At 42.5% G+C, this 281,022-nt stretch overlaps 4 protein-coding genes, 1 long non-coding RNA gene and 2 pseudogenes across 6 annotated transcripts; 5 read left to right on the plus strand and 2 right to left on the minus strand.

The window, feature by feature from the left end:
* Positions 1-7,111: 7,111 nt before the first annotated feature.
* On the minus strand, positions 7,112-214,876 carry LOC115197785 (calcium-dependent secretion activator 2-like). The gene is made up of 28 exons (XM_029759577.1): positions 214,281-214,876; positions 175,956-176,069; positions 146,350-146,682; positions 129,108-129,170; positions 128,665-128,677; positions 128,446-128,582; positions 126,169-126,308; positions 107,790-107,856; positions 107,134-107,242; positions 106,799-106,996; positions 99,715-99,851; positions 84,922-85,109; positions 73,643-73,744; positions 72,307-72,370; positions 71,965-72,088; positions 71,674-71,774; positions 62,669-62,677; positions 55,472-55,628; positions 52,608-52,749; positions 52,088-52,192; positions 47,272-47,427; positions 46,728-46,875; positions 25,311-25,385; positions 24,885-24,968; positions 24,743-24,775; positions 19,842-19,949; positions 10,238-10,342; positions 7,112-10,018 (listed from the first exon to the last, which is right to left on the minus strand). Exons 1-28 carry the CDS (start codon positions 214,578-214,580, stop codon positions 9,848-9,850), a joined length of 3,483 nt encoding a protein of 1,160 aa, XP_029615437.1. The 5' UTR covers positions 214,581-214,876; the 3' UTR covers positions 7,112-9,847.
* LOC115197022 (uncharacterized) lies at positions 154,701-159,257 on the plus strand. The gene is made up of 2 exons (XR_003878952.1): positions 154,701-154,964; positions 158,460-159,257. It is a non-coding gene; the product is annotated as an uncharacterized LOC115197022 (long non-coding RNA).
* Positions 214,877-223,916: 9,040 nt separating the features above from the next.
* Positions 223,917-230,964, minus strand: iqub (IQ motif and ubiquitin domain containing). Its single transcript, XM_029758148.1, has 12 exons — positions 230,418-230,964; positions 230,144-230,278; positions 229,900-230,067; positions 229,589-229,764; positions 227,885-228,040; positions 227,596-227,806; positions 226,567-226,742; positions 226,232-226,402; positions 225,887-226,063; positions 224,828-225,076; positions 224,543-224,728; positions 223,917-224,316 (listed from the first exon to the last, which is right to left on the minus strand). Exons 1-12 carry the CDS (start codon positions 230,761-230,763, stop codon positions 224,101-224,103), a joined length of 2,367 nt encoding a protein of 788 aa, XP_029614008.1. The 5' UTR covers positions 230,764-230,964; the 3' UTR covers positions 223,917-224,100.
* Positions 230,965-233,588: 2,624 nt separating this feature from the next.
* LOC115197786 (ankyrin repeat and SOCS box protein 15-like) lies at positions 233,589-236,669 on the plus strand (annotated as a pseudogene).
* Positions 236,670-237,405: 736 nt separating this feature from the next.
* LOC115197026 (ankyrin repeat and SOCS box protein 15) lies at positions 237,406-248,423 on the plus strand. The gene is made up of 6 exons (XM_029758151.1): positions 237,406-237,491; positions 239,390-239,491; positions 239,672-239,709; positions 244,744-244,875; positions 245,045-245,202; positions 248,341-248,423. The coding sequence occupies exons 2-5, from the start codon at positions 239,460-239,462 to the stop codon at positions 245,185-245,187; spliced, it is 345 nt and encodes a 114-aa protein (XP_029614011.1). The 5' UTR covers positions 237,406-237,491; positions 239,390-239,459; the 3' UTR covers positions 245,188-245,202; positions 248,341-248,423.
* On the plus strand, positions 247,924-248,484 carry LOC115197787 (ankyrin repeat and SOCS box protein 15-like; annotated as a pseudogene).
* LOC115197025 (leiomodin-2) lies at positions 248,391-269,052 on the plus strand. Of its 2 annotated transcripts, XM_029758150.1 has the most exons (4): positions 248,391-248,480; positions 248,581-248,734; positions 260,300-261,619; positions 267,956-269,052. In XM_029758150.1, the coding sequence occupies exons 3-4, from the start codon at positions 260,306-260,308 to the stop codon at positions 267,980-267,982; spliced, it is 1,341 nt and encodes a 446-aa protein (XP_029614010.1). In that variant the 5' UTR covers positions 248,391-248,480; positions 248,581-248,734; positions 260,300-260,305; the 3' UTR covers positions 267,983-269,052. The 2 variants fall into 2 exon arrangements, with proteins under 2 accessions (XP_029614010.1, XP_029614009.1); XM_029758149.1 differs by lacking the exons at positions 248,391-248,480; positions 248,581-248,734 and adding an exon at positions 258,654-259,507.
* The last annotated feature ends 11,970 nt before the right edge of the window (positions 269,053-281,022 follow it).

Consider the following 281,022-nt stretch of genomic DNA (forward strand, 5'->3'; position numbering starts at 1 on the left):
AGGTTTATTTTGAAAATGAACCCAGAACATATTGCTTATAGGCCTATTCGTACAGTGTAGCCTAAATAGTTTTTATTCATCTTTCTGGCGAACAAAACGAAACAAAACATTGGACGTAGGCTAGACTTAAGCCTTCACACTGTGTAAATTATAACACTGCTTCAATCATCAAGTAAGTAACCGACCATTAACTACTTAGTAATTACATGCTGTCAGTAATTAATAAGGGGATATCCTGATTGGTTAACTCCACAGCAGAACGACGTTATGCTTGTGGCGACACAGACGGACAGCTGGACCACAGTCAGTTATAAAACATCTTTGGCTGGACCGTGGGCGAGGTTACCTGATGCCGTTTCTCCTCTTCACTTGCATTTCTTTGAAAATACAAACTCAACAACACCTTATTTTGTGTCATGTGAGATATGGTAACGTGGAGTAACTAGCACCCCTCCCTGTCATTCTCACAGAAACCATTTTCAACACTTTCCCTGCTTGCCACTCTTGCACAAATCAAAAGTGGCTCTTTTTTTTAAGTCACTAACAAAACGATTCTGAGGTAAGTTGATGTAATATTTTGTATATTAGAAAAAGTTATGTACAGTATATCATCTACTTAAATTAGACCTCTAAACTTTTTTTTATAGATCTACCTACCATTGGGGAATACTAAAGATACATAATCCACTTGTTTAGAGATAAAAAAAAATAGTGAGTGTGCTGTGGGGTAACTGCCCCCCGCAGTCCAATGCAAGTGAATGGTACCTAAATGATCATTTTCCAAATCATGTCCAAATCACGTCCAAATAATCAACAAAGTAACTTACATGAGTTACACAGTCATTTTTTAGATAGGCTACTTAAGAATGATTTGGCGTTAAAATGAGAAGAGGATATTGAGGATAGTGAGGATATTAATGAGAAGAGGATAGTGAGGATATTAATGAGAAGAGGATAGTGAGGATATTAATGAGAAGAGGATAGTGAGGATATTAATGAGAAGAGGATAGTGAGGATATTAATGAGAAGAGGATAGTGAGGATATTAATGAGAAGAGGATAGTGAGGACATTGAAAGTGAGATGTGCAATGCCATTTCTTTTTCAATATTTAATTTATTGAATTAAAATAAGACACCTAGACTTGAGCTTTTATGAGTTAATTACAAAAAGAGATTTTAACACACTAATATTTGGGGGGGAGGCAGTTACCATCAATTGGACATTGTTCTTGGGGGGGGGGGGTAGTTACCCCCACATTACCCTAATGGTTATATAGACATGTAGGCCTAAAACAATAGAAATGGGTGAAAACAATTGAAGTTTAATTCCAAAATGCTATATATACATTTTCAGAAATGTTGGTAAATTAGCTTTTATAGTTTAAAGGTAGACTCAGCGATATGACATAGATGCAGAAAGTAAACAGCACATTGGGTCAAGTTCCGCAACAACCAAGAGCATTGAAGCGCAAGGCTCAACTTCTCCGCTGCTTTGGTGCCCTGGCTACAACGCTGTGAACAGCATGATGCGAGCCCATGCACATGCGCAGATACTATCTGTGACTGTGTGAGAGCGAAGTCTTGTATCTCACTCATCTCAATATCTGTGGTGCTGCTCGTGGCAACGTCATTTCGTGAAGTCTACCTTTAAAGATTTTTTTCCACCACCTAATCACAGCATGGGGTACTTTACACCACTGCTAAATGGTTTCATTTCAGAGAGACAAATAATATTTTGTTGCAAAAGTGCCTTCAGAAAGTATTCACACCCCTTGACATTTTCCACATTTTGTTGTGTTACACCCTGAATTTAAAATAGTTTGAATTTAGATGTGTTCACTGATATACACACAATACCCAATAATGTCAAAGTGGAATTATGTTTTTAGAAATGTTTGCATATTAAAAATGAAAAGTATTCAACCTTTTGTTATTGCAAGCCTAAATAAGTTCAAGAGTACAAATGTGCTTAACAAGTCACATAAGTTGTATGGACTCTCTGTGTGCAATACTAGTGTTTAACATGCTATTTAAATGAATACCCCATGTCTGAACCCCAGTTGAGCAGTACATTTCAAGCGCAGATTCAACCATAAAGACCAGGAAGGTATTCCAACAGTTCGCAAAGAATGGCACCTATTGCAACAAAAAAAGAAGAAAAGAATAGCTGACATTGAATATCCCTTTGAGCATGGTGCAGTTATTAATTTCACTTTGGATGGTGTATCAATACACCCAGTCACTACACAGATATAGGCGCCCTTCCTAACTCAGTTACCGGAGAGGAAGGAAACCGCTGTAAACAATTACAGAGTTTAATGGCTGTGATAGGAGATAACTGAGGATGGATCAACAACATTTTAGTTACTCCCCAATACTTACATAAATTACTTTATATCATTGATCTTGGCTTCATAATACAGTTTCTTCTGCTTTTTGTTGCGTTTAGTCACATAATTTCTCGATTTGCAGTATGTCAGATGTGCAGCCAGACTTATTAACCACTCCTTTTACCTCATCTTTCAACCATACCGTTTTTCAATTCCTCATCAACCATGGGGCATTAACAGTAAGTTCTTAACAGGTGCATGTTTATCAATAATTGGAAGTGCAGCATCTAGATGCTCCTTATAATCACATCAGACAAACAATAATGTTGATCTCTTACACGCTATTTTAGGCCCAGCTTTTGGAACAGCCCTTCAAATTAGTGGATTCGACTATTTCACCCACACCCGTTGCTGACAGGTGTATAAAAGTTGAGCACATAGCCATGCAATCTATAAGGGCACAGGGCGAGACCCAGATGCAGACACGGCAGGCAGATGCATACTAATAAATATCAGCGACTCAAAACAAGGGCCCCCCCTAAAAACAATGTCCAATTGCTGGTAACTGCCCCCCCCAACGATTAGTGTGGTATATAATCTCTTTTTGTAATTAACTCATAAAAGCTCAAGTCTAGGTGTCTTATTTTAATTCAATAAATGAAATATTGAAAAAGAAATGGCATTGCACATCTCACTTTTAATGTCCTCACTATCCTCTTCTCATTAATGTCCTCACTATCCTCTTCTCATTAATATCCTCACTATCCTCTTCTCATTAATATCCTCACTATCCTCTTCTCATTAATATCCTCACTATCCCCTTCTCATTAATATCCTCACTATCCTCTTCTCATTAATGTCCTCACTATCCTCTTCTCATTAATATCCTCACTATCCTCTTCTCATTAATATCCTCACTATCCTCTTCTCATTAATATCCTCACTATCCTCTTCTCATTAATATCCTCACTATCCTCTTCTCATTAATATCCTCACTATCCTCTTCTCAATAATATCCTCACTATCCTCTTCTCATTAATATCCTCACTATCCTCTTCTCATTAATGTCCTCACTATCCTCTTCTCATTAATATCCTCACTATCCTCTTCTCATTAATATCCTCACTATCCTCTTCTCATTAATATCCTCACTATCCTCTTCTCAATAATATCCTCACTATCCTCTTCTCAATAATATCCTGCACCTGTTCCATTGAAACACTTTCTCTGGACTAATGAATCACGCTTCACCATCTGGCAGTCCGACGGACGAATCCGAGTTTGGCGGATGCCAAGAGAACGCTACCTGCTCGAATGCATAGTGCCAACTGTAAAGTTTGGTGGAGGAGGAATAATGATCTGGGGCTGCTTTTTCATTGTTCATGCTAGGCCCCATAGTTCCAGTGAAGGGAAATCTTTATGCTAGTGTATACAATGATATTTTAGACAATTCTGGGCTTTGAACTTCATGGCAACAGTTTGGGAAGGCCCTTTCCTGTTTCAGCATGGACAATGCCCCCTTGCACAAAGCGAGGTCCATACAGAAATGGCTTGTTGAGATCGGTGTGGAAGAACTTGACTGGCTGCAACCCCATCGAACACCTTTGGGATGAATTGGAATGCTGACTGCGAGCCAGGCCAAATCGCCTAACATCAGTGCTCAACCTCACTAATGCGCTTGTGGCTGAATGGAAGCAAGTCCCTGCAGCAATGTTCTAACATCTAGTGGAAAGCCTTCCCAGAAGAGTGGAGGCTGTTATAGCACCAAAGGGGGGGGGGATCAACTTCATATTTATGCCCACGACTTTGGACTTTGGAATTAGATGTTTGACAAGCAGGTGTCCACATACTTTTGGCCACGTTTGTGATCACTGCATCCAAAGTTTAATGGCTGTGATAGGAGAAAACGGGATGGATCAACAACGTTATCGTTGCTCCACAATACTAACCTAATTTGACAGAGTGAAAAAAAAGGAAGCCTGTACTGAATAAAAACATCCGCCCTGTTTGCTATAAGGCACTAAAGTAATACTGCAAAAAATGTGGCAAACAAATGAACATTTTGTCCTGAATACAAAGTGTTATGTTGGGGGCAAATCCAACACAACACATCATATTCATCATCATATTCACAACACACATCATCATATTTTCAAGCATGGTGGTGGCTGGATCATGTTATGGGTATTCTTGTCATCGGCAAGGGGTAGGGAATTTTTGTCCTAAAACACTAACATAATAGAGCTAAGTACAGGCAAAAATCCTAGAGGAAAACTTGGTGTAGTCTGCTTTCCACACTCAGTGGGAGACAAATTCACCTTTCAGCTGGACAATTACCTAAAACACAAGGCCAAATATACACTGGAGTTGCTTACAATTTTTTACATTTTTATTTAACAAGGCAAATCAGTTAAGAACAAATTCTTATTTACAATGATGGCCTACCAGAAGGCAAAACACACATCACGACAAAAGAGACAACGCAACACTACATAAAGAGAGACCTAAGACAACAACATAGCATGGCAGCAACACAGCATGGTAGCAACACAACATGACAACAACATGGCAGCAGCACAACATGGTAGCAGCACAAAACATGGTACAAACATTATTGGGCACAAACAATAGCACAAAGGGCAAGAAGGTAGAGACAACAATACATCACGCAAAGCAGACACAACTGTCAGTAAGAGTGTCCATGATCGAGTCTTTGAATTAAGATTAACTCTCCAGTTTGAGTGTTTGTTGCAGCTCGTTTCAGTCACTAGCAGCAGCGAACTGAAAAGACGAGAGACTCAGGGATGTGTGCGCTTTGGGGACCTTTCACAGAATGTGACTGGCAGAACGGGTGTTGTATGTGGAGGATGAGGACTGCAGTAGATATCTCAGATAGGGGGGAGTGAAGCCTAAGAGGTTTATAAATAAGCATCAACCAGTGAGTCTTGTGACAGGTATACAGAGATTACCAGTTTACAGAAGAGTATAGAGTGCAGTGATGTGTCCTATATGGAGCATTGGTGGCAAATCTGATGGCTGAATGGTAAAGAACTAGTAGCCGCTCGAGAGCACCCTTACCTGCCAATCTATAAATTACGTCTCTGTAATCTAGCATGGGTAGGATGGTCATATAAATCAGGGTTAGTTTGGCAGCTGGGGTGAAAGAGGAGCGATTATAATAGAGGAGCGAGAATGACATCTAGCCATACTCCCAAGTACTTGAATGAGGTGACTACCTCAAGCTCTAAACCCTCAGTGGTAGTAATCACCTGTGTGGAGAGGGGCATTCTTCTTACCAACCCACATGACCTTTGTTTTGGAGGTGTTCAGATCAAGGTTAAGGGCAGAGAAAGCTTGTTAGACACTAAAGAAAGCTTTGTTGTAGAGGGTATAACACAAAATCCGGGGAGGGGCCAGCTGAGCATAAGACTGTATCATATGCATATAAATGGATGAGAGAGCTTCCTACTGCCTGAGCTATGCTGTTGATGTAAATTGAGAAGAGCGTGGGGCCTAGGATCGAGCCTTGGGGTACTCACTTGTTGATAGGCAGTGGCTGAGATAGCAGATGTTCTGACTTCATACACTGCACTCTTTGAGAGCAGTAGTTAGCAAACCAGGCCAAAAACCCTCAGACACCAATACTCCTTAGCTGGCCCACAAGAATGGAATGGTCTACCGTATCAAAAGCTTTCGCCAAGTCAATAAAGATAGCAGAACAACATTGCTTAGAATCAACAGCAGTGATGACATCATTGAGGACCTTTAAGGTTGCAGTGACACATCCATAACCTGAGCGGAAACCAGATTGCATACCAGAGAGAATATTATTGACATCAAAAAAGACGTCATTGAATGTTCCTGAGTGGTCAAGTTACAGCTTTGACTTAAATTGTCTTTAGAATCTATGGCAAGACTTGAAAATGGCTGTCAAGTAATGATCAATAACCAACTTGACAGAGCTTGAATCATTTAAAAAAAAACATAATGAGCAAATATTGGATAATCTAGGTGTGCAAAACTCTTATAGACTTACCCAGAAAGACTCACAGCTGTAACTACTGTGAAAGGTGATTCTAACATCTATTGACTCAGGGGGTTGAAGACTTATCTAATCAATAAATATTTTATTATACATTTTATTTTCCATTAATAAAAAAAAGGGAGAATTTTGTGTAGATTGTTGACAATAAAATGACAATTAAATCAATTTTAATCCCACTTTGTAACACAACAAAATGTGGAAAAAGTCAAGGGGTGGGAATACTTTCTAAAGGCACTGCATATATCCGCCTCACTCTCAGAGAAATAAGTAGTCCTGTTAGGTTTTATATAAAGGACTGTAGAAATTATACATTTGTGACATCAATATTTAAAAAAAAAAGTTTCAAAAAATGCATACAGTAATATGAGATCTGTATGTAAATATTTACATTTGATATTTTATTCATTTAGCAGTCTCTTATCCAGAGCGACTTACAGTTAGTGCATTCATCTTAAGATAGCGTGAGACAACCACATATCACAGACAATATACTATACGAACATTCCATTCCAGCTAAACAAGGGATATATAGCATTTAGCAAAACATTTAAATAATAATAAACATAAAATCTATGAATTACAAATCTGAGAACAGTAATATTTTACACACACACAAAGGTAACCATAAGCAACCATTTCTGGTGAATAAAATTGGTGGATATAGCGCTTTGGAACCAAACTCTTCAATTTGACCACATAACTGTATTCGTCCCATTTGGAGGAAAATTAAAACAACTCAGAATATTGATTCTTTAATTTTACACAGGTCAGTGATTAGGGAGATAAAGTCTGCTCATGATAACATTGAACAAGATTAGTTGAAACGAGGTTGTCATGTCTCAAGAAAATGACAATTTCTGAAATTCAGTACTTTTTGAGAATAGAAATCAAAGGAAATGGCCATTATGCTAGGTGTATTTCAACACATGTGACTGTCAATGTTGATGTCATGATGGAAACCTTTCAGCTAGGCTCCCTAACAAAACTATAAACTGTTGGAATAGGTTGGCAAATAGGTTGTGACAATTTGTAAGATAGTCACAATTTGTATATTAGTTATGGTAATGATATATGATTCTTGAAAAATATAACTTAGAAATTCCTATTAGCTTGATATTTTGTAATACTCAATTGTTTATGTTTTTGTTGTGATTTGTCTTTTTTCTAATTGCAGTTTTTATAAAACAATATGCATAGCTCCTTAAAAAATGTAATAACGTATAGCTCCATCCATCACCTTACCAATCAGTTGCAGATTGTGCTGTTAATATAATTTATGGAGTGATTTAGTCAATAAGGACACCATGGTTGCATTAAAAACACTAATTCTAACACTTAGAACACACCTTAACAAAAACAGTTGCACACAAGTCAATAGAAATATATTTCAGATAATTCACTGAAGTACTACAGTTAAGACGTCAATTCCGATTCCAAACATGATGCACACAATCCATCAGGTATAGCCTATTTAACACAGCTTTGAATTCATAGTCATCCGGTAACTCTTGTAGAGGAAAACACATTCAAGCATAGCCTACATACATGACATGACAATGTGACATTTTAACCTACAGTATACATTCCATTCATACAGTGCACAGAATAAACATATGGATATTGCCTGTATCAACTGTCTTTCAGGGTACTTATGTAAGAACAACCCCAATGTCCTCATAATGCACTTTGTAAATTTACCACAGAATGGACCTGCAATTGGTGAGATCTCTGAAACCTGTTTGAATTGGCATGGCTATATCTAGATAACCATAAAGCCTTGTTCACACAGGCAGTTTGAAGTGACTCAAATTCTAGTTGTTTGCATATCCGATTTGAATCCGATTTTTTTTCTACAGTCTGAACAGTCAAAAACCACATCGAATCAGATATTTCAAGCCACAGTTCAAACCACATTCGTAGGTGTTTTGAAATCAGATACAAATATGATTCCTGGCAGTGTGACTGATTTATTTGCCCTCAAGTGGTTTTCAGACTGTTTTATTTGGCATATCTCGTTGCTTGTTAGCTACTCTGTTGACAGTTTGACAAGAACATGTGGTAGCTAACTAGCATGTTAGTCATGTACAAACAAATTAGTGAGTGTGCTAGTAAGCTAAACAGCTAGCTAGCTTGTTGAATGTTGTGGCTAGCCAGAAGGGCACATTTTTAAAGTTGGGTCATCTTATCCTTTGAGGCTTAAAAGTGTATGTACACTATGATTTTGAACATTCAATGCAATTGGGAAATGTTCATGACAGGCACTAGGCAAGTTTCCATTGACCCAGGTTTATTAGAAAAAAGCAATGTCAACAAAAAATAATTGGGACACGTGTAGTGGCAGATATAGGAGACATTTTCTAGATGGACAACATTTGTATTCGTTTGACTGGTGGATTTTTCTTTTGGTCAAACTTTCTTTATTGTGACAAATTAAAATGGAAACTGGGTTTTTCTAATAAATTATGATTGCAGAATATTTTTTAAGGTACGTGAGGCACATGATGTCATCACATAACTATAAAGCTCCACAACATTTAATTCTAAATGCCTACTCAATTATTGCATTCTTGCTGGCTTTCGAAGGCTACCCGAGACATGAAACGGGTAGGTGGGATGGCATACAGGTTGTCACCAATGTATTGATGTGCAATTTGCCTAAATGGGTAATGGAAACACTTCAGCCACTACATTTTAATTTGACACTGTAGGTTTTTGTGTTTTTGCTGTTGTTGGGGTGTGACATTATGTCCAGCTGTTTTTATTGACACAAGGGAGTTCAATGGAAACCCTAGCAGGCAATTGTTGCATGTATTTTCTATGCAAACGTTCTAAATGTTGACACAAAATGACTGGACGAGTTAATGGGAACATAGCTACTGTTTTTGTCACCTTAGCTTGCTACAGTACATAACTTCTGAGTGAGAGGAAGCATGAGCACCACCACCAATCAGCCAACACCACTGCACACACAACAGTCGTTACTATGACAACTAGCGTAGCCATGTCAGCAAAGACTGCTTTGTCAGCAAAATCTGCTTTGGTCACTTGTAACTTGCTGTTTGGACAGTCAATATTCCACAACGGATTTGAAAAACAAAACTGATTTGAGCATTAAGTCCTGCAGTGTGAACAAAGCTTAAGAGAACAACTTGCATTTTATCTTGGTCTACATCACCATTAAAATAAAGTAAAAACAAACTAACAAACAAACAAATTAAATAAACAAAGGGGTAGTGCACTGAAGGTTACCAGTTGGTGACCACTGAGCTGTACTGTACAAAATAACATCATGTCATTATGGCTGGGAAGGTACCCACTATTGTACTAGGGATGGGTGAGAGAGAGAGGGGGTACACAACGATGGATGAATTCATCACACACTTTAGTGTGTGTTCTCCAACCCCTCCATATCATTCTGTCTCACACACACACAATCTCCACCCCTTCCACACAAGTACACACTTCCCAAAGTTCATCCGTCCTCCTCGTCACTGTCTCTCATGGTGATACCTTGGAGACCGTCGCCAGCCTTGACCGCCACGGTAGCCTCCTCCACAGTGAGTCGGTTGTAGACGGTCTCATAGCTCTTGTTGTTCAGGGTTCCATCCAGGACTCCTTGGAGCCGGAAGTCTCGGTATGTCTTCTGTGGATGAAACCAAACACAAAAACACACATCAGAGGACACGGCGGCAATGGGTAACCGAGACTTTGTACAGTTGTAGGCTAATTCACAACTGGAAGAAAAATTCTTAGAGAACTAGACTTAATATTTGGATTGAGGTACATATGTACATGTTTGGATGGAGGCCTACAGCTGAATGGTTACAGTGTACACTCACACCACTTCAACAATGCACGTTACCTTGACAATCTTGATGAGTGTTTTCAGCTGGTACATGTGAAGCTGCAAGTCCAGTCTGTCTGTCAGCCACACACACACTGCCTTCATGGAGCTGGTGTACCATTGCTGTGAGCACGCACGCACGCACGCACACACACGCAGACAGACACAAACAAGTCAGCTTAAACATTTCTTTTTAACGAGGTACACTGTAGATAAAGCAACATGTCAAGGTACAATGATTCTATACACTATATCTGTCACAAGGTAGTAAGGCTGATATAACGTGGTTGTGAGCATGAAGTAACAGAAGATATAGCTGAGTTACACTATAACAGCAAATGGAATTTAGCTAAGCTAGATGGCTAGGCATAGGCTAGTGGTTGCCAGGACTGTGTAAATTGTTAAGAAATAGTATTTATTAGTATTTGTAATTTAACCTTCATTTTAGCAGGGAAATCCCATTGAGACCAAGGCCTGTTTTTCAAGGGAGCCCTGCATGTACACAGTCATACAAATGTGCAACATTTACAAATACAACGCAATAAAAACATACAATATTTACAAGCAATTTAAGAAAAGCAATCACATTCCTTAACACGGAGGTCCTCCATCAACAACTTGAACTGCCCTAGAGGTAACAAAGCATCAAGGTGCAGAGAGCTCTGCAGATCATTCCATACACGGGGCGCAAAAACACTGAATGCAGATTTACCTATTTCCGTAGATATCAACGGAACCTCTAGAGTTAGCCATCCCTGTGATCGGGTCTGGTGACTCGTAAGTCTGTAGTTTAACAATTAAGTAAGGTACAGTGGAAGTTTGTGCAAGAGAGCTTTATGAACAAAAAGAGAGCAGCACATCCATCTACGAGACTTAACAAAGGGCTAGCCTACATTCTGATATAGGATGCAATGATGTGTACTGAACCTGTCGCCCATAATAAAGCGAAGTGCGCTGCGGTGAACTGCATCTAGTGGTTTCAGTGAAGTGGAAGCTGCATAAATGGTGTCACCATAGTCTAGCACTGGCAGGAAAGTTGACTGAATGATCAGCTTTCTGCTATTCAGGGAGAGTCAAGGTCTATTTCGGAAGAAGAAGCCTATTTTTATTCTCAACCTCTTAATTAACTCATCCATATGGTTTTTAAATGATAACTTTCGTCAATCCAGATATTTACAAGCGGGGACACGATCAATGTGGAAACCATCCAATGTTGATATGCATAAATCATCAGATACATTTTTAAGTGAATTGGAAAACAGACCACACACACACACACACACACACACACACACACACGATTAAGATGAGCAAAAAAGACTGTACAAAATAAATAACACAAATACTGAAGCTATATTGGGAAATTATATTGTTTTATATTGTAATATAGTTGCTCAGAGAAAAATATTTTGGCTAAGTAATAAATAAATCACAAAAAGATAGGTGTCAAAATTATTGCCACCCCTGTTTTCAATAGCTTGTTCACCCTTCCCTTGCGAGGACAATGGCACTGAGACTTTTTATATAATGTTTTATGAGACTGAAGAACACATTGGAAGGGATCTTCCTCCATACAAAATCTTTTCAGATCCTTGATATCCTTCGGTCAGCGGTTATGGACTGACCTCTAAGAATTTATTTGTGGATTTTGATGTGTGCTTGGGGTCATTGTCTTGCTGTAAGATCCACTTGCAGCCAAGTTTCAGCCTCCAGGCAGAGGCAACCAGGTTTTTGGCTAAAATGTCCTGGTGTTTGGCAGAGTGCCGTTGACCTTAACAACGGCCCCAGGACCAGTGGAACCAAAACAGCCCCATAATATCAAAGATCCACAACTGTATTTTACAGTATATGCGGGATATGCATCCTTCTTTTGAGGCCAAACCCACCACTGGTGTGCATGGACAAAGACCTTTGTACATAACACTGGTTCCAAACCAAGTGTCAATGCCGTTTAGCAAACTCCAGGTGTTTACCTTTGTTGGTTGCTCTCATAAAAAATAAAAAAAATCTACCAACCCTTCCAAATAGCCTATTTCCTTCTAAATGTAGATTTGGAGACTAGATGACCCTAGACGCGAGCAAGTTCTGTAATTCTCAAATGTTGTCCCTTCTTTGCCTCCCAAACCATCTTCCTCACTGTGCGTGCAGACAAGATACACTTGTATCCTCTACCAGACAAGTTTACCACTGTTCCACTGGTTTTAAACTTCTTAATTGTTGCCCTGATAGTGGTAAGTGGTATATTTGTTATTTTCTGTTTTTTTGTACCCATCGCTTGTTTGATGAAAGTCAACAGCCTCTTTTAATTTGTTAGTTGCTTTCCCCAATGGTGATGGATGACAAAAGGATTTTACTTGTGATTTACCAAATGTTATACCCCAGTGGAACAGGAAGCCATGGAAGGCCCAAATACAGTTCCTTAACCTGTTGGGGCTAGGGGGCAGTATTGAGAATTTTGAAAAAAATATGTGCCCATTTTTAACTGCCACCTACACCAACTCAGAAGCTAGGATATGCATATTATTACCAGATTTGGATAGAAAACACTCTGAATTTTCTAAAACTGTTTGAATGGTGTCTGTAAGTATAACAAAACTCATATGGCAGGCAAAAACCTGAGAAAACCTGAGAGAAAAAAAGAATTTTGTGGCTGTACTATTTTTTTGAGTCATTGTTTAATAGATACCACAGTGAGAAAGGAGATTAATTTAAAAAAGTAGAATGTTTGATTTTACTTATAAGAATCTTTAAAAGGTGGCAATAATTTTGACATCTATTTTTTGTTAATTTTTTAAAAACTTGTTAAACAAAGTCTCTATCTGAGCAATTGTATTAGTATAAAATTATATAATTTCCTCCTTTTTTGTGTGCTCATTATCTGTACTATTTATTTTATACAGTCTTTTTGGTCATCTTTATCAAGGGTGCCAATAATTTGAGGTGACTGTACATCTCATTCAACTTGTTTATTACTACATTCAAAGTGTTTATTGTTATATTTCCTTTAATCCCTTTTTGTATAGATGACTAACATTTTCCATTGACAAGTTCCACAACACCCTCTCCAGTCACACCAGACAACACATCACACAAGGTCAAAGGATAGGGTTTAAAAGGATAAGTGTTCCATTAAAACCATTATACTTTCAAATATGCCAATTACTGAAGAATACCTAAATGTGTGGGTCTGAAGAGGTTCACCTCCTTGCTTTAAAAATAGAATGCATAATGTTTGTAAATGTCTTTGTAGTTCTATTACCAGGCTGGCTACCTTTCACACCTCTCTCCTGGCTACATATGCCAGAACATTTCTTCTTCATGCAAATCATCTCACAAGGTTCTTTCAATTAAGTCACTGGTATAGTATAGTAGTGTACGTGTATAGATAGCATAGTATGTTTACATATAAGTTAGCTGTTCTATTTGAAATGATGAGGCTTGGGAGTTTAGGGGACAAAAAACAACTGAATTAACTAAAAAGGCACAGTACACTGTCTGTGAACCCTATTTGGAGCCAGTGTGCCTCACTCTATACAGAGTTTATTTGACGATGCAATATCCTACATTGAGCTCCCTGCTCATTGAAAGGGAAATAAAAAACTAGTGGGATGTTGGTGACTGAAAGCGTCTGGGTTTCTATCAATGTCTTCTCAAGTGAAGACTTCTGACAAAGAGCATGACACTCTCTCCATCGTTCGGCCTGTCCTCTCTGATATTTTAAAGCTCCCTTTCCAGAAGAATCCATCTCATTTCACTTTGAGTATCGTTGGCTCCACAACAGCCAATAAAAACATTAATACCTACAACGAGAGCCAGCCTACTCGCTAACAGGCTAGCCGCCCCCTGGCACTCAATGGAGCGAGCGTGAAATTGAAAATGGAGATGCAATTTAATTGAGACGATTAGTGGAAGAGGGGAAAACAGATGGAGGGAACAAGAGAGCGTTAACTAGACGAGTGAACGTCAGGTCGTTTGTTGTCATTAGTTCTCCTGGAACATTATTTATGTAGTTTGGTAGCTGAGTGTGTCTTTGTGGTGATTCTGACGGCGAGATGTTAATGACACACTTAAGTGTCCCTCGGTTGACGTGGTTAAGGGCAGAGTGAAGAGATCAGGGCCACACCTGGGGGCTGGCTGGAGGGGAGGGCTAGTTTGTGTGGCCCCTGTAAGAAGGCTTTATCAGTAGATTAATCAGGGAGATTTGTCCCCTAATATGGAGGACGAGAAGAAGGACTGGTCGCCCGCAAGGGCATGCATTACCCTCGTCATCAACAAAGGAAGCTGGACACTATCTTGGCTGCTCCTCATGTGTAGAAACACATACAGTCAGGTCCCAAATTATTGGCACTCTTGATAAAGATGAGAAAAAAAAGATTGTATAAAATAAATAATACAAATACTAAAAAGATTGTGGGCAAAATTATTGGCAACCATGTTTTCAATACCTTGCAATACCTCACCTTGTGAGGATAACAATACTAAGCGTTTTCCTCAAATATTTCATGAGATGGGAGAACGCATTGGGAGGGATCTTAGATTATTCCTCCATACAGAATCTTTCCAGATCCTTGATATCCTTCATCTGCGCTTATGAACTGCTCCCTTCAATTCAAACCACAGGTTTTTAATGGGGTTCAAGTCCAGAGACTGAGATGGCATTGCAAAAAAAGTATTTTGTGGCCAATTATCCGTTTCTTTGTGGATTTTGATGTGTGTGCTTGGGGTTATTGTCTTGCCGGTATTGTCTTGTGGCCAAGTTTCAGCCTTCTGGCAGAGGCAACCAGGTTTTTGGCTTAAATGTCCTGGTACTGGTTAAAGTTCATGATGCCGTTGACCTTAACAAGGGCCTCAGGACCAGTGGAAGCAAAATAGCCCCATAACATCAAAGATCCACCACCATATTTTACAGTAGGTACAACTAGTGTAAAAAAGGCTCCGTGCCGTTATGTAAAAAAGGCTCCGTGCCGTTATACTCACAAGATGAGGTATTGAAAATAGGGTTGCCTCGTCCGAGTGGCGCAGCGGTCTAAGGCACTGCATCGCAGTGTTGCGGCGTCACTACAGCTTGGGGTTCGATCCCAGGCTGTGTCACAACCGGCCGTGACCGAGAGTCCCATAGGGCGGTGCACAATTGACCCAGCGTCGTCCGGGGTAGGGGAGGGTTTGGCCGGGGGGGCTCATCGCGCTCTTACTTGGCTCATCACGCTCTAGCGACTCCTGGTGGAGGGCCGAGCTCCTGCAAGCTGACCACCAGGTCGTCAGTTGAACGGTGTTTCCTCCGACACATTGGTGCGGCTGGCTTCCGGGTTAAGCAAGTGGGTGTTATGAAGCGCGGCTTGGCAGGTCATGTTTCAGAGGACGCATGTTTTGCCCGTTGGCGAGTTGCAGCAATGAGACAAGATCGTAATTGGATATCACGAAATTGTGTAGAAAAAGGGGGTAAAATAATAATAATTATAGGGTTGACAATAATTTTGACCCTTATCTTTTTGAGAAACAAAAAACACTTGTTAAACAAAATGTTTTTATCTGAGCAATTGTACTAGTATAAAATAATATCATTTTACATTTTTACGAGCATACAATATAGCTCAGTATATGCATTTATTTGATAGTCTTTTTTGCTCATCTTTATCAAGGGTGTCAATAATTTTGGCTCCGACTCTACATGCATACATGCATACACACCAACACATACACAAGTAAACCATACACACACACATGCAAACACACTTAAAAACAGCTGACCAATACAAGCTGTTGGCACCCAAAAGCAGCAAGAGCTACACTCATGCAATGCAATTACCCACACACATAAACAGACAGATGTGTGCACATTAACACATATATGGAGAGATCATCACATTTCCCAGCACACACAACCGCAGGCGGTGAGTGTGTGTGTGGTGACATGGTTAGACCCTGACGTTGTCTCTCCTCCTAGTGCATGACTGTGGGTGTGTGGGGTCCATTAGAGCTGTGCTTGCCTCCTCCGTCTCCCATCCATCCCCCCCCTGCCCATCTCCCCAGCCCCAAATCAACACTGCTTTACTCCAATCTCAGTTTCTACGTCAAGTTTACAAACCCAATCTTAGAGGGTAGCAATGAGGAGGGCTGTGTTTGCGTGTGTCGGATGGATGAATGTTTTTTTGTTGTTGTTGCATGCATTGTCAGATAGGTACGTATGTGTATGTATATGTATGTGTGCCTTAGATGTGTGTAAATGTGTATGTACCGTTGTGTGTATGCGTTTCATCTTATGTGCTGAACACTGAAGGTACTCTGTGACACACTGCGACTGCAGGATATATAGAGGAAGTAAGGGGCCACACACAGGGCACCACTCAGCATATTTCAATGGTAGACAGGTCAACACAAACCCTGGAGAGGGGGGTTAGCTTGGGCCCTGAAAGTAGTCACAATGGGGTACTCTCACTGTGAAACAAGTGTCCTCTCGCACTCATCACCTCATGCGGCCTCCCCACAACAATAAGAGGGTGCAAATGAGATAGGGAGAGGGAAAAGGAGGGCAAATGTGTGATGGTGAAATGGGAAGGGAGGTGCATACAGGTTAAGAGGGGTCCAGAGAAGAGGAGGGAGATTGTGAAAGAAAAGAGGGGGGTTTAGGAGGTCTAAGTGAAAATAAAATGTTTGAGAGAGGAAAGCACTGGTTGGGAAAGGGGAAGACAGAGAGCTGAAGAAGAGAGAGAAAGGTGGGGGAAGTGTGTATAACATGGGAGGAAGAGGGGTGCAAGTTAAGGGAAACAGTGGGACAGAAATAGCAGCTAGTGAGATGGAGAGTGTGTGTCTCTGTATCTATGAGTGAAAAGGAAAGAGTTTGTTTTTGTGCGTGTCTGTGTGTCTTAGTGAGAGGGAGGGAGTGTGTTTGTGTGTCCACTACCGCACATTTAAGGTTTGATGGAATCCCACACACACAATGTTTGACCTGACAATGATTCACCTCAGAATAGGATAAATAAAGTGGGTGAAATGTGTCTCCTTTTTATGCTGTTTTTCATTCAACACCTACGTATACTGTACTGGCATCACAACACATCAGATATATTGTCCACTGGTTCGAATTTCTATTGTGTTTAACAAAATGTATTTAATTATTTTAACATAGCGTTGTAAAAATGACAGTTACTCACTCATTCTATGTTCTTAGTATAACAAAAACGCCTAAGAAAAGTGAAAACACATATACACACAAACAAACAAACAGGGGCGGCAGGTAGCCTAGTGGTTAGAGTGTTGGGTCAGTAACCAAAAGGTTGCTGGATTGAATCCCCGAGCTGACAAGGTAAAAATCTGTCGTTCTACTCCTGAACAAGGCAGTTAACCCCCTGTTCCCCGGTAGGCTGTCATTGAAAATAAGAATTAGTTCTTAACTGACTTGCCTAGTTAATTAAAGGTAAAACATTTTTTTTTATAATTGTCAGGCAGGGTTGTGAAGTTGTCTGTCTGTTGTTTGTACTATTGACTTTAAAAAGTACAGGTTGTAAGTAAAAACATTACATGCTAAAAAGCAAGGTGTGTGTATAGAATAACATTGTGTCCCTTCCAGGTTTCAAACCAAGTGGAAACTCAGCAAAAAAAGAAATGTCCCTTTTTCAGGACCCTGTCTTCAAAGATAATTCATAAAAATCCAAATAACTTCACAGATCTTCATTGTAAAGGGTTTAAAAACACTGTTTCCCATGCTTGTTCAAAGAACCATAAACAATTAATGAACATGCACCTGTGGAACGGTCATTAAGACACTAACAGTTTACAGACGGTAGGCAATTAAGGTCACAGTTATGAAAACTTAGGACACTAAAGAGGCCTATCTACTGCCTCTGAAAAACACCAAAAGAAAGATGCCCAGGGTCCCTGCTCATGAAATCAAATCAAATGTATTTATATAGCCCTTCTTACATCAGCGTGAACGTGCCTTAGGCATGCTGCAAGGAGGCATGAGGACTGCAGATGTGGCCAGGGCAATAAATTGCCAAGTCCGTACTGTGAAACGCCTAAGACAGCGCTACAGGGAGACAGGACGGTCAGCTGATCGTCCTCGCATTGGCAGACCACGTGTAGCAACACCGGCACAGGATCGGTACATGCAAACATCACACTTACTGGACAGGTACAGGATAGCAACAACAACTGCCCGAGTTACACCAGAAACGCACAATCCCTCCATCAGTGCTCAGACTGTCCGCAATAGGCTGAGAGAGGCTGGACTGAGGGATTGTAGGCCTGTTGTAAGGCAGGTCCTCACCAGACATCACCGGCAACAACGTTGCCTATGGGCACAAACCCACCGTCTCTGGACCAGACAGGACTGGCAAAAAGTGCTCTTCACTGACGAGTCGTGGTTTTGTCTCACAAGGGGTGATGGTTGGATTCGCATTTATCGTCGAAGGAATGAGCATTACACCGAGGCCTGTACTCTGGAGTGGGATTGATTTGGAGATGGAGGGTCCATCATGGTCTGGGGTGGTGTGTCACAGCATCATCGGACTGAGCTTGTTGTCATTGCAGGCAATCTCAACGCTGTGCGTTATAGGGAAGACATCCTCCTCCCTCATGTGGTACCCTTCCTGCAGGCTCATCCTGACATGACCCTCCAGCATGACAATGCCACCAGCCATACTGCTCGTTCTGTGAGTGATTTCCTGCAAGACAGGAATGCCAGTGTTCTGCCATGGCCAGCGAAGAGCCCAGATCTCAATCCCATTGAGCATTTCTAGGACCTGTTGGATCGGAGGGTGAGGGCTAGGGCCATTCCCCCCAAAATTGCCCGGGAACTTGCAGGTGCCTTGGTGGAAGAGTGGGGTAACATTTCACAGCAAGAACTGGCAAATCTGGTGCAGTCCATGAGGAGGAGATGCACTGCAGTACTTAATGCAGCTGGTGGCCACACCAGATACTGACTGTTATATTTGATTTTGAACCCTCCTTTGTTCAGGGACACATTATTCCATTTCTGTTAGTCACATGTCTGTGGAACTTGTTCAGTTTATGTCTCAGTTGTTGAATCTTATGTTCATACAAATATTTACACATGTTAAGTTTGATGAAAATAAATGCAGTTGACAGTGAGAGGATGTTTTTTGTTGTTGTTGTTTCTGAGTTTATGAAGCAATAGGGACTTAACAATAGCCATACTCCTTGCTATGTCTACGATAATATAGATATGTTGGTTGTTTAGCAAAGGTTGTTTAGGTGTTGGATTAGGTTGTTGACAACTTGTAAACTATATTTCATATCCGAATGTTTATTGAAAACATAAATACATTTGCACAATGAGCACTTTTCCCACTCAAATACATTGTTACAATTGTTGGTTAGATAGCTAACGAATTTTAGTCATATTAGCATTGACATGAAATCACTCAAAACACCTCAAAACAAAACATGGCATCAAGAACAAGATAAAACTAGCTGAATCGAGCCACCTACGATTCCCCACATGGCAGCTTCTTGTCATTGTTGCTAGCTATCTGACCGTTCACAATCATAACAAAGCATGGCTTCCGGCCCCATCGATGCTTGCACATCATTTTTGTGACGTTGCCAGCCAACCTGTCTACAAGGTGCACGTGTGAGTGCACGTCACGGTCGACACACTTACGTCAAACAGCTTCTCGATGTACATCTCCTCGTTGACGCGGTCTCGCAGGATGTCCTGGTTCTGCCGCACAAACGTTATGTAGGTATCAGCCAGGTCCATCCCTGGCTTCTGAGAGCAGATAGAGAGAGGAGACATGGAGAAGAAGAAGAGAGAGATGAAAAAACCACAAGGAGGCGATAGATAGGGTTAAACATGGGGAGTGTAATAGGAAAGACACTATTTGTGGACTGGTGTGTTCGGACTTTAACACCTAAACAGAGAATGGCCATATTCATTGCCTTAAAGTGGACATCAGCAGTTGTTACAATAACAAAGCAAACTCCCCCCACCTGTTTCGTTAAAAAGCTGAGGGGCTGGAAAAATGTAACCACTCTCAAATTATGATGCAAGGACTGACCATCCATGATATCAAAATTATAGTTTTAACCATGTTTTGAAGCTATAGTGTTTGTTGACATTTACTTCATTTACAAACATTGGAGTAAAACAAGCTTATATTTTGGGTTCTGACAGGGTACAGCAGTTGAACTCAGCTCATGATGCATTTATAAGTTATATTCTTCAAGAATCAATGGGTACATATCATTAATAAGGTCAAAAATTGATGTAGCTATGGCAGATTTCCCCTTTAAAAGTTACATTTTCGTTGGAAAACATGGATACTGAGTTTCAACTGCTGCATTCTAACAAATCCCATTCTCTTTGAGAGATGTGTAAAAGGTACGACTCCGCACACTTGCTGTCAGAATAACAAGCGGTGGAGCTGTTACCAACTAAACATTTAGTAAATGTCAAAGCAATTGTGGCGCCAGAGGAGAGAGGCCAGAGGCAGAAAAAAGGGTTAACCCTCTTCCATTCACACTCTCTATGTCAGTTGGAGATTACACTGTAATGCTATTGTAATTGCTTTGACATCTTTCACACCCGCTTCTCAGGGCCTTAGATAGCCCCCGGGGCCTGCTGTCCTGCTACAGTGCTGAACACGACACGCCAACTCCCCTGTGGAAAAGGAGCTTCTGTATGTGCAAAAAAAAAACCAAAAAACCTGAGCACAGAAAACCCCTTTGACTGATGTTCTTCCACAGAGATGGAAGACTGTGATTACCAACTGTAATTGTGGCAACTGAAGCGGAAGGTGGGTAACTGACCCAGTGGGGTAACTAGCCTCTGTGTGTGTGGCATTACCTTAGGTTGAGGTAGGTGATTAGAGCTGGGAGCAAGTCAACAGGGGCCAACTCTACCCAGTCAGCTTTGCCGTGACAGAGGTGACCCTGATGTGTCAAACGTGGTCTTGAACCTGACTCACTGTCATGTGACTACTCTAAAAATAACAGCTTTCACACTTGGCGTAGTCACCCACTGTCTAGGTCACAGCCAGGATTTCTTTGAACTTTGTAAGATGTAATTGTAATTCAATTCATGACCCTACACTGATATTATTATTTGAAATTTTAGCAGACGCTCGTATCCAGAGTACATACAGTATCCATACTTTTTCCAATTGGTCCCCAGTGGGAATCGAACACACAACTCTGGCGTTGCAAGCGCCATGCTCTACCAACTGAGCCACACGATGTATGTCACCCAACATTGATAAAAACGTCATTCAAACCCTGTACAAATACAAATACATTCAACCCAGCAAAGCATCATGATATCCTCAAAGAAAGATGTTGTTCATTCATTGTCACATAACTGGGATCCATTGTCTTTGGTTGAAATAGTTTTTATTTCCTGAAAAATAAATGCTCCCTTAAAAAGGATTGAACCGGCCACAAATGTGTTTGCAGCTACCATCATTTATGTGATTTTGCCGCTTAGTTGGATAAAGAAGACGCTGGAGAGGAAAACCTGAGGCACACAATAGTAGATGGTGCTGAGGACTCACCTCTGCTCATGCATCCAAATAGATATTTGTTGCTTGACTGAATGGCTTATTTTCAGTTGCCTAGCAGCAAAACAGCCATCCTAAAATGTGTTAAAAATAAATACTGATTGACTCTCAAATCCATAAACTCATATTCCCCTCAAAATATCCCTACATTTCCTCTATAAAACACATTTCACAGAAATAAAAACCTGAAAAAATGAGTAGAGCTTCTTTATTATAGATTACATTTTCCTTTGTGATCCATGCTGTTCCTAAATTCATAAAATAGGGCATCCAATATAAAGTGTAGAAATGTTTCTCACAAAGAAATGTATTTCATGCTGTAAAAATGATGTAATACAAAGTGACATGGATGTATTTAATCGAAGGTTACATGCAGTTCACAGTAATTCATATGGACCTTTGATGAGATGTACTTCAGTGTCACAGGGGTTAAAGTACAATAAGGGTGAGGAGGGCGAGATGCGAGGTCAGGGGGGGGGGGGGGTTGGGCATGATGATGATTGACAGGGCTGTCAAAAAACTGTAATCCAGTGGGTGGAGATGTTAAATCCGCCACTTCCTGCGCTGCAGTGAGTGGCAGTGTGAATTGGACAGGTGTGGGGCTGTGTGTGTGTGTGTGTGTGTGTGTGTGTGTGTGTGTGTGTATCAGGATTATTGGGAGTATATCACTCTCCCCCCACTGCCCCACCTCACACCCCCAAGGCAGCGCCCTCTCTTTCGATCCCCCTTTCCATTTCTTTCAGTAATTCTCTCCCTCTATGACAAGGTGACAAAGCAGTGTGACAGGGAAGCATGGTAGAGAGAGACAGAGGCCAGGTTCCAACACTGCTACAGTCCAGATTGGGGCCTCGCACAAAATACACACCGGTCGCCCTCTGTCACGCTCTGCCCTTTTTCAAAGAACAAACTTTAGTTCTGTACTTGACTTGTAGCCAAACACGCTGGACACATACCCGCACACACACACACAGGCTGTTCCAGACCGTCAACAATCCAGTGTGAAATGGAATCATGTCAAAGGGAAGGAGAAAGAGAAAAGTGTGTGTGGTGGAGGTGGTGGAGATAGACAGAGGATGTGGGAGTGCAGAAGAGGGTGAAGGAGGAGAGGGAATGTGGAGCCAGGCCAAGTGGTGGCTGAATGAGAGGTGTACAGTTAGGGCGAGGCAACCCGGTTAACCTGAAGGGGATAAACGCTGGGAGCTGTGGAGACAAAAGAGAGAGAGAGGGGACAAAATGTGTTGCTGTTAATTATACACTGCCAGTTCGGTTTCCTACCCTGGATCGGTTTCCCCCAGGTGCAGTTGTGTGTGTGTGTGTGTGTGTGTGTGTGTGTGTGTGTGTGTGTGTGTGTGTGTGTGTGCGTGTGCATGTGTGTGAACCAGTAGGGTGCACTGCCAACACGGGGCCCTTGAACAGCAGTCTTCACAAAAAAGGAAGGGAGGGACCGAAAAGAGTTTCCTGTTAAAGGCCCCAGCGACACAACCCTCCTCTTCTCTTTAGCCCACCTGTAACCGGGGCGTAGAAGATTTCGGTTCCCTCCACACAAAAGCGCAAGGTGGAGGTTACATTCTAATTTCAGGTGAAGGGAAGAGGAGAGGAGATTTGACAGGCTCAGAGCTCTGGGAAAAAGTGCCAATCGGACACGTGGGATTTGCTGAGTCAAGGACAGGCGGGAGGGGGAGGACTGAAGAGAACCACAAAGGTTTGGCAAAAGGCTTTTGCGAGGCTCTGGCTTGGCTGTCTTTATCAAACATTTACAGACTTTTACAAACTAATGGCCAAGGCTCTACTCATGGATTCTGAAAAGAGTGTGCTTGGTTATGATAGAGTGAAACCACCTCTTGCTTTGGGTTAAGAGTAGGATTTGTGGACCGAAACAGAACTAAACTCAGCCCACGATGGTGAATGGACTGAATCTTGAACAGGGCAAAGCTTTTGATGGCTTAAGAACAAGAGTATGTCACAATTAACCTTTTACTGCAGCAGGCTAAATCAGGGTCACACAGAATGTTTTTCTTGGTAGTCTTAAATAAATCTACTTTGAAACAAAAGTATACACCTCACACACATGGTTAACACCAGCCGCCGCTGGTGGAATGTTATTAATATTTTTCAGAATTTTGTAATTAATAAACATTATATCAAAAACCCTGATGGAAATCCGGTGTTTCTATGTCAAGCGGTTTTGTTAAATTTCAGTCTTCTGTTTTATATATATATATATTAATTCACTCTATATCTTTTTGTTTTTAAGCCATAGCAGGATGGGCTCATTGTAATGGCTGGAATGGAACGGTATCAAACACAGCAAACATATGGAAACCACGTTTGACTCTGTTCCATTTATTCTATTCCATCCATTACAATGAGCCTGTCCTCCTATAGCTCCTCCCACCAGCCTCCCCTGCATTCCACCCATGAGGACACTATGTCATTTGACTGCAGGAAAGGTCTACGTGTCTAAACTGACCAAGTAATGACGCCCTGGTCCAAATTTGAACCAACCTCAACATTCCACTTTAGCTTTACAATCCCTGACCAATGGAGAGTAGGCGTAATGTGCATGTCCTTCAGTGTGTGTTGTTGCGTCTCTCTTTTGGTAATTGGAGGCCTTCCTCATCGCTGTTTGTCATCTTTCTGTCTGCTGATATAGAGCTCCTGCTCCCTGCCGTGGCGCTGTCACTCATTAGTGTTGCTGTGGCGTGTGGTGACCGCCCATGACCGACACCTTGACGAATCGCTCCAAAAAGTTTTCATTAGTCAACTGTGCCAATAATTAGCCTCGCACACCGCCTCAACTTTGAACACTCTGACACACAACGGTGGTACGAGGTGAAACGTTAAAATATTTCACCCATGTTTAACATCAGCATTTGATGACAAATTATGAACAATATGATCCCACTCAATGCCAGCTTTCTTCTGAGAGATGTTTCTTTTAGACAGAAATAAATTGTGCAAACAGGTTCATATGAGAAAGTAAGACATCTTTAGAAACAATACTCACTGGCACATCCACATACTTGGCAGCCGCTTTCACCTTCAAGGCAAAGGAAAGACACAAAAAAGTTCAACTGAGCAGATTTGGTTGCAACAAATAAAATGTGGCTTTTGTTAGCACTGAATGCACTGAAAGCGCTGCTACTTACCGTGAAAGAGAAGATCGAAGAAAATAATGTCCCTTCGTCATATCTGGAGAGCTTGGAGAGAACAGCGTCTAGAGGTCCAGCAAACTCCAGGGAAGAAGACAATCAGACATGTTAGTTTGCCATTTACAAAGGAATATGGGGTATGAGCGTACAGCCTGAATGACTTTCTCCTGTTCAAATGATCTGTGTTCCTGTCATCGTTTGATTAGAACATATTCTATCATATTTTGCATAGAATATGAAAATAAAAAGCAGGTGTAATACAACTGTGTAAGGTTAGGATCAAGTTGCTGTAGAACGGAGAAGGAATGATAATGTGATTCTTAGCAAAATGGACATTTGATTTGAGGTGGGCTGACATATAGTGCATCTATAGGGAGTATGTTGTCATTGAGCCTGTGGAGGATGTGCAGTAACATACTGTACCTTTGAGACCAGGGAGGAAATCATGTCTTTAAACGTGTCATCGATCAGGTCGTCGATTTTCGAATGGTACTGTTGCTGAGAAGATGGTAAGGAAACAAACAAACAAACATTTAAAAAAATCTATGAGGGAGATAAGGTGAAAATGATTCCTTCATCCTATCACGCACGCACAAACACACAAGGCACGCATGGACGATCACACTCTCTCTCCTTCTCTCTACCCCGCCTCCCCACCCCAAACATTCAGCAGAGAAAATCTTCCCATGTAGCGCCGCTGAGTTAAGCAGCTAATAGGGCCATTATGTGGCTGAATGGCATTCCCGCTCTCGTTGGAAGGCAAAGGAATTCGAAGGATACTTTTTGTGCTTCCCCACAATTAGAGCAGCCTTGTGTTTCTCTAAAGCACTGGTCCAGCTGCGGGGACCAAAGACTCTCACTAGATTCAATTAATCCGCCATTTCATGTCTCATAACCCCCATATTCATGGGACTTTTTTCCCCTCCCCAAAAAACCAATGGCGCAGCCAGAAAGAGGTATTGAATCGAAAAGAGTGAGAAAGAGAGAGATGAGGGAGACGGTGGAGAGAAGAGGGAGGTAGAACCTCCATTTGCAGCGTTGAATGGCTGGCTGCCTTCGACGCTCGCACAGCAGCCAGAGAGTTCATCTCTTAGCGACAATGCCCTTTCACGGTGCGTCTAAAGAACACCCAAATTAAAAATTTCAATCAACAAAGCCCGCAGATCAGTGACAAATTGAGGGTGCATGGAGGTCACTATCGGCAGCCCTAATTTTCTTTTCACCTTTCTCTCCATCCCACGAAATGGCAGCTTCTTTCATAAACTGAATTTCAAGCAAATCTTAAGGACTTTTTACCTCAATTAACATTGCTGTGTTTTCTTTCTATTTTACAGATGGGGCCTAATTGTGAGGTCCTTCTTCACATTAGAGAATATTAAATTGTGAGGTTTTTGCCATGTGTGCGCCGCACCCAAAAGAACAATAATTTATTTTAAAAACATTTATCTGGTAGCAAACCGCTAAGAGTCACTTCCACCAGTTTTTTTTCTTACAAGGCCCAACTGACATTTTCAAATGCAAGTGCCTCATTCCAATGCCAATAACAACAACAACTGATCATTCCTTAGACATAACAATCCTGGGGATAAATTGGTATACAGCAAGACAGTCCTAATTTGCAGAGATGCTTTTGATGAAAATATTCGATTATATGCTGGGGAATGATTATGTGGAAAATCACAAAGGAGGACATTTTTGGTCTCGTAAAAGTTTATGACGACTCCTCCATTCAGTGGTTTGAATAGGAAGTATGATGAAGCAGGCAATGGCAGACACCATTCAATGCACAAGCATCTGAAATGCCAGGATCTCTTTTGTGTCGATCAAAAGCGAGCACTCTGGCACAGACTGTTATACCCAAAGACATTCTCTGGTGAATGTGCGACAGAATGTTGGGATGTAGTTCACATTGAGGTCCCTTTGAGACAAGTCAGAAGTTAGACAAATTGCTTAATGCATTTACAAGGATCAGACGGAACTTAAATGTGTGTGTGTGGTGGGGGGGAGGTTCTACTACAAAATGTAGCTATTTGATTATGAATTTTAGGATCGCTTTAGTTCTAAAAAATATATATAAAAAATATTATTTGATGAAACATTGAATTTGGCCTTACTGCTTTTAGCCCATAGAAACACATTGAATAACAGATTCATACATGGGAAAACAGATAGTCAAAAATAAATCAAAAGGAAAACATTTTTAAAGTGTTTGTCCTAAATCTGAGAGATGTAAGATTTTATGAGATTTTTTTCAGGAATTTTAATTAATTGATTCTTTATACATATTCAACCCCTTTTTTTTGCACGAAACTACTTCCATATATACTGTACTTCCATCGTTTTCTAAAACTGGTCCCAGATCCTGGTCTTCAGACGAGTCTGACATGTACGTGTTCTTGAGAGTCTCACCTTTCCATAGAGGGTCATATTAGTGTGAAGCCCAAACTGTTCGGACGCTACAGACGTTTTCGTAAGAAGAACGATTTTTGGGATGTCTCATGGTCTGATAAACATCGCTATAGCTTGGCCACCTTCCACCGCAGATGCGGATAGCGGATAGCGACGCAGCCCATTGGGAAAAAAAACTAATCTAGCTTAAACAATTTTCTTATTATGCTAATTCGATTTCCATTCACTAAGCCTAAAACATCTAGTTTTCGCAGAATTTTTTTTGTGTTGATGAAAACATTGACTCTAGAGTAATTTTCATGAAAAGTTTACAAACACCTTAGCCAAATACATTTAAACTTTTTTTTTTTTTTTTTTTTTTTTACAATCCCTGACATTTAATCCAAGTAAAAATTCCCTGTCTTAGGTCAGTTAGGATCACCACTTTATTTTAAGAATGTGAAATGTCAGAATTATAGAGAGAATGATTTATTTCAGCTTTTATTTCTTTCATCACATTCCCAGTGGGTCAGAAGTTTACATACACTCAATTAGTATTTGGTAGTATTGCCTTTAAATTGTTTAACTTGGGTCAAATGTTTCGGGTAGCCTTCCACAAGCTTCCCACAATAGGTTGGGTGAATTTTGGCCCATTCCTCCTGACAGAGCTGCTGTAACTGAGTCAGGTTTGTAGGCCTCCTTGCTCGCACACGCTTTTTCAGTTCTGCCCACACGTTCTATAGGATTGAGGTCAGAGCTTTGTGATGGCCACTTCAATACTTTGACTTTGTTGTTCTTAAGCCATTTTGCCACAACTTTGGAAGTATGCTTGGGGTCATTGTCCATTTGGAAGACCCATTTGTGACCAAGCTTTAACTTCCTGACTAATGTCTTGAGATGTTGCTTCGATATATCCACATAATATTCCATCCTCATGATGCCATCTATTTTGTGACGTGCACCAGTCCCTCCTGCAGCAAAGCACCCCCACAACATAATGCTGCCACCCCCGTGCTTCACGGTTGGGATGGTGTTCTTCGGCTTGCAAGCCTCCCCCTTTTTCCTCCAAACATAATGATGGTCATTATGGCCAAACAGTTCTGTTCTTGTTTCATCAGACCAGAGGACAAAAAGTACGATCTTTGTCCCCATGTGTAGTTGCAAACCGTAGTCTGGCATTTTTATGCTGTTTTGGAGCAGTGACTTCTTCCTTGCTGAGCGGCCCTTCAGGTTATGTTGATATAGGACTCGTTTTACTGTGGATATAGATACCTTTGTACCCGTTTCCTCCAGCATCTTCACAAGGTCCTTTGCTGTTGTTCTGGGATTGATTTTAAATTTTTTCACCAAAGTGCGTTCATCTCTAGGAGACAAAACACATCTTCTTCCTGAGCGGTATGACGGCTGCATGGTCCCATGGTGTTTATACTTGCGTACTATTTTTTGTACAGATGAACGTGGTACCTTCAGGCATTTGGAAATTGCTCCCAAGGATGAACCAGACTTGGGGAGGTCTACAATCTTTTTTATGAGGTCTTGGCTGATTTATTTTGATTTTCCCATGATGTCAAGCAAAGAGGCACTGAGTTTGAAGGTAGGCCTTGAAATACATCCACAGGTACACCTCCAATTGACTCAAATTATCTCAATTAGCCTATCAGAAGCTTCTAAAGCCATGACATCATTTTCTGGAATTTTCCAAGCTGTTTAAAGGCAGAGTCAACTTAGTGTATGTAAACTTCTGACCTACTGGAATTGTGATACTGTAAATTATAAGTGAAATAATCTGTCCGTAAACAGTTGTTGGAAAAAATACTTGTGTCATGTACAAAGTAGATGTCCTAACCAATTTGCCAAAACTATAGTTTGTTAACAAGAAATTTGTGGCTTGGTTGAAAAACGAGTCTTAATGTCTCCAATCTAAGTGTATGTAAACTTCCGACTTCAACTTTAGATAACGACTTGGGGCTAGCTATTGTAAGTTCAGAGTCACTCACCCCAACAGTGCGTGTGTGCTGGAGGCAAGTGAAATCTCGGGAGAGAGGGGGAGTGTGGTGGGGGTACCTGTACCAGACAGGGGGAGACAGGCCAGGGCAGATGGTGAACAGATCGCCAAGTGGAATCCAGGAAGCCTGTGCAGCAGGCAACGAGAGTAGGTGTCACACCCACTTGGGAGCTTTTATTTCTGGAGGCAGATTTCTTATAGAAAATCCCTCTGGATGGTCTTTGAACAGGGCTTCAAAGGGGGCTTCAAAGACCCCTGCAAATTTGTTGGGCCCAAAGGCCTCGCCACCTCTCACTTCAAACCTCAGTGCTAATTGAAGTTGTGTCTGGTCAGTCCTAGCAAGCCTGGCAAGCTTAACTCAGCATGCAGTCCAAATAAAGGAAAATATTTCATTGTAATGTACTTTATTTTTATTCTTGGCTTTCAAAATAGCATCAGACCAAACACTACTCACTCAGTTCCAGGTTGGATGGTGTCCTCAGGTCTCTGCTGTTTGTTTGCTAGAGCACCCTCCGTATATATTGGAAAAAGTAATCCTTGGTAGCAGTAATCCCTACAGGTAATTTTGGCCAAAATTAGGTTGTAAGCTTGGAGTTTTGATCTGGAGTGAAGGCTATGCGGTGGAGGGTAGCATCCTGCATATATCCCTGCTGAAAAATCTAAGTTTATCTAACTCCAAACCTATCCTTTTGTAAAAAAACATGTTGAAAAATGTGAGAGCTCACTTGCAACTGTGTGTCTCTCTCTCTCATGCATGGTGAAGTTATTAATTACACTTTGCATGGTGTATTAATACACCCAGTCACTACAAAGACACAGGCGTCCTTCCAAACTCAGTTACTGGAGAGGAAGGAAACCGAGAAGGGATTTCACCATGAGGTCAACAGATTCTGAGTTTTGGTATCTGGAATTTTATTAGGATCCCCATTAGCTGTTACGAAAGCAGCAGCTACTCTTCCTCGAGTCCACACCAAACATGAAACAAGACATATTACAGAACACTAATAGACAAGAACAGTTCAAGTACAGAACTACATACAGTACCAGTCAAAAGTTTGGACACACCTACTTATTCCAGGGTTTTTCTTTTTTTGGACTATTTTCTACATTGTAGAATAATAGTGAAGACATCAAAACTATGGAATAACACATATGGAATCATGTAGTAACCAAAAAAGTGTTAAACAAATATATTTCAGATTCTTCAAAGTAGCCACCCTTTGCCTTGATGACAGCTTTGCACACTCTTGGCATTCTCTCAACCATTAACAGATGTGCCATCTTAAAAGTTAATTTGTGGACTTTCTTTCCTTCTTAATGCGTTTGAGCCAAGATAGCCCTATTTGGTAAAAGACCAAGTCCATATTATGGCAAGAACAGCAAAATAAAAGCAAAGAGAAACGACAGTCCATCATTACTTTAAGAAATGAAGGCCAGTCAATCTGGAATATTTCAAGAACTTTGAACGTTTCTTCAAGTGCAGTCGCAAAAAACCATCAAGCACTATGATGAAATTGGCTCTCACGAGGACCACCACAGGAAAGGAAGACCAAGAGTTACCTCTGCTGCAGAGGATAAGTTCATTAGAGTTAGCAGCCTCAGACATTTCAGCCCAAATACATGCTTCACAAGTAACAGACACATCTCAACATCAACTGTTCAGAGGAGACTGCGTGAATCAGGCCTTCATGGTCGAATTGCAGCAAAAAAACACTACTAAAGGACACCAATAAGAAGAAGAGACTTGCTTGGGCCAAGAAACATGAGCAATGGACATGAGACTGGTGTAAATCTGTCCTTTGGTCTGATGAGTCCAAAAAAAATTATTTTTGGTTCCAACTGCTGTGTCTTTGTGAGATGCAGAGTCGGTGAACGGATGATCTCCGCAAGTGTGGTTCCCACCGTGAAGCATGGAGGAGTAGGTGTGATGGTGTTGGGGTGCTTTGCTGGTGACACTGTCAGAGATTTATTTAGAATTCAAGGCACACTTAACCAGCATGGCTACCACAGCATTCTGCAGCGATACGACATGCCATCTGGTTTGCGCTTAGTGGGACTATCACTTGTTTTTCAACAGGACAATGACCCAACACACCTCCAGGGTATGTAAGGGCTATTTGACCAAGAAGGAGAGTGATGTAGTGCTGCGATGGAATGCTGCATCAGATGACCTGGCCTCCACAATCCCACGACATCAACCCAATTGAGATGGTTTGGGATGAGTTGGACCGCAGAGTGAAGGAAAAGCAACCAACAAGTGCTCAGCATATGTGGGAACTCCTTCAAGACTGTTGGAAAAACATTCCTCACAAAGCTGGTTGAGAGAATGCCAAGAGTGTGCAAAGCTGTCATATAAAATATATTTTGATTTGTTTAACACTTTTTTGGATACTACATGATTCCATATGTGTTATTTCATAGTTTTGTAGAAAATAGTCAAAATAAAGAAAAACCATTGAATGAGTAGGTGTGTCCAAATTTTTGACTGGTACTGTACATTTAGAAATTGCACAGATAGCCTACATACACACAACAAATCTAGGTCGATTAGGAGAGAGGCATTGTGCAATGAGGTGTTGCTTTATCTGTTTTTTGAAACCAGGTTTGCTGGTTTTCCCATCATTCTTTAAATCATTGATCTTGGCTTCATAATACAGTTTTCTTCTTTTTGTTGAGTTTAGTCACATAATTTCTCAATTTGCAGTAAGTCAGCCAGTCAGATGCATGTTTATCAATAATTGGAAGAAGCAATTTCATAGATTCATCAAGTGCATAGTCTGAATGCTCCATATTAAATCACATCAGAACAAGTATTTTTAACCTCATCCACATAAGAATCACAAAAAAATCTTACGCTCTATTTTAGGCCCAGCTTTTGGAATTTTGGCTTTCCTAGCTATAGCCACTATATCGCGATCATTGCATCCAAGTTGAATTGCTGTCATAGGAGAAAACTGAGAAAATAGAGGATGGATCAACAACATTGTAGTTACTCCACAATACTAACATTATTGACATAGTGAAAAGAAGGAAGCCTGTACAGGAAACACATATTCCAAAACATGCATCCTGTTTGCAACAAACCACTAAAGTAATACTGCAAAAAATGTGACAAAGAAATGTACTTTTTGTCCTGAATACAAAGTGTTATGTTTGGGGCAAATACAACAGATTACTGAGTACCACTCATACCATGTTATGTGTATGCTTGTACTCAATAAGGACTGGGGAGTTTTTCAGGATAAAAAATAAACTGAAAGGACCTAAGCACAGGCAAAAATCCTTGAGGAAAACCTGTTCAGACACTAGGAAATTAATTTAACTTTTAGCAGGACAATAATCTAAAACGCAAGGCCAAATATACATTGGAGTTACCAAGAAAACAGTGAATGTTTCTGAGTGGCCGAGATAGAGTTTTGAGTTAAGTCTACTTGAAAACCTATGGCAAGACCTGAAAATGGTTGTCTAGCAATGATGAACAACCAATTTGACAGAGATTTAAGAATTTTGAAAAGAATAATGGGCAAATGTTGCACAATCCAGATGTGGAAAGCTCCTAGAGACTAACCCAGAAAGGCTCACATCTATAATCGCTGCTAAAGGTGCTTCTACAAAGTATTTTTATTTAATTAACCTTTATTTAACTTGGTTGGTCAGTTAAGAACACATTATTTTTCACAATGACGGCCTACCAAAAGGCAAAAAGCCTCCTGCGGAGACAGGGACTGGGATTAAAATTAAAATAAAACAAATAAATAAATATAGGACAAAACACACATCACGACAAGAGAGACAACACAACATAAAGAGAGACCTAAGACAACAACATAGCAAGGCAGCAACACAACATAACAACAACATGGTAGTAACACAACATGGTAATATCACAAAACTTGGTACAAACATTATTGGGCACAAACAACAGCACAAAGGGCAAGAAGGTAGAGACAATAATACATCACACAAAGCTGCCACAACTGTCAGTAAGTGTCCATGATCGAGTATTTAAATGAAGAGATTGAGATAAAACTCTCCAGTTTGAGTGTTTGTTGTAGCTCGTTCCAGTCGCTAGCTGCAGCGAACTGAAAAGAGGAGCAACTCAGGGATGTGTGTGCTTTGGGGACCTTTCACAGAATGTGACTGGCAGAACTGGTGTTGTATGAGGAGGATGAGGGCTGCAGTAGATATCTCAAATAGGGGGGAGTGAGGCCTAAGAGGGTTTTATAAATAAGCATCAACCAGTGAGTCTTGCAACGGGTATACAGAGATGACCAGTTTACAGAGGAGTGTAGAGTGCAGTGATTTGTCCTATAAGGAGCATTGGTGGCAAATCTGATGGCCGCTCGAGAGCACCCTTACCTGCCGGTCTATTAATTATGTCTCCATAATCTAGCATGGGAAGGATGGTCATCTGAATCAGGATTAGTTAGGCAACTGGGGTGAAAGAGTAGTGATTACAATAGAGGAAACCAAGTGTAGATTTAACTTGAGCCTGCAGCTTTGATATGTGCTGAGAGAAGGACAGTGTACCATCTAGCCATACTCCCAAGTACTTGTATTGACTCAGGGGTGTGAATAATTATGTAAATGAGATATTTCTGTATTTAATTTTCAATACATTTGCAAAGAAAATTCTAAAAACATGTTTGCACTTCATCATTATGTGAAGATGGGTAAGAAAATAAATCAATTTAACCCATTTTGAGGTTAGGCTGTAACACAACAAAATGTTGAAAAAGTCAAGGGGTATGAATACTTTCTGAAGGCATGACACACTGTCGTACACGTAGATCCAGAGCATCCCAAACATGTTCAATGGGTGACATGTCTGGTGGGTATGCAGGCCATGGAAGAACTGGGACATTTTCAGCTTCCAGGAATTGTGTACAGATTCAGGCTGAAACATGAGGTGATGGCGGCGGATGAATGGCACAACAATGGGCCTCAGGATCTCGTCACGGTATCTCAGTGCATTCAAATTGCGATTAGGGTTGTCCCCGTCAAAACATAAATCTTCGGCGACCAAGAGTCCTCTGTTCTTTTTTAAAATGTTAAAACGTGTTATTTTCCATATATTGACACATCCTATGTGTTTTAATCAAATCAACTATATTCACTGAGCTTGTCTGATGCTTTAAGCACACTGTTTGATAAAATAATTAAGACACAAATGACTAGAGGGAGTCCAACCAGCAATTCATTTGATTGTGCCAGGCCGGGCTAAGACATGCTGCGCTGTGTTAAAAAAAAGCGAGTGACTGTGACTAGCCCCCGTTGTCTCTCTCTCCTCCTTGCTGCAGCGACCACCACAGAACATCAAAGTGATTATCACGCTGTCCGTGTTGCTAAACCGGCAACATAATTTCAGCCATTTCTGACTGAAAAGTTCTGTTACCGAAATCATTCAATCAAATGTATTTATGAAGCCCTTTTTACATCAGCCGATGTCACAAAGTGCTATACAGAAGCCCAGTCTAAAACCCCAAACAGCAAGCAATGCAGATGTAGAAGCACGGTGGCTAGGAAAAACTCCCTAGAAAGGCAGGAACCTAGGAAGAAACCTAGAGAGGAACCAGGCTCTGAGGGGTGGCCAGTCTTCTTCTGGCTGTGCCAGGTGGAGATTTTAAGAGTACATGGCCATTAAGACCAGATTGTTCTTCAAGATGTTCAAACGTTCATAGATGACCAGCAGGGTCAAATAATAATCACAATGGTTGTAGAGTGTGCAACAGGTCAGTACCTCAGGAATAAATGTCAGTTGTCTTTTCATAGCCAAGCATTCAGAGGTCAAGACAGCAGGTGTGGTAGAGAGAGAGAGAGAGTCGAAAACACCAGGTCCGGGACAAGGTAGCACGTCCGGTGAACAGGTCAGGGTTCCATAGCCGCAGGCAGAACAGTTGAAACTGGAGCAGCAGCACGACCAGGTGGACTGGGGACAGCCAGGAGTCATCAGGCCAGGTAGTCCTGAGGCATGATCTTAAGGGTCAGGTCCTCCGGGAGGGGAGGGAAAGAGGGCAAGAGAGAGAATTAGAGGGAGCATACTTAAATTCACACAGGACACCAGATAAGACCTGAGAATTACGCCAGATATAACAGACTGACCCTAGCCCCCCGGCACATAGACTATTACAGCATAGATACTGGAGGCTGAGACAGGGGTGGGTCAGAGGACACTGTGGCCCCGTCCGATGATACCCCCGGACAGGGCCAACCAGGCAGGATATAACCCCAACCACTTGCCGAAGCAAAGCCCCCACACCACTAGAGGGATATCAACAGACCACCAACTTACTACCCTAAGACAAGGCTGAATATAGCCTACGAAAGATCTCCTCCACCGCACAAGCCCGAGGGGGTGCGCAAAACCGGACAGGAAGGTCACGTCTGTGACTCAACCCACTCAAGTGACGCACCCCTCCTAGGGACGGCATGGAAGAGCACTCGTAAGCGAGTGACTCAGCCCCTGTAATAGGGTTAGAGGCAGAGAATCCCAGTGGAGAGAGGGAAGCCTGACAGCAAGGGTGGCTCGTCTCTCAATTGCCTTGCCGTTCACCTTCGCACCACTGGGCCATACTACACTCAATCATAGGACCCACTGAAGAGATGAGTCTTCAGCAAAGACTTAAAAGTTGAGACCGAGTCTGCATCTCTCACATGGATAGGCAGACCACTCCATAAAAATGTTGCTCTACAGGAGAAAGCCCTGCCTCCAGCTGTTTGCTTAGAAATTCTAGGGACAATAAGGAGGCCTGCGTCTTCTGACTGTAGTGTTCGTGTAGGTACAGTGCATTCTGAAATATTCAGACCCCTTGATTTTTTCCACATTTTGTTACTTAACAGCCTTATTCCAAAATGGATTAAATTACATTTTTTTCCACATAAATCTACACACAATGCCTCCTAATGACAAAGAGAAAACAGGTTTTTAGAATATATAACCAAAAAATACTTTATTTACATAAATACTCAGACCCATTGCTAAGAGACTTGAAATTGAGCTCAAGTGCATCCTGTTTCCATGAATCATCCATGAGATGTTTGTACAACTTCATTGGAGTCCACCTGTGGTAAATTCTATTGATCGGACATGATTTGGAAAGGCACACACCTGTCTATGTTAAGTCCCACAGTTGACAGTTAATGTCAGAGCAAATACCAAGCCATGAGGTCGAATGATTTGTCCGTAGAACTCCCAGACAGGACTGTGTCGAGGCACAAATCTGGGGAAGGATACAAAAACATTTGTGCGGCATTAAAGGTCTCCAAGAACAAAGTGGCCTCCATCATTCTTAAATGGAAGAAGTTTGGAACCACCAAGACTCTTCCTAGAGCTGGCCGCCCGGCAAATTGAACAATCGGCGGAGAAGGGCCTTGGTCAGGGAGGTGACCAAGAACCCAATGGTCACTCTGACAGAGCTCCAGAGTTCCTCTGTGGAGATGGGAGAACCCTTGATAAGGACAACCATCTCTGCAGCACTCCACCAATCAGGCCTTTATGGTAGCCTGACAGCCAGACGGAAGTCACTCGTCAGTAAAAGGCACATTGTATCCCACTTGGAATTTGCAAAAAGGCACCTAATGTTGCTCTTAGAACATAAAAAACAAGATTCTCTGGTATGATGAAACCAAGATTGAACTCTTTGGCCTGAATGCCAAGCGTCACTCTGGAGGAAACCTGGCACCATCCCTACGGTGAAGCATGGTGGTGGCGGCATCATACTGTTGTTGTTTTTTTTCAGTGGCAGGGACTGGGAAACTAGTCAGGATCGAGTGAAAGATGAACAGAGACAAGTACAGAGAGATCCTTGATGAAAACCTGCCCCAGAGTGTTCAGGACCTCAGACTGGGGCGAAGGTTCACCTTCCAACAGGTCAACGACCCTAAAAAGACAGCCAAGACAAGGCAGGGTTGGCTTCAGGGCAAGTCTTTGAATGTCATTGAGTGGTCCAGCAAGAGCCCGGACTTCTCTGGAGAGACCTAAAAATAGCTGTGCAACGAGTCTCTCCATCCAACCTGACAGAGCTTGAGAGGATCTACAGAGAAGAATTGGTGAAACTCCCCAAATACAGGTGTGCCAAGCTTGTAGCGTCATACCCAAGAAGACCCAAGGCTGTAATTGCTGCCAAAGATGCTTCAACAAAGTATTGAGTAATGGGTCTGAAAACTTATGTAAATGTAATCTTTTTTATTTCATTTTTAGAAATTTGAACAAATTTGAAAAAACTGTTTTTGCTTTGTCATTATGGGGTATTGTGTGATGAGGGAACTTTTTTTGAAATCCATTTTAGAATAAGGCTGTAATGTAGCAAAACGTGGAAAAAGTCAAGGGGTCTGAATACTTTCCGAATGCACTGTATATACAGTGAGGGAAAAAAGTATTTGATCCCCTGCTGATTTTGTACGTTTGCCCACTGACAAAGAAATGATCAGTTTATAATTTGGTAGGTTTATTTGAACAGTGAGAGACAGAATAACAACAAAAAAATCCAGAAAAACGCATGTCAAAAATGTTATAAAATGATTAGCATTTTAATGAGGGAAATAAGTATTTGAGCCCTCTGCAAAACATGACTTAGTACTTGGTGGCAAAACCCTTGTTGGCAATCACAGACGTCAGACTGTTCTTGTAGTTGGCCACCAGGTTTGCACACATCTCAGGAGGGATTTTGTCCCACTCCTCTTTGCAGATCTTCTCCAAGTCATTAAGGTTTCGAGGCTGACGTTTGGCAACTCGAACCTTCAGCTCCCTCCACAGATTTTCTATGGGATGAAGGTCTGGAGACTGGCTAGGCCACTCCAGGACCTTAATGTGCTTCTTCTTGAGCCACTCCTTTGTTGCCTTGGCCGTGTGTTTTGGGTCATTGTCATGCTGGAATTACCCATCCGTGACCCATTTTCAATGTCCTGGCTGAGGAAAGGAGGTTCTCACCCAAGATTTGACGGTACATGGCCCCGTCCATCGTCCCTTTGATGCGGTGAAGTTGTCCTGTCCCCTTTGCAGAAAAACACCCCCAAAGCATAATGTTTCCACCTCCATGTTTGACGGTGGGGATGGTTATCTTGGGGTCATTGGCAGCATTCCTCCTCCTCCAAACACGGCGAGATGAGTTGATGCCAAAGAGCTCCATTTTGGTCTCATCTGACCACAACACTTTCACCCAGTTGTGGTCAGACGGGCATGTATATGTGCTTTCTTGAGCAGGGGGACCTTGCGGGCGCTGCAGGATTTCAGTCCTTCACGGCGTAGTGTGTTACCAATTGTTTTCTTGGTGACTATGGTCCCAGCTGCCTTGAGATCATTGACAAGATCCTCCCGTGTAGTTCTGGGCTGATTCCTCACCGTTCTCATGATCATTGCAACTCCACGAGGTGAGATCTTGCATGGAGCCCCAGGCCGAGGAAGATTGACAGTTCTTTTGTGTTTCTTCCATTTGCGAATAATCGCACCAACTGTTGTCACCATCTCACCAAGCTGCTTGGCGATGGTCTTGTAGCCCATTCCAGCCTTGTGTAGGTCTATAATCTTGTCCCTGACATCCTTGGAGAGCTCTTTGGTCTTGGCCATGGTGGAGAGTTTGGAATCTGATTGATTGATTGCTTCTGTGGACAGGTGTCTTTTATACAGGTAACAAGCTGAGATTAGGAGCACTCCCTTTAAGAGTGTGCTCCTAATCTCAGCTCGTTTCCTGTATAAAAAGACACCTAGGAGCCAGAAATCTTTCTGATTGAGAGGGGGTCAAAATACTTATTTCCCTCATTAAAATGCAAATCAATCTATAACATTTTTGACATGCATTTTTCAGGATTTTTTTTCTTAATTTTCTGTTGTTTTTCTTTTTCCCACTGTTCAAATAAACCTACCATTAAAATTATAGTCTGATCATTTCTTTGTCAGTGGGCAAACTAACAAAATCAGCAGGGGATCAAATACTTTTTTCCCTCACTGTATACAGTACCAGTCAAACGTTTGGACACACCTACTCATTCCAGGGTTTTTCTTTATTTTCACTATATATTTTTGATTATTCAAAGTAGCCACCCTTTGCCTTGAACACGCTTGGCATTCTCTCAACCAGCTTCATAAGTTAGTCAGCAGGAATGTTTATCAAAAAGTCTTGGAGTTCCCACATATGCTGAGCACTTGTTGGCTGCCTTTCCTTCACTCTGCGTTCAAACTCATCCCAAACCATTTAACTGGATTGAGGTCGCGGGATTGTGGAGGCCAGCTCATCTGATGCAGTACTCCATCACTCTCCTTCTTGATCAAATAGCCCTTACACAGCCTGGAGGTGTGTTTTGGGTCATTGTCCTGTTAAAAAACAAATGATAGTCCCACTAAGCGCAAACCAGATGGGATGGCGTATCGCTGCAGAATGCTGTGGTAGACATGCTGGTTAAGTGTGCCTTAAATTCTAAATAAATCACTGAGAGTGTCACCAGCAAAGCACCCCCACACCATCTCCTCCATGCTTCACAGTGGGAACCACACACGTGGAGATCATCCGTTCACCTACTCTGTGTCTCACAAAGACACGGCGGTTGGAACCAAAAACCTCACATTTGGACTCATCAGACAAAATGACAGATTTCCACTGGTCTAATGTTCAGTGCTCTTGTTTCTTTGCCCAAACAAGTCTCTTCTTCTTATCGGTGTCCTTTAGTAGTGGTTTCTTTGCAGCAATTCGACCATGAAGGCCTGATTCACACAGTCTCCTTTGAACAGTTGCCTTTATTTGGGCAGCAATCGGAGGTGAGGTTAACTCTAATGAATGTATCCTCTGTAGCAGAGGTAACTCTGGGTATTCATTTCCTGTGGTGGTCCTCATGAGAGCCAGTTTCATCATAGCGCTTGATGCTTTTTGCAACTGCACTTGAAGAAACATTCAAAGTTCCTGAATTTTACCGGATTGACTGACCTTCATGTCTTAAAGTATTATGGACTGTCGTTTCTCTTTGCTTATTTGAGCTGTTCTTGCCATAATATGGACTTGGTATTTTACCAAGTAGGTCTATCTTCTGTATACCAACCCTACTTTTTCACAACACAACTGACTCCATTTCCCGCAGTATTAGTCTTAAAAATAATTATCCAGCGATCATACACTGTTTACCAGGGGGCAGGGCAACCGACGTTAAGGCTAATCTGAAGATGGTGCTGGCTAAGGCTAAAACTGGCGAGTGTAGAGAGTATAGGGATATTGTTAACCACGTCGGCACCAACGATGTTAGGCTGAAACAGTCAGAGGTCATGAAGCGTAACATAGCTTCAGCGTGTAAATCAGCTAGAAAGATTTGTTGGCATCGAGTAATTGTTTCCGGCCCCCTCCCAGTTAGGGGGAGTGTTGAGCTCTACAGCAGAGTCTCACAACTCAATCGCTGGCTGAAAACAGTTTTCTGCTCCTCCCAAAAGATAGAATTTGTAGATAATTGGCCCTCTTTCTGCGACTCACCCACAAACAGGACCAAGCCTGGCCTGCTGAGGAGTGACGGACTCCATCCTAGCTGGAGGGATTGCTCTCATCTTATCTATGAACATAGACAGGGCTCTAACTCCTCTAGCTCCACAATGAGATAGGGTGCAGGCCAGGCAGCAGGTTGATAGCCAGCCTGCCAGCTTAGTCTGCCACTAACACAGTCAGTGTAGTCAGCTCAGCTATCCCCATTGAGACCGTGTCTGTGCCTCGATCTAGGTTGGGCTAAACTAAACATGGCGGTGTTTGCCTTAGCAATCTCAATAGAATAAAGACCTCTTCTATTCCTGTCATTATTAAAAGAGAGTGTGATATCTCACATCTCAAAATAGGGCTACTTAATGTTAGATCCCTCACTTCCAAGGCAGTTATAGTCAATTAACTAATCACTGATCATAATCTTGATGTGATTGGCCTAACTGAAACATGGCTTAAGCATGATGAATTTACTGTGTTAAATGAGACCTCTCCTCCTGGTTACACAAGTGACCATATCCCCCGCACATCCCACAAAGGCGGAGGTGTTGCAACATTTACAACAGCAAATTTAAATTTACCCCAAAAATGACTGCATTTTCGTCTTTTGAGCTTGTTGTTATGAAATCTATGAAGCCTACTCAATCCCTTTTTATAGCTTCTGTTTACAGGCCTCCTAGGCCGTATACAGCGTTCCTTACTGAGTTCCCTGAATTCCTATCGGACTTTGTAGTCATGGCAGATAATATTCACATTTTTGGTGACTTTAATATTCACATGGAAAAGTCCACAGACCCACTCCAAAAGGCTTTCAAAGCCATCATCAACTCAGTGGGTTTTGTCCAAAATGTCTCCGGACCTACTCACTGCCACAGTCATACTCTGGACCTAGTTTTGTCCCGTAGAATAAATATTGTGGATCTTAATGTTTTTCCTCATAATCCTAGACTATCCGACCACTATTTTATTACGTTTGCAATCGCAACAAATAACTTTCTCAGACCCCAACCAAGGATCATCAAAAGCCGTGCTATACATTCTCGGACAACACAAAGATACCTAGATGCCCTTCCAGACTCCCTCCACCTACTCAAGGACGTCAGAGTACAAAAATTGGTTAACCATCTAACTGAGGAACTAAATTTTACCTTGCGTAATACCCTAGATGCAGTCGCACCTCTAAAAAAAAAACATTTGTCATAAGAAACTAGCTCCCTGGTATACAGAAAATACCCAAGCCCAGAAGCAAGCTTCCAGAAAATTGGAACGGAAATGGTGCTACACCAAACTGGAAGTCTTCCGATTAGCTTGGAAAGACAGTACCGAAGAGCCCTCACTGCGGCTCGATCATCCTATTTTTCCAAATTAATTGAGGAGAATAAGAACTATCCTACATTTATTTTTGATACTGCCGCAAAGCTAACTAAAAAGCAGTATTCCCCAAGAGAGGATGGCTTTCACTTCAGCAGTGATAAATTCAATAACTTCTTTAACGAAAAGCTCATGATCATTAGAAAGCAAATTACGGACTCCTCTTTAAATCTGCGTATTTCTCAAAAGCTCAGTTGTCCTGAGTCTGCACAACACTGCCAGGACCTAGGATCAAGGGAGACACTCAAGTTTTTTAAATATTATATCTCTTGACACATTGATGAAAACAGTCATGGCCTCTAAACCTTCAAGCTACATACTGGACCCTATTCCAACTAAACTACTGAAAGAGCTGCTTCCTGTGCTTGGCCCTCCTATGTTGAACATAATAAACGCCTCCGTCTCCACCGGACGTGTACCAAACTCACTAAAAGTGGCAGTAATAAAGTCTCTCTTGAAAAAGAGAAGCAGCAACTCACTGCCTTCCTGAAGGCAAAGAATGTATACGAAACGCTTCAGTCTGGTTTTACACCCCATCATATCACAGAGACTGCCCTTGTGAAGGTGGTAAATTACCTTTTAATGGCGTCAGACCAAGGCTCTGCATCTGTCCTCGTGCTCCTAGACCTTAGTGTTTCTTTTGATACCATCGATCACCATATTCTTTTGGAGAGATTGGAAACCCAAATTGGTCTACACGAACAAGTTCTGGCCTGGTTTAGATCTTATCTGTCGGAAAGATATGTTTACCTCTGTGGATGGTTTGTCCTCTGACAAATTAACTGTACATTTCGGTGTTTCTCAAGGTTCCGTTTTAGGACCACTATTGTTTCCATTATATATTTTACCTCTTGGTGATGTCATTCGGAAACATAATGTTAACTTTCACTGCTATGCGGACGATACACAGCTGTACATTTCGATGAAACATGGTGAAGCCCCAAAATTGCCATTCCTGGAAACCTGTGTTTCAGACATAAGGAAGTGGATGGCGGCAAATGTTTTACTTTTAAACTTGGACAAAACAGAGATGCTAGTTCTAGGTCCCAAGAAACAAAGATCTTCTGTTGGATCTGACAATTAATCTTGAAGGTTGTACAGTTGTCTCAAATAAAACTGTGTAGGACCTCGGCGTTACTCTTCGATCATATTACTCCAGTGCTAGCCTCTCAGTCCACCGGGCTTCCTGTTAAGGCTAGGGCTGACTTCAAGGTTTTACTGCTAACCTACAAAGCATTACATGTGCTTGCTCCTACCCATCTCTCCGATTTGGTCCTGCTGTACACACCTACATGTACGCTATGGTCACAAGACGCAGGCCTCCTTATTGTCCCTAGAATTTCTAAGCAAACAGCTGGAGGCAGGGCTTTCTCCTATAGAGCTCAATTTTTATGGAATGGTCTGCCTATCCATGTGAGAGACGCAGACTCAGTCTCGACCTTTAAATCTTTATTGAAGACTAATCTCTTCAGTAGGTCCTATGATTGAGTAGTCTGGCCCAGGGGTGTGAAGGTGAATGGAAAGGAACTGGAGCGACGAACTGCCCTTGCTGTCTCTGCCTGGCCGGTTCCCCTCTCTCCACTGGGATTCTCTGCCTCTAGCCCTATTACGGGGGCTGAGTCACTGGCTTACTGGTGCTTTTCATTGCCGTCCCTAGGAGGGGTGCATCACTTGAGTGGGTTGAGTCACTGAGGTGATCTTCCTGTCTGGGTTGGCGCCCCCCCCTCAGGTTCGTGCCGTGGGGAGATCTTCATGGCCTATACTCGCCCTTGTCTCAGGGTAGTAAGTTGGTGGTTTGAAGATATCCCTCTAGTGGTGTGGGGGCTGTGCTTTGCAAAGAGGGTGGTGTTATATTCTGCCTGGTTGGCCCTGTCCGGGGGTATCGTTGGACGGGGCCACAGTGTCTCCCTGACCCTTCCTGTCTCAGCCTCCAGTATTTATGCTGCAATAGTTTGTGTCGGGGGACTAGTATCAGTCTGATATATCTGGAGCATTTCTCCTGTCTTATCCGGTGTCCGGTGTGAATTTAAGTATGCTCCCTCTAACTCTCTCTCTCTCTTTCTCTCTTCTCTTGGAAGACCTGAGCCGTAGGTCCATGCCTCAGGTCTACCTGGCCTGATGACTCCTTGCTGTCCCCAGTCCACCTGGTCGTGCTGCTGCTCCAGTTTCAACTGTTCGGCCTGCGGCTATGTTCACCGGACGAGCTACCTTGTCCCGGACCTGCTGTTTTCAACTCTCTCTCTCTACCGCACCTGCTGTCTCTAACTCTGAATGATCGGCTATGAAAAGCCAACTGACATTACCTCTTGAGGTGCTGACCTGTTGCACCCTCTACAACCACTGTGAATATTATTATTTGACCCTGCTGGTCATCTATGAACGTTTGAACATCTTAGCCATGTGCTGTTAATAATCTCCATCCGGCACAACCAGAAGATGACTGGCGACACCTCAGAGCCTGGTTCCTCTCTAGGTTTCTTCCTAGGTTCCTGCCTTTCTAGGGAGTTTTTCCTAGCCACCGTGCTTCTACATCTGCATTGCTTGCTGTTTGGGGTTTTTAGGCTGGGTTTCTGTACAGCACTTTGTGACATCGGCTGAAGTAGAAAGGGCTTCATAAATACATTTGATTGATTGAACTTATTGGCTCAAACACATTGAGAAGGAAAGAAATTCCACAAATTAACTTTTAACAAGGCACACCTGTTAATTGAAATGTATTCCAGGTGACTACCTCATCAAGCTGGTAGAGCGAATGTCAAGAGTATGCAAAGCTGTCATCAAGGGAAAGGGAGGCTACTTTGAAGAATCTCATAAATAAATTATATTTTGATTTGTTTAACACTTTTTTGGTTACTACATGATTCCATATGTGTTATTTCATAGTTTTGATGTCTTCATTATTCTAAAATGTAGAAAATAGTAAAAATAAAGAAAAACCCTGGAATGAGTAGATGTGAACAAATTTTTAACTGGTACTGTATGTATATATATATTCCCTACCCAGGCAAGGTATATATATATATATATATATATATATATATAGTGTGTGTTTGTGTGTGTATGGGCCAGCTTCCCGGATCTCGATTTTGACTTAAACATACTACTAAAAAGCATGCTTAAAGGAGAATTACCATTGAAAGTACTTTTTAGCCTAATACTTAATCTGTGTCAGGGACAACAGCCTTTGATATATCAGTATATGCTAACTTTATACATGTCAAAATCAACTAATTATATACATTTTGTGGAAAGGTATGATTTTGCACTGGAGAGTCCACTTAAATGCAGGGATGTGACAAAAGAACTTATAACATCTCAAAGGAAGGCATCAATTGGAAAATAAATAATTTTCTTTGTAAAGAATAAATGCAGAAAATTGCTTTTTGAACCTTGAAGAGTTTCACTACAACATCCTTTGTTCTAACAAAAGCTTCTTAAAATATACCCTCAAAATAATTTAATAGCCTCCCGAGTGACAACTTGCAATGTGCTAGAATTCCTTAAAAAAAAAATCTACACATTTCATGTAAATGATCCAAGGTGAGTGGATATATACACATTTTTTGACATGTAGCTAGATCAAAAATAACACAATTTTCATCCGCTACGCTAAATCATCAATGGTTCAGACGCTGTATATATAATGATCTTGAACTGTATTTTGCACAGGTGAAACAACACCTTATCACATCATAACCACATCAACTGTAGATAATTAATGCAGTAACTCAATTAGTTCCAATCCAAATTGGAATCTGTAGAGTACACTGAGTGTACGAACCTGAGTGTGTCTGTTCGGCAATGAATAAACATCCTCAGGGACTTGTGGAGCTGAAGGTTAAAGGGACAGTGAGCTTAGCTCTCTGTAGAGACACTGTAAATGGTCGCTGGGTAGAGGAGGGTTAGCCTTTAGCACCGTGAAATGCTGTAATGGAGAGATTGAGCGCTCATTCAGACGCATCAATTTAGAGCAGCCACTGCACTTTACCACTGATCTGGACGTGATATGAATGTGCCCATCACAATGAATGTTTTAGCTGTCAAGGTAATATTACTGAATCTGTCACAGACAAAGGGAAACCAAAGTTATTGAGTTCTTTAGGGAAACCCAGGCAAGGTAGGGAACAATATTTGCTTCTGTTGTTGTGGTGGTTCAGTGTACTTATAGCTGATTAGGGCATGTAGGGTTTAACAAACAAATGAGGCCCTGCCCATTCTTTTAACTACAGTATTCCCAATTGTTTGCTACACTCAATAGTTGAATACCGAAATCAAATCAAAGTTTACGTGCGCCGAATACAACAGGTGTAGACCTTACAGTGAAATGCTTACTTAACAAAAGTGCAATTTTTAAGTATAAAATTGGTATTAGGTAAACAATAGATAAGTAAAAAAATAAAGAAAAACAGTAAACAGACAGTGACAATAACTGTGGCGAGGCTATATACAGGTGGTACCGGTACAGAGTCAATGTGCGGGGGTTAGTCGGGCTAATTGAGGTAATATGTACATGTAAACAACCACGATTGACGTTAGTAGGGTTTGTGGTGGTTTTGCATGTATCGATGGAAATGTGTGGTCAGTTTGTGTGGTCAAAGAACAGAGAATAGCAGTTGAATGCGGTCGTACCTCTAGACCGGAGTCCAGCACACAGAGTTTGGAGCACTGCTTCTTGGCGTCAATGAGCACATTGAACATGGTGCATACCAACAACGACACCCGGAAGTCCGTTGACTTGCTGGCCTTCTGCATCTTGGAGTCGAAAGCCGCTTTCGTTCTTTGGGTAAAAAAGATAGTTGAAACGTTTTATGATATGGTTAATTCCTAGGGGGCTATGGAAAACACTGTTCAGAACTCCATCCCTAACTTCAGGGGCGGACTGGCCATCTGGCATTTCGCTCCATTTTTTGACCTGTGGGCCTGTCTAACTTGTTTTTTTCCCTGCGCAAAATGGTCATTATCTTGACCGGTGTGAGGCCTCCAGGGAAAAAATGGGCCGGTGTGTTAAAAATGCCAGAGCAGCTTCTGGCCCCAGTTCGCCCCTGACTAACCTCATTCTCATTATCCTCAATAATATCTCAATTATAAACCAGGAATGCCGTGTCAAAAAATAGGGTGGGTAAACGCTGAACCCCAACCCATCCCAGGTGGTGACCGTCGCCTGCCCTCTGACCTTTTGACACAGGCCTCCATCATGTTGCTGGCCATGAGCTTCAGCCTCTGCTCCAGATGTTTGGCAAACTCAGGCTCGGGCCAGTGCAGGTCCAGGACAAACATCTGGAGGGCGTCCAACTTCCAGAAGAGGTCCTCGGAGGTCTCTGAGCCGTTACTAGGGGTTTGGGTGGGAAGAAGCCAAAATAACAAAATCACAGTAGAAATACTTTGTCTTCTTCTCAGACATGGAATACATGGGAGAAAACATCCAATACCCCCCCAAAATTGCATGCACACACACAGACACACAAACAATTAAAAAGATCTGCAGTGTGCATTCACAGACACAAACTGTGATCTATTCACAGCTTTAATTACACCGCTATACAATTTTCCCTAAATTGGTGTTCAGCCTCCAGATATAAAGGAGTGAATAACACAGTCCTTAGAATGGCATTTAGCCCTTAGAATGGCATGTCTGCTGTGATATAAAGTAGTTAAGTAAAAATAGTTTAAAGTACAAAGTATTTTTTTGCGGTACTTTACAATTCATAATTTTGACAATTTTTACTTTTCTTCTCTATATTCGTGAAGAAATAGTGTACTTTTTATTCAATACATTTCCTCTGACACCCAAAAGTACTTGTTACATTTTGAATGCTTAGCAGGACAGGAACATGGTCCAATTCACACACTTATCAAGAGAACATCCCTAGTCATCCCTACTGCCTCCGAACTGGTGGAATTACTAAACACAAATGCTTCATTTGTAAATGATGTCTGAGTGTTGGAGTGTGGCCCTGGCTATCCATAAATAAAAACAAGACAAAATATTTTACTGGTTTGCTTAATATAAGGAATTGGAAATGTAAGTATATTATAGTAATTACATTTACTTTTTATACTTAAGTATATTTAAAACCAAATACTTTTAAACTTTTACTCAAGTAGTATTTTACTGTGTGACTTTCACTTTTACTTGAGTCATTTTCTATAAAGGTATCTTTACTTTTACTGAAGTATGACAATTGGGTACTTTTCCCCACCACTACATGTCTGGATGCATGAAGAAATAGGTAAACACTTCAATTGAAATGCCAATGTTCTGTCAGTTGTCAATAAACATTAACAAATGAAGACTGAGTTACACTGAGTCCAGGGCTTTGTGTAAGAGGTCTTTAAAGGGATACAATGAAGGCAATGAAGTCCTTTATCTACTACCCTAGAGTCAGATGAACTCATGGATGCCATTTTTATGTCTCTGTGTGAAGTCTAGAGTATCTACTAGCATGCTAGCAGTTACCACATTACTTAGCACTTGCGCTAAAGCTAGTTAGCAACTTCCTTCAAACTGCACGCAGAGACATAAAAATTGCATCTACGAGTTCATCTGACTCTTGGTTAGTAGAAAAAGGGCTTCATTGCCCAAATCATGAAGTATTCCTTTAAGTGAAGTGCTGATGTTTTCTTGTATTACTACCCAGTACCTGAACACATTCAACAATTAACATGGTCCACAGTTAACATGTCACAGTTATAGTGCCTTCAGAAAGGATTTACATCCTTGATTTCTGCCACAATTTGTTGTGTTACAGCCTGAATTTAAAATTGATTAAATTTAGATGTTTTTTTCCACTGGCTTACACGCAATACCCCATAATGTCAAAATTGAATTTATCTTTTAGACATTTTTACAAATTAATAAAAAATGAAAAGCTGAAATGTCATGAGTCAATAAGTATTCAACCCCTTTGTTATGGCAAGCCTAAATAAGTTCAGGAGTAAACATTTGCATGGACTCAATCTGTGTGCAATAATAGTGTATACAATTATTTTTTAATGACTACCTCATCTCTGTACCCCACACATACAATTATCTGTAAGGTCCCTCAGTGAATTTCAAACACAGGCTCAATCACAAAGACCAGGGAGGTTTTCCAATGCCTCGCAAAGAAGGGCACCGATGGCAACAAAAAAAAGCAGACATTGAATATCCCTCTGAGCATGGTGAAGTTATTAATTACACTTCGGACAGTGTATCAATATACCCAGTTACTACAAAGATACAGGCATCCTTCCTAACTCAGTTGCCGGACAGGAAGGAAACCCGCTCAGGGATTTCACAATGAGGCCAATGGTGACTTTAAAGCAGTTATAGAGTTTAATGGCTGTCATAGCAGAAACCTGAGGATAGATCTACAATATTGTAGTTAGTCCACAATACTAACCTAATTGAGAGTGAAAATAAGGAAGCCTGTACAGAATACAAATATTCTAAAACATGCATCCTGTTTGCAACAAGGCATTAAATGAATACTGCAAAAAATATGTCAAAGAAATTAACATTTTGTTCTGAATACAAATTGTTATGTTTGGGGAAAATCCAATACAACACATTACGGAGTACCATCCTCCATATTTTCAAGCATAGTGGTGGCTGCATCATGTTACGTGTATGCTTGTAATCGTTAAGGACTGGGGAGTTTTTTCCTAGAGGAAAACCTGGTTCAGTCTGCTTTCCACCAAACACTGGGAGATTAATTCACCTTTCAGCAGTACAATAACCTAAAACACAAGGCCAAATCTACATTGGAGTTTCTTACCAAAAAGACAGCAAATGTTCCTGAGTGGCCGAGTTACAGTGTTGACTTAAAGGACAGTCAACACTGTCTAGCAATAAACAACCAATTTGACCGAGCTTGAACATTTTTTTAAATAATAAAAGGCAAATGCTGCACAATCCAAGTGTGGAGAGCTCTTAGAGACTTACCCAGAAAGACTTACAGCTGTAATGGCAGCCAAAGGTGATTCTACAATCTATCGACTCAGGGGTGTGAATACTTATGTAAATGAGATACAGTATTTCTGTATTTAATTTTCAATTCATTTGCAAAAATGTCTAAAAACATGTTTTCACTTTGTCATTATGGGGTATTGTGTGTGGATGGGTGAGATAAAACAAAATATTTAACCCATTTTGAACTCAGGCTGTAAAACAACAAAATGTAGTCAACCAACAAAATGTGGAATAAGTCAAGGGGTATGAATACTTTCTGAAGGCATGACATGTTCCTAAGATAGTTAACATGACTCATAATTACTAAACACACCCAACAGTTCCTTATCACATCCGGGCTGTCAGGCAGACTGTGACTAAGGAGACTCTAAGCACACAGACAGATGGGTCTCCATCGCCACCTTCTCCCCAGTGTCTACCAGAGGTTACACGGAAACACATGGCAACCGGTGGCAGCAACCAGCATCCAAGTGTACAGCAAACCGGAGAGAGCGAGGTAGAGAGTGGGGGGTGGGTGAAGCGCATACACTTCCTCACTTTTCTCACTTTGCCTTTAAAAGACTGTTACATTCACAAGTGGTGCGCGGGAATAAATAGTTTGGGCAAAATCCGTGTTGCAATTAAACGCTCGCTCATATCCCCCCCTCAGGACTAATTAGGAGCTCTCTTCTCTGAGCGTCCCCTCTCCCGGGGGAATGGAACAATCCCCCACGCCCGTCTGTGCTCGCTAACGAAGTGCCAGGTTTTTTATCTCAAGCAAGAAAGGGGAGGTGAGTGGGTGGGGGCGTCCCGTAGGGGGGACATGGAGAGTGTGTGAGAAGCCTTTCCCAAACATCACAACTCAGCCTCCCTCCAGAGATGGACACCCCTCGGGTGGCCCCATTACTGCCACTGTTTCTACGGGGCCCTCAGAAGCCACGTTGTTGAGTCTTCACTGTTCACTCAAATATAATCTGGTGGTCATACCAGTGACTATACTACTCATTAGTTGTTGATCAAATGCTATATGTTGTTTTACAACCACAAACACAGGAAAATGACTCCTGGTAGGCCATCTAAATTATGCTTAATAATCTTGCTTGCGGGGGATCATGTCTGCTGAATTATGACAAATGTTTGAGGAGAAAAGGGTCACTTGACAAGTGCTAAAAACTGTTTCAGAAGAGTCACAAAGACCAGCACTGAGGTTTCGAAAAACATATTCACTTAAATCCGTAAAATGGCTATTCCTTCTTACAAAATATCAGGTAAATTAATTCCTTGCAAGCTGAAATAAATAAGAAAGAACACAATTTCTCATTCAACATTCATTAGGCATGTTAAACTCCACAATTCAGTCCTTAGTTGAGCTGTGAATTGACTAGCACACCTTAAGATCACAATTAAAGGAGGCACAAACAGATATCTCTTTGATACTCTCCATGTACAATAAAATGTGTATGTATATACACAAATAAAAAGACCTGAAATATGATTGGATGTGGGAACAAAAACATGTCATACATATTCCAAAACCGTTCCTGAAGGAGGAGGCAGGCTCCACAACACACATTTCACAATAGAGATGATGCTGTGCCACAGAAAAGAACCATGCTGGGGAACAATGCGCCACAGAAGACAACAATTCTCACAAGACAACCATGCTTTTATCTTGGTATTACAGAAGGTATCAGATTGAGGTCATCAAAAGGGGGCAACCAGTCCCAGGAAAATGTGGGTAGTGATGACAAAAGCCACCTGGATTGCACAGTTAAAAGCATCAGTAGTAGACAACAAAAACTGGTTTTACTACAAACTTTGAAATTGAAATGTGAGAGCACATTCTCCAGCTGATCTTTCTCCCGGTTTCTCTCAGAACTTTTACATTTCAAAAAAATGTAATAAACTAGTTCAATACTTAATTGCACATAATTGGCAAAGGGAAGTAACATAATTGAAAGTTGTTTTCTTGAATAGGATAAGTTTGACAATGGCACAACAACCACAGCACAGTCCATGCCACATCGCCCCACTAGGTCTCGCGGCAGCCCATACACACGTGCTGTCACACAGTGGGCCCATCCAGGAGGGTGCTGAGAACCTGGGCATCTGTGGGAGATTGACTTTGGGCAGAGGCACGCTCGGTAGGTTGTTGGTTATTGTCCTGAAAAGAAATCAATGCCAAACCAAACAACGACAAAAAAAGATACGACAGAGACAAAAGACAACAGAGTGTTGATTTTTCACCTCCATCTGGTGGATGTTATCTAGCCTACACTCATGGAAAATGTGTTACCTAGAACCATAAAGGGTTCTTCAATTGTCCCCATAGAAGAACCCGCTAAAAATAACTATTTTTGGTTCTAAGTGTAAAAGCCCATCTCTTAGACATTGAGCTTTAAATAGCAAAACAGAATGCAACTAATGATAACAGGGGAATTTTCAGTAACAACATTTTGGTTTGCCGCCTTAGATTCCAATAGCAGAGTGTTACCATATTTCTTACACCTATCCAGTCATTTCAGATCTAGGTGCCTAGAGCCATGAAGGGGTAGGTTGTTCGGGGGAAGGGTTCTTACTTGACAGACTGCCATGTTTCCTGCTCGAAGCCGCAGTGGATGGACTGGGCGATGGAGGACTCCATAAGGTCTATGTAGCGCACCACCAGTGGGATGAACAGGTCTTGCAGGTGCTTGTGGAACATGCCATTGCACAGGTGAGCTGGGGGGGAATGAGGAAGGAAGGAATTCCAAGCTTAAGGTCGTGAATTTGGGCTTGAACATCTTTATACAGTTCTAGTCCATGATAAGTTAAATTGCTGTCCTTCCCTCCCGCAGTCCATGTTATGACATTTGCATACACATTCCATCTTCACACGTCCTGATATGCAAAGGAAGGAGGAAAAAGAGAGGAGAGAGACAACAGAGAGTGACACACAGATAGACAGAGGAAGACACAAACAGAGAAAAAGAGACAAATAGAAAATGAGAGACAAATAGAAAAAGAGAGAGAGAGAGAGAGAAAAAAACAGAGAGAGAGAGAGACAAAGAAAGAGAGCGTAGGCCTCCTGCTGGTCTCTCAGGGCTTCATTAGTCCTAATTCCCCATCACTCTGTTCCTTCATGATTAACACTAGCCTTTTTACCCTCCTGAGAGACCACAGCTCCTCTCCCAACAAGTTCCCATCCCGCAACACATGCAGACACTAAAGTGAGCATTTACTTAATCCTTAGAATACGTGGATATTAAGACCTGGTGTGATAAATTAAATATGTTTTGTTCACGCTGCAAAACAATAATTAAAATGTGGCATTACAAACAACTAACGCTTCAAGTCTGAATATCACGTACAGTATTTGTTCATTTATCAGACGATATCAACATAGCCTCTTTTCAGCTTTTTGTGTGTTTTTTTTTCTTTTTTATTAACATATCTCAAAGCATCTGCGAACATTGACAACGTGGACATCTTGAATGAGGTAGGAAACTGTCAAATCCTAAAGGCAGACTTGACCATGCAGGTCTATAGCTAAGCAACTAAGAAAAATATATTTTTTTATTTTATCCTAACAATATCATCAGCTTTGACGTTTTCATCCATTTTACCTGATTTAATTGCCACCTAGATCCTATCACTTAAGAGATCATTATCAAAAATAGGGGGCCTCATTTGCATTAATAGTCAAAACGATAATTTTCTTTTGTCTAGATTTTGTTCAGCCGGTATTCTCATTACCTTACTCTTCAAATCAAATAATTGTTATGACAGTTGGAATAATTGCAAGATTAATGGAGAATGGTAATAACAGAAAATGAATGAAAAAAACTAAACAATAATGATCTTTGCCTATGCCTCACATAATGAGAGTTTTATTTTGAACATTACTGCCCTTGAGCTGTCTGTCTGCTCTGTGTGAGGCTTGCATAGACAATGTAAAACAACACTTCAGATGTAGCCAACTCTCAGCTGGCAATGAAACAAAGGCTCAGAGCTAAGAGTGAATCAGGGAGAAGAGAGAAGAAGAAAAATGAAGTATGAGAGAGAGAGAGAGAGAGAGAGAGAGAGAGAGAGAGAGTGAGAGAGAGAGAGTGGAAGTTTGATAGTACACAAGCGCACACAAGGGCAAAAACCTGGATGCCAGTGACATTGGCCGTGCACGAAATCGGCTTTGCTTACTACTTACTAAAATGACATACCGTGTACTCATCATACTACATACTATTTAGAATGTACTGTTTAGTATAAATGTATGCAGTAAGCAACAAATATAAACATACTAGGCTCATCCATACTTAGAATGCATCCTCTAAATCGCAATTGCGTTATTTCCCGCCATTTGTTCATTTTGGTAGAGCCCATTCTCTTAGCTGATTATCAGCTGATAATCAGCTGTTGTCAAACACATGTGGGTCTGAAAAGATGCTTCTCTTCCTCCATAGTGTGCAGAGAATTCTACTAGATGAAAAGCCAAAATGAGTATGACATCCTGACATTTAAATAATACTACATTTTCAAAATGTCACTTTCTATGAAATTTGATATTTTCACAATACCAATCAGCATACAATTTAGAAACCAATTACGGGTTTTCGGACACAGACACTGACTTCACACATGGTGGGGGTGGGTAGAAGGTGAAATTAAAACGAAATTAATGTTTTGGTCTATAACCTTTTATCAGAGTACCCTTTGCTTGTTTACGAGTTGCAAGTTACGTTCAAAGTACATTTGGAAAAAGGGGAAAACTACAAACTTCTGTTTCCTGTTCATTGAGCAAGGAACTCAAAATGGAGGACAGCCTGGTGAGACAGGTGCCTCAAACCGTGCTAATGCTCTCCTGTCTGTGTGACACAGCTCCTCGCATTACAGGAAGTGAAAGGTAGTCTTCAGCTGACAGATGGCTTAAGGTCAGCGCCACACCAGGCCACTGACTTTACCATTGTGTTCCGACATCAGGTCCTATCCTTTCTCCACATTACCTCACTGATGCTGATGTTAATTATTGTGTTGCTGACGCAGAAGTGCAGGAGCTTTAAGCACAGTTAACCTCTTCTTCTAACAAGTCTTGTTTTCTGCAGCACTGCTGGTGTTAATTAGTGCTCTTAGTGGTGCGTACATTCACTGTGAAGTATGGGACGTGCTCTTGAAGACAGCTCAGGACTGGGAGGTGCCGTAGTCCGTGCTTTAAATACGGACAAGCACAAAACGGAGGGTCAGGGGACAAGACAAGGGAGGATGTGGGGGAGGGGGCAACAAAATAATTAGAGGTAACAGTATAAGGAAGGGAAGCACGCCACTCACGGTTACTGAACTGGAAGTTGAACTGTGCTCATGAATCAGTGATATGTTGTATGTTGTAGGCTACACTTTAAATCAGTATTGGGAGGCGAAGCAGAGGGTCAAAGGTGGAAGAAGAGGGACACAGGGAGAACGGCGAACTCACGGTCATATCGCAGGAAGTTGTTAAGCAGCTGGAATAAGGGGAAGCTATCCCATGAGTCAACGGGCTGGACTTGCAGCGCACCATCCATGTCGACGGTGTAGAGAGACATGAACGTTTCTGCGTGCTCCGCCATCATCTCTGGCCACCATGAAAAGGCCTAGAAAAGAGAAGGAAGGAGTAAGAGCAGGGTGGAAAAGGCAGAGAGACAGAGAGAGAGAGAGGACAAAAAGAAAGAAAGGAAGAAAGAAAGAAAAAGTGGGAGAAGGCGAAATAAAGAAAAACATTTTTTTTTATGAAAAAGCACAAGTCTGCACAAATCACTATCTCTAGTTTACTTGAGAGGCTCTGGTGAAGAATAGATTGACATAAAATGTAAAATGACACAATCAGAGGAAGATGGGAAAAAGTGACAGATGGATGGCGAGAAGACTGCTCTGAAAAAGAAAAGAAAATGCCATGTGCAAATCAAAGCAATCTAATGAATGGAACAAACAGAGAAACAGCCAAATGGGTGATGGGTAGCATAAAGAGAGGACCTTGAGTGCACAATGGACTCCAACACTGAGGAAGAGATGCGAGCAGCATCATGACATCAGCCCAGGAGTAAGCTGCAATAGTGCTCTTCCCCAATAAAGATAAATTGCATATTGGTAATTACATTCTGCTTTCATATTAAGCTTTAATCTCCAAGCTGAGGCTATAAAAAGTTGTTAAAAGGCACAGACAGACATAATGCGTTTTTTAAACAGCAATCAAATCAAAATCAAATCCAATTTTATTGGTCACATACATATTTAGCAGATGTTATTGCGGGTGTAGCGAAATGCTTGTGTTCCTAGCTCCAACAGTGCAGTAGTATATAACAATTTACAACAATATACACAAATCTAAAAGTAAATAATGGAATTAAGAAATATATAAATATTAGGACGAGCAATGTCGGAGTGGCATTGACAAAAACTAGGCAAGTCAGTTAAGAACACATTCTTATTTTCAATGACGGCCTAGGAACAGTGGGTTAACTGCCTTGTTCAAGGGCAAAACGGCAGATTTTTACCTTGTCAGTTCGGGAATTCGATCTTGCAACCTTTCGGTTACAAGTCGAATGCTCTAACCACTAGGCTATCTGCCGCCCCACATATGAAATGTAAAACATATGTAAAACAGTATGTAAACATTATTAATGTGACTAGTGTTCCATTATTAAAGTGGCCAGCGATTCCATGTCTATGTATATAGGGCAGTAGCCCTATATAAAAATAAAAAAAAATGCATGAAATGTATCAAATGTATGCATTCACTACTGTAAGTCGCTCTGGATAAGAGCGTCTGCTAAATTACTAAAATGTAAATGTAAAATGTAGCCGGGTGGTAGCCGGCTAGTGATGGCTATTTAACAGTCTGATGGCCTTCAGATAGGAGCTGTTTTTCAGACTCTTGGTCCCAGCTTTGATGCACCTGTACTGACCTCGCCTTCTGAATGATAGCAGGGTGAACAGGCCGTGGCTCGGGTGGCTGATGTCCTTGATTATTTTTGTTGGCCTTCCTGTGACATCGGGTGCTGTAGATGTCCTGGAGGGCAGGCAGTGTGGCCCCAACTGCACCACCCCCTGGAGAGCCCTGCGGGGCGGTGCAGTTTCCGTACCAGGCGGTGATAAAGCCCAACAGGATGCTCTCAATTGTGCATCTGTAAAAGTTGAGCGTGAGGGTCTTAGGGGCAGAGTCAAATTTCTTCAGCCTCCTGAGGTTGAAGAGGAGCTGTTGCGCCTTCTTCACCACACGGTCTGTGTGGGTGGACCATTTCAGATCGTCAGTGATGTGTACGCCAAGGAACTTGAAGCTTTTTATTTGAATCTTTTTTACTTGAGTTGGGGTGGTGGTTTGAAAGGATGATTAAAGTAAACCTTAAGCTTATTGCAGTTAGGTAGTCACACAGACATAACTTTCTAGCCAAACTGGACAGGGGTTAGCCCATTATGAACTGTCAATAAATACTAACTAGTAATATGCTAGCAGTTGGTGCCTCGTTCAAGAAGGGCTTGCTTATAAACTTTTTGGTTGTTACATAATACAAATACAATAGAAATGTAATGAAAAAGTATTCTAACTAAGCTACTACAGTCAATATCACTGGTGGTAACTAGGCTATCATTAGTGCAACTATACTTTATTTACCTGTGACTTACTTTTTTTTTTACAAATTACATTTCAAATTACAATAGCAAATAAACATAGGACATCATTACAAGTATATTTTCTTCTTAAGACACATAAAATAACATGAAAGTAAAGCAAATAAACCAAAATAAGAAACACAAATCACTACACATTAATTGCCAGTGACAACAGTTTAAAAAGAAAAGAACCTCAAATAAAATAAACAGAAAAAGGTCAGGCTCCACATTTGTATAAACCTATGATGTAAGAATACATCGTTTTCTTCGTTATTGACTAATTCTAGAGATTGAATAAAATATTTGATTTCAAGTAAAAAATATATGGCATTTGGGGACAGATTTCAAATATTTGTTTTTCCACCATTAAGTTTTCCCATAGGGAATTCTAGAAACACTTCCAACAAGGGCCGCGTTTCATGTAGGCCCACCCTGGTACGACCCCCCGACAACCGTGTACATCTCTCCAAGACAAGGTAACTTCCATCAATATACTCGCCTGTACTTAAAGAACTACAAATGCCATGATGATCTGGACGAGACTGGCAAAGGTAAGAATCTCTGGATTAACTATCTAATCTTAGCTAAATGTAGCAATGCATAAATTGGCAACATTTCCTTGAATGGACAATTCTGCGAACTGTCTTGTGCAAGTTTTAAGTTGACACAATACCTGTTAGCAAAGGTGTCAGCTAGAGACGACGTGCAGGAGCTTTCAGGGATTTGTAGTTTTGCATTAATGTCTACTTTGACGCTAATTATTTCTTTTTTTATCTGAGTGAATAGACCCGAACATACTTACAAAAGTCACCCAGTCCGCGAGAGATCCACATGGCCATCAAAACGTCACGCCAGGGCAAGCCCAAACAAAACACAGCCCCTATTTCAAGTGTTTCCAAAATCCCCTATGGGGGAAAAAAAAGGTGGAAAAACGATTGGAACCATTTCCCTGTTTGAACGCTAGGTTTTATGGGTATTATGACACCTCTACTGTGGGGCTCTATAAGGCACAAGAAGCAGTGCTGTATCATGAATACAGTCACAGGTAAATGGCGTTTGGCCGACACAATAGTGGCCACCGACCACTACCCTAGGGTCTGGCAAAACACTGTTGAGGGTAGTGCACCACATGATGCAGTCCACACCATGTATCATTCACATCATCAGCCCTCATATGCTGAGAGTTTGGAGCTTTTCCCGCCACACTGCCCTCCATACCACCCTCCTCAATTCCCCCTACAACCTCCCTCCCAGGCTACTTTTGGTTACCCTCCCTACTCCCATCCCCAGAACAGGCCTGGGACACTCCTGCCACCCATGGCTGCACCAACCCTGCAACAGGAGCCACACCAAGATCTCCTCTGCACATCATTTAGTTGTCATACAATCAGAGACACATATCTTTAATAGCATAATAGAATGTGGTAAACATATAGCACAGTTATGTGCATATGTTGGTGAGTTATCAAGAATTTACATCAATTCCAATCAGACGAATTGGACATGGAATTTCTCCAATGCAGTGTGATTCAATTCCTGAATTGACTGGAATTGTATGGAAGTTCAGAGAGGACAAATTAATAAACAAATAGTTCACTCGTTATGTCAAGATCACAGATGATTTATCTCATGAACACAACATAACAAAAGTTGTTTTGTCGAGATCACAAGATAAACTCTATCAATAGGAGTGGCGGTATTGATTGACAGTATGGCTAAGGCGGCAGAGTAGGCTAGCTAGCTAGCTTACATAAAGTAGCTTCTCCCAGTTTGATGCAGTCAAGACAGGTACTAGTATGTAATCCTATTGGATGATAAATAATGAGGTTATGACAGCTATTGGTTTTCTATAGGGCGAGTCGGCTTGGTTGGTTGCTGTCTCTCCCTCCCTTCTCCTTGTTCCGTGTCACTCGCTCACACTCACAGAAGCCTACACACACAGCACAGCCCCTGCTAGAGCATCACCTCTCTCTACCTCCTCTCATCACACTTCATTAGCTCCGGTTAATAAAGTAGCTTAAAAATGTACTTTTTTGCTGCTACTCTCACTCGAATCGGGCCAGGTCTGGATCCGACCAGGTCTATAAGGAGCGGGTCTAGTTGTCCTCGGCTTCATTCGGAATGGGTCTCTATATTTTTTAAATGTATTTATGCATATCCGGATGGGAAAGCCCCAGGTCTATTTTGGAAGAAGGCCTTTACGGCAGAGCCCACGGTGGGTCAGCGCATACGTTTTTATTGATTGCTACACTTAGGGATGGTACATTTCATGCTAACACCATGCTTTTATTTGTGTTTGGAGCACATTATCAGTTTATAAGTTCGAATGTTAGCAAGCTAAATGTCCCTTACGAGAGAGCTAAGAGCTCGTGGGGAGCTAAATTTGTTCCATACTCGATTATATTTAGAGCAGGATAGCAACCTACATGATAAATAACTTGTAATATTGGTAGTAACCATCTGGATGTCACTGTGATACAGTCAACTGTTGCTCAATGGGGAGAGTTTGCACTACAAATCAGCAACACAACAACACAGGGCACAGTGTATCCTTCGCTCCCGAGTCCCGCTTGCCCGGCGCACTGCTGTCCTGCAGTAACTAACTTAGAGGGAAGTAGCTTGATAGTGTTGCTAATATCAGGCCAGGGATTTTGCAGGCCAATAAAAACGGAATGATTCTGAACACTCCCAAGTCCCAGTTTCTAGACACAAGCATAAACTAGCTAGCTGGGGAGGGCTCATTACGACAACTGACTAAACTGACTGAACCGATTCTGTTTGTCCCCCACTCAACTCTTGCTGCTCGACATACATCATACATTTTAGGCACCAGGCATTCCTGTATAGCCTCTCCCTCTTGTGAGCTAGTTAGTTAGGTAGTCTTGTTATCTATGCTGGTTGTTAGCTTGCATAACTGATATGTGTATAATTGTAAGGGACATTTCATGTTTTATGGATAATATTACAATATACAGCGTGGGTGAGCTCCATTCCTGACAGGCTGATCAGATTCAATCAGCCTGCCAGCTAATGTCAGGCATCATTCAGAGCTTAAATGCCCCATGAGCGCATTGCAATCAACGCAGCCACAGGGCTCCTTGATGAGGTGGTTTTCGTGCATCTGAACAAATGAATGGATGATGCGTGTTACTTTTGATAATCTAGTGACAAAACATTTTCGTTATGTAGTGATCATGAGATAAATAAATCGTAATCTCAACAAAATGAGGGAATTATCCATTTTTTCATACGTCCTCTCTGGACCACCGTAAAATTGAGAAGAATGTGAGCCCAACCTTGAAGTCAGCTAGATGTCCATTCAGGTGTCCATTCCCTTGAAATAAGCATAGTTCATTTTGCTTGCATAGGGAATTCGTGTAATTTGCACTAGAGGTTTGATCTACATCACACAAAATATGAAAAAGTTGGAAAAGGTCCAAACACAAAAGGTCAAGCCAATGACATTTCCAAAACATTGGACTGTTTGTCTAGGATTCTGTGTGCAGTGCAAGGGGTTTACAAATGTATAGGCCAAATAAGTTGTGATATAACCGGAAATTCAGTGTTTGTCTTGGGGGGTGCAGAAAAAGGTAATGTGCGCCCACCTGCTTTCATCTACAGTGGCTTTTTTTGTCTGTGCCAAGTTGGATGTGCCCAAAAACTCTTTCCATGTCTTGGTAGGTCTAGCCATCATACATGCAGTTACAAACCAAATAATTTACAGTGATTCTTCAACACAATCTTTGCTTAAAGTTCTGACCGGCCCTTGAATATTGTTGCTCTGTGTCAGTGCGGTCACATACCGGTATGAATTGTTTGTGTCAATATTGTGTGCGACTCCATCTATAAGACATTTTATGTCATAATGGAACTTGACAAAGTCATGTTCTTAACTCTAAATCGAGGGGACATTTAGCAGTGCTGCAGTTGCTTCTCAAAGACTCCATCATCGCCATAGATGAGCTAGAGCATAATAAGAGCCAGTTCGCGCCCATTTTTCTTGCCCACCCAAGAGAGATGCTTCCTATCCTACTCAATAGCAGTGGTCGCCATGTGAGGTGAGAGAAAAGTGCAACTAGCCCAATGAAGCCCCTCGAAAATAGCAATGTGACAGATTGATTGAAGGAGGTTGGTGTTCCTGTGTGTGTGTGTGTGTGTGTGTGTGTGTGTGTGTGTGTGTGTGTGTGTGTGTGTGTGTGTGTGTGTGTGTGTGTCTCTGTCTGTGTGTGTGATTGTGTGTGTGTGCTAGTGGGCGCTTGTGGCTAACAAAACACTAGGCTGGCGGTCAGAGACAGTATATGTCCCACAGCTATACCTGGCCTTGAGGGCTATTGTCATCAGCCTTTTCAAATGCGTCTTTTAAGCGCACCGTGACAAAAAATACAATTAAAAGAGTGCCTTTGCACCATACGCTTTGTTACCTATCAACTTTCTCCTCCATTCGCACATTCACACCAACCGGCATCCTCACATAAATGTTGTCTCTAAGTGAGAGAGCGAGATTCCGATAAAGAGATGGAAGAAGAAAAATGAAAGGTATGTGACTGAAAGCAAGAGAAAACAAGAGGAAAAGAGAGACAGAGAGAAATGGAAGGAGAGCGGGATTGAGTGTGCGGTGACGCAGCATGATTAGGGTTGCAACATTCTGTGAAGTTTCTTCCAGAAATCCTGGTTGGAGGATTCTGGATTTCCAGCTTATTCCCTCCTGATTCCAGGAAACCTCCAACCAGGATTACAGGAAAACCAGGGAATTTATTGAAAGTTCCTGGATTTTTGCAACCTTAAGCGTGACAAGTGCTTTGCATTCATCATATAAATATGAAGGACATTGCTCCTTACACCACGCTCCACTGTTTCTCAGTATCAACCATCTCCTCAATGTGAACCATGAACAGAGCTTTACAGGGTGTGAGTGAGGTGTGGTATACGACTGACAGATGTTGACAGGCTTTGGGACGTAACACAATTTGATGGAAGCGGACATGACAGACATGAAGTCGAAGTTTTCACGAGATAAACTTACCTCTCTTCCCTTTCCAATTCATATTAGAAAAAGAGGGAAAGTGAAAGACCGAAATGAGAGAAATTGAGGGCATCTCTGGAATTTTCACTTAGCATAAAACACTGAAGAGGGTCATCACCGGTTTGATTTACACAAATGGCGAAAACATGGAAAGCAATCGTAATTTTCCTTTGACAGCGCGTGGGATGCGCTACCGTGACTGGCCACCCACTAAAACTCCAGCGCCAGGCTCCTACCACAAAAGGCCTTATCTCATATGTGGTCGTGACAGATGCAGATTTGCATCCAGTTATAAATAGCTTTGTCGCTCAGAAACAGATGTCTGAATCCGCACTGCCACTTATTAGGCAAATGTATGGTGTTTGTGGACGTCGCACCACTTATAATTGATCAGTTGTACACCGTACCATAAGAGTGACGTGTGCGTATGGGCTGTGGGCGTTGTTTTGATCTCTTCTCGCCAGAGACATTACTACAGTGTTGGCACTTGATGTATCATCTTCCACTTTGGCACACAGCAGCCATCGCAGACACAGGATAGGAATGGGCATCACCACAATAAGTGGTCACTAGTTCTAAGTAAAATGATCAAGCAATTCCTTCTGGTGTGGCACAGGCAAGAATCATTCAAAAATAGAAACCAATACTGCATTTAAGGTTGCATTTCAACTGAAATAATTATCTGTGACAAGAGTTAAGTTGTTGTGGCCGGGTGCATGCACACAGACTTCAGTCGCCAGCTGTACGGTGTTTCCTCCGACACATTGGTGCAGCTGGCTTCCGGGTTAAGTGAGCAGTCTGTCAAGAAGCAGTGCGGCTTGGCGGGTCGTGTTTCAGAGGACGCATGGCTCTCAACCTTCACCTCTCCCGAGTCTGCACGGGAGTTGCAGCGATGGGACTAGACTAACTACCAATTGGATATCACGAAATTCGGGAGAAAAAGGGGTAAAAAGTTCTAAAAATGTAAAAAGAATTAAGTTGTTGTGTTATTGAAGCAACCAAAGCATTGGAGGAGGCCTATACTGACTGCAAAATTGTATTGTTGAAAGTCACTGAGATGAAAAAAATCATTTTTCTGATCTGTATATTATGTTTTAAAGTGCCTTCAGAAAGTATTCATACCCCTTGACTTATTGCACATTTTGACCGGAGGTTCGTGGCACCTTAATTGAAGAGAATGGTAATGACTGGAGCGGAATCAGTGGAATGGTATCAAATACACTACCGTTCAAAAGTTTGGGATCACTTAGAAATGTCCTTGTGTTTGAAAGAAACGCACGTTTTTTGCCCATTGTTATTTTAATGGAGAAAAAATGTGCTTTTCTTTCAAATTGATCAGAAATACAGTGTAGACATTGTTAATGGTGTAAATGACTATTGTAGCTGGAAACGGCTGATTTTGAATGGAATATCTACATAGGCGTACAGAGGCCCATTATCAGCAACCAACACTCCTGTGTTCCAATGGCACGATGTGTTAGCTAATCCATCATTAGAAAACCCTTTTGGAATTATGTTAGCACAGCCGAAAACTGTTGTTCTGATTAAAGCAGCAATACAACTGGCCTCCTTTAGACTAGTTGAGTATCAGCATTTGTGGGTTCGAAATACAGGCTCAAAATGGCCAGAAACAAAGACCTTTCTTCTGAAACTCGTCAGTCTATTCTTGTTTTGAGAAATTAAGGCTATTCCATGCGAGAAATTGCCAAGAAACTGAAGATCTCGTACAACGCCGTGTACTGCTCCCATCACAGAACAGTGCAACTGGCTCTAACCAGAATAGAAAGAGGAAGCTTCATTAAATCGTACCTGCAAAACACCAGTCTCAACGTCAACAGTGAAGAGGTGACTCCGAGATGCTGGACTTCTAGGCAGAGTTCCTCTGTCCAGTGTCTGTGTTATTTTGCCCATCTTAATCTTTTCTTTTTATTGGCCAGTCTGAGATATGGCTTTTTCTTTGCAACTCTGCCAAGAAGGCCAGCATTCCGGAGTCGCCTCTTCACTGTTGACGCTGAAACTAGTGTTTTGCAGGTAGTATTTAATGAAGCTGCCAGTTGAGGACTTGTGAGGCGTCTATTTCACAAAACTAGACACTCTAATGCACTTGTCCTCTTGCTCAGTTGTGCACTGGGGCCTCCCACTCCTCTTTTTATTCTGGTTAGAGCCAGTTTGCTCTGTTCTGTGAAGGTAGTGCACAGCGTTGTACGAGATCTTCAGTTTCTTGGCAATTCATCACATGGAAAAGCCTTCATTTCTCAGAACAAGAATAGACTGATGAGTTTCAGAAGAAAGTTCTTTGTTTCTGGCCAGAGTTCCTTGGCTGAGATGGGAGAACCTGCCAGAAGGACAACATTCTCTACAGACCTTCACTAATCTGGGTTTTATGAGACATAGGCCAGACGGACGCCACTCCTGAGAAAAAGGCACATGACAGCACGCCTGGTGTTTGCAAAAAGTCACATGAAAGACTCAGAGCATGAGGCAAAACATTCCGTGGTCTGATGAGAAACATTTTACTCTTTGGCCTGAATGCAAAGTGCTATGTCTGAAGAAAACCAGGCACAGCTCATCACTTGTCTAACACCATCCCTACCATGAAGCATGGTGGTGGCAGCATCATGCTATGGGTATGCTTTTCAGGGGAAGGGACTGGAAAACTGGTAAGAATAGATGGAACAATGAACAGAGCCAAATACGGGCTAATCCTTGAAGATTTACGTTCCAACAGGACAATGACCCCAAGCATACAGCCAAAGCAACACTGGAATGGCTTCAGAACAAGAATGTGAAAGTCCTTGAGTGGCCCAGCCAAAGCCCAGACTTGAATCCCATTGAAAATCTGTGGAAAGACTTGAAGATTGCTGTTCACCGCCGCGCCGCATCTAACTTAACAGAGCTTGATAAAATCTGCACAGAAGAATGGGAGAAAATCCTCAAATTCAGATGTGCAAAGCTGATCCAGATTTACCCAAGATGACTCAAAGCTATAATGGTTGCCAAAGATGCTTTTACAAAGTATCGACTCAGGGGTAAGAATACATATGTAAAAGAGATATTTCTGTATTTCATTTTCAAGAAATTTGCATTTTTTTCAGTTTGTCATCATTGGGTAGTGTGTAGATCAGTGGGGGAAAAAAATATTTAAAACATTTTGAATTCAGGCTGTAACAAAATGTGGAAAAAGTCAAAGGGTATGAATATTTTCTGAATGCACTGTGACTAAGTACACTGTGGTAAGCGTTGCGATGCTAAAGATCTGTGCACATCAGGGTTTGGGTCAATTTGAAATTTCTGAATTTAATTTAATTTAATTCAAACAATGAATTTGAATTGGCCTAACCCCACAGGAAGCGGAACTTGAATTGAATTTGAAGGAAGTAGAATTGAATTCAAAGCAATTCAACTGAGACATGAAAGTCTCATTCATTTGACAAATATTTTATCAAAATGATATGCCATTTATTAATACAAAGAATACAAATACCATTTCAAATATCAGTTTGATTATAACTCAAAGATGTCAAGTAGTATTTTTCTTTGTCATGATATGTTAGATTGTTCCGTTCCATACGGTTTGATCTAATGCATTCTAGGATTTATTTTCTTATATATTAAAACATATCTAAATGTAATACCCACTCTAGAATGTCCTAGAATGCCCGCCAATCAGAAACGAGAATTCAACAATGCTGTGGCATAAGAATTATTACAGACAACCCACAACATGATTTCAATATTATTTTACATTTCTTTAGGATAAAAATTGAATGTTTCAACCTTAAGCTAAATGGTATTGGTAACCATACGTGACGTCAAAATAAACAGTACTATGGTGATGTGTATAATGAATAAACGGTGTTTGTGTGTGTGTTGTGAGGGTGATGCTGTTAGTGTCACACCCTGATCTGTTTCACCTGTCTTTGTGATTGTCTTCACCCCCCTCCAGGTGTCGCCCATCTTCTCCAGTATCCCCTGTGTATTTATACCTGTGTTCTCGGTTTGTCTGTTGCCAGTTTGTTTTGTTTCGTCAAGCCTACCAGTGTTTTTCCCTCTGTTCCGTTCTCTTGAGTGTTCCTGTTTTCTAGTTTTCGCAGTGTTGACCATTTCTGCCTGCCCTGACCCTGACTGCCGCCCTGTACCTATGCCCCAACTATCTGGATTACTGACCTCTGCCTACCCTGACCCTGAGCCTGCCTGTCATCCTGTACCTTTGCCCCACATATCTGGATTATTGACCCCTGCCTGCCCTTGACCTGTCTTTGCCTGCCCCTGTTGGATTAATAAACTGTTGTTAATTCAACGTTGTCTGCATCTGGGTCTTACCTTGAAACGTGATAGTACAAACTGGCCATGACTGACCTAGCAGACTGACCCAGCTGCGCAACACCATCTCCTCCCAAGGAGCCACCATCGTTAGGCATGAGGAATTGCTTCATGGGCTTATGGAGGGGGTCCAAACGTTGGCTGAACGCCATGACCGGGCATTGGACATTTTGCTGGAGCAATTCCGCGGGTTGTCTGGGAGGCAGCCTACCACGGTGGTAACCCCACAGACCCTCAGTAAATCAGCTGCTAGCAGCTCCGTCTCATCGGTCACTCTACCTTCTCGTGAGCCCCACTTACCTCACCCGGAACTCTTCAATGGAGAGCCAAGCACCTGTCGGGCGTTTCTAGCTCAGTATGCCCTCGTTTGAGAGCTTCAGCCCTCCTCCTTCACCTTGGATCGCTCCAAGATAGCCTACCTCATCACGCTGATGTTCGGGAAGGCTCTCACCTGGGCTACTGCTGTATGGTAACAACAGCCAACTATATGCGTTAGTTTGGAGGGGTTCGTGGGAGAGGTGAAGAAGGGTTTTGATGCCCCATTCTCCGGAGAAAAGCTTCCCGGAAGCTAATCCAGCTTCGGCATGACTCCCGCAGTGTGGCAGACTATGCGGTGGATTTCTGCACGTTGGCAGTGGAGAGTGCTTGTAACCAGGAAGCGCTGTTCGATATGTTCCTGCACGGTGTCTCAGAGGAAGTCAAGGACATGCTTGCTGCTCGGGAGTTACCTACGGATCTCGATTCCCTCATCGCGTTGACCATCCGCATCGATAGACGATTACGGGAACGACAGAGGGAGAGGAATTTCGATTTCGCTTGCACGTCCAGGGATTCCACCTGGCCTCCGAGTCACCTCGGAAGTCCCCGACGGTCCTGTTGCCGAGAGAACCCGAGGCTTCCTGACCTCCCCCGAGAGTCGCCAAAGACGGCCGAGTCACCGCTCCCCGAGCCTATGCAACTAGGCAGAGCTGGGCTGTCGCCAGCAGAACGGCAAAACAGGATCAACACAAAGAGTTGTCTGTATTGCGGGACTCTTGGTCCTTTTGTGTCCTCTTATCCGTTAAAATGACAGGCTCACCAGTGGAGAACATATGGATAACTTTTCTGCTTCCCTTACTCGCACCCCTTTTCATGCCATTCTGCTGTGGGGAAACCAGTGTAAATTTCTCCGAGGTCCTCATTGACTCTGGGGCCGATGAGAGCTTTTTGGACGCTACCCTGGCTGCCGAGCTGAACATCCCCACTCAGCCCCTCTACATTCCCATGGATGTTAGAGCGCTGGACAGACGCTCTATAGGCCGGGTCACATAATACCACTCCCATCAACCTATGGGTGACAGGGAATCACAGCGAGAATTTTCAATTTCTGCTCATCAAGTCTTCTCAGATTCCCGTGGTTTTGAGATTCTCCTGGCTCCGGCGACACAATCCACTCATCAACTGGTCTACGGGTGCCATCAGGTGTTCAGCACGGCCCGGGCCACTTCGCGTCCGCCGCACCGACTCAATGACTGTGGGATTGACCTTCTCCCTAGCACCACGCTGCACCGGGGACGTCTGCACTCTCTGTCGGGATCGGAGACCAAGGCTATGGAGACCTACATTGGGTACTCCCTAGCTGCAGGATTTATCCGTCCGTCTTCAGGGTTCTTCTTCGTGGAGAAAAAGGACAAGACCCTACGCCCATGCATTGAATACCGGGGACTCAATGACATTACTGTTAAGAACTGTTACCCGCTACCACTCATTTCCTCGGCCTTCGAGCCACTCCAGGGGGCCACAGTGTTTTCCAAGCTGGATCTACGGAACACCTATCACCTAATGCGGATACGAGAGGGGGGCGAGTGGAAGACCTCCTTCAACACGGCCAGTGGCCACTACAAGTATCTGGTCATGCCTTTTGGCATCACCAACACTCCTGCTGTGTTCCAGGCTCTAGTAAACGATGTTCTCTGTGACATGTTGAACCGGTTCATCTTCGTCTACATTGATGACATCCTCGTCTTGATGACACGTGCTCCACATCCGGCAGGTTCTTCAATGCCTTCTGGATAATTAGATGTTTGTGAAGGCGGAGAAGTGCGAGTTCCATCGCTCCACCATCCCCTTTCTGGGTTACATTATCTCTGCTGGGAGTGTCCAGATGGATCCCGAGAAGGTGAGAGTGGTGGTGGATTGGCCTCAGCCTACGTCCAGGGTGCAGCTGCAACATTTCCTGGGGTTTGACAACTTTTATTGTCGCTTTATCCGGGGTTACAGCACACTGGCTTCCCCCGTCTGCACTCACCTCTACCAAGGTTCCGTTCACGTGGTTCTCTGCCGCTGACTGGGCATTCTGGGACCTCAAACACCGCTTCACCACTGCTCCTATCTTGGTTCATCCTGACCCTTCCCGTCAGTTCGTGGTGGAGGCCGATGCGTCGGGATGTCGGAGTGGGGGCTGTCCTGTCCTAACGTTCTGCCCTGGACTTAAGCTGCATCCCTGCACCTTCTTCTCCCACTGCGTCAACGCCACGGAGAGGAACTACGATGTGGGGAATCGGGAGCTTCTCGCGGTGAAGATAGCGTTGGAGAAATGGAGATACTGGCTGGAAGGGGCGGAACATTCATTCATTGTGTGGACCAACCACAAAAAAAACTGGAGTATGTCCAAACCTTCAAGCGCCTTAACTCCAGGCAAGCGAGATGGGCCCTGCTGTTTACCCAGTTCAACTTTTCCCTCTCTTACCGGCTGGGGTCCAAGAACGTCAAGCCGGATGCCCAGTCTTGCCACTATAGCCCCACGGTTACCACCCCGGAGCCCGATACCATCCTTCCCACCTCGTGCCTGTTGATGGCACTCAGCTGGGGTATAGGGAAACAGGTTCGGGAGGCGCAGAGGTCCCAGCCAAACCCTGGGGGGGGGCCCAGATAACTGGATGTTTGTGCCGGACGCTGTCCGCTCCACAGTCCTGGAGTGGGCCCATTCCTCTAGGCTTGCCTGCCACACGGGTTCCCGTCGGACCCTGGCCTTCGCGCGACAACGCTTTTGGTGGCCTGCTATGGTCCCGGATGTTGCCACCTGCACGGTCTGTGCTCAGAACAAGACTCCTCGGCAAGCTCCGGCTGGTCTTCTGCAACCACTGCCTGTCCCTCACCGTCCCTGGTCCCACATATCCCTGGATTTTGTCACGGGTCTCCCCTCGTCTGAGGGCAACACTGCAATCCTGACTGTGTTCGACCGGTTTTCCAAAGCCGCTCACTTCAATCCTCTCCCCAAACTACCGTCGGCCAAGGAGATGGCCCAGCTCAGGGTGCAGCCATCTTCCAGAACCATGGACTGCCCGTGGACATGGTCTCCGACCGGGGCCATCAGTTCTCATCCCGGTTCTGGAAGGGGTTCTGCACCCTCATTGGGTTGTCGGCCAGCCTGTCCTCTGGGTTCAACCCCCAGTCCAATGGCCAGTCGGAGCGAGCCAACCATGACCTCGAGACTACTCTGCGCTGCCTGGTCTCCGCCAACCCCATCACCTGGAGCCAGCAGCTTGTGTGGGTGGAATACGCCCGCTACACCCTTCTCTGCTCTGCCACTGGCCTATTGCCAATTGAGTGTTCCTTGGGGTATCAGCCCCCGCTCTTCCCCGAGCAAGAAGAAGAGGTCAGCATACCTTCTGCCCAGATGTTTGTCCGCCGCTGTCGTCGTAGCCCGGTCGGCCCTCCTCAAGACCACCTCCAGGTATCGACGACAAGCGGATCACCATCGGACCCCGGCTCCCCGGTATCATCTCGGGCAGACGGTATGGCTATCCACCCGGGATCTGCCCCTCCGGGTGGAATCCCGCAAACTCTCACACCGGTTAATCGGCCCGTTTCTCATCTCTAAAATTATTAGCCCTCTGCTGTTCGTCTTCTGTTGCCCTGTACCCTTCATATACACCCCAACTTTCATGTGTCCAGAGTTAAAACCATGTCTCACAGCCCTTTGTCTCATGTTTCCAGGCCCACCCCACTCGCCTGTCTCATCAACGGCCACCCGGCATACACAGTGAGGCGCCTCCTGAAGGTTCAACCTCTGGGCAGAGGTTTCCAGTTCTTGTTGACTGGGAGGGTTATGGCCCGGAGGAGAGGTGCTGGGTCTCCACCAGGGACATCCTGAACCCAGGCCTCATCCGGATTTCCAACGCTGACACCCCGGTCAACCAGGTATGCGCCCAGGTAGGACGCCAGGTGGGGTACTGTCACACCCTGATCTGTTTCACCTGTCTTTGTGATTGCCTTCACCCCCTCCAGGTGTCGCCCATCTTCCCCATTATCCCCTGTGTATTTATACCTGTGTTCTCTGTTTCTGTTGCCAGTTCGTTTTAATTCCTCAAGCCTACCATCGTTTTTCCCTCTGTTCCTGTCTCTTGAGTGTTCCTGTTTTCTAGTTTTTCCGGTGTTGACCATTTCTGCCTGCCCTGACCCTGAGCCTGCCTGTTGCCCTGTACCTATGCCCCAACTATCTGGATTACTGACCTCTGCCTACCCTGAGCCTGCCTGCCGTCCTGTACCTTTGCCCCACATATCTGGATTATTGACCTCTGCCTGACCTTGACCTGTCTTTGCCTGCCCCTGTTGGATTAATAAACTGTTGTTAATTCGACATTGTCTGCATCTGGGTCTTACCTTGAAACGTCATAGTTAATCTGGCGGAATGGTCCTACCTCTGAATGGTGCTCATCATTCTGCTGCAGGACCTCAATACAAAGTTCTCCCAGTCGCATCATGTCCTCCAACCTCTTCTCCGTGGCAGCTTGAGCATCAGCTGTTACATTAGCACACAAACATGCCAGCACTGTGACACCAGCACACGGATACACTTAAACACTAACTGGCACCCTGTATACTGTATTAGGAACACTGGCAAACACTGCATGCACTTTAACAAACACAGAGACATGACAGTGAAACATGACACAGTAACATCACCACATGTGAGCCGGGCTTGCACATACCCTCGATCTGAGCGTATTCGGTCAGCTGGGAGTAGTTGACAAGGGCAGCTTTCTCCAAACATTTCTGGACCACCTTCTTCATCTCATCAGGAGGAACCGGTGTGGTGATGTCCTTCATCAAAACCTAGAATTATCCAAACACAGTCATAAGCCTAATGCCAAACACAACAAAACTGACTTCTAGATCCTTAAAAGAGTGACCCAAAACCTGTTTAGAGTGGAAGGCCACAAGGATATCCCAACACATTCTGGTCTGCAGTATGAAGAATACAGATACAATGTAGACTCAAAAGAATAACAACAGACTTAGACAGCAGACATAGCTTTTCAAGCACAACATACCCTTTCTAGTAGGGAGAGTGTCGCTTTGAGGGCCCCATCTGGTCGTCCAAAGGGGAAACAGTACCTGTGGATACAAGTGTGAGTGGACATCGCATCTACACCATTTTCAAGAAAGATACTGTGGGAATGCTTGATGTACGAAAGGATGCCAATGCATTACATTGCACAAAAAAAACATGTATTGACTATAGCCTACTGCGTTCTTTGATTAGACAATGACCGGCACAAATATGTAGGTAAAACTGTGGGTGATCAAAATCAAATAAAATTGTATTTGTCACATGCTTCGTAAACAACAGGTGTGGACTAACATTGAAATGCTAGTCCTTAACAAAGTAGAGGTCAGAAGTGGGAGGCAAATGCCCATGACCACACATGTATTGCCTGCATAGCTCTCGGAACTCTGGTGATCTTGATTTGTCCTGTAATAATGGACTGGAAACAAGCAAATAGATGCTGACCTACAGGGCAATATCTCTCCCAAATGGGTATATCATATTTTAAGTGGATTTGAGGTGGTCCCTGTCAAACATGTCCCTTCGTGCGTGGTGAGGAATTACCAAACAACTCTTACAGCCCTTAATCAACTTCGCTGTGGTCCCCCTTAATCCTGAACTATATGCACCCAGTTCCTGTCTGCTGCATATTAGCATAATCCCAACATTGTCTAGGCTATTGTTTACTGCCATTAGCCTGTCGTTGAGGAGTGTTGCTATTGACCCCCGCTGCTTTCAACAGCCCCCTCCCAACTTCTTGTCCCCATCTACCCTCTTTCCTCCTTGGGACCAGATGGAGGGCCCTTCACAGGCGTTGAACAAACCATCCTTCAAGGTCTGGATCTGTTTCCATGGCCCTGACAATAAGGCCATACAACGCATTAATGGTGAATAGCAGCTCACAGATAATAACAATAATAATTTGGTGGGTGCTTAAAGTTTTCCTATTTCAAGTGAGTATTGATATGGGAATTGGAAATGTTTTTTTTGCATATCTCAACCCTCCTGAGACACCATCGGAGAATGGGGTCATGACTAGGGTCTGCCATTATCAACAGCGACCCTGGACCAATTAGGGTTAAATGTCTTGCTCAAGGGCACATCAACAAATGTTTCACCTTGTCAGCTCTGGGATTTGAACTAGCGACCTTTCACAGTTACTGGCCCAACGCTCTAACAGCTAGGCTTACTGTATATTGGACCAAAAATCCAATATACAGTATTTCACACTTGTTTAAATGTGTTGAAAGTTCTTATTATACTCAGTTACTAGTGCATTACTGACAAATGTTATGACATACCATCGTGTGTAATCACGTCAATCGTAGAGGAAGTAGTACCTAAAATGGATGATCTGGTTGTCCAATAGACTCAGGAGACGGCCTCTTATGTCCTCAAACTGTTCTCCCTCTTCCTCAGTCACTGTGCACATTCCATCCGGCCTAAAAAAAATACACATACAAATGTTTGATGAGCATTTCATTAAAGGGGCAATCTGCAGTTCAAACAACAACAAAATACACCCCAACACCTTTTGGGGCAAATGGCTTAGGGATGGGTTGGAGAAAACTAACCAATCTCAAATTCATAGACTGACCATAAATTAGATCAAAATTATAGTTTTAACCATGTTTTGAAGCTATACAGGTTTGTTTACAATTCTATTCTATTGTTTACAAACAATAGAATAAAACAAGCTTATATTTGGGGTTCTGATGGGGTTAGACAGTTGAACTAAGCTCATGAGGCATTTAAAAGTAATATTCAAGAATCAATGGCTATATATATATATCATTCATTTATAGTATGAAAATGGATGTAGCAATTGCAGATTGCCCTTTTAATGTTTGCAATGTACCCATTCCCTTCTTGCCTCTTCATGACAAGGCACTCTGGGGGAAGAGAAGAAAATGCAATCACTACCCAGACTGCTAGCCTTGACTTCCAGGCCTTTTTTCAGATGAACGAGAATGGCGCGCCCTCAAAACGACACTCACTTTCACCAGGAAGAGTGGGGAAGAGGTTGTCTGTGTTGTGCTTATAAAAGCCTATGCAGTGAGCTCCTGACCATGATGTATTAGCCTCTAGCAGGGGAGAATGACACGCATCTGCAACAATATTCGTGACTTGAAGATTGAAATGAAAATTAAGTCGAAATGGAGAAACTGAACTGTGAATTGCATATGAAGAATTTACTGATTGTTTGTGTGTTTTTTTTGGTCTGTTTTTTACTCCGCCAAGTGACTTTTAGAAAAAAAACAGAAAGATAATTCTAGAATAAATTAGTGTAAACCATCCTATCAAAAATGTGCCTGGTTTTAGAGTAAAAAAATGTATCTCACGTCTGAAATGCACAAAGGTAATTAGCTGTAATAAAGGACTTTGTAAAAAAATATCTCAAGAAATGGAGTGACAATACAGTTGAAGTCGGAAGTTTACATACACTTACAGTGAGGGAAAAAAGTATTTGATCCCCTGCTGATTTTGTACGTTTGCCCACTGACAAAGAAATGATCAGTCTATCATTTTAATGGTAGGTTTATTTGAACAGTGAGAGACAGAATAACAACAAAATAATCCTGAAAAATGCATGTCAAAAATGTTATAGATTGATTTGCATTTTAATGAGGGAAATAAGTATTTGGCCCCCTCTCAATTAGAAAGATTTCTGGCTCCCAGGTGTCTTTTATACAGGTAACGAGCTGAGATTAGGAGCACATTCTTAAAGGGAGTGCTCCTAATCTCAGCTTGTTACTATAAAAGACACCTGTCCACAGAAGCAGTCAAATCAGATTCCAAACTCTCCACCATGGCCAAGACCAAAGAGCTCTCCAAGGATGTCAGGGACAAGATTGTAGACCTACACAAGGCTGGAATGGGCTACAAGACCATCGCCAAGCAGCTTTGTGAGAAGGTGACAACAGTTGGTGCGATTATTCGCAAATGGAAGAAACACAAAAGAACTGTCAATCTCCCTCGGCCTGGGGCTCCATGCAAGATCTCACCTCATGGAGTTGCAATGATCATGAGAACGGCGAGGAATCAGCCCAGAACTACACGGGAGGATCTTGTCAATGATCTCAAGGCAGCTGGGACCATAGTCACCAAGAAAACAATTGGTAACACACTACGCCGTGAAGGACTGAATTCCTGCAGCGCCCGCAAAGTTCCCCTGCTCAAGAAAGCACATATACATGCCAGTCTGAAGTTTGCCAATGAACATCTGAATGACTCAGAGGACAACTGGGTGAAAGTGTTGTGGTCAGATGAGACCAAAATGGAGCTCTTTGACATCAACTCAACTCGCCGTGTTTGGAGGAGGAGGAATGCTGCCTATGACCCCAAGAACACCATCCCCACCGTCAAACATGGAGGTGGAAACATTATGCTTTGGGGGTGTTTTTCTGCTAAGGGGACAGGACAACTTCACCGCAACAAAGGGACGATGGACAGGGCCATGTACCGTCAAATCTTGGGTGAGAACCTCCTTCCCTCAGCCAGGGCATTGAAAATGGGTCGTGGATGGGTATTCCAGCATGACAATGACCCAAAACACACGACCAAGACAACAAAGGAGTGGCTCAAGAAGAAGCACATTAAGGTCCTGGAGAGGCCTAGCCAGTCTCCAGACCTTAATCCCACAGAAAATCTGTGGAGGGAGCTGAAGGTTCGAGTTGCCAAACATCAGCCTCGAAACCTTAATGACTTGGAGAAGATCTACAAAGAGGAGTGGGACAAAATCAAGTCGGTTAGGACATCTACGTTGTGCATGACAAGTCATTTTTCCAATAATTGTTTACAGACAGATTATTTCACTGTATCACAATTCCAGTGGGTCAGAAGTTTACATACACTAAATTGACTGTACCTTTAAACAGCTTGGAAAAGTCCAGAAAATTATGTCATGGCTTTAGAAGCTTCTTATAAGCTAATTGACATAATTTGAGTCAATTGGAGGTGTACCTGTGGATGTATTTCAAGGCCTACCTTCAAACTCAGTGCCTCTTTGCTTGACATCATCGAAAAATCAAAAGAAATCAGCCAATCAGCCAAAAATTGTTTGGTTCATCCTTGGGAGCAATTTCCAAATGCCTGAAGGTACCACGTTCATCTGGACAAGCAATAGTGCACAAGTATAAACACCATGAGACCAAGCAGCAGTCATACCCTCAGGAAGGAGACGTGTTCGGTCTCCTAGAGATGAACGTACTTTGGTGCGAAGTGCACAAATCAATCCTAGAACAACAGCAAAGGACCTTCTGAAGATGCTGGAGGAAAGAGGTACAAAAGTATCTTTATTCACAATAAAATGAGTCCTATATCGACATAACCTGAAAGGGTGCTCAGTAAGGAAGAAGCCACTGCTCCAAAACCGCTATAAAAAGCCAGACTACGGTTTGCAACTGCACATGGGGACAAAGATCGTACTTTTGGGAGAAATGTCCTCTGGTCTGATGAAACAAAAATAGAACTGTTTGGTCGTAATGACCATTGTTATGTTTGGAGGAAAAAGGGGGAGTCTTGCAAGCCAAAGAACACCATCCCATCTGTGAAGCCCGGGAGTGGCAGCATCATGTTGTGGGGTGCTTTGCTGCAGGGAGGACTGGTGCACTTCACAAAATAGATGGCATGAGGCAGGAAAATTATGTGGATATATTGAAGCAACATCTCAAGACATCAGTCAGGAAGTTAAAGCTTGGTCGCAAATGGGTCTTCCAAATGGACAATGACCCCAAGCATACTTCCAAAGTTGTAGCAAAATGCATAAGGACAACAAAGTCAAGGTATTGGAGTGGACATCACAAAGCCCTGACCTCAATTCTATAGAAGATTTGTGGGCAGAACTGAAAAAGCGTTTGCGAGCAAGGAGGCCTACAAATCTGACTCAGTTACACCAGCTATATCAGGAGGAATGGGCCAAAATTCACCCAACTTATTGTGGGAAGCTTGTGTAAGGCTACCCGAAACGTTTGACTCAAGTTAAACAATTTAAAGGCAATGCTACCAAATACTAATCGAGTTTATGTAAAGTTCTGACCCACTGGAAATGTGATGAAAGAAATAAAAGCTGAAATAAATCATTCTCTCTGCTATTATTCTGACATTTCACATTCTTAAAATAAAGTGGTGATCCTAACTGACCTAAGACAGGGCATTTTTACTGGGATTAAATGTCAGGAATTGTGAAAAACAATTTAAATGTATTTGGCTAAGGTGTATGTAAACTTCCGACTTCAACAGTAGAAGCTTGTAGTCTCTATCTCCATATTAACTCCTTATTTGAATACATTGCTTACAAATAATCCTGCTCCATGACCACTACCCTTATGTACCGTCCTCCTAAAGCTAATGAATCATTCCTGTCTGAACAACTCACAATTGCTGTCCCACTCTCCCCCTGCTTACTGTTGCTTGGCGATATGAATATTCACGTGGACTTATCTAACTCAAAACATGCCTCCGATTTCATTGCTGATCTAAACAGTTTCAATATTACCCAACATGTCAATTTTCCCACTCACACTAAGGGACAATAAGTTGATCTTATCTGCTCTGTTGGCCTCAACCTACGTCATATTTTTCCATCAAGTCCTGCTCAACAGACTGGAGGGCATGGATGTTGAGGGCACAGCAGTCTCCTGGCTACAATCATACCTCACCAACCAGAACCACTACATATCCCTCAAATGGCCATACCTCTGACTCCACTGCTGTCACACAGGGTGTCCCTCAGAGCTCTGTGCTGGGCCCCATACTCTTCATCATCTACATCCTCCCCCTTGGTCAGATCCTCCACCACTTCAACCTCGACTTCCACTGCTACGCCGATGATACCCAGATCTACATCACCACCAAATCCCTCATCAGACCCACCTCTGACTCATATTGAATCATGCGTCTCTTAAACTCCTCCACATATGCAACAAAACCACACTCAGCAAAGTTGTCAACCTCACCCTCACCATTGATGACGCAATTGTCTCTCCCTCATCCCATGCACCTTGGCGTCATCCTGGACCCTCTCCTTCGACCCCCACATCTGACAGACTGTCAAAACCTAATTATTCCACCTACGCAATATTGCCAGAGTCAGGTCCTCCCTCTCCTGTCCGCCTGCTGAAAACCTCATCCACGCATGTATCTTCTCCGGTCTCGACTACTGCAACTCACTACTCTCCGGCATCAACTCAAGCTCCCTCCATAAGGAGAAATGGTTCAGAACTCTGCAGCCCAACTCCTTACCCACACTAAGTCCTGGCAAAAAAATCACCCCATCTGCTGTGAACTCCACTGGCTCCCACCGCATTATGACAAGATCCTTCTTCTGACCTACAAAGCTCTTCACCACATTGTCCCCCCTTACCTCTCTGACCTTCATCTACCAACCCATACACTCACTCCGTTCCACCACAGCAGGCCACCTTGCCTTTCTCAGGTCCAAGCTCCAGAGCTTTGGCAACAGGGCCTTCTCCAGGTTTGATCCAAAGCTCTGCAACTCCCTCTCTCCAGCAATCCGTGACTCTTGAGTCCATCTTTCAGTCCCTCCTAAAGCAACCCCCCCCCACACACACACTCTCTCGCTCTCTCACACACACACAATCTCTCTTACACACATGCACAATACCTGCTCGCTCACTCATACAATGACACATCACACTTTCCCCTTCATTAGCCCTACCCCCTTCTCTTTGTTTCATGTTTCTATCACTTCAGGATGGCAACGCCTGGCGCTGTTGTTTTAATGTCTGTTTTTTGTTTAGTTTCTACAATTGTAAAGTTACTCTGGGTCAATGAAAAGCCCTATTTAAGTCCCATGTATTATTATTATTATTATGATGAACATAAGGCCTTCACTTCAACTCCTCTCCGCTTAATTACCAAAAGGCCCTAGTCTACAATGAAAAGCAGCCCTCTCTTCACGACCACACTTGTAAGGACAACTTGTAAACCCTGTTGTTCCCTAAATCTGTCAATTCATTAACCCCCCCCCCGACCCCCCTTTTAATAAGCACAAGCACCAGCTAATCGCAAAGGAACACAAAATGGATAGCGCTAGGAGGGGTGGGTGAGTATGCTCACTCATGTGATGGCAAGGACATTTTCTTTCATGTCGAGGTAAAAAGAAGGCAGTGGATTTGTTGTTCAGTTCCTCCCTCATGTCCAGCTGAAGATATAAGGGTCATGTTTTGTAGCTTCCATACCTTCAGCCTTTGGCCATACACTAAGCCTCACACACTCCACCTTAGTCCCAGCCCAAGCCCATGGATCCTGAGAGCTGACCAGTTGCTGAAAATGAATTATACAAATATAGTCACATTAACACAAGCAAAACACCAGATTGCAAAGTTGGTCAATACTGACAGTTTTGTAGTATGGAGTCAGATAAGAAATAGACTTTCATTTCAGGTGTTCAGTCCTCTGATATATAACATCTCTATGTTGACATCCTTGTCACATTCAAAGTGTACCAGCATTCTAAGTCAGCGTTGTTAGCCAAAAATGGTTGGGAACAGGCCAAATTGAAAATCCCCTGATAAGCCATTCAAATATAAAGTAAAACCCCTGTGCTTGTAACTGGCTTTCCCATAATAGCTTTTCTCTGACTGCTATCAAATCCAATCAAACTTCCCGTCATGCTTGGCCGCACACGTCAGAGTTGGATGCAGTGCAACAGCTTGTCGAGGGCAGAGGCATTGTTGCTGCTAAATGAAGCGAGCTTGTTTGAGTGGAGGCTAAACGCTGACCCCCACTCACAAAGGGTTAACAGGCTCCAGGATGAGGCTGTAGGTTACTGTCAGGGTGTTTACAGTGGATATGGCTCATCTGTAAGTGTTGACTGTCATGTTCGAACACGCTCCAAACCTCAGGATCTCTGGGTTAATCACATCCGACGGAGTGGGCGTCATCTGACTGAGGCAGCGGCCATGCGTGGCAGGGCACCGTGTGTGTGTGTGTGTGTGTGTCTCCTCCCTTTAGCTGCATGGGGAACAGGGATGGGTGACAGTTAGGAGAGACAGGGGATGGGTGGCACGGAGGAGTCGGGGTTGCAGAAGTAAAAGCTCCTGTCACATTCCGAGCTCATGAGAGCCGGACGTCTCTGAGAAGCGTGGGATTGGAAGTGACAGGTAAGAGGGAGGTGAGCAGAAGATGATGTGTCCACTGTCACTTTCCACACGGCTCATAACAGCTCACAGTGCTGCCCTTTGGCCCTCCTTGCCATGGACTCCTTTAACCTTGCTCTGGTCCCAAACACACCTGTCTCCATGAAGATGGAAGCCAAACTTGCACGAACCCATGGCGGTGGCAAAGCTCAACGTGTCAATCAAAACCAGTGATCCACAAAAGTTGTTTCAAAGTTAGCAAGTGTCTGCTTTTCAAGGACAACTTTTTTTTCCCAGAAATCACAAGCCACATTCACAGCCATTGTACAAAGAGTGTGATTGTTAAAGACTTACATTATTTGGCAGAAATTGAATTTGGTGCAACAGCCTCTAACCAAATAACTGAGAACCCGAAAATGACAGCTCTGATAAGGAAATAGTACCCTCAAATCAACCAGTTCTTTGACAACTATTGGTCTCCAAGTGCAAAGGCTAATCCCAAAATGCAGGGGGACGCACACACACACCACAAAGAAAGGGCATGGGTTTTGTACACAGTAGATCTGACAGATTTCATATATTTTTAAATAAAGTATACATTCGCCAAGGTCCATCCCCTTCATTTAGAAACAGGCCCAGCAGTTTTGACAAGACAAGTTACAGATTGCTTAAGGCTGTTGCATAAAACTACCTCCATTCTCTCCGTCTGTGGCCTCATGCTACTCAATGCCTCCACTCCATTCCGCACCCCCTCAGGCAACATCGAGAGTACTGAATAGGCATCAATTATTCAAATTAGGGCTGCAACTGACAAAAAGCCAGTTCCAGCAATCTCTCACGTTTATACGTGGTGATTACCCAGAGAGGCTAATCATTACTGTTCTAATTTGCTAAATTACTGAGCAAAGAGAGAAAGCACATATATTAGCATTTATCACAGGGGAAGTCAAGCAGGGGTTATTTGAGGTAAGTGGGAAACTATTAGCCATAAGAGAACAGTAAGTAGGAAACAGAGTGGAGCTGTTAAGCCGACAAGTGGCCAAGGTATACTGCTCATATCGGACTAAATACAAGAAACGAATAACTTGTGCCTTTGAGAAAATTATCAATGGATGCGTGTTAGTGTTAAACGTCCTGAAAATATGATTATATCTATTTGTTGGATGTGAAACATTTTTTGGATGTAAAAACCTTAGATAGTTCAATCTAAATGATAAAACTCAACCATATATGGTTTAAGAAATTGTGTGTAGAAATGAATCATGATCAACAACAAAAAAGAGAGTAAACAAGTAGGGAGGAATGGGAACAATTATCATTACCTATTAAAAGCTGATGCAGAACCTATAATTATTTTCTAATCATAATATGCTCTGATGCAGAGTTAAAAGCTAAGTAGTAATTTGTGAAAGTCTCTGTACACGTTCTCCCTCCTTCTTAAATAATTGAGAAAAGAGGCCCAACATAGCCACTGCAAAGAAGGAGCCAAACCGGGTGGTACTGTCAAGTCCCTTTGCAAGACTCGTCTTTACATTACACAAAAGCCCCCAGTTTTTCTTTGACTTATTCCTTTAGCCAGGACACAAATAAAATCCTTGATTTCTGAGAGGAGAAATGCTGAAATGTGAAATAATAGGTATACACGCTTTTCTATATGTGTATGACGGCCTATGCATGAAAAAAAATGTATTTGTTGCATGCGCTGAATATACAACAGGTGTAGACTTTACGGTGAAATGCTTACTTACGAGCCCTTTTCCAACAACGCAAAGTTAAAGAGTAAGAACATTTTCAAATAAAAATATATAACAATAACAAACGGAACTGAGTCAAAGTTCACATACACTTAGGTTGGAGTCATTAAAACTTGTTTTACAACCACTCCACAAATTTCTTGTAAGTCGGTTAGGACATCTACTTGGTGCATAACACAAGTCAATTTTCCAAAAATTGTTTACAGACAGATTATTTCACATAACTCACTGTATCACAATTCCAGTGGGTCAGAAGTTAACATACACTAAGTTGACAGTGCCTTTAAACAGCTTGGAAAATTCCAGAAAATTATGCCTTGGCTTTAGAAGCTTCTGATAGGCTAATAGACATAATTTGAGTCAATTGGAGGTGTACCTGTGGGTGTATTTCAAGGCCTACCTTCAAACTCAGTGCCTCTTTGCTTGACATCATGGGAAAATCTAAAGAAATCAACCAAGACCTCATAAAAAAAATTGTAGACCTCCACAAGTCTGGTTCATTCTTGGGAGCAATTTCCAAATGCCTGAAGGTACCACATTAATTTGTACAAACAACAGTACGCAAGTATAAACACCATGGGACCACACAGCCGTCATACCGCCCAGGAAGGAGACGCGTTCTGTCTACTTGAGATGAACATACTTTGGTGCGAAAAGTGCAAATCAATCCCAGAACAACAGCAAAGGACCTTGTGAAGAGGCTGGAGAAAACAGGTACAAAAGTATCTATATCCACAATAAAACGAGTCCTATATCGACATAACCTGAAAGGCCGCTCAGCAAGGAAGAAGCCACTGCTCCAAAACCACCATTAAAAAGACAGACTACGGTTTGCAACTGACTATGGTTTGCAACTGCACAGGGGGACAAAGATCATACTTTTTGGCCTACAAACCTGACTCAGTTACACCAGCTCTGTCAGGAGGAATGGGCCAAAATTCACCCAACTTATTGTGGGAAGCTTATGGAAGAATACCCAAAACGTTTGACCCAAGTTAAACAATTTAAAGGCAGTGCTACCAAATACTAATTGAGTGTATGTAAACTTCTGACCCACTTGGAATGTGATGAAAGAAATAAAAGCTGAAATAAATCATTCTCTCTACTATTATTCTGACATTTCACATTCTTAAAATAAAGTGGTGATCCTAACTGACCTAAGACAGGGAATTTTTACTAGGATTAAATGTCAGGAATTATGAAAAACTGAGTTTAAGTGTATTTGGCTAAGGTGTATGTAAACTTCTGACTTCAACTGTACGTGTGAAATGCCTTTGTTCGTCATTTCTCTCGGTCGGAACCAAGCCTTCTCGGAAAGTTGTTGGCCTTCCGGCTGTATGGCTCTGATTGTCCGAAAGAGGTCTCCCCTTTCCCGTCTTCTGTGGTTGTTCACTCTGGGAGATAACCAGCCATGCCGACGATTCCCATTGGTGACGAGCGTAGTAGGATAGACTCACTTAGATTCGCTTTTCTCAATATCTGACTTAAGACAGCTAATCAGCTATAACCAGTGATTGTCTGAGGTGAGCTTCTCGCCTCTTCCTCCTCATGTTGGTATTCAGGATTCGGACAAGGATGGACATGAGCTACAGCTGCATAGTTTCAACCATTTAAAATATGTAGCTCTCGCCTCATGTTTCCTGGTCTAATGTTAATTTCGTTACAAAGGCGTTTTATGTACTCTGGCCAAAAGGGGTGTTCCATCATGCTGACAAGCTCTCTGACCTCACTCGGGGCGTGGCTACTTATTGTGCAAAGGATATGATTAGAAGGTATCTCTTATGACTCCTAAAATCACATTCCTCTCTTAACAAAAATACTTTCCTATTTTTTCATAATATATGTACAACATTTTGGATGGAAACTTGACAGATAAAGGGGGTATTCTTTCCAAGTTACAGTATTTGGTCCTCACAGGACAGTCATGATAGTCACCTACCTGACCAAGGCCTTCTCCCCCAATTGCTCAGTTTGGCCATGTGGCCAGCTCTAGGGAGCGTCTTGGTGGTTCCAAACTTCTTCCATTTAAGAACGATGGAGGCCACTGTGTTCTTGGGGACCCTCAATGCTGACTATTTTTTTTTATTTGACCCTTCCCCAGATCTGTGCCTCGACACAATCCTGTCTCAGAGCTCTACGGATAATTCCTTCGACCTCATGGCTTGGTTTTTGCTCTGACATGCACTGTCAGCTGTGGGACCTTATATTGACAGGCGTGTGCCTTTGCAAATCATGTCCAATCAATTTAATTTACAAAATCATGGTGGACTCCAATCAAGTTATAGGAACATCTCAAGGATAAGCAATGGAAACAGGATGCACCTGAGCTCAATTTCAAGTCTCATAGCAAAGGGTCTGAATATTTATGGAAATAATGTATTTCTGTATAAAATAATAATAATAATAATAATAATAATGTTTTCGCTTTGTCATTATGGGGTATAGTGTGTAGATTGATGAGATTATTATTTTTTTAATCCATTTTAGAATAAGGCTGTAACGTAACAAAATTAGGAAAAAGGGAATGGTCTGAATACTTTCCAAATGCACTGTCTGTGTGTAGGGGCAATGAATGGAAGTATATGAGCAACATTGAGTCTTTTTACTAGTTATTGATATTTTTATCTTGACGCTGACCATCTGAGCTCCGGAGACAACATTTCAGTTTATCAAACAGTAAAAGCAAAAACCTATAGTTGATGTAGTACAACACAGTATACAACACTTTTGTAACTTGTTTGTGGAGCTTGTCAATGTATGTACCTATTGCCATGAATGTGGGAGGCGCAGAAAGCATAACTGTAATGCAGGAGGGTGGGGTCGACCAGGATGTTGTTCCCAGAGTACTCCATCAGGTCCCGGAGGTAGCTGAGGTGGCGGTGGCAGCCCCTCACACCGTAGCGGGCGCAGTACTCATCCAGCACAAACACCTGACCTGGACTGAACCATCCCTGTGGACACAAACAGAAGACAGGCTAGAGAGGACAGCTTTGAGTTATTGGGGAGCCTGCCACTGATTGTCTCTGACTGGAATCTGTTGAAAACAATTGATAGATAATTACGGCTTCTTTTTTGGGCGGAGATTGGAATTCCGAACTACTTACACATTTTAATCTACTTGTAAAAGGATGGGAGCAGATAAGTAGGGGGAAGAATAAAGGGATTCGACATGTGTAGGGCTGATGTGGGTATCGAACCATGATCCCCACCGCAGCGGGGGATGTACAGTGCATTCAGAAAGTATTCCGCCCCCTTGACCTTTTTCACATTTTGTTACATTACAGCCTTATTCTAACATGGATTAAATAGTTTTTTTCCTCATCAATTTACGCACAATACCCCATAATGACAAAGCAAAAATAGGTTTTTAGAAATGTTTGCTAATTTATACAAAATTGAAAATGGAAATATGACATTTACATAAGTATTCAGAGCCTTTACTCAGTACTTTGTTGAAGTACCTTTGGCAGAGATTACAGACTTAAGTCTTCTTGGGTTGGAAACGCTACAAGCTTGGCACACCTGTATTTGGGGAGATTCACCTATTCTTCTCCGCAGATCCTCTAAAGCTCTGTCAGGTTGGATGGGGAGCGTTGCTGCACAGCTATTTTCAGGTCTCTCCAGAGATGTTAGATCGGGTTGAAGTCCGGGCTCTGGCTGGGCCACTCAAGGACATTCAGAGAGTTGTTCCGAAGCCATTCCAGCGTTGTCTTGGCTGTGTGCTTTGGGTCGTTGTCCTGTTGGAAGGGGAAACATTCGCCCCAGTCTGAGGTCATGAGCGCTCTGGAGCAGGGTTTCATCAAAAATCTCTCTGTAATTTGCTCCATTCATCTTTGCCTCGATCCTGACTAGTCTCCCAGTCCCTGCTGCTGAAAAACATCTTCACAGCATGATGCTGCCACCCCCAAGCTTCACCGTAGGGATGGTGCTAGGTTTCCTCCAGATGTGACGCTTGGCATTCAGGCCAAAGATTTCAATCTTGGTTTCATCAGACCAGAGAATCTTGTTTCTCATGGTCTGAGAGTCTATAGATGCCTTTTGGCAAACTCCAATTGGGCTATGATGTGCCTTTTACTGAGGAGTAGCTTCCACTCAGTTATGGCGGGCGGCCAGCTCTAGGAAGAGTCTTGGTAGTTCCAAACATCTTCCATTTAAGAATGATGGAGGCCACTGCATTATTGGGGACCCTCAACGATGCATACATTTTTTGGTACCCTTCCCCAGATCTGTGGCTCGACACAATCCTGTCTCGGAGCTCTACGGACAATTCCTTCGACATCATGGCTTGGTTTTTGCTCTGACATGCACGGTCAACTGTGGAACATTATATAGACAGATGTGTGCCTTTCCAAATCATGTCCAATCAATTGAATTTGCACAGGTGGACTCCAATCAAGTTGTAGAAACATCTCAAGGATGATCAATGGAAACAGGATGTAGCTGAGCTCAATTTCAAGTCTCATAGCAAAGGGTTGGAATACTTATGTAAATAAGGTATTTTTTTATTTTAAATGCAAACATTTCTAAAAACCTGCTTTCTCTTTGTCATTAAAGGGTATTGTGTATAGATTGCTGAGAATTTTTAATATTTTTTATCCATTTTGGAATAAGGCTGTAATGTATCAAAATGTGGAAAAAGTCAAGGGGTCTGAATACTTTCCATAGAAGAGAGCATTACTGCTCGACCAGACTATGGGCCATAGTTATGCCATTTATGACAACATTATATTGATTGGATACTAGATGATTTTTATTTAATTGAACAACTTGATTATGTTAAAAACTAAAGGTCACATTGATTTTCAAAACTAGAGTACACATTTTCAAACAAAAAATAAAGGCAATCTATGAGTTTAAAGCAGGAGCTATGACAGAAGCTCAACTTTCACTGTAAAGTACAGCATACCGCTAAGATATAACCCTCTGCAATAAGCTGTTAAAGGAAAGACTCACCCATTTTGAATGTTATAATGTTTTTGTGCATCTCTGTGAGATGTTCTATTGATTCCCTGGGTCATTTCATGTTTTCATGTGTATCAGAACTATTGCTGTTCAAGCAGGCAGAAATTTGGCCGGTATGACGTAGCATTGCGATAAAGCAGCTCTCACTACACTGGAAGTTAATAGGAAAACTACTTTTCGATTGCGAAATTATCCATCATACATGTCAGATTTCAATACTGATCATATTTTTGCGATATTCCTACCTCGAGAAATGTGTAATTTAGCAGAGCGTCCACCACATTTCTCCTATTTGTCTGCCTCTTCAGTCCAGGGTGCATTGCATGGTGCTGTTGCATGGCCATTACGAATGTCAAACCCCACTCTGTGAGGGGTTTGATAGCTGTATTATTGCCTAAACAAACTGCACTAACTAGCTACTTCACATGCTGATATTGACTTTGGTATTATTGTGTGTACCTACTGTACGTTTGCTAGCTAGCCAGCCAGCCAGCCCATGCAGTGGGTTTTGTAGTTGACTTGTAGTTGACTTGAGCAGCAACAGATTTTCACGTTGCTACCAACCTTACCAATGACAAAATGAAACATTTGTTCACAAAAAAAAAGTGTTCTCACATATGAGTGTTATTTAATACGGTAAATGATAAGAATGAGTGGATTTCAGTGGATTTTTTTATTTAAAAGAGAAACTCCCAGACTATTTCCAACAAATAAACAAAGGAGCGCAATGTTAACAACAAACAATTAATTCATTGGCAAAAAATGTCACGCGTGAAATAGGAAGTTTGGAGCGATCAGAAATCCTGGAACATTCATTAGTTCATTCATCCTGCGCATAATAACAAAATTAGGCATGAATCTTACAAACCTAATTAAGACTCCTCTCGGAAGGAATATTAACAAATTAGCACCTCTGCTGAGCAGTCGCCCACGACAACGGCAATAGATCCTTGGCATAGCAACCGAGACTCTTTGGGTGGCTATGGTTGACTTGGGAGCAACCCAGACATGCGCAATACTGTGCCCCCTGTCTGAGTTTGGCTAGTTTCTACTTCCACATTAATGATGCTCTTGATATACTTTAACATGGAAGGCTGAATAAATATTAAATACTTTTTTCATATTTTGTGTCAGAAACAACATGCCGATGGATACAAATGATAAAATGCTGCCCACACCGCTCGCGTCGCATTGCAAAATAAATGTACACATTCATGTTATTCAATCATTGCACCTACACTGCTCGCGTGCGTCAATGAGCGTCTGCGCAGCCAGGTGCTAAAATAGAACTTGGTTCTATTTGTGATGCTTGACACGCTGCAAGTCCCGCCTCTCCCATCTCCTCATTGGTTTTTAGGAGCATATACCCACATGCCATCTCCTCATTGGTTGAAAGATGAACTGAGGTCCACACTCCAGTCCAGTTGGTAGTGGTAATGCACCTTAAAGTTGGTTGCCAACCGCCATACAAAGTCCAAAAAAGAAGAAGAAGCAGGAAGGAGGAGAGATTACTAGAAACGAACTTGGTTTACCCTTTTATCTGTGGATTAATTGTCAGAGTAGAAGAGTTTGTGCATTTCAGGTAAAATAACAACCCAATGTTTATATCCCAGGACAAGTTAGCTAGCAACAGCAAGCTAGCTAGTTAAATAGCCATAAATGTTTAATGCTTTTCGACATGTCTCCAAATTAATATAGTTGGTTCAGAGTTCGTTTTGATATTTCAACCTGCGTGTCCTGATCGCGTCTGGTGTGGGTAGACAAAATCCACGTGGACACGCGTGGTCTGGTCAGCATGTAAGCAGCTCCATTTCTCGGTCTTCCTCAAACTGAAAACAAAAGCAACCTTGAGCCATCCTGATAGGGACTGGGATACAATAGGATTCCTTCATGTCTTAATGTACTGGCAGACTCTGTAGTCAATCAAAACAGGCAGTTGGATATGACCTGACTAGGAGGCATTCACCACACATTTCCTTTTAGGCATTCTTTCTCTCATTTCCTTTTCTATCGCTCTGTCACTCCTACCTCTCCAATTCTCCCTCCCCCTTTAGTTATTCATTCGCTCTTTCTCCCTCTCTCCATCTGAATCATTCCCTCTCTATCTCCCTCTCTCCATCTGAATCGTTCTCTCTTTCTCTGTTGGATCTATTAATATCACACTACAAAAGAATACAGCCGAGCGCCCTGCAGCATGTGACAAGATGTTCCACTGTGACAAACAGATGGCCCACTCAAGTCTTGGCGCTGACCGCTCAATTAGCCATTAACGAGCTGACTGTCTCGTTAACTCTCTCTAACGAACATGGTTCCTGTGTGCTGAGTGACAGGGGATCTGCTTGGCCTGGTCTTGGTCAACTCTGTGTCATAGCTCTTGTAAATGTGACCCCTCGCAAAATGGAACCAGCTAGAATTAAAGTTGTTGTGTCACTTTTTGAAAAACCTTACCTGCTGAACATAGGCTGTTGTGTGCAATTTTTTTTGTGTGGAAGAGGTGAAAAAAGTATTTTTGTCCATCAACAATTATTTTATTTTTTTCACCTTTATTTAACCAGGTAAGCTAGTTGAGAGCAAGTTGTCATTTACAACTGCGACCTGGCCAAGATAAAGCAAAGCAGTGCGACACAAACAACAACACAGAGTTACACATGGAATAAACAAGCGTACAGTCAATAACACAATAGAAAAAATGAAAGTCTATATACAGTGTGTGCAAATGGCGTGAGGAGGTAGGCAATAAATAGGCCATAGTAGCGAAATAATTACAATTTAGCAGATTAACACTGGAGTGATAAATGAGCAGATGATGATGTGCAGGTAGAGATACTGGTGTGCAAAAGAGCAAAAAAGTAAATTAAAAACAATATGGGATGAGGTAGGTAGATTGGGTGGGCTATTTACAGATGGACTATGTACAGCTGCAGCGAACGGTTAGCTGCTCAGATAGCTGATGTTTAAAGTTAGTGAGGGAAATATACGTCTCCAGCTTCAGCGGTTTTTGCAATTCGTTCCAGTCACCGGCAGCAGAGAACTGGAAGGAAAGACGGCCAAAGAAGGTGTTGGCTTTGGGGATGACCAGTGAGATATACCTGCTGGAGTGCGTGCTACAGGTGGGTATTGTTATCGTGACCAGTGAGCTGAGATAAGGCGGAGATTTACCTAGCATAGACTTATAGATGACCTGGAGCCAGTGAGTCTGGCGACGAATATGTAGCAAGGGCCAGCCGACTAGAGCATACAGGTCGTAGTGGTGGGTGGTATAAGGGGCTTTGGTAACAAAACTGATGGCACTGTGATAGACTGCATCCAGTTTGCTGAGTAGAGTATTGGAAGCTATTTTGTAGATGACATCGCCGAAGTCAAGGATTGGTAGGATAGTCAGTTTTACTAGGGTAAGTTTGGCGGCGCGAGTGAAGGAGGCTTTGTTGCGAAATAGAAAGCCGATTCTAGATTTGATTTTGGATTGGAGATGCTTAATATGAGTCCGGAAGGAGAGTTTACAGTCTAGCCAGACAGCTAGGTATTTGTAGTTGTCCACATATTCTAGGTCAGAACCGGCCAGGGTAGCGATGCTAGTCGGGCGGGCGGGTGCGGGCAGCGAACGGTTGAAAAGCATGCATTTGGTTTTACTAGCGTTTAAGAGCAGTTGGAGGCCACGGTAGGAGTGTTGTATGGCATTGAAGCTCGTTTGGAGGTTACTTAACACAGTGTCCAAAGAAGGGCCAGATGTATACAGAATGGTGTCGTCTGCGTAGAGGTGAATCAGGGAATCACCGCAGCAAGAAGGACATCATTGATATATACAGATAAAAGAGTCGGCCCAAGAATTGAACCCTGTGGTACCCCTATAGAAACTGCCAGAGGTCCGGACAACAGGCTCTCCGATTTGACACACTGAACTCTGTCTGGTGAACCAGGCGAGGCAGTCATTTGAGAAACCAAGGCTATTGAGTCTGCCGATAAGAATACGGTGATTGACAGAGTCGAAAGCCTTGGCCAGGTCGATGAAGACGGCTGCACAGTACTGTCTTTTATCGATGGCGGTTATGATATCGTTTCGTACCTTGAGCGTGGCTTAGGTGCACCCGTGACCAGCTCGGAAACCGGATTGCACAGCGGAGAAGGTACGGTGGGATTCGAAATGGTCAGTGATCTGTTTATTAACGTGGCTTTTGAATAAAAATTGCAGAAACAAATAGGAAGGAGGGAGATGTTGATTAAAAAAGAGTTTGACTTTAAAATTGACATTTTATTTGCTTTAGATTAGAACAACCATCTACACCATTTTAACCAAGAGTCCATGATGTTGGTCTATTACTTTCCGTCAAAATCAAATGATTCAATAAATGTAAGTAATCTTTTTTTTTTTTTTAAAACACTGCTTCATGCCACTAGATGATGAACTGCTCATTTACATTATGACAGCTACAGTTGACTTACAGCATCCTCAGAAAGTGTTCACACCCCTTGACCTTTCCCCAAAACAATTGCATTACTGCCTGAATTTAAAATATTATTTTTTTTCCACTGGACTACTCACAATACCCCATAATGTTAAAGTGTAATTATATTTTACAATTTTCTTTACAAAATAATAAAAAATGAAAAGCTGAAATGTCTGGAGTCAATAAGTATTCAACCCCTTTCTTATGGCAAGCCTAAATACATTCAGGAGTAAATATTTGCTTAATAAGTTACATGGACTCAATAATAGTGCAATAATAGTGTTTAACATGATTTTTGACTACCTCATCTCTCTAACCCACACATCTGTAAGGTCCATCAGTCAAGCAGTGAATTTCAACCACAAAGACCAAGGAGGTTTTCCAATGCCTCGCAAAGAAGTACACCTATTGGTAGATGAAAATAGAAAAAAACCCATTGAATATCCCTTTTGAGCATAGTGAAGTTATTAATTACACTTTGGATGGTGTATCAATATACCCAGTCACTACAAAAATACAGGCATCCTGAGTTGCCAGAGAGGAAGGAAACCACTCAGGGATTTCACCATGAGGCCAATAGTGACTTTAAAACAGTTACAGAGAAGGAAGCCTGTACAGAATGCATCCTGTTAGCAACAAGGCACTAAAGTAATACTGAAAAAAAGTGGCAACGCAATGCACTTTTTGTCCTGAAAACAAAGAAAGTGGCAAATCCAATAGTAGTGGCTGCATCATGTTATGGGTATGCTCATAATCATTAAGGACTGAGGAGTTTTTCAGGATAAAAATTGTAAAGGAATGGAGCTAAGGACAGGCAAAATCCTAGAGGAAAACCTGGTTCAGTCTGCTTTCCACCAGACACTGGGAAATGAATTCACCTTTCAGCGGGACAATAACCTAAAACAAAGTCAAATCTACACTAGAGTTGCTTACCAAGAAGACAGTGAATGTTCCTGAGTGTCCGACTTACAATTTTGACTTAAAGGAAAGGTTCACCTATTTTGAATGTTATTTTGTTTTTGTGCATCTCTGAGTGATGTTCTATCGATTCCCTGGGTCATTTAATGTTTTCAGGAGTATCTGAGTTATTGCCGTTTAAGAAGGCAGAAATCTGGACAGTAAGTCCCTCTCACTACACTGGAAGTTAATAGGAAAATTAATTTTAGATCACGAAATTGTCTATCATACATGTCAGATTTCAATACTGGCTAATGTCATAACTCGGGAGGATGTCTTCTCTTGAAAGCCATTGATGATATTTTTGCAATATTCTGACCTCGAGAAATGTGTAATTTAACGGAGGGTCTAGGACATTTTACTCTTTAGTCCAGAGTGCATTACATGGTGCCGTTGCCAAAGATATTATAGAAAGGAGATATGAATTCAATGAATGAAGGAACGTCTAACGCCCCACCCAGCAGAATGTCGACCAATCGCATTCATGTTGTCATGCTGAGTCACACGGTTGCTAAGCTAATCGTCACTCAATCCCTTCTCAAAGTCAGCGTATACAGTGTATTCGGAAAGTATTCAGACACCTTGACTTTTTCCACATATTGTTACGTTACACCCTCATTCTAAAAATGTGTTGTTTTTTTATTCTCCAAATCAATCCACATACAATACCCCATACATACAAGGCGAAAACAGGTTTTTAGAAAAACAAGCAATTTCCAAACGCCTGAAGGTACCACGTTCATCTGTACAAACAATAGTATGCAAGTATAAACACCATGGGACCATGCAGCCGTCATACCGCTCAGGAAGGAGACACGTTCTGTCTACGAGAGATGAACGTACTTTGGTGCGAAAAGTGCAAATCAATCCCAGAATAACAGCAAAGGACCCTGTGAAGATGCTGGAGGAAACAGGTACAAAAGTATCTATATCCACAGTAAAACGAGTCCTATATCGACATAACCTAAAAGGCTGCTCAGCAAGGAAGAAGCCACTGCTCCAAAACTGCCATAAAAAAAGCCAGACTACAGTTTGCAACTGCACATGGGGACAAAGATCGTACTTTTGGAGAAATGTCCTCTGGACTGATGAAACAAAAGTAGAACTGTTTGGTCATAATGACCATCGTTATGTTTGGAGGAAAAAGGGGGAGGGTTGCAAGCTGAAGAACAACATCCCAACCATGAAGCACAGGGGGTGGCAGCATCATGTTGTGGGGGTGCTTTGCTGCAGGAGGGACTGGTGCACTACACAAAATAGATGGCATCACGAGGAAAGAAAATTATGTGGATATATTGAAGCAACATCTCAAGACATCAGTCAGGAAATGAAAGCTTGGTCGCAAATGGGTCTTCCAAATGGACAATGACCCCAAGCATACTTCCAAAGTTGTGTCAAAATGGCTTAAGTATAACAAAGTCAAGGTATTGGAGTGGCCATCACAAAGCCCTGACCTCAATCCCATAGAAAATTTGTGGGCAGAACTGAAAAGCGTGTGTGAGCAAGGAGGCTACAAACCTGACTCAGTTACACCAGCTCTCTCAGGAGGAATGGGTCAAAATTCACCCAACCTATTGTGGGAAGCTTGTGGAAGGCAACCCGAAACATTTGACCCAAGTTAAACAATTTACAGGCAATGCTACCAAATACTAATTGAGTGTATGCAAACTTCTGACCCACTGGGAATGTGATGAAAGAAATAGAAGCTGAAATAAATAATTCTCTCAACTATTATTCTGACATTTCACATTCTGAAAATAATGTGGTGATCCTATCTGACCTAAGACAGGGAATTTTTACTTGAATTCAATGTCAGGAATTGTGAAAAACTGAGTTTAAATGTATTTGGCTAAGGTGTATGTTAACTTCCAACTTCAACTGTAGGTACTAAGACCCTTTGCGATGAGCTCAGGTGAGCTCAGGTGCATCCTGTTTCCATTGAAAATCGTTGAGATGTGTCTACAGCTTGATTATAGTCCACCTGTAGTAAATTAAACTGATTGGACATGATTTGCAAAGGCACACACCTGTCTATATAAGGTCCCACAGTTGACAGTGCATGTCAGACAAAAAACCAAGCCATGAGGTCGAAGGAATTATCCGTAGAGCTCCGAGACAGGATTGTGTCAAGGCACAGATCTGGGGAAGGGCCTTGGTCAGGGAGGTGACCAAGAACCTGATGGTCACTCTGACAGAGCTCCAGAGTTCCTCTACGGAGATGGGAGAACCTTCCAGAAAGACAACCATCTCTGCAGCACTCTACCAATCAAGCCTTTATGGTAGAGTGGCCAGACAGAAGCCAAAAAAAGGCACATGACAGCCCGCTTGGAATTTGCCAAAAGGCACCTAAAGGACTTTCAAACCATGACAAACAAGATTCCCTTGTCTGATAAAACCAAGATTGATTGATTTGGCCTGACTGGGACGAAGGTTCACCTTCCAACAAGGACAACAACCCTAAATTGATAGCTGTAAAATTGCCTAAGCAAAATGCACTAACTATCTACATTACATGTTGAAATTGTCTTCGGTATTATTGTGATAGCTACGTTTGCTAGCCAGCTTATAGAGACAGCATTGCATTGTGGATTTTGATGTTGACTTGAGCTGTAACAGATTTCTACTATGATTTTCCATGTTGCTACCAACCTTATTATAATGCCGAAATTAAACATTTGTTCACAAAAAATATTGTTCTCACATCAGTTTAGTTAACACTGTAAATTAAAGGAATTATAGGTTTTGGCTGGATTTTCCCTTTAAATCTGATTGCAAAACTCTGTCAAGACTTAAATGGTTGTCTAGCAATGATCCTCAACCAATTTGACAGATCTTGAAACATTTTGAAAATGATAAATGGGCAAATATGGTAAAATCCAGGTGTGCAAAGCTCAGAGACTTACCCAGAAAGACTCACAGCTGTAATCAATGCCAAAGGTGGATCTAACATGTATTGACTCAGGGGTGTGAATACATTTGCTAAAATGTCTAAAAACATCTTTTCACTTTTCAACAAAATGTGTAATAAGTCATACTTTCTGAAGGCACAATATGCTCTGTCAAACAGAGGTTTTGACAGAGCAAATTGTTTTCTGAGCATTGTTCTCAAGGCCTCATTCAAGTGTATTCTTTTTCATGTGACTAGCGCAAAGCAATTAAGAGCTATTCGTCAGCTGTGATATTTCTAATTAAAATGATCTTAATTGCTTTGCTAGGGCTAAGGAGGAGGTGTGTTGTGGTGAGAGGAGGGTGTGTGTGTGCGTGTGTGTGTCTGAATAATAATTCGGTTTCAGCATGACTGGCCCTTCCACCTACTAGTTTTGCAACACTTTCACACTGATGCGGAAGAATCTTAGTATATGTGTATTAGAGAGTCTTCATGCATGTGTGTGTGTGTGTGTGTGTGTGTGTGTGTGATGTCACAAGCCTTAACCTTATTAACATGACTCACTTTTCAAGAGTGGCCTTTACATGGATACAAACACACAGACAAGAAAACGCGTGCTAAATATACAGTACCAGCCAAACGTTTGGACTCACCTACTCATTCCAGGGTTTTTCTTTATTTTTACTGTTTTCTACATTGTAGAATAATAGTGAAGACATCAAAACTATGAAATAACACATATGGAATCATGTAGTAGCAAAAAAAAGTGTTAAACAAATCAAACATATTTTATATTTGAGATTCTTCAAAGTAGCCACCCTTTGCATTGATGACAGCTTTGCACACTCTTGGCATTCTCTCAACCAGCTTCACCTGGAATGGTTTCCCAACAGTCTTGAAGGGGTTCCCACATATGCTGAGCACTTGTTGGCTGCTTTTCCTTCACTCAGCAGTCCAACTCATCCCAAACCATCTCAACTGGGTTGAGGTTGGGTGATTGTGGAGGCCAGGTCATCTGATGCAGCACTCCATCACTCTCCTTCTTGGTCAAATAGCCCTTACACAGCCCTTCCACACTGGAGGTGTGTTGGGTCATTGTTCTGTTGAAAAACGAATTATAATCCCACTAAGCACAAACCAGACGGGATGGCGTATCGTTGCAGAATGCTGTGGTAGCCATGCTGGTTAAGTGTGCCTTGAATTCTAAATAAAATCACAGACAGTGTCACCAGCAACACACCCCCACACCATCACACCTCCTCCTGCATGCTTCATGGTGAGAACCACACATGTGGATATAATCCGTTCACCTACTCTGCGTCTCACAAAGACACGGCGGTTGGAACCAGAAATCTCAAATTTAGACTCATCAGACCAAGCAAGTCTCTTCTTATTGGTGTCCTTTAGTAGTGGTTTCTTTGCTGCAATTCGACCATGAAGGCCTGCGCAGTCTTCTCTGAACGGTGGATGTTGAGATGTGTCTGTTACTTAAACTCTATCAAGCGTTTTAAATTGGGCTGCAATTTCTGAGACTTGTAACACTAATGAACTTGTGGTCTGCAGCAGAGGTAACTCTGTGTCTTTCATTCCTGTGGCGGTCCTCATGAGAGCCAGTTTCAACATAGCGCTTTATGGTTTTTGAGACTGCACTTGAAGAAACTTTCAAAGTTCTTGAAATGTTCCATATTGACTGACCTTAATGTCTTAAAGAACTGATGGACTGTCATTTCTCTTTGCTGATTTGAGCTGATCTTGCCATAATATGGACTTGGTCTTTTACCAAATACGGCAATCTTCTGTATACCAGCCCTACTTTGTCACAACACAACTGATTGGCTCAAATGCATTAACCTCTCCTGGGTAGGGGGCAGTATTTTCCCCTCCGGATGAAAAGCGTGCCCAAAGTAAACTGCCTGTTACTCAGGCCCAGAAGCTGGGATATGCATATAATTGATAGATTTGGATAGAAAACACTAAAGTTTCTAAAACTTAAAATAATATCTGTGAGAATAACAAAACTAATTTGGCAGGTGAAACCCCGAGGACAAACCATCCAGGGCAATTTTATTGAGGTCATTTTTTTGAGGTCATAGGATTTACCAATGGTTTTCTATGGGATACCCTTATTATTAGGAACCTGGTTGCAGTTCCTATGGCTTCCACTAGATGTCAACAGTCTTTAGAAATTGTTCGGTGTTTTCTTTTGAGAAATGAAGAAGTAGTCCTATTCATTGTAAGTGTCACTCCAGGTGGACTCTACTGTTTTGGTGCGCGTGAACTGGAGCGTGCTTCATGTTGTTTTTATCCGGTATTAGAAACAGTTTATTCCATCTTAAATTGTATCGATTATTTACGTTTTAGGGTACCTGAGGTTGGATTAGGAACGTTGTTTGAAATGTTTGGACCAAGTTTACAGCTAACTTATTAGATACTTTGTAGGCATGTTGGGTGAGTTGAAACCGGTGTATTTCTGAATCAAACGCGCCAAATAAATTGACACTTTTGGGACATAAAGAAGGACATTATCGAACAAAAGGACCATTTGTCATGTTTCTGGGACATTTTGGAGTGCCTACAGAAGAAGAACTTCAAAAGGTAAGTCATTAATTATTTCGCTATTTCTGACATTTGTGGCGCACCTGCATGGTTGAAATATGATTTTCATGTGTTTGTATGCGGGGCGCTGTCCTCAGACAATCGCATGGTTTGCTTTCGCCAAAAAGCCTTTTTGAAATCTGACACAGTGGCTGGATTAACACGAAGTTAAGCTTTATTTTGATGTATAACATATATTTTCAAGAATGTTAAATATTTGAATTTGGTATTTTTGAATTTCGCGCTCTGCAATTTCACCGGATGTTTGCCAGGTGGGACGCTACCGCCCACAAGAAGTTTTAAGAAGGAAAGAAATTCCACAAATTAACTTTGAACAAGGCACACCTGTTAATTGACTACCTCATGAAGCTGATTGAGAGAATGCCAAGAGTATGCAGGTGTTATCAAGGCAAAGGGTGGCTACTTTGAAGTATCTAAAATATATTTTGATTTGTTTAACACTTTTTTGGTTACTACATGATTCCATATGTGTTATTTTATTGTTTTTATGTCTTCACCATTATTCTACAATGTAGAAAATTGTAAAAATAAAGAAAAACCCTGGAATGAGTAGGTGTGTCCAAACTTTTGACTGGTACTGTAGTTTTTCACATAATATCCAGTTTAGTGGTTAGTATATGATCCCATATTAAAGCTTGACCACAGGATTATTTTATGTCTTGAGACCCATGCAGACTTTTTTCTAAAGACCTACATGTGTGCATATACTCCAGGTTGGCTATAAGTCCAAGATTCTGCTTGGCTCATCTGCTGTTTGATGACAGGACATAGCAGCCATGTATCAAAGTGTTGATGTACAGTAGGATTCTATTTCACTTCAAATAAAACCAACAACATCCTGGGCATTTGGAAAAGTCAATAAGTACCACAACCGTCAAAGAAATCTGAGTTTTTTGGTTTGACAACCCAAATCGGATTTACCATCAAAAGGGCTAACCCTACTTCTTAACAGAAGTCATTCTGAATGTGGTTACAACGGAGACTACAAGTTGATACACAAAGCCCTCGTCAATAACAAAGGCATTCACATGGCAAAGACACAGGGTGGTTGAGTCTAAATACTAGCTTCTCGTGGAAGATAAAGGGAAGTCCTTATGAGTCAGGTAGGAAAATAAAAGAAGCACGGGTGTCAGTATGGAGAGAGCTCATCCCTCATTAGTCTGATTTGAATGAGGAATCGTTAGTTGGACCATATGCTCATAAACTCTTTTTAATCTGAACTCTATCTCAATAGCAGTATATAAAGGGATTACATTTCACATTTACATTTCACATTCAAAATCTGTGTATAGCTGAATTCCTGAAATTGAAAGGGAATTGACCACTAGCGCACATATGGCCAAGTACACCCCCCCACACCCCTTTTCTGTGCCATGCATGGCTTTTGGCTTCCTCTCCACTGAATAGGCCCAGCAGTTGTCTGTGGGGGTCATGTTTCTATTTGGGAAGTATTGATTAGCACCGTTTATCCCCCTTCATTGAGTGTGAGAGTTCCCAAACCCCGAGGCATGAGATTCTTGTTGCACGCAGAGTCCTAAAGCTAGGCCTAGCAGAGGCTTTCTCTCCCACTCTCTCTCCCCCTCCCAAAATTGGAGGCCGTCTCCTTTTTTTCAGAAATGTCTGGCATATAGACAAATAAACAATCAATTAAGGACAATCTTACTCTGCCCCTCTCTCTCTTTCTCTCACCAGGCAGGAGAAGGAGTCATTCATCCTGTGCTGTAGGGTCTGTTTCTGCAGAAAAGGGAACAAGGCGGCGTGGTCGAAACGACAGGGCACCGCAGAGATCAGCTCCTCTACCCCCTGCCTCTGAGAGCAATCCAGACCTGAGAGAGCGGGAGAGAGAAAAAAAAGAGAGTGAGCGAGAGTGTGAGTGAAAGAGAGAGAGAGAATAAAAGCAGATAGAGAGAGGGTAAGAGGCCGAATGAGTATGAGAGCTATAGAGAAACGGTTGACCAAAAAAATCCATTCCATCCTGCATCTCCATCAATGAAATTAGATCATTTTACTGAACAATGGAGCGCAACTTTGCAAGCCCCGACAGCACAGACTCCTCCTGTTCAAATCAAATCCCAGCATACAGGCAGACAGAATGATGGAACATCTGCTCACAGCAATTCACACCTTTGAGTACAACCGTGAAACGGGAGTGTAAAAAGGAGGGAACTCTATTCGACTGCATTGGCATCATCAGTTTTCGCTGCTTTGGTTATTAGTTCCCACCTCCATTGGCTTGAGATACTCTGTGAAATCCAGTTTCCAAATTTCAGCTGTAAATATGAGAAACTGACAGAAACTCTTGCAACAAGCGAGAGTATGTGAGGAAAAACAGTGACACAAACATGTAGCGTGTCTCGTCACGACACTGATATTCTTAGTCTTGGTAAAGCACCACTTGAAAAAAGGTAAGTAATTTGGTCAGTGGTGGATAAGCCTTGAACATGAAACTAAGGGTCACCTTTTCAGTGGACCTTCCTAATGACTGTTCCTACATAGAGCCTGTGTATGTGTTTTGGTGTGTTTGTGTCCCACATCTCATTGTCTGTCTCTAAGGCTGGATATTTTCAATGTCACACAAAGAGCCAGTGAATGGACAGAGAAGGGAGAGAGCATCGTTGAAAATAACACAACGACGCACATACAGTTGAAGTCGGACGTTTACAAACACTTAGGTTGGAGTCATTAAAACTCGTTTTTCAACCACTCCACAAATTTCTTGTTAACAAACAATTGTTTTGGCAAGTCGGTTAGGACATCTACTTTGTGCATGACACAAGTAATTTTTCCAACAATTGTTTACAGACAGATTATTTCACTTATAATTCATTGTATCACAATTCCAGTGGGTCAGAAGTTTACATACACTAAGTTGACTGTGCCTTTAAACTGCTTGGAAAATTGCAGAATACAATGTCATGGCTTTAGAAGCTTCTGATCGTCTAATTGACATCATTTGAGTCAATTGGAGGTGTACCTGTGGATGTATTTCAAGGCCTACCTTCAAACTCAGTGCCTCTTTGCTTGATATGATGGGAAAATCAAAAGAAATCAACCAAGACCTCAGAAAGAAATGGTAGACCTCCACAAGTCTGGTTCATCTTTGGGAGCAATTTCCAAACGCTTGAAGGTACCATGTTCATCTGTAAAACAATAGTAGGCAAGTATAAACACCATGGGACCACGCAGCCGTCATACCGCTCAGGAAGGAGACGTGTTTTGTCTCCTAGACGTACTTTGGTGCGAAAAGTGCAAATCAATCCCAGAATAACAGCAAAGGACCTTGTGAAGATGCTGGAGGAAACAGGTACAAAAGTATCTATATCCACAGTAAAACGAGTCCTATATCGACATAACCTGAAAGGCCGCTCAGCAAGGAAGAAGCCACTGCTCCAAAACCACCATAAAAAAGCCAGACTACAGTTTGCAACTGCACATGGGGACAAAGATTGTACTTTTGGAGAAATGTCCTCTGGACTGATGAAACAAAAATAGAACTGTTACAACTGCCATAATGACCATCGTTATGTTTGGAGGAAAAAGGGGGAGGCTTGCAAGCCAAAGAACACCATACAAACCATGAAGCACAAGGGGCAGCATCATGTTGAGGGAGTACTTTACTGCAGGAGGGACTGGTGCACTACACAAAATAGATGGCATCATGAGGCAAGAAAATTATGTGGACATATTGGAGCAACATCTCAAGACATCAGTCAGGAAGTTAAATCTTGGTCTCAAATGGGTATTCCAAATGGACAATGACTCCATGCATACTTCCAAAGTTGTGGCAAAATGGCATAAGGACAACAAAATCAAGGTATTGGAGTGGCCGTCACAAAGCTCTGACCTCCATCATAGAGAACATTTGTGGGCAGAACTGAAAAGGCGTGTGTGAGCAAGGAGGCCTACAAACCTAACTCAGTTACACTAGCTCTGTCAGGAGGAATGGGCCCAAATTCACCCAACTTATTGTGGGAAGCTTGTGTTAGGCTACCTGAAACGTTTGACCCAAGTTAAACAATTTAAAGGCAATGCTACCAAATACGAATTGAGTGTATGTAAACTTTTGACCCACTGGGAATGTGATGAAAGTAATAAAAGCTGAAATAAATAATTCTCTCTACTATTATTGTGACATTTCATATTCTTAAAATAAAGTGGTGATCCTAACTTACTAGGAATAAAATGTCAGGAATTGTGAAAAACTGAGTTTAAATGTATTTGGCTAAGGTGTATGTAAACTTCTGACTTCAACTGTACCATCCATAAACAGCTAGAAGCAATGATGCCAGGTCAGAGAAAGAAATAAGGAAAAAACACTGAAAGGAAAAAAGGAGAAGGTGAAAGAGAGGATGAGGGCAGATACGACAGCCCTGTATGTACCCAGGTTCACTTCCAGTCCTTTCAGACTCGTCCCAGTTAATGGCTGGTGTCGAGCAGAACAAGCAACCCCCATGAAAAGCCTAACACTCTCTCTTTTCACATATTGTAGAAATACATTTGGGACTGACTTTTCTTCACATGACATGTGGTCCTACAAAAGACCAAGGCTGTAGAGAAAATAATCTTTGCCCCCACACCTCCAATGCCCGCAGCTTCACACCCGAGACAAGCAATAGTGATAGCTTTTTATTAACGCTGCCATTTCTGTCTCGTCCACCACTCCTGTATGAATGGAGAAAAGCGCCGTGCTTTGCCTGCAAGCGCTCTCTCAGACATTTGCGTCTCCCCCTCCACCTTCCTCTGTCGCTTTTGTAAAAAAAAAGGCAGCAGAAGTGCAATCCCCACAATCAACTCGGAATCGAAGCTCTCCCCTTTCTTTCCTTCTTTCACTTGCTTTTTCTGTACTCCTGCCCTTTGGCTCCCTTGGCCCCGTTTTTCTTTAATTCTGATGTAGGTCATTTTACATTTGTTACCCTAAATGCGGAGTGTCCTTAATGTAATTTGGTTTAGGGCGTGGAGAAAGGGAGGAACAAGAAGATTCTAAAGAACACAAGACAAAGGGATATAGATTAAAGCTGATGATGAGACGGGGAGGGGGAGACAGTATTGATGTAGGGGCAGCAGGAGGAGGCGTGATGTTAATGTATCCAGTCACTAGGAGAAATCCTATTGATCCGTGTCTACTTTAACTTCCAGCTACAGTATTATCTGTAGATGAGGGGGAGGCGTGATGTTAATGTATCCAGTCACTAGGAGAAATCCTATTGATCCGTGTCATCTTTAACTTCCAGCTACAGTATTATCTGTAGATGAGGGGGAGGCGTGATGTTAATGTATCCAGTCACTAGGAGAAATCCTATTGATCCGTGTCATCTTTAACTTCCAGCTACAGTATTATCTGTAGATGAGGGGGAGGCGTGATGTTAATGTATCCAGTCACTAGGAGAAATCCTATTGATCCGTGTCATCTTTAACTTCCAGCTACAGTATTATCTGTAGATGAGGGGGAGGCGTGATGTTAATGTATCCAGTCACTAGGAGAAATCCTATTGATCCGTGTCATCTTTAACTTCCAGCTACAGTATTATCTGTAGATGAGGGGGAGGCGTGATGTTAATGTATCCAGTCACTAGGAGAAATCCTATTGATCCGTGTCATCTTTAACTTCCAGCTACAGTATTATCTGTAGATGAGGGGGAGGCGTGATGTTAATGTATCCAGTCACTAGGAGAAATCCTATTGATCCGTGTCATCTTTAACTTCCAGCTACAGTATTATCTGTAGATGAGGGGGAGGCGTGATGTTAATGTATCCAGTCACTAGGAGAAATCCTATTGATCCGTGTCATCTTTAACTTCCAGCTACAGTATTATCTGTAGATGAGGGGGAGGCGTGATGTTAATGTATCCAGTCACTAGGAGAAATCCTATTGATCCGTGTCATCTTTAACTTCCAGCTACAGTATTATCTGTAGATGAGGGGGAGGTGTGATGTTAATGTATCCAGTCACTAGGAGAAATCCTATTGATCCGTGTCATCTTTAACTTCCAGCTACAGTATTATCTGTAGATAAGGGGGAGGGGGGATGTTAATGTATCCAGTCACTAGGAGAAATCCTATTGATCCGTGTCATCTTTAACTTCCAGCTACAGTATTATCTGTAGATGAGGGGGAGGGATGTTAGAATATGTGTTTGTGTCTGTGTGTTTATATGTTGTGTGTGTGTGTGTGTGTGTGTGTGTGTGTGTGTGTCTAGACAGGGAGTGTTGGAGTTGGGTCAGTTATTGTATAATGTGTGTGTGTGTGTGTGGGGGGGGGGGGGGGTATGTGGGTGAATGGGGTATGTTGGGTGAATGTGGCTAGACAGGTTGAAGGGGGTATGTACTGTGATGTGTGTGTGTGTGTGTGTGTCACAAAGAACAAGTTATGTGTGTCTCTGGTGTTATTGAATTGTAGCTGAAGGAGTATATATCCCTTACGCCTGGTGTGGTACTAGGGAAGAGGATATGGATACAGGGGGAGGTGCAGGGGGTTGGCGCTCATTCTCTTCATATCCCTCACTTTGAAGCCCCATCAGTGTTGTCACGGCAGCAGTCATATCCATGTGGCATGTCTCCCAGTGAGGTGGCAGATACGATGATGACAGGTTATCAACGTGGGCGAAGAGAGACACCGAGCGCTAACATCTCAGGTATACCAGGCGGAGTGATTTGATTTGTTTGAGCGAGCCCGGCATGGGAACTGAGGGGAGTGACAGATGCGGATGGACAGGTTATCGGAGTCTCAGCATCGCTCCTTGCCACACACACACACACACACACACACACACACACACACCTTAAGTAGAACTCTGCTCAGAGGTCTCAGCTGTCCTGGTAGACTTGGCTGTCAATTAAAATATGAGAAAGGCTAAAACTATGAGACAGGTTGGACTTTAGTCCTAACACCTGCTTTTCAAAACAGAAACTGACAAGAACCTTGACAGAGATCAGCATGATGAATGTGTCACAAGTCAGTGAATCACGGAAGGGAAAAGATTTGTGAGTCAGGAGCGACTTCTCTTCTAAGTTCACAATACATTATTGGAAATGACAATCCGTTAAAACTACCTTCATGCATACAACAAAAGTGGTCGAACACTTTTTAACTAATCTTATACTATCTATATGGTCAGCATGGCCTATTTATGACGTAAACATATATAACGATAACATCTCCATACAACAATAAATCCCTGTCAATAATGTCTGACTATACATATTAAAATGGTGTTGTTCCACACAAACGATGAGTGAATGATTGAAGGCTAGCAAAACAAAAGCATGTTTACTACAGTCTGTGTCTTAGAGTGTTCAATTACTGAAACTAATGCTCAAATGCAGCATTTGAAGGCAACGCAAGGATATTATTAATGGTGTAGCAACCTGGCATTCTCTAATGGGCTCAAATCTCCTTGAGGATAAAGCTGACCTTCAACAAACACCCACGTTGCAAAACACCTATTCTGTGTGTGTATGTTTTTTTTTTGTGTGTGTGTGTGTGTGTGTGTGTGTGTGTGTGTGTGTGTGTGTGTGTGTGTGTCTGAGAGGAGTGTCTGAGCGGAGTGTCTGAGAGGAGTGCGAAGATGACAAGGAAGACTGGTATACAGTGTAATTTTACTGTGTGTGTGTGTGTGTGTGATTATTAGCTCATTTTTTAACCTTTAAATCACACTACAGGAAAATTCTTCCAGGGTGTGTGAAGAGACATGAGCTCTGAGACACCATCATTAGAGAGGACTGCACACACACAAACACAATCATAACAACACTTAGCACTTCTGATTGTTCCCAGTTGAAGAGCTATTTCAAAGAGCCCTTCAAATAATGTTAGCATAATGCTAACTAAAAGAGAGAAAAAAATACAGTATAAAAATACAGAACAGACTCAATAAACCCCACAAACGTACGTGCATTTTAATTATCAAAATGATTCTGGTGTCAGAAAACACACTCTATCGCTCTTTCTCTCGACTGATGGGAGAAAAGTGTGTTGCCACACACACACAGCGGCTCGACATGCTCATGCTAACGGTCTAAATCAGCCCCACGCTGGCGTGTGTGTTCCAGCGATAGCTCAGTCGATCAATGTCCTATCTCTGGCTACAGCACTGAACACTTTGCCTTGTCATAGATTCTCATCTCCTCTCCAGTCAAGTGAGTGGGTTAGACATTCATCTGTTTGAATTTGTTCAGTCACTCATTGCCTTTATTTATTTTCTTTCTGTGAACAATTGACATAAAAAAATAGGAAATGTTTCACACAACCACAATCTTATTTTGGTGATGCTTATACACAAGGTGAGCGCACAATACCGATGTCTCAGTTGGTTGGACCATGGGACTTGCTACAGTTGTGGGTTTGATTCAATTTGAAGACCGCATACAGATGCGGTCAAATATATTATCACCCTTGAACTTTACAATGGAGTGCAATGGAGCAGAATGTCCTGTTTTCTCTTTTCAAAACTGCTTGAATGGCTATTTTTACCCTGTATACACCTGCAACTTACCACAGGAGAGATAAATTACACAGTAAACCAGATAACTTGCCTCCAACCAAATTCATTTTAATATTGGATGGTCCTGTGCAGTTAAATCAATCAAACACATGTGTGAACATTCAATTTCAACATATTTTAGATGAAAAACTGAATCTTGTAAGGGAGTCAATTTTGGTGTCAACTGTAAACTGAACATTCATTAATTGTAAGTAAAAAATGTCAGCCAAATGACCATTTATATGATCTTATTTTTCAAGAATAAAGGAATAAATGCTGTTGAAGTGAACCTACTGAGCAGTGAGATTGGTGCGTATGGCTGGGAGTTCCCTGCTCTGCAGTTCTGGGTGGGTGGAATTGGTTTGTATGATTGGCCTGTAGCGCGGTACATGGCCTGAACCCACAGCATCCGGTCCTGCTCGTCATCATTGGCAAACACGACCAGGTCACCCTCCTTGACCGCATTGAAGAACACTCGACCACCCTGGAGACCTGAGAGAGAGAGGAGGTATGTGGTGCAGATGGTCATAACATAAGAGACAAGATGGATGGATAGATAAGGTATGGTATAGTGTCTTAACACAGCGTTAGTGTGAGTGTTGTAACAAGTGAGTAACCCGTGTGTGTACCAGGCTGGGGGTCAGAGTAGTCCACAGTGTAGCCTTCTAGCTGCATCAGTTCATGGGGCTCAGACTTCTTCTCTCTATAGCTGCACATTGCAAAGGTGTATTGGCTGACCTGCAACAGTTAATAAGGGTTCACACACTGTATAAAATGGCATTATAATTAGTAAAAACAAATATTACGCTATGTTTTTTAAATATGGGAATCAGGTGAGATATTATAAGAGATTGTAATTTCCTGAAAATATCTTTGCATTACACAACCGTTTTTTTCGTCTTCCTTTTATTAGATTGCTGCATATTTCTCTCCATGGTCAACATGTGTTGCTTCATGATTCAAACAAACTTTTTTTTGTCTCTCTGTCAATTAAAGCTAAAAAATATGCAGCAATAACAAAAACTGATAAGTTCCATAACATATTAACAGTTAATTCAAACATTTTGTGAAAAGACTCATAAAGGTATGTGTATGAAGTGCAAAGGAAGGTTAATAAAAAAATAAAGTGAAAAAAATAAAACACAACCAAGAAAAACCACTGCGCAAAGAAAAGTCCACTAGGAAGAAACAATCTGTTAGAAGTTAAACATTTGGTGAGTATACCTTAAAATATTGTATTATTCTCAATGAAACAAGTGTCAATGAATCATGACATTTAGCCTACCTGGACAAGAACGAAATATCTTCTTTTCCAACGTTTCCAAACTCTCTGTCCCAATGCATAAAGGTACCTACGAATACAGAAAGATTAAGAATCTTAATTGAAACATCTAATGTTAACTGTGTTTTATTACTGTGAAGATGGAACTCAAACTCATTTACCACTGTTGGGATTATATATTTGAAGAAGTATTAACCCAAAGCAAATACAATTCAATATGAATTCAACTTAATATATTATTTATAAAATATAAAACACAAGTTGCATCTACAAATGACAAGATGTCCAGATGACAACAAGACACAGCTCCAGTATATGCTCTATTTATTTGGTCATCATGGAGTCATTGAAAGAATTAGTCAGGTGACCAAGGTAGGTAGGTTAAATCCAAAAATCTAATATTGAGCAGCTCTTTTACAAAAATATTTCCAAGAATATAGACTATTTTATCATTCACTGAGAACATAAGACATGTTCTTATAAAAAAAATACACTATTACCAGCACAGTGAGAAATTATAGGTTTACAACATTTTATTGAGGTTTATGCTGCAAATATTGTGACAAAGGGTAGGCCTAATTTATGAATTGCAAATACCAACTGTGATAGGCCAAATTGTAGAAGCATATTGCTTCGTGATTGATAATAATTTCAGCCATGACACAATCAAGAAAATGTTCTGAGTCTCTTCCCTTGGAAAACTTTACCATTGTCAGAAATCGAATTATTAAAATCTGGAAGCTCCATAATCAAATCGCCAATTCATGGAAGTCAAACAATGGGGAATAACGCGTGTGGGATATGGGAAAGTGGAAGGGGGAAATCCATAGATTGTGAAAACACTTTGTAAAGAGGAGGGGCTGCCCTTTATGAAAAGGCCTCCAGTCCAGGTTGGAAGCCCTCGTGAATGCGGATCTGAAAATCTGGGCCATTCTCCGGGAGTTGGGTTAACATGTGGCAGATGTAATCATCCACTTGTGAAAATTATTTGCTGTTCATACTCAAACACCTTTCAGCCACTCACAATGCCATTTGCAACCCCAGAGGTGCGGACCAATAAACACGCGGCCGCAGGATCATTTTCTGTCCTTGATACAATGCATGCTGCTCATGCACTTCCTAAAGCCAAGTACACGTGTTTATGTTTTCATTAGTAGGCCTAGTCTATATGTTACGTCCGTTGTTGGAATGAGACCAAGGTGCAGCGTGGTAGGCGTACATTTTCTTTTATTAAAAATGACACCCCGGGAAAAACAACAAAAATACAAAAACTAACATAAAGCTACATGCAGTGTAGAACGCAACTACACACAAACAAGCTCCCACAATCACAGGTGGGAAAAAGGGCTGCCTAAGTATGATCCCCAATCAGAGACAACGATAAACAGCTGCCTCTGATTGGGAACCATACTAGGCCAACAAAGAAATAGAAACAGATATGCCCACCCAAGTCACACCCTGACCTAACAAAATAGAGAATAAAACAGGCTCTCTAAGGTCAGGGCGTGACAGTACCCCCCCCAAAGGTGCGGACTCCGGCCGCAAACCTGAACCTATAGGGGAGGGTTCGGGTGGGCATCTCTCGGTGGAGGCTCCGGTGCGGGACGTAGACCCCGCTCCGCTTGAGGCTCCCCCCACTTCCATGGAACCGGACCGTGGATTGTCGCCGGAGGCTCTGGACTGCCGACCGTCGCCGGAGGCTCTGGACTGCCGACCGTCCCCGGAGGCTCCAGGCCTTGGCTCTTCACTGGAGGCTCCGGGCCGTGGCTCTTCACTGGAGGCTCCGGGCCGTGGCTCTTCACTGGAGGCTCCGGGCCGTGGCTCTTCACTGGAGGCTCCGGGCCGTGGCTCTTCACTGGAGGCTCCGGGCCGTGGCTCTTCACTGGAGGCTCCGGGCCGTGGCTCTTCACTGGAGGCTCCGGGCCGTGGCTCTTCACTGGAGGCTCCGGGCCGTGGCTCTTCACTGGAGGCTCCGGGCCGTGGCTCTTCACTGGAGGCTCCGGGCCGTGGCTCTTCACTGGAGGCTCCGGGCCGTGGCTCTTCACTGGAGGCTCCGGGCCGTGGCTCTTCACTGGAGGCTCCGGGCCGTGGCTCGTCACTGGAGGCTCCGGGCCGTGGATCGTCACTGGAGGCTCCGGGCCGTGGATCGTCACTGGAGGCTCCGGGCCGTGGATCGTCACTGGAGGCTCCGGGCCGTGGATCGTCACTGGAGGCTCCGGGCCGTGGATCGTCACTGGAGGCTCCGGGCCATGGATCGTCACTGGAGGCTCCGGGCCATGGATCGTCACTGGAGGCTCCGGGCCATGGATCGTCACTGGAGGCTCCGGGCCATGGATCGTCACTGGAGGCTCCGGGCCATGGATCGTCACTGGAGGCTCCGGGCCATGGATCATCCCTGCAGGCTCCGGGCCATGGATCATCCCTGCAGGCTCCGGGCCATGGATCATCCCTGCAGGCTCCGGGCCATGGATCATCCCTGCAGGCTCCGGGCCATGGATCATCCCTGCAGGCTTCGGGCCATGGATCATCCCTGCAGGCTTCGGGCCATGGCTCATCACTGGAGGCTTCGTGCGTGGAGCTGGCACAGGGCGCACCAGGCTGGGGAGATGCACTGGAGGCTGGGTGCGTGGAGCAGGCACAGGGCGCACCAGGCTGGAGAGATGCACTGGAGGCCGGGTGCGTGGAGCAGGCACAGGTCGTACCGGGCTGGGGAGACACACTGTAGACCGGGTGCACGGAGCTGGCACAGGATATCCTGGACCGAGGCGTACTGGAGGTCTGGAGCGTAGAGCTGGCACAACCCGTCCTGGCTGGATGCTCACTTTAGCCCGGCAAGTGTGGGACGCTGGTACAGGACGCACTGGGCTGTGAAGGCGCATTGGCGACACAGTGCGTAGAGCCAGAGCAGGATATCCTGGACCGAGGAGGCGTACTGGAGACCAGGAGCGCTGAGCCGGCACAACCCGTGCTGGCTGGATGCTCACTTTCGCACGGCAAGTGCGAGGAGCTGGCACAGAACGCACCGGGCTGTGGATGCGCACTGGAGACACATTGCGTATCTCCACAAAGCATGGTATCTGAACCATGACCAACTCCTCATCGTAATTACAGGGAGTTGGTTCTTGTTCCCACCTTTGCTCCGCTCGCCACCCCGTGTGCCCCCCCCCCAATTTTTTTTTTTGAGGCTGCCTCTTGGGTTTCCGTCATCTCCTTGATTCCTGGTCTCGTCGCCGTTCCTCTCTTGCTGCCTCCGCCTGCTTCCATGGCAGGGTCTTGTCCCCTGCCATTACCTCCTCCCAGGTCCAGGATGTCCTCCACTCCTGGGCACACTGCTTGGTCACTTGGTGGTGGGATCTTCTGTTACACTCGTCATAAAGATTGGACCAAGGTGCAGCGTGGTAGGCTTAGGCAATTTTTTAATTAATCAAATTAACTCTACAAAGAGAGAGAGCAGTCACAGTAGATTAAACTGTCACTTGTATGAGAAAAGCCAGTGCTTACCATGGCAAAGAGAGCCATTGATCGAGATTGCTAGGGTGAACCAAATAAAACATATTAAGTGATAAACAAAATATCTTCAGAAATTACATTGTCAAAAGGGGTTTAAGTTCACATTAAAAGAAGGTTATAATCAAAAGGGATAACAAGGCAACTAGATAGAAAAGACTACCATTTAAGCCTATCAAGAATTGTCAGAGATCTCTAGATAAAAAATAAACAAATAAATTAAAGTGAGGTCAAATTTGATTCAATCAAGCATTTTAAGCATTTTTTTTCAGATTTGTCCTAATAATTACCATCTACCAATCTTCTCAATTGTTTAAAATGTTAAACACAGTATATTAATTATTTGAACATTTAGATAAGTAAATAGGTATTGATAAAAACTAAAACTGGACAAAAACTAAAGAAATAGGCTGCAACATCAACCCTGCAGCTACTTCAAGTTTTGGAGTAACAATGCACCTGTGTGGACATTTGTTAGAACTGCACCTAAATGTTGCGAAGTACTATGCACGTTTTACATTCTCAAGCTTTCTCAATGTCCACACAAACCCCTTAGTAAAAAACAGGTTCCTACACACATGCACATACACCCTGGTGGTGTCTGTCCTGACTCCATTGTCTTCCAGTCATTATTGGTAGCCCCACGGCCCCTTTCAAAAGGCTCTTATCACCAGTAGATATTTTTTTAATTTAAATGTAACCTTTATTTAACTAGGTCAGTTAAGAACAAATTCTTATTTACAATGACGGCCTACACCGGCCCAACCCGAACAATGCTGGGCCAATTGTGCGCTGCCCTATGGGACTCCCAATCACGGCCGGTTGTGATACAGCCAGGAATCGAACCAGGGTGTCTGTAGTGATGCCCTGAGAGAGAGAGATCTTGTAAGCACAGCCTTGCCATTGAGAAAGGTAGATACAGGAAAACCTGGCTCCCTGTAGAAGGCTGTGCAACCACAGCACCACAGCAGAACCTGAGACAGAGCTACACTTCCTGACCAAATTTTTCAAATATATAAAACAATTAGAGAGTGTCATTTCCCCAAATTTGAAACCCTTATTCAAGGTTTCAAAGACCTCTCTGATGAAAAAAGGCTACCCGTCCTGTTGGGGGAAGACGCAGAGAGCTGTGGGTTGGCAGCGCACTACATTGCTGCCTGCCTTAAAATGAGGGACAGTGTCTGACAGACCAACCAACCTGCACATGTCCTCTATGCCATTGTTATTGCCGATTGCATGGTTATTTTTACCCTTGATTATTGTTGTTACTGATTGTCCCGTTGACAATATGGATTATTATTATTTTAATTATGTTAATATTGTAAATGTATCAAAGTACAGTATGCTTTGGAAATATGTACATTGTTACGTCATGCCAATAAAGCAAATTAAATATAATTTAAATTGGGAGAGAGGGGGGAGAAAAACACAGGAACAAAAACAGTAATACCAGAGTGGATGGAGCCCATTCACTCACACATGTGTCCCCAAAGAGAAAAAAAGGGGGTGAAGAGACAGAGACAGAGAGGCAGAAAAAAATGAGGGGGTATCTGAATGTAAAGGATTGAGAAAAGGGAGGGGTGGGAGAAGAGGAGAGCAAGAGCAAGAGTCCTTAACTTTCCGACGGTGAATTGAAAGAGTGTGAGAGAGGATGAAGAGAGAGGGATATAGAGAAATAGATAGGAAAGGTGAGCAGGGAGGTAGACAGAGATGGGGAGGAAGGCAGACACAGAGGGAGAGAGAGTAAATGTGCTGAATGACTATAAATAACAACTTTGTTTTAAGTGAAGAGTAGAGAGAAAGAGAGAGGAGACAGAGCGAGCATGAAAACGCTCCTCTGTTTATGTATGTACTGTATATCAGGGTTGTGGTCAATTCTGAATTGAGTTGTGAATTGATCTTTAATTCCAATTGAATTTTGGAATTTGAATTGCATTGGCCACACCCCACAGGAAGCATAACTTGAATTGAATTTGAATTAAAGTAGAATTTGATTTAATTAAATTGAAATGGCTTGTTTATTCTACACATCAATATACAAACATTTATGTTGACATCATGCATGGTTACCAATGCCATGCAGCATCTGGTTGAAACATTTTAAACAATTAAGGCATTCTTCTATGGGACAGATCAAAGTTTACTGGGGGAGGGGTGGTCCAAAATAGGGGATGGTTGTCAAACTTAAATCTTTTGCTTTTAGAGGGGTTGTGTGTTTTCTTAATGGGTACAGGGGAGGGTAGCACATTTTTTTCACTGGTTTACATTTGCTATTCTGCTCGTATTTTCCCTATAAACAATGCTTGACTTACTTTTGATATTACCCTAATAAAGTTTAGACACGTTTGTGAAGGTTTGGTATGGTGTGGCTATTATTAAGCTTCAGCTACTGCAGGCCTATGATATGAAGGCAGTGCACCCCGGTGCTCCAACTGACTCCAACAGTTGAACTTGAGATGAGGAAGTCTGTTTCAGGCCTTCCAGAGTTACTCCTATAATCAAACAACATAATGTTAATCTTTATACGAAATATTTGAATTACGAAATACCATCCTTCTGTACGTCTATATCTGTATAGCAGAGGCAGTTGCCATCTGATATAAAGAAATACATGTCAGTGTCGTAGCATGCCACCTGTATATCTCTATAACTCTGGGGATAGGCCTAAGCTTCTCTTCCTTTATATAGGCATTATATATACAGTACCAAAAGCTACTCATTCAAGGGTTTTTATTTTTACTATTTTCTACATTGTAGAATAATAATGAAGACAACAAAACTATGAAATAACACATATGGAATCATGTAGTAACCAAAAAAGTGTTCTCTCAACCAGCTTCATGAGGTAGTCAATTAACAGGTGTCCTTTGCTAAAAGTGAATTTGTGGAATTTCTTTCCTTCTTAATGCGTTTAAGCCAATCAGTTGGGTTGTGACAAGGTCGGGTTGGTATACAGAAGATGGTATTTTACCAAATCAGGCTAAGTCCATATAATGGCAAGAACAGCTCAAATAAGCAAAGAGAACCATCATTACTTTAAGACATGAAGGTCAGTCAATATGGAACATTTCTAAATTTCAACAGGAAAGGAAGACCCAGAGTTACCTCTGCTGCAGAGAACAAGTTCATTAGAGTTACCAGCCTCAGAAATCGGCAATTAACTGCACCTCAGATTGCAGCCCAAATAAATGCTTCTCAGAGTTCAAGTAACAGATACATTTCAACATCAACTGTTCAGAGGAGACTGAGTGAATCAAGCCTTCATGGTCGAATTGATGCAAAGAAACCACTACTAAAGGACACCAATAAGAAGAAGAGACTTGCTTAAGCCAAGAAATATGAGCAATTCACATTAGACCGGTGGAAATCTGTCCTTTGGTCTGACGCAGAGTAGCTGAATGGATGATCTCCGCCTGTGTGGTTTCCATCGTGAAGCATGGAGGTGGGAGTGTGATGGTGTGGGGGTGCTTTGCTGGTGACAATGTCTGTGATTTATTTAGAATTCAAGGTATACTTAACCAGCATTGGCTACCACAGCATTCTGCAGCAATACGCCATCCCATCTGATTTGCGCTTAGTGGGACTATCATTTTTTTTCAACAGGACAATGAACCAAAACACACCTCCAGGCTGTGTAAGGGCTATTTGACCAATAAAGAGAGTGATGGAGTGCTGAATCAGATGACCTGGCCTCCACAATCAACTGACCACAACCCAATTGAGATGGTTTGGGATGAGTTGGACCGCAGAGTAAAGGAAAAGCAGCCAATAAGTGCTCAGCATATGTGGGAACTCCTTCAAGACTGTTGGAAAAACATTCCAGGTGACTACCTAATGAAGGTGGTTGAGAGAATGCCAAGTGTGCAAAGCTGTCATCAAGGCCAGGGGTGGCTACTTTTAAGAATCTCAATTATAAAATATACTTTGTTCTGTTTAATCGTTTTTGTTTGGTTACTACATGATTCCATATGTGTTATTTCATTGTTTTGATATCTTCACTATTATTCTACAATGTAGAAAATAATCTAAATAAAGAAAAACCCTTTAATGAGTAGGTGTTCTAAAACTTTTGACCGGTTGTGTGTGTGTGTGTGTGTGTGTGTGTGTGTGTGTGTGTGTGTGTGTGTGTGTGTGTGTGTGTGTACACACACACACACACACACACACACACACACACACACACACACACAGTACTGACTTTGCAAAAGTTTTAGGCAGGTGTGAAAAAATGCTGTAAAGTGAGAAAGCTTTCAAAAATAGACATGTTAATAGATTTTTATCAATTAACTAAATGCAAAGTGAGTGAACAGAAGAAACATTTAAATCAAATCCATATTTGGTGTGACCAGCTTTTGCCTTCAAAACAGCATCAATTCTTCACATGCACAAAGTCAGGGATTTTGTAGGCATATAGTCAGGTGTATGATTAAACAATTACACCAAACAGGTCCTAATGATTATCAATGAAATATGTAGGTTGAAACACAATCATTAACTGAAACAGAAACAACAGTGTGGGAGGAATAAAACTGGGTGAGGAACAGCCAAACTCCGTTAACAAGGTGAGGTTGCTGAAGACAGTTTACTGTCAAAAATCATACACCATGGCAAGACTGAGCACAGCAACAAGACAAGGTAGTTATACTGCATCAGAAAGGTCTCTCCCAGGAAGAAATGTCAAGGCAGACAGGGGTTTCCAGATGTGCTGTCCAAGCTCTTTTGAAGAAGCACAAAGAAACGGGCAACGTTGAGGACCGTAGACGCAGTGGTCGGCCAAGGAAACTTACTGTAGCAGATGAAAGACACATCATGCTTACTTCCCTTCACAATCGGAAGATGTCCAGCAGTGCCATCAGCTCAGAATTGGCAGAAAACAGTGGGACACTGGTACACCCATCTACTGTCCGGAGAAGTCTAGTCAGAAGTGGCCTTCATCGAAGACTTGCGGCCAAAAAACCATGCCTCCGACGTGGACACAAGGCCACGCGACTCAACTATGCACGAAAACACAGGAACTGGGGAGTAGAAAAATATCAGCAGGTGCTCTGGACTGATGAGTCAAAATTTGAAATATTTGGCTGTAGCAGAAGGGAGTTTGTTCGCCGAAGGGCTGGAGAGTGGTACAGGAATGAGTGTATGCAGGCAACAGTGAAGCATGGTGGAGGTTCCTTTCAAGTTTGGGGCTGAATTTCTGTAAATGGAGTTGGGGATTTGGTCAGAATTAATGGTCTCCTCAATGCTGAGAAGTACAGGCAGATATTATCCATCATGCAATACCATCAGGGAGGCATCTGATTGGCCCCAAATTTATTCTGCAGCATGACAACGACCCCAAACATACAGCGAAAGTCATTAATAACTATCTTCAGCGTAAAGAAGAACAAGGAGTCCTGGAAGTGATGGTATGGCCCCCACAGAGCCCTGATCTCAACATCATCGAGTCTGTCTGGGATTACATGAAGAGAGAGAAGCACCTGAGGCTGCCTAAATCCACAGAAGAACTGTGCTTAGTTCTCCAAGATGTTTGGGCCAACCTACCTGCCGAGTTCCTTCAAAGCGTTTGTGCAAGTGTACCTAGAAGAGTTGACGCTGTTTTGAAGGCGTAGATTAGATTTTTCTTCTGTTCACTCACTTTGCATTTTGCTCATTGATAAATATAAACTATTAACATGTCTATTTTTGAAAGCATTCTTACTTTACAGCATTTTTTTACACCTGCCTAAAACTTTTGCTCAGTACTGTATATAATTTGTTTTATTTATTTATTTTGATATTAATATCATTCAGTGGACACCTAAGCCTATCGGCCTACGCATGCAACGCCCTAATACATTTAGTGCTCAAATCTCTGACAGCTGAACCGTGTGGACGACAATTATTGTTTTAAGAAAGTAGCCAAACCCCTGACTGTACATTTGTTTATCCCATGTGTAACTCTTTGTTATTATTTTTGTCGCACTGCTTTGCTTTATCTTGGCCAGCTCGCAGTTGTAAATGAGAACTTGCTCTCAACTGGCCTACCTGATTAAATAAAAGTGAAATAAAAAATAAAAAAATAAAAATAGGCTATAAAGTTTGCATATTCTACACATCAAAACACAAGGAATAGTGTTTTTGTCATTTGTTATAGGCTGTTTTTAAGGACACATAAAATGTGGCTCATTTGGCCAATATCCCTCGTTTATTGATGGAGCTGGCTGCGCCATGTTGGATCTGAATGCATATAGATGTCCGTGAAATTTCTCAAATGTCCGGTAAATTAAAATCGTCACTGTCATATTGTCCAGCGCCAAATTTTACTAAAGGAAACTCTGAAATTGTATATTGTTTTTAATTAAGATTTTAGATTATTCACACGAAAATCTGTCAACTCAATGGAAACCTAGCTATAGAGAAATTATCAATGAACCCACCAGCTACAACCCCAAATCCGTAAACACGGGCACCCTCCTAGATATCATCCTAACCAACTGCCCTCCAAATACACCTCTGCTGTTTTCAACCAAGATCTCAGCGATCACTGCCTCATTGCCTGCATCCGTAATGGGTCTGCAGTCAAACAACCACCCCTCATCACTGTCAAACGCTCCCTAAAACACTTCAGCAAGCAGTCCGTTCTAATCGACCTGGCCCAGGTATCTTGGAAGGATATTGACCTCATTCCGTCAGTAGAGGATGCCTGGTTATTCTTTAAAAGTGCCTTCCTCACCATCTTAAATAAGCATGCCCCATTCATTTAAAAAAAAACAGGAACAGATATAGTCCTTGGTTCTCTCCAGACCTGACTGCCCTTGACCAGCACAAAAACATCCTGTGGCGTTCTGCATTAGCATCGAACAGCCCCGTGATATGCAACTTTTCAGGGAAGTTAGGAACAAATATACACAGGCAGTTAGGAAAGCAAAGGCTAGCTTTTTCAAGCAGAAATTTGCATCCTGTAGCACAAACTCAAAAAAGTCCTGGGACACTGTAAAGTCCATGGAGAATAAGAGCACCTCCTCCCAATTGCCCACTACACTGAGGCTAGGGAACACTGTCACCACAATAGTTGAGAATTTCAATAAGCATTTTTCTACGGCTGGCCATGCTTTCCACCCGGCTACCCCTATCCCGGTCAACAGCCTCGCCCTCCCCCAGCAACTCGCTCAAACCTCCCCCACTTCTCCTTCACCCAAATCCAGATAGCTGATGTTCTGAAAAAGCTGGAAAATATGGACCCCTACAAATCAGCTGGGCTAGACAATCTGGACTCTCTCTTTCTAAAATTATCTGCCGAAATTGTTGCCACCCCTATTACTAGCCTGTTCAACCTCTCTTTCGTATCGTCTGAGATTCCCATAGATTGGAAAGCTGCCGCGGTCATCCCCCTCTTCAAAGGGGGAGACACTCTAGACCCAAACTGCAACAGACCTAAATCTATTCTACCCTGCCATTCTAAGGTCTTTAAAAGCCAAGTTAACAAACAGATTACCAACCATTTCGAATCTCAACGTACCTTGACCACTATGCAATCTGGTTTCAGAGCTGGTCATGGGTGCACCTCAGCCACGCTCAAGGTCCTAAACGATATCATAACCGCCATCGATAAGAGACATTACTGTGCAGCCGTATTCATCGACCTGGCTAAGGCTTTCGACTCTGTCAATCACAACATTCTTATTGGCAGACTCAACAGCCTTGGTTTCTCAAATGACTGCCTTGCCTGGTTCACCAACTACTTCTCCGATAGAGTTTTGTGTGTCAAATCGGAGGGCCTGTTGTCCGGACCTCTGGCAGTCTCTATAGGGGTGACACAGGGTTCAATTCTCGGGCCGACTCTCTTCTCTGTATACATCAATGATGTCGCTCTCACTGATGGTGATTCTTTGATCCACCTCTATGCAGACGACACCATTATCTATACCTCTGGCCATTCTTTGGACACTGTGTTAACTAACCTCCAGATGAGCTTCAATTCTCCTTCCGTGGTCTCTAACTGCTCTTAAACTAAATGCATGCTCTTCAACCGATCGCTGCCCGCACCTGCCCGCCCATCCAGCATCACTACTCTGAACGGTTTTGAGTTAGAATATGTGGACAACTACAAATACCTAGGTGTCTGGTTAGACTGTAAACTCTCCTTCCAGACTCACATTAAACATGTCCAATCCAAAATTAAAACTAGAATCGGCTTCCTATTTCGCAACAAAGTGTAAGGATCTATGTGTAGCTGGTGCAGAGGAGTCAGGCGCAGGACAGCAGAGATGAGTAAATTTACTCAGAGTCATCAAAATACAAGAGAATTACCAAGCCCACAATACGGAAAACAATACAACAAACAATCACTCACAAACATGGGGAACAGAGGGTTAAATAATAAACAGGTAATTGGGTGAGTGAAACCAGGTGTGTAAGACTAAGACAAAACAAATGGAAAATGAAAAGTGGATCGGCGGTGGCTAGAAGGCCGGTGACGTTGACTGCCGAACGCCGCCCAAACAAGGAGAGGGACCAACTTCGGCGGAATTCATGACACAAAGCATCCTTCACTCATGCTGCCAAACATACCCTCGTAAAACTGACCATCCTACCGATCCTCGACTTCGGCGATGTCATTTACAAAATAGCCTCCAACACTCTACTCAGCAAATTGGATGCAGTCTATCACAGTGCCATCCGTTTTGTCACCAAAGCCCCATATACTACCCACCACTGCGACCTGTATGCTCTCGTTGGCTGGCCCTCGCTTCATACTCGTCGCCAAACCCACTGGCTCCAGGTCATCTACAAGTCTCTGCTAGGTAAAGCCCCGCCTTATCTCATCTCACTGGTCACCGTAGCAGCACCCACCCGTAGCACTCACTCCAGCAGGTATATCTCACTGGTCACCCCCAATGCCAATTGGCCGCCTCTCCTTCCAGTTCTCTGCTGCCAATGACTGGAACGAACTGCAAAAATCAGTTTGTGAAAAAGTTGATGTGGAGATGTGTCTGTTACTTGAACTCTGTGACTATCCTTTGCAGCAGAGGTAACTCTGGGTCTTCCTTTCCTGTGGCGGTCCTTATGAGAGTCAGTTTCATCATAGTGCTTGATGGTTTTTGCGACTGCACTTGACAAAACTTTAAAAGTTCTTGAAATGTTCCATATTGACTGACCTTAATGTCTTAAAGTAATGATGGACTGTAGTTTCTCTTTGGTTATTTAGCTGTTCTTGCCATAATATGGACTTGGTCTTTTACCAAATAGGGCTATCTTCTGTATACCATCCCTACCTTGTCACAACACAACTGATTGGCTCAAACGCATTAAGAAGGAAAGAAATTCCACAAATTCACTTTTAACAAGGAACACCTGTTAATTGAAATCCATTCCAAGTGAGTAGTTCATGGTTGAGAGAGTTCATGGTTGAGAGAATGCCAAGAGTCTGCAAAGCTGGGCAAAGGGTGGCTACTTTGAAGAATCTCAAATATAGAAAATATTTTGATTTGTTTAACACTTTTTGGGGTAATACATGATTCCATATGTGTTATTTCATAGTTTTAATGTCTTCACTATTATTCTACAATTCTACAAAAAATTTAAAAACCTGGAATGAGTAGGTGTGTCCAAACTTTGACTGGTACTATTTTTTATATAATTTTAAATATGGCATCAAAAATGTTGGGAATATGATATCCCCCTAGCTGATCATTGTCTGCAGCCGGCTCTGATTGTAGTGTAATGAAACAGGCAGGGAGACTGAGCTCATCCGTGGTGGTCGGTGAACCCTCAACCTTGTGGCCTGTAGCCTTGCGTTGCATCGACTGTGCCACAAAAGCATGCTGAAGTGGCAAAGTCGATATACACATTTAGAAACACAGGGTCACTACAGTTATTGTTATTTGTGGTCGTAAACATTATCTGAGTTAATTCTATGAGGGGGGGAGGTTGTTCGATATATTTTACAGTACAAGGGGAGGGTCATGTGAAAATATTGTTAACGTTGGGGAGGGGGGTGCATTTTTTTTATAACACTTTGAGATGGACCAGCCCCACCCCCCACTGAATTTCGATCTGTCCCTAAAACTATTTTAAATAATTACAGTGGTCTCTAAATATCCTAAGGACATGTGGGTTGTCTATAATTCCCTCAATGTTTTAAATATCAGAAACAAATACATTTATTTTGACAATGAAAAATACTGTTTGATATCTGAAATATAATCAAACAAATATTTGAAATGGTATTTGTATTCTTCGCATTAATAAATTATACTTCCTTCAATTCAAATTCTGCTTCCTGTGGGGTGTGGCCAACTCTCTCTCTCTCTGATGTTGGTGTCAGATTGCAGTCTTTCAGTCTTTGGGAGAACTGAGCCAGAACCCACCCTGTGTCTCTTCTCGCTCTCCCCCTCTCTTTAACTCACTCCCTCGCACTTCCCCCTTCTCCCCTTTTTCTGGTAGGTTGGAGGTGGTGGCAGATTGCAGTCTTTGGGAGAGCTGAGACAGAGCTCCATCTTCTCTTCTCTGCCTCTTCGGCTCCCATCAACAGATGGCTGCTTTTAATGGTGAAGCACTCAACCTGAAAATCCAACCTCTCCATCTCTCTGTATGTCTGTCAGTCTGTCTCTCTTTCTCCCCCTCCTCTCTGTCTCTCTCTCCCCCTTTGCTCGCTTTCTTTCTTATTTCCTAGAATGGACAGTCCTCAGGTGTGCCTAGTGTGTTTATGTGTGTGCCTAGTGTGTTTATGTGTGTGCCTAGTGTGTTTATGTGTGTGCCTAGTGTGTTTGTGTGTGTGCCTAGTGTGTTTGTGTGTGTGCCTAGTGTGTTTGTGTGTGTGCCTAGTGTGTTTGTGTGTGTGCCTAGTGTGTTTATGTGTGTGCCTAGTGTGTTTATGTGTGTGCCTAGTGTGTTTATGTGTGTGCCTAGTGTGTTTGTGTGTGTGCCTAGTGTGTGTGTGTGTGTGTCTAGTTAGTGTGTGTGTGTGTGTGCCTAGTGTGTTTGTGTGTGTGCCTAGTGTGTGTGTGTGTGTGTGTGTGTGTGTGTGTGTGTGTGTGTATGCCCTGGTGTCCTCCTTGACACTCCAAGGGTCAGCTGAGATGGTAATAAACTTTTGAAGGCACTAGCCAATTAGGGGGAGCCACTTACCATCCAGATAGACTGACACATACACACACTTGCAAGAGTGTGCATGTGCAAATACGAACACACACTTCACTCAGCACCCCGGTTCTCTTCCTTAATTAGCAGAGCCATAGTTATGAGGTGATCTCACAATGCTGCCCATAAGGGAGGCGGGGGCACTGTTGTAGACCTCAGCCAATCCTCCCAGGGGAATTGCACGAGAGGTCTTCACAGGTCCAAAAAGATGGACCTGGGGCTTTCCTGCCGGGTTCCGATATGCATAAAAACTGTTTTTATTATATCGAGTCCCCTTCCAAATGGACCCGAGGACAACTAGACCAGTTCCGTACAGACCTGGGCGGATACACACCCGATCCGAGTGAGGGATGCAGAAGAAAATATATGTTTTAAGCTACTTTATTATCCGGAGCTGATAAAGGGAGAGGTGCCACTCTAGACAGTGGGGGAGGGGCCGTACTGTGATCAAGTGACACAGGGAGCAGCAATGTTGCCATGTTTGCGGTTTTCGAGCTGAATTGGGCCACTTTGAAAACGATGTCGCGGGTGAAAATGTATTGGTTGCAGGTTTTTGGGCTATTTCTAAGTTGCACCGCGGCCGCCATGGTATTTCTCTTCAAAAATATATATTTCACTGTGACCTGCTGCTGACTGTCAGGCAGGCTGTTGCTGAGTGAGGAGTGTGTGTGTGTGTGTGTGTGTGTGTGTGAGAGAGAGAGCACAATAGTTATTGGCTGAGTCACGTGAGCAAGAGGAGACAGAGCAGCACGCATGTTGTGGCAACTTTTTACCAGTTGTAGGTAGGCAATTTAGATTGTGAAGACACCTATTTCCAACCCTTTTTCCATAAAACATATTAATACGCTAGAACTGATGCACATCAATAAATAATGCGGACAATGCACTGGAAAACGACTTTGGGCGCACTAGAGCATATTACATAAATACGCTCGGAGGTGGTTTAAACTGCATTCTAATGTTGAACTGCTTAAAGTATACGGTATCAAGCAAAGTGCTTTATGCGTGCTCAGTTCTTGGGTCTCGAGTAGACATTTGAAATGGAAGTTATGAAACTGACATTAGGCTAAATGTGAAGAGTAATACATTTGCATCTGTTGGCCATCAAGTAGTTTATTAATTGATATGCCATTGCAGGCTACCATTTGATACAATAAATATGTTGAAATGACGATATCACTGGAGTCATTGCAAATCAATTTGTGCCACTTGTATAGCCTACCTGGAGCTGGCAAAACAGTTTAATAAATAACCTATAACTTCAGTTTATAGTTGTTGTAGCCTTGTGTTATTATGAACACATTAGATTGACGGTAACAGTAGTCAGATTAGGCAGGTAAAACTAATTCTAAAAAATAAACACTGGCTGTCGTTGACAAGCATATTCAGTTCATACACATATTATTAATATTTAATTCAGTGATTGAAATTATGACCAAATCCTCAGTAGCCTATTCCAGCGGGCTATTGGGAAACACAAGCACTTCTTCTTGCGAAATCGCCTCGCTATTCATGTTGAATAAATAAGTCTGTTAATTTGAACTAAGCAAGCTGCTAAATTGTTCTGTTTACATCTAGCCTACATCTTGTCTAGGCTACTGTAGACTATATTAAAGGAGATGGAGACCTATCAGAGGCTATAGGCTACCTGCCTTTATCCAAGAAAACTATGGCAAATTTTATTAGAATCATAAACCCAGATTTTTGACAGTAGCCTATGTCTATTGAAAAGACAAGTCAATCTCGCAAACGGGCAATTTATCACGGTTTGTAGTCTTAACATCTGGCACATAATAACAGCACAATTACCAGAAAATAGCCTAACATTAGTTTTTTATGTTCATCCAAGTGTTTCTTGCTCAGAGTTTGAGGTCCTCTGTCCAACTTTCATCACTCAGACTCTGCTGTCAGATGTATCTATAGTTATGCACATGTACAAAGGGGATTTATTTACAATTATAAACTGGGTGGGTCGAGCCTTGAATACTGATTGGCTGAAAGCCATGGTATATCAGACCATATACCACGGATATGACAAAACATTACTTTTTACTGTTCTAATCACGTTGGTAATCAGTTTATAATAGCAATAAGGCCCCCTGGGGGTTTGTGGTATATGGCCAATATACCACGGCTAACAGCTGTATTCAGGCACTCTGCGTTGCTTCGTGAAGAGAACATCCCTTAGCCGTGGTATATTGGCCATATACCATACCCCCTTGTGCCTTATTGCTTAATCATAGGAGTCAAGCGAGTTAAATCGACATCCATTGCTGGAACATGATCTGGCGAATTTAATAAGGGCAAATTATCTTTTCTCTTGCCACTTATTCAAATTCCTTTATTAGCTTGCAATAATTATTATTTTGAGGAAACCCGAATTTAGCTTCTAATGTCGTTACAAGTTACTATGATAGTCCTTCTTAATTGGCTCGATAACATTATGGATATGGCAACTCTCTTTTGGTCATTGTAGCCTATCCTTCTCTTTTACCTTTTAATTCCATAATTTTAATTTCACCTTCCATTGATTAGATATATCCTCACTTTTGCCACACACGGACGCTCTATGACTGTAGCCTATTGTCGATTTGATAACTTAACAACAACAACAAGCTACATTCGCCACTCTCGTGAAAAGTACGACCAATCTCTCTCTCTTTACTGCAGCAGTCGTGTTCGGATCCGTAGGGACTTTCCAGACAAGTCAGTTAAAATTACACATACCCGAGACCTGTGACAATCATATCAGATCCGACCCAGACCTGTGACATTATTAACAATTCTGGATCCAGACCCACTCGGGTATTCGGATACAGGTGGATCTGTGAAGACCTCTACCTTGCACTGACAGTGGAGTGCCATTATCCACCAAAGTATAGTACATCGATCATTTCAGAAGTCTGTTGGTTTTCTATCTGTTCAGAAGCAATGTAGGCAATGCAAAGTCAAAAGGTCAACTTGTTACTTTGCAGTCCATGATGCATGAACTGAAGAACAAACTGGAATTCGATTTTTTCCACTGAAAAGTAGAAGGATTGGTTCAATTAGGCTTAAATTGAGTATCCCTAGACATTTTCTAGTCAGATAAGACCAGTCTTGCTATTCCACTGATTTGACATGAATGTCATTAGGTTTAAAAATGGAGCTGGGCTGCCCTCTGCTGGAGTGAAGGAAGCCCAACATCAAATACATTCAATATCATCAAAATGTACCTGAAATAATGTATTCCAATCAAATAGACAAGGCAGAATGACTTGAACACACACATACTTCTCATATAAAAAACTGTTCTGTCCGCATACTGACAGACAGAAGTTACCTGTGCCTCTGCTACTTAGCTCATCATCTTCCTCTCTACCCCTTTCTCTCTCTCCAGCTCCTCTATCAGCCACCGCTAGGGGGTGCTGCTATCCTTTATTTGCCTTGTGTTCTTATGACAGTTTCTATTACAGCCTAACCCTTTAAGTATTAGTCACTTTGCTGTTTTTCATTACATCTCCACACAAAACATACAAATATATCCTACAATATATCCATACAAATATATCCTAGTAAAATCTAGGGTCCTATACAATTCTTTATAGTGTGACCTAAGCTTGCCTGCTCTCCCTGACCTCCACTGCCACCTAACATCATACCAACTGGGTATGGTATTTCATACACTCAGTATGACTGGGTAGTGTAGTTCTTACCCTCAGTGTGACTGGGTAGTGTCGTTTTTACCCTCAGTATGACTGGGTAGTGTAGTTCTTACCCGCTGTGCTTCATGTTGGGGGGTTTGTCCATGCGGATAGCTAGTTGGATCTTTAGCTCTGCGTCCTGACTGTTCTTGGACACCACCATCTTGTGGAGCTCAGCCTGCTTGGGTCCGTTGGTGGTGGGGTTCAGGATCACCTGGGAATGGGAGAGAGGGAAAGGAAAGGATGGGGGTGACAAAGGGCAGGTGCACAGGAGCGATAAAGTAATTTTACAGAAGGTGAAGTAATGATGGCTTCTGGCTTCTCCACCACCAAAATATACAAACAGTCTCTCTCATCAAACAGTTAGTCAGTGACAGACAGACGTACACATCCTCATACTTTGTGACTCTGATGGGAACAGACAGGTGAAGGACATCACAAAACCATGGCTGTCTGGGGAAGACACAAACAAGACAGACTTTCTTTTCATATCACAACCCCCTCTGTAGTTGCTCCATATTGTTATGGAAAAGGTTAGGTAGTTCAGACTAGTTTTTCTCAAACCTTTCCTCGGGGACCCCCAGAAGTTTCACAATTTAGTTTTAGCCCTGAACTAGTTCACCTGATTCACCTAGTCAAGGACTTGATGATTATTTGCCTTAGGGGTGCTAGTGGTGGAATAGTTCAAATACATGGAACAGTTGGGGATCTCCGAGGAGAGGTTTGAGAACCACTGGTTTAGACCGCTCACTACCACTACCAGACACCATCCCCCAGGGGGTAGCAGCAACATATTTGCCTATTGTAGAAGTAGTCAGAATGTAACTTTTCGGACCTGAACGCCAAAACATTTAGGAGATCGGGGTGTGCTCACAGTTGACCCATTTTGCATACTCCACCCTACCATAAGACATCCATGTCTTCATCAATGGAAAGGATAAACGGTTGAGTTTTACATAATTTAAAGGCTTACAAACAGGGTTGTGAAGCTATTTTATAATTTCTTGAGATTGGTTTCGAACATAAAAATTATGGACTTCAATCTTTCATGTCAATTACCAAAAAATGTGATGGCGGGCATAACACAAACACCTCAGAGGATGTAAAATAGGTTCTAAGCCTCAACAAATGCACAAATACTGTATTTATAGATCATTTACGATAAAGGTTAAAGAATGACAATAAAAAAAATATATATTCAAGAAATTATAAAGTAGTTTGAGAACACTGTTTGTAAGCTTTTAAATGATATCAAACTCTACCGTTTACCTTTTCCACTGATAGATAAGTCTCATACTAGGGTGGGGTATGCAAAATGGGTCAACTTTAAGCATCTCTGTCTCCTAAATGTTTTGGCATTCCAATCCAAAAAGTAACTTTCTGACCACTTCTACCATGTATGGAAAGTTTTGTTCAAATCAAAAGGTCAAAAAGTGATTGAAATCAAGTAGAACGACCCTGATCGGTTTCGGAACTGTATGCATAAAACCCATTCAGGTAGAGACTAAATCTGTGGAAATGAAATCCTCATCTGTATATAGACTCCATAGACATACTCACCATGCTTCAATTACTTTTAGAGACAAAGAGTGCTTTGAGTTGTTAGACACAAGTGTGTGTTTGTTTGTGCGTTTGTGTGTGTGAGAGAGAGAGAAATAGACAGAGAGAAAGGGGGGGAGGGGGATAGAGAAGGAGGCAGAAACAGAGATTAGCGAGGGTGAGGAAAACAAGAGAGAAGGAGAAAAACTAGATTAATGGAGGGGGACAGACTTTTTAGAGCAATTACTTTTGACCAAAGAGAGAAGAAAATGGAGAATGAAAGAGAAAAAATGAAAGACAATAAGTTGGCAGAATGTGTGTGTATGCACGCTGTCACTTGTTTGTATTCCGCATGTGTGTGTGTACACAGTATGTATGTTGCATGTGTGTGGCACACCCACTCTAACACTGACTGGGAGAGAGAGCTTAGTGGTGCTCATTGTTTTGTTAGTGTCGCAGTGTTATCAGTGTCTCAATGGGAGTCTCCATCTGTTTCTTAGAAAGAAGAAGAGGAAGAGATAGTGATGGGGAGAAGAGAGAGGGGGCTCTTCCGGTAGAATAACAGCTCCAGCTCTTGCACATTCTATACAATGCATGTCTCAAATATTTCAATGGCATCCATGTCATGGGAAAAACTAGCCTAGGTACATTACTGTTTGGGCTACATTGTTACATTGCCAAGCCAATGAATGATTGGGTCATTCTAATTGCTAGTATCTGATATAAATACTAACTGATATCAAGTGGCTGATATTGATAGTGAATTATATCAATCTTAATAGGTTGATGTACAGTATGTGTTGGTGTCTTACCCTCCCCAGCTCCTTGTCTTCAAGGGCCAGTACCCCCGTGCTCTCTGTAAACAGCTTCACTTTGACCATGGGTAACGGGTGCGTCGTAGTGAAGTCCCCCTGAGTGCCCCACCTGAAAGACACAAAAGGTTCCAACCCTCAGGATTAAACATCAAATCAAAGTGTATTTGTCACATGCACAGGATACAACAGGTGTAAACAGTACAGCGAAATGCTTACTTGCAAGCTCTTCCTCAACAATGCAGTGTTCAATATCAAAGTTAAGACATAGAGATTCCAGAATAGGATCCTTTTCACTTCATTCATCACCTAATTTACTTAACAAAAGGCACATCTAAATAGGTGGTCCAGGTATCCTCATGACATGGCACAAGTAGGGGGAGGTGGGCCATTTCTCTATTGTTCTCTATTGCTCCTCTATTCTCACCGCATGCAAGGAGGGAGGCCGATGACATCAGAGGGCACCATCAGATCAACTCCTTGAATGGTCTACTCCTTGAAGTTTGCAGTAGTGTAAAAAACAACATTTTTCTCAAAACATATTTTTTACCCTTAATTGTGTTTACATTACTGTATTAAACGTGAGTTATTGTTTATCTACAGGAAAAGTTAAAATAGATTGAGTGTGTCTTTAAATGAAACAATAACAAAGCGCCCCCCACCCCCGCCTCTGTTTCGGTAAAAGCTGAGCGGATCTGGGCTGCCTGTTCGTCCACATTGTCCAGCTACAAACCACAGACCAGGAAGGCGAGTGTTAATCAACCAATCAAAAGATTGATCAAGAAAGTAAGACAATAAATGAAAAGACATGGGGTGTTGACCAAATAACGTTTTTTTAATTTGGCAAAAAAATGTATAGCTCTAAGCACACATAATAGGATTTCCTTTTGTGGACTGACAGAAATGTGCATGCACTAGGCAGTTTTCCAAGAGCACATTCATTGATATTCTAAGATAAACAGGGAGTCTTCTTCTCTAGAAACGGGGGAATGGCTGGCACAGAAATATGTGCAACTGGGGCTTTCATTGGCCAGGATTTTCATTACCCACTCACAAAACACACATACAGACATAACAAACCAACTGCTTCAAACTTAACAAGTGACATTTTTAAGGTGCAGTCCAATGGTCATTTCATGTACTTATCAGGAAAAATCTGTGTGGGATCGGAAAGGTGGAGTTTGATCGAAGCAGAGAAACACAAAGCTAATCTCTACCTGTTGGTGAGCCAATGTCATCTCATTTGAGAAAAAGTTATGAGTTATATTTCATGGAACATCCATTGTATAAATGCTTTCCAGTATGTTGCTGTGTGTGCTAACTGAATCAGGTGAAACCGCCCACAAAGTCATCATTAGCCACACTTTTCCTTTGACAACCAAAAATAAAACCTCTCCACACAGGATATCAGTGAAACAATATGAAATAACTCTAAATCTTGAAGTCCTAATGTGGTGGCTGTCACTGCATGCGGGCACCACAAAGAGGTCAGTTACCCCCAATTAGGTTGTTAAGGTGTCTGGTCATCTAGAGATTTGTATTGGTAGCGTAGCTCCTCCATAGTGGCTGACCCCCCTTCGCCTGATCAAACCTGATTGGCTGCGTTTACACAGGCAGCCCAATTCTGATCTTTCGCACAATTATTGGCAAAAGATATCTCAAAAATGAAAAGCATAATTTTGGGGACAAATCACTCGCTTAACGCTAAACCTTGTTTAGATATATTATTGAATAATGTGGCTATTGAGCAAGTTGAGGAGACTAAACTGCTGGGTATAACTCTACATAGTATGGAAGAGGTGAATTTTTTTCATTGTCGATCAACAATGACAAACCACCTGGGTCTGACAACTTGAATGGATAATTACTAAGGATAATAGCAGATGATATGGAAAATGAGAGTGGCAATATCTTCAATTTAAGCTTACTAGAAAGTGTGTGCCCTCAGGCCTGGGGGGGAAGCAAAACGTATTCCCCTACCTAAGAATAGTAAAGTCCCCTTAACTGGCTCAAATAGCCAACCAATCAGCTTGCTACCAACCCTTAGTAAACTTTTGGGAAAAAAATGTGTTTGACCAGATAAAATGTAATTTTACAGTAAACAAATTGACAACAGAATTTTGGAACGCTTGTAGGGATAGAACATTCAACAAGCACAGCACTTACACAAATGACTGATGATTGGCTGACAGAAATTGATGATACAAAGATGATGGGGGCTGTTTTGTTAGACTTTAATGTGAATTTTGATATTATTTATCACTGTCTGTTGCTGGAAAAACATATTTGTTATGGCTTTACACCCCCTGCTGTATTGTGGATAAAGAGTTACCTGTCTAACAGAACAGAGGGTGTTCTTTAATGGAAGCCTATCAAACAAAATCCAGGTAGAATTCCCCAGGGCAGCTGTCTAGGCCCCTTACTTTTTTCAAAATGTATTAACGACATGTTTTGAGTAAAGCCAGTGTGTCTATGTATGTGGATGACTCAACACTATACACGTCAGCTACCACAGCAACTGAAATTACAGAAACACTTAAAGAGATGCAGTTCCCATGTGGCTCAGTTGGTAGAGCATGGTGTTTGCAACGCCAGGGTTGTGGGATCGATTCCCACAGGGGACCAGTACAGATAATTTTTTTTAATGAAATGTATGCATTCACTACTGTAAGTCGCTCTGGATAAGAGCATCTGCTAAATGACAAAAAAAATAAAAAGTTAGTTTCAGAATTGGTGGCAAGGGATGAGTCCTAAATATTTCAAAAACTTAAAGCATTGTATTTGGGACAAATCATTCACTAAATCTTAGAATGAATAATGTGGAAATTGAGCAAGTTGAGGAGACTAAATTGCTTGGAGTAACACTGGTCAAAACATATTGATACAACAGTACTAGGCTGAGAGAAGTTTGTCTGTAATAAAGCGCTGCTCTGCATTCTTAACTTATGGACAGGCGTTCCGCTAGCGAGATGAGTTTGGATTGGTCTACCATATAGCACGTGTCTGTGTATTTGAGCTGGTCAGTATGTTTTGGTAAGTGTCAGACACTGCTGTTTTTAAGTTAGGGACAGATGTTCCGCTAGCGGAACGCCTCACCAATATCCAATGGTAGCGCCTGGCGTGAAATAAGAAAAACCTTAAAAATGCTATAATTTCAATTTCTCAAACATATGACTATTTTACACCATTTGAAAGATAAGACTCTCCTTTATCTAACCACATTTTCCGATTTCAAAAAGGCTTTACAGCGAAAGCAAAACATTAGATTATGTCAGGAGAGTACCCAGCCAGAAATAATCACACACCCATTTTTCAAGCTAGCATATATGTCACAAAACCCAGAAGACAGCTAAATGCAGCACTAACCTTTGATGATCTTCATCAGATGACACTCCTAGGACATTATGTTATACAATACATGCATGTTTTGTTCAATCAAGTTCATATTTATATCAAAAAACAGCTTTTTACATTAGCATGTTTTGTTCAGAACTAGCATACCCACCGAAAACTTACTAAATTACTCACGATAAACATTGACAAAAAACATAAATTATAATAATTACATAACCTATATCCATTCCTGATATATAATTAGACATATAAAACAGAAAATCAACAGCTCTCATTGATAATGTATGTCTATTTAGTAAATAAGGCAGTGTATTTTCATTCCATCCAGGAAATGTAACCGTCACAATAACTTGTAATGTGCAGCGACACAGCATAAATATGGCTTAATTACAAAAACTGAACACATCGTGTGCTGTTTGCAACCAATGAAATTTGCCCATTCATCTGAAAGGGATTCTCTAATTAGTAGCTTCAGATGTAAAACTCAGCCATACATAATGACATTCATTTACAAGTACTAGTCTTGACACAAAACATCCAAAATATCCTAAAATTTCAACAGCCCCCCATAAAGAAGGCATACAAACGAGAAGGATATATTGTCTCTCATTAACCTTCAGCGTGAAAAACTTCTATATTGCTAATTCAATTACATGTTCCTTCTGGCATCGGTCAATTCCAACAAAACAAGAAACATCAGACAGAAAGGCAAGATTTTAAGCAGTCATTTCCCTTTTGGCTGCATGCCTAAATCCTCGGGTTACAGGGGTGGGGATGGCTGTGAATAACGGTTGACTAAATAACACAGGCAGAAGGACAGGCATTGGGGCACACACAGTTTAAATCCTTCACAAATGACTTCACAAAGGACTTCACAAATGTCACTTTCATGTCTCACTGCTGTTTTTCCAATGATGATGCATATAGAACTTTATATCCGTGGAAAATAATTTGAATCTGAAATCCCGCAGCTGTGTACTTGGACTCATTCACGTAAATGTCAGAAGTTTGATTTCGAAAATGGATCTTATTGTAATTCTGGCTTCTCAAACTAACGCAAACATTTGGATAATTACTGAAACTTGTTTGAAACAGTCTATTACAGATTCTGATGTGTCTGAATGGATATAATGTTTATAGATCTGACAGAGCTGGCAGAGGTGGGGGTATTCATAAATAACAACTTACATGTTGCTGTGAGTATTGCCACCTCTGTCCCCAAGCAATTTGAATGTCTTGTTCTAAATGTGGGAGTTGCAGTCTAACAATGCTAAATCTGAATTATTATTATTGGGTGATCTTAACCTGGATGGGTGATGCCAGTATCAGATAGACTGAAAGATATTTGTACTGAGCTAAATAGTACTCAACTGATAACTAAACCAACCCCGCCCAACTTAAAACACCCTGAAAAATCGACTCTTTTGGATATCATTCTGACAAACACCCCTCATAAGTATACAGTCAATGGAATCTTTGCTAATGAGCTCAGTGACCATTGTCCCATTGCCTGCATTAGAGATACTAAGCTACCTAAATCATGTCCATAAACTATTACAAACAGAAATGTTTGAACTGTCAATGAGCAACATTTTCTGTATGACCTGGGGTTGTATGGTTGGGAGGGTGTGTCCCCTATATCTGATTTCATCAGGCCCTTAAATGTTTTACCTCTCTGTTTAACTCTGTTTCAGATAAGCATGCCCCATATGAGAGATTGAGGGTAAAGGACAGATCTAACTCGTGGTTCACGCATGAATTGTCTGAAAGATTTAATGGAAGAAACTTAGCTTGAGCTAAAGCTAGATGGACTGATTCTACTTCTGACTGGCAGTCCTTCAGACATTTGAGGAATATATGTCTTACTAGCTAAATTCTGGAAAGTGGTCAAATCTTTGATAGAATTTTTTTTTTAAACACTACAACCCTCAATGGTTATGACAGCCACATAAGACAAAAAACACATTTGTGGTGCTTTTAATAACCATTTCTGACCAACCGGCTCGATCCCATGTAGCAACATTTGAAACATTGTTTTTTACATTGGATACACAGTACCAGTCAAAAGTTTGGACACACTTACTCATTCTAGAGTTTTTATTTATTTTTCCTATGTTCTACATTGTATGAAATAGCACATATGGAATCATGCAGCAACCAAAAAAGTGTTATACAAATCAAAATATATTTTATTTGAGATTCTTCAAAGTAGCCACCGGTTGCTTTGATGACACTTTGCACACTCTTGGCATTCTCTCAACCAGCTTCATGAGGAATGCTTTTCCAACAGTCTTGAAGGAGTTCCCACATATGCTGAGCACTTGTTGGTTGCTTTTCCTTCATTCTGCGGTCCAACTCATCCCAAACCATCTCAATTGGGTTGAGGTCGGGTGAATGTGGAGGCCAGGTCATCTGATGCAGCACTCCATCACTCTCCTTGGTCAAATAGCCCTTACAAAGCCTGGAGGTGAGTTTTGGGTCATTGTCCTGTGGAAAAACAAATGACAGTCCCACTAAACGCAAACCAGATGGAATGGCGTGTCGCTGCAGAATGCTGTGGTAGCCATGCTGGTTGTGTGCCTTGAATTCTAAATAAATCACAAACAGTGTCACCAGAAAAGCACCCCCACACTGGTCCACCTTCTCCCCCATGCTTCACGGTGGAAACCACACATGCGGAGATCATCGGTTCACCTACTCTGCGTCTCACAAAGACACGGCGGTTGGAACCAAAAATGTCAAATTTGGACTCATCAGACCAAAGGACAGATTTCCACCAGTCTAATGTCAATTGCTCGTGTTTCTTGTCCCAAGCAAGTCTCTTCTTATTATTGGTGTCCTTTAGTAGTGATTTCTTTGCAACAATTCAACCAAGAAGTCACACAGTCTCCTCTGAACAGTTGATGTTGAGATGTCTCTGTTACTTGAACTCTATCAGGCATTTATTTGGGCTGCAATCTGAGGTGCAGTTAACTCTAATGAACTTATCCTCTGCAGCAGATGTAACTCTGGGTCTTAATTTCCTGTGGCAGTCCTCATGAGAGCCAGTTTCATCATAGCGCTTGATGGTTTTTGCACTTGCACTTGAAGAAGCTTTCAAAGTTCTTGAAATTTTCCAGATTGACTGACCTTCATGTCTTAAAGTAATGATGGACTGTCCTTTCTTTTTGCTTATTTGAGCTGTTCTTGCCATAATATGGACTTGGTCTTTTACCAAATAGGGATATCTTCTGTAGAACAACCCTACCTTGTCACAACACAACTGATTGGCTCGAACACATTAAGAAGGAAATAAATTCCACAAATTACATTTTAACAAAGCACACCTGTTAATTTAAATGAATTCCAGGTGACTACCTCATGAAGCTGGTTGAGAGAATGCCAAGAGGGGGCAAAGCTGTCATCAAGGCAAAGGGTGACTACTTTGAAGAATAAAATATATTTTGGTAACTACATATGTGTTATTTCATAGTTTTGATGTCTTCACTATTATTCTACAATATAGAAAATAGTAAAAATAAAGAAAAACCCTTGAATGAGTAGGTGTGTCCAAACTTTTGACTGGTACTGTATATAAAGTGTAATATTGGGATGCAAACTCAAAATTGAATACATCTCAACTATATCTGACATGGTACAGGTGTCTTCTTTTTTTAAACCCATAACCATGTGTGTGAGGTGTATACTTTTGTTTCAAAGTAGATTTGTTTCAAAACACTGTGTGACCCTTATTTAGCCCACTGCAGTAAAAGGTTTCAATGTCCCGTTGATAGGATAGTCTCGAACGAAGCTCGTCCAGTTTGTTCTCCAGCAATTGCACGTTCGCCAATAGAACAGAGTGTAGGGGTGGCTTATTCAATCGTTGCCGTAGTCTCATCAATGTGCCTACACGGCGACATCTATAGCGACATCTTTTCCTCTTCCGAGTGTCGGGATTAGGGCCAAGGTGAGCAGTATGTCCTGTGCCGAAGACTCACTGAAGTAAAAGTAGAAGTCCAGATCAAGGTGAATGATTGCTGTTCTGATGTCCAGAAGCTTTTTTCGGTCAGGGAAAAAAAAGTTATGATCAACACAACAAAAACAAACACATAAATAGCAGAATTGGTCAGGAGCCTGTAAAACGACGGCTATGCATCCTAGCGTCATCTTAGACTCAGCACAGCCATTTCTGGATGCCTCTCTCTGGATCAATGCTCTGTATAGAGACCCATTGATTAGGCTCTCCCAGCTATTGATCTGGCAACCCTGCATTAATGTGTGGAATTGGAGCAAGAGAGGCGAGAGCTCTGATGTGTTTGGAATGGGCAGAGATTGGTCTGGGTGACAATAACCTGATTAAGGATTTGATATGGGTGTGAGGGACTTGTACACTCTATCATACGTTCGATTTGTTTGACTGCCTATAATTGAGCCTCTTTCTCTCGCTTGCTCTCTCGCTCATTCTCTCCCTCATAGGCTTACCTTCCCTCCATACTCACACATTAATTCAGGAGGCATTCCGTTTATACACAAGTCTGTTTTTGGAGTGTTTTGCACAAGCTGTATGAAGACTGAAATGCCTATAGTATCTCTGAGATACTGTACCTCTGATGTGTCTCAGTAATAACCTAAAGCCAGAGAGGGACCTCAATAAAGACAATGACATAAGCCATAAGACTTAAGCCAAATATTTATTGAGGGACAGTGAAAAAGACAGTGGAGTGAAAGAAAGATATGGAGGGAGTGAGAGGGAGGGAGAAACAAAGGGATGAGATTGCTCAGGTGGGCAGGTAGAGGACTGCAGTTGCTCTGAGTGGGTGGCAACCCCTGGTGAAGTGACAGACAGCAGGCGGACGTGTGTGTGTGTGTGTGTGTGTGTGTGTGTGTGTGAGAGAGTGAGAGAGCGAGTGAGCGGGAGGGAGTGTGTGAACAGATAGCTTGACAACCCCCCCCCCCCCCCATCTCTAATGATCACATCCTTGTGTTTGGCCGTGTTCACCACTGTCGTCTCTCGTTAGTGGTCGGAGGCGAGCGAGTAGGTGAGCTGTCTGAAAAGGCTAATAAATTATCACACGCTGCAAAGTGCTGGCTCTCCGAGACAGCCGCCGCTAGTCAGCTCTCTTTCTCACTGCTTTCTGTTATTTTCATCCCTCATTCTCTCTTGCTTTCGCTCTCTGCATCTTTCTCTGTTTTTAGATAGCCCTCTTTTTCTTCTTCATCCTCTTATTCACTCACAATTTTTCCTGATTCCATTCTGCTTATAATTTTCTCTCTTTCTCTCTCTCCATGTGCCTCTCAGGCACCATGAAGCTGCCCAGACATACATACAGCCGGTCAGCCAACGTAATCAAATCCAGAATAATATCCAAAGCCTTCCTCCATCAAGGCCCTTGGCCTTACTCCCTCTTCCTCCAGTCCAACTTTTGAGTTCAGAAAGTTCAGAGACCGGATTGGCATCTCCGAGTCTTTGCCGAGTCCTTGACAGAAGGGATCAAAAGTTTAGATGTGTCGACATCAAACCTGTCTGATGGCTTTGATTAATAGCTTCATATGCCTTGTTGTCACATAAATGGTGCAAATTAGAAAGGCTGTGTCAGAGGAGACAAGTAATGGGAGCACTGCAAGAAGAATAAATAAAGCTGAGGTACTGAAGGTGTGTGTACAGATGTAGAATCTTAATTTGATCACATTTTTTTGCTGAGAATTTTCCTGCACCATAGGAATGCAGATGAGCTTCATGATTTACATACATTCACTGAAAATCTGTACTAAGACAAGGTTATATTAACAGGATTTCACTTTTTTCATATAGGCTATTTTGGCTAGTTAATAGCCTAACCAAAGATCAAGTAACATTATGGACTAAACGATCAAATCCTGCTGCGCAGGATTATTTTCGCTGCGAGAATACTGGTCAAATTAAGATCTAACAGCTGTATTTCTAAATGTTTTATTTAACTCTGATATATTCAAGGGAACCCACTGAGACCAGGGTCTAATTTACAATGGTGCCCCGAGGACAACAATAAAACACATTCAAAATTATCAATCAAAATAAAATAAACTACAAATTACAGAATCAACACTACAGCTTCAAACACCACAAATACAATTATTTACATTCAATCTAAACAGTTTTCGTTAAATCATTTACCTAGATTGGTATGTACTAGTGGAACCTTGAGAGTTAACCATTCCTGTGAATGGGTTTGGTGTCTCATATTTCTTTCCTTTAACAGTGAAGTTAGTATTGTATAGTAGAGCTTTGAAAACAAAAAGGGAGTAATGAAGTGATCTACGGGACTTTAATTAGGACCAGCCACCCTTTTGATATAGGATGGAGTGATGTGTATTAAAACTGTCACCTGTGATAAAGCGACGGGCGCTATGGTAGACGGCATCCAAAGATTTAAGCATTCCGATAAATGGTGTCAAGAACTGGCAGGAAAGTTGACTGTTAGGGAGAGGCATGTTCTATTTCTATAAAAAGAAGCCTACTTTGAATCTCAGCTTCTTAACTAGCTCATCCGTATGTTTTTTTAAATGGCAAATTATTGTCAATCCAAAAGCCCAGATATTTATAGGTGTGAACCTGCTCGATGAAAGAACCATCCAATGTGTAAGTGTGTAAGTAAGCCTTCTGAAATATTTATACGAGAATTAGGAAACAGCATACATTTAGTTTTTCCAACATTAAGTACAAATGTTCAGTCAACAAGGTCTTCCTGCAAGGCGACGAAATCAGATTGCAGCTCCAACATAGCCTGGTCAGCTGTAGGGGCAATAGCGTACACAACAGTGTCATCTGCATACCGATGAGTTTTACAGGTTTTTGCGGATAGACCAATATTATTTATATAAATAGTAAAGAGGACAGGTCCCAAAATCGACCCATGTGGGACACCTTTAGTAATATTGAGGTAACTTGACTTGATACCGTCAGAAAGCGCACATTGTGCCTAAGTCAGACAAATAGTTCCCAAAACACTTGCAAGATGCCTGGTCAAGGCCCATTTCAGACAACCTTTGAATGAGTAGAGGATGGCCGACAGTATTAAAGGCCTTCGGGGCAGAAAGCTGCAGTAGAAAGGGATCAAGCGCATCAACTCCTGTGGATTTAGTACCTTTTAAGTGCCTTTTTTGCAAGGCACTTAATACATAATTGACATAGAAAGTGAATGCCTGGAAGTGCATCATTCTCTGCTATCTGTTTAGAGGTGAACAAAGGATTTTCTCTAGTGGAACTTGAGGTATTTTCAGAAACTATTCTTTCAAATAGATGGCCAGCTGAGGCAAAATGTGACTTGTTTCAGGAAACTAGGCATATGTCGCAAGTCACTACTTCACAGGAAAGGCATTTAAACGTAAACAACAAACTTAAATAACAAACCTGTATGCCATCTGTAAATACAAATAAAATTGTTAAAATTATGAGCCTAGTTGGTTTAGCCACAGAAAAAACAGGAACCTTCCCGTTAGCCATAATTGGCTGAGTTAATGGATGAGTTAGACATGCCGAGAGATGAATTCGGATTGGTCTGCCATGTAGCATGCGTCTGTCTATAACATGAGCTGCTCTGTATGTGTAGATAATCCTTTCTACCACAGATTATTTGAAAGATATCATGAAAAACTGCAAAAGTGTTGCTACTACTCTCCACTTTCTAGAGGACGATCGTGCTATGCTGACTCTCACTGACTCTGAAAATGAATCAGACGATGAGGAAATCCCTAATTCAGGTCAAATCATTTTCATTCAACCAGACATTGTAGTCTTCTGATGACAGTGATTGGGAAGAAACGGAGATCAACAGTGTTGTTGTCACAGAAGAAGTTGACCAAGTTTTGAAATCAGTGGAATGCCTGGTGGAAGCAGAGTATGATAGCTAAGGAGATGGATAAAACTCTGGCATTTGATTGCATATACGCAAAGAGATTCGAAAAGAGAACAGAAGGCTGTTGTACAAAACCCGTCTCCTGATTACATCTTCAAACTAAGGGCAACCATGGCATCTGTGACATGAGTCTCGCTAGCTACATTTTCAGATATTATACATTTCAAATTTAGTCAGAAAGTTGTTTTAATTGCAAGTTAAAGAGTACTGTTAGCTAGCTAGCTAATGTTTGCTCGGTGGCTCACTAGCTAGCATTAAGTGTATGATCTGTGTAGTAATATTATTTGTATCTCAGCAAACCATTTACATTGCTAGTTGTAGCCTAATTTTGGCTAGCTAGCTAACATTAAACCTAGTTGGCTAGCTTTAGCAACCTGCAGATTAATGCATGGTGGCTAGCTATGACAATCAGTATAAATTGGGATTGATTGCCGCACTCAAAACAACCGGGAACTCGGAAATCTCTGACTTCCGATTTCAGTGCATTCAAGACAACTGGGAACTCTGAACAAAATGAGCGCCGACTGTGAAAAATAGTTGTGTACGGTCATCCAACTCGGGTACTCGGGCCTCTATCTAGAGTCCCAACTTTCCAACCTGAAGATCACTGACGTCATGATTTGATCTCATACAGTATTTTTCCCAGTTGTCCTCAAAGCACCATTAGGTTCATTGTTTAGCTAGCTAGCAAGCTACATGTCTAAACAAAAGACCACTTCGCTAGATGATTACAGATAAAGTGTATTTTTGCTACTACTTTCACCACTTTTAGTCTTGAAATCTTTGGTTGTTTACTACACTACCTTACTCACTCTGTTTAGAACATGGCCTCACATGTGAATCCTTAAAGAGATGGGTGGGGTTATGAGGGTGTGAAAGATGCTGAACAGGTGTAGACAAAGAAGAGCTCTCCAGTATGTACTGTATACTGAAACATTCAAGGGCCATTTTCTCAAATGTGGGGTAACAAATGTATCAACTTTCAAAGCAGAATAACTTTCCCATTGTTCCACAACTGCAGTGTTTGATATACAATTTTCTAGCTCTCAGTATCTATGGACATAACCAGGCAAAAGTGTGGACACACCTACTCATTCCAGGGTTTTTCTTTATTTTTACTATTTTCTACATTGTAGAATAATAGTGAAGACATCAAAACTATGAAATAACACATATGCAATCATGTAGTAACAAAAAAGGTGTTAAACAAATCAAAATATAATTTAGATTTGAGTACGTACATATCCCAACCAGAAGCCATGGATTACAGGCAACATCCACACTGAGCTAAAGGCTAGAGCTGCCGCTTTAACCTTTTCATATGTGAGTTCCAAATATCTCTAACGGTCACCCCAGCGTGAGTTTTTTTATGCACGTGATGTTGTAATGTTCTCTCCATTCCAGAATGTGATTGTTACGCAACAGCTCATTTAATCCGCGCTGCCATCAAACCAAGGCATGCAGCCTGTTATTATTTATAGGCTGTTTTCAACTTGTCAATTTCAAATGACTTTCATAACCTTTATGGTGTTATATTCAATTGTGCTTATGTTGCTAGCTACATTCTTCTATTAGCTTTGTAAAACAATGCTAATTGCGTCAGATAAGTTTTAGCTTGTGTTGCATTTTGAAGCTACCCTGGCCTTATGACTCCCAAGTGGCACAGAGGTCTAAGGCACAGCATCTCAGTGCTGGAGGGTTCACTACAGACAGGCTGCTTTTCTATCAAAGTAAGTGCCTTATTACATTATAATAGTTTCTGTATGTGAACTGTATGTCCAATTACAAAAAATACCTTGTTCAGTAATCATCTCATCTGTTAGTTGGAAGTGAACTATGTGGCTATTGAGCGCAGCAGTGTCGATCAGATGGAAAAATATCTTATAACACTTGGTCGTTTTCCGAGTGCATTCCACAAAACTGTTTATCATGTCCGCCTTATCCAGTGCCCCCATTTTGAGGTCATAGTCAAGCACGCAGTCTGGTTTGATTTTTCTCTCCCGTCAGGTGGTCCCACTTTCCCTGTGGCTGACATGGTTGCTGTATGGACAGTGGAGAGGACATGGATGTCTCGTTTGTCATGCCACTTTACTGCCAGCTGTTGACCGTTCTCTTTGAACTCAACCTCCCCTCTCTGCATCCGAATGTCGGCATCCCCTTCCTGTTCGACCGGACTGTGCCACAGGCCCCTGTGCTGTTGAAGAGCATACTGCTGTACCAATTGTCCACATAAAAAGTGTGTCCCTCGCTGAGATGAGGAGCCAGCATGGTCATCACCATGGACCCGGACACCCCAAACCCCTCAAAATGTTGGATGTCAGTGGTGGACCCTGTGTAAACTATAATGTCCTGGACAAATCCTGTCTTCATGTCGCACATGACAAAGAACTTGACCCCAAACCTGTGCCTTTTGGACGGAATATATTGACGGAACGCCAGCCTACCGTTCCATAACATCAGGGACTCATCAATGCATAGGTCCTTGTATGGCACAAAGACCCGACCAAATGCTGATTTCAGGCTGGTAAAAACATTTCTTATTTTGTATAACAGGTCATTTAGGATGGCAGTAGCATTGCTGACGAATGCAGGTATCGCAGAAGAACTAGGAAGCAGTCTTGGGAAAAGAGGTGACAAAGATGGGAGTTGCAAACATAGGGTCTGTGCTCCAGTATTCTCTTAGGGAGTTCTTCTTTACTATCCCCATAAGAAGGACAGTCACCAGGAAGGTATACATTTCACTAATTGTGGTTGTCACTCATTTAGCGAGTTTCCCCCTCACTCCTGGCTCTCTCTTTTCCTGTAGCTCCAAGGCATAGAGATTGGTCTCCTCTACTATGTCTCCCACCAGCTCCTCTGTCAGAAACAACTTGAAGCACTCTGCCTCAGATGGAAATGGCAAGCGACGTTGCACTCCAGACTGGGACTCAAAGTAAACAGCAGGGCCAGTAGGGGCGAAATGGCTGGCGGCCTTCCAGCTACCACAGAACTCCTGCACTTCATCCACTGTCGGTGTGCTTCCATCACCACCAGAATTTTCAAAGGAACCTGGGACTTTGTCAGTGGACAAGGAGTCCTCAGATTTAGGGTTCTCAATGGCTACAAGGTTGGGGGGCAGCTCCTCACAGTCACTGTCAGAATCTAATTCCAGACTTTCATACTCAGACTCATTGTCAGAATTGAAAAAATCTCCAGAATTTCCGCATTTGTGAGTTGGCTCCTTTTGAAAGACATTGCTAATGCTACAGCTTAGTTCACTAAACAACAACACTGAATGGCTCAGAGTGGGAGTGAGAGGGTACGTGATTGACTGCCAGCACGCGCCACTTGTATCAATAAATCACTATCAGAAAATGTTTTGTGTGGTAATTATTGATATATTTACTCTTTTATTCGCGGTTTCAAGTAATATTGACAAATCATGCATTACGATTCTTGGATAGATTGTAATGGGCACATATGTGTGTAAAATACTTTTTTGAAGGTTGTATTGATTATGATGAGGTAAGCTAATTCCAGCTATGTGTGGAGCCATGTTTGTTGACATACAATTCATTCTGGGTGTCATGTAATCGGCCGGACCAAAGATGTTATAACAAAATGAGGTGAGTAAGGGTTCACTAATTTTTTGAGAACTTCCAGAAGTGAATGGTGGGATGTGAATGATGGTAGACGACACACCCCCTTCAACATGCATACTATAAACACACAAAACTCAACTTGTCTTCTCTTATTATCTTTGCTTTCTGTGAGAAAAAAAGCATGGCGGAGCGCAGAAACTACCCAACATCGGATTACTTTCGATTTCTAGATAGTGTTTTACTCAATTATTTCGTTCAATGGTGAGCTCACCCTTGATGTGATTAATTATATTAGTCAGCCGAGAGGTATAAAAATATGACCGATTGTGTTACGTCAATCTTTCCTCAGTTAGCGCTAGGACAAATGTAGCCTACATTTTTTACAGTTTGGATGATTGTGTTATGCTGTAGATACTTCTGTGAATGTCTGAACATTGCATCCAAAAATACTGCTCACATTCTGGACATAACTTTGTAAGGACTGTGTTCATGGCCAACTCAAATGCTGATTGTTGCGTCATTCGAAACTGGCCATTCTAAATAAGCTTTCTAATCACATCGGTTTGATCGTACGCTACAGGGACCACTGTAGAATGATCACACCCCTGTGTTGGTAAGTGTGAAAAGATTAAAGGAGTGGGACACTAAACCAGACACTGGAAGAAATCTTGCTACGCCCTCCGATGAACCGATAAAGGCTACATCTGCTCTGACGCGCATCGGATGTGGCAGGCCTTGCAAACTATCACGGATTACAAAAGGAAACCCAGCCGAGAGCTGCCCGGTGACGTGACCCTACCAGACGAGCTAAATGCCTTCTACGCTTGTTTCGAGGCAAGCAACACTGAACCATGCGTGAGAGCATCAGCTGTTCTGGGCAACTATGTGATCACGCTCTCCGTAGCCAATCTGAGTATGACCTTTAAACCGGTTAACATTCACAAGGCCGCAGGGCCAGACGGATTACCAGGACGTGTACTGCGAGCATGTGTTGACCAGCTGGCAAGTGTCTTCACTGACATTTTCACCTCTCCCTGACCCAGTCTATAATACCTACATGTTTTAAGCAGACCATCATAGTCCCTGTGCCCAAGAATGCCAACGTAACCTGTCTAAATGACTACCGCCCCATAGTGTACTCACATCTGTAGCCATGAAATGCTTTGAAAGGCTGATTATGGCTCACATCAACAACATCATGCCAGACACCCTGGACCCACTCCAATTCGCATAATGCCCCAACAGAGCCACAGATGACGCAATCTCTATTGCACTCCACACTGCCCTTCCCCAGCTGGACAAAAGGAACACCTATCTGAGAATGCTGTTCATAGACTACAGCTCAATGTTCAAAACCATATTGCCCTCCAAGCTCATCAGTAAGCTAAGGTCCCTTGGACTGAACACCTCCCTCTGCAACTGAATCCTGGACTTCCTGACGGGTCACCACCGGGTGGTGAGGGTAGGCGACAACACATCCGCCACACTGACCCTCAACACAGGGGAAACTCAGGGGAGGGTGCTTAGTCCCCTCCTGTACTCCCTGTTCACACACGACTATGTGGCCGCACCCACGACTCCAACACCATCATCAAGTTTGCCGATAACACAACGGTGGTGCCAGGACAACAACCTCTCCCTCAACGTGGGCAAGACAAAGGAGCTTATCGTGGACTACAGGAAATGACGGGCCAAACATGCCCCCTTTCACATTGACGGGGCTGTAGTGGAGCGGGCCGAGAGCTTCAAGTTCCTAGGTGTCCACATCGCTAAGGAACTATCATGGTCCAAACACACCAACACAGTTGTGAAGAGGGCACAACAACGTCTGTTCCCTCTCAGGAGGCTGAAAAGATTTGGCATGGGCCCTCAGATCCTCAAAAATGTCTACAGCTGCACCATTAATAGCATCTTGACTGGCTGCATCACCGCCTGGTATGGTAACTGCTCAGCATCCATCTGCAATGCGCTACAGAGGGTAGTGCGTATGGCCAAGTACATCACTGGGGCCGAACTCCCTGCCATCCAGGATCTCTATACCAGGCGGTGTCAGAAGGAGGACCTAAAAATTGTCAAAGGCTCCAGCCACCCAAGTCATAGACTGTTCTCTCTACTACGGCACGGCAAACGGTACCGGAGCGCTACGTCTGGGACCAAAAGGCTCCTGAACAGCTTCTTCCCCTAAACAATAAGATTGCTAAATACACTAAACAAAAATATAAACACAACATGTGTTGGTCCCATGTTTCATGAGCTGAAATAAAAGATCCCAGAAATGTTCCATGAGCACAAAAAGCTTATTTCTCTCAAATTTTGTGCACACATTTGTTTACATCCCAAGGTCTAGTGTCTGCAGGTCTCATTATTTGAAATCATTCAAAGTATTACACATGGGAACACTATCAGCCTTTAAAGCCATTAGGACTGACATTTAAATGCCTAAATCTAATTTACGGGAGGAACTGTATAACACATTTTAATGAACATTTCACTGCAGAGTGACACTGGTAGTAACATGTATTCTTTATCAGGTTCTTCACAGCACATTATGGATGATAATAAAAAATAATAATAATATGCAGTAACAGTCAAAACTTTGGACAGCAATGGCATGTATTTAAATATACCCTTTAGATGAATAAGCCCAAACCGTATACAGTTTACAAATGACTGTAACCACTGATCACACCAACATATGCCAACTAGTTCCAGCCATCTCTTACTACTAATTGGTGGCCATGGAAGACCCCCTGGTAAAAGGTAAAGGGGAGGAAAGACACCCCTGCCTTAGTTGACAGGGCCATGGTGAGGGAGAGCACTCTGATTAAAAAGTCTCATCAGCCCCTGACCTTAAAGACATGTCTTCAAAGAGACCTGTGATTAGCTGGTGATTAAAGGACATTTGACTCCAACATCCCCAATAGTATATTACTTGGACATTGGGCGCATTGCATCGTAATTATACAATGTATCCTTGCATGAATCATTGTGTGGTTACCTAGGCAACACCTCCAACAATCTGGAAATAGATAACAATAAAAATGTAGGTGGGGGAAAAAGTGTTTATGTGTTCGTGCATGTGGTCCATCGCTCACCTGACAGGCGTTGTACAGCAGCTGGTGCTCAAACTTCTTGATGCCCAGAATCTGCTGGAACATCTCGTACAGTTGCTCCTTGCTGAGGATCATCTCAGACACGGCACTGAGGTGCATCCTCTGGGGCTGGTGCCGCAGGTCCTCATCCCCCCTGTAGATGGTATCATACTTGGCGATCCAGGAGCTCAGCACTGTCTCTTTGCTCAGGCCGTCGATTTTGGGCAAGCTGCGCACCCGCCGCTCAATGTTCTTTTTGAAGACGTCACGGAAGTCGCAGGCCGAACAGCCGCCGCTCTGCACCATCCTGGACACCCGCTCGCTCTTCAGGAAGCCCTGTGCAAGTGTAAACCAGGGATCATAAGGACCCGGAAGAAAATACAACTAATGTAGTGCTGCTAAGTTAATGTAGCTAATTAATGCAGTTGTTTACCGTCATTGCACTTTGTTATAGTTCCTGATAAACTTACCAACGACCCATGACCCCAGAGTCTAATCTCGCCGTTGCATCTCTGGGAAACAGTTTTTTTTTGCATCTCATCGTATGTACAGTAGATACAACCATGAAAATGATAAAGTTGATATAACATATAACATACCAAAAAACGCAATATGGAACCCAGGTAAATCAAGAAATTAAACAATAAAACGATATAGGTTGATTCAGCTCGTGGTAATCTCCTTACATGGGCTCCAGTTGTATTAAACATGCAGGTGTTATGCCCAGCTCAGGGCAGGCAGCCACTATTAACCTCTATAATTACACAGAATGGATGTTTCTTCCTCGGGGCTTTAACTGCAGACTCACTCAGATTCTGTCTGCTGGTAGTCATGACGTCTGGGAGAGGAGGATGATGGTACATGAAGTCCAGGTTTTAGCCTCACTCAAGGGTCTCATCTGGATGTAGCATTTCCTATTAGGGTAGGCTAATCTTTTATTTGGCCCCTCAGTATAACAGGTTAGCTAGCTTGCCTAATACTCCTCAGGGAGAGAGAAGATAATTGGGTTCGGTTTACACCTGTGTACAGGGTCAAGATCTGTGAGGGGGTTGTACTGGCCTCTCTGCCTCAAAGAATCCCCAGACTCTTCACACGGTGTATGAGTGATATGCACATCCCAAACTTTCATAGGCTAGTAAGGACCACTATGAAAGAAAGCCTGCACATGGCATGATGTTCCGTGACATGAAGGCTTTTGGATGGACAGATAAAATAAGGCACGATCTGAGAATGTTGAAAGCGACATGTTATTATTGGACCATCTAAATCACAGGGGGGCATTGGATTCCAGCAAAACAAGCATGAGCTACTTTTATCAAGAAACATCTTCCTGACGACATCTGAAAGTGGAAAAATGCTTACTGGAGCTCAAAGGGAGTAGGGATCTAAATATTTAGGGTAGACAGTAGTTTAGAGAGGCTGGAGAAAGACAGAGACAGACAGAGACAGAGACAGAGACAGACAGACAGACAGAGGAGCCGGTATTGACAACGCGCGTCACTGATTGTGTTTGATCCCGTTTTGGAGGGATGATGCAAAGGCATCTTGGGGTACAGAGAGCTACTAGTGCATGAACAGCAGATGGAGAAGAATCATGGCTCCTTGTGGGGACTAATGGTGCGGAACAAAAGCATTTTGCGTCGGAGAGTCTCTGGGAGGGAGGAAACCACAAACCAACAAAACAAATGTGTTTGTGTCGAGAGCAAAGCCATTTCCTGAGCCAGAGTGAGATTTCAGCACATCGGGGGTAACACGGCTGCTGACGGGCTGCCAACTCTCTAGGCCAAGTTTCTCTGAACTGCAGTTAGAAAGAGAGAGCCAGGCTTTATGAAGATAACTGGAAATTGGCCAGAGTTAACTAGATAAAGATGTGGTGACAGATGTAGCTGCCACTGGCATGTACTGCTAACGGGGAAAGAACAGCCAAGACGTGTTCCTTTGAACTGCAGTAAGGAGAAAGAAATAACAGTCCACCACATAAAGAGTGATGGCAAATTGTAAAGCAGGAAAAACTGGAGTTTGCTAGATAAAGATGGAGGAGGTAGGCTAACAGCCTCCTGCTCTGCTATCAACAACTGATTGGCTTGAGTTCAATCTTATTTTGTTAGCCAGGAGCGATGCAGAGCTAGGCAACACTGGTGCAGTGAGGTGAGTTTAGCAAATTGTTCAGTGATTCAAAGAAAGCATGTGGGGGGAACTTACGTCAACTCATGTCATGCCTCAATTGCAGGGGCGTCAAACTCAATTTCTGGAAGGCTGAGTATCTTAAGCCTTGTTCATATTGGCAGTTTGAAGCGACTCAAATCCCCTGTTCCTGAAGTCTAAATAGCCAAAACCTAATGGAGTCAGATATTTCAAGCCACAGTGGAAATTACCTTTGTAGGTGGTTTGAAGTCAAATACAAATCTGATTCCTGGCCAGACAACATTTGTCTGAACGGTTAAATCGGATTTACTTGCACTCAAGTAGTTTAGACTGTTATTTGGCATATCTTGTTGCTTGCTAACTACTCTGTTGACAGTTTGACAATAACATGTGGTAGCTAACTAGCTTATTAAACAAATTAGTGAATGTGCTAGAAAGCTAAACAGCTACCTACCTAGATAGCTAGTTGACTGCTGTGGCTGGTCAAAATGACTCATTATGAAAGTTGGATAATCTTATCCTTTGAGGCTTTAAAAAGTGTTCTAACACTATGATTTTGAACATTCAAAGCAACTGGGAAACATCCGAGGCCGGCATTGTTGTCACCTTAGCTTGCTACATAACTTCTGAGTGATAGGAAGCATGAGCACCGCCACTAATCACCCTACACCACAGCGCACACATCCTTCATTACTATGACAACTAGTGTAGCCATGTCGGCAGGTAGCCTAGTGGTTAGAGCGTTGGGCCAGTAACCGAAAGATTGCTGGATAAAATCCCCGAGCTGACAAGGTAAAAACCCATTGTTCCCTGGTAGGCCGTCATTGTAAATAAGAATTTGTTCTTAACCGACTTGCCTAGTTAAATTTGACATTTCAGCAAATGACTGCTGTCTGATCACACAGAAATCCGATTTGGTCACTTGTAACTTCCTGTTTGGGACAGTCAATATTCCAAAACGGATTTGTAAAGCAAAACTGATTTAAGCATTATGGCCTGCAGTGTAAACAAGGCTTAAGGGTTTTCCCTTGTATTTGATTGATTAGTAGGAACCCCCCTCACCTGGTTAGGTCTTAATCGAACACAACGTGCACATTGTTATAAACATAAATAGAAGCCCTACAAAAATACTCCATGGTTCAGTGACTCATGGAGCAGCTAACTGATAAAGACACGTTATCTTGATGGGTGTTCGAGATAATTGCCTTGTTCACCTGGGATACGAATGGAATGTGTGTGTTTTGGGGCAGGGGGCATCCAAAAAGGTCAGCCTTGTCATGGCCCCTGAACAGAGTGTCACTCAGCAGGGCCTTGCCAAACCCACTCCTGACCCCATCCCGTGGATCCCTGGTTGATGAGACTAACCACTAACCCCAGCTCCACTGTCAAACCACTTAGCATCCCATCTGGGCGGGAAGCATCCGTAAGCATCTCTAAAAGAGTTCGATCCAGAGTTGGAGGAATTCGAGGAGAGGGAGTTGGGATGTTATTTAGACATTGAAATTGACTGAAATGCGATCACATGAACTGGTTATACTGTATTGTCTTTGGCCAACTCAAACCCGAAAACCAAATGACTTCGCCTCTATGTAGTGCATCAGTTTCTAAAGCTACTTTCCTGCTACAGCGATAAGAAGATAAAATTAAGCACACTGCAAATACTACAACATGACCACTTTGGAATCGAGGTAGTGTTCATTTCAACACTATACTACTTGGCATGCTCCCTTGAAACATGAAAGGTATTCTATACTCTAGCCCTCACGACTCATCCGCCATACCTTACAAGCTCCTGTACATATGTTTTCGAGTCCACGTCACGACCCCCCCATTGCTAAATTAAATGTCTTTGTGTTGGTAACTGTGGTCACCACTGAGGGTCTCCGAGGGCTTTATGGCTAATGCCTTCATTTTGTGCAGTGGTAAAAATGTCACCTATTACTACTAATGATTCTGCCACCAAGGGATTTCCTCTCTCCCTGCTGTTTGACTTAATTGAGGGTTTAAAATCTCATTGAATTATTTATAACTAACACTGCTCCGAGTTTACTCCTCAGTTAAGAGATTAATAAGATAGGCTCCCGTCGCAGCCTTTGGTGGTATAATTAAAATGAATATCTGCAGAAATTAATCTACTAAGGAAGCTAGAAACAGATCTGACAGCATGGCTGTAAAAATATAACTGACACAGGTAGAGATAGCTGGCAGGTTTGGAGCTCTTGGATTTTAACTGCAAACTGATTAATTTGTCTGAGGAGACAATTTTTCTTGCTCTACAGAAATGAATAGAATTTCAATGTGAGAAGAGTGATGCATGCGGGGAGAGGAGAGTGAGGGAGAATCTGAACAGTTGTTTACTGAATCAGAGGAGATGTGTATCCTTTGAGAAATCAGTGTTTCTGCCTTCAAAATAATAACTTTAGACAATTCAAAAATTCCTCCTTGGAAAGTAAAGGAGCAACATCTGCACACAATACAGTGCCTATAGAAAGTCCACCCCTTTAAACTTTTTTTTACATTTTGCTGCCTCTTAAGGATCGGACCATTTTTTCAAGGATATGCATATTCTTGATATCAATTGAAAGGAAACACTGAAGTTTGTGGAAATCTGAAATTAATGTAGAAGAAAATAACACATTAGATCTGGTAAAAGATAATACAAACCAAAAAAACATGCATTTTCAGATCATCTTTGAAATGCAAGATAAAGGCCATACATTAAGATAGGATCCTAGGTGTAATTTAGATTTTGCCCACAAGATGGCAGCAGTGTCGGTGCAAAGTGTCAGACTGATCCAGTCTTACCTCATTACACAATATGAATTACCTCATTACACAATATTTTGCATCAAGTCTGCCAGGAGTTTGCCCAAATGTGCCGAATTGGTCAATTTATACATTTTCAAGTACACAACTACAGAGAACATACAACAATGCTATGCTAATACAAAAAATTATGTTTACACACTCCCAGGAATGTCGAACATGATGGATCATTAGCTTATACACGAACCTTCACACACATCTAGATGGCCGGGTGGGCTGGGTGTGGAGCCAGAGACAGCAGTGGGGTCAAACTGTAGACCCCAGTTCCTACATTTGAATATAAAAATTGATTTTATCAAACAAAACTACGTTACATTCTATCTCTGGGACCCTCATGATGACAAATCAGAGCAAGATTACTGAATGTAAGTACATTATTTACCTTCAGAGATGAATGTATCAAACCAGTTGCCGTGATAAGTGTTTTGTTGTTGTGCACTATCCTCAAACAATATCATGTTGTTTTCTGTAATAGCTACTGTAAATTTGACACTGCAGTTAGATTAATAAGAATTTAAGCTTTCTGCCCATATAAGACATGTCTATGTCCCGGAAAGTTGGCTGTTGTATACAACGTTTTCTAGTCACATTATCACATATTGAGCAACAACTGTCCCGGTTCAGAGAGACTGATCCCGTAGAGGTTATAATTAAATTAAAAAAGGGATTAAATTACATGCTTTCCTACAGATCTACCCAACCTACTATACAGTAGCTCCACACTGACATGATTGGTTGACAGCAGGTAGGGGCAGAACGTCCTGTATAAACACAAACTCACTTCCTTGACAACTTTCTTCACAACAGCTCTGCTCTGCTTTGCGAAGCGCAATAAGTATGAATGACCTGACTTCTGCAGAGGCTGCATCGCAGTAAATGCTGTACGGCCAATACAGACGCTGGATTTACCCTAAGTCGGCTTTAAAAGCTGGAGATGTGGGACCAGATCCTGCACAGGGACATTGTGATTAAGTCTGACAAGTCTAATAAGAGAAGGAAGGGGAAGAAAAAGCCTGGCGGTCAGGTGAAAACACTGCCTGTGCTCTGCAGAGGACGAATGGAAAGCCTGCCCACCTGAAGGTGTGAACTAAGGCTTCAATCAGGGAAAGTTTGACCGCTCAGTCCAGACTGCTAAATGGCAGCCCTGGTGGCATAAACAAAAGAAAACATTCATGACCCAAAAGGCATCTGACCCAAAGGCTTTCTGGCATTTAAACTAACTTAGTCGGGCTAGTGAACGCTGACAGTTAATCTCCTGGGAAGTCCTAGGGCCTGATGGAGCCTGATAAGCACACTGTACTAGATAGAGAAATTACATTGCAAGCCTGTTCCAAACAGCCCATCACAGTACATCAAAGCCAGTGTTAGTGGCTCAAGGCACTTAATTGTTTTATTGTCATCCCAGAGATGTGGAAATACTGCATTATCAACACTATACCCAATTCAGAAGGCAAAAGGATCCCAATAAAATATCATGGTATAGCCCTGTATAATGTCTAAACTATTTTGTTGTGTTCTGTTTAACCGCACTTAAACACTGGGCTGAAAACAACAATATCATAGCAGATGAGCAAAATGGGTTCAGAAAGAAACAGAGCTGCCTTAATCATAGATTCAAGGGGGAAAAAAGTCCACTTTCTGTTTTTTCATTGATTTCTCTTAAGCTTTTGACCACATTCAAGGAAAACTCCACCCAAAAACAATCTTTTGGTATTTGTTTCATTAGTCCATTGTTGACATAGTCCCAAAATGTTTTGCTTGTCAGCAATCAAGTTTTCAAGATATGTAACTTTCAAAATACAGAAATCATCCCCATATAATGCAAAATGCATCATAGGGGGTTGATTTCTGTATTTTGAAAGTTACATATCTTGAAAACTTGAAAAGAAACACACCTGTCTATATAAGGTTCCACAGTTGACAGTGCATGTCGGAGCAGAAACTATCCCATGAAGTCCAAGGAAATGTAATTTGATCTCTGAGATAGAATTGTGATGAGGCATATATTTGTGGAAGGGTAAAAAACAATTCATAGTGTTGAAAGTTTCCAAGAGCACAGTGGTCACCATCATTAGGAAATTGAAAAAATATGGAACTATCCGAGTCTGCCTAGAGCTGGTTGTCCGACCAAACTGAGCAACCGGGCAAGAAGGACCTTGGTCAGCGAGGTGACCAAGAACCCAATGACCACTCTGACAGAATTACAGAGATCCTTGGCTGAGATGTGAGAACCTGCCAGAAGGACAACAGTCTCTACAGACCTTCACCAATCTGGGCTTTACGGGAGAGTGGCCAGACGGAAGCCGCTCCTGAGAAAAAGGCACATGACAGCACGCCTGTAGTTTGCAAAAAGGCACATTAAAGAATCTGAAAGCATAAGGCAAAAGATTCTGTGGTCTGATGAGACAAAAATGTAGCTCTTTGGCCTGAATGCAAAGCGCGGTCTGGAGAAAACCAGGCACAGCTCATCATCCGTCTAACACCATCCCTACCGTAAAGCATGGTGGTGGCAGCATCATGCTATGGGGATGCTTTTCAGCGGCAGGGACTGGGAGACTGGTAAGGATAGAGAGAACAATGAATGGAGCCAAATACAGGCAAATCCTTGATGAGAACCTGCTTCAGAGTGCAAACCACCATAGACTGGAGCAAAGATTTACATTCCAACAGGACAATGCCCCCAAGCGTACAGCCAAAGCATCGCTGGAATGGCTTCAGAACAAGTCCTTGAATGGCCCAGCCAAAGCCCAGCGTATTTCATTTTCAATAAATGTGCAAACATTTCTAAAAACATGTTTTCAATTGGTCATTATGAGGTATTGTGTGTAGATGGGTGAGATAAAAATCTATTTAATTAATTTTGAATTCAGGCTGTAACAACAAAATGTGGAATAAGTCAAGGGGTATGGATACTTTCTGAAGGCACTGTATGTTAATGATCTCATTGGCCTTCAAAGCTCTTCGAAAAGGTGTCTGTATAAACAATGAACGAGTGTCTGTTATTTTATATGCAGATGACATGAATTTAAAGTTAAATGTTAAAAACATTTTTTTAACTGGTCTGAACAATGGAAACTGAATATCAATGTAGACAAACTAGGTAGTACACTATAGGAACTTGGTGCCTAGGACACCTTTTAATTTTCTCCTGTGGTCCTGCCACAGATGTTGTCAGTGAGTACAAGTATCTGGGGTTGATTATCAATACATTTTTGGATTACAATGTGTAATTAAATAACACTAATATGTGAGAACAATATTTTTTGTGAACAAGGTCATTATAATAAGGTTGGTAGCAACATGTGAAAATCGTTATGGAAACCTGTTGCAGCTCAGGTTGACTACAAACCCCACAATCCAGTGCTCTCTCTATGGGCTGGCTGGCGAGCAAGCAAACGAAGCTACACACAATACCAAAGTCAATATCAGCATGTGAAGTAGCAAGTTAGCTGTAAAAACAAACGCCACTATCAATTTAGGAGTCTTAAATCTCACCATGTTCAACCGGCAGATCGATGTGCCTCACAGAGTGGAGTCTGACATTCGTAATGGCCATGCAACGGCACCATGCAATGCACCCTGGACCGAAGAGGCAGACAAATAGGAGAAATGTGGTGGACCTTCTGTTAAATTACACAATTCTCGAGGTTGGTATATTACAAAAATATGATTCGTGAGAAGACAACCTCCCTCGTTATGACATCAGTCAGTATTGAAATCTGACATGTATGATAGACGTTTTCACGATCTAAAAGTCATATTCCTATTAACTTCCAGCATAGTGAGAGAGCGGCTTTATCGCAATGCTACGTCATACCGGCCGAATTTCTGCCTGCTTGAACAACAATAGCTCAGATACACATGAAAACATGAAATTAACCCTGTGCATCTCTCGCTCAGAGATGCACAAAAACAATATAACATAAAAACATTGGTGAATCTTTCCTTTAAGTACATAGCTGACCATGCAAATTGTGCCCTTGGTGCAATCATTGCAAAGTGTAAAGCCATGGGTGGCCTACCATTTAAATGCTTCACTAAACTGTTTGAAACGTTGGTGCTAGTTATTATTACATAGGCTGCAGGAGTATGGGGGCACAGAAATTATACTTGTGTTAATTCTGTTTTTAACCATGCCTGTAGAATCAGATTTTACCTTGGTGTGGGTAAAAAAAAACATGCCAAATTCTGATATTCAAGGCGATATGGTCTGGAAAACGAGATGGCATCACCAGTGGCTATATGTTAAAATAAATTGGCAGAGATTTTGCTGGATTGAATCGCAATTTTAGAGCGCAATGAACTAAAGTGGTACCAACTAATAAACAAACCTGAAAGTAGCAAACTGTGCACCTAGTGCCTTTTTACATTAACTTTTGGGACAGAACCCTATGACATACCGTTTTAACCAAGCAATATTTATCTAAACCCTTTTGCTAAATTTAGATGTGTAGTGGCCCATCTCGCCATTGAGACTGGTTGATACATAAACACTCCCTTAGAAAAACGTGTATGTACTTTTTATAACGACGGTTCCATTGAAACTAAAGCTCATGCCTTGCTTTAAAACAAAATTACAGATCATTTTTGTCAACTGTCCAGCCCAAATAAAAATTAATTTGTGACATTTTGTCAGGTAACAATAATGTAACTGGCAGCGCCAAAGCCTGACATTATCCTCTGTTTCTTTTTAAGTGCCTAATTATCCTTTTATCCACTGTGCTTAAAAAAAAAGATGCATACATGTGTATAGATGATGTAATGTATTATAGAGGATGCCTGTACCCTGTTTGACCATGATTGTTTTGTCTCTCAATACTCAATGAGTGGTCCATAATGTGCTTTTTAAACAATCTGTATTTTGCATTATTGTATCATTGTGAAGGGACACATTTTTTCTAACTTCTAAGTGTCAGCTCTATTTGATGCCATGGCTTGATGGAATAATACAATATTTAAATCTCAGGCCTCCTCCTCCCTGCCCTAACCTAACCTCTGTCTTATAGAGTGAGTGGCCAAAATTCCAACAAAAATATTTCATAGGCTGCAGGAGGAAATCCAGAGACAAGAAAACCCAATAGACTGGCACACGTACACAGATAATTGTTCTGTCTGGCAGGTTGTTTAACACACCGGCCTTAGGTACAAAGCAAGATGCTACCATTTCAATTGTCGAAAACTGAAATGTGACTGTGCAGATTTCCAAGTAAGACACAGAAGGATGATATGCCACAATCTGGGATGCGGCGGCAAACACTGCGACTTTCATGCTCTGATTTTCCTCATCAAATATTAAAACGGGAGGCGGACAGTGTTCCCTTCTCCTGGCGGTCTGAGAGATAGTGGACTCCTGCTGCGCGATGGTCACGTCTACTTTACAGTAGAACAAACACTTGTCGTGTGAGAGAGACACAGAGAGCAAGTGAGAGACAAACAAAAGACAAAATGGTGAGAGTGAGGGAGAAAGGAAGAGAGACTTACGAGGAAATTAAAGGAGAGAGGCAAATAAAGGGAGGCGCAGGAGAAACTATTGAATAGAGGGGACCCCAGAGAGACGAGATTTGAACAAAAATGTTTTTACTTACAGCTCTCTCAGCCTTCAAAGCCAATGCCCTGAGAGCTGTGCTGTTTTTACAGGCAGACAAACAGTAATGCGATTGAGAACCTCTGTGCAATAAACAGGCCATGAAGAGGGAAAGAGAGAGGGAAAGATATGACTACCCAGGGCATGCTTTGGGTCTGAGAAATATGTATACAAGCTCTGCCGGACAAACTATTCAAAACATGCTGAATATATAGGTTTAATATTGCATCTGCTGTCTGATTATCTCTTCACTATCAGACCTCAGGACCCAGATGCAGACAGGGCAGGCAGAGGTCAGTAATCCAGGGCAGTGTCACAAGGTACAGAACGGCAGGCAGGCTCAGGGCAGGCAGAATGGTCAAAACCGGGAAAACAGGGACTAGAGAGCAAACAGGAGTACGGGAAAAATGCTGGTAGCCTTGACAAGACGAACTGGTAACAGACAAACGGAGAACACAGGTATAAATACACGGGATAATGGGGCGACACCTGGGGGGGGGGGGGTAGAGACAAGCACAAAGAAAGGTGAACAGATCAGGGTGTGACATTCACATGACTAAGGTAGGGGAAGCAGAGAGACAAAGGTGGTATGTCGGATTCAGATGTAGCAGAAGAAATCTCTTTTGATTTATGGAGGATATCAATTATTATTCAGTCTCACGTTGCCATACCTCCAAAATCACGTCTTTGTCACGCCTCCCTTGGAGGTCTGGAAACTTTTGTATTGCAAAAAAACAGTTTGAATGGTCCTCTGGCTCCCAGCAGCAAGATTTTGTTTGGATGTTACATTTCAAGAACCCTCCCCCGACATGCTCCAAGAAGGGGTGCTGTGTGTTATGTGCGTCACTGTTTTCAATCCAGGTAGTTGTTGCCTATGCTAGTTTCAAGTGTTAGTTTTCAAGTTATCAAGTGTGGCCAACAGTCTGCAATTTATATCTATTGAAAGTGGATAACGCTAGTAAAGTCAAACGTCACAACATGTTTTAAACCACTCTGGTGTCAAACACACTTTTTTCCTTGTCTCCATTCATCCACATTGCTGCTGCCTGCGCTTTGCTACCACCTAAAATATTGTGAAGATTGCCCATTATTTCGTTTTTGTAAAGGCCCCAAAAACAGAGGCAGTGGGAGAATCTATTCAAGTAAGTAAATACATTTTTGAATAGATGAAATACAGTTGGCGACTTTGTAGGCTAACTCAACTGAGCTGCTAGCTAGCTAAACACACTGTTTAGCTAAGTGAATTATATGTAATCAGCTATCTAACTTCCTATTAGCTAGCTATCTTAATGTAATCATTGTAAATTAAAAACCGTCTAAATTATTTTGTAGATAACAGCCATGGAAGAGGGTGAAATTGGAGCTCCAGCTGTCAGTAAAGGGAGACAGTAGGCTACTGTATAGGGCAGGTCCTTTTGTGGGAGGACATTATGAAAATATTCTCCAGTTCCAGTCCCGAGGGGAAAACTTTGAGGACAGCGAGATAATAGCAACATAATATTCAGTGCTAATTTGAGTATAATGAGCCCTGTTTCTTTGTGATGTTTTCTGTCCTCAGATGTGGAAAGCCTGTTTGCAGATGGAGAGAGGTCCCATTGAATGTCCCAAGAGACTAAGGGTATATCCCATATGCCATGGGTTATACTGCATGTGTTGGCCTATGTTAGAAAATGTTGTATACAAAAATACAGTTAAACATCACACACAATATATAAACCTATTACAATTGGAGCAGGCCAACCCTGCTGGAGTTTTGCTGGGTGTGCAGGGTTCTGTTTCAGCCCTGCAATAACAGACCTGATTCAACTTGTAAAATCGAATTAGTTGACAATCAAGTGTGCGATTGCTGAGCTGGAATAGAAATCTGCTCACCCAGTAGATCCGGGATCAGTGGAGCAAGATTGGCCACCACTGGTATGTCGTTCGTTTTGTTCACCTGAAATGATGCTTTAGTAATAATAGCCTACTTGTTACTACTCAATTATCTATTGTTGTTTAGACTAATATGTCTAATCTTTACATACGAGTTAGCTTATTTGTACATTTTGAAGTGAACTGTTTAATCTTGTTTTAATTGTTAAACCATTATTCAAAATGAACTAGTGTCAATGTTGATTAATCACGTCAATCCTGTAATATAGAGGGGAAGGGGTTCTGTCTCTAATGTGTCTGTGTTGTATTCTCAAATGAACATTTCCTTTTCGTTTCCTTTTCAAATCTTAAATGTTGTCCATTAAGTAATGGTTTTAAAACAATGATGATCATATTTAAAAAACTGTGGCACTTATATACCAAGTCCTAGACTGTTTTCTAATGAGAATCATGAACGTCGAGTTGATAAACGAGATCCTTCCCAGTGGTTTCCTTCTTGTCTAGTATAAGATCGGCAATCTGTTTTATTTGATTGTCACTCTCTTGCAGTATATCAGCTATGTGAATCTATTTTGCAGCTTATCATAAAGCATCCATCACCAATGTAGCCATAGGCCTACAGTACAGTATGATGGCATTACTGGCTGTATGGGCATCTGTCATCTGAAGCAGAGAATGGCTAAACTCACATTATTTACATGTTGAGCTATATGTACTCAATTTAAAAGTAATTTAGGTACAGTATGAAAATAAGGTGATGACAATTAGACTACAGGAGATGAGCATTACAGGTAACATTTGAGGTTAATTTTATTTTATTACATTCATTTTAGCAACGTTGTTTGCAAAATTATTGTAGTTGTTCCCATAGATAGAGCAACTATGTATCACTGACCCTGGATAAGCTAGCGACTGGCCTAAAACAGCTAACATTTTAGGTCAATAATATGCTGCTTTTATTAACATTCTGTTGGCTTTATAATTGTGAGCGAAATTGAACTAGCTAGTAAGTTATATCTAGGTAGCTTACAAGGTTAGCTGACTTTTCTCAAAACGAACCTTATTGCGGCTAGCTACTTTGTCCCTCATGCTAGCCTTTACAGCCAAATATCACTTAATTTTTTTAATATATTGATATGGCCACAATTGTCGCCCATTTCTCCCCTCTTGCTGCAGATTTAGCTAATCTCAAAATTACAGAGAAATGCTGTGAAAACCAGCGTGCTGTAAACGTTCTAAAATGTTTTGTCACCAGTGCTCGTTTTGTTGACATTTTTTGTCCTCACGCACTGTAGCTCCTACAACACTAATCTGGTGGAACCTTTGGAGCTCCACCCAAGCAAGGCATTTGATTGGTTTGACGTGTTTTATGGCACCACTGATTTACACCGGGATCTGACCCCTCTTTAGCTGATTTCTGCCATAGGGAAGCCTGGTTCACGACAAGGTTAGTCAGACAATCATCAGAAAAACAGCTAATGGTTTGAAAGATGAGCCTGAACAACCTGCAATGCACATGATGAACCCACACGTCATGTGTTATGTTTATTTGCAGCAGTAGTCCTGGTATTTAGTTGCTGCAGTAGTTCTGGTATTTAGTTGCTACAGTAGTCCTGTTTTACAGTTCCCATCCCAATCATTCAGAGACAGAAGCACAGGATTCCAGTGTGAGGATTCCCTCAAGATCACCCCAGACAAGCTGAAGTCCATCAGTACTCAGATCACACACAGAGAGAAGGAGGGGAGAGTGAAAGGGATGCATTGACAGAATCTTTCGCTATAAATCTCGGACAAATCACTCATTACTGAACGAGTTCATGTACTGTTGTCTGTGATCTAATCCTCTAAGCTGCTTGAACACAAATGCGTCCCTCATGCCCTACTTGTCACGCCTGCTCCCATTCCCCTCCCTGGCGCGCGAGGGCACCAAGCTGCCCATCAGTACGCACACCTGTTACGCACATCAGCACTTCATTGGACTCACCTGTACTCCTTCACGTTTTGACTGCCTTCCCTATATCTGTCTATTCCTCTGTTTCATTCCCGTGCCAGCATTGATGTCGTTATGTTTTTCATGTCCAGACACTCTCCTGTCCCATTTCATGTCTGTTTATCAATTAAATGTTCACTCCCTGTACTTGCTTCTTGTCTCCAAGTGACTGTCCTTACACTACTGCTATGTAATAGTTAAATATGTTCTCCATCATGAACTGCATTCTTCCTCTCAAGGTCTCCTGTTATAATCAAAGAGGCTTTCACCTAGCCAACATGGCTTCAAGGTGACTCCCGGCTGTTGCAAACGACTTTGTAAAATGTGACTGAAGAAAGCCATTTTTACATCAGCAGTTGTAACAAAGTGCTTATACATGTGGCAAAATCCTAAATTGAGGAATGTGTGAGTAACTACAACATTTGCACAAATCTGTCCCACCCTGATCTGTTTCACCTGTCTTTGTGCTTGTCTCCACCCCCCTTCAGGTGTCGCCCATGTTCCCCATTATCCCCAGTGTATTTAAACCTGTGTTCTCTGTTTGTCTGTTGCCAGTTTGTTTTGTTCATCAAGCCTACCAGTGTTTTTCCCCTTGCTCCTGTCTGTTTCCAGTTACTGTTTTCTAGTTTTCCCGGGTTTCAAATCAAATCAAACTTTATTTGTCACATGCGCCGAATACAAGTGTAGACCTTACTTACAAGCCCTTAACCAACAGTGCAGTGAAAGAAGTTAAAAATATTTACCAAACTAAAGTAAAAATGTCTAAAAAGTAACACAATCAAAACTATAACGAGGCTATATACAGGGGGTACCGGTCCCGAGTCAGTGTGTGGGGGTACAGGTTAGTTGAGGTAATTTGTACATGTAGGTAGGGGTGAAGTGACTATGAATACAGTAGATAATAAACAGCGAGTAGCAGCAGTGTACAAAATAAATGGTGTGGGGGATGTAAATGTAAATAGTCCAGTGGCCATTTGATTAATTGTTCAGCAGTCTTATGGCTTGGGGGGTAGAAGCTATTGTCGTGTGGTAGCAGAGAAAAGTCTATGACAATTTTATGGTCTTTCCTCTGACACCGCCTGTTATATAGGTCCTGGATGGCAGGAGGCTTGGCCCCAGTGATGTACTGGGTTGTACGCATTACCCTCTGTAGCGTCTTACGGTCAAATGCCGAGCAGTTGCCATACCAGGCGGTGATGCAACCGGTCAGGATGCTCTCGATGGTGCAGCTGTAGAACTTTGAGGATCTGTGGACCCATGCCAAATCTTTTCCGACAACCGTCCCCCTGCATCCATTGAAGACCAAGACTTCTCTGCTCTCCCTCCCGAATACTTCGACCTCCGGGAGGCCTTCAGTAAGAGGCAAGCTGCCACCCTCCCTCATCGTCCATACGACTGCGCCATAGAACTCCTTCCTACCCAGCTTTGGACAATTACATCCGGGAGTCATTGGAGGCAGGTTTTATTCGCTCCTCAACATCCCCAGCTGGTGCAGGGTTCTTCTTTGTGGGAAAGAGGGACGGAGGTCTGCGTTCCTGCATCGACTACTGAGGGCAGAACAGGATAACGATTAAGAATCGTTACCCCCTACCCCAGATGTCCGCCACCTTGGAGCTTACAATCTGGTGAGAATCATGGAGGGAGATGAATGGAAAACTGCCTTTAACACCCCTAGTGGCCTCTGAGTATTTAGTCATGCCATTCGGATTATCGAACTCACCGGCAGTCTTCCAAGCATAGGTCAATGACACTCTTAGGGATATGTTGAATCGGTTCGTCTATGTTTACCTCAACGACATTGTTTACCTCAACGAGTTCCATGTATCCCAAGTCTCTTTCCTGGGCCACATCTCTACCGCCGGTATCCAAATGAACCCTGTTAAGGTCAGGGCAGTCACTGACTGGCCCCGTCTCACTTAAACAAGTCCAGCGGTCCCTCAGGTTTGCCCATTTTTACAGGTGTTTTCTAGGCAACTTTGGTGCAGTGGCAGCTACTCTCACAGCCCTAACCCGCAAGTCCCAGACCCGTTTTGTTTAGACCCCAGGGGCTGACAGGGTATTCATGGAGCTCAATGGATGTTTCACCTCCGGATCATTCATCCTGATCCAACTCGTCCTTTCGTGGTAGAGTTTGACGCCTTGGATACCGGAGCAGGGGTGGTCCTTCCACAGCGGAACGAGGGGGACAAGAGAATGCACCCGCGTGCCTTTCAAAGCAGTTCTCGCCAGCAGAACACAACTATGATGTAGGCAACCGGGAGCTCTTGGCACTCAAGTGGGCCCTTGAGGGGTGGAGACACTGGTTGGAGGGGGCACCTCATCCTTTCTTGATCTGGACGGACCAAAATAACTTGCTCTCCATTCAAGAATCCAGGAGGTTGAATGCTCGCCAGGATAGGTGGGCTCTGTTTTTTAACAGGTTCAACTTCACTCTAGCCTATCGCACGTGATCCAAGAATCAGAAAGCTAATGCCCCATCCCGCCAACACGATGTCTTTAACAAGGAGATGGACTCCGAGCCCATCATCCCCAGCTCCCGGATTAATGGTTCCCGTGTTACGGAGTATAGAGACCACGGTATGACAAGCCCAGACCCAAGAACCTGACCATGTTCCGCGATCAGCCTGTTCTCGAGTGCTACAATGGGGACACTCCTCTGAATTAACTGGGCATCCAGGGGTTAATCGGACATTGGACTTCCTGAGGCAGAAATTCTGGTGGCCCAACATGATTGCGGATGTGAGATCCTTTGTTGCGGCCTGTTCCACCTGTGCCCAAAGCAAGTCCTCATGACAGCGACTGGCTGGGTTGCTCCAAACTCTCCCCATCCGGCCCTGGTCCCACCTGTCCATAGATTTTATCACAGGGTTGCACACTGATCATGATTACCCATGTCTTTCGACTACACGGACCTCCCCAGGACATTGTCTCGGATCGTGGGCCCCAGTTTGTCACATGGTATTGGAAAGCCTTCGGCCCCAACAGGGAGGAGTCGGTGAGTCTCTCCTTGGGGTTCCACCCACAGTCGAACGGGCAAACAGAGAGCGGGCCAACCAGGCGCTGGAGAAGTTACTCCGCTGTTTTGTCTCCACCCAGGCCAGCATACTTTCATGGTTCCACCTGTCACCAGAGGGCGGCAGAGACCGTCTTAGAGACATTAATGACATTCAGGTATGTCCTATTCACTCATTATGATTTCCCCGTTAAGAGGTGTGTTTTCTGTTGTCCTTTGCAGAAGCATGAATTGTGTACCATGTGCGTTTGTTTCCTGAGTGAGTTTGAGACTTAGTGTTTGTTGTTTTTCTAGTGTACTGTGATCCTGCGGCTACTGTTTCTCAGTAAAGTATTTGTTTGTTTATCCTTAACCACTGACTCCTCGTCTGGTCTCTTCTCTGCACCTGGGTCTAACTTCATCCCGTCACATGGTGGTCCTCTGTAGCTCAGTTGGTAGAGCATGGCGCATGCAAGATTAAAATGGAGATTGCCACATCCCAGTCACAAAACCGTACTTTAGATATTTCTTCAGATATTAGATGTTCTTAAAAATACATGATTTACCAGCTTGATCATTAATTTCCCCAAATGTTTTCAGACAAACTACTCACCATGTGGCCATGCAGGAGGGAGGTGCAATCCCATCACCTAGTAGGCACATTCATTCTATAGTCTTAATTTGATGTGACTACCGAAACACAGAAGGTGGGACAGCATTTGAGAAAGATGATTACAAATAAACAAAACTACTATTTAGATCAGTATCTTTCAATGTAATAATAGAACAACTCAAGATGTTCTATTGAAATAATAGTGTTAAAGCAATTAATTATTGAATGTTTTATTTATTTTCAAACATGAATTTTAAGTCAGGGCGTGGGACAGTCACCTCAATAGAAATAACTGTATAAACAATGACTTTGTAATATATTAATTTAACAATATATGTTTGTTATTGCCTTGGATTGAATTAGAACATAACATGATGTAAATAAATGTCCTAAGTTTGGAGACTTAACAGTTTTTTTGGTATGGTTTTCTTTTGGGGTGGGACTGCAATTTGCACCACTTCTGTAGAATCACCCATACAAAATCAGTGCCACTCTCCTCTCTGCACGCCCCCTCAGTGAAAGTAAATCCACTTTCATGCCACGTTAAGAATGTTCGCTCTGAAACCCATATCAAAGCAAACAGATGCTTGCAGGAGCTGCCATAACACCACCATGCTCCCACTCTGTCCTACGAAGCCACCAGAGAAACAGGTGTGGAATTGACTGCTGCAGAGGACAGCAGGGTCCCTCGTTTGTGGCAAAGATTCTCTGGATTCATAGACAGCTTGATTCAACCACAAAAACCAGGGAGGTTTTCCAATGCCTTGCAAAGAAGGGCACTTATTGGTAGATGGCAAAAGAAATATACAAAATATCAGACATTGAATATCCCTTTGAGCATTGTGAAATTAATAATTACAATTTGGATGGTGTATCAATGCACCCAGTCACTACAAAGATACAGGTGTCCTTCCTAACTCAGTCGCTGGATAGGAAGGAAACCGCTCAGAGATTTCGCCATGAGGCCAATGGTGACTTTAACACAAGTTACAGAGTTTAATGGCTGTGATGAGAAAACAGAGGATGTATCAACAACATTGTAGTTACCCCACAATACTAACCTAATCGACAGAGTGAAAATAAGAAAGCCTGTACAGAATAAAAATATTCCAAAACATGCATACTGTTTGCAACGAGGCACCAAAGTAATATTGCAAAAAATGTGTCAAAGCATTTAACTTTTGTCCTGAATACAAGGTGTTATGTTTGGGGCAAATCCAATACAACACATTACTGAGTTCTGCTCTCCATATTTTCAAGCATAGTGGTGGCTACATCATGTTATGGGTATGCTTGTAAATGCTTGTAACGGACTGGGGAGTTTTTTCAGAATAAAAAATAAATTGAATAGAGCTAAGCACAGGTAAATCCTAGAGGAAAACCTGGTTCAGTCTGCTTTCCACCAAACACTGGGAAATTAATTCACCTTTCAGCAGAACAATAACCTAAAACTCAAGGCCAAATCTACACTGGAGTTGCTTACCAAGAAGACAGTGAATGTTCCTGAGAGTCTACTTGAAAATCTATGGTAAGACCTGAAAATGGTAGTCTAGCAATGATCAACAACCAATTTGACAGAATTTGAATTATTTTTTTAAGAGACTTATCTAAAAAAAAAAAAAAAAAACTCTGTAATCGATGCCAAAAGGTGCTTCTACAAAGTATTGACTCGGGTGTGAATCCTTAGGTAAATTATATATTTCTGTATTTCCTTTCAATACATTTTCAACTTGTCATTATGAGGTATTTTGGTAGATGGGTGAAAAGAAATCTATGTAATCCATTTTGCATTCATGCTGTAACACAAAATGTGGAATAAGCCAAGCGGTATGAATACTTTCTAAAGGCACTGTTCTCCTCTTGTTTCTGTCTCTTTTCAGTCCCTATTTTTCAGCTCTCTCACCAGTTACTTGCCTTTCCTCTCCTCTTCCACACCCCTTATTTCTCTATGCTAACCATCATTCTCTCCTTCATCACCTGTCATTCTCCTAACTCCTCTCTTTCCCCTCTTCCTCCAGTCATCCACATTTTACTATGTCTATGCTTCTCCTACACGTCATTACCTTATTACTGATACATTATACATTTTCTTTTTTACTATTTTCTTTCTCCTTGCATTTGATGTGTGTACTTATGTAATTTCAGGGTTCATCTGTAAAAGAGATCTAGGTCTCAGTAACCCTGATAAAATACAGGTTAAATAAATTACAAATACAATTAATAACAGTTCATGAGAAATAAAGCATCATAAACCACCACTAAGAAGGGATGTATAAATGATAAGTGAGGGTTTTGCGCACATCCAACTTTTGTACAGCAGCTGAACAAAAAGTGCCAATATAAAGAAAAAAAGTAATGTCGGCTCACTGCTTGCTGCTCCCAATAAGTAAGTGCTCTTTTAATAAACCTATCGGTAATACTGACTTTCAACCAACATGGTCTTGGTGTAAATGGTAAGCAGAGAGATGTGTGTGATATATATATATATATACACACACACACACACTCTCTCTGGTGGGTCAGCGTATGGAGACTACTAGAGGGCAGTAAGTGATCAATAGACAGAGATTAATGGTGGACTGTCAGGGGTGCAAACAGGCCATTGCGGTGTATTGACAAAGTTACTTTATTGATCAGGCCCAATTAATTACCTGACAGGCAGAGGTCACATTAGAACTGATTATATGTGGCGGGGTCTAGTGCTGGTGCTGCCGACTCCCAGCTACACATTTCCCCTACATATCCATAGAAACAATATTGAGTACATGAAAACGCTCAAGCACACACTTATGCAAACAGGCCGTGTGCACCGAGGGAAAAAACAGACTTTCAGACACATCACATAGTGAGCCATGCAAAGACTGAGGCATATACATCCATGGGTTTCTTTCCCATCTACTGCAATTAAAGAGGCTGAGACGCCCGCTTTTCTGATAAGATCTCCATCTCATAACGTACGACAGGCACAACTCACTTCAGACGAAGAAATGAGAGGGAGACATGGAAAAACAGAGAGAGGGATGAGGAATGGAAGGGGTAAAGAAAGGATGGAGAGACTGCAAAAGAGAGACGGGCAGGGAGAAAAAGATAGACAAATCAAATACAAATGTATTTGTCACATGCGCCGAACACAACAGGTGTAGACCTTACCGTGAAATGCTTAGTTACAAGCCCCCAAAAAACAATGCAGTTCAAGAAATAGAGTTAAGAAAATATTTACTACATAAAGTAAAAAATTAAATAAAAAGTAACAATAAAGAGGCTATATAAAGGGCGTACCGGTATCGAGTCAATGTGTGGGGTTAAAGGTTAGTTGAGGTAAAAGGAGTAAAATGGGTGATTCGTCACAAAACTACAACAAAAAAAGACCATGATTTTGGGGTTTTCCTTACATTTTATTAATATACTGGATAAAAACATAAACACAACATGTAAAGTGTTGGTCCCATGTTTCATGAGATGAAATAAAACATCCCTGAAATTTTCCATAAGCACAAAAATATTATTTCTTTCAAATGTTGTGCACACATTTGTTTACATCCCTGTTAGTGAGCATTTCTTCTTTGCCAAGAGATAATCCATCCACTTGACATGTGTGGCATAACAAGAAGTTGATAAAACAGCATTATCATTACACAGGTGCACATTGCGCTTGGGACAATAAAAGGCCACTCTAAAATGTGCAGTTTGGTCACACAACACAATGCCATAGATGTCAAGTTTTGAGGGAACGTACAATTGGCATTCTGACTGCAGGAATGTCCACCAGTTATTGCCAGAGAATTGAATGTTAATTTCTCTACCATAAGCCGCCTCCGAAGTTGTTTTAAAGAATTTAGTAGTACGTCCAACCGGCCTCACAACCGCAAACTACGTGTAACCACGCCAGCTAAGGGATCGTCTGAGACCAGCCACCCGGACAGCTGATGAAACTGAGGAGTATTTCTGTCTGTAATAAACCCTTTATGTGGGGAAAAACTCATTCTGATTGGCTGGGCCTGGCTCCCCAGTAGGTGAGCCTGGCTCCCAAGTGGGTTGACCTATGCCCTCCAAAGCCCACCCATGGCTGTGCCCCTGCCCAGTCATGTAAAATCCATAGATTAGGGCCTAATGAATTGATTTAAATTGATTGATGTCCTTACATGAACTGTAACTCATTGAAATTGTTTCATGTTGCATTTATATTTTTGTTCAACATAGGATAGTGTACATATATTTTACATTTGCATCTTAAAGCATAATTGAGAAATAAGTTGGAAAATGTAACATTTTGGATTTACTAGGCACATTTTTATGGGTCCATTATGTTTCTTCTGTAGGTGCTACAAAATTGTTGTCAGATTACGTTTTATGTTGATGTTGAGACTGGTGTTTTGTGGGTATTTATATTTATATTTATTAGGGTATCCCCCTTAGCTGTTGCCAAGACAGCAGCTAATCTTCGTAAAAGAAAGCTATGAAAAATAGAAATAAACTCTCGATAAATAGTGTGGTCTACAATTTATCATGAGGTACTCTACTTCAGGCGAGCAAAACCTCGAGACTTTGCGCATCAGCTGTTATTGACAAATACAGTGCATTCGGAAAGTATTCAGATCTCTTGACTTTTTTCACATTTTGTTACATTACAGCCTTGTTCTAAAATTGATTAAATCGTTTACCCCCCCATCAATCTATACACAATACCCGATAATGACAAAGCAAAAACAGGTTTTTAGACATTTTAGCTAATTTATATAAAATACAAAACTGAAATATCAAATTTACATGAGTATTCAAACTCTTTACTTTGTTGAAGCACCTTTGGCAGCGATTACAGCCTAGAGTCTTCTTGGGTATGACGCTACAAGCTTGACACACCTATATTTGGGGAGTTTCTCCCACTCTTCTCTGCAGATCCTTTCAAGCCCTGTCAGGTTGGACGGGGAGAGCCGCTGCACAGCTATTTTCAGGACTTTCTATGTTTGATCTGGTTGAAGTCCGGGCTCTGGCTGGGCCACTCAAGGACATTCACAGACTTATCTCGAAGCCATTCCTGCGTTGTCTTAGCTGTGCGATTTGGGTTGCTGTCCTGTTGGAAGGTGAACCTTCACCGCAGTCTGAAGTCCTGAGTGCTGTGGAGCAGGTTTTCATCAAGCATCTTTTTGTACTTTTCTCTGTTCATCTTTCCTTTGATTCCAGTCTCAGCCCCAGCCGCTGAAAAACATCCCCACAGCATGATGCTGCCACCACCATGCTTCACCGTAGGGATGGTGCCAGGTTTCCGCCAGACGTGACGCTTGGCATTCAGGCCAAAGAGTTACATCTTGGTTTCATCAAACCAGAGAATCTTGTTTCTCATAGTCTGAGAGTCTTGAGGTGTCTTTTGGCAAACTCCAAGTAGGCTTTCATGTGTCTTTTACTGAGGAGTGGCTTCTGTCTGGCCACTCTACCATTAAGGCCTGATTGATGGAGTGCTGCAGAGATGGTTGTCCTTCTGGAAGGTTCTCCCATCTCCACAAAGGAACTCGGGTTCTTGGTCACCTCCCTGACCAAGGCCCTTCTCCCCCAATTGCTCAGTTTGGCCGGCCAGCTATAGGAAGAGTCTTGGTGTTTCCAAACTTCTTCCATTTAAGAATGCTTCAATGCTGAAGAAATGTTTTGCTACCTTTCCCCAGATCTGTGCCTTGACACAATCCTGTCTCGAAGCTCTACAGACAATTCCTTCAACCTCATGGCTTGGTTTTTGCTCTGACATGCACTAACTGTGGGACCTTATATAGACAGGTGTGTGCCTTTCCAAATCATATTCAATCAATTGAATTTACCACAGGTGGACTCCATTCATGTTGTAAAAACAACAAGGATAATCAATGGAAACAGGATGCCCCTGCGCTCAATTTCAAGTCTCATAGCAAAGGATCTGAATACTTATTTACATAAGGTATCAGTTTTTTTATTTGTAATAAATGTGCAACATTTTCTGAAAAACGGTTTTCGCTTTGTCATTTTGGGGTAATGTGTGTAGATTGATTAGGATTTTATTTAATCCATTTTAGAATAAGGCTGTAACATAAATAGTGGAAAAAGTCAAGGGGTCTGAATACTTTCCGAATGCACTGTAGACAGACCACCACCCCTCGTCTTACTGGAGGTAGCTGTTCTGTCTTGCTGATGTACGGAAAACCCAGCCAACTGTATATTATCCATGTTGTCTTTCAGCCACGACTCGGGAAAACATAAGATATTACAGTTTATGTCCCGTTGACAGGATAGTCTCGAACAGAGCTCATCCAGTTTATTCTCCAATGATTCCACGTTCGCCAATAGGACGGATGGTAGAGGCGGGTTACTCACTCGTAGATGAATTCTCACAAGGCACCCACATCTGCACCCCTTGTGTCGGCGTCTTCTTTTCATGCGAATGACAGGGATTTGGGGCTGGTCCGAGAGCAGCAGATAAGCCTTTGAGCTCGACTCGTTAAAGAAAAATCTTTCTCCAGTTTGAGGTGAGTAATCGCTGTTCTGATATCCAGAAGCTCTTTTCGGTTATAAGAGACGGTGGTAGAAACATTATGTACAAAATAAGTTAGAGAACATGAAAAAACACAAAATAGCACAATTGGTTAGGAGCCTGTAAAACAGCAGGCATCCCCTCCGGCACCATATTGTTCACCACTCATTACGTTAGTTGTCTCCCTTTTACAATCTATACTTTCTCTCGCACTATACTTTCTCTCGCACTAACGGATATGGACATTTGTTCAGATACGATTATGATCTGAGTATTTTTTGAAGATTATCCATGATCAGGAAAAAACAATTTTTCAGGTGCCAGTGCACATCTTTCAATCAAGTGTGAGGTACTACGTGGTCTAAATAACTCAACTGGCTAGTTTGCCTGTCTGTAAAGAGAAATGCGGGCTGTACATTGATTCTGCTGCTCTGATTGGATAGAGTGAAGCTGTATTTCTCCATCCACTCGATCACTTCTCCTTGCATGTTTCGATCAGATCATTTAGATTGCTGCTGGCTCATGTAAGCCTGCTACTATGATAAATCAAAATGTGAGGACGTTTGCTAAAAGCTATCAATGTGCATTGCATCTAACAAGTGGGGCGAGGGTAGGGAATAAATTTGACCCACTGATGCGCATTCTGACTAAGTGACAGCAAACTTGTCTGCCCGCTGCAAGTTCAGGACACAGTCACACCCCTCTGCGTGCTGCTCCTAATATTCATTTTTTGGTCTATAAATGTGCAGTATTTTGACAACATCTAGCCTAGTTACCGTAGGCATATTAAAACACTTCCGTGTTTTCCGATCAAGTGTATCATCTGATCCAATCCAACTATCAATCTACGGAAAAGAATACGAGTATGGCCAGGTCAGGTCAGCACACCCCTAGCAGGGAATATCAATGGATGCTTTTGGTCATAACTCCAAGTGGTCATTTGATGTCCACCTCCTAATCCATGCTAATCTAGGAATGGGTTTAGAGCTCGGATTTTGGAAAGTTGATCCACCTCCCATCCCGTTAACGGTTTCTTTTCGTCAGAAAAAGCTTGGTTCTGGGTTACCTTTATTCAGTATCGCTCTGCCTCTGCGATTTCTCCTGTGGATAATACTCCTTTTCCCCTTTCTTGATACATTTACAATTCTTAGCACCCATGCAGTCACTCGTGGAACTCTGCTCAAACTACAGTACTTTTCTAAATGCACTGTTAATCAGTTACATTTGTTTGAACTGTGATTTGCTTGTCTTCAACCTTGCATTCACAGTCATTGTCATTAGATTTTTCATCATCTTCGGGTTCAATCTTCTTTCTGCACTCTAGCCACTGTGGCCCTGTGCACTCTTTCAGTTGATTGGCCCTCTAGTGCCTGCATCCGCCGGGTTTTCTTTTCCACAGCAATGTCTCCACTTCAAGGGTTCAGTCAAGCTCTGTATTTCTTTGACTCTGTTTTCTACAAAGGGTTTCCACTGTTTAGTTGTATGCATTTGTATGTATTTGCGTTTTCTCCATCTTCAGATGAGTGGCTATATAGTTGCCAAGCCTTGCTCCTATCAAGGCAACTAATAACTCTAGTCTGAGTAAGGTGACTTTCTTCAGTGGAGCTACTCTGGTCTTGGATGCAATCAGAGTCACTGCGCACTCACCATCTTTATCTGTGCCTGGAATGATGTGCAGGAATGCAGATACACAGAATGCGCTTTCACATTCATAACTCTTTGGTCACATTTGAAGTACACTTGTTCTCCAATGCTGCATCGTAATGTCTTGTCATGGTGAGTTCACTCAAACTGGCAACTTCTCACACCACTGCCGCCATTGTTCAGACAGATCCCCGGGCAGCTGTTTGTCCCACTGGATGCCCCGTTGCCACATCTGTTGGAATCTGACATTTGTGAATGGCGATAGGAATCGAATTGGATCGAAGATCCGTGCTGCAACAAAACTCTTTTAGTATTCTTTCTGTACTGTATGAACGCCATCAGGTTGCACGGCTCAAATACAAAGTCGTAATTTTACATTCTCCAGGTCAGTCCTAAAACTTTCAGAACTCTGGCCATTCTCATCGTGTGTAATTTAGCCTTGGCTTGGTTTTAGACATTCTTCTAACCAGAGAAATATAAGCACATCTCAAACGTTTTCATTAATAGAAATCAATGATTACACACAAAACATCTCCCTTGTCATCTATGTTTTTTTCAACTTTTTTGTACAGTCAGCTCAGTGCATTCATTTGATCTGTGGTCCGTTTTGTCAACAATAAAAAAACGCAACATTGTCCATCTTTGACTTACATGAATAGATTTGATTAATTTTGCAGCATAGCCAATCAATCGACATTACATGTAATGGACAGAATAGGATGGATGTGTGCAAAATGCAACAAGATGCATGTAGGCTACAGGTTAAAGTGCATAAGGTTGTAACTTGTAAAAGTTGTGGAAGTGGCTCTCACTGACCTAGGCCAATTTGGACTGATCACATGACCGACTACAGTGATTGTCAATAATTGGAATGAGAAACCCAAAAATCTATAAATTACATTTATCGGTTTATTCAATTTCATATGCAGTTCAAAAACATTAAGAACAACAGATTTATAATTTTCTGTGTTAGGAAGCCGAATATTAATTGAACCCGAACTGATTATCAAAAACACAACATTTCCTTTAGACACTGAAAACAAAAAAGGAAAAACTGTTTATGTGTTTGATTTCAGATTCAAATAAACGAGGAACAACCCTTTACTTGCTTCTTTTTTTTATCTTGTCATTTAATAGGAAATATTCATTTGGCCAGAAAATAAACGGACCCTACTCATATGTGACCTGCTCCATAATAAATCAGTCGTATTGACCCCAACAAACATTTTGAGCTCTATATAGGGTTGAAAAGAGAATATTCTAGGCTTCAAAACGATGTATAATATGTGCATCAAGTGTTAGAATTCAGCACAACAGAGCTAATTACACCGGAGATATCCCCGATCAGCTGTTTAAAGAAAATGACCCGAGGTTAAGTTTTTTGTTTCCTCCGACACATTGCTGCGGCTGGCTTTCGGGTTAAGTGGGCATTGTGTCAAGAAGCAGTGCGCTTGGCTTGGTTGTGTTTCGGAGGTCGCACAGCTCCCGGCCTTCGCCTCTCCCGAGTCCGTACGGGAGTTGCAGCCATGAGACAAGACTAACTACCAATTGGATACCACGAAATTGGGGAGAAAAAAGGGGTGAGCTAGCAAGCTAAAACAGCTGGTTACCTAGCCAATGACTTCTTTTGAAAGTTGGATCTTCTTATCATCAGAGGCTTTGAACATTCAAACTAATTGGGTTAGCTAGAAAACATGTTGTTCTAGTGAATTCTGTTTTAATCCCAAAATAGGCAGTCAATATTTTTCACGAAATGTGCATGTGCTATGCTAATTAGCTAGCGCGACTTATGACTAATTATGATAGAGCACGTCACATTAGAGCAAGAGGTAAAGCTTCATTAGACACCAATTATTTCTTTGTAGCACCTACAAAGCAAGATAAAACATTAGCCTCCCCTAACGTGGCCAAAATGTCACAAATATTCCAACTTCAATTAATTATTTCACAATTATGCTTTAAAATACAAATGTCAGTGACTTCAGAAAGTATTCACACCCCTTTACTTTTTGTTGTATTACACCCTGAATTTAAAATGGATTAAATTGAGATTTTGTGACATTGGCCTACACACAATACCCCATAAGTGTTATTATATTTTTACAAAATTAAAAGCTGAAATGTGTTGAGTCAAAAAGTATTTAACCCCTTTGTTATGGCAAGCCTACATTAGGTTCAGGAGTAAAGATTTGCCCCTCTTTTTCCTCCCCAATTTTGTGATATCCAACTACAATCTTGTCTCATCCCCAACGGGCTCGAGGTGAAGGTTGAGTCATGCGTTTCCCGAAACACGACCCGCCAAACAGCGCTCCTTCATCCGGAAGCCAGCCGCACAAATGTGTCGGAGGAAACGCCATTCAACTGACGACCGGATATCAGCCTGCAGGCGCCTGGCCCACCACAAGGAGTCGCTAGAGCGCGATAAGCCAAGTTAAGCCCCGCCAGCCAAACCCTCCCCTAACCCGGACGACGCTGGGCCAATTGTGTGCCGCCCTATGGGACTCCCAGTCACGGTGATTCTAACATGCATGTACTCAGGTGTCTGAATACCAATGTAAATTAGATATTTCTGTATTTCACTTTTAATGCATTTTCAAAAATGTAAAAAAACATGTTTCAAATTTGTCATTATGGAATATTGTGTGTAGATGGGTGAGACAAATTCAGGCTGTAACAACAAAAATGTGGAATAAGTCAAGAGGTATGAATATTTTCTGAAGGCACTGTATGTCAACAATCCTTCCTCCAAATAACCATTCTATCGATTACATTTAGTGAAAATCCCCAAAATCAAGGTCTTTTGTTGTTGTTCTAGTTTCGTGAGGAATCTCCCAAATACAGTATACAAAAGAGGGGGGAAAAAGAGGAAAGAAAAGGACAAAAAATACAATTCAGGAGAGTGATGGAAAGAGATAGTAGTAGACAAATCAAAAGGAAATGAAAAAGTGATAGACATATTGAGAAAGATGGCGCAAAGGTGTTTGAGAGCACCCTCCTCTTCAGAATCCCCCCCACACATAAACTGTTAGCATCAGTTGATCGATTTCTAATCTTTTCACCAGACACTTGCAATAACATTAATTACAAAACTGCCCATATGAGTGAAATGACCTCTCACCCTCCTCCATCTCCAGGCAGACTGTGTGGGAGTGAGGGTGGCCACATAACTGAGATTAAGATTAAAAAGTCTCGTTTATTGAGATTGCACCACTGACACCTGTAGTTTTCTTTGACAAGTTGAACGGATGAGTCGTGCAAAATTGAAAAACACAAGAGGTAAGGCCCTTCTAAAGAACAGCTGCTAGACAGTACAGCTAAAAGGAACAACTGCTTGGCAAACAAGTGTGGTATTTTGGAGAATTGCAACCCTCACTGGGCTCCAGGCAGTAGAGCATGCCACAATGGAAGCTAGTCATTTTAGGGGCAAGGGTGAGGTGGGTGAGCTCTTGCCTCATAGTAGCTCCGCACGGCGTTGCAAAAGGCCTCGTCCGCCACCATCTGTGTGTCCCCGTTCAGGAAGGCCTGGAAATGATCCTTTACCGCCTGCAGCTGCTGCTTATTCAGCTGAGAGAGAGAGAGAAACAGTGTTGTTATAAACTGACATAAGCTGTCATTACTGGCTATTATAACACCAACATGTAGGCCTTATGGTAGAGACTTCAAGAAAGCACAATAGGAGCATACGTTCATTCAGAAAGGAAAATAATAATTTAAAAAAAATCCTTGTCATTGTCTTCCTTTATTTTCTGTTTGGCACATTCAATCCATTTGTGGAGTAGTACTACTCGGTGACAAAAGACTCCAAGTGCTTGAAATGCTTTTAAATGGAATTTAATTATTATATATTTTCTGCAGTTTCCCTTTTAGTCATGGTAGAGGCTTTGGGTGCTTGACAACCAATTCAATAGTGTTGACGGAATGATGCATCTACTTCGCTATATCATGGCAATAAGTGGAATAAACTATTTCCCAAAATAAACCATTGCCAGAATAGAACCCCCAAAACAATGTGAGGCAACCATTTCAAAAACACCATCAGTCCTTATCATTCTTATTCAGAGATTCTCTAATGATTACTATTGTTGTCCTAAGGCAATACTTTTTGCCAACATGTCGTTTTCATAACCAAAAATAATAAAATAGCAGCCTTCTCTTTCTCTGCCATTGCATATGAATGAGGGCAGAGGCAGTCTGTCTTCTTCCCATTGACAGTAGCACTGTGACTGCACTGTGACTGCTACAAAAACATAAATCAAATAAATATTGATGTTTCTTACTGACACAATGTGGACAGCGACTTATCTCCCGCCTCCAGCCCCAGTGTGGGGAGCCTTGTTCCAAAATTGGTTTTCCGCAACTTAAGCAACTTGTGTGTTTAGCCTTTCAACTGTGTGGCTACTAGCAAGCTGGAGGAATGCAGATGTACAAGTAGTCATTGTTATTCCTAGTCTTTAAAAAAACGGTTTAGCTCCAAGTCTTATCTCCTCATTTTCAATAGGAATGCTCTGACAAAAGTGAGTCAGCTGAAATGAAAGCACTGCAATGAAAAGGGGAAACTTTGTTAGCAACCTGATTGTGATAGCCTCTTCTATTGGGGATGGTCATGTGTGAAAATCAAGACAATGTTTATCCGCCTGGCCTCTTAGCTCTTTGTAAAGCGTGTGTTTTTGTGTGTGTGTCCGTGAGAGAGAGAGGAAAAAGAGTGGGTGTGTGCATGCCCGAAAAAGTACTTGCCATAGGTGGCCTCTAGAAAAGTTTGACGCAAAGCACTGCAACTTGAGTCTAACATGGGGTGACGAAGCCCTGGAGCAAGGTGCTCTGACATTGTCTTCATTGGTACCTCTCTACCAAACAGCCTCTCTTCATTGAGAAATAAGAGTCTGACAGAACAGGTCAATCCAAGGGATACAGTTCTCTGGACAAAGCCTCTAAGAGAGGTACAAACATAAATTGCACTGAAACTCAACAGGCAGATTTCACAAAACAGAGATCAATCTTCTCTTGATGTCCCCTCCATTTCATGGCGGGACAAATGTGTCAGTGGGAAACGTTATTGATGCATCACCTGTCAAAAGGGCGTAACTGTGAAGAGTTACACAAACAAGCATAATAACAGTATAATGTTTAGGAGCCATGATCCGTTATGAACGTTCGTAGCAAGGCTCATAATTCAGCATAATGCATTCAATTAATTACACAGGTGGTAGATAAATAGTGTTCCAGATTGCATGACGAGGAGAAGGTTTAACAATGTTTCTATAAAGGTGATTCAATGCCTATTTGGGAGTGTATTTTCCAATGGCATGTACAGTCGTGGCCAAGTTTTGAGAATGACACAAATATTAATTTTCACAGTCTGCTGCCTCAGTTTGCATGATGGCAATTTGCATATACTCCAGAATGTTATGAAGAGTGATCAGATGAATTGCAATTAATTGCAAAGTCCCTCTTTGTCATGCAAATGAACTGAATCCCCCAAAAACATTTCCACTGCATTTCAGCCCTGCCACAAAAGGACCAGCTGACATCATGTCAGTGATTCTCTCGTTAACCTGTTGGGGCTAGGGGGCAGTATTTTCACGGCCGGATAAAAAACGTACCCGATTTAAACTGGTTACTACTCCTGCCCAGAAATGAGAATATGCATATAATTAGTAGATTTGGATAGAAAACACTCTAAAGTTTCTAAAACTGTTTGAATGGTGTCTGAGTATAACAGAACTCATATGGCAGGCCAAAACCTGAGAAGATTCCATGCAGGAAATGCCCTGTCTGACAATTTGTTGTCCTTCTGTTGCATCTCTATCAACATTACAGCATCTGTGCTGTTACGTGACACTAAGGCTTCCATTGGCTCTCTAAAGCATTCAGAAAGCGGAATGACGTGTCTCCTGTCTCTGGGTAAAGTACAGCAGCAGAGTTTGTAAGTGGCCTGCCTGGGGACAGTGAGACTGAGATACGCGTTCACGAGACTTCTCCATTTTTTTCTTTCAGTCTTTGAATGAATACAACGTTGTCCGGTTGGAACATTATCGCTATTTTACGAGAAAAATAGCATAAAAATTGATTGTAAACAGCGTTTGACATGCTTCTAAGTACGGTAATGGAATATTTTGACATTTTTTGTCACGAAATGCGCTCGCGCATTACCGTTCGGATAGTGACCTGAACGCACAAACAAAACGGAGGTATTTGGATATAACTATCGATTATTTGGAACCAAAACAACATTTGTTGTTGAAGTAGAAGTCCTGGGAGTGCATTCTGACGAAGAACAGCAAAGGTAATCCAATTTTTCTAATAGTAATTCTGAGTTCAGTGAGCCCCAAACTTGGTGGGTGTCAAATTACCTAGCCTGTGTTGGCCGAGTTATGTACTCAGAATATTGCAAAATGTGCTTTCGCCGAAAATCTATTTTAAAATCTGACATAGCGTTTGCATAAAGGAGTTCTGTATCTATAATTCTTAAAATAATTGTTTTTGGTCAACGTTTATCATGAGTAATTTAGTAAATTCACCGGAAGTTTGGTGGGTATGCTAGTTCTGAACATCACATGCTAATGTAAAAAGCTGTTTTTTGATATAAATATGAACTTGATTGAACAAAATATGCATGTATTGTATAACGTCCTAGGAGTGTCATCTGATGAAGATCAAAGGTTAGTGCTGCATTTAGCTGTGGTTTTGGTTTTTGTGACATATGTGCTTGCTTTGAAAATGGCTGTGTGATTATTTTTGGCAGGGTACTCTCCTGACATAATCTAATGTTTTGCTTTCGCTGTAAAGCCCTTTTGAAATCGGACAACGTGGTTGGATTAACGAGAGTTATCTTTCAAATGGTGTAAAATAGTCATATGTTTGAGAAATTGAAGTTATAGCATTTTTGAGGTATTTGTATTTCGCGCCACGCGATTCCACTGGCTGTTGACTAGGGTGGGACGCTAACGTCCCACTGGCCCAGAGAGGTTAATAAAGGTGTGGGTGTTGACGAGAACAAGGCTGGAGATCACTCTGTCATGCTGATTGAGTTTGAATAACAGACTGGAAGCTTCAAAAGGAGGGTGGTGCTTGGAATCATTGTTCTTCCTCTGCCAACCATGGTTACCTGCAAGGAAACACGTGCCGTCATCATTGCTTTGCACAAAAAGGGCTTCACAGGCAAGGATATTGCTGCCAGTAAGATTGCACCTAAATCAACCATTTATTGGATAATCAAGAACTTCAAGAAGAGTGGTTCAATTGTTGTGAAGAAGGCTTCAGGGTGCCCAAGAAAGTCCAGCAAGCGCCAGGACCGTCTCCTAAAGTTGATTCAGCTGTGGGATCGGGGCACCACCAGTACAGAGCTTGCTCAGGAATGGCAGCAAGCAGGTGTGAGTGCATCTGCATGCACAACGAGGCGAAGACTTTTGGAGGATGGCCTGGTGTCAAGAAGGGCAGCAAAAAAGCCACTTCTCTCCAGGAAAAACATCGGGGATAGACTGATATTCTGCAAAAGGTACAGGGATTGGACTGCTGAGGACTGTGGTTAAAGTCATTTTCTCTGATGAATCCCCATTCCGATTGTTTGGGGGATCCGGAAAAAAAGCTTGTCCGGAGAAGACAAGGTGAGCGCTACCATCAGTCCTGTGTCATGCCAACAGTAAAGCATCCTGAGACCATTCATGTGTGGGGTTTCTTCTCAGCCAAGGGAGTGGGCTCACTCACAATTTTGCCTAAGAACACAGCCATGAAAAAAGAATGGTACCAACACATCCTCAGAGAGCAACTTCTCACAACCATCCAGGAACAGTTTGGTGATGAACAATGCCTTTTCCAGCATGATGGAGCACCTTGCCATAAGGCAAAAGTGATAACTAAGTGGCTCGGAGAACAAAACATTGATATTTTGGGTCCATGGCCAGGAATCTCCACAGACCTTAATCCCACTGTGAAGTTGTGGTCAATCCTCAAGAGGTGGGTGGACAAACAAACCCACAAATTCTGACAAACTCCAAGCATTGATTATGCAAGAATGGGCTGCCATCAGTCAGGATGTGGCCCAGAAGTTAATTGACAACATGCCAGGGCGGATTGCAGAGGTCTTGAAAAAGAAGGGTCAACACTGCAAATATTGACTCTTTGCATCAACTTCATGTAATTGTCAATAAAAGCATTTGACACTTATGAAATGCTTGTAATTATACTTCAGTATTCCATAGTAACATGTGACAAAAATATCTAAAGACACTGAAGCAGCAAACTTTGTGAAAATGTATATTTGTGTCATCCTCAACTTTTGGCCACGACTGTACAATGTTCATCTCCACTGAACCTGAGAATGTGTGTAGAGTGGGGTGGGAGGTGTGCACTGAGGTGTCAGTCTTAGTGTGTGTGTGTGAATGTATTCTAATCACAGTCTTCCTCTCCTCAGAAACTCCACAGATCATTCAGAACAATTAAGAGCTTGTTTGGCAACCAGCAATTCCTTCAGGATGGCAGATCAATAGACACAGCCAGGTGTGTCATTCAGCTCAATGTCAGTCACTAATGCATTGCCCAGTGGTCCTTTCCATGCTGAAAATACTAAGTTGTGTGTGTGTGTGTGTGTGTGTGTGTGTGTGTGTGTGTGTGTGTGTGTGTGTGTGTGTGTGTGTGTGTGTGTGTGTGTGTGTGTGGCAGAATGAGGCTAATCTCCTGGGCATTAAGGCTCTTATATCAACCCGTTTTTCCATGGCTGCCAGACTGAAAGGACATACCTGCAAGAACCATGTGTTAGCAACAGATATAACAACCTTTCCCTGTGTCACCTTGGGCATGCATTTATTTATCTTAGCAGAGCTCCATATCGCCAAGACAAAGTTGCATCTGGCCTGCCTCTCTCAAAACAGCATTTAGCCATTTGACGCCACTGGTTTGATGCTTCTTTCCACAAATGGAGTAGGCTGCACGCTCCTTCTGAGAGCCATTATGAGAGCAAATGGAGCGCTCACTTGTGACATCAGAGGACGCCAGAAGCAGTTTCCACTGTGGAGAGCCATCCCTTTCATTCACTCTATTTCTCCTCTCCATTTCTCACACTTTCCCATTGTCTCCTACAGCCTTGCTCCATCTCTGTATGTTGTACATTTTCAGTGTACGAAAGCTATTTATCGATCTTTCTATCCACACATCTTTCTCACCCTTTCTACACCCTTTCAACAAAGCCTTTTTTCTTCTCTCTCACATTCACCTCATCCATTCTGTAAATCCCTTACCAACCCCTGCCCTTTACCTCTGCTTTCATGCCTCCCTCTCCTCTATTTCACTATCTCTGCAATCTCTCCTGCTCCATCACTATACACTGAGTTTACACACACACACACACACACACCCTTTTGCCACCAGAACAGCCTCAATTCGTCAAGGGCATCGACTCTACAAGGTGTTGAAAGCGTTCCACAGGGATGCTGGCCCATGTTGACTCCAATGCTTCCCACAGTTGTGTCAAGTTGGCTGGATGTCCTTTGGGTGGTGGACCATTCTTGATACACACAGGAAACTGTTGAGCGTGAAAAACCCAGCAGTGTTGCACTTCTTGACACAAGCCGGTGCGCCTGGTACCTACTACTATACCCCATTCAAAAGGCACTTAACATATTCAGTCTGGCCCATTCACCCTCTGAATGGCACACATACACAATCCATGTCTCAATTGTCTCAAGACATAAAAATCCTTCTTTAACCTGTCTCCACCCATTCATCTACACTGACATCAATAAGGGGTCATACAGTAGCTTTCACCTGGTCAGTCTATCATGGAAAGAGCAGGTGTTCTTAATGTTTTGTATACTCAGTGTACATTCTCTTCATTTTCTCAAGAGGGGACAAGGGTAGATATGATATTAAATATACTGATAAGTGTATGTTAAGAATGAGGAGGAAGCATTGTGTTGATATGTGGTAAGGAACTGTTCTAGCGACAGACCAGTCTGTGTCAGACAAGGAAGACAGAAAATACATCCGCCCTAGGAAAACAACCTTCACTCTGTGTCAACACACACACACACACACACACACACACACACACACACACACACGCACACACCCATCTGTAGTATGAAAAAGTATGATAAGTATGCAGGGTTTTGAGTGTTTGCCAGATGCCGGCATGCACTCGCAGGCAGATGCTGCGATGAGAGCAGGCCACCCCTGCATGTGTGCACACAGCTATTTACAGATATTGCGGGGACCAGAGGTAACAGTTTCCCTCTATCCTAGTGGAAGACAGTGTTACAGTCTAACACACACCCTCTTCTTTTTCACCCCTCTATTGGTAACAGCGTGTTGACTGCGCCCCACTCAGTGCATGACATCGCCAAGCATCGTCATGGCAACATCAGTTCCACCGCATGGCAAGTAAGGTTGTGACGATACCAGTATCTCAATATTTTTCCCATGGATTGTTTTTTAACACGAAGCAGACCGAAGTCATTGGTCCTTTAAAAACCTGCTGTATATATACACTTTTGTGTGCTATAACTTGAAAAATTTATTGTGACATAATGATGTTTGTTTACAACATTAGGGCTGTTTTTCTAAAGAAGTTAAATCCGCTTTGTGTTTTGCTTCCATGCTACGATACTAACAAGTATTGAGATACTGGTACAGCCATTAAACTCTAAGTCACCAAAGTCACCATTAGCCTGATAGTGAAATCCCTGAGTGGTTTTATTCCTCTCCAGCAACTGAGTTAGGAAGGACGCCTGTATATTTGTAGTGACTGGGTGTATTGATACACCATCCAAAGTGTAATTAATAACTTCACTATGCAAAGGGATATTGAATGTCTGCTTTTTTTATTTTTACCCATCTACCAATAGGTGACCTTCTTTGTAAGGCATTGGAAAACCTCCCTGGTCTTTGTGGTTGAATCTGTGTTTGAAATTCACTGCTCGACTGGGGGACCTTATAAATAATTGTATTTGTGGGTTACAGAGATGGGAGAAAACTGCATGTAAACTGACCACGTTTACATGAACACCAATATCCCTTAATTAATCAAAATACTCTAGTATACTTTTCTGAGTTGACGCATAAAAATATAATATCCTATTTACAATAGACTGAAAAAGCTTGTATCCCGGTTATAAGAAACCCGAATAATATGCTGACCTTAGAAGGGATACTGTGGCATGTAAACATCTTATCCCATTTACTGTTTTTTTTTGCGGTCTGCACAGGCTCAGTTATCATGGGTGTTGTGTGATGATGTTGTCATCTGATTGTCAAACAAATCACGTCAAAAAGTAGGCTACCTGCGCAGTTTGATCCACCATAATAATTTATTTTGCTGAAACCAGTAGACTATATGGTCCAGTACGGAGTAAGTTATTCACCACTAATTTAGACACGTTTCTGCATATAAGTTTTCGACATTTGGTAGGCCATATCATAATTTCTGACATTTGGTAGAGCATTTGTTTGCCAACTATAGTTAGATAGATACATGCAGGTTCTCTTCTGTCATAACTTGTTGCCCCAGAAGACTAAATAAAGTAGTGCTCACCAGAATAATGACTTACATCGATAGAATGAATGCATTAGTAATCAAGTTAACACTGGTAAAGTTGTCTGTTTCATTTAGGGACTGGGAAGAAAACACAACTCCAAAACAGTCGAATGATTGGTCCAACGCAAATATCCAAATGTCATCAGTTTGACAGGTTTTATGGAAATGAAAAGGTCAGAAAGCGATGAAACACGCTTCTGATAAGACTTCAGTTCATCTTTGGTGCATATTTTATGTGGTTGAAATACTGTCTGCTTGCATAACAGTGTTAAAGATAACGCATTACACGCGCATTCGCATTTTCTCAAGAGATGCTGAAAGAAAGAAATCATATTTCTCCACTTCTGTTTCTGAGACAAATAACATTTGTTGTATAATTTCACTGCAAGAAATTCCTTATTCTGCAGGAGTTAATATTATATTTGGCTACATGTGAGAGGTTATAGGCCTACAGTCAGTGTCCATATGTCAGTTACTATTCCATTTAACCCATATGAATTTAAATTAGGAATATTATGTTAGTTCATGATTACAGAGATACTCATGAGTGGGATATCAAAGTTGCATGTAAACAGCTTATCCTGAATAAGACCTTAAGCGGGAAATGAGCTACTATCCAGAATACTGAGCGAATGTAACTGAGGTCAAGTAGACTCAAGTTAAAACTGTAACTTGGTCACTCAGGAACATTCACTGTCTTCTTGGTAATCAACTCCAATGTAGACTTGGCCATGTATTTTAGGTTAGTGTCCTGCTGAAAGGTGAATAATCTCCCAGTGTCTGGTGGAAAGCAGACTGAATCAGGTTTTCCTCTAGGATTTTAATGTGGCATAAACACAACCTGTCATGATGTTGTTTTCATCCGATTGTCATACAATCACTTCACATAGCCGCTCCTGTAGGCTACCCTCCCACGTTCGTCCACTCACAAAATAATTCCAGCATCCAAAAGGTGCACTGTGCACTCACAATTTGATGAATTTAAAGAGACAGCATGTATTGTAATGACATTCTGCGATTGTCATTAGGCCCCCTACACTTGTAGCCTGAATAAATACGTCCACATGCTTCTCGGTCTCGGCCACTCATCTCCGCCTTGGCAAAATGTACAGTTGAAGTCGGAAGTTGACATACGCTTAGGTTGGAGTCATTAAAACTTGGTTTTCAACCACTCCACAAATTTCTTGTTAACAAGCTGTAGTTTTGGCAAGTCGGTTAGGACATTACTTTGTGCATGACAAGTCATTTTTCCAACAATTGTTAACAGACAGATTATTTCACTCAATCACAATTCCAGTGGGTCAGAAGTTTACATACACTAAGTTGACTGTGCCTTTAAACAGCTTGGAAAATTCCAGAGAATTATGTCATGGCTTTAGAAGCTTCTGATAGGCTAATTGACATCAGTTGAGTCAATTGGAGGTGTATCTGTGGCTGTATTTCAAGGCCTACCTTCAAACTCAGTGCCTCTTGCTTGACATCATGGGATAAATCAAAAGAAATCAGCCAAGACCTCAGAAAAAAATTGTAGACCTCCACAAGTCTGGTTCATCCTTGGGAGCGTTTTCCAAATGCCTGAAGGTACCATGTTCATCTGTACAAACAATAGTAAGCAAGTATAAACACCATGGGACCACGCAGCTGTCATACCGCTCAGGAAGGAGACACGTTCTGTCTCCTAGAGATGAACGTACTTTGGTGCGAAGTGCAAATCAATCCCAGAACAACAGCAAAGGACCTTGTGAAGATGCTGGAGGAAATATGTACAAAAGCATCTATATCCACAGTAAAATAAGTCCTATTTCGACATAACCTGAAAGGCTGCTCAGCAAGGAAGAAGCCACTGCTCCAAAACCACCATTAAAAACGCCAGACTACGGTTTTCAACTGCACATGGGGACAAAGATCGTACTTTTTGGAGAAATGTCCTCTGGTCTGATGAAACAAAAATAGAACTGTTTGGCCATGATGACCATCATTATGTTTGGAGGGAAAAGGGGGAGGTTTGCAAGCCGAAGAACACCATCCCAACTGTGAAGCACGGGGGTGGCAGCATCATGTTGTGGGGGTGTTTTGCTGCAGGAGGGACTGGTGCACTTCACAAAATAGATGGCATCATGAGTAAGGAAAATTATGTGGATATATCAAAGCAACATCTCAAGGTCTTCCAAATGGACAATGACCCCAAGCACACTTCCAAAGTTGTGGCAATATGGCTTAAGGACAACAAAGTCAAGCTATTGGAGTGGCTATCACAAAGCCCTGACCTCAATCCTATAGAACATTTGTGGGTAGAACTAAAAAAGTGTGTGTGAGCAAGGAGGCCTACAAACCTGACTCAGTTACAGCAGCTCTGTCAGGAGGAATGGACCAAAATTCACCCAACTTATTGTGGGAAGCTTGTGGAAGGCTACCCGAAGCGTTTGACCCAAGTTAAACAATTTAAAGGCAATGCTACCAAATACTAATTGAGTGTATGTACACTTCTGACCCAATGGGAATGTGATGAAAGAAATAAAAGTTGAAATAAATCTCTAATATTATTCTGACATTTCACATTCTTAAAATAAAGTGGTGATCCTAATTGACCTAAGACAGGGAATTTTTATTTGGATTAAAATGTCAAGAATTGTGAAAAAGTGAGTTTATATGTATTTGGCTCAGGTCTATGTAAACTTCCGACTTCAACTGTAGTACCCTCCAAACTCGTCATTAGGCTCGAGACCCTGGTTCTCGACCCCGCCCTGTGCACCTGGGTCCTGGACTTTGACGGGCCGCCCCCAGGTGGTGAAGGTAGGAAACAACATCTCCACCCCGCTGATCAGCTCTCTCCTGTACTCCCTGTTCACTGTTCATCCAACTCAATCATCAAGATTGCAGACGGCACTACAGTGGTAGGCCTAATTACCAACAACAACGAACAGCCTAGAGGGAGGTGAGGGCCCTCGGAGTGTGGTGTCAGGAAAATTACCTCTTAATGTCAACAAAACGCATACCGCCCCAACAGATCCACAGATGGCGCAATCTCAATCGTACTCCACACTGCCCTTTCTCACCTGGACAAAAGGAACACCTATGTGAGAATGCTGTTCATTGACTACAACTCAGTGTTCAACACCATAATGCCCTCAAAGCTCATCACTAAGGTAAGGACTCTGGGACTAAACACCTCCCTCTGCAACTGGATCCTGGACTTCCTGACGGGCCGCCCCCTGGTGGTAAGAGTAGGCAACAACACGTCTGCCACGCTGATCCTTAACACTGGGGCCCCTCAGGGGTGTGTACTTAGTCTCCTCCTGTATTCCCTGGTCAACCACGACTCCAACACCATCATTGAGTTTGCTGATGACACAACAGTGGTAGGCCTGATCACCGACAACGACGAGACAGCCTATAGGGAGAAAGTCAGAGAACTGGCAGTGTGGTGCCAGGACAACAACCTCTCCCTCAATGTGAGCAAGACAAAGAAGCTGATCGTGGACTACAGGAAAAGGCGGGCCGAACATGCCCCCATTAACATCGACGGGGCTGTAGCGGAGCGGGTCGAGAGTTAAGTTCCTTGGTGTCCACATCACCAACAAACTATCGTGGTCCAAACATACCAAGACAGTCGTGAAGAGGGCATGACAAAACCTTTTCCCCCTCAGGAGACTGAAAAGATTTGGCATGGGTCCCCAGATCCTCAAAAGGTTCTACAGCTGCACCAAGAGGATCACAGAAATAAACAGATAAGGTAGAGGGAAAGAGTGAATTTTTGATTGAGGTGATGTGAGGGAGATGGTTCCTTTTAATGGTCGCTGATGGGTAAAGCCAGAGGCAGAATAACACTCGCCTAGGCCACAGCAGCAAATTGAGAAGAAGAGGCGAAGGGGCAGAGAGGTAAAGGAGAGGGAAAAGGAAACTGATGACAGTTGAGGTAGAGGAGAAAGAAAAAAAGACTGGAAAAGAGAGGGGAGGAGAGCAAGAGGAGAGACCGGAGATGAGAATGAAAGAAGAGATGGGGACAGGGAGATTGCACCAGTGACTTGGCTGGATAGAAATAGAACATGGAATGTTGGATAGAGCAGTCCACTGAGGCCGTTTGAATCCATTGATCCTCACTGTGGCAGAGAAGTTGAAGACTCTTATTACAATTGCCAATCTTATTGCACACCTCGGCAAAAGGATCCAATTCATAATCCTTTGTCATCAACAAATACATTCCATTTTCACCTCCAAGGTCTGGCACAGAGCCAATCTCATTATGACAGGAGGTTCACAGAGGACATGCCAAAGCATTTACCTATCTATCACAACAATTCCTAACTAGTCCAATCTGAGTGTGCGTTATTACAGTGACTGCAGTTACTAGGCAAAAGGATCCAATTCATAATCCTTTATCATCAACAAATACATTCCATTTTCACCTCCAAGGTCTGGCACAGAGCCAATCTCATTATGACAGGAGGTTCACAGAGGACCTGCCAAAGCATTTAGCTATCTATCACAACAATTCCTAACTAGTCCAATCTGAGTGTGCGTTATTAGAGTGACTGTAGTTACTATGCAAGGTGGCCAATGCAGTTGAACAACACCATCCATTTCAGTCCGCCCACTCCCCCTCTTACACACACACACACACACACACACACACACACACACACACACACACACACACACACACACACACACACACACACACACATATATATATACATAGAGCTCTCCCATTATGCATGAGTGTTATTGAGAGTGGTATAGTAAGTGAGGGCAGGTACGGGCATCGCCAAGTCAAGAGCTTCTGCTCTGAAGTGCTTTACCCCTGGACAGCAATTATGTAGAGTAGTGGGCGACTGTGGAACCTCAAGAGTTTGGGGTTGACAACAGGGGTGTTGTGGGGATCAAACAGAAGATTACAGCACCTGTAGAGGCTGGTCTCCCATTTCCGACAGGTGGACGAGAGAGGAAAGGGACTTGGAAATGAGAGAGGGAGCGAAAGAAGCAAAAATGAAGCAAGGGGAGGGAGGGACACTGAGTGCCAGTATCAAAAGCGTAATTTCTGAGTTGTGAAAGTTTGAGAGATTGGAGTGCTTACAACTCTGTCCACGTTCAAGGAGAGACAATTACTCAGGCAATTTGAGGTTCTAACGCTAGACTAAGTCACTAACCAGATTTCCATCCAACCCTTTCATGCTGATGAATTACCTGACGTATGAATAATGTTATGACCCGGCTGATGGAAACAGGATATGCCGGTACAATTTAATAAATGCCGACAGACAATTTGTTAAATCTTCATGGTGGGATATTGTGTCTGTAAAATACATTTTGCGAGAAATTGCGGTGAAAATATTATGTGCAAATATTGATATAATACCATCATATCAAAGTTTTAGAAAACCTACTCATTCAAGGGTTTTTCTATATTTTCACTATTTTCTACATTGTAGAATAATAGTGAAGACATCAAAACTATGAAATAAGTTTGTGTGTAAAGGTGTTATCAAGGCAAAGGGTGACTACTTTGAAGAATCTAAAATATTTTAAACAAATAAAATATATTTTAGATTCTTCAAAGTAGTCACCCTTTGCCTTGATAACACCTTTACACACTCTTGGCATTCTCTAAACCAGCTTCATGAGGTAGTCACCTGGAATGCATTTCAATTAACAGGTGTGCCTTGTTCAAAGTTAATTTGTGGAATTTCTTTCCTTCTTAATGAGTTTGAGCCAATCAGTTGTGTTGTGACAAGGTAGGGGTAGTATACAGAAGATAACCCTATTTGGTAAAAGACCAAGTCCATATTATGGCAAGAACAGATCAAATAAGCAAAGAGAAATGACAGTCCATCACTACTTTAAGACATTAAGGTCAGACAATATGGAACATTTCAAGAACTTTGAAAGTTTCTTCAAGTGCAGTCACAAAAACCATCAAGCGCTATGATGAAACTGGCTCTCGAGGACCGCCACAGGAAACGAAGACCCAGAGTTACCTCTGCTGCAGACCATAAGCTAATTAGAGTTAACAGTCTCAGAAATTGCAGCCCAACTAAATGCTTCATAGAGTTTAAGTAACAGACACATCAACATCAACTGTTCAGAGGAGACTGCGTGAATCAGGCCTTCATTGTCGAATTGCTGCAAAGAAACCACTACTAAAGGACACCAATAATAAGAAGAGACTTGCTTGGGCCAAGAAACGCTTTGGTTTGATGAGTCCAAATTGGAGATTTTTGATTCCAACCTCAATGTCTTTGTGAGACACAGAGTAGGCGAGATTCTTCAAATAGCCACCCTTTGCCTTGATGACAGCTTTGCACACTCTTGGCATTCTCTCAACCATGACAAAAGTGATCAAAATATATTACAGGGAAATTTCACCACTGTTATTTCACTTTATATGTTATGAACATATCCTGTGTCATACAAATCGAGAATTTCCTCACGACACGCAAATACGAGCATTTCTGCATCTCACGGATAGAAATGCCTATCTATATTTCCTGGTTGTAAGCTAACCACAATATGCAGAATTCATCACTATTTCAGGACATAGTACCGCCCCGGTGCAGGTGGATCCAGTCAGAGAGGAAGAGGCGAAGCGAGAGGGTCCACTCTCACTAAAATCTGCCCAATGCGTTTCTATGGGCTTATTTTGGACCTTAGCTTGTCGCCTGCCTTCCCGCCTTCAGGACAATGACTCACATATTTAGGGTGGAAACATGAGCATCTCGTGATTATATACAGATCTATGATCCAGTTGATGTGGAGAAAAACATTTTTGCTAGCTAGCTAGCGAACTACCTAATCCAAAATCTAGCTAGCAAGCTTTCATAATACACTGCCTAGAAATTCCAAAGCAAATCAATGTAATGAGCCAGCTGCTATCTGATTTTTAACTTTGCAAGCTAACGTTAGCTTCGTTAGATTAAGTTAGGTACAGTCTACCGAACCGTATTTAACCATTAGCTAGCTAGCTAACTAACTACCGCAGAGGGTAACGTGACTAGCTATTTGTTCTATTTAGAGTCCGATCCTATCAACATCTGCAGCAGCATCAACATCAAGCTCAGCACCAGGAACTTTCCATGATGAGCAAATAAACATACTGGAGCTAGGCACAAACATGGTCCATTTCTTGTTGACATAGTTGGTGTGTTTACAAGTAGGCTACAACTTCTACTGTAGTTTTCGCTGTATTGTGGAGGCTTAGTTGATTGTTCATGCAAGGCTTGAAGTCTAAATTAGAGAAAAGGAGGTATTGGTGTGGGTGAATATCTGGTGTATTTTGGGGGTAGGTATTGTATGTGAAGGTTTGTATTCATGATCTATTAACATGGGGGGGGGGGGGGGGGGGGGGTCAGTGTACCTTGTTTGAGTGTGTATAGATGTTAGTTAACACTGACTACTGTGTCCTGTAGACTAATCCTGCTGCTGTTGATGACGATTACAGCAGCGTTAGTAGTACAGAGCCTCAAGACCCATTGGATGAAAGCTTTCAGCCAGGAACAAGCTCAAGCTTAACCTCATCTGACTCTGAAACAATCCAGGACAGCAAAAAGGTATTTATGAAAGTACAATACCCTCGAAAACAAAATCACAAATACACTACACTGTCTACAAGCCAAGTGCTCCTTGCAGTTAGTTCTTTAGCATGGGGGAAAGGTGCTGTTAATATACTCTTCTAGCCTATTTACTCTATTGTTGGCAGTGCTTGGCTACTCAACAGCACAACTGTAGGTGCTCATTCACAACTAGACTGTCTACAAGTCACGCCCCCCTAAAACGTTTCACATCTTTGCTAACAGCCCATTCCAATGCCCTATTATTGACTGAGTGTAACAAGACATACCAGTCTACTGTACCCCTTTTGTTTACAGATAAACATGGTTTCTTTTACTGTATGGTTACACATCATCATGACCAGTCTTTACTTACAGGAGACTTGCAGTACAAACAAAACATGTTTGATTTTATTTGCAATTGTATTGAAAATTAAATACAGAAATAAATAATTTACATAAGTGTTCACCACCCTGAGTCAATACTTTGTAGAAGCACATTTGGTGGCGATTACAGCTTTGAATCATCATGTCTGTATCAGCTTTGCACATCTGGATTTGGGGATGTTGCTTCGATATATCCACATAATTTTTCTCCCTCATGATGCCATCTATTTTGTGAAGTGCACCAGTCCCTCTTGCAGCAAAGCACCCCCACAACATGATGCTGCCACCCCCATTCTTCACGGTTGGGATGGTGTTCTTCGGCTTGCAAGAATCCCCCTTTTTCCTCCAAACATAATGATAGTCATCATGGCCAAACAGTTCTATTTTTGTTTCATCAGACCAGAGGACATTTCTCCAAAAAGTACGATCTTTGTCCCCATGTGCAGTTGCAAACCGTAGTCTGACTTTTTTATAGCGGTTTGGAGCAGTGGCTTCTTCATTGCTGAGCGGCCTTTCAGGTTATGTCGATATAGGACTTGGATATAGGTAATTTTGTACCCGTTTCCTCCAGCATCTTCACAAGGTCTTTTGCTGTTGTTCTGGGATTGATTTGCACTTTCGCACCAAAGTATGTTCATCTCTAGGAGACAGAACGCGTCTCCTTTCTGAGCGATATCACGGCTGCGTGGTCCCATGGTGTTTATACTTGCATACTATTGTTTGTACAGTTTAGCGTGGTACCTTCAAGCGTTTGGAAATTGCTCCCAAGGAGGTCTACAATTGTTTTCTGAGGTCTTGGCTGATTTCTTTTGATTTTCCCATGATGTCAAGCAAAGACACACTGAGTTTGAAGGTAGGCCTTGAAATACATCCACAGGTACACCTCCAATTGACTCAAATTAGGTCAATTAGCCTGAACCACCAGAAGCTTCTAAAGCCATGACATAATTTTCGGGAATTTTCCAAGCTGTTTAAAGGCACAGTCAACTTACTGTATGTAAACTTCTTACCCACTGTAATTGTGATACAGTGAATTAAGTTAAATAATCTGTCTGTAAACAATTGTTGGAAAAATTACTTGTGTCATGCACAAAGTAGATGTCCTAACTGACTTGTCAAAACTATAGTTTGTTAACAATACATTTGTGGAGGGGTTGAAAACGAGTTTTAATGACTCCAACCTAATTGTATGTAAACTTCCAACTTCAACTGTAAGTATTCAGACCCTTTACTCAGTACTTTGTTTTGGCAGTGACCAAATCATTGAGTGATGCTACAAGCTTGGCACATCTGTATTTGGGGAGTTTCTCCCCCTATTCTTCTCTGCAGATCCTCTCAAGCTCTGTCAGGTTGGAAGGTTAAAATCCGGGCTCTGGCTGGGCCACTCAAGGACATTCAGAGACTTGTCCCAAAGCCACTCCTGCGTTGTCTTGGCTGTGTGCTTTGGGTCATTGTTCTGTTGGAAGGTGAACCGTCGCCCCAGTCTGAGGTCCTGAGCGCTGTGGAGCAGGTTTTCATCAAGGATCTCTGTACTTTGCGCCATTCATCTTTCCCTCAATCCTGACTAGTCTCCCAGTCTCTGCCACTGAAAAACATCCCCACGACATGATGCTGCCACCACCATGCTTCACCGTAGGGATGGTGCCAGGTTTCCTCAAGACGTGATGCTTGGCATTCAGGCCAAAGAGTTCAACATTGGTTTCATCAGACCAGAGAATCTTGTTTAGACATGACACTCCAAGCGGACTGTCATGTGCCTTTTACTGAGGAGTGGCTTCCGTCTGGCCACCATAAAGGCCTGATTGGTGGAGTGCTGCAGAGATGGTTGTCCTGCTGGAAGGTTCTATCATCTCTACAGAGGAACTCTAGAGCTCTGTTAGAATGACCATCGGGTTCTTGGTCACCTCCCTGACCAAGACCCTTCTCTCCCGATTTCTCAGTTTGACCAGGCGGCCAGCTCTAGGAAGAGTCTTGGTGGTTCCAAACTTATTCCATTTAAGAATAATGGAGGCCACTGTGCTATTAGGGACCTTCAATGCTGCATACATTTTTTGGTACCCTTCCCCAGATCTGTGCCTCGACACAATCCTGTCTCCGAGCTCTACGGACAATTCCTTTGACCTCATGGCATGGTTTTTGCTCTGACATGCACTGTCAACTGTGGGACCTTATATAGACAGGTGTGTGCTTTTCTCAATCATGTTTAATCAATTGAATTTACCACAGGTAGACTCCAAATCAAGTTGTAGAAACATCTCAAGATTGATCACTGGAAACAGGATGCACGTGAGCTCAATTGTGAGTCTCATAGCAAAGGGTCCGAATATTTCTGTAAATAAGAGATATAGAGATATATATATATTAACCTGTTTTCGCTTTGTCATTATGGGGTATTCTGTGTAGTTTGCTGAAGATGTATATTTTTTTATTTAATACATTTTTGAATAAGACTAACATGAATTTTTTTTGAAAAAGTCAAGGGGTCTGAATACTTTCCGAATGGACTGTATATACAAAAGTACGTGGACACCCCTGCAAATTTGTGGATTTGGCTATTTCAGCCACACCCGTTGCTGACAGGTGTATAAAATCGAGCACACAGCCATGCAATCTCCATAGACAAACATTGGCAATAGAATGGCCTTACTGAAGAGCTCAGTGATTTAATGTGACACTGTCATAGGATGCCACCTTTCCAACTTGTCAGTTGCTCACATTTCGCCTGATACAGTTGACCAGGGCAGGTCTAAGTGTGGTTATTATGAAGAGGAAACGTCTAGGAGCAAAAACGCCTCAGCCTTAAAGTGGTAGGTCACACAAGCTCACAGAACGGGACCGCTGAGTGCTGAAGCACTTAGCTCATAGAAATCTTCTGTCCTCAGTTGCAACACTGAGGAACTGCCTCTGGAAGCAACATCAACACAAGAACTGTTTGTCCGGAGCTTCATGAAATGGGTTTCCATGGCCGAGCAGCTGCACACAAGCATAAGATCACTATGCACAATGCCAAGCGTCGGCTGGAGCTGTGTAAAGCTTGCCGCCATTGGAGCAGTGGAAACACATTCTCTGGAATGATGACTCATGCGTCACCATCTGGCAGTCCAACGGACAAATCTGGGTTTGGCGGATGCCAGGGAAACGCTATCTGCCCGAATGCATAGTGCCAACTGTAAGGTTTGGTAGAGGAGGAATAATGGTCTGTGGCTGTTTCTCATGGTTCGGGCTACAGCATACAATGACATTCTAGACGATTCTGTGCTTCCAACCCTGTGGCAACAGTTTTGGGAAGGCCCTTTCCTGTTTCAGCATGACAATGCCCCAGTGCACAAAGTGAGGTCCATACAGAAATGGTTGGTCGAGATCGTGTGGAAGAACTTGACTGGCCTGCACAGAGCCCCGACTTCAACCCCATCGAACACCTTTGAGATGAATTCGAACGCCAGGTCTAAATCGCCCAACATCAGTGCCCGACCTCACTAATGCTCTTGGCTGAATAGAAGCAAGTCCCCGCAGCAATGTTCCAACATCAGTGGAAAGCCTTCCCAGAAGAGTGGAGGCTGTTATAGCAGCAAAGGGGGGACCAACATATTAATGCCCATGATTTTGTAATGAGATATTCGTCGAGCAGGTGTCCATATACTTTTGATCATTAAGTGTATTTGGGAAACTGAACGCAATCATGCAGAGGAAATCCAAAAACATTGTTCAGATCAGTGACAATCAGTGGATTCAGAGGAGATGCCCCCTTTCCTAGGCTGTGCATGTTTCTAACAGAAAACAGCATCGTGTCCCACACGAGTGATGAGCGCTCACCTCCAACGCTTGGAAGAGCACTTTGGGACCTACTTCCCAATCCGTTTGACTGTAATGCTGGCTCAGTTGACATGCCGGTAAGTGGAATCGAAGAGCTGATCGAGGTGTCCTGTGACCGAATGCATTCACTGGTCACTACCGAGGGGTTTTGGTTCCCATCGGGGCATTAATGCTGTGTTCAAAACAACTGCGAACTCGGAAATCTCTGACTTCCATGTGTTCAAGACAACTCAGTACTCGGAAACAAACAAGCTCCGACTGGGAAAAAAACAAACATTGAATGGTCATCCAACTCGGGAACTCAGGGCTTTTTCTAGAGGTCAGAATTTCCGACCTGAAGATTACCGTTGTCATGATTTGACCTCGTATTTTTCAGAGTTCCTAGTTGTCTTGAAAGCACCTTTAGACTCATTGTACCCTTCGCCAGCTCATATCTGTGTGAAGCTGGATTTAGCGCTCTCGTCTGCATTAAAATATAAATCCAGGTTGGATGTGACAGCAGAGATGAGGTGCGCACTGTCGATGACGCCTCCTGACTTTGAGAACCTCAGACAACATGCATCAAGCACACCCATCTCATTAGTGGTGGTGAGATAAGATACATACTTTTAATCTGGGGCCATGACAGTCAATTAGTCTGACAATGTGACGGTGAGTTGAGAAGACAATCAGAAATACTGTTAGAATGTTTTTCAATTGACTGCCATAGCCCCAAATAAAAAACACTGGCTGTTAATTACATTTTATTTATTTTTTTACATTGTTGGGGGTCGCAATAATTTAAGGGAATGAACACGATTGTACACGACCATGCTATTATCCCACACACAGTCTCTGTGGTTCATATGAACCCCGAAATTAGTTGTCTTTCTCCAGTTCAACGTTTTTCATTTCTGGGAACTAGAGTAGAATTACGAATCGCCCCGTCTGTTGCAACAGAGGGGTCCGTTTTTCAGAGCTGTCTGTCCCATTCCCAGCTAGGTTATAAGGTGCTTTGTCACCAGAAACTATGACTGGACGGTAGGGTAATTTCCATGATAACGTTTTTTTCCCTGGGTTTATTTTTAATGTGTGCGGTCCACCCTTCAGATGGCACTTCATGAGAGGCTCGCTGTCTGCTCCGGCCAATGGCGACCAAGCACAGTGTTGCCCTGGATCATGCGAACCGTGACAGGGTACTGGCTACAATTTGTTGTGCGTCCCCCACGCTTCTGACGCTCAGGCGTTTTCCCCTGCTTGTCTGGTCAGAACCAACAATATGTCAGTGGTGGCGTGCATTAGAGCTCTGCTACCTGACCCCCCCCGACATTATACATCGGGTTAGGGCCGGGTAGGATACGTTTTTCATCAATAGCTAGGTTAGGGGCAGGGCTCCGGTATCACTAAATTGATCACTAACATTTTTGATTAAGATCATAACAGAAATATTTGTCAGAAATATTTCAACCTCGACAAATATAAAACAGAAGTGATTATTTCACAAATAGAATAGCACTGTATGTTGTACCTTGTTTCCCTCCTGCAGGGAACGGTAGTTATAGTCCCTAACGCTTTGATTTAAGGCCAGAAACAACAACAAAAATTCAGCACACAGCAGTTGAATATACTGAACTTGGAAAATAATTAGAATGTCTGTTACATTTCTACCAAATCAGTTGAAACTAGCTTTATTCTATACGCAGGAGGAGAATGATATCTTAAAAGCAGGGAAAAAAACGCAAAAAACGTAATAACACTTAGAAGTTCTAACAGTCATTGAGAGTGACGAAAAATCAGAAAATAACAGAGATGTTGAAAACGATGCAAGATATTCCCATGACTGACAGAGACGTAATTAAAGGTGTATGATGGATTGGTCTTGGTTACCAATCCGTCGCCACGGCCCGCAGAGAAAAATTAAAATCAGAAGTGACTTCAGTGTGAAGGACAGAGCATGAAAGACAGACTGATTGCTTATGCAAAGTGTCACTTCAATTTCACAGACGGAGATCTCCAAAAGCATTGTGCATGCACAATCAATACCCTGTGAGGAGACAAAGAGTGTGCTCAAACACACACACACACACACACACACACACACAGAGAGATAGATCATCAGTAAGAAGTTCTTAAATGACTCAATGACTTTACATAGAACACTCAGATTATAAGTCAGAGGCAGATACTTGAGTGTTATGCTAATTATTGCTTTATAAGTATTAGGCCTACTCTGGTATGAATACACACATGGTATTCCTTTTCATTATTTTTCTTCAGGAGTCATTTTCAGCCTGGACAAGGAAAATTATTAAAAATGTAAGTTGCTCATGGCATTAAGGATAAATGAATGTAGCCAATCAGTGTAAAATACTAGGAGGGTACCAGGGGGCATATGTTTTTATTATATACATGATATGTGGAACTACTACCACATATTCCTTCATCTGTTGCTACAGTATCATAAAAACGGCCACTGTCAAACCATAGCGGTTTAAATACTTTGGGATTATGGCAATGATTTGATCGACGTCCCCAGAGTCAGATGAACTTGTGGATATCAGTTGTATGGCTCTGCATCCAGTATGAAGGACGTTAGAGGTAGTTTCAAGAGCAGCAATGGTGCTCAACTAGTTAATAACTTCCTTCAAACTGCACGCAGAGACATAAAAATGGTCTCCACAAATTTATCTGACTCTGGGGAAGTAGAAAATCCTGAAGTATCCCTTTAAAGTCCTTTTGTTCACCTGACCTAGAATTCCTTACAATCAAATGCCGACCGCATTATCTACCAAGAGAATTCTCTTCGATCATAATCACAGTCGTGTATATCCCGCTCCAATCAGACACATCGACGGCCCTGAAAGAACTTAATTTGACTCCATGCAAACTGGAAACCACATATCCTGAGGATGCATTTATTGTAGCTGGGGATTTTAACAAGGCTAATCTGAAAACAAGATTCCCTAAATTTGATCAGCATATAGAATGCGCGACCCGGGCTGCCAAAACCCTGGATCATTGTTATTCTAACTTCAGCGATGCATATAAAGCCCTCCCCCGCCCTCCTTTCGGAAAATCTGACGACGACTCCATTTTCTTGCTCCCAGCCTATAGGCAGAAACTAAAACAGGATGCGCCCGTGCTCAGGTCTGTTCAACGCTGGTCCGATCAATCGGATTCCACGCTTCAAGATTGCTTCGATCACGTGGACTGGGATATGTTCCGTATAGCGTCGGAATAACATTGATGAATACGCTGATTCGGTGACCGAGTTTTTTAGCAAGTGCATTGGTGAATTTGTACCCACAGCGTCTATTAAAACATTCCCCAACCAGAAACCGTGGATTGATGGCAGCATTCGCACAAAACTGAAAGCACGAACCACTGCTTTCAATCAGGGCAAGGTGACCGGAAACATGACCGAATACAAACAGTGTTGCTATTCCCTCCGCAAGGCAGTCAAACAAGCTAAGCGTCAGTATAGAGACAAAGTAGAGTCGCAATTCAACGGCTCAGACACGAGAGGTATGTGGCAGGGTCTACAGTCAATCACGGACTACAAAAGGAACACCAGCCCCGTCGCGGACCATGATGTCTTGCTCCCAGACAAACTAAACAACTTCTCTGCTTTCTTTGAGGACAACACAGTGCCACTGACACGGCTCGCTACCAAAACCTGCGGGCTCTCCTTCACTGCAGCCAACGTGAGTAAAACATTTAAACGTGTTAACCCTTGCAAGGCTGACGACCCAGACGGCATCCCCAGCCACGACCTCAGAGCATGCGCAGACCAGCCGGCTGGTGTGTTTACGGACATATTCAATCAATCCTTATCCCAGTCTGCTGTCCCCACATGCTTCGAGAGGGCCACCATTGTTCCTGTTCCCAAGAAAGCGAAGGTAACTGAGCTAAATGACTATCGCCCCGTAGCACTCACTTCCGTCATCATGAAGTGCTTTGAGAGACTAGTCAAGGATCATATCACCTCCACCCTACCTGACACCCTAGACCCACTCCAATTTGCTTACCGCCCCAATAGGTCCACAGACGACGCAATCGCAATCCCACTGCCCTAACCCATCTGGACAAGAGGAATACCTATGTAAGAATGCTGTTCATCGACTACAGCGCAGCATTTAACACCATAGTACCCTCCAAACTCATCATTAAGCTCGAGACCCTGGGTCTCAACCCCGCCCTGTGCAACTGGGTCCTGGACTTCCTGACGGGCCGCCCCCAGGTGGTGAGGGTAGGTAACAACATCTCCACCCCGCTGATCCTCAACACTGGGGCCCCACAAGGGTGCGTTCTCAGTCCTCTCCTGTATTCCCTGTTCACCCATGACTGCGTGGCCATGCACGCCTCCAATTCAATCATCAAGTTTGCAGACGACACGACAGTGGTAGGCTTGATTACCAACAACGACGAGACGGCCTACATGGAGGAGGTGAGGGCCCTCGGAGTGTTGTGTCAGGAAAATAACTTCACACTCAATGTCAACAAAACAAAGGAGATGATCGTGGACTTCAGGAAACAGCAGAGGGAGCAGCCCCCTATCCACATCGATGGGACAGTAGTGGAGTTTTAAGGAAGTTAAGTTCTTCGGTGTACACATCACGGACAAACTGAAATGGTCCACCCACACAGACAGCGTCGTGAAGAAGGCGCAGCAGCGGGGGCAAACTACCTGCCCTCCAGGACACCTACACCACCCGAGGCCAAAAAGATCAAGGACAACAACCACCCGAGCCACTGCCTGTTCACCCCGCTATCATTCAGAAGGCGAGGTCAGTACAGGTGCATCAAAGCGGGGACCGAGAGACTGAAAAACAGCTTTTATCTCAAGGCCATCAGACTGTTAAACAGCCATCACTAACATTGAGTGGCTGCTGCCAGCATACTGACTCTCTAACCACTTTAATAATGAAAAATGGATGTAATAAATGTATCACTAGCCACTTTAAATAATGTTTACATACCCTATATTACTCATCTCATATGTATATACTGTATTCTATACCATCTACTGCATCTTGCCTATGCCATTCGGCCATCACTCATTCATATATTTTTATGTACATATTCTTATTCATTCCTTTACACTTGTGTGTATAAGGTAGTTGTTGTGAAATTGTTAGGTTAGATTACTTGTTAGATATTACTGCATGGTCGGAGCTAGAAGCACAAGCATTTCGCTACACTCGCTTTAACATCTGCTAACCATGTGTATGTGACAAATAAGATTTGATTTTAACCTCTTGTCGTTCGCCTAGGATAGGGGGCGCTACAGCGATTTTTGAAAAAAATTCCTGCCCATTTTAAACTGCCTCCTACTCAAACTCAGAAGCAAGGATATGCATATAATTAATACTTGTGGATAGAAAACACCCTAGTTTCTAAAACTGTTTGAATGGTGTCTGTGAGTATAACAGAACTCATATGGCAGTCAAAACCCCGAGACCGATCGTAGCAGGGATGTGGAATTCTGAATTGCGGACTCAACTTCATCACTTTGCCTCTAAATCACACCGTGAGCAATGGTTCATTGAGCACTTCCTATTGCTTCCACTGGATGTCCCCAGTCTTTACAAAGTGGTTTGAGCCTCCTACTGTGAAAACTGGCAGAATGAGAGTCTGTGGAAAGTGGTCACATGGAGAGGGCCATCACCATTATGACGCCGGCGCCCCTGGCTACCCTCCCCTTTCGAAACGTTTAGAAAGACAATGCAATCATCCCCCTTGAATCTTATTGGAGCTCTGGTTGAAAAAGGCCCTAAAGATTTGTTATACAACGTTTGACATGTTTGAACGAACCTAAATCAAAAAAAAAAAGCATTTTATTGAAAGAGGAGTCCCGCGGCCGACGGAACTTTTGGAGCATCCTTCAGAACGCGCTAACAAGAACAAGCTATTGGGACATAAAGGATTAACTTTTTCGAACGAAAATACATTTGTTGTGGACCTGGGATTCCTGGAAGTGCTTTCTGATGAAGATAATCAAAGGTAAGGGATTATTGACAATAGTATACAAGAGTAGATGTGATATGCGATTGTTCCAAGATGGCGCTGACCTGTATCGGTAGCCTATTTTTCTGAGTATCGCATCCCCTTTTATCGCAAAGTGTGATTACCCAGTAAAGTTATTTTTAAATCTGGCATTACAGGTGCTTTCAAGAGATATTCATCTATAAATCTTAGAATGACAATATTACATTTTTTTAATGTTTTGAATAGTAATTTAGTAAATTGTAGTGCTGTTTCACCGGATGCATTTCAGGGAAAATAGTTAGTCAACGTCATGCACCGATGTAAAATGCTGTTTTTATATATAAATATGAACTTTATCAAACAAAAGAATGCATGTATTGTGTAACATGATGTCCTAGGAGTGTCATCTGATGAAGATTGTCAAAGGTTAGTGCTGCATTTAGCTGTTTTTTGGTTATTTGTGATGCGTGTGGTTGGTCGGAAAATGGCTATGTGGCTACTTTTACGATATACTCCTCTAACATAATCTAATGTTTTGCTTTTGCTGTAAAGCCTTTTTGAAATCGGACAACGTGGTTTGATTCAGGAGAGGTGTATCTATAAAACGATATAACATAGTCCTATATTTGAAAAAAAATAATATTAAATTTCGTTATGCTAATGGCGATAGGATTTTTCGCTGGATGTCCGCTGGATGTCCGTCCCGCATACAGGACGAGCTCGTCGAGAGGTTTTAAGACATTGACAGGGCAGAGGAGATCAAACCTTTGTGACCCTAAACTTTTGTGAGGATGGTAACTTTCCAAAGATGCAACCAATTTGTCAGAGTTTGCTACAGAGGTAGAAGTGAAAAGGATATTTTAACTCCTAAATACCAAATTAAAATGTCATCACATAAAAAAAAAAGACATTTCTAATATAAGCCAACGTGTCTCTTGGAATATAAACTGTGATTCAAAATGATGCTTGGATGAAGATCAGAAGAGCAAACAGTGTGGGCAAGGTTCCAGACTGCGACCTTTCAGTCGCATTTTGCGACCCTTTCACTTGGCTGTGCGAGTTAAACTTTCAATTGGTCGCAGAGGTGCGAGCTGCACATTCTACCTGGTCACCTGAATCAAAACATCCTCTTTCTTAGGCAGATAAAACCATGAATTTATTCAACATTAAATTGCATTATCCTCATGCCATTTCAACGTGGATAATTGGGTAATATTTGGTTGAGACATTGATCAATGACATTACAACCTATGTTCACCCACTCAAAAAGACAGCCAAAAGTCTGTGGAATTTACAATGGGTTGTCACTATGCTTTCAAACATCTAAAAGCACAACCAATTTCCAATGGAAAAACAATGTGTGATTTTTGGTTTAGTTGTCACCCAAATGTCTATCACTACGCTTTCAACCATTTAAAAGCAGATTATTGCAGCAATTGTGAAGATCTCCACAGACCTGCGACGATCTATGCATGCTATCATGAACATGTACACTTTATGATAACATAAGACATATATAGTTACAGTAACCTCTAAATGTGGCCATGGATGTGTTACTCATTTTAAAGGTTGAATGTTACATTAGTTTGTAAAATACCTGAACTTTAGACTATTTACTGTATTACAAAAGTAATATTGAATTGTGTTTGGTTGACTACTCAACCAAATAACAACATTTGAAGGACATTTATGTTCTACTCTAATAGTTCCATTTGTGCCACTGACTTACTCTGGCTTTAATTCCAGTTTGTCTAAATAATAATTAATTAATCATTTATATGTTGGATTCACGCATCCATCTCAACCAAAATCCAAATTAAAGAATAGGACTAAATAGGAATAGGACTAAAATTAAGTTTGATTAAGTCCTATTCTTTAACTTAGATTTTTGGTTGAGATGGAGATGTGAATTGAGATGTGAATCCAACATACTGTATCAATTAGTAATTTGCAGTCAAACTGGAATTTAAAGCCAGACTAAGTCAGTGGCACAGATGGAATTATCCAAGCAATTATCCTTCAAAATGTTGATATTTGAAATCAACCGGAGCTAGGCACCCTAGGGCTATTGTATTGTCTATTGTTTTTATTTATTCTGGGTTAATTGAAACAATAGCTCTTAATTACTATAAATGCTATATAGGCCTAAATACATTTGACATATGAGTGATAAAGTATGGTCACATTTCATTTGGAATCAATAGCAACAGTGAATCTATTCAGTTTTTAACTGGAGATCTCCTAATCATTCTCACGATAGCACATTGGTAATATCAGTGACAAATATCATAGCTAAGCAAGCCTGGGTTTGATTAAAATGGTCTAAGGCACTGCTTTGCAGTGCTTGAGGTGTAACTACAGACCCGGGTTCGATCCCAGGCTGTGTCACAACAATTGAGATGGTTTGGGATGAGTTTTTTTATTTTTTTATTATTTCACCTTTATTTAACCAGGTAGGCCAGGTGAGAACAAGTTCGACAAGTTCGACCTGGCCAAGATAAAGCAAAGCAGTGCGACAAAAATACATGGGATAAACAAACGTACAGTCAAATAACACAATAGACAAATCTATGTACAGTGTGTGCAAATGTAGTAAGATTAGGGAGGTAAGGCAATAAATAGGCCATAGATAATGGGGTGCAAAAGAGAAACAAAAAAATAACAATTTGGGGATGAGGTAGTTGGGTGTTAGACCGCAGAGGGAAGGAAAAGCAACCAACAAGTGCTCAGCATATGTGGGAATTCCTTCAAGACTGTTGGAAAAGCATTCCAGGTAAAGCTGGTTGAGAAAATGCCAAGAGTGTGAAAAGCTGTCATCAAGGCAAAGGATGGCTACTGTCATGACACTCCTGGTCGAGGATCCAAGACCTCAGATCAGCTTGGCAAATGGCTGACAGATATCCAGACCCCTCTCTCTCCTACAGTAGAGGAGATGGGAGGGGGCTGGGCCGGTTTTATGACACCTTCACACTGTCGTAAATCAAGTGAGAGAGAACTCTCCCTTTGGTCTCTAGTATCAAGATTGGAATGTCTTTGTTACAGAGACTCTAATGAATGTCTTTGTTACAAAACCTCTAACGTAAAAAAAAGTGAATATTGGAACAATATTTGAGTAGGTGTGCCCAAACTTTTGACTGGTACTGTATAAACTTGTCACTCCAAGCAATGCCAAGCATGCCAGCTTAAGCAACAACTATTAGTTGTTATCAACCTCATTGAAGCAACCAAGAGCTTTATTGGGATCATCTTGTCCTGCTACATTGACAGCCAAAAATCTCTAGGGCCCAGCTACCATGGTATCCCTTCCAGATCATGGACTCTAAACCATGGGGGATCTCATCGGGCCAGCGCTGCCCTCAGGGTTTCTGAGAGAGTCTACAACTCTCCTCACAGCATCTCTAATTAGCTGTCAGAAAGCCCCACTGAACTGTCCATTCATTTTTTGGCAGCGGAGGGTGGAGAGGTAGCGAGTTACATAAGCCCCTGGGAAGTGCTGCATGTCAGGGAGAGGGAAATGGACAAGGGAAGGCTAGACGACGAAGACCACAGAAGTGTGCCTGTGGTCTTTGTCATTTTTTGTTTGTTTGTGAAATAAACCGGGTGCCAGAGGATTAGACATGTGGACATAAGGATGCGTTAGACACCTCGGAAAGGTGTTCCTGTGGCATTGGCTTCCCTCCTTGGCTGTCATGCAGGCTTGGAGACAAAACATTTGTGGGGAGACTTGCTATCATGGGCCAAACACACCAAGACAGTCGTGAAGAGGGCATGACAACGCCTATTCCCCCTCAGGAGACTGAAAAGATTTGGCATGGGTCCCCAGATCCTCAAAATGTTGCATCATCGAGAGCATCCTGACCAGTTGCTTCACCACCTGGTATGCAGCTGCTCGGCATCCAACCATAAGGTGTTACAGAGGGTACTGCGTACGGCCCAGTACATTACTGGGGCAAAGCTTTGTGCCATCCAGGACCTCTAAATTAGGAGGTGTCAGAGGAAGGCCCAAAAAAAATGGTCATAGACTCCAGTCACCCAAGTCATAGACTATACTCTCTGCTACCGCACGGCAAGCAGTACCAGAGCGCCAAGTCTAGGTCCAAAAGGCTCCTTAGTAGCTTCTACTCCCAAGCCATAAAACTGTTGGACAATTAATCAAATGGCCACCCGGGCTATTTGCATTGACAACCCCCCCACCCCCACACACTGTTTATTATCTATGAATAGTCACTTTACCTCTACCTACATCAAATCAATTCAAATGTTATTTGTCACATGCGCCGAATACAACAGGTACAACAACCTTACCGTGAAATGCTTACTTACAGTGAGGGAAAAAAGTATTTGATCCCCTGCTGATTTTGTACGTTTGCCCACTGAGAAAGAAATGATCAGTCTATAATTTTAATGGTAGGTTTATTTGAACAGTGAGAGACAGAATAACAACAGAAAATTTTGAAAAACGCATGTCAAAAATGTTATAAATTGATTTGCATTTTAATGAGGGAAATAAGTATTTGAACCCCTCTCAATCAGAAAGATTTCTGGCTCCCAGGTGTCTTTTATACAGGTAATGAGCTGAGATTAGGAGCACACTCTTAAAGGGAGTGCTCCTAATCTCAGCTTGTTACCTGTATAAAAAAGACACCTGTCCACAGAAGCAATCAATCAATCAGATTCCAAACTCTCCACCATGGCCAAGACCAAAGAGCTCTCCAAGGATGTCAGGGACAAGATTGTAGACCTACACAAGGCTGGAATGGGCTACAAGACAATCGCCAAACAGCTTGGTGAGAAGGTGACAACAGTTGGTGCGATTATTCGCAAATGGAAGAAACACAAAAGAACTGTCAATCTCCCTCGGCCTGGGGCTCCATGCAAGATCTCACCTCGTGGAGGTGCAATGATCATGAGAACGGTAAGGAATCAGCCCAGAACTACACAGGAGGATCTTGTCAATGATCAAGGCAGCTAGGACCATAGTCACCAAGAAAACAATTGGTAACACACTACGCCGTGAAGGACTGCAATCCTGCAGCGCCCGCAAGGTCCCCCTGCTAAAGAAAGCACATATACATGCCCGTCTGAAGTTTGCCAATGAACATCTGAATGATTCAGAGGACAACTGGCTGAAAGTGTTGTGGTCAGATGAGACCAAAATGGAACTCTTTGGCATCAACTCAACTCGCTGTGTTTGGAGGAGGAGGAATACTGCCTATGACCCCAAGAACACCATTCCCACCGTCAAACATGGAGGTTGAAACATTATGCTTTGGGGGTGTTTTTCTGCTAAGGGGACAGGACAACTTCACCGCACCAAAGGGACGATGGACGGGGCCATGTACTGTCAAATCTTGGGTGAGAACCTCCTTCCCTCAGCCAGGGCATTGAAAATGGGTCGTGGATGCGTATTCCAGCATGACAATGACCCAAAACAGACAGCCAAGGCAACAAAGGAGTGGCTCAAGAAGAAGCACATTAAGGTCCTGGAGTGGCCTAGCCAGTCTCCAGACCTTAATCCCATAGAAAATCTGTGGAGGGAGCTGAAGGTTCGAGTTGCCAAACGTCAGCCTCGAAACCTTAATGACTTGGAGAAGATCTGCAAAGAGGAGTGGGACAAAATCCCTCCTGAGATGTGTGCAAACCTGGTGGCCAACTACAAGAAACATCTGACCTCTGTGATTGCCAACAAGGGTTTTGCCACCAAGTACTAAGTCATGTTTTGCAGAGGGGTCAATAATTATTTCCCTCATTAAAATGCAAATCATTTTATAACATTTTTGACATGGGTTTTTCTGGATTTTTTTGTTGTTATTCTGTCTCTCACTGTTCAAATAAACCTACCATTAAAATTATAGACTGATCATTTCTTTGTCAGTGGGCAAACGTACAAAATCAGCAGGGGATCAAATACTTTTTCCCCCTCAGTGTACATGTACAAATTACCTCGACTAACCTGTACCCCCGCACTTTGACTCGGTACTGGTACCCCCGTTAACTCTATTTTCTTAAAACTGCATTGTTGGTTAAGGGCTTGTAAGTAAGCAGTACACGGTAAGGTCTACACCTCTTGTATTCGACGCATGTGACAAATACAATTTGATTTGAGGCTTATGATTTCTCTCTGGTTACTATGAGGATTGTCGAGAGACAGAGGAAAGGTGATTATAAAATGTATGCCTTTTACCTTCCCTTCCATTATCATACATGTTTAATCAACTCTTCAATATTGTTATATTAATGATGGTAGCTAAATGACATGTTTCTATTGAGTTAAATAAACATGAACATTAATATTGAGAGGGCAAGTGAGAGAGATTAAATACAGAAAACAAAATGAGATGAGGGATGAAGCAGTCAGCCCCCTCATGAACTTTCAGTGAAAGAGCCAACGTTTTGCGGAAAGAGGAGAAGGCAAGCCTTTTGGGAGAGGGAGTTTGATTCATATCCTCGTGGACAATAGTTACTCTCTCCTCCATTAGACAGGGAGCAATACTGTGGCCAACTCACAGTCCACTGCAAAGAAACAATTTGACAAGTAAGGCAACAGAAATAATTCCTTAGCACAAGCAGTATCAAATTGGCACCAACATGTTTGAGGAAACTGTGTGCTTTATAGTAACTCATTGAAAAAAGAAAATGCAATAAGGTATTCTAAAAATGTGGGTCCAGTGATAAGTAACAACTTCTCATAAAACTGTGTGGTCCTGTCAATCCATTCTTCAGTATACCCGCTACGCACATTCTGTGGTATAAGCCTTCCCCTAGCTTGATCCTCTTCATTCAAATTGACTTTTTGCATTGATGGACTTATCCGTTAGTGATCTATGGCCCTGATCTCTGGTCGTCTGAGATCTGCCAATTGGAGGTCTGACGAGGAAAGGCAACTAAGGCTTTCTGAAGTGGTTTCCAACACGCTGACAGACCATTTATGTGGTTTTACTGCTATACACTAGTCCAAATGTTATAACAATGCATGTTGTTTGATTCTGGACTGGTTCGTCATGAGAGAGATACCTGAGACAAGAGTCAGAGAGATACTGAGATGGCTAGTCGGCATGTGACTGCTTCATTCCCACTACAATCGGTCAAGTATGCAAACAAAGAGGAGACAGATGCAGTAGAGCTGGTTTGTTCAGTTCAGGTAAACGGATCATACCTGAAATCCCTTCAGGAATGATAACATTTTCGTTCTGGAAATAAAGCTGATCCACATCTGTGTCCTTTGAGGCTTTTTATTGATATCATTAGACATGACAATTCTTCGAGCAACAATTATGTGGGTGTGTCAGTTTCTCTGTTGCCAAGACCTTGATTCCATCTAATGAGGATCTAGAATCTCTCTGCAGACCTGACATGGGGACACATTGAGACATTCTGCCGGGGGAGGTAGTGAGGGGTGGGTACCGATGGATAGCAGTAGCACTTGCTAAGGATAGACAGACACAGACCAAACTTCAGCAAGCTATGCTCATGGTGCAGTATGGGTGACATTGAGATGGCCATAGCAAAATGTTGATTTTGTGGCCAATTAATCATTTATTTGTCGATTTTGATGTGAGTTTAGAGTTATTGTCTTGCTTGAAGATCCACTTGTGGCCAAGTTTCAGCCTCCTGGCAGAGGAAACCAAGTTTTGGCAAACATATCCTGGTACTGGGTAAAGTTCATGATGACGTTGACCTTAACAAGGTCCCCAGGACCAGTGGAAGGATAATAGCCCTACTTTTACAGGTCATGTCTATATGGTTATTTTCTGCTAATGCACAACAACAAACCCACCACTATAGATACACCGGTATTGATGCACAGACCGGTTTGGATTTTTACTTCACCTTACTTAATGGTATTTCAATGTTTGGTTTGTTTGTTAAAATGTAATAACTCAGTGATGACTCAATTGAAAATGTATGGTCATAGAGGATAGTAATTATTCAGATGAAGGAAAAAGTCAAGGGATCTGAATAATCTCAGAATGCACTCTGTGTGTGCCATTCAGACGGTGAATGAGCAAGACAAAGGGGTATGGTGGTAGGCGCCAGGCGCACCAGTTTGTGTCAAGAACTGCAACTCTGTTTTTCACGTTCAACAGAATGGTCCACCACCCAAAGGACATCCAGCCAACCTAGCACAACTGTGGGAGGCATCCCATGAGCCAGCATCCCTGTGAAACGCTTTTGACACCTTGTAGAGTCCATGCCCTGACGAATTGAGGCTGCTCGGAGGGCAAAAGGGGGTGCAACTCAATATTAGGAAGGTGTTCCTAATGTTTTATACACTCAGTGTGTCTCGTTTTATTTGTAGGAATATTTGGGAACAGATTTCCTAAATTAATTTGCTGAATTCCTGGTTATTTTTTATAGTCTTTGTTGACCAAAAACTAACATCCAAATGACTACACCTCCAATGCCACATCTGTCAAACTACTCAAGTTTGCTGATGATCCTACCCTGGTCAGTCTCATCTCCGATGGTGACGAGTCCAAGAACAGTGGAGAGGTTGACCGCCTGGTGCAGTCGCAACAACCTGAACTCAACACAGTCAAAACCATGGAGATGTCCCGCCTCTGCTAAATGAATTTAGGGGAAACAGAGGTCATAACTTCTGGCAGGTTGGAGCATTGGGCCAGTCCCCGAGCTGACAAGGTAAAAATATGTCGTTCTGCCCCTGAGCAAGGCAGTTAACCCACTGTTCCCCGGGCGCCGATGACATGGATGTCGATTAAAGCAGCCCCCCTCCACACCTCTCTGATTCAGAGGGGTTGGGTTAAATGCAGAAGACACATTTCAGTTGAATGCATTCAGTTGTACAAATGACTAGGTATCTCCCTTTCCCTTCCTTTCCCCTTAAACGGTCACCTGCCCTCCATCAAGCACCTGCTCATCTCCAGGACATGGAAGCATGCAGGAAAGATCATCACCGACCCCACCCACCACGGACACACTATCTTTCAAAGCCTCCCCTCTAGCAGACGGTTTAGGTCAATCATGACCAAAACCACCCACCACCTGAACATTTTCTTCCCCCATGCTGTGGCCCACATCATGCAGCCATCGGGATTAAGTGACTTTGCATTGGGCCGAACACTGCACCTTGTCATCAATTACCTCTAATACACCTCTGCACAACACAGTATACGAACTGTCTATATTTGTCATGGCAGCATCCCTCCCTCTGCATATATAAAGTAGATATATCCCATCTGTAAATGGTATATTCCCACTGTAATTAGCCTGTACTCCAGAGTTTCATATTTTATGCTTACTGTTCTGATATTGTATATTCTGTATGATGTCTATGTTGACTTGTGTCTGCATTCTGTTTGTATATTGATTTGGCAAATGTTTCCTTATATTGTTGAACATAATATATTCTACGTGCATATCAAAGTTCCAAAGTGGGATATCTGCTAGTTTTAAAGTTATGGCCCATTTTATACAGAGAAATTGGCATAATAGGCAATGTAACCAATTACAGCTCTTTTTATTTGTATTGTTGCATCCTGCAAATCACCAGCAGAGGTTGACCATTTTGAATCCATTTTCACATTCACTCGGTTGGTAATGCTTACAAATTGGACCATAATTCTAAAAGTAGCAGAGATCCCACTATGGAACTTTAATATGCCCGTAGAGCAGGGCTCTACAACCCTGTTCCTGGAGCGCTACCGTCCTGTAGGTTTTCGCTCCAACCCTAATCTAGCACACCTGATTCTAATAATTAGCTGGTTGATAAGCTGAATCAGGTTAGTGACAACTGGGGTTGAAACAAAAACCTACAGGAGGGTAGCTCTCCAGGAACAGGGTTGGAGAGCCCTGCAGTAGAGTATATTGTGTTCAACAACAAAAAAAATGTTTTTTTTTCAATATACATTTTTATATTTTTCAATATTCATAAACGAATGCAAGAAAATTGCTATTGAAATCAAAATACTGCTCATATTACAGAGCAAGTGGTAAAGCGTAACACCAAATGTAGCTTTGTAGCACCTACAGATAAAACATAATGAGTCTTAAAGGAGTCCTGGTTAAGGGCAAAATGTAATAAATATGCCAAATATGACAAATTATTTCTCAATTATGCTTTTACATACAAATGTCAAATATATGTCTCAACAATCCTTCCTCCAAAAGGACTATTATTTGGAATAAATGTCACCCTGGTTTCGTGAGGAATCACTCATGAGCGCTGTGAAAGGCTGTATTTTTTGCCTCAGTGTAAATCAGCCCTGTTCTTGGTAAGCAGGGTGGGCTCTTTTTCCTCTTCTATGTCAAGCTTCAGCCCAGGGTCAAATAGTGAAGTGTGCTACTACTGTCAGTGCTGCGGGGCAAAGGGAATCCTAAATGAATATCTCACATTGATAAAATGCACACAGTAGCCGATATAAACCACAAACTACACCCATACCAATACATAGTCTTACACAAATGCAAGCAAAGACATACAGTATAAGGTGTACCAGTCTCGCAAAGTTACATTTCACTGTGTGCCTCTCTCTCTCTCACACACACACACACACTCTTTTTAATATGTCCCAAGTTCTGTGAGAACAGGAATGTAAGCAAACCTAGGACAGACTAGGACCACATGACCAAGATATGAAATCCATGTCCAATAATGTGATGGCAGGTGCATATCAGGATTACATGTGCAGAAAATAAACAGTTACTGCCTGGCTCCAAGAAGAATCTCGGTACCTGTGAGTGAATTCTTAAAAATAGCTTCTGGGCTTAGTCGAGCGCTTGGGCACAGTGACAAACCAGTCCAAATAAAGTGTAGGACCCATTTACAAAGGGATTACAAAAAAACGTTACTGTAATCTGTTACCTGCAAAAATATTGTAATCAGATTAGATACTTTTGAAAAACTAGATGATTACTTCAAGGATTACTTTTAAATTCAGAAAGGATGTTTGCAAAAAAAAAAGATCTGACACTTTCCTGTTTTCTCAATGACATTCAAATCAGCATTGAAAAAAGGCGCAAGTTTAAATTTGTTCCACCTGAGCGTGTCTGACCACAAGTCAGAGACCACTATGTTGACACACCAAATGTGTTTGATGGATCGCAGGAAAAGAGCAGGAATAAGCTTTTGTAGGCTACTGTCCGAACTATGTCTTCCAATGGTGCGACTGCTGTCGGCATCCAAAGATTATCCTACTTGAATAAATGCTTGAAGGTAAGTACGAGAGCAGTGGTGAAGTCTACGACAATACGGATATCACTTATTATTGAGATCTACATAGCGCATTGATGTGAATCACACTGCTGCTCTCTCCTTTAGCTTTTGGCGCCTTACAGATTGTGGTTGTTGGGGATGGCTGTTCACAAATCTAAATGTGTATTTAAACCCAATAATGGTTGAATTCAAGAAGTTTAAGCTGCCTATCAATCATTGTTTTTGAAAACCAGTAGACAGTGAAAAATGCGCTCTTGCAACAGCTACATAGTGCGGATCCCAGCCTATGGAACAAAAGTAGGGCTTTATTTGCTCAATCTAATTCATGCTGATAAAAAAAATAAAAATAGGCCTAATGGACACATGCTCAAACTCGCCACGTTTGATAGACTTAAAAGGGGCAATCTGTAGTTGCTACATCCATTTTTGGACTTATAAATTATATATGTTAATGTAAAGATATAATTTAATCATATTATTACATGTAGTAGAAAGCAGTGGGTTAGAAGAAGCCTACATAACCAACCCATAAAGTACAATTTAACATCCATATATGGCCAGCTATCTAAACTTTAACATTGATTTATCCTGCAATTGGTAACATACATTTTTGTTTTCTTCTAATGCCTCTTACGTGGAAAGTAATCTAAAAGTAACTGAATGTAATCAGATTACGTTACTGAGTTTGGGTAATCCAAAAGTTACGTTACTGATTCCAATTTTGGACAGGTAACTAGTAACTAATGGATTACATTTAGAAAGTAACCTACCCAACCCTGAAAATAACAAATGTAGGCCTCTAATATTTACCATAATGAACATCCATCAATAATAACATTTCTCTGGGGCAAAGAATGGAGTGGACACCTGGGGTGTGTTCAGGTTAATTTAACGTTTGCTACGTTGCGTGACGTTTTGTACTGAAAGACACCTTTCCCCAAAACGTTCTTTAAACTTCTTGATTAGACTTTGATGTACATTTGGTCAGTTTGATGGTGTGTGGTTTGAAGCAATGAGCGACGTCTTTAAAAGGCTGCGGAGAGCTCCCAATCCCTCACCGTTTTTCAACTGATCCTACAGAACAGCACCGTTTCCTTTAATTGAACGTTGTAGTACGTTTTTTCGTATTGAATGCAGCCCAGAGCTGAGCCCTGTCACAACAAATTAATAACTTATAGGCTACTTTTATTAATTAATTTATGAAAACGCTTAAGAGTTGAGGTTCCTCTGACATGTTACTTGCCTACATATACATTTGCCTGGCTCTGGCTTGCAATGGGGTGCTAAACTGAAAAGAAAACGGGTGCATTAATTGGCTATTTAAAAAGTGTTCTCGCTGTGGCTGGGCGTTTGCGCTCACTCACCTTTTGTTGCCTGCGTGCCATATCCGTGGGTTGTTTGGCATTGAAAGGGTACGCTATACATCTCAACACAAATACATACATCTGTAGTTTACTTTTCCTCTCCGCTTCCTCTTTCTGAAGTCTTTCCTGTTCATTTTTCTCCTGGTCTTCGACAGGAGAATTTTCGGCTTGTGCTTGGTCCGCAGGTGGTTGTTTCTTAAGTTTACCTCCTTGACCCGAGGAAGTCGGGGGGTCTTTTGGAACTTGAGTGTCCTCGTTAATTTCTCCTCCCGAGTCTTCGCTGGAGGATGGGTCTAACATGTTTCACACCAACACAGGTAAACTCCTAGCCCCTGACCGCTTCACTTGAATTGTCTATATTCCCCGGTGTTTTTTGGAGCTGTGACGACGACTCTTGAGTGAGATGTTTCTTGACATAAATGCGAGGGCGGAGTTTTGAGGAACGTGAGTCGGTGGATTTAGTTTAACGTTAGTCATCTCAGAGAGGAAGAGGCGAGAGGGTTTACTGCGACCAAAATCTGTCCACGAAAATAAGACGATGAATTTGTCTGTGGAGGTCGATAACAAATCATTTATAATTTGGTACTTGAGGCATATTTGATAAAATATGTTTCGTAATGGTTAGGTTGTTACGAATGCACCGATATAAGTGGACTCGAGTGGCAACTTTTGGGGGGTGGAGGACTTTCAGTTGAGCCTATTCACACGAGTATGTGTCCTTTTATTGGCTAGAAAGGGTACACCTGATCTCGCCTCCTACCGTCTGCCTTCCATCTTTCGGACATTTATTTCAATTGGTCACTCGACTATCTTATCAATATAATAGATAATCCTCTCCTTTGGAACGACTGTGCGAACTGTGTTGCTGCCGGTACAGTCCGAGGGAGGCAATAAAGGTGGGCAACACGTGTGCGGTACCTTGCCTCTCAAAGGGGCAACTATGGTACTTTCACTTATACCATGGTATAGTCTGAATCATGGAAATGTACCATGGTTTTAGCTTTTAAGTTGTGTGTGTACACCCCTTTTAAATTAGTGGTTTTGGCTATTTCAGCCACCAGTTGCTGACAGGTGTATAAAATCAAGCACACCACCATGCAATCTCCATAGACACACATTGGCAGTAGACTAGCCTTGCTCAGTGACTTCCAACATGGCACGTCATAGGATGCCATCTTTCCAACAAGTCAGTTTGTGAAATTTATGCCCTGCTTGAGCTGCCCCAGACAATGGTAAGTGCTTTTATTGGGAAGGAGCAACAACGGCTGAAGTGGTAGGCCACAAAAGCTTCAGCACTCGAGTGCTGAAGAGCGTAAAAATCGCTTGTCCTCTGTTGCAACACTCACTACCAAGTTCCAAACTGCCTCTGGAAGCAACGTCAGCACAAGAACTGTTAGTCGAATTGGAATGCCAACTGAGAGCCAACATTAGTGCCCGACCTCACTAATGTGTTTGTGGCTGAATGGAAGCAAGTCCCCGCAGCAATGTCCCCACATCTAGTGGAAAGCCTTTCCAAAAGCTGCAAAGGGGGGACCAACTCCATATTAATGCCCATGATTTTGGAATGAGATGTCAGATGAGCAGGGAATACTGAGGGAATACTTATTTCCCTCATTAAAATGCAAATCAATTTATAACATTTTTGACATGTGTTTTTCTGGATTTTATTGTTGTTATTCTGTCACTGTTCAAATAAATCTACCATTAAAATTATAGACTGATCATTTCTTTGTCAGTGGGCAAACGTACAAAATCAGCAAGGGATCAAATACTTTTTTCCCTCACTGTAGCTCCAGTTAAAGTAGCTTATCGTAGTCATGGTGACAGGACCAGGTCCATTTGTAAATTCAGAGTGCTTTGCTCTCTGAGCGCACACTGGACACTCTTCAGGTTATTCGGCGTAGCTATGTGTGTGGAAAACATTTAATCACGGGTAAGTCTGTTTGTAACTACTGCTTGTAGCTGTATAGTCCGTTTGTTGTTGGTCTTGGCTAGGTTAATGTTCCGGTCGCTAGCTAGCACTCACTCACGTGGCTGTTAGCACTGACATGAAAAGGGGCCTGTGGGAAGCCCTACAATATGACGTTTTTTTAAGTAGTGAGAACACTTAAGAGCAGGTCATCTTTAGATTTTAGTTTTGCAATTGACTAAAACAAGCATGCAAGAAAGTTTCTTTTGAAAAAAGCTAAGGTAACCAAGGTTGTTTTTCCTACAGTCGGGTGCGGCCGCGACGTTCTGATAGCGACTGGGACTATGGCCTCTAAACATGGTTAAAACTATAATTTTGATATCATGGCTGGTCAGTCCTTGTATCCATACATTTACGTTTATCCAGGCCCATAAATTTACGTTTATCCAGGCCCATCCCTCCAGCTTTTTACCAAAATAACTTTTATTGTTTCAACTGCGAAATTGCCGCTTTAAAGCCACTCTGCATACCATCATCAGTGGGCCACCACCAAAATTTAACAATGGAGTTTTGCATCCCATAACACTTCATGGAATAACATTCCGAATGCACTGTATAGGCTGTCATTGACTTCCCTACTTAAATAAAGGCCAAGTCAACAACAACAAAAACATTTAAGTAGGCTGTTGCTTCTATGGAAAGTGTTCAGGCCCCATTACTTTTTCCACATGTTGTGACGTTACAGCCTCATTCTAAAATCGATTAAATCCCCCCCCCCCCCCCCCATCTACACACAATACCCCATAATGACAAAGCAAAAACAGGTTTTTATACATTTTTATATTTACTCAATTATTTTTTTAACCCTTATTTTACCAGGTAAGTTGACTGAACACATTCTCATTTACAGCCACGGCCTGAGGAATAGTTACAGGGGAGAGGAGGGGGATGAATGAGACCATTGTATACTTGGGGTGATTAGGTGGCCATGATGGTATGAAGGCCAGATTGGGAGTTTAGCCAGGACACTGGGGATAACACCCCTACTTTTACAATAAGTGCCATGGGATCTTTAGTGACCACAGAGAGTCAGGACACCTGTTTAACGTCCCATCCGAAAGATGGCACCCTACACAGGGCAATGTCCCCAATCACTGCCCTGGGGTATTGGGATATTTTTTTTTTTAGACCAGAAGAAAGGGTGCCTCCTACTGGCCCTCCAACACCACTTCCAGCAGCATCTGGTCTCCCATCCAGGGACTGACCAGGACCAACCCTGCTTCAGAAGTAAGCCAGCAGTGGGATGCAGGGTGGTATGCTTCTGGCCTAAATACTTTGTTGAAACACCTTTGGTAGCGATAACAGCATCGAGTCTTCTTGGGTATGACCCTACAAGCTTGGCACACCTGTATTTTGGGAGTTTCACCCTTTCTTCTCTGCAGATCCTCTCAAGCTCTGTCAGGTTGGATGGGGAGCGTCGCTGTACAGCTATTTTCAGGTCTCTCCAGAGATGTCCGGGCTCTGGTTGGGTCACTCACGGATATTCAGAGACTTGTCACGAAGCCACTCCTGGGTTGTCTTTGCTGTGTGCTTAGGGTCATTGTCCTGTTGGAAGGTGAACCTTCGCCCCAGTCTGAGATCCTGAGCGCTCTGGAGCAGGTGCTCATTTAAGGATCTCTGTACTTTGCACTGTTCATCTTTCCCTCAATCCTGACTAGTCTCCCAGTTCCTGAAACGGAAAAACATCCCCACGGCATAATGCTGCTGCCACCACCATGCTTCACTGTAGTGATGGTATTGGCCTGGTTTCCTCCAGACGTGACGCTTGGCATTCAGGCCAAAAAGTTCAATTTTGGCTTCATCAGATGAGAGAATCTTCTTTCTCAGGGTCTGAGAGTCTTTAGGTACCCTTTGACAAACTCCAAGCGGGCTGTCATGTGCCTTTTACTGAGGAGTGGCTTCCGTCTGGCCACCACAAAGGCCTGATTGGTGGAGTGCTGCAGAGATGGTTGTCCTTCTGGAAGGTTCTACCATCTCCACAGAGGAACTCTGGAACTCTGCAAGAGTGACCATCGGGTTCTTGGTCACCTCCTTGCCCAAGGCCCTTCTCCCCTGATTGCTCAGTTTGGCCAGGCGACCAGCTCTCGGAAGAGTCTTGGTGGTTTCAAACTTCTTCCATTTAAGAATGATGGAGGCCACTGTGTTCTTGGGGACCTTCAAAGCTGCAGAAATGTTTTGGTACATTCCCCAGATCTGTGCCTCGACACAATCCTGTCTCGGAGCTCTACGGACAATTCCTTTGACCTCATGGCTTGGTTTTTTGCTCTGACATACTGTCAACTGTGAGACCTTATATAGACAGGTGTGTTCCTTTCCAAATCATGTCCAATCAATTGAATTGACCACAGGTGGACTCCAATCAAGTTGTAGAAACATCTCAAGGATGATAAATGGAAAAGGATGCTCTTGAGCTCAATTTTGAGGCTCATAGCAAAGGGTCTGAATTAGGGATGCACGATATATCTTGAAGCATATTGGAATCGGACGATATTAGCTAAAAATGCCAGCATCGGCCTGAAGTCTAGTTTAACGCCAATGTGCAAAACCGATGTCAAATCTGACGTGCATACTTGTATAACCAAAAATACAGTGCTACACATGCAACACAACATTCCTAACCTAGCCAACAATGTCTGCTGTGTGGATCTATTTTGAAGTTTCCTAAGGAAGATAACAATGGTCCGGGAAAACTGTGTCCTTTTAATAAACACATTTCATGCAATTCTACATCATTTTAATGACTGGAGACTTTCTTGACATTCTTTTTTTAATTCCGCACAAATGGCCACACTGCTTCTTGACACACTGCTCGCTTAACTCAGAAGCCAGCTGCACCAATGTGCCGGAAGAAACACCGTACAGCTGGTGACCGAAGTCAGCGTGCATGCACATGGCCCGCCACAAGGAGTCACTGCGATGCAGTGCCTTAGACCGCTGCGCCACTCAGGAGGCCCACAAATATGAATTTTTCAAGCAATGCTACAATAGCTTGAGATCTCCAAGTGTAACCTTTTGGTCAAAGTTTTCATTCAAATTTTAATACATCAGTCATCATAAGCTTTTACTCAGAAGTCTGAGTTTCTTATCTGAATTTAGGATCTAGCCCTGTGAATTTATTATTGGAAGCTTTAGAAAATATTAAACATATATTGATCGGATGAACATTCAGAAAATGATGCACTGTTAATGATCTCAAATGGGAGTATCTATGTGTTCACAATATTCAATGTTAAAGGCCCAGTGCAGTCAAAAAACGTGGTTTCCCCTTTTTTATGAACACTAAATATACAAAACATTAAGAACACCTGCTCTTTCCATGGCATAGACTGACCAGGTGAATCCAGGTGAAAGCTATGATCCCGTATTGATGTCACGTCAATCAGTGTAGATGAAGAGGTCAAAGATAGGTTAAAGAGACAATTGAAATTTGGATTGTGTATGTGTACCATTCAGAGGGTGAATGGGCAAGACAAAATATTGAAGTGCCTTTGAATGGGGTATGGTAGTAGGTCCCAGGTGCACCGGTTTGTGTCAAGAACTGCAACACTGCTGGGTTTTTCACACTCAACAGTTTCCTGTGTGTGTCAAGAATGGTCCACCACCCAAAGGACATCCAGACAACTTGACACAACTGTGGGAAACATTGGAGCCAGCATCCATGTTTAACGCTTTCGACACCTTGTAGAGTCCATTCCCAGACAGGGGGGTAGCATGAAATTTCAGCCTGTTTGCTAGGATGGAGTTTTGACCTGTCTGGTGACATCACCAGGCAGAAAATGTGTTAATAGATCAATAAGAAAGAGTTTCAAGCCTCCCTGCCAATAACAGCTAGTTTTCCGTTTCCCCCTCCCAACTCAGACCACTTCCAGACAATTCCTCAAGCAAAATTATTGCATGAGGAATTGCTCTTTGCTAAGAAGTAAAATCATTTAAAAAAATCCCAGTTAAGGTACTTAATTGTTAACCAGAAATAATAGCTTTACATGCTGACCACACCGCTCGCATCATGTGCGCGTTGCAAAATAAATATACACACACGTTATTCAATCATTGCACACACACTGCTCGCAAGCGTCTGCGTGGCCAGGCACTAAAATAAAAATTGGTTCTATTTGTGACGCTCAACGCGCTGCAAGTCTGGCCTCTCCCTTCTCCTCATTGGTTTTTAGAAGCATATACCCACTTGGGTGATTTGAAAGATTAACTGAGGTCCTCACTCCAGTCGGTTGTAGTAATGCACGTAAAGTTGGTTGCCACTCAATATATAAAGTCCAAAGAAGAAAAAGAAGCCTGAAGGAAGGAGGAGAGATGATGAGAAACAAATTCGGTTTACCGTTTTATCTGTGGATTAACTGTTGGAGTAGTGGACCTTGTGCATTCCAGGTAAAATAGCAATGCAATGTTTATATCCCAGGACAAATTAGGTAGCAACAGCAAGCTAGCTAGATACATTTCCATAAATATTTCATGATATTTGACCTGTCCCCAAATTAATATAATTGGTTCAGAGTTTGTTTTGATATTTCGACCTGCTGTCCTGATCGCTTCTGGTGTGGTTGAACAAAATCAATGTGCGTGCGTCTAGATTCTAAAGCGTGCTGAGGGCGTAATCAAATTATTCTCGCGATAATGATCATTCTCCTAGAGACCTGTGTCTGACATCATTTCAATGTTTATCAGGTGTCTCTGACATGACGTGGGTGTGCATGTGTCTGCATAGCAAATCTTTATTTATTGAACATTATCACCCATTAGATTTCACCTTTTGAAGATGGACACGTCTGCCGAAGCTCAAGGAAGCATTGTGTGTTCTTTTAAACTCTCACGCCTTGCCACGTGCTACTGTATCGTCAGAAAAACAGACCCAATAAACATGTGCCTTCTTTCCCTTCAGAACATTCCTACTTCCTTCTTTAACACCGGACCTTTATCTGTAGCTAGCTTGTTAATGGGTTGTTAAATGGTAACCTCAATTGACATTATAAACTTTGACCCCCAGGTAAATAGACAGACTAATAATGCACAGCATTAGATACCAATCTACTCTCCCATTAATCTGGGCTTGTTTACAATAGGGAAATGAGTCACTTTGTTAAAGTGTTTGGTTTGTCTTATTGTGTTGGAAGGGTTGTCATTTCTATCCGTGTTTGGCTTTTTTAGAGTCCTTGATTTAAAGGCTAACCCTGGAAACCGACATAATTAACCTTTTCTCACATAGTTTCTAAGCAAGAAATGAAGAGGGGGAACGACCACTTGGCCTTTCTATTTTTCATTCCATTCCACACTAATTGGACTCCTTTGAACTTTTCAATTAAGTGCTGAAAAAATCTTGAAAATAATATTAAGCAGAGTTTATCTTTGTATTATTAAGTATTTTCAGCCAGGATAGGTCAATGAACAGGTCCAGTAGGGAATTACACTTTCTCCACCTCTTGAAAAGATAATCACACACCTCAACAATACATTTGGCTTTAGAGGTGATGTTCCCTCACCTCACAAAATTAAAGTTGTGTCACCCTGTCAAGGTAAAATATCTGCACTGTAAATGTCTGTGACTTTGTGTCCTGAAAAGGACAAAGAGAGTTAACTATCTAAGTGAGTGAGTCTTGTACGTATCTTGTAAGGGAGTGAGTCCATGTACATCTGTAATTAAATGGCCAATCACCTTTCATTTACATGTGGTGAAGTGGGAATCAACATCGAAATAAATAATGGTTAATATGTTTAAGAACTTAACAGAACGGAGTATCTTGACTTGTATTTTACACAAGGCTTTCAAGGTGACATGATTATTTTGGATGGAGATTTGATCTTATGCAGAAGTGGCAGTAAAGCCAACCAAGCTGGGAGGATTAATACAATTGCACATCCCTGTAATGTGTAGAGTCAAATGATCATTTTGTAAGAGTCTATTGCTTACACATTTCAGTTGAATGCATTCAGTTGTACAACTGACTAGGTATCCCGCTGTCATGTTGGTATAAAGGGATCGGGAGACAGGCGCAGGAATGCGTAATAGGGGTTTTAATTCACCCAAATTACAGCGTGCCGGGGACGAAGACCAAACAAACACGTATACAACACAGCACAAGTACTCACACGACCAACGGACATTGTAACAATAATCGACCATTAAGGGAGATAGCAGGAATGGCCTGTCCGATGGCGCTGCAACTGGTCCGTCCGGCGCCGCTGCAACTGGGCCGTCTGATGTTGCCGCAACAGGTCCATCCGACTGCAACTGGCCCGTTCGACGCCGCCACAACCGATCCCTCCGACGCCATTGCAACTGGCCCGTCTGACGACACTTCGGCAGCTGCATCAGGTCCTGATCGACCTGCACTGCATTTTGTAGGCACTAGATTCGATTTTCTTACCAGATGCATGAACAATGAAAACACTTACTGCGATGTCGATGAGAACCTATGGCCAAATTCTCAAGACAGGCTTGATGCAAACTAGTGCCTACTAACCTATGTTGTAATTATATCTGAACAATACATGTATTTTTGTTGCATCAATGATAGTGATAGTCTTCAACCATCACACATGGAATAGAATTATATTTATTATATATTTTTATATATTTTCCTAAACTTTTGACAGTACTGTAGCATATTAAATTCAAAAGGTAATTCTGAAATCTGGCATTTTTTTGCTATTGGATTAACTGGTTGTCATTATATTTTGGTGGTTTAAATCAATGTACTCGTGGTATTTCACATGTATGTGCTGTGACGACCCTCCCACTCTGTCTGCCGTATTTTCTCTCTGCTCTTGTTTCCTTATTAGGATGCCGGTGGGAGGAGTTGGGAGGGTCGTCAGCTACATGGGAGACACCTGGGCCCGGATGTGTCCCATGATAAATGGACGTCTTCCACAGTGATTGGGAAGACTCTCTCCATGCAGACACCTTGTTGTTTTTGGTTGTGGTATCTAATAAATATATTTTTTTGATACTCCTTGTCTCCACGTTGTCTCCCTTTTGTTGCGAACTCTGAGCCGGTTCGTAACAATGCCTAGTATAAAACAATATAATTTCCCCATTGTTTTGAGCATACAATATAGCTCAGTATTTGTATTATTTCTTTTTGCCTTTTTTGCCCATCTTTATCAAGGGTGCCAATCCTTTTGGACCCCACTGTATGTACGGAGAACAATGTATTTTTGCTATTGTAGTATTTTAGTCTGGTACGACCATCTCGCGAACTTACATGTAGATCAGGCTAGTCTTTGACCATACAGTACAAAGCACTGAGAATGACCCTATGCCACCTGACTGTTAATCATTTAGATAACAGATAAGAAATGTGGCTCAATAACTTATTACGGACAGACATGAACACAAAGGTTTTAGATGTTCAATGTGATGTAAAAACAATGTAATAAATACTCCTTTATGAATTTCTGGATTTACTAATCAGACCAGAAGATCAGTTTATCACACATGAAAGTGAGCAGTTTGGTAAGGTGGGTATAGTACACTATCACATTGGATTTATGAACATTCTGAATTGCTGGTAAAAATCCTAACCCAAGATCCTTTTTAGGATCTTATGGTTTTCCAGTGTAACACTGTTGTATCTAGCACTGAGAAATGTACCAGCTTCTTACCAAGATCATGAGTCAAGATCTTACGAGATTTTGCACACAAAGATCTATTCAGATTGTATTTTACAGTATCTATTTAATATCATCACTTCTATCATGAAATCAGACATCCATTTCAAAGTTGCATAAGCCAAACCAGTTCAATGATAATCAAATACACTATTTTTATTTGACATACAAGAGAGACGGCGAGGAAGAGGGGAAAGGGGGACAGACTGATAAAGAGACAGGAAGAGGGCTTCACTGCGTGGCCTTGACACCAGCGGCTTGTGGGGTGGTAGTCAGGATCCTGGCTGTCACCGTGTTGATGGGCTTGGCGACTAACAGGTTGCCGTGGGCGGCTGATTGCGAGTTCACGTCCTGGAGGTATTTGGCCATGACGGGGATCTTGGAGAAGTATTTCTTTGCCACTGTGTGTTTGTGTTTGACATTCCGAATGAACACCACTCCATAGGCCTGTCCATGGTCAACAGGGGTTGAAACTTTAGACTTTTCCTCCCATCTAGCTAGTGGTATCATAATCTATGACATTATATTGCCTATAACTGATTTTTCCTCTCTCTTTTTCTCGCTCTAATACGATCTCTTAATATAGGTTATGTTTACTTAGTTAAAACAAAATCTGCTGGAGAAACGAGCCAATTCATTTTAAACCCTCAAGTGTGCGGGTGTGTGTGTTTACCTTCTCAATGTTTTCCATTTTGATGTGAGCAGCAGCTTCTTCTTTGGTGAGCAAGATGCAGTTCCAAGGACTCCACTCCCACTGGCAATCCCACCTCACCATTACCAGGTCATGCATGTCGCTCCACGCACTGAGGGCCGACTGGGCCCCCCACACTACATCTACCAGATACCGCAGGTCCTGCTCCTGTAAGATACACACGACCACAGTCAGACCCACACACACACACACACACACACACACACACACACACACACACACACACACACACACACACACACACACCTGCAGCAGGTAGGTAATCTTGGCCTCTTTGTTCCTCTGGGCCTCAGTCTTGCGGAGCCTCCTGAGGATGGTCTTGTAGTGGGAGAAGTCCTCGCGGCGGCGAGCCTCGTTGTCCAGCTCCGAACAGCTACGACACTTGCCTACCAGGCGAGCATTGGCCGTAAGTGCAAAGTCAGTGGATAGCAGGTAGCGGCTGCAGCCGCGACAGAAGTAGATGTTCTTCCTCAACTGGGCTGGGTCCTGGGGGACCTGAAGGAGAAAGGAGGGGGATGAAGAGGAGGGTGAGGGTCAGAATAATACCGTTTTCTTAATTGGCCTAATTGAACCCACTGGGCGCACACTGGTTGACTCACCGTTGTTTCCACGTAATTTCAATGAAATTACGTTGAACCAATGTGGAATAGATGTTGAATTGACGTCTGTGCCCAGTGGGAAGGTTCAATAATTATATTTTATTGACAAGAAAATACACCATATAACACCTAAACACCATACGGTCTCAGATATGTACACTCGATATACAAAAGTATATGGACACCCCTTCAAATTTGTGGATTCGGCTATTTCAGTCACACCGTTGCTGACAGGTGTATAAAATCGAGCACACAGCCATGCGATCTCCATAGACAAACATTGGCAGTAGAATGGCCTTACTAAAGAGTTCAGTGATTTTCAACATGGCACCGTCATCAGATGCCACCTTTCCAACATTCGCATTGCCCCCTTGCGAGGTTCATACAGAAATGGTTTGTCGATCTATGTGGAAGAACGAGACTGGCCTGCACAGAGCCCTGACCTCAACCCCACCTTTAGGATGAATTCGAACGTCGACTGCGAGCCAGGCCTAATTGCCCAACATCAGTGCCCAACCTCACTAATGCTCTTGTGGCTGAATGGAAGCAAGTCCCCACAGCAATGTTCTAACATCTAGTGGAAAGCCTTCCCAGAAGAGCGGAGGCTGTTTATCAAAGGGGGGACCAACTCCATATTATTGCCCATGATTTTGGAATGAGATGTTCAAAGAACAGGTGTTCACATACTTCTGGTCATGTAATGTACCTTGAGCAGTTTGGCCACCTCAGGGTTAAAGGTGGGGTTTTTGATGTACTGGAGGAAGAGGGTGGAGATTCTCTTCCTCAGCCCCTCCAGATTGGTCTCCTTTACCCCCCTCATCAGGAGGTCCGCCTCCCTGTCAATCAACTCCACAATGTTTTGGGTCAGCTTGCAGTCATGCTCCTGTACAATTATGAAACATTTTTATGATTCACAAATAAAAAAATCCTCATAGAAAACAATGGCCAATTGTCAATTCACAATCAATCAGTATGTATATTTCATATCTAAAAACAGCTCAAGATTAATCTATCTTTTCAGTCAGTATGGGTTGAGGGTAAGTGTTCCCACCTTGACGGTGTGTTTGAGTGTGAGCAGCACGTCAAGCCTCTCCTCCTGGTTGAGGTAGTGCAGGTTGATGCTGGAGTACAGGTCTCTCAGCTCCTTGGCTCTGATGGTGTACTGGGTGTCCACCTGGGTCATCTTCCCATCGAATGCACGCCACCTCTTAGGGGCAGCACACTGGCAAATAAAAAAAAAATATATTGTTTGTCAAACGTTTTAATTGAAACTAAGGAGGCCTGCATTGCCTATACAATGCTATGGAAAACTCTGGGAGAGAATTAATGGGACACCGCACATATCCCAGAGCAGTGGGAGAGAATAGAAGGGAGGGGACCTTTGACCTTCTCAAGGAAGGCCTGCACGGCCTTGTCGTAATTCCTCTCTCCGGCGGCAATGCGATGGCGTCCGATGGAGGCAATGAGCTGGCTCTCCTGCTCCAGTAGCGCACACAGAGCAGCCTTCCTCTCAGCACCATCCAGAGTGGCATCGATGTGCTCTACCTCCTCTCTTCTCCACTCTGTTACAAACACATACAGAGGATTTAAACACACACACACACACACACACACACACACACACACACACACACACACACACACACACACACACACACACACACACACACACACACACACACACACACACACACACACACACACAGTCTTGTACAGCTAACCTTGTGGGGACACACAATTCAGTCCCATTCAAAATCCTATTTTCCCTAACCCCTAACCCGTACTCTTACCCTAACCTTAACCCGATTGGCGCAGTGGTCTAAGGCACTGCATCTCAGTGCAAGAGATGACACTACAGTCCCTGGTTCGATTCTAGGCTGTATCACATCCGGCCGTGATTGGGAGTCCCATATGGCGGCGCACAATTGGCCCAGCATCGTCTGGATTTGTCCGGGGTAGGCTGTCATTGTAAATAAGAATTTGTTCTTAACTGACTTGCCTAATTAAATAAAGGTTACACACAACCCAAAAACCTAACCCTTAACATAATTTGAATTCTAACCTTAACCATAAACCCCCTAGATATAGCATTTGACCTCGTAGGGACTAACAGATTCTTGTAGAGACTTCTGGTCCCCACAAGAATAGTTAAACACGCCCACTCACGCACACACAAACACATACCAGTGGAGGGTGCTGAGGTGAGGACGGCTCATAATAATGGCTGGAACGGAGCGAATGGAATGGTATCAAACACATGGAAACCATGTGTTTGATGTATTTGATGCCATTTCACCTATTCCGCTCCAGTCATTACCACAAGCCTGTCCTCCCCAATTAAGGTGCCACCAACCTCCTGTGACACCACACACACACACACACAGACACGAGCAGCAAAGTGTGGTCCCTGCTTACTCTCCAGGGCACTGTAGAGCAGGGCGAAGTCGTCCCTGCACTGGGGGTTCATCCTCCTGTGGTACTCAGCCTTGATCTGCACCTCTTTCTCCTCCCTCTTCCTCCTCCCCTCTCTCTCCATCCAGGCCAGACGCATCTCCCTGTCCTGCCTCAGCTGGTCTGTCATCCGCTTGGCCTGCCAGCGCCGCGTGTACATCTGCAGAGTGATCACCTATAGGTGGAGGTAAAGGTGTGAGCACAGAGATACAAAGGGAGGTCTGTCTGTCTATGTATAGTTCAGAGGACGTACAGCTCTCAGTCTCTTGCCATGGTACTGGGCGGCGGTGACATAGGAACCAGGAGAGATGAGCTTGTCCTCCATGTTGGACACGTAGCAGCCGATCTTGGTCATCTGGGTGGATGTGCTGTTGGTGCACTGCTGGGACTGGCTCTTCACCGTCACTGTCTGAAGGAGAACATTTGGTTGTTCGCATACCTTATGCAGCTCCAGATGCAAAAAATAATGTTTGAAAAAGACTTTTTACACATTAAATGCACTATGCCTTATGTGGGTTGAATGCTGTAACAGCAACATTTATTCACATTACTTTACTTTAATAAAATATTTCAGTTGTTCTGTACATTACATTTGTTTTATTTATTTATTTGATTACTTTATTCCAAGACATCATGTCATTTCTATAGAGCTGCTGCCTATGCTGTCTGACAAAAATCACAATTCACGAAACCAACTATCAATCAATTAGATAATGTATTTTTAGGTAGAGATACCCCACGAAGCAACTGCTCTCTATCCCTCTCGATTGCTCCTCTCCCTCAGACCGGACAAGTAGGCACGCAATGGATTATGGTCATTGTTAGTTACCACGTTTTCTGTGCTAAACTATGTAGAATATTGGCCTGTTGAAAACTACAACATTGCACAGTTTGGGCTTGATCTGTTTTACATTATATATACAAAAGTATGTGGACATCCCTTCAAATTAGTGGATTCGGCTATTTCAGTTACACCCGTTGCTGACAGGTGTATAAAATCGAGCACACCGCCATGCAATCTCCATAGACAAACATTGGCAGTAGAATGGTCTTACTGAAGAGCTCAGTCACTTTCAATGTGGCACCTTCATAGGATGCCACCTTTCCGAAGAGGCCAGTTCGTCAAATTTCTGCCCTGCTAGAGCTGCCCCGGTAAACTGTAAGTGCTGTTATAGTGAATTGGAAATGTCTAGGAGCAACAACGGCTCAGCCTCAAAGTAGTAGGCCACACAAGCTCACGGAAGTGCTGAAGCGCATAGCTCGTAAAAAATCGTCTGTCCTCGGTTGCAACACTCACTATCGAGTTCCAAACTGCCTCTGGAAGCAACATCAGCACAATAACTGTTTGTCGGGAGCTTCATGAAATGGGTTTCCATGGTCAGGCAGCCGCACACAAGCCTAAGATCACCATGCGCAATGTCAAGCGTCGGCTGGAGTGGTGTAAAGCTCGTAGTCATTGAACTCTGGAGAAGTGGAAACGCAATGAATCATGCTTCACCATCTGGCAGTCCGACAGACAAATCTGGGTTTGTCGGATGCCAGGAGAACGCAACCTGTCCAAATGCATAGTGCCAACTGTAAAGTTTGGTGGAGGAGAAATAATGGTCTGGGGCTGTTTTTCATAGTTCTGTCTAGGCACCTTAGTTCCAGTGAAGGGAAATCTTAATGCGACAGCATACAATGACATTCTAGACGATTCTGTGCTTCCAATTTTGTGGCAACAGTTTGGGGAAGGCTCTTTCCTGTTTCAGCATAACAATGCACAAAGCGAGGTCCATATAGAAATGTTTTTGGTCATGTAGTGTATATCTAGGAAACTGCGCATTGAGCTCACAGAAAAAAAAACGGAACTAAATGGAATTCAAATAATTGAACCGACGTCAGTCAATTAGTTGTTTAAAAAATGAAATATAACAACTGTCAGTTAATCGCTCAGCAATAGTGTGTGTGTGTGTACCTGTGTATCGCGGCTGAAGGTCCCCACCCCCCTAATGGGTTTCCTCTTAGCTATGGTCTGTACTGCTGCATGGTGGTACTCTGTCTCTGTGGCCTTGTGTCTGTAGCCTCCCAGGAAAGCCTTCCTATGGGTGGCCCTCTCAATCTCCACCACCACATCCTGGAATGTCTCTGTCTCTGGGAGAGCAGGGGGGGACAGAAATATACAGATAAAGGATGCAACGCATATGACCATCATCCATGAAAGCTGGCCCTGCAAAAGTATGGTATTGTCTCCCAGAAGACTGGTAGAGAAAGACTAGTAAAAAATACCTGTCTGGACTCGGACAGTGATTACGTCAGGCATGTTGTAGTCCTGCTGGGGCTTGACAGGACGGATGGGGTGGTTTTCAGGGTCAGACGAAGTCATCTCCAACTGGATGGTGCCATGAGGCTGCACTCCCAGCTCTATCAGGGTCCTATGGTCTTCTACCATCCTGCCTGGATGGACAAAGACCTAAATCATAATGCATAAACAAAGAAAATCAAGACCTTAGCAGTTAGTTGAAAGGCTTACCGCTCTGAGAAATCTGTATGAGTTCTGATGGCACTTTCAGCTCATTTGCGAAGTGATACTTCAACTCCTTGACGGTCAGCCCAATTGCAAAGGCCATCGTCATCATGTGTCCCTCCGGCATCAGCATGATCTTCACTACAATAGAGAAGATAAACAACATGTCCAACACAGAATATGATTGAGAGAAACATGATAAAGCAGACAAATGCCCTTCCTATCATGAAACTATTGTGGTCTATTATTATTGTGATACTTTGTAAATCCTCTTTCTTACCAGTGGCTGTTGAGTTCCCAACTTCATTAGAAAAGGTTGTTTTCTTTGGTGATGCTCCATCTTGCCTGCTGTCCTCTGGAAGGTCCGCTTGAGCTGTCGCCTCCACTGTGTCCTCCTCACCTGATGTCAAAAAAGTTGACTTGTGCACCGCTTCCCCCACCAGCTCGCCAGTTTCAGTCTTTACCCCAGTATCGCTATCTTGTACATCTGGAGGCGGGTGTTCAGTGGTGTTGCTTTCAACCTGAGATTCATCGAATTCGGCTTCAGGACCTTTCCCCTCTTTTTTTACATTTTGTTCATCAGCATTGCCGTTGAGCCCCGACGTTTCTGCGTCTTCTTCGGACATGGCTTACAGATAGCTAGTTAGCCGCTGACAGCAGTAGGGGAAAAAAAGTTTTTAAGCGTCAGTAAAACTGAGTGGATTTTGAATCACATCATTTTTATTGCCAGTTACTCTCAAAATGTCGATAAGCAAGCTGGATAGAAGCACGCTATCTTTTATTTCCCTGTGTATTTTCAACTGCAGCCTACTGCTGTTTGTGCAGCAAGTGCTTGGTCGCTGCCATGGTAACGTCCATGTGATCTCTGCTAAAATGTAACCAATGAAATGTCTCTGCCCACAAAGGTTACCAGAGTCCAAGTAGGGACCATCCCTTGCGAAATCATCATTACAATCTTTGAACGTTAATTAATTTCAAATGAATGGTAGCAGTATATCTTATAATTGGTATTAGTGTGGTAGTTATCAGGTAGCACTACACAATGTTTATCTTGGCAAGCATTTATAAAGTTGACCACACATGTGATGTCTATTTAAAAATATTGCCACCCAAATAAATGATTTGGCCTTTATTAAAGTTTTCAGAGAGAGAAATTAAAGAGGCTTTTATATATTTAAAAATGGCCTCCTAGTTCAGGGATATGACACAAAACATGATGAGATTGGCAAATTAGTTGCAAAAACAAACCAATTGAAGCTTATTATAAAAGCCTACATTTTTCCATCTATAGAACTCTATCCACTTCCACTATCCTCCAAGCAAAAATATTTAGGAGCATATGGAACCAAGATGGTCGCAAATTAGAGCCAAGTGTGTGATTTAGGCCTACACTTCAAAATCCAGAAAGAGTATTTTATTTATTTTATCTTTGTTTTATCAGGGAGTCATACTGAGACCAATGTCTCTTTTATAGATGATCCCTAAATTACAGAAAATACACATCAAAATACAACTACTAAATGCAAACAGAAAGAAAAACACAATCATAAAAAAACAAACACGTTCATCAGTAATAAGGTCCTCAAACAGCTTTCTGAATTGCCCTAGAGGCACCAGAACCTCACATTTAAGAACATTTTGAAGATTGTTCCACAAATAAGATCCAAGAAAACTAAACTCTGATTTACGTAACTCAGTACAGACCAAAGGAGTTTCCAGAGTTAACTATACCTGAGACTGGGTGTGGTAACTCGTATGTCTAAAGTTTAATAATGATGTTATGTACAGTGAGACCTTTGTAAAATGGCTTTATAAATGAAAACATAGCAATGTATCAATCTATGTGACATCAAAGAGGGCCAACCAACTTTCTGGTAGAGAATGCAGTGATGAGTACTAAAATTGACGCCGGTAATAAAGCGCAGTGCGCTATGATAAACTCCATCTAAAGGCTTTAATGAAGTGTAAGCTGCTTTCATATAGATGATGTCGCCATAGTCTAGGACCAATAGAAGGGTTGACTGAATAATCTGCTTTCTACTATTTAGTGAGAGGCAGGACCTATTTCTGTAGAAGCCCACTTTTATTCTCAGCTTCTTAACTAACTCATCAATATGCTTTTTAAAAAACAGCTTTTCATTTATCCAGATGCCCAGATGTTTGTAAGCACGGACACGATCAATATGGACACAATCCAAAGTGCATATGCTTAAATCATCAGACTTATTTTTATGCGCTCTAAAGAACATATATTTAGTTTTACCTGCATTCAGTATTAATTTAAGGTCAATAAAGTTTTTTTGACGATGGGTGATCTGTGTCTGGAGTATGCGACACGATTTAAAAGATGTATGTAGTTCTGTCTGTCCTTGAGCTGTGTTCTGTAATATGTTGTCACGTCCTGACCAGCAGAGGGCGTAATTGTATTAGTTTTGGTCAGGACGTGGCAGAAGTTTTGTGTTATGTTTTAGTTAATTGGGGTTGGACTCCCAATTGAAGGCAGGTGTGTTGAGTTGCCTTGATTGGGAGTCCTATATAGTAGTGTGTTTTTCCTTGGGGTTGTGGGTAATTGTTTCTTGTTTAGTGTGTTTGCACCTGACAGGACTATTGGCTGTCAGTTTCCTTGTTTTGTTTGTTCTAGTGTTCTTTCTAATTAAATTGAAAGATGAATACTAACTCTGCTGCATTTTGGTCCACTTCCTCAGACAGCCCTTACATATGTCATGTTTCGAGTTTTGTGTAAACCCCAGGAACAGTAGCTGATGTTTTCGCAACATCTAATGGGGATCCTAATAAAACACCAAATACCAATGATGGCTCCTCAAAAGCCATGGTAATCTAACAGTTCTATTGTGGCCGGCTGCCTCTACTACTGGGATAATCCACACTTCAGAACCAAGTACCCACTGCTATGTGGTTACAGACACAAGAGCTCGTAGCAATTTATAAGATACTGCACTTTAGAGGCCTGTTGTCTGCACGGACACACACACACGCCACAAAAGAGAATAATCCATTGCATCTATGAGCTTGATCTCTGATGACATGAATGGTGGGATTCAAGCCAAACATGACTGAGAGCAGGCTTAAAACACACAATGATGACATATATAAGTGTGCCATATTTATGATAAACAGCCCATGATAATTGTCTCATAGTTGTACACTGGCACCAGGTAGTTCCAATTGATTTAAATGCAGTAAGTACAAAAACTCTTTATAGTACCAACAAGGTACTATACTTTGTTTACATCAACAAAGCCCTGCAGTTTGTTCCATACATTAAAATAACTACCCAATTTGGTAGCCTGGATTCCATCCAGATTGAGCCCCTCCCCTGTCTGGCTCAACCAATCTAGATGCCAAGAGACATTTGCCAGTCAGGATGGCACCCTTGCAGCATAATGGTTGGTCAGACATTAAGTCCAGGAATTTCTGCTGTGACCTTTGAATTGTTCTAGTAGCTTCACATGGGCTAATGCCGGAGGAGAGAAAAGCAATGGGGGGAGAGACGCCACTGACTCTGAAGCTAAAGCCGATCTGGTGGAGAATGTGAAGACTCTGCTGTGGAGTATGGGAGCTTCTCCACACAACACCAACAGCAGAAATGACTACCCACTATTGCTGGGTAAAATTGGTGTACTGCAATCTGAGGAAAAGGACACACAGAAACTGTAAACAATTGTGTTGTTTAATCACATTGATCATGACACTGTTACCAAATCACCTTAAAACACCTATTTGTTTTAAGGTGATTTGGTAACAGTGTCATGATCAATGTGATTAAACAACACAATTGTTTACAGTTTTTTAAAACCACTGAGCTGTAAAGCTTCATTCTCCTTGCTGAAGCTGTTAGGGCTGGGTCATATGAAATGGCCTATTCTTTGATTGCTAGCGGAGCCTGGGTGGAGCAGATCTGTCAGAAGAAGTGGACCTTCATGCAGAAAGCAGCCAAGGTGGGCTGCTCTGAGGTCATGATGGTGTTGCTAAGGCACGGAGGTCGGGTTAACTAGAAAGATCACCAGGGGGTGACCCCGTTGGGTGTTTCCATGTCCACACACTAGACATTGTTTTTCACTATGGTATGAAACCAGTGAGGTAACATCAGCTCGGAATGTTAATGTATCTATCTAGTCATAGGTTCTGTGAATTTACAGAGGTCTTGCTTGTAAACTTGTCTCATGTACTGTATTCTCTCAGCTGGTGTGACTTTGTTTTTACATGTCATATAAGGAAACGGAGTCAATTCCCAGGCTTTAAATGGGAAGAGTGTTCTGACGGATGCAGTTGGTACAGGAAACTCAGTTTGAATGGACAACGACCAATCCACAAGCCAGCGCATGAGGGTCACTATGAGTGAGTAAAGTCAAGAGCTGCCGTAACACAGTTCATAGACATTCGGCCAGGCCTCACAGGTGTTGAATGACATGTCCATCTCCACCAAACCTTTTTCATTTCTCACTGCTATCAAACTCACTGGCCAAAGCCCGATTCACTTTGCAGTTGATAGCAACCATTCTGATTGTATGGAACTACTCATAGAAAATGGCTTTGTACGTCAACGTCCTCCTGACCCTACGCCTCTCAGACAAGTACATGGACATGAGAAGAAGCACATTATACTTTGCTGTCTCTAGGGACATCCCATGCGTCGAACTGCTGTTGAACGCAGGAGCCAAACCTGAACTGGACCTACTATGCTGCCTCCTGGTGGCGGTGAGAGCTGGGAGGTATGAGATTGTGAAGCTGTTTCTGGCCAGATAGGCAGACGTCAATTGTTACTTTACAGTGGTCAGTAACACAGTGCTTCCCCCGGCTCTGCATTACTGCCTGCGGGACGAGATGATGTGTCTTCTGCTCGACAATGGCTATGACGTTGAAAGGTGCTTCACTTGTAACCATGACGACAGCTTGAGTATGAAATGTGTAGAGGAAGAAGAAATGTTTATGAAGCTTCTCTCGACTGAGTGACAGTCTGTCCTTTATGGAGTTTTGTGAATTCATGAGTCTCTCATGCCTCACGCACCTGTCTGGGTGTGTGGTACGCATTCTTCTGCACGATGTTAGTCATGTGCATATCTCTTCACAATTCAAACTCACCCTGGAGAAGGAGAAAGAATGGCCTGACATATGTGACGTTTTGGGTAAGATTATATACTGGCAAGACTATATGTTCAAATACAATGCTTTTACTATTCTAAATGCACCATTTACATGGAGTATATCACATTCAAAATGTTTACTTTTCTGTTTATTCCCTTTCACCTAGGGAAACCCGATCACTCAAGCACCTGTGCTGACTGGAGATCAGGAAGCAGCTGACCTTGAAAAGACTGAATGACCCCATGATCAGGGTCGGATTAATGCAGGGGCTTACTGGGGCTGAAGCCCCTGGGCAGCACAAGAGGCAGCAAAAAAATATATAAAAAATAAGGAAATATATACAGTATATATTATATATGTAGTATGTTTTGACTGCAACCGCCAACCACAGGAGGACTCAGGAGCCCGCTCTCAATGAGTGTAGACAAGAGGTCAGAGACCGGGCCGTGCCTTGCCAGGATAACAACCTCTCCCTCAACGTGATCAAGACATAGGAGATGATTGTGGACTACAGGAAAAGGAGGACCGAGCACGCCCCCATTCTCATCGACAGGGTTGCAGTGGAGCAGGTTGAGAGCTTCAAGTTCCTTGGTGTCCACATCACCAACAAGCTATCATGGTCCAAACACACCAAGACAGTCGTGAAGAGGGCACGACAAAGCCTATATCCCCTCAGGAGACTGAAAAGATTTGGCATTGGTCCTCAGATCCTCAAAACGTTCTACAGCTGTACCATCGAGAGCATCCTGACTGGTTACATCACAGTCTGGTATGGTAACTGCTTGGCCTCCGACCTCAAGGCACTACAGAGGGTAATGCGTACGGCCCAGTACATCACTGGGGCCAAGCTTCCTGCCATCCAGGGCCTCTATACCAGGCGATGTCAGAGGAAGGCCCTAAAAATTGTCAAAGACTCCAGCCACCCTAGCCATAGACTGTTCTGTCTGCTACCGCACGACTAGCGGTACCGGAGCGGCAAGTGTGTCCAAAAGGCTTCTTAACAGCTTCTACCTCCAAGCCATAAAACTCCTGAACAGCTGTCATCAAGGCAAAGAGTGGCTACTTTGAAGAATCTCAAATATAAAATATATTTTGATTTGTTAAACACTTTTTTGGGTACTACATGATTCCATATGTATTATTTCATAGTTTTGATGTATTCACTCTTATTTTACAAAGTAGAAAATAGTAAAAATAAAGAAAAACCCTGGAATGAGTAGGTGTGTCCAAACTTTGACTGGTATTGTATGTACATGTATCTCCTCCTAATATTGTACAATATGTGTGTCGTTTCATTGGCCTGGGCTGTTGTTTGTTTGAATTCAAGACCAAAGCCCAGTTGCCTATGATTTCTTAATCTGGCCCTGCCCATGTTCATAAGCTGTGACCTTTTCCCTCCCAGACTGAAGAGCTACTTGATGAATGATCTGTATGGCCAAAGTGTTTGCCATGTAGGGAGAAGAGACAACTGTGAACTACCAACAATGCAACCTTACTGACTGTGCAGCTTGTATACAGTATGTTTGAATTGTTAAGCATATTATACATTTCTGTTTCACACGTTTTTACACGTTGTAAAGTAATTTAAAAAATGTTGATTGGATAATGTCTTCTTTCTCTTTTTGAGCAACATATTAGTCAAAAAGCAATAAGTAAAGCATGGATGTTTGATAAAGCCTTTGAAAGGGAATTGATGCTGGAGCTCTAGCAGTTCTGATGCAGCTTCTGAGAGATCCTATTCAGTTTCAGCACAATAGTCTTGAATCATCTTTGCGTCTCGGAAAATCAACAACACTGAATGTCTTTCTCCATTTTAACCACATGTTAATACTACTCAGCAGGGAGCTCTTCAAGCCCCTTTGATGGTCTGCCAGAGAAAATGGATTTTCCCTGAACAATTCTCTTCTGACAAGGCTAATATTTGCCATCTGTTATTAAAACATTGCTGTCTCTTTCTGCACTGGCCGTATAAATATCTCTGTAATTATTACAGTTGACATTATGGAAAATGAGTGTACATAAGACACAAGATTTGGATGTTGTGGTATGGCCTGCATGCTAAACAAATGACTTCAACGGAAGCAGATGACACCTAAAAATAGCATTAGGCGCGTGCGTGCGGGCGTGCGTGCGTGCGTGTGTGTTGGTAGAGAGGGGATTCAGTTCAGGCAGGGCACAAATTACACTCTACAATCTCTCTGTCTGGACCGGGTGGGACCCATGATTTCAACAGAACTAGACTTCACAGGTGAGAACTGAAATCTGCCTGACTGGTGAATAGGAATATATATCTAATAAAACTGAAAATTTTGTTTAGATGTTTCTGGAGTCAGTTACCTTTGCACACCTAAAGGTCGGGAGCAAGGTGATAGATCTTCTGTTGAATCTGACAATTAATCTGGATGGTTGTACAGTCGTCTCAAATAAAACTGTGAAGGACCTCGGCGTTACTCTGGACCCTGATCTCTCTTTTGAAGAACATATCAAGACTGCTTCAAGGACAGCTTTTTTCCATCTACGTAACATTGCAAAAATCAGAAACTTTCTGTCCAAAAATGACGCAGAAAAATTAATCCATGCTTTTGTTACTTCTAGGCTCGACTACTGCAATGCTCTACTTTCCGGCTACCCGGATAAAGCACTAAACAAACTTCAGTTAGTGCTAAATACGGCTGCTAGAATCCTGACTAGAACCAAAAAATTTGATCATATTACTCCAGTGCTAGCTTCCCTACACTGGCTTCCTGTTAAGGCAAGGGCTGATTTCAAGGTTTTACTGCTAACCTACAAAGCATTACATGGGCTTGCTCCTACCTATCTTTCCGATTTGGTCCTGCCGTACATACCTACACGTACGCTACGGTCACAAGACGCAGGCCTCCTAATTGTCCCTAGAATTTCTAAGCAAACGGCTGGAGGTAGGGCTTTCTCCTATAGAGCTCCATTTTTATGGAATGGTCTGCCTACCCATGTGAGAGACGCAGACTCAGTCTCAACCTTTAAGTCTTTACTGAAGACTTATCTCTTCAGTAGGTCCTATGATTAAGTATAGTCTGGCCCAGGAGTGTGAAGGTGAACGGAAAGGCTGGAGCAACGAACCGCCCTTGCTGTCTCTGCCTTGTCGGTTCCCCTCTTCCCACTGGGATTCTCTGCCTCTAACCCTTTTACAGGGGCTGAGTCACTGACTTACTGGTGTTCTTCCATGCCGTCCATGGGAGGGGTGCGTCACTTGAGTAGGTTGAGCCACTGACGTGGTCTTCCTGTCTGGGTTGGCGCCCCCCCTTGGGTTGTGCCGTGGCGGACATCTTTGTGGGCTATACTCGGCCTTGTCTTCGGACGGTAAGTTGGTGGTTGTAGATATCCCTCTAGTGGTGTGGGGGCTGTGCTTTGGCAAAGTGGGTGGGGTTATATCCTGCCTGTTTGGCCCTGTCCGGGGGTATCATCGGATGGGGCCACAGTGTCTTCTGATCCCTCCTGTCTCAGCCTCCAGTATTTATGCTGCAGTAGTTTATGTGTCGGGGGGCTAGGGTCAGTCTGTTACATCTGGAGTATTCTCTTGTCTTATCCGGTGTCCTGTGTGAATGTAAATATGCTCTCTCTAATTCTCTCTTTCTTTCTTTCTTTCTTTCTCTCGGAGGACCTGAGCCCTAGGACTACCTGGCATGATGACTCCTTGCTGTCCCCAGTCCACCTGGCCATGCTGCTGCTCCAGTTTCAACTGTTCTGCCTGCGGCTACGGAACCCTGACCTGTTCACCGGACGTGCTTGTTGCACCCTCGACAATTACTATGATTATTATTATTTGACCATGCTGGTCATTTACGAACATTTTAACATCTTGACCATGTTCTGTTATAATATCCACCCGGCACAGCCAGAAGAGGACTGGCCACCCCTCATAGCCTGGTTCCTCTCTAGGTTTCTTCCTAGGTTTTTGGCCTTTCTCAGGAGTTTTTCCTAGGGAGTTTTTCCCAGCCACCGTGCTTCTTTCACATGCATTGCTTGCTGTTTGGGGTTTTAGGCTGGGTTTCTGTACAGCACTTTGAGATTTCAGCTGATGTACGAAGGGCTATATAAATACATTTGATTTGATTTTGATTTGATTTGATAGTAGGCCACATGCTAACATTGCTATTTCCTCTGAAGCTATGGATCCTGACGACATGGACGAAGATCGACTGCTTGATTACGCTATTCAGATGAGCATTCAAGAGTCATGCCCCAAATATTATTATCATCTTTAGAGAGGTAATGCATGATACGAATACACTTCTGAAAATACTACATGTCCTAGGCTACTTTTGCATTTTGCTATATGCTGTCATTGTTGAGATCAAAATGACATGAACACTTTTATTAATATTATGCTTACTTAAATTATTTTGGAACACTGTCTGAACATGATCTCCTCTGTTTCAATATTCTCAGTGATGAACATCTGAAGATCCTAAAGGCTATTGATCGAGGTAAATGCATTGTCACTCTGTCTGATTACTGAGATTGTCATTTTCACATTCAGGGTTTTATGGGTAACACTTTACTTGACTTGACACCCAGCAACAACACATTATGACATGGTCACAACCATGTCATAATATGTCATAACAGCTAACAAATTGTTATAACCTGTCATAATATGGTTATAACACTGTCATGACCAATATGTTTACACCTGTTGTGACATATATTGCGTTATTTTATGGCTGATTATGACACCTACTTAAGAGTGTGAAAACCTATATTTATTATTATTCAAATGTGTTTTTTCCCTGCCAAGTAGTTTCCTTTTGTTTGAAAGTTTGTTTCCTAAGTCATTTGTGGTTGTTGAAATTAATTATTTACAGTCATGTTTTTTCCATCATATTTTACATAACTTGTAGAAAATGCACTTTATGACACTGTCAAGAAGCATTATGACCATCCTGTGTCACTTTACTTAGACAAAGAAAATACACTTTATGACACTGTCAAAAAGTATTATGACCATCATAATCATATAAGCCAGATAAGTCTATCACCTACATGCCCTCGGTCTAAGGCACTGCATCTCAGTGCTAGAGGCGCCACAACAGACCCTGGTTCGAATCCAGGCTGTATCACAACCGGCCGTAATTGGGAGTCTCATAGGGCAGCGCACAATTGGCCCAGCATCATCCAGGTTAAGGTTTGGCTGGGGTAGGTTGTCATTGTACATTTTTATTTTATTTATTTTTTATTTATTGTAAATAAGAATTTGTTCTTAACTGACTTGCCCAGTTAAATAAAGGTTAAATAAGAATTTGTTCTTAACTGACTTGCTGTCACGTCCTGACCAGTAATTATTTGCTATTGTAGTTTGGTCAGGACGTGGCAGAGGGTTTTTTGTTTATGTGTTTCGGGGTGATGGTTTATGTAGTAGGGTGTTTGATTTATTATTTCCGGGTTTTTTGGTCACTGCTCTATGTTAGTCTATTTCTATGTTCTTTCTAGTTAGTCTGTTTCTATGTTTAGTTAATTGGGGCGTGGACTCTCAATTGGAGGCAGGGGTTGTCTAGTTGCCTTTGATTGAGAGTCCTATATATTAGGTTGTGCTTGTTTAGCTGTCTATGCCTGACAAGACTGTATTTCGTCGTTCATAATTTTTGTGATTTTTGTATACGTGTTTGTTTGGTTTTCCTTCTTTCTCCTATTAAAAGAAGATGAGTATACAATCCGCTGCATTTTGGTCCTTTCCAGACGACAATTGTGACAGAACCTCCCACCACAAATGGACCAAGCAACGGAGTAAGTAGCAAGGGGAATTCAATATGGACTGGCGGGAGAAATGGACGTGGGAGCAGATTCTGGCCGGAGAGGGCCCATGGAGGAAGTCTGGTGAGGATCGGGAACGCTACCGGTGAACACGACTGGCGTTTAAGCACGAGAGGCAGCCCCAATCATTTTTTTGGGGGGGGCACATGGGTAGTTTGGCTGGGCGAGGTTTAAGCCCCAGGCCAAATCCCCGTACCTTTTCTGGGCAACCACTGAATGGACATGGCCCGTGCTTCGGGGTAATGGGTACTGTGGCGAGGCCAAGTATTTTTAGGCCGGTACGCGCAAAACCAGCGCCCCGCATTTTCCAGGAGGAAGTGGGCATCCAGCAGTTAGAGCGATGCCAGTTCTGCGCTCGAGACCGCCAGTACGCCTCTACGGTCCAGTGCGTCAGCCCAGTTCGACTCGTCCTGTTCCCGCTCCCCGCACTAGCCCTGAGGTGCGTGTTCCCAGGCTGATACCTCCAGTACCAGCACCACGCATCAGGCTTCTAGTGCGTCAACCCAGTCCGACTCGGCCTGTTCCCGCTCCCCGCACTAGCCCTGAGGTGCGTGTTCCCAGGCTGATACCTCCAGTACCAGCACCACGCATCAGGCTTCTAGTGCGTCAACCCAGTCCGACTCGGCCTGTTCCCGCTCCCCGCACTAGCCCTGAGGTGCATGTCCCCAGACTGGCACATCCAGTACCAGTACCACGCATCAGGCTTCCAGTGCGTCAGCCCAGCCTCGAGAGTATCCGGCACCAGTGTGCGGTCCAGAGTATCCGGCACCAGTGTGCGGTCCAGATTATCCGGCACCAGTGTGCGGTCCAGAGTATCCGGCACCAGTGTGCGGTCCAGAGTATCCGGCAACAGTGTCTAGTCCGGAACCGAGGGAGCCTGCCTGCGATCCGGAACCGAGGGAGCCTGCCTGCGACCCGGAACCGAGGGAGCCTGCCTGCGACCCGGAACCGAGGGAGCCTGCCTGCGACCCGGAACCGAGGGAGCCTGCCTGCGACCCGGAACCGAGGGAGCCTGCCTGCGACCCGGAACCGAGGGAGTCTGCCTATGACTCGGAACCAAGGGAGTCTGCCTATGACCCGGAACCAAGGGAGTCTATCAGCAACCCGGAACTGAGTAATTCTGACGATTCGGAACTAGATATGATTAATTGTATATGAAATGAGTCTGCCTTCAGTATGGAACGGAAGAGGTCTGCCGAACGATCCGGAACGAGGGGAGTCTGCCTACGGCCCGAAACTGATCAAGTCTGTCTGCATTCTGGAGGACAGTAGGCCGGAGCCAGAACCACCTCCGGTATAGGTGGGTTGGGGAGGGGGGGTGTAGCACAGGTGCCGTCGTTGACGGCAGCCACCCTCCCTTCCCTCCCTTTAGTTTAGGGGGAATTTTTCTTTTTGTTGTTTTTTTGTTTATTTATGAGGTGCATCCGGGGTCTGCACCTTTAGGGGGGGGGTACTGTCACGTCCTGACCAGTAATACGATTATTTGCTATTGTAGTTTGGTCAGGACGTGGCAGAGGGTATTTTGTTTATGTGTTTCGGGTGATGGTTTATGTAGTAGGGTGTTTGATTTATTATTTCCGGGTTTTTTGGTCACTGCTCTATGTTAGTCTATTTCTATGTTCTTTCTAGTTAGTCTGTTTCTGTGTTTAGTTAATTGGGGTGTGGACTCTCAATTGGAGGCAGGGGTTGTCTAGTTGCCCACTAAATGAATGCACAGACCAAGCAAAGCAAACCGTGGTGTTGTATCTCACACTGCTGATGTACTGCACTCAAAAAAACTTTGCAATGAAACTGCATCAAGCCCACTTGTTCCATTGTAGTGAAATAATATTTGTCATAAACTCAGCAAGAAAAGAAACAACCCTTTTTCAGGACCCTGTCTTTCAAAGATAATTCGTTAAAAAAAAATTACTTCACAGATCTTCATTGTAAAGGGTTTAAACACTGTTTACCATGCTTGTACAATGAACCATGAACAAATAATGAACATGCACCTGTGGAACGGTCATTTAAGACACTAACAGGCAATTAAGGTCACAGTTATGAATACTTAGGACACTAAAGAGGCCTTTCTACTGACTCTGAAAAACACCAAAAGAAAGATGCCCAGGGTCACATGTAACAATACCTGCACAGGATCAATACATCCTAACATCACAGCTGTGGGACAGGTACAGGATGGCAACAACAACTGCCCGAGTTAAACCAGGAACGCACAATCCCTCCATCAGTACTCAGACTGTCCGCAATAGTCTGAGAGAGGCTGGGCTGAGGGATTGTAGGCCTGTTGTAAGGCAGGTCCTCACCAGACATCACCGGCAACAACGTCGCCTATGGGCACAAACCCACCGTCGCTGGACCAGACAGGACTGGCAAAAAGTGCTCTTCACTGACGAGTCGCGGTTTTGTCTCACCAGGGGTGATGGTCGGTTTATCGTCGAAGGAATGAGCGTTACACCGAGGCCTGTACTCTGGAGGGGGATCGATTTGGAGGCGGAGGGTCCGTCATGGTCTGGGGTGATGTGTCACAGCATCATTGGACTGAGCTTGTTGTCATTGCAAAACAATCTCAACGCTGTGCATTACAGGGAAGACATCCTTCTCCCTCATGTGGTACCCTTCCTGCAGGCTCATCCTGACATGACCCTCCATCATGACAAAGCCCCCAGCCATACTGCTCGTTCTGTGCGTGATTTCCTGCAAGACAGGAATATCAGTGTTCTGCCATGGCCAGCGAAGAGCCCGGATCTCAATCCCATTGAGCACGTCTGGGACCTGTTGGATCGGAGGGTGAGGGCTAGGGCCATTCCCCCCCAGAAATGTCCGGGAACTTGTAGGTGCCTTGGTGGAAGAGTGGGGTACCATCTCACAGCAAGAACTGGCAAATCTGGTGCAGTCCATGAGGAGGAGATGCACTGCAGTACTTAATGCAGCTGGTACTGTCTGTTACTTTTGATTGTGACCCCCCCTTTGTTCAGGGACACATTATTCCATTTCTGGTAGTCACATGTCTGTGGAACTTGTTCAGTTTATGTCTCAGTTGTTGAATCTTGTCATGTTCATACAAATATTTACACATGTTAAGTTTGCTGAAAATAAACGCAGTTGACAGTGAGAGGACGTTTCTTTTTTTGATGAATTTATATTATGTTATACATAGTCTTATCACGGGTCGCATGTGGGCTATGTAATTAATAATGACAAAGCCTATTAAACTGATTATCTGACTCCATAATGATGATTTTGCAATATGCAAGCAAGACTATTGATGACTTACATTAATAGGCTATCAAGAAATATCTGAGAATTGAATACTAAATGCAAGTATCTCATATCATTGTAAAATTAATGATTACATTATACAAGACATGAACATAAGTTACAATGCATTACTGACATTAACAAAGCATTCATAATCTGGGCATGATCAGAGAGGGAGAGAGAGACAAGGAACCCTTGGCTTGTGCCATGGCCCATTGGTCATGGGAGAGAGAGGGTGAGAGAGAGTGTCATCATCACCTCCACTACTATTTTGGGGGCTGGGCCAGCTCGACACCATTTTATGTAGCTTAGATGAATCATGTCCAATTACTTGACAACAGAAAACTGCTAGGAAACTGTGGACTGATATTGAATGGCTGATACTTCATCATCAGACACTAATGCTCCTGTGAAAAGTCATCATTCTTTCTGGTACATTCTCCACCCAGGTGACATACTCGCCCTCCAAGAGCTGTCAGAATTTCAAGAAGGCTTCAGTGAGGCAGATGACAGGGGCTGGTACCCTCTGCACAAGGCAGCTGTCCAACCTCTGGTGAAGATGCTGGAGATAGTGTTGTGTGGTAGGCTATTACGGAGCAATTACATCATGGGCTGCATATCTGGACTCATACTGCATATCCCATAAATCTGCTGGCATGGATGTGGATATTTACTGATTCATAGGCGACATGACTTGTCTTGTTGGACATGCTAGAACTGGTTCCTGATCTCTTGGGTTGTGTCCAACAGCGTCTTTTAGGTTGTCCCTGGAGGAGAAGACAATGGAGGGAGAAACACTGCTAACTCCAGCAGCTATGGCTGGTCTGGTGGACAATGTGAAGATGATACTTGAACATGGAGCGTCTCCCCATAACACCAACAGCAAGAAATAATCCCCTCTACTGCAGGTAATAGTGAAAGGTATAAAGTCTGTGTCCTTGGCATCCTTGTTGTCACAACAAGTATTATTGTTGAAATGACTCCAACCATATTGTTCCCCTGATATTCAACAGTTGTTGTGATTTCTCCCGGTCAGCTGTTAGACTTGGGTTGTATGAAATGGCATCTGCCTTGATCACGAGAGGAGCCTGTGTGGAGCAGGTCTGTCTGAAGCAGTCGACTGCCCTGCACGAGGCGGCAAAGTTAGGCTACTCTCATATCATGGAGCTGTTGTTTGAACATGGAGGTCAGGTCTCTGAGATTGATCAAGACGGCGTGACTCCAATGCCATTGCAGCAGAGCACGCCCACTCAGAGGTTCTAGAGATCCTTATTTACAGTGGTGAGTAGGTAAAAGCACGATAGCTCCAGTTTGCCCTCTGATAGGCTAGAGCTTGATATAACTTTGAACATGTTACATAAAACAACCCAAACCCAGAGTCAGATATATATATATAAGAGTCATATCTATATAGAGAGTTAGGCCAATGCGGTTTCTGTCTGAATGTTACGAGAGCGCCACTTTCTCCTCCATAGTCGTTGCTAGGTGATAATTGATGCTTCCGCTTTGTGCCGTTTATTTCTGATAATTTTCAAAACCTATGAAGATGTCCAGTGAAAGCAGATATGCAATTTATTAACACCACAACACAGGACCGACTTGGATACACATTATCCCAAATGCTAATCAATAAAAACGTATCTGAAATCCGCTGCTCTGTTCTGCTTGTTTACAGCGGGTCATTTCATAGAGAATTGTTGGAGGCACTCTCGTATTGTTATGTCATCAACATTTTGAGAATAAAGGCGCTAACATGGAATCCGCTCTAAAAACCTGGCCGAAATCTCTTAATATATGGCTCTGCCCAAACCCATCGGACACTGCATTTAGACAAGCAGCCCAATTCTGGTCTTTTTTTCACTAATTGGTATTTTGATCAATCAGATATGCTTAAAAAAGATCTGATGTGAAAAGATCTGATGTGATTGGTTAAAAGACCAGTTAGTGGAAAGAATATCAGAATTGGGTTAATTGTGTCAACGCTGCCAAATGACTATGGGGTAAGGTGTGATTTGGGACATCGTGAGAATCTCAATTGAATTTCCTTGATTTCTCATGTCCTCTCTCCTCGCCTTCTCAAAACCCATTGGACAGATGACGGGAGGGACATCTGACCTTTTCATCCATGTAACGCTTGATGTAGTGGGTGTGGAGTCAGGCACAGGAAACAAGAGCGTTTGCTATCGTGTTCCCCGAACAGGGAGAGGAGTCACCCTCGGCAGGAGTCGTGACAATCCAATGGGTTTTGAGGAGGCGTGGAGAGAGGACCCGACAAATTAAGGAAATGCAATTGAGATTCTCCCATTGTATCTATCCTACCTATCCTACCAATCCTTGACTTCGGCGATGTCATTTACAAAATAGCCTCCAACACTGTACTCAGAAAATTGGATGTGGTCTATCACAGTGCCATCCGTTTTGTCACCAAGCCCCGTATACTACCCACTACTGCGACCTGTATGCACTTGTTGGCTGGCCCTCGTTTCATATTCATTGTCAAACCCACTGGCTCCAGGTCATCTATAAGTCTTTGCTAGGTAAAGCCCCGCCTTATCTCAGCTCACTGGTCACCATAGCAGCACCCACCTGTAGCAGGCGCTCCAGCATGTATATTTCACTGGTTATCCCCAAAGCCAACTCCTCCTTTGGCTGCCTTTCCTTCCAGTTCTCTGCTGCCAATGACTGGAACGAATTGCAAAAATCGCTGAAGCTGGAGTCTTATATCTCCCTCACTAAATTTAAGCATCAGCTGCCAGAGCAGCTTACTGATCATTGCACCTGTACATAGCCCATCTGTAAATAGCCCACCCAACTACCTCATTCCCATATTGTTATTTATTTTTTGCTCCTTTGCACCCCAGTATCTCTACTTGAACATTCATCTTCTGCACATCTATTACTCCAGTGTTTAATTGCTAAATCTCGCCACTATGGCCTATTTTTACCTCCCTAATCGTACTACATTTGCACACACTGTATATAGACTTTTCTATTGTGTTATTGACTGTACGTTTGTTTATCCCATGCGTAACTCTGTGTTGTTTGTGTCGCACTGCTTTGCTTTATCTTGGCCAGGTCGCAGTTGTAAATGAGAACTTGGCCTACCTGGTTAAATAAAGGTGAAATAAAAAAATACATAAAAATTCTCTGAGAAATGACAATAAGCAGAAGCTGGATTTCCTCTCCCTACAACTAGGTGGCAATGTGAATGCACCGGTGCCCAATGGGGACAGCATGCTGTATGATGCTGCACAATCTGGGAATCCAGACTGTATAGATTTCCTTCTGCGACATGGAGCCAACCCTAATGTACCTAGCCTGTGCTCAGAGCTACCCATTCATCGAACAGCATATGAGGGCCATTACCTCTGAGTACAACCTGTGAGTTCTCTAAGGAGGATGGTGGGAGGAGCTATAGGAGGACAGGCTCATTGTTATGGCTGGAATGGTATAAATGGAACAGTATCAAACACATCAAACATATGGAAACCACGTTTATTCCATTCCAGCCATAACAATGAGCCTGTCCTCCTATGGCTCCCCCTACCAGGCTCCTCTGCTAGAGTCCATTGTTTATCTTTAAAATAAAGAAGAGCAGAATGTAGTTCGAAGGAAAACTACTTCACTGATCAGAGTTAACTTTTCTCTATCAGGTCACTGATAATTTTTATTCTGATAGAAGGGCAATCAGACTTTCAGGCCAGAGTTCCGTTCACTCTGCAGCCGACGGAGTCCATGTACAATGCCTGGAGCTACTCGTGGAAAAGAGCTTTGATGTCAACTCTCTCCTAGACTTTCACATCTCTGAAGACTACAGAGACATGAGAAAAAGTGCATTGTACTTTACTGTCTCTAATGGAGACGTGACCTGCACTGAAATGCTGCTGAACACAGGAGACAAAACTGACCTGGCCGCTCTATTCTGCCTCCTGGGGGCGGTGAGAGATGGGCAGTACGAGATTGTGAAGCTGCTTTTGGCCAGACAGGCAGACATCAATTGTTACTTTTCCGTGGTGGGTGACACTGTGTTTCCACCGGCTCTGCAGTACTGCCTGCGGGACGAGATGATGATGCGTCTGCTGCTCAACAATGGCTATGACGCAGATAAATGTTTCTGCTGTACCCATGACAGCACCTAGGATGACCTGAGGGACCAGACTGATTCCAATTATCAAGAAAAGTTTCTGTGAGTTATCATTTTAAATCCAGAATCTCTCATAAAATCCACATATTAACGATTGTAATAAATGCCCTAACAAATCTCTTTTGTCATCCCTGTCATCCAGTTCTGTAATTTCATCAGAGTTTCCTGGCTGGTGCACTTGGCTGGGAGAGCAGTGTGGATCCTTCTGGACTACGTCAGTCACGTGCCTCTCTGTCCAAAGCTGAGACAGATCCTGGATAAGCACAAAGAGTGGCCTTAGATCAGCTGCATATTAGGTGGGTAGTTTGATCAAATTTAAAGGAAAAAACAAGATAAATGTTTAGGCAATGCAATGGCCATGAGTAGGGGACATGGCCCACTAAAAACCCAAACTACCTTTGCTCCTGAACCTGAAACCTCTCTTCTGTCTTACTTCTCTGACCAAGCGAAACCCCGTTCACTGACACATCTGTGCAGACTGGTGATCAGGAAACAGATGACTCAAAAAGACTGGAGGATCCAAACATCAGGGACTCCGCCCCCTTCCCACCCAGACTTTAATAAATTCACCTTTAAATAAATTTCACCTTTATTTAACCAGGTAGGCCAGTTGAGAACAAGTTCTCATTTACAACTGCGACCTGGCCAAGATAAAGCAAAGCAGTGCGACACAAACAACACAGAGTTACACATGGGATAAACAAACATACAGTCAATAACACAATGGAAATGTCTACATACAGTGTGTGTAAATGTAGTAAGATTAGGGAGGTAAGGCAATAAATAGGCCATAGTGGCAAAATATTTAAAATGTAGCAATTAACACTGGAGTGATAGATGTGCAGAAGATGAATGTGCAAGTAAAGATACTGGGGTGAAAAATGGCACAAAAAAAAGAATAACAACATGGGGATGAGGTAGTTGTGTGGGCTATTTACAGATGGGCTATGTACAGGTGCAATGATCGGTAAGCTGCTCTGACAGCTGATGCTTAAAGTTAGTGAGGGACATATAAGTCTCCAGCTTCAGTGATGTTTACAATTTGTTCCAGTCATTGGCAGCAGAGAACTGAAAGGCGGCCAAAGGAGGAGTTGGCTTTGGGGGTGACCAGTGAAATATACCTGCTGGAGCGCGTGCTACAGGTGGGTGCTGCTATGGTGACCAGTGAGCTGAGATAAGGCGGGGCTTTACCCAGCTAAGACTTATAGATGACCTGGAGCCAGTGGGTTTGGCGACGAATATGAAGTGAGGGGCAGCCAACGAGAAAATACAGGTCGCAGTGGTGGGTAGTATATGGGGCATTGGTGAAAAAACGGATGGCACTGTGATACACTACATCCAATTTGCTGAGAAGAGTGTCAGAGGCTATTTTGTAAATTACATTGCCGAAGTCAAGGATCGGTAGGATAGTCAGTTTTACAAGGGCATGTTTGGCAGCATGAGTGAAGGATGCTTTGTTGCGAAATAGGAAGACGATTCTAGATTTAATTTTGGATTGGAGATGCTTAATGTGGGTCTGGAATGAGAGTTTACAGTCTAACCAGACACCTTGGTATTTGTAGTTGTCCACATATTCTAAGTCAGAACAGTCTAGAGTAGTGATGCCAGACGTGCGGGTGCGGGCAGCGATCGGTTGAAGAACATGCATTTAGTTTTGCTTGCATTTAAGAGCAGTTGGAGGCCACGGATGGAGTGTTTTACAGCATTGAAGCTCATCTGGAGGTTTGTTAACACAGTGTGCAAAGATGAGTCAGAAGTATACAGAATGGTGTCGTCTGCGTAGAGTTAGATCAGAGAATCACCAGCAGCAAGAGCGACATCATTGATGCATACAGAGAAAATAGTCGGCCCGAGAATTAAACCTTTGGGCACCCCCATAGAGACTGCCAGAGGTCCGGACAACAGGCCCTCCGATTTGACACACTGAACTCTACCTGAGAAGTAGTTGGTGGACCAGGTAAGGCAGTCATTTGAGAAACCAAGGCTGTTGAGTCTGCCGATAAGAATGCGGTGATTGACAGAGTCGAAAATCTTGGCCAGGTCGATGAATACGGCTGCACAGTATTGTCTTTTATCGATGGCGGTTATGATATCGTTTAGGACCTTGAGCGTGGCTGAGGTGCACCCATGACCAGCTCGGAAACCAGATTGCATAGCGGAGAAGGTACAGTGGGATTCGAAATGGTTGGTAATCTGTTTGTTAACTTTGCTTCCGGTGACTTTAGAAAGGCAGGGTAGGATAGATATAGGTCTGTAACAGTTTGGGTCTAGAGTGTCACCCACTTTGAAGAGGGGGATGACCGCAGCAGTTTTCCAATCTTTAGGGATCTCAGATGATACGAAAGAGAGGTTGAACAGGCTAGTAATAGGGGTTGCAACAATTGTGGCGGATAATTTTAGAAAGAGAGGGTCCAGATTGTCTAGCCTAGCTGATTTGTAGGGTCCAGATTTTGTAGCTCTTTCAGAATATCAGCTATCTGGATTTGGGTGAAGGAGAAATGGGGGAGGCTTGGGCAAGTTGCTGTGGGGGGTGCAGAGCTGTTGACCGGGGTAGGGGTAGCCAGGTGGAAAGCATGGCCAGCTGTAGAAAAATGCTTATTGAAATTCTCGATTATCGTAGATTTATTGGTGATGACAGTGTTTTCTAGCCTCAGTGCAGTGGGCAGCAGGGAGGAGGTGCTCTTATTCTCCATGGACTTTACAGTGTCCCAGAACGTTTTGGAGTTTGTGCTACAGGATGCACATTTCTGTTTGAAAAAACTAGCCTTTGTTTTCCTAACTGCCTGTTTTCCTAACTTCCCTGAAAAGTTGCATATCGCGGGGGCTGTTCGATGCTAATGCAGTATGCCACAGGATGTTTTTGTGCTGGTCAAGGGCAGTCAGGTCTGGAGTGAACCAAGGGCTATATTTGTTCTTAGTTTAAAAAAAATTGAATGGGGCATGCTTATTTAAGATGGTGAGGAAAGCATTTTTAAAGAATAACCAGGCATCCTCTACTGATGGAATGAGGTCAATATCCTTCCAGGATACCCGGGCCAGGTCGATTAGAAAGGCCTGCTCGCTGAAGTGTTTTAGGGAGTGTTTGACAGTGATGAGGGGTGATTTGACCGTGGACCCATTACGGATGCAGGCAATGAGGCAGTGATCGCTGAGATCCTGGTTGAAGAAAGCAGAGGTGGATTTAGAGGTCAGGTTGGTCAGGAGGATATCTATGAGGGTGCCCATGTTTACGGATTTAGGGTTGTACCTGGTGGGTTCCATGATAAATTGTATAAGATTGAGGGCATCTAGCTTAGATTGTAGGATGGCCGGGGTGTTAAGCATATCCCAGTTTAGGTCACCTAACAGTACAAACTCCAAAGATAAATGGGGGGCATTTAATTCACGTATGGTGTCCAGGGCACAGCTGGGGGCTGAGGTGGGTCTATAACAAGCAGAAGTAGATTCAAGGTATAATGTACAGACAAGGATATGGTAGGATGTGAGTACAGTGGAGGTAAACCTAGGCATTGAGTGACGATGAGAGAGGTTTCGTCTCTGGAGGGACAAGTTAAGCCAGGTGAGGTCTCTGCATGTGTATGGGGTGGGACGAAAGAGCTATCTAAGGCATTTTGAGCGGGACTGAAGGCTCTACAGTGAAATAAAACAGTAAAAACTAGCCAAGACAGGAGTAGACAAGGCATATTGACATTAGAGAGAGGCATAAAGCAATCACAGGTGTTGATCAGGAGAGCTAAGACAGCAATGGAAACATGGTGATGAATGGGCAGAGTGGGTCAGTTAGGTACATACAGGACCCGAGTTCGAGGCTGGGGCCGACAGGTAAACAAAATTAGGTACCGTGTTATTGAAACAATCCAGGGGGCATAGCTGTGTAGCAGAGTGATCATAGGGTCAAAAGAACAGCAATAGGTGAGTCAGGGTGCTGTTTTCTAGTCACTACTACGCTAGGCGAGCAGGGGACACAGCGTTCTGAAAAGTTAGCGTGTTGGGGCTAGTAGCTGGTTCTTCGGCGACATCGTAACAAAATAGCCTGCTGAGACCACATCGAGCGATCACGTCGGCAGTCCAGTCGTGATGGATCGACGGGGCTCCGTGTTGACAATAAAGGGTCCAGGCCAATTGGCAAAGGAGGTATTTTAGCCCTAGAATTAGCTGGTATATGGGCCTAGCTCGCGGCTAGCTGGTGCTTGCTTTGGGACAGAGGCATTAGCTAACAGTAGCCACTCGTTTGCAGCTAGCTAGCTAGAACAAGGAATAGACTGAAGGAATACCTATTCTACAAAGAAAATGATTTGTGTGGCAAAATTATATGTATGGACAAGTGAAAGTCTGTTGTGTTTCATAGTTAGGGTGAGGCACAATGAAATAGTTCACATAAGGAAGGAGGGATGATGGTTCTTATAGTAAATGATGGCATTTACTTGGATCCAGAATAAGAATATGTATGTTTATTTTATTTATAAAGAGACTAGACCACTTAACTATGAGAACAATCATCTGTATTCATAAACTCGTCTTAAAAGTATACATAAATTTTGCAACGTCGTTTTTCAATAATTTATTTATTTTCATTTACTGTTCGTCTTTGCTTTTACAGTGAATTCAATGCATGGCAATACGACTCATTCCATGTTGCTGTTGTTTTTAAAACAACTTATATTATATTGTTAGTACTGAAACTGACACCTGTCTAGATGTTGGCTATCTAATTAAATATTTGGATTATCAAAACATTGAGGTTAATGCTGATTACTGACACCAGTTGATTGCTGCATGGAACATCACAACACTTCAGGAGTGAAGTGGAATGACCTGCATTCCTTCAGTGACAGATAGTGAAAGCAGGTCAACTCTAATTATAACCATATATTGCCTGGAGTGCAAACAACAAACATGCACTCTAACCTGATAATGGCAGACCTCTGACTTCCATGTGAAAAAATGATACCATGTTAACACCAGAAATGATTTTATATGGATTGAAAATACAAAATACAAAACAGGAGCCATTGAGGAGGTAGCATACTTCAGTCAATTGTCTTCCTGAGAGTTTCTTAGATGTTTCACTGTCCTCCCAATATGTTGTAATCTTCCACTAGAGGGCAACATTAGCATTTATGCTATACACCTATGCTCACGAGTTTGCGGAACCCATGGAAATGTCCTGGGGGAATATGGGACCTTGAACTGTTCATGGTCAATCTACTCAAAATTGGACATTGCCTGGTCTTGTTTGGGTAGTAACTGCCATAGATATTAGATCACTGTCTGTAGGGTATTATATCATATTACAATATTTACTGCTTAATGTCCTTTTACATTTGATTCAAATGTATCAAGAAGCTGATTAAACAGCATGATAATTACCCAAGTGCATCTCTAAAATGTGCAGTTTTGTCACACAATGCCACAGATGTCTCACGTTTGAGGGAGAATGCAATTGGCCTGCTGACTGAAGGAATGCTCACCAGAATCATTGCCAGCGAATTTAATGTTAATTTCTCTAGGTCATTTTAGAGAATTTGGCAGTATGTCCAACCAGCCTCAAAACCGCAGACTACGTGTAACCACGCCAGCCCGGGACCTCCACATCCGAGTTCTTCACCTGCGAGATTGTCTGAGACCAGCCACCTTGACAGCTGATGAAATTGAGGAGTATTTCTGTCTGTAATAAAGCCCATTTGTGTGGAAAAACTAATTCAGATTGGCTGGGGCTGGCTCCCCCACTGCCCAGTCATGTGAAATCCGTAGATTAGTGCCTAAGGAATTTATTTCAGTCAACTGATTTTCTTATATGAGCTGTATCTCAGTAAAATCATAATTGTTTTTGCATGTTGCATTTATATTTTTGATCAGTATATATTGTCCTTCTTTATTATTTTCCCCTAACCCTACCATCCCTCCCCCAATCAGAGTAAACTAATTGACAACAAGACTTCTATTTCCAGCTTATACATACTATATATATTTTACAGACATGCTGCATTTTACATTAGTTAAAGTATATTTTTCAATACCACCATTCAGCTATTATTATATTATCGATCAATTGACTATGGCTTTTGAAGTCACCGTCATAGGATGCCACCTTTACAACAGGTCAGTTCATCAAATTTCTGCCCCGCTAGAGCTGCCACGGTCAACTGTAAGTACTGTTATTATGAAGTGGAAACATCTAGGAGCAACAGCGGCTGAAGTGGTAAGCCACACAAGCTCACAGAATGGGACCGCCGAGTGCTGAAGCGCGTAGTGCGTAACAATCGTCTGTCCTCGGTTGCAACACTCACTACCGAGTTCCAAACTGCCTCTGGAAGCAACGTCAGCACAAGAACTGTTCTGTCGGGAGCTTCATGAAATGGGTTTCCATAGCCAAGCAGCCACACACAAGCCTAAGATCACCATGCGCAATGCAAATCGTGGACTGGAGTAGTGTAAAGCTCGCTGCTATTGGACTCGCGTTCTCTGGAGTGATGAATCTTGCTTCACCATCTGGCAGTCCGACAGACAAATCTGGGTTTGGCGAATGCCAGGAGAATGCTATCTACCCGAATGCATAGTGCCAATTGTAAAGTTTGGGGGAGGAAGAATAATGGTCTTGAGCTGTTTTTCATGGTTCAGGCCCCTTAGTTCCAGTGCAGGAAAATCTTAGCATGACAGCGTACAATGACATTCTAGACGATTCTGTGCTTCCAACTTTGTGGCAACAGTTTAGGGAAGGCCCTTTCCTGTTTCAGCAAGACAATGCCCCTGTGCACAAAGCGAGGTCCATACAGAAATGGTTTGTCGAGATCGGTGTGGAAGAACTTGACTGGCCTGCACAGAGCCCTGACCTCAACTCCATCATGAATTAGAACACCGACTGCGAGCCAGGCCTAATTGCCCAACATCAGTGTCCGACCTCACTAATGGCTGAATGGAAGCAAGTCCCCGCAGCAATGTTCCAACATCTAGTGGAACACCTTCCCAGAAGAGTGTTTGGTATTATAGCAGCAAAAAAGGGACTAACTCCATATTAATGCCCATGATTTTGGAAGGAGATGTTCGATGAGCAGGTGTCCACATACTTTTGGTCATGGAGTTTATTTTGCTTCCTCTTTAAATATATTGTTTGGTGAATCAATAATGACTATGTTGAAGATCAAAAAAGAATTTGGTGCATTTTCCCCCATATTTCATCCAGTTGGCTTTATTTTTCATAATATATTACACTTGATCTTTCTTAAATAAGTTCCTCCAGTTATTTTTGTTTTTCCTCAAACATATTCTGTGCCTCTGTGGTCCAGTTTTTATTGCTATCCATCTGAACTGTTAGTTCTTCTATTTCCTTTGTTAATATGAACTCTTGACCAAAACTGTTTTTGTTTTAAAGATAAGTACTGAATTGCATGGCCTCTGAAGGCACATTTGAAAGTTTCCAAAACAATAAGGGGATCTGTTATGTAGGAAAAAGTCAGTTATAAATGATTGTGTCTTGGTTAAAAACAAGTTGTAATCCAGTAGGCTTTGATTACATTTCCAATGACCTCGGCCGTGTGGAAATTCTGTAAGAGTAATGTGTATGCCAATTATTTGATGGTCTGACCACATTCTGTCCCCTTTGAACACTTTTTGAACTTTTGGTGGCAGCGAGAATTACATAAGAAAGTAGTCAAGACGACTAGCTTGATTCAGCCTCCTCCATGTACTGTATATCTCACTAGGTCAGGATATTTGAGCCTGCACCATGTACTGTATATCTCACTAAGTCAGGATATTTGAGCCTCCTCCATGTACTGTATATCTCACTAGGTCAGGATATTTGAGCCTCCTCCATGTACTGTATATCTCACTAGGTCAGGATATTTGAGCCTCCTCCATGTACTGTATATCTCACTAGGTCAGGATATTTGAGCCTCCTCCATGTACTGTATATCTCACTAGGTCAGGATATTTGAGCCTCCTCCATGTACTGTATATCTCACTAGGTCAGGATATTTGAGCCTCCTCCATGTACTGTATATCTCACTAGGTCAGGATATTTGAGCCTCCTCCATGTACTGTATATCTCACTAGGTCAGGATATTTAAGCCTCCATATATCCACTAGTTCCCATATGTCCATAATATTTGTGATTTAAGTTGATGAGGGTGATAGTTTGTAGTGTGATTTCCTTTACAGAACATTGAGGTACTTAATATTAGAGTTTTGTATTGACTGTAAGCGAGATAAATTATTATATATATTTTCAAAAGAAGTGTGGATAATCATTATTTGGACGGTATAGATTAATGAGCCAAATCTGTTAACGCCATTAGCATATTTAAAAAGATCCACCTTCCTTGCCGAGCTGTTTGAACATTTAGATCGACATTCTTTTTTAATTAATATCGTCACCCCTTTTGAGCTTCTTTGACCATGAGAGAAGTATATCATCCCCCTCCCCCAGGCCCTTTTACACACAACTTAATCTAAAGATGTAGAATAAGTTTCCTGTAAACAATAGATATTATATTCCTTCTCTATTAGCCAGGTAAAGACCAATCGTCTTTTCTTATCATCTGCTAAGCCATTACAATTCTAACTACCTATACTTATTTCACTTCTTACCATAATGAGATACACGTTTCAATTATACTTACAATAATATGTTTGTAAACTTCATTAAAAAGTACCATGCTGACTGAATGTCCAGATAGCGGTACCATGATATCTGCACTGTTAAGCATACTGTATCTATGACTGAGTAAACCTCCAATTGTCCTCCAATATTTTACCCACTAAAACCTCCCCCCCATCCCAAGTTGGGTTGTCGTCTAGGTGACTGGCAGACCACCTCTGTACACATGGATCCTAGGGCCTTTAAGAGACTGGGACCCATCCCTTGAAAAGAACACAAGGTGCCACCTACAGAACAAAACCAGATTAGAAGCCAACAGCATTTCTAGCGCTTTCGCCTCGGTTGTACTGTATATATATATATCTTTTTTCAATAATACAAAAATCATGCATATCTTCATTTATTACCACAATTGACAAATAATATGCATATTAGTGTAGGCACTTCCTATGAAGGATTGTTACCTTTAACAGTTACAGTATGCTTAACAGTGCAGATATCATGTTACAGCTACTGTTAATAGATATTCAATCATCAACCAGAAAAAAATACATTTTTGGCAAGCAATTATTATTCATTTTATATTAGAGCTTGTGATTCCGTCCTATATGGTCCCTAACATCATTACCCCATAGTAACGAATGTGGGCTGTATACATGCACACAACTCACCCCACCCACCCACCTCTACACCTCTCTCCCCTTCCACCCATAGACCGACCTATAACCCCCCCACACACACACGCACGCACGAACACACACACACGTGTTCAACAATTGTTCCATCCCTGAGCCCAACTTGAGAGTTGACTTGATGTGTGAAATGTGTATACCATTGTAGCTATTTGAGAAGGCATGCCAAATTGAGGAGGAATGGTAAGATTTGATTAAACAATGTCTAGTCCTAGCTGATGGAACACGGATACCCCCCTTCCCCCCAACAGACACACACACTGGTCCCCCGTTGTGACCCTTCTTCTCAGGTACCTCTGTGCAGTCAGACCATTTGATTATTCTGTGCTGCCAGGGCCACAATAATTTGCCCCCTCTCTGATTGTCCGAGTGTGTAATCCCCCCGCCCATGGGTTACCGAAGCCAGTGGTGCCAGCACCGCCACTACCTGGGTGGGGGTACTCCAGCGAATTCCCACTGGCTAAGTACAATGTCGTCAAAGTGCTTTAGCAGCTTTGAGAAAATCCTTGTATATTATGCTCTCCCATCTGGGGTCTTTAGCTTTGTTGGACCAATCCTGCCAGGCATGCTTAGACTCATCTTTGTTTTTATTGCGCTATATAAAATATTAAACACGTTTGTTTACTTTCTAGTGGCATTCATAAGAATAGATAGATAACTCTAAATTCCCAAAACATGTCACTACAATGCTACTTGGACATGCCAATTTGCTTGCCCTAAGTGCGTTAAACAATGTATGAACAATAAAGTTTGGCGGTGTAAAGGACTTGCATTATGTTTAAAAATTAATCAAGTGTTTTTCATGGTTGCAAAAGGGAGGGATGCAAATGCAACCGCAATTTAAGAACGACCCACCAGCTGCTTAGAGAGCCACTATATTGCAATGGATTGACAATTTGTCCTTCTATATTCCATGTCCATTTTTTTTAGATACATTTTTTATATAATCTTATCACTTTCTTTTGTTGTTCTTCCATTATTGCAGTTTGTCTACACCCTCTAAACAGATACCCACTTTTCTTTTGTTTTTGTTCATCATCTTCTTCCTCCTCTGGGAAACAAGTGCTTTTACCCAACAACCAGTACTGCATGTCCTGACACATTATGTAACACCATTCATGTTAATTTTTCATGTCTCCCTCAGGCTTTGTTGGTCTATTTTTTCTCCCTGGGTACGAGCTATAGTGATAGGTCTCTTCAGAGCCACTAAGTGGCCTCACATTGCTCCTGTAAACCTATCTTGTTGATCCCCACACCCTAAAAAAAGAACATCATTGGCAGACACTTTACACATTTCCCTCCCTTTAAGGGTCTTATGGCAGCTGGGAAGATTAGACAAACAGAGTCTCTCTTTCGCCATCAGTCTTTCTCTCAGACTCCCTACATCCACAGCATCTCTGGCCACATGCCTTTACCATTACCTAGTAGCTTTAAGAGAGTGTGCGGAAGATTCAGTTGAAAAAGATCCTCACTAAGATCCAAGCGTTTCTGACAAGTCCATCATGAGTACCTTTGGGTACCGAAAGGAGCTGAAGAAGTATGAATCAGTGGATGAAGATGAGGTGTTGGCTGGCTTGTCGTCTGAGGAGCTTCAGGAGCTGGAGAGGGAGCTGGCGGATATGGACCCGGATGACAATATACCTATCGGGCTCAGGCAGAAAGACCAGACCGCCAAGACCCCCACAGGCACCTTCTCCAGAGAGGCACTACTGAAATACTGGGAGGACGAGACACGCAAACTGCTAGAGGATGACAGATCTGAATCATCCCCTGAACATGTAAGAAAGGGGATGGTATTTCAAGGCTTAAACCAGAGAAAACAAATATATATATTATTCTATAGATGACTTAACTTCAGAGGGCTTCCAGATGCAACAAGATCAATTTCAGGCATCTCAAAAAATATTGGCAGAACAAAACAATCTGAAGTTAAGTTGATACGTCCAACTCCTTAACAACATTTTTCCAATTTCGGTGATGAAAAATACAATTTATTTAAATCAAACTTAAATATTTTAGGTGCGACTTGAAAAGGTTTATTTATTTCATTTTTTATTGTGAAATAGCAGGGACATCTTTGGATTTCAGTGTCTCGCTGATTGAAATGGTCGATTACTTATATTCTGCATTACAGTATAATTTTACAGATAACATTACCTTTTGCCACCAGCCTATCTGAAAATAAAAGATAAAAGACAGATGGAGATGTTTTTACTTTTGCCAATGATAGAAATCACAATAATTTGAGATTCAATATTTTAAATAAGAATGATTGAAGATTATAAGAAATGCAAGAGGTTAAGGGAAAGGTTGAAGTATATATGCAAATGAAGTGTGCCAAACATTTATCGTTGTATAAGAGTTCAAACAATATAAAGACTGTGTTCATTGCCTACTGTGTTATTTTGATATGAGTTAGTGGAAAACAATCAAAAAAAGACATTGTCTCCGAAATACCAGCAATAATGATTCCGTGTGCTCAGATAGTTCTGGAGGTATTCCTCATTAAGAGACAGTAAGTGGAGAATGTGATGTCTCAACCTAATTTTCCACCCTGTTGTAAAATACAGGACAGAATGGAGGAAGGACAGACTGATAAGAGTGAAGAGGAATGTGTGACAGAGAGTGACAGTAACAGCACAGAGTCTGAGGACAGTGATGAGGAAGAGGAACGCCAAAATGGAAGGGAAGGGAGCGAAGACGAGGCAGGTGAGGATGAGAATGGTTCAACTGAGGCTGAAAATGAAGAGGAAAAGAAGGACAAATGCAAACAGGAGCCTTTACCAACTTCTGGTAGACATGGGCAGAACGCTGTTGACCACCTGTCAAGAAACCTAGGGAATTGTTCTGAAAGGGGAGACTGGAGAACAACAATGACTGACCAAAACCTAAATGTGACTCCAGAGAGACCTTGTGGGAACCCTATCGTGATTGACGAGGCACTTGAACGGATCCTTCGCGATGATCCCACAATGAGCGAGCTCAACTTCAACAACATCGAAGACATCTCTCAGGAGACCTTGCTGCGTATCTCCGAAGCACTGAGCGCCAATACACACGTACGTGTTTTTAGCCTTTCTAACACCCGAGCCAATGACCGGGTTGCCCTTGCCATCTCCAAGATGCTCAGAGAAAACTGCTCCATCACCAACCTCAACATTGAGTCCAACTTTGTGTCCGGCCAGGGAATCTTGGCGCTGTTGGCATCGCTCCAACAAAACACTACTCTGGTGGAGCTGCGCTTCCACAACCAGAGGCACATCTGCGGGGGGCAGGTTGAGATGGAGATGGTTCGCCTCCTAAGGGACAACAACACCCTCCTCAAGCTGGGCTACCAGTTTGATCTGCCAGGCCCCAGGATGACTGCCACCAGTATTCTGACCCGCAACCAGGACCGACAGAGGCAGAGACGGCTGCAACAACAGAGGGAGAAAGGCCATCCAGAAGCAACAGTCCAGCCCAGGGCCGATGCCGGGACAACAGGCCTAGTTTCTGGATCGCCTCCTTCAAACAAACCCCCCTGGTTCTCTCCAAAACATGTGAGGAATGACCAGACCCCAAATAACATCCCTCCTCCGCCTCCCCCTCCTCCACTCCCTGGCCTTCAGTCTGAGAGGAATACACCAACCAGGAAGATTGCAGAGATGATCAAACAACATGAAAGGAGTACAAAGGGTCAATCAGGCCAAAAGAAACCCAAATCCAAGAGGGGCAAAAATGGGGCCAACAAGAAGTGCAGCTCTGACATTCTCAAGGAGCTGAAGAATGCCTTGAAGCCTTCTTCGCAAAAGAAGAAAGACAACCCACCCCGGCCACTAGCACCTCTGAGCCCTACCCGGGATGATCTGATGGCGGCCATTCGTGGTAGCAGCATTAGATCACTCAAAAGGGTAAGTATGACAGACGCACAAACATACAATCATTAACCAGTGACAGAAATGTTTTTATTAGCACATAAATCTTGATCATTATTCAAAAAAGGACGTTCAACAAACATAAGCCTACTGGAGTGATTACAGAGTGTACCCCGAATCAAAACTCAGTTGTACTCATATGATGCAACAAATAAAACTGAAACACTCTTCCAAAAGTCATTACACAGCCTTTGTGGAAACAGTGCTATCATTAGATGACAACCTTCATAACCCTGTGAATTCCTCCCACTTAATACAGTTATAAATAGCTGAACATTACCCCCCCCCCCTGACTCGATAAGACTAATGGCTTGGAGCACTGATGCACACAGGATGACAGTGTGCCAACAGACCAAACAGTCTACAGCATGGATCACCATGAGGCTGTCAGTTGAAAAATATGGTTGTCAAGAAGAGAAAATAGATAAATTATCTGACCAGAATAAAAAAGTGATAAAGTCCATGACCCATTAGAGTAAAGAAAGGTAGCGGCGTAGGACGCACCCCCCATGGTAGAATGTTTAGAATTACAGGAAACTGCAAAATAGCAAAATTCGTAGAATAGCATGAGATTAGCTATAAAACTGAAAATATGTAGAATTGCAAGAAATTAGCATTATAACAGCAACATTTTCTCTCAGCCTCATGGCAAAATATGTGGAATAGCATGACATTAGCTATATAACTGCACATTTTTCTCTTTACCACTTGGAAACAGCAATTCTGCACATTTTTCCCCCCCAAAAAATTTTTCCTCCCCAACCCCCCTAAAAAATGCACATCTGCGTGCTTTATATAGCAAGCCAGGGCCATGTGACTGATGGCCCTGGCTTGAAGCAAAGTATTTTTGTGAATGGATGGTGTATCTACATACAATACCAGTCAAAAGTTTAGACACACCTACTCATTAATTTCTTACAATTTTCTACATTGTAGAATAATAGTGAAGACATCACAACTATGAAATAACACATATGGAATCATGTAGTAATCAAAAAAGTGTTAAACAAATCAATTTATTTTAGATTTGAGATTCTTCAAAGTAGCCACCCTTTGCCTTGATGACAGCTTTGCACACTCTTGGCAGTCTGTCAACCAGCTTCACCTGGAATGCATTTCCAACCGTCTTGAAGGAGTTCCCACATATGCTGAGCACTTGTTGGCTGTTTTTCCTAGACTCTGCCACCCAACTCATCCCAAACCATCTCAATTGGGTTGAGGTCGGGTGATTGTGGAGGTCGGGTGATTGTGGAGGCCAGGTCATCTGATGCAGCACTCAATCATTCTCCTTCTTGGTCAAATAGCCATTACACTGCCTGGAGGTGTGTTGGGTCATTGTTCTGTAGAAAAACAAATGATAGTCCCACTAAGCCCAAACCAGATGGGATAGCGTATCACTGCAAAATGCTGTGGTAGCCATGCCAGTTAAGAGTGCTTTGAATTCTAAATAAATCACAGACAGTGTCTCCACCAAAGCACCCCCACACCATCAGACCTCCTTCTCCATGCTTCACGGAAGAAATAATCCGTTCACCTACTCTGCGTCTCACAGAGACATGACGGTTGGAACCAAAAATGTCAAATTTGGACACATCAGACTAAAGGACAGATTTCCACAGGTCTAATGTCCATTGCTTGTGTTTCTTGGCCCAAGCAAGTCTCTTATTCATATTGGTGTTCTTTAATAGTGGATTCTTTGCAGCAATTCGACCATGAAGGCCTGATTCACGCAGTCTCCCCTCTGAACAGTTGATGTTGAGATGTGTCTGTTACTTGAACTCTGTGATGCATTTATTTGGGCAGGAATTTCTGAGGCTGGTAACTCTAATGCACTTATCCTCTGCAGCAAAGGTAACTGTGGGTATTGCTTTCCTGTGGCAGTCCTCATGAGAGCCAGATTCATCATAGCGCTTGATGGTTTTTGCGACTGCACTTGAAGAAACGTTCAACGTTCTTGAAATTTGCCGGATTGACTGACCTTCATGTCTTAAAGTAATGATGGACTGCTGTTTCTTTGCTTATTTGAGCTGTTCTTGCCATAATATGTACTTGGTCTTTTACCAAATAAGGCTATCTTCTGTATACCACCCCTACCTTGTCACAACACAACTGATTGGCTCAAATGCATTAAGAATGGAAGAAATTCCAAAAATGAACTTTTAACAAGGCACACCTGTTAATTGAAATGCATTAACACTTTTTTGCTTACTACATGATTCCATATGTGCTATTTCATAGTTTTGATGTTTTCACTATTATTACACAAATGACATTTTTTTAACAAATAAAGAAAAACCCTTGAATGATTACGTGTGTCCAAACTTTTGACTGGTACTGTATACACACCCACACATACAAACTCAGCAAAGGAATAAAAATCCTCTCACTGTCAACTGTGTTTATTTTCAGCAAACCTAACGTGTAAATATTTGTATGAACATAAAAAGATACATCAACTGAGACATAAACTATACAAGTTCCACAGTCATGTGACTAACATAAATTGAATAATGTGTCCCTGAACAAAGGGGGGGTCAAAATCAAATGTAACAGTCAGTATCTGGTGTGGCCACCAGCTGCATTAAGTACTGCAGTGCATCTCCTCCTCATGGACCTCACCAGATTTGCCAGTTCTTGCTGTGAGATGTTACCCCACTCTTCCACCAAGGCACCTGCAAGTTCCCAGACATTTCTGTGGGGGAATGACCCTAGCCCTCACCCTCCGATCCAACAGGTCCCAGATGTGCTCAATGAGATTTAGATCCGGGCTCTTCACTGGCCATGGCAGAACACTGACATTCCTGTCTTGCAGGAATTCACGCACAGAACGAGCAGTATGGCTGGTGGCATTGTCATGCTGGAGGGTCATGTCAGGATGAGCCTGCAGGAAGGGTACCACATGAGGGAGGAGGATGTCTTCCCTGTAACGCACAGCGTTGAGATTGCCTGCAATGACAACAAGCTCAGTCCGATGATGCTGTGACACACCGCCCCAGACCATGACGGAGCCTCCACCTCTAATCGATCCTCCTCCAGAGTACAGGCCTCGGTGTATCGCTCATTCCTTCGACGATAAACGCGAATCCAACTATCACCCCCGGTGAGGCAAAACCGCGACTCGTCAGTGAAGAGCACTTTTTGCCAGTTCTGTCTGGTCCAGCAATGGTGGGTTTGTGCCCATAGGCGACGTTGTTGCCGGTGATGTCTGGTGAGAACCTGTCTTACAACAGGCCTACAAGCCCTCAGTCCAACCTCTCTCAGCCTATTGCAGACAGTCTGAGCACTGATGGAAGGATTGTGCGCTCCTGGTTTAACTCGGTCAGTTGTTGTTGCCATCCTGTACCTGTCCCGCAGGTGTGATGTTCGGATGTACCGATCCTGTGCAGGTGTTGTTACATGTGGTCTACCAATGTGAGGATGATCAGCTGTCCGTCCTGTCTCCCTGTAGCGCTGACTTAGGCGTCTCACAGTACAAACATTGCAATAGTGTTGCCCTGGCCACAACTGCAGTCCTCATGCCTCCTTGCAGCATACCTAAGGCACTTTCACGCAGATGAGCAGGGACCCTGGGCATCTTTCTTTTGGTGTTTTTCAGAGTCAGTAGAAAGGCCTCTATATTGTCCTAAGTTTTCATAACTGTGACTTTAATTGCCTACTGTCTGTAAGCTGTTAGTGTCTTAACGACTGTTCCATAGGTGCATGTTCATTAATTGTTTATGGGTCATTGAACATGCATGGGAAAGTGTTTAAACCCTTTACAATGAAGACCTGTGAAGTTATTTGGATTTTTACGAATTACCTTTGAAAGACAGGGTCCTGAAAAAGGGACGTTTCCTTTTTTTACCGAGTTACACACACACACACACACACACACAGTTGAAGTCGGAAACATACATACACTTAGGTTGGAGTCATTAAAACTCGTTTTTCAACCACTCCACAAATCTCTTGTTAAACTATAGTTTTGGCAAGTCGGTTAGGGCATATACTTTGTGCATGACACAAGTAATTTTTCCAACAATTGTTTAGACAGATTATTTCACTTATAATTCACTATATCACAATTCCAGTGGGTCAGAAGTTTACATACACTAAGTTGACTGTGCCTTTAAACAGCTTGGAAAATTCCAGAAACATTGACATCATTTGAGTCAATTGTAGGTGTACCTGTGGATGTATTTCAAGGCCTACCTTCAAACTCAGTGCCTCTTTGCTTGACATCATGGGAAAATCAAAAGAAATCAGCCAAGACCTCAGAAAAAAAATTGTAGTGCTCTACAAGTCTGGTTCATCCTTGGGAGCAATTTCCAAACGCTAGAAGGAACCACATTCATCTGTACAAACAATAGTACGCAAGTATAAACACCATAGGACCACGCAGCCGTCACACCGCTCAGGAATGAGACGCGTTCTGTCTCCTAGAGATTAACGTACTTTGGTGCGAAAAGTGCAAATCAATCCCAGAACAACAGCAAAGGACCTTGTGAAGATGCTGGAGGAATCAGGTACAAAAGTATCTATATCCACAGTAAAACAAGTCCCATGTCGACATAACCTGAAAGGCCACTCAGCAAGCAAGAAGCCACTGCTACAAATTCGCCATAAAAAAGCGAGACTACGGTTTGCAGCTGCACATGGGGACAACGATCGTACTTTTTGGAAAAATGTCCTCAGGTCTGATGAAACAAAAAAATAACTGTTTGGCCATAATGACCATCGTTATGTTTGGAGTAAAAAGGGGGAGGCTTGCAAGCCGAAGAACACCATCCCAACCGTGAAGCACGGGGGTGGCAGCATCATGTTGTAGGGGTGCTTTGCTGCAGGAGTTGATCAGGCTGACACTCCTCTGGCTGTGTAAAGTTTCTGGATATTTGCGGGAACTGGAACATGCCTGCATACATGGCGATCCAGAACATCCCAAACATTCTCAATGGGTGACATGTCTGGTGAGTACGCAGGTCATGGAAGAACTGGGATATTTTCAACTTCCAGGAATTGTGTACAGATCCTTGCGACATAGGGCCGTGCATTATTATGCTGAAACAAACACGAGATGGCGGCGGATGAATGGCATGACAATTGGCTTCAAATTGCAATCGATAAAATATATTGTGTTTGTTGTCTGTAGCTTATGTCTGCCCATACCGTAACCCCACTGCCACAATGGGGCACTCTGTTCACAATGTTGACATCAGCAAAGCGCTCGCCCACACAATGCCATACACGCCGTCTGCCCGGTACAGTTGAAATCGGGATTCATCTGTGAAGAGTACACTTCTCCAAGGTGCCAGTGGCCATCGAAGGTGAGTATTTTCCCACTGAAGTCGGTGACGACGCCGAACTGTAGTCAGGTCAACACCCTGGTGAGGACGACTAGCACACAGATGAGCTTTTCTGAGACCATTTCTGACAGTTTGTGCAGAAATTCTTCAGTTGTTAAAACCCACATTTTCATCAGCTGTCCGAGTGGCTGGTCTCAGACGATTACGCAGGTGAAGAAGCCGGATGTGGAGGTCCTGGGCTGGAGCGGTTACATATAGTCTGTGGTTGTGAGGCCAGTTGGACGTACTGCCAAATTCTCTAAAACAATGTTGGAGGCTGCTTATGGTAGAGAAATTAACATTAAATTATCTGGCAACAGCTCTGGTGGACATTCCTGCAGTCAGCAATTGCACGCTCCCTCAAAACTTGAGACATCTGTGGCATTGTGTTGTGTGACAAAACTGCACATTCAGTGGCCTTTTATTGTCCACAGCACAATGTGCACCTGTGTAATGATCATGCTATTTAATCAGCTTCTTGATATGCCACACCTGTCAGGTGGATGGATTATCTTGGCAAAGGAGAAATGCTCAGTAACAGGGATATAAACAACTTTGTGCACTACATTTGAGAGAAATAAGATTTTTGTGCGTATTGGAATATTTCTGGGTTATTTTATTTCAGCTCAGGAAACATGGGATCAACACTTTACATGTTGTGTTAATATTTTAGTTCAGGTAATGATACCAATACAAATAGGGTGCAATTTGCAGTGAGATAAGAGGGTTGTAATTTGTTGTGAATAACTGGTAAGGTAGTTGGAACTCAATGCGACCCCCATCAAAATCATCACTGCTTACAAACAACTTAATGTTACCAAGCTATTTCTCTCACCACGCCAACTGTCTTGCTCTCTCTCTCGATCACTCGGTCTCTCTCGAGGTTCATTGGTCCTGAAATACCCATCTACTTATCCACTTATTGCATAGATGGTCCGATGGTGTCAGTAGGACATGTGTTGACACTGACTGACACTCTTTCTCCTTGCAGGTGACTCTCCAGCAGGATCAATGTTAACGTTGTGGTGGGAGAAAGGAATATCCAACCTGATCAAGAGCTGTTCTCCACAAATATCGCACCCACTTCATTCTGTATTCATAAAAAAAATGAAACATTTGTACCACAAATGCTAAATATATAAATACAAGTATATTAAAATATAATTTGTTTATGTATTACTATGAAACTTTCTGCTTGGAAAACTGTTGACACATTTTACATATAATTTTCTTAGTGTTATGTAAATATTTTCCTGTCATGTAGTGAAAAATACTACAGTGGACTTGATTGCATATTATGAACGGGTGGCAATTTATAGATTAAAGGCACAATCCATAATATTACTGCTGTTCAATAGTCATTTCAATGAATGAGTTACACCCATTGATTCATCACAGAAATCTTAACTACAAACAGGCTAAATGTAGGCTTATGAAAGATCCAAAAGATAAGCCTTCTCCCATCCTCGCCAGGATTAAAATGACTTGGAACAAAATTAGAACACATTAATGCTATCTGTAACTATATCACCTCTAATCCCGCCTTGCAGCTTCATGTGTATCTTGGAATTGTTCCCAATTCATTAAAGTTCATTTTGCAGCTGTTCAAGGCTAACACATTTTCCCACAAGAGGAGGTCCCTTTGTATAACCCACTAGTCTCGGAGAGAGAATCCTTATAATTGTAGTGTGTCATATATTCAAAAGCCTTTTCAATGAAATGGCATAAATTGAAGTTTTTAACTGTAAAAGATATAATTTAAAACAAGATTCATAGGGCTGGGAATGGAGTGAAAGACAAAGTGAGGAATAGCGTTATAGTGTTACTGACAGGTTATGACAGTGACATGTCAGACGCACCACAGGAAGAATTGGAACAAATGCTTAAAATAAGGTATTGTCACTCTGTACAACTTCACTCAAGCAAAGTAATTCAGTTTAGGGAAGGCATCTGTAAAAGGTTGAACAACTATTGTCATAATTTCAATAAAAATTTGATTTTTCAGTTCCATATTTACCATGTATGTTGCAGGCTAAAGTGGTGGCCACATAAAGCCCTTCCCCTCTAATTAAAGAGACCCTCGCCTTCCCTCTGATCATTCTCACCTCTCTTCCTCACACTCAATATGACTAGATCTGTTTTCCTGTTTAACTGTGCCGTCAAGGCTACGCCACTGAGCGCAGGGTTATCAACTCTCGTCTTTTGTGTTGGGTGATTTTATTGAAAGGAAAATTTTTTGCTTTGGGTAAGAATTAGCTTCACCGCTTTTCTTTGTTAGTATCCTGTTGTAACTAGCATCACACTGCTAGCTGTGGAGACGTAGCTAGCTTAGCTGCAATTCTTGCTATCCTACCAACTAGCTTTTCTACGTGGAAGGGTATAATTACTAGTTCGCTCTCTCATTTAGTTCAACCCACTACCAGTGTTGGCTAGACTGATCGTCCTAGCATCACTGCTGTTTGGTCGAGAGCCATGTTTTTGTTTGTCGCAATACCAACATAAAGTTAGCCAAATGAAAGTAGTGCTGTGCTAACTAGCTAGGCTACCAGCCCACGTGGCGAACGCTAGATATATTCACGTTTGACTCAGAGCGCCGGAATTCCATAACAACTAGAATGGCCATGACTGTCATTCTGACCGTTGATATTTCAATTATATAAATATTCCATAACAAATAATAAAATTGCTAAATGAATACATTTATGTTAAAATAGGTCATAAGAAATCTCTGGACACCAAATGTAAATTGTAATCAGTCAGATAATGTATTGATTGATCCAGAAACACAGACTGGAAATACTAAAATAAGATAGTTGTCACGGTTGTCGTCGGTGAAGGAGGACCAAAACGCAGCAGGCATGCGGTTGTTCATTTTGAACATTTATTAAATCAAAACGAACATTCCAAAACAACAAAAACGAAACCACGAACAACAAAACAGTCTGGCTAGGCACAAGGCTAAGCACAGAACAATCTCCCACAAATGACAAACACAAACACACCCCAATATATGGGACTCTCAATCAAAGGCAAAGAGAAAACACCTGCCTTCAATTGAGAGTCCCAACCCCAATTAATCAACCATAGAAACATAAACATAGACCATAAACCAAAAACCCGGAAATACTAAATCAAACACCCTTTTAACAAACACACCACCCTGAACTACATAAAACAAATACCCTCTGCCACGTCCTGACCAAACTACAATAACAATTAACCCTTATACTGGCCAGGACGTGACAATAGTTTCCCACCCAGCCCGTCCAAACAACACCTAAACTACAGTACCAGTCAAAAATTTTGAAACACCTACTCGTTCAAGGGTTTTTCTTTATTTTTACTATTTTCTACGTTGTAGAATAATAGTGAAGACATCAAAACTATGAAATAACATTTGGAATCATGTAGTAACTAAAAAAAAAAAAGTGTTAAACAAATCAAAATATATTTTATATTTGAGATTCTTCAATGTAACCCCCTTTGCCTTGATGACAGCTTTGCAAACTCTTGGCATTTTTTCAACCAGCTTCACCTGGAATGCTTTTCCAATAATCTTGAAGGAGTTCCCACATTTGCTGAGCACTTGTTGGCTGTTTATCCTTCACTCTGCGGTCCAACTCATCCCAAACCATCTCAATTGGGTTGAGGTCGGGTGATTTTGGAGGCCAGGTCATCTGATGCAGCACTCCATCACTCTCCTTCTTGGTCAAATAGCCCTTACACAGCCTGGAGGTGTGTTGGGTCATTGTTCTGTATTGCTGCAGAATGCTATGGTAGCCATGCAGGTTAAGTGTTCCTTGAATTCTAAATAAATCACTGACAGGGTCACCAGCAAAGCACCCCCCACAATCACACTTCCTCCTCCATGCTTCACGGTGGGAACCACACATGAGCAGATCATTCGTTCACCTACTTTCGTCTCACAAAGACACGGCAGTTGGAACCAAAAATGTCAAATTTGGACTCATCAGACCAAAGGACAGATTTCCACCGGTCGAATGTCCATTGCTCTTGTTTCTTTGCCCAAACAAGTCTCTTCTTCTTATTGGTGTCCTTTAGTAGTGGTTTCTTTGCAGAAATTCGACCATGAAGGCCTGATTCACGCAGTCTCCTCTGAACAGTTGATGCTGAGATGTGTCTTTTACTTGAACTCTGAAGAATTTATGCAGCAAGGGGAAACTCTGGGTCTTCCTTTCCTGTGGCAGTCCTCATGAGAGCCAGCTAGATCATATAGTTTAATGTTTTTGCGACTGCAATTGAAGAAACTTTCAAAGTTCTTGACATTTTCCGGATTGACTGACCTTCATGTCTTAAAGTAACGATGGACTGTCTTTTCTCTTTGCTTATTTGAGCTGTTCTTGCCATAATATGGACTTGGTCTTTTACCAAATAGGGCTATCTTCTGTATACCACCCCTACCTTGTCACAACTGATTGGCTTAAACACATTAATAAGGAAAGAAATTCCACAAATTAACTTTTAACAAGGCACACCTGTTAATTGTAATGCATTCCAGGTGACTACCCAAACATTTGACTGGTACTGCATATTTAAACTAATTTAATTAAAATAATAGATTTGGCCTAAGACAAGATTCAATTGACAATAGTCTGATGGGTGACAATATTGTTGAATAGAGAATGAAGAGACTGATGACCTCTTCAGATTCGGCTAATTGTTTGCTGCAAATATTTCAATATAAGTGTACACAATAATTTACTTTTGTATTGGATGTATCTACCGACGGCAGGTATAGATCCGGAAAGATACATCAGTTGTTTTGTTATTTTTGTTTTACTCTGCCTGCAAACACACTGGATGATTCAGAATCCATTGGAGAGCTTAAACGATTAATTGACGAGAGACACGAGCTCAAAGAAACATGTCGCTGGTTACAGTGGATTCAAGCCCTGTTAAGGACAACAAACCCAATCAACAAAACAAAGCAAAGCCAAGTTGGCCAAGCGGTATCAACAACGGCATCAAACCATCCCCAAGCAAGAGGGCGTGAGTGGAGAGTGGGGAGAGGTTTACTGATATGGATGTTGACATCCATCAATGAAAAGCTTGCCAAACGTGATATCTTAAACTACTACGAGAGGACATCAGTGCATTATGTGCCAGTCTAGAATTCAGCCAATGTCAGATTGATGATGTAAGGAAAAAGAACACGGTGCTGAAAGGTACTGTAGACTCTATTCCTGGCAAGGTGGAGGTGGTACAAAGGGAGAACAAACAACTTAAAAGAAACCTTGCTTGATGTTCAGTGTTGATCAATTTGGGACAATTTCATTTTTTTCTGGGATACCTGAGAATGACAACAGCAGAGACTGAGGACACTGTCCGAGATTTTATGACAACTCAACTGAAACTGCCCACAGACGTCGTGCGTAATGTGGTATGGGTAAGGCCCCTGGGAATAGGCCATGGGCTATAATGGCATGTTTTGAACATTTTAAGCAAAAGGAATTTATTATCACTTCCCCACTGAGATCAATGAAAGGTGAAAAAAAGCAGTATCCCATCATGAAAGAAAAGCGTTTCCTAAACGTTAAACGAGTCTCCTTGGTGATGGATAAACTTTACATCAACGGACAACTGTATCGGGACTCTAGAGTAACTCCATGGCTATTTTAATCCAATGTTCAAATCTGTGTTTGTGTTTTAAGAGGAGGGATGACCTTAATGTATGTCAAATAGAGGCACTATGGGCTCAAGTATATGTGCCTCACCAGGCAGCCATATTGGTAGGATGTGTGTATAGACCTCCTAGCTCTAAGGTGTCCTATCTGGATTGGGGCGAAGCTTCACCTTCCAACAGGACAACGACCCTAAGCACACAGCCAAGACAACACAGGGGTCTCTGAATGTCCTTGAGTGGCCCAGCCAGAGCCCGGACTTGAACCCGATCGAACATCGCTGGAGAGACCTGAAAGTAGCTGTGCAGCGACACTCCCCATCCAACCTGACAGAGCTTGAGAGGATCTGCAGAGAAGAATGGGAGAATCCCCAAATACAGGTGTGCCAAGCTTGTAGCATCATTCCCAAGAAGACTTGAGGCTGCAATCCCTACTCTATGCCGAGAGCTGTGGTTTGAAACAAATGGTTGATGATAGTACTAGATCATTAGGTCACCAGCATTGATCTGATCTTTTGTAATATACAATTGCAATGCTTAAAAGCCAGAACAATGCCAGTGGGGTGGACAGACCATAATATTGTGACCATAACCATGAACACAAATGTTCCAAAGAAACCCCCAAGGATTGTGGTCGAGAAATTTTTAAACATTTAATCATGAGCAATTTCAAAATGATTTGGCTGCTGTGCCCTGGGAGCTGATTTATCTAGATGATGTAAATCACGCTACAGACTGTTTTATTGATTTGCTCACTGGGGTAATGGACCATCATGCCCCAGTAAGAAAGAGTCCCGTGGGGCTCATCCATCTCTATGGATTGATGATAAACTGTAATGAGTGCGCTGAGAGTCGTAAAGCAAGTTCAGGGAGTGTTTTAATAAATAAAAGAAACAATGAACACGAAACAAACAACGCATCGACATAAACAGTCAATAACACCTGAGGAAAGAACCAAGGGGAGTGACAGATATAGGGAAGATAATCAAGGAGGTGATGGAGTCCAGGTGAGTGTCATGAGGTGCAGGTGCACAAGACTATGGTGACAGGTGTGCGGGATAATCAGCAGCCTGATGACCTAGAGGCCAGAGAGGGAGTATACGTGACATGAACTGGGTGAGTCATGTCAAAGAAATTATATAGGAAAAGAGACTGCAGATTCTTTCAAACAACAATTGTATTATAAGATTAGCAAAAATGAAGCAATCAACCATCACTAAGAATAGTCAGAGTTGAAAGCGCAACGAACAGAGTTGGCTCTCAGCTTTTATAGAAAAGTCCAACCTCTTTGTCTATGTGGCAGTAAGCAGATGTTTGTAAAAAGGGGCGGGGAACATTGGGAAAAAAAACACTAGCGTATTACAATGGACAATTCTCTATGTAAAAACAGCATAGTATGTCTAATTTTGTAATTTTCTACGACAAGCATTTTCTCAATGAAATATGGCAGTCTTAGCAGCCAAATCTAAGCTAGAAATGTAACATAATTATATAAACACTACGTAATTATGCAGTTAAATTAAATCGTAATTATTTTACAAAAATGGTTTAACTGATTGTAAAAATGTATAGAATACAGTTAAGTGCTTATTTGATACATCCATCTCATCATGCCCATCTAGTGTGGAGATTGATGGGAGAACAATAACAAAACCAGCTGATATTTCCAATGATTTTGCAGATTTTTTTTACAAATTTAAATGTATTTACTGAGCGATAGTGTAAACACCCATTCATCCAAACAAGCTATTGTCCAATGGATTGATGATCATATTATGAGCAAAAAAAAAACATATTTTAGTCAACAAATGGTGTCAGAGGAGGTGTTAAACCTATTGAAGTCATTACCCAGTGGTAAGTCTACAGGTTATGATCTTATGGAAAACATTTTTTACTTTGCTATGCTGCTCCCCAGATTGCAGCTCCATTGAAATACATATTCAATGGAGCTGCAAGCAGTGTCACAGGACAGCCCAAAAAAATGGTCAGAGACTCCAGTCACCCAAGTCATAGACTGTTTTCTCTGCTACCGCACGGCAAGCGGTACCGGAGCGTCAAGTCTAGGACCAAAAAGCTCATTAACAGCTTCTACCCCCAAGCCATAAGACTGCGGAACAATTAATCAAATGGCCACCGGACTATTTACATTGACACTTCCCCCTCCATTTGTTTTGTACACTGCTGCTACTCGCTGTTTATCTATGCATAGACACTTCACCCCCTACCTACATGTACAAATTACCTCGACTACCCTGTACCCCCGCACATTGACTTGGTACCGGTACCCCCTGTATATAGCCTCGTTATTGTTATTTTATTGTGTTACATTTGATACATTTTTACTTTAGTTTGGTAAATATTTTCTTAACTCTTCTTGAACTGCACTGTTGGTTAAGGGATTGTCAGTAAACATTTCGCTGTAAGGTCTACACTTGTTGTATTCGGCGTATGTGACATAGTTTGATTAGATGTTTTAATTGTTCACTGGAAAAGGGGACATTTCCAAATGTATGGAAGCATGCTAAATTTTGTCCAATCCTGAAAGACAGCAAAGAACCCATTATTCCTGCCAATAGTCAACCAGTTAGTCTACTCCCTTCACTCAGTATGATATTCAGGGTATTGTGAGTAGACAAATATGGGGGTATATGGAAAATAATGATCTGAACACAGCCAATCAGCATGCTTATCACAAAAACCATTCTACTACCACTGCATTGGTTGACATGACTGACCAGTGGCTCAATGCTATGGATAATGGGTGTACTATTTTTTTATTTTAGTGCAGCATTTGATTTACTGGATCATGACAAAACTATTGCATTATGGGTTTAAGGATGCAGCATTGAATTGGGTTCAGTCATATCTAACTGACAAGAAACAGTCCACTTATATCAATGGGTAATTTTCTTCCACTCATGCTTTAAACTGTGGAATACAGCAGGGCAGCTACCTTGGGCCACTTATTTACTTAATATATACCAACTTAATTGAAACTCAAGCTACTATATTTGCAGATAATACTACAATGTATACAGCAAGACAATCGGTTAAACAGGTTTAAAAAAAAAAAAATGTAACCTTTATTTCACTAGGCAATACATAAATCTGGGAAATAAGTTTGTTCCGGGTTTGCCGGAACAAACTTGTTTTGAACACCAAGAAAACAAAGGTTATATTGGTCTTCCACCAGGAAAAGGCCAACACAGCATGGGATACAATTAAGTATGGGGAAGTACAATTTGAGGAAGGGGCCAAGAAACTAAAATACTAGGGGTACAGCTGGACAATTGCTTATCATGGTCATCTAAAATAACTATATGTAAAAAAATATATAACTACATGCATGATCAAAAGGATAGCTAAATATTTACTGGGAAAGATTCTTAAGCAAAACAGCCCAAGCATTAACTGAGAGTCAGGTGAACTAATGTTCTGTGGTCTGAGGAAATGCACCAGCAAGTTAAATTAGGAGGCTGCTGATTGCACAGAACAAAGCAGCAAGGATTGTTTAAAAGGTGGAGATATGGTTCTTCTGTTGTATTCATGCACAATGCTCTTGGTTGGTCATCAATTAACAAGAACTGAAAAAACACATGCTTATTTTATTCACAATGTACAACATTTAAAATGGCCAATCTCCACTCACAACAGTATTCATTTGGTAGGAGACGGCCATTCAGTTAATACTAGGAATAGATAGTGCACCATCTACAGCTGAAGTCGGAAGTTTACATACACTTAGGTTGGAGTCATTAAAACTCGTTTTTCAACCACTCCACAAATTTCTTGTTAAACAAACTATAGTTTTGGCAAGTCGGTTAGGACATCTACTTTGTGCATGACACAAGTAATTTTTCCAACAATTGTTTACAGACAGATTATTTCACTTATAACTCACTGTATCACAATTCCAGTGGGTCAGAAGTTTACATACACTAAGTTGACTGTGCCTTTAAACAGCTTGGAAAATTCCAGAAAATTTCATGGCTTAAGAAGCTTCTGATAGGCTAATTGAGATCATTTGAGTCAATTGGAGGTGTACCTGTGCATGTATTTCAAGGCCTACCTTCAAACTCAGTGACTCTTTGCTTGACAAAAGAAATCAGCCAAGACCTACGAAAACAAATGGTAGACCTCCACAAGTCTGGTTCATCCTTGGGAGCAATTTCCAAACACCTGAAGGTACCACGTTCATCTGTACAAACAATAGTACGTAGGTATAAACACCATGGGACCACGCAGCCGTCATACAGCTCAGGAAGGAGACGCGTTCTGTCTCCTAGAGATGAACGTACTTTGGTGCGAAAAGTGCAAATCGATCCCAGAACAGCAGCAAAGGACCTTGTGAAGATGCTGGAGTAAACAGGTACAAAAGTATCTATATCCACAGTAAAACAAGTCCTATATCGACATAGCCTGAAAGGCCATTCAGCAAGGAAGAAGCCACTGCTCCAAAACCGCCATTAAAAAGGCCAGACTACGGTTTGAAACTGCACATGGGGACAAAGATTGTACTTTTTGGAGAAATATCCTCTGGTCTGATGAAACAAAAATAGAACTGTTTGGTCATAATGACCATCGTTATGTTTGGAGGAAAAAGGGGGAAGCTTGCAAGCCGAAGAACACCATCCCAACCGTGAAGCACAGGGGTGGCAGCATCATATTGTGGAGGTGCTTTGCTGCAGGAGGGACTGGTGCACTTCACAAAATAATTGGCATCATGAGGCAGGAAAATGATGTGGATATATTGAAGCAACATCAGTCAGGAAGTTAAAGCTTGGTCACAAATGGGTCTCCAAATGGACAATGACCCCAAGCATACTTCCAAAGTTGTGGCAAAACGGCTTAAGGACAACAAAGTCATGGTATTGGAGTGGCCATCACAAAGCCCTGACCTCAATCCCATAGAAAATTTGGAGACAGAACTGAAAAAGCGTGTGCGAGCAAGGAGGCCTACAAACCTAACTCAGTTACACCAGCTCTGTCAGGAGGAATGGGCCAAAATTCACCCAACTTATTGTGGGAAGCTTGTGGAAGGCTACCCGAAATGTTTGACCCAAGTTAAACAATTTAAAGGCAATGCTACCAAATACTAATTGAGTGTATGTAAACTTCTGACCCACTGGGAATGTGATGAAAGAAATAAAAGCTGAAATAAACATTCTCTCTACTATTATTCTGACATTTCATTCTTAAAATAAAGTGGTGATCCTAACTGACCTAAAACAGGGAATGTTTTACACGGATTAAATGTCAGGAATTGTGAAAAGTTTAAATATAATTGGCTAAGGTGTATGTAAACTTCCAAATTCAACTGTATATTCGTTATATTCTTTCAAATATTTACATTTCATATTCTAATGTTTTAACACCTCCATAAACAAAACCAAATGACATTGGCACTAAGGGGGGTCCAATGAGGCCAGGCCTTTCTAGCTGAATGGATTTATTAGACTGGTGGCTATTGGTACTCCGAGGCCCAGCTATTCTACTGTTAAATATGTATGCTTTCAGAATGAAATGCTCAAAGTTTTTCTATTTTATGATATTTGTCTGAAAGTACAGCTAGAGTGTAAAATACACACATTTAGGGACAGGTGGGTTCAAGGTTTTTTATTGAAATTAAGATATTTAAATTACAAAACGATTAGATGACCATCCTGGTGGTTCTAGTGTTAAAGGATAAGCGTCTCCAGACACAACTGTACTAACTAGCTAGGTTACTAGCCTAAGTGGCGAACGCTAGTTACGTTTCACTTTGTTCTCAGGGGGAGCCATGAAACCCATGTGGCACCGAGCAAGGACCTGGCTCTGCCTAAGCACCGGCACACCTGTGTCTATGCGGGCGATCATATCGAGCAAGGGCACGCAGTCCTTGTGTGTCATCTGCCTGGGTCTCGAACACGCAGAATCAGCATTCGACGACCCCAGGTCATGCATCCATTGTGGGGTTGTTGCTGCTAACACTCTCCACTGGAGTGCGCAGAACAACCCAATATAGTTCGTCTCCCACTCTTAACTCGAGCCGGGAAACTGCCTCGCAGACACAGCCCTCATGGGACATCATAGAGGGCTACCCCAAGAACCTTCACCCACTTTTACAGTGCTTGGCCCTGGAGGACATGGAGGAGCTGGGCCTTGACAAGCCACCAGTGGTCACTGGCCAACCACCTCAACCCCAGTGCCTCGTCAATGAAATGCACTTCTGTCCCTGGTAAGACGGACCGCTTATCCACGTCTACCAAAAAGGTCTACGTGTCTGCTGCATGTTCTGTACTGGCATTGAACGTTACGTCCCTACTACTGGTTTACCAGGCCGATTTGATGCTAGAGATGCATAATCTCCTAGCTATTGGCAAGCCTAATACAGACTGAGATGAGACCGAGCCTAACCCAGACCTCATCCTCCGAGCATCCAGGGCCATTCCATGAGCCTTGCAGTGGTAGGGGAGAGAGCTTTGTGGCTCAACCTGATGGACAAAGAGTAATCAGATTTCCTTGATGCTCCTGTCCAGCTGAAGGAACTGTCTGGGTCGGCTGTTGCCGCCATGCGGCAGAAGTAAGAACTTCGAAAGAGGAGGGCAAAGCCTTCCATTTCCGTCTACCTTGTAGACCCAGGAATTGTGGGTAACTGGCCTACACCTTCACCAGCCAAGGCTTCGTGTCAGAGAGAGGGCAATTTGCTGGCACCAGGACTTTCCACTGGAAAGCCCCCAGTGACGGCGCGGGCATTGACCTCACAGTTCGAATCCCCAAACTGGGCCCAACAGTGGGGAAAACGGTCCTTCGCTGCAGCCACATTGAGGTTGATTCCCTTGCAGGCAACAGTTCACCCCATGTTCTGGCCTGCCACCTCTCGGATGGAACACAGCCCCACTCCCCTGTGCTATTAAGATCTTTCCCTTTGTGCAGCAACCCATTTTCATGAGTTTACTCTCAAGGAAGATGGAGAGAATCCATTCTATGCGATTGCCCTCCGTGCCACTGCTCTCCCTCCAGCTCTTGTTCAAGCAGCTGGGGCAGCAAGACACATTTTCACTACCAAGCACTGTCCCCATATTCCAGTGTGTCAACCCTGTCATTTTCAATAAAAAAGCCTGTATCCAGACATCATGCCAAGGACACAGAACAAAAATACAATTTGGGCTAGTGCTAGCTCCCCAAACATTCAGCCTTCATAGACGATTACCTGCTTTGCTCCCCATTCCAGGAACAAGAGGTACAAGACACAACTTCCTTTGTAACCTGAGCTAGGGTTCAAGATCAGAAAAAGAGCTGTTTGGTGCAAACACAGAATAGAATACCTAGGCTTAATGGGGTATTCTCTCTCTTATCAGGCCACAATCTCCGACAGTGACTCTCCCTGCTCCACAGGTGTGATCAAACACGTTCAAGACGTGCCTCCGAGTGCTGGGGTTGATGGCGTCCACCATCTCAGGAAGTACCTCTCGGCCTACTGCGGATGAGAGACTTCCAGTGCTGGGTGTTTGCCCAACGTCTGTGTACACAGCCTCACCTGAATCTCCAGATCTCAATCTCCCTTGATATTCATTCTTGGTACTCCCTTAAAGGTTGTGGCAATGAGGAAAGTGGTGACGAGAGACGTGTCAATCATGGGCTGGGGCACAGTTCATGAAGGAAATGCAATAAAACGGAGTACGGACCACACAACTCTGCATTGCTCAAAAATTGACAGTGCTTCTTTCACTGAAACACTTTCTATCCTTCTTTCGGAATTGTCACGTCTTGATAAGAACAAACAATACAACTGTAGTGGTGTACATCAACTGCCAGAGTGTCACTTCCACAGAATATCTTGACAGTGTGTGTAACAGAGCACACCTACTGTCCCTACGTGTGACTCATGTCCCAGATGTACTGAACGTAGGAGCAGCCTTATTGTCTAGAGAGAATCCCCATCAATGGGACAGGAGACTCTTTCCCCAAGTCAATCAAGCAATCAAATGCATTTATAAAGCCCTTTTTACATCAGCAGACGTCACAAAGCGCTATACAGAAACACAGCCAAAAACTCACAGCCAAACAGCAAGCAAAGCAGATGTAGAAGCACGGTGGCTAGGAAAAACTCCATAGAAAAGAACCTAGGAAGAAACCTAGAGAGGAACCAGGCTCTGGAGGGGTGGCCAGACCTCTTCTGGCTGTGCCGGGTGGAGATAAGAGTATATGGCCATTAAGGCCAGATTGTAGTGGTGGAACAATCTGGAAGAGATAATTTCGCATCGCAAGAAAACGTGCACTGCCCATTGTTCTTCGCTAGCAGAACACATACCACTGGGGGTGGATGAGCTGGCAGACCATTGGCCAAGGGTTTTGCTTACACTTTTCCCCTAAGGTTCCTGCAGGACCTTTTGGACAGAGGGAAGGCTTTCACCAATGTTAGCGTCTATCTAACT

The sequence above is a fragment of the Salmo trutta genome, chromosome 7 (genome assembly GCF_901001165.1).
Source record: "Salmo trutta chromosome 7, fSalTru1.1, whole genome shotgun sequence".
Classification (NCBI taxonomy): domain Eukaryota; kingdom Metazoa; phylum Chordata; class Actinopteri; order Salmoniformes; family Salmonidae; genus Salmo; species Salmo trutta.

Excerpts from the sequence above, each read along its gene's own strand:
- LOC115197785 (XM_029759577.1), bottom strand. The coding sequence starts at position 214,580 with ATGTTAGACCCATCCTCCAGCGAAGACTCGGGAGGAGAAATTAACGAG. Across the intron at positions 10,343-19,841 it reads ACATCGAGAAGCTGTTTGAC|CAATGGTACACCAGCTCCAT; the intron begins GTAAGTGTGTCG and ends GCGTGCTCACAG. Across the intron at positions 10,019-10,237 it reads CACTCATCAAGATTGTCAAG|AAGACATACCGAGACTTCCG; the intron begins GTAACGTGCATT and ends TTTCATCCACAG.
- iqub (XM_029758148.1), bottom strand. The coding sequence starts at position 230,763 with ATGTCCGAAGAAGACGCAGAAACGTCGGGGCTCAACGGCAATGCTGAT. Across the intron at positions 227,807-227,884 it reads ATGGCAAGAGACTGAGAGCT|GTGATCACTCTGCAGATGTA; the intron begins GTACGTCCTCTG and ends CTCCACCTATAG. Across the intron at positions 226,403-226,566 it reads TGCAGGCCTTCCTTGAGAAG|TGTGCTGCCCCTAAGAGGTG; the intron begins GTCAAAGGTCCC and ends TTTATTTGCCAG.
- LOC115197026 (XM_029758151.1), top strand. The coding sequence starts at position 239,460 with ATGCCCCAAATATTATTATCATCTTTAGAGAG. Across the intron at positions 239,492-239,671 it reads TTATTATCATCTTTAGAGAG|TGATGAACATCTGAAGATCC; the intron begins GTAATGCATGAT and ends CAATATTCTCAG. Across the intron at positions 239,710-244,743 it reads CCTAAAGGCTATTGATCGAG|GTGACATACTCGCCCTCCAA; the intron begins GTAAATGCATTG and ends TTCTCCACCCAG.
- LOC115197025 (XM_029758149.1), top strand. The coding sequence starts at position 259,232 with ATGAGTACCTTTGGGTACCGAAAGGAGCTGAAGAAGTATGAATCAGTG. Across the intron at positions 259,508-260,299 it reads CTGAATCATCCCCTGAACAT|GACAGAATGGAGGAAGGACA; the intron begins GTAAGAAAGGGG and ends TGTAAAATACAG. Across the intron at positions 261,620-267,955 it reads GCATTAGATCACTCAAAAGG|GTGACTCTCCAGCAGGATCA; the intron begins GTAAGTATGACA and ends TTCTCCTTGCAG.